A 207935-nucleotide genomic window follows, 5' to 3' on the forward strand; every position below is an offset into this window, starting at 1 on the left:
TTGAACCCTGTTTTCTGATATTTTTTGAGGATTTTAGCATCAATGCTTGTGAAGGATATTGATCTGTAGTTTTATTTTCTTGTATTGTCTTTGTCTGGCTTTGGTATCAGGATAATGCTGGCTCCACAGAATGAGTTAGAAAGTGTTCTCTCCTCTCCAACTTTTTGAAAAAGTTTGAGAAGGATTGGTATTATTTCTTTTTTAAATGTTTGGTAGAATTCACCAGTGAAGCCATTGGGTCAATGATTTCTCTTTGTCAGATTTTATAAATTGCTTATTTAATCTCCTTACGGGTTACAGGTCTATTTAAATTCTACAGCTAACTTCTTTGTGGTTACCATGGAGATTGTACTTAATATATTAAAGTTATAACACTCTCATTTGGGTTCATACCAACTTAACTGCAACAGCATAAACTCTGCTCTTTTAACAGCTCTGTCTCATAATACTTTTTTTCAAGGCATTATACTCTCATTTTTCCCCCTTGAGGGTAGTATCATGTAGCCTTTTATTTTCATGATCACTACGATGATAATGAAGTCCGTGTTTAACTATTGTTTTGTTTCAACTAAGTGTCATCCGATCATTGTAAATGACATTTTTCAAATATTGAGACTATCTTCAAATTGAGCAGTTTTCATCAAAAGAAAGACAGGATGAAACTACAATATGGTTTTTGGTTAAAATTATATTTAAAGATCACTATAGTTCTCAATATTAATGAATGATAATTTTATAATTTTCAGTTAAATATAGATATTTTTAAGGTAAAATAAGCTTTTAATTGTAGAAAGCAAAGTATATTTAATCCAACAGATTTATGTTTGAAATATTCTAATGACAGTGGATTGTGATTAGCCTTTATTCTATATTTTCTTCATAGAAATAAAATATATCCCAAAGAAACTTATAACACATTAAAGTACACAATATTGTATAACACATTAAAGTAGACAATATTGACAATATTGTCTAAATCTACTGACATTTAGAAAAGTTCCAAGTTCTGAATTTGCTTCAATCTACCGACATTTAGAAAAGTTCCAAGTTCTGAATTTGCTTCATTTTGAGAATAAGAGGATATTGATGTATCTTATATTACTGTACATTTGTAATAAAGTAATTACTATACTGAACTGTTAAAATTATAATCTGTTTTTGAAAAATAAAGTAGCATCATATTTCATCTATTAATTAACAATTTAAACAATGATTTGGGTTTTCTGATTAAGGAGACATAATAGATTAACTCTTATTAATATTATTATCCTTAAATGTCCATAATACTTAAAATAGAAATGTTAAGGATATTCTTTAAAAAATTGACTAGTCATAGTTTATTAAGATGACACAGTCAAATTTGATTTAGCTATGGGATTCTGATTATGAATAGGACTAAAGTTGAAAAAGTTTATTAATATGTTATTCTCAAATAGTTTCTTCTGAAAACCTAATCGCATTAGATTTACATTTAAAATGTTGACTATGGATTATTTTCAAATTCTCAGGTATATGTACTTGATATTGATTCAATATTTATATAATAAGAAAAAAATGTACAGCTGGAAATTTGATGTAGGAATACAGAAAGATCAATGGACACTAATTTCGTTTGGAATAATGAATTTTGGAGGTCAAAGTTATAAGGTCAGCACCAGATGTTATATAACAAGCAAAAAAGAAAAATGTCCCAAATATTATTATTCTAAGAGTTAAAGTATCAGAAAACAATGTCTTTGATCACACATTTTATAAATATTAAATATATTTCATAAAATTTTCTAAAAATTTCGTATGTAAGTACCTGTAATGACATATCATTAAAAAAATAAATACTGAAACTTTCCTAAAATAAGGTAAATTTTAGTGCTCAAAATGCCTTATTTGAAATCCCCAATATTCAGTTACAAATATTTAATAATGAAAATATATGAGCTGATAGATTGTTTTAAATAAGAAGATATAAGGTTATTTATACATATTTTGATTTTCCCAAAATCCAATTATAATATCTTTGTGAAAACAGCTGAAGGAAAATATCGAATTACATACTTTAAAGTGACATTTGAAATGTCTGGGTCTTTAAAAGGACATAAAATTGAAAATGATTGCATTGAGTAAAATGCAAATGAATATAGAGACTATTTTGTAAATCAATGAATGGATCTAAAATCTACAGCATCAGCCACATGATGTCGCTGTATACCACAAACTCTAGTCAATGGAAATGTACTGATCATCAAAACTAAAGAAGGAAGCTCCATTTTGTCACTGCCCGAGAGAAGACAAAAACGCAAAGGAGATAAATTATTGAAAATATGAAGTGAAAAAGCATGATTTTGAAGTCTGGTGAGAGAGGTACGAAAGGTGTGGTGCTTTTGAGATGCTGTTTCCCAGGCGAGGGGGCAAGGAAGCCCAGCGCCTGCTGCTCTCGTTTCTGCTCCTTGCAGCCTGGAAGGCGGGGAGTGGCCAGGTCCACTACTTGGTCCCGGAAGAGGCCAAACACGGCACCTTCGTGGGCCGCATCGCCCAAGATTTAGGGCTGGAGCTGCAGGAGCTGGTGCCGCGCCTGTTCCGGGTGGCGTCCAAAGGCAGTGAGGACTTTCTGGAGGTAAATCTGCAGAATGGCATTTTGTTTGTGAATTCTCGGATCGACCGCGAGGAGCTGTGCGGGCGGAGCCTGGAGTGCAGCATCCACTTGGAGGTGATCATAGAGAGGCCGCTGCAGGTTTTCCATGTGGAGGTGGAGGTGAAAGACATTAACGATAATCCACCAGTCTTCAGAGAGAGAGAACAAAGATTATTTATTCCTGAAAATAGACTGCTGGATTCGTGTTTCCCGGTAGAGGGTGCTGCTGATGCGGACATTGGTACCAACGCTCTTCTAACATACACCCTCAGCCCCAGTGATTATTTCTCTTTGGATGTACAGGCAAGTGATGAACTGAGTAAGTCACTTTCGCTGGAATTGAGGAAGTCTTTGGATAGAGAAAAAACACCAGAACTTCGTTTATTATTGACAGCCACCGATGGGGGCAAACCAGAGCTGGAAGGTACAGTTCAATTGCTGATCACAGTGCTTGATGTTAATGATAACGCGCCATTGTTTGCCCAGGCCGTGTACAAAGTCCACTTACTAGAAACTACGGCAAATGGAACATTAGTGACCACATTAAATGCCTCTGACGCTGACGAAGGTGTAAATGGAGAAATTGTCTTTTTCTTTGGCAGTGATGTTCCTCTTAACATTAAAAAGTACTTCAAAATTGATTCCAGCTCAGGAAAAATTTGGCTAATTGGTCAACTGGATTATGAAGAAACAAAATCCTACGAAATTCGGGTAAGAGCAGTTGATAAAGGAAGTCCTCCAATGTCAAGTCACTGCAAGGTTTTAGTGAAAGTTCTGGATGTAAACGATAATGCTCCAGAACTGGCAGTCATGTCCCTGTCTTTGACCATCAGAGAGGACTCTCCACTCAGCACCGTCATCGCCTCCATCTCCGTGTCCGATCACGACTCCGGTGTTAACGGGAAGGTGACATGCGCCCTGACACCTCATGTTCCCTTCAAGCTGGTTTCCACTTTCAAGAATTACTATTCGCTGGTGCTGGACAGCGCCCTGGACCGCGAGAGCTTGGCGACCTACGAGCTGGTGGTGACAGCGCGGGACGGGGGCTCGCCTTCGCTGTCGGCCACCGCCAGCGTGACTGTGGAGGTGGCCGATGTGAACGACAACGCGCCGGCGTTCGCGCAGCCCGAGTACACGGTGTTCGTGAAGGAGAACAACCCGCCCGGCTGCCACATCTTCACGGTGTCTGCGCGGGACGCGGACGCGCAGGAGAACGCGCTGGTGTCCTACTCGCTGGTGGAGCGGCGCGTGGGCGAGCGTGCGCTGTCGAGCTACGTGTCGGTGCACGCGGAGAGCGGCAAGGTGTACGCGCTGCAGCCGCTGGACCACGAGGAGCTGGAGCTGTTGCAGTTCCAGGTGAGCGCGCGCGACGCCGGCGTGCCATCTCTGGGCAGCAACGTGACGCTGCAGGTGTTCGTGCTGGACGAGAACGACAATGCACCCGCGCTGCTGCCGCCTGGGTCTGGCGGCGGGGGCGGCGCGGTGAGCCAGCCGGTGGCGCGTTCTGTGGGCGCCGGCCACGTGGTGGCGAAGGTGCGCGCTGTGGACGCGGACTCGGGCTACAACGCGTGGCTGTCTTACGAGCTGCGGCCGAAGGCGGAGGGCGCGCACAGCCCGTTTCGCGTGGGGCTGTACACGGGCGAGATCAGCACGACGCGCGCCCTGGACGAGGCGGACGCGCCGCGCCAGCGCCTGCTGGTGCTAGTGAAGGACCACGGCGAGCCGGCACTAACGGCAACAGCCACCGTGATGCTGTCGCTGGTAGACAGTGGCCAGGCGCCTAAGATGCCGTCGCGGATGTCGGTGGGAGTCACGGGCCCAGAGGCGACGCTGGTGGATGTGAACGTGTATCTGATCATCGCCATCTGCGCGGTGTCCAGCTTGTTGGTGCTCACGCTGCTGCTGTACACGGCGCTGCGGTGCTCGGCTCCGCCCAATGAGGGCGCATGCAGGCGGGAGAAGCCCACGCTGGTGTGCCCCAGCGCAGTGGGGAGCTGTTCATACGCGCAGCAGAAGCGGCAGAGGGTGTGCTCTGGAGAAGGCCTGCCCAAGACGGACCTCATGGCCTTCAGTCCCAGTCTTCCTCCGAGTTCCAACATGTCGGAAGGAAACGAACATCCAGAAGCAAATTCAGACCTTTTCAGTAATGTAAGTCCAACTTTCAAGCTTTGGCTATAATTCTTAAAAATTTTTAACTTACATAATCACCTTTTCAAATGCGACTTTTATATATGTATTCAAAGTGTTCACTAAAATTGAAACATCTTACCATTTAATGTAGATATTTATTTACAGCTGCATCTTAAATGGAACATAGAAACAAATGAACAAACAAAAAAAACAAATATAGAGACAAATTTTCATATTCTTTGATTGAAAAAGTAGAATACATAAAAAAATACTGAAACACTAAGTAGTCTTGGTTACATTTAACACAGGATCGCAACATAGTCAAATACAGTGACATTTTCAGGTTTGTTTACCTTAATCTTGTGACATGTCAAGTGACATGTCAAGCCCTTGACCAAAAATTACAGGCAAAGTTATAGAAACCAGCTGCCTTTCCTTAAGCTTTTAAGTTTCAAAGTGGTCAATAAAAATTGTTTTAAGCAAATTTAATTTAAAATGGTTATTGGGTGATATTTTAATAATTTTTAAATATTTTAATTTTTATGTTAACACATACAACCATTACTCTTCATTGTCGTTATGGACAATATCTTGATGCCAAAGACCTTTAGTTCTCTTGGGTCTGGATAGCTTAATGTGGAATGAATTTGTTAGATAATTCCGTTAGGATTAAGCACCTTCCATTTACTCATAAGTGTTCTAAAACTTTTTATCTTTACGCCTCTCATCTTTACCAATAATTTTGTGAAGTGAATACTGTAGTTTCACTTTATGGATGAAGATGCTGAGGGTCAGAAAAACTAAGTTCCAGATTTCCCAAGGATATCCAAAACTTGCTTGTTCTAATGCACTTTATTGCCTTTCATAAAATACTTAAGGTACTTTATAATGGAAGAAATTTGCAAGAGCAAATTTTGAAAAATCTTTTTAAAAGCCAAAGTAAAAGATCAAGAGAAGGGTCAGAGCAATTTCTGCAAAAACCAAGCAAGCTTAGACTGAGTACTAATCCTAATACCTTCTTGGAAACGAATACAGAAATATGAAAAATAGCAATGAAAGGAAATTCTCTAAACCAATTCTTCAGAAGAGGAAAAAAAGACTCTCTTCCTGCTCTAAATTCAAGGAAGAGTTGATTACTGATCATTTTATAAGGGTTTAGCAATATGCTGAACAGTATATTTGATAACAGTTTTGCTAATCCAGGTGGAACATATTTGCTAGTAATACAGTCAAAGGTATAATGTTAAATTTTATTTCCTATGTTTAATCCTGAAGTTACATAAATATTAAAAGAATATATTTTTGTTTGTATAAATATTCAAATAAACATACAGAAAAAGTCCTATGAAAGTCCCCTTGTGAAAACATTTTATAAGATAGTAGTACAATTTGGTAATTGTTTTTAAAAATTTGAGTTGACACAGAGCTGTTGCTTAGAGCATTGTAAGAAATAGGCTATAAGCATATTTCTGTAACTTTTCAAATATTAATCATACCCAGACTTTTGGCAAAAAGCTTCTTTAATATGAGATAAAATTTTCAGGATTATAAAATTGAGAAAGATAGATAAGATAGTCACAAAATAATTTCTCTTGCCCAATTCACATTACTTTGTCCCCATAGCTACATTTGCTAATGATATTAATGTCCAGGCTTAGGATTTCCTCTAGAGACATTCAATATTTACTCATGTATCCATTCTACAAGAACATATGGAGATCCTTCTGTATACGAAGGCCTGCTGCAGAACCTGGGGACACAGCAGCAGTGAAACAAGATAGCCAAGGTCCCTTGGCTTCACAGGGACCACATTCTAACCTATATAAAATAGCAATTGGGTTATGAAAATACTTGTAATATTGCTTTTTTCCATTTTTTTTGGTCTAATCAGGATGTCTATAAAGGAAAATCTTATTCTATTTATGACTTTTTAAAAAGAAGCATTATAATGCTGACTGTTATTAGCAAGTTTTCTAGAAACAAAGCAAATGAAGTTTTTCTCTAAATATAATATCCAGGAAATGATGTGTAATTCACATTGCCTCAGCTAAAGAAAAATATAATCAAGTAGAGAGAAATGCCCTGGAAAAGGGAATTAAAATGATCAAACAATTGGGATGAGTAGAGGAAGCTGTTGGAAAACATAAACATTTTTTTTCTATCAAGCCAGAAAAACTTGAGTTAGAAGCTGGGAGTTGAAGCTAAGTGGCACCACTTGTTTCTTGAAGAATTTTTGTTAGGTTGAAAGAGCGCTTATCTAACAGTATTTCACTGAGAGGTTAACAATAAAATTATTAATGGCATCGAGGATCATTTGATGAATGCCAAAGCCTATTAATTTGGCCTGAAGACATTCAAACATCCGTCATACAACTACATTGGGATCACTGTCAAAACAAAATTTTAGACTGATGCACTGTGGATCTAAGAACAACCATACAATTACTTCTGTATTAAGATTATTGTTGTGAAGGTTAAAAGTTTTCTGGGTTAGTCGAAGGTATTAACTTGGAGGTGAATCTCAAATATTAGTTAATGATCACTAAACCAAAATAAGTAGATTTAGGACTACACAGTTTGAAAAGAGATTTTTTATGAAAAGATAATTCTGGAATGGAGGAAAGGATTGTTGTGGAGTGGTATTTTACTTAGTATTTATTTTAATATAAATATGAATGAATTTCTCATTGGTAGTTAATATTCTTCTCTCATTCAGAATCTTCATGTTGTCTACACAACTTTCAATAGTTTTGTCTTTCTTTATTTCTTCCAGGAAATGTATTACTTTCTCTCTTCTTCTTTATAGAGATAAAATAGTTGCTTTATTTTCCTGCTTTTCTACCTGTTCTTATGATTAATGTGTTATTCATTGAATATTTTAGTATTAATAAAAGCATAGAATATAGAGTCACAGCAGAATAATGCTGTGACTCTATATTCTATGCTTTTATTAATACTAAAATATAAGATTTTATATTCTTTTATATAAGATAAAATAAAATCTTATATAAATCTTTTATATAAGATTTTATATAGAATATAGATTCTATAAATATAATATACAGAATATATATTCTATGCTTTTATTAATACTAAAATATAAGATTTAGTTCTTATTTCATGGTATGTTTATAATTCAAATTAGTCATTCATTTAGGAAATTTATTGACTTAAAAATGGTCATATCTTCAAAAGAGGAAGTTATATATGCTAAGACCTTTTACCAGATTATAATCATTGTTATGCATTTGGAATGTTGGTTAATATTAATTATCCATTTAATGTTAGGAGTTCACTCTTTTGTTTTCTATCTGAAAACACTAGGCAAAGATCACCATGTTATACATACTGAGAATAACAGTGTTATTCTCATTTTTCTACAGACTCCAGTTTTTAAACACTCCAATGAAAGTAAAAACCATTTTTGCTTACTGAAATTGAATAATTGAAAGATAATAATATATATTTTACCAAGATTTCTAATCCAGTAAAATCTTGGCAAAATATATATTATTATCTTATGATTATTTAATTCCAGCAATTAGTTTTCCTTTCATGACTATGATTTTAGGAATTATTTTATTTTCAAGTTACCTTGGTATGATGATACCAATGTAATTTTATTTTTCAGGGAAATATTTTTAAATCACCTAAAATACAAGGAAGAACACTTGAGAATACTATTGGTATGTTCTTTCTTTTTCAAAAACTTTCTTTCTAAGATTAGAATGTAATTTTATTTACTGGCATAACAATAAGTAATTAGAAAAGTAAGGTATCACTTGAGGAACCTTTGAGACTTGTGGTCAGTCAAGAATACAAATGGGTAAGGAGAAATAGTTGTTTATTTTGGTACCAATATTTCTGTTCTCCTTCTTCTGAGAACACTGGAGGATTTCACTTCCCTGTTACCTTGAGGAGTGATTTTTTGGATCAATGAAATGTGAATGATGTGTGTCACTTCCAAGCAGAAGTATGTAATTGCCAGTGCTGGCTTTTGCTGTCTTCTGCTGTTGCAGCAATTATAAAAACACAGGTTGATGTTGACATGCTATAATTTCAAAGCAGTATGGGATGCTGAGCTAACATGTGGAGATAAGCTGTCCTAGGCAGTCTCCCATAACCACAGAAAACTTTGCAGGAGTCAGAAATATTTTAGAGGGAAAACCGAAATAGTCAATGTACAGCAACATATTCATTGGGAGTCTACAGCCATTAAGCTAATGCGAACAGAATAAATTTTAAGAGGAGAGCATTAGAAGAGGTAATACAACTGATAGGAGAACATTATTACTAATCTTTTTACTACGGCGTCTGCCCATTAAGTAGATTAGATAACTTGGATTCCCTAGAAAAAAATGATCGTGTTGTGATTTCTTTTTCTTATATATTAAAGGTAAGAGAAGAAAAACAATAAACTGAACTTAAAAATATTTAGGCACCTCTTTTTTTTTTTTTTTTTGTCTTGCTAGCATCAAATCCCCCTTCTTGTTTTTTTTTTTTCCTTCTAGGGCTTTGTTGTAGTTTTGTGAAAGACTGGGATGAAGATTTTGCAAGAATAGATGCTAAGACCCATAAACCTTAGAGAATTAACAGTTTGCTTTGATAAGTACAAAGGGTATAATTTTAGCAATGTATGCTATATTGGTTCCATAGGGCTGCTGCAACAAATTACTACAAACTTGGTGGCTTAAAACAACAAATTTATTCTCTCACAGTTCTAGAGGCCAAAAGTCCAACCTCAGCTGTTAGCAGGGCCATGTCCCCTCTGAAGTCTCTAGGGAAGAATTCTTCCTTGCCTCTTTCAGTTTCTGGTGGTTCCTATCATTTCCTGGCTTGTGGCAACAGAACTCCAATTCTGCCTTAGTTGTCACATTTTTTCCTATGTCTCTGTGTATTTTCTCTTTTTCTAACTCTTATATGACACCTGTCATTGGATTTATGGCCAACCTTAATCTAGGATGATGTTAAGTTTAGGGTTACTTTAATTATATCCATAAATAACTTTATTCTAAATAAAGTCACATTCTGAGGTTCTGGGTGGCTATATCTTTTGGGGGCTACTATTCAACCCACTACAGATACCAAGAGAGGTCAAGTTGAGTGATATCTGTTGAACATGGCTTCTTAGTCTCCTAACCCCATTTGAGGAAATGTGCTTGGATTTCTGGTAATGGCACTCTATCTCTCTGAAGGAGAGAGAGAGATATTCTAGATTCTCAGAAACTCTGAATAACAGCATAACATGCCTCATACTCTCAAACATGTCATGCTGAAAATCCAGCAAAATTACCTCATAAGATTGCAAAATTGCCTCAAGCAAGTTGTTTCCTAGAGCTAACATCTGGATTCTAGGTATAATTTCTTAATATGCCAACGGTTGCCAACATGTTGGCCACTAATTAGTATATCAAAATTACTGGGTATTACAAACATGCAATAGCATTGCAACTATGTAATGATGTAGTGGCCAGTCTGCAGCTATGTGATGGAATCAGTTTAAGCACCAGGAGCATTTGGTCACATGAGGCTCTGCACTGGCCTTCACCTCATAAGAACCAGCATCCTCATTTTCAGTCTCCATAATTTAGGCATGGCTGATTTCATCTCTTGGCTTCAATAATGTAGAAGCAAGCTATGCTAGGCCAAGTGAGAGCCATCACAACTTTTGACTAAAGGAAAGATATGTTATCTAAACTGGGTCAGAGGAAGTGATATTCTAGGATTTTTGCTGGGGCTATTGGGAAAGGGCACTTTATTTCTATCGAGAGTCACGAAATGTAGCCTAAAAATATGTAGCCTAAAAGCTATTTTGGCCATTTGGCTATGACATGGGAAAAGCCTATCTGAGAATAAGGTCAGCAGAGAAAAATAAACCATAAATGTGGAACTGTTTTCCTTATGGTATTATTGAAGTGTGTATACCCAGATCTGCCCGAAATTGGTAAACAATTACCCATTTTAATGTAAAAGACAATAAATGATGCTCTGCTTTCTTGATTAAATCATTTTTTATTACTAGAGTATGATTAATATAAATATACATTTCCATAGATGGTGTGAATAAGTATCTTAAGATATTAGACTCAAGGGAGAAATTAGTATTGGTTTTTAGTACCAAGAAAAGCTAATTTTTCTTTAGCAAGGACTTTAGAGTAACTGAAAATTACTACTATGTATTTTGAACACTGGACCCATACCTCAATTCATTTTATTTCATCCTTATGTTTATCTTATTTTCATATTGTTTGTATGTGAAAGGGCCAGCTAAGAATTAATAAAAGAGAATATTCTCAAATAATTAACGTTAAAAAAGAGATCAATTGTACTATTCAAATATCCAAACATAGAAAGCAAAATATTTCTAAGTTAACACATTATCTGAGTGAGAAACAAGTGATTAACTTTCAAACATCTTCAAACAGTTCAGAAAGCAAAATTAAATCACAAAAAAATCAACAATGCAATATATAAACGTATTTTCAATAGACTAAAATACACTTTGATTCCTACGTACTTCGTTTGAAGAAGTGGTAAAAACAGAGTAATATAGCCAAAAGAGTGAAAGCAGGGTCTCAGAGAGATATTTTCACACCCATGTTCATAGCAGCATTATTTACAATATCCAAGAAGTGGGAACAATCCAAATATTCGTGGACGGATGGATGAAAATAGATAAACAAAATGTGGTATATACTTACACGAGAATATTATTCAGCCTTAAAAAGAAAATTCAGTCACATGCTACAACATGGGTGAAACTTGAGGACCTTATGCTAAGTGAAGTAAGCCAGTCACAGAAAAATACTGTATGATTCCACTTATACGAGGTATCTAAAGTCGTTAAATTCATAGAAAAAAAAAGTAGAATGGTTAAGGAGAGTGTGGTGGTGTGGTGGAAAAGCAGGAGTTATCTAATAGAGTTTCACATGTGCAAGATGAAAAGTTCTGGAGACCTATTTCACAACGTGAATATACTTAATACTATTAAACTGTGTACTTAAAATTGGTTGAGGTGGAAAATTTTGGTATGTGTTTTTTAACACAATAAAAGTGGAAGTAATATATTTAAGATTTAAAAATAGGTGTTTTTCCAAGGTGAAAGTTATGAGTAAAGACCAGACAGTAGTCTAGTTTAAATCTGAACAGTAGAGCCTACCTTTTGGCCACATGATGTCGCTGTCTACCATAGAGTGTTCTCTACGAAGGAAAATACCCAGAGCCCATTGTCACTCCCGAGAAGCCGAACAATAAGAGCAGCAGCAGGACTTAAGCAGAAACAGAGGACAATATTTTAAAATTTACAAAACATGATTTTCTAATTTGGTCAACTCGCTGAGGATTGGTAATGGTGTCTTCTATAGTAAGGGACCGGGAGGTCGGGCGTCTGCTGTTCTCAGTTCTGCTCCTCGCAGCCTGGGAGGCTGGGAGCGGCCAGGTCCACTACTCTGTCTCTGAGGAGTCCAAACACGGCACCTTCGTGGGCCGCATCGCCCAAGACCTAGGGCTGGAGCTGCAGGAGCTGGTGCCGCGCCTGTTCCGGGTGGCGTCCAAAGGCAGTGAGGACTTTCTGGAGGTAAATTTGCAGAATGGCATTTTGTTTGTGAATTCTCGGATCGACCGCGAGGAGCTGTGCGGGAGGAACCTGGAGTGCAGCATCCACCTGGAAGTGATCGTGGAGAGGCCGCTGCAGGTTTTCCATGTGGAGGTGGAGGTGAAGGACATTAACGACAATCCGCCCATGTTTCCAGTGGCGGTAAAGACTATCCGGTTTCCCGAATCGAAGCTGCTTGACTCGCGGTTTCCTCTAGAGGGCGCAACTGATGCAGATATCGGAGTTAACGCTCTTCTCTCCTATAAGCTCAGCTCCAGTGAGTTTTTCTTTCTAGATATACAGACAAATGATGAACTAAGCCAGTCTTTGTCTCTAGTGCTTAAGAAATCCCTGGACAGAGAGGAAACATCCGGGTTTAATTTGTTGCTGGTGGCAACTGATGGGGGCAAACCTGAGCTCACCGGCACTGTTCAATTGCTTATTAAGGTATTAGATGTGAATGACAACGAGCCTACTTTTGACCAATCAGTTTACAAAGTGCAATTGTTAGAGAACGCCGCAAACGGAACGTTAGTGATTAGACTAAATTCTTCTGATGCAGACGAAGGATCAAACAGCGAGATTGTGTATTCATTTAGTAGTGATGTGCCCTCCACTATAAAGACCAAGTTCAAAATAGATCCTAGCACAGGGGACATCAGAACTAAGGGACACTTAGATTATGAAGAAACGAAATCCTATGAGATTCAAGTCATTGCATATGACAATGGAACTCCATCAATGTCTGGGCACTGTAAAATTTCAGTAAAACTTGTGGATATCAATGATAACACACCAGAAGTCTCAATAACATCTCTTTCACTTCCAATCCGAGAGGATGCTCCTCTGGGCACCGTAATCGCCCTCATCATGGTGTCCGACCGTGATTCCGGTGACAACGGGCAGGTGACCTGCACCATGACTCCCAATGCCCCCTTCAAGCTGGTCTCCACCTTCAAGAATTACTATTCGCTGGTGCTGGACAGCACCCTTGACCGCGAGAGCGTGGCAAATTATGAGCTGGTGGTGACAGCACGTGACGGGGGCTCGCCTTCGCTTTCAGCCACCACCAGCGTGTCCGTGGAGGTGGCCGACGTGAACGACAATGCACCTGAGTTCGCGCAGCCCGAGTACACGGTGTTCGTGAAGGAGAATAACCCGCCCGGCTGCCACATCTTCACGGTGTCTGCGCGGGATGCGGACGCGCAGGAGAACGCGCTGGTGTCCTACTCGCTGGTGGAGCGGCGCGTGGGCGAGCGTGCGCTGTCGAGCTACGTGTCGGTGCACGCGGAGAGCGGCAAGGTGTACGCGCTGCAGCCGCTGGACCACGAAGAGCTGGAGCTGTTGCAGTTCCAGGTGAGCGCGCGCGACGCGGGTATGCCTCCTCTGGGTAGCAACGTGACGCTGCAGGTGTTCGTGTTGGACGAGAACGACAATGCCCCCGTATTGCTGCCGCCTGGGTCTGGCGGCGGAGGCGGCGCGGTGAGCCAGCAGGTGGCGCGTTCTGTGGGCGCAGGCCACGTGGTGGCGAAGGTGCGCGCTGTGGACGCGGACTCGGGCTACAACGCGTGGCTGTCTTACGAGCTGCAGTCGGAGGCGGGGGGCGCTCACAGCCCGTTCCGCGTGGGGCTGTACACGGGCGAGATCAGCACGACGCGAGCCCTGGACGAGGCGGACGCGCCGCGCCAGCGCCTTCTGGTGCTGGTGAAGGACCACGGCGAGCCGAAGCAGACGGCCTCCGCCACCGTGCTACTGTCGCTGGTAGACAGCGGCCAGACGCCAAAGACCCCGTCACGGATGTCCGCAGGTGCCGTGGGCGCGGAGTTGGTGCTGGTTGATGTGAACGTGTATCTGATCATCGCCATCTGTGCGGTGTCCAGCCTGTTGGTGCTCACGCTGCTGCTGTACACGGCGCTGCGGTGCTCGGCTCCGCCCACCGAGGGCGCGTGCAGGCCGGGGAAGCCCATGCTGGTGTGCTCCAGCGCGGTGGGGAGCTGGTCGTACTCGCAGCAGAGGCGGCAGAGGGTGTGTTCTGGGGAGGGCCCGCCGAAGACCGACCTCATGGCCTTCAGCCCCTGCCTACCCCAAGGTCCAGGCTCCGCAGGAGAAAGACAGCCACCCTCAGAATCAGAACACTTAGAAAATGTGAGTCTTTTATTTTTTTTCCTGTCAATTCTAGAGTTGTTTTATTTCCTTTATTCTCTATGATTCTGTTAATTATTTCATTTCATAACTGCCTTTATTTTGTATCATTATCCTGTTGTGCAATATATGGAATGAATTAGCTAAAGATCAATTTCTTGCAGTGAGAACTATTTACTGAAATGGTTTTCTTAATTTTACATTTTGGCTTTTCCACAATTAAACCTCTCCATGAATAATAGGATCTTGAAGGATTTAAAATACTCAATCAAAATTTGAAAATTTAATAGTACCTGTAAATATTTTTCTCAAATTAAAAAAAAAATCACAATCGAAAAAAACTTTAAGATGGAGTATTATTATGTAATACATATTTCCCATTTACACCATCCATTCATTCTGTCAGAATATGTTGAAATAAGACTATACAAAATATCTGGACATTTCCTAATTATTCTTTCAATCAAGAATTCATTTGTCTTTATCTATTTATGCAGCAAGTAATAAGTTAATTTTTCTTCTCTTGTGTTTGAAAATGGCCTGAATGAATCTTTTAATGTTAGGATTTCCAAAATTATCTTCATAGGTCATTACCACACATAACATCACTTAAGAATAATTACTAATCCTAGGAATGGCTTTCAGTAGTAAAATAACCTATTATTTAGAATAGAGTTTCGCACTTGCAAAATCCTGGATTTTTGATGCACAATTGAGAGTTCATTTAGAAAAGAGCCTTCTATCTATTTTGTTTAATTAAAGAATATTAACATTTAAAAAAATCACATTGTGGGTTGGCTAGGTAGCGGGACTTGCTCTTCATACAAGCGGAGAGTACTCTAACTCAGTCTTTATGTTAGCTGGTTGCTCAGTCATCCTTCCAGTATCAGTATCACTGAGCTAATGTATGCAGGCCTCCCACTGTGCAGAGACTGACAACCTTCCTCTGGCACCACACTCCATGCCAAGGATAACATTTTCTATGACTGTGAACTCACTCATTTCCACCTGGCAGCATCCGTATTCCTAACAAAGTTGGAGTTTTTTCAAAAGATAAGGGCTGCTATAAATGACTACATTTTAATTGGGAACTCCTGTGATGGGTAATTAAAACACTAAATTTGACAAGTCATTGTTATGCTTGGAAAGGAAATTTAAAAATAATTCAACCAAAGGGATGAAATAACTGTCTAAAACTGTCTTCTATTTGGTTCTTAGTTATTTGCTGTTTTTCCCCAGATGTATGTGGATATTAATGAATCATAGAAGTAATTTCCACTAAGTGATCTTAGCCAGTTCACAGATAGGACAGAATATCAACTTTCATCTGGGATCAGGAATTGAGGAGTTTGGTTGGGAAATCTTGAACTTCATTTAAGGATAGTCTGTTCCTATGGGAAACTTATTAACTTGTCAGCACTGATAAGCCTCAAAATTCAGAGTATATGTTTCCTGGGAATCAGGAAAGTTCATCTGCAGCTTTATATTTTTATAGAGAAATAAATAGCTTGAACAAATGAGAAAGAAGCTTTTTCATGGAAGGAATCATCCTATGTAGAGTATCATAGCTACTCACCACCTTCTTGAGATTTGTGTGCAGAATGTATGAATGGTTAAGTGAAATCCTTCATACTGGAAGTCTGGCCACTACATTTCTACTAAAGATAAATGGTAAGCTTTTGTATCCAAGTGTGCCTAGATCTCCAGGAGTCACAATCTATTGCTGTATAAATTCTTAGGGTTTTTTATTTCTTTTTTACATTTTTTTACATTGCCTTTGTACACTCCTAACTGTCACGAAATGTATATTATTATGATAAGTTATCAAAGATATCTCATTAATATGAAGTTCATGATGTTTTAAAATTTTAAGTTTATCTCTCATTTTAAAACTGGCTACTACCTTTCAAGATTCATCAAAGCACTAACTAGCATATTGATCTAATTATTTCCTAGATCCATGCTTTTCCAAAATAATTTTTAAATGTTTACTTACTTCATGAACTAGTACAATAGAATCAATAAGAAATCAATCATGTAAATGTGATATTAACAAATATCATTAATATAACTTACCTGTTTACTTATATTACTTGAAAAGTTAATTTAAAATGTTTACTTATTTATTCATTAAAACATTAACTCATAATTCATTCTGTTCTAAATGCAAATAATAAAATATGAGTAAGGTGAAATCTTGGCTAGCATTCAGTGAGTACATAGGAAAAGAAATCGGAAAGAACTTTTCCCCTAATACTTAAATAGTGTTTGATTTCATTTAAAAAGAATCTGAGTATAAGCAAACATTTGGACATTCTCTTACTTCTCTAAATTCAACATCTTCCCGTGGATTTTCTCTGCTCAACTCCTAAATGCTCGGAGACCTCATGCCTCTCATGGAATTCACAGACATCTTTAGAATATTTCATTGCCTCGTCTTAACATATGTTGAGTAGTAAATCATATGCTAAAGCTACTTTTCTCTCTTTACTCATTGGTCAAATCACCAATTTGTTCAAGTAACAACTTTATAAGAAACTGGAATCCAGAAATTCATCCAGAGTGGAGATTATTAAATACAGAATTATTTTATATTATAAATATTTTAGAATATACAGGTAAATTGAAGCATATATTTGGTGGCTAACAAGGATAACATGGAATAAAGGACACAGAGTGATTTATAGACATTCTACAAATTAAATAATAAAGTGAACATAATTTGTAAATTAACACTTGCTGAAATAATATAGAAGTAACTATGTATGTATATATACATAGATATTTTCAATGTCTCACTGTTTTGATGGTCAGAAATATCAAGAGCCTGATTTTTCTATAAAACGTAGATGGACTTCAAGGCCTAGTAGTTGAAGTTATAACTGTTGAATCAGATTGAGATCCCGCCCAAACACCACCAGTTAATACAATTTTTAAAAGTTACTTGTATATGCTCCCACTTCCTTGCTTGTAAAAAAGAAACATGTTAATACCTACCTCATAGAGTTATAAAAATTTAATGAGATAACCCCATTAAAATAATTAGAATAGGGCTTGTCACATGGGATATATTTCCGATAGATGTCCCCTGCTGTTACAACAATAATCACTATTTTACTACCTGTATTTTATGTCATGGATTGGTAAAATTGAAACTGATTGGTATAAAAGTTTTAAGGATATATTTTGATAAAATATGAAGAACTCTGGGGAGCGCCTAAAGGAAATTACAATGAAAATAGAAATTGGGAAGTTCAAATGAAGTATAAAAGAAGATAATACATTTAATATTTACAAATTTAGCCACATGGTGTCGCTGTCCACCACAAGGTCTTTCACTACAAAAGAAATAGAGCCTGCATTACGTACTCAGATGCTGCCTTTCCTCATATCTCTGAAATACGGGAATGGTAAGCTTATTTAAGAAACGAAAAAGAAGGAACTCAAATTATTGTTTTAATTTTGGATCGATGGAACAGCGACCAAATATTTGGAAAAGGCTTGAAATGGTGTTTTCCTGGATAGAAGATCTAGGAGCTTGGCGGCTACTGCTTTCGCTTATGCTCCTCGCAATCTGGGAGGCTGGGAGCGGCCAGGTCCACTACTCGGTCCCCGAGGAGGTCAAACACGGCACTTTCGTGGGCCGCATCGCCCAGGACCTGGGGCTGGAGCTGGAGGAGCTGGTGCCGCGCATGTTCCGGGTGGCGTCCAAAGGCAATGGGGACCTTCTGGAGGTAAATCTGCAGAATGGCATTTTGTTTGTGAATTCTCGGATCGACCGCGAGGAGCTATGCGGGCGGAGGCTGGAGTGCAGCATCCACCTGGAGGTGATCGTGGAGAGGCCGCTGCAGGTTTTCCATGTAGAGGTAGAGGTAAAGGACATTAACGACAATTCGCCGATTTTTCCAGTGGCAGTTAAAAATTTGTTTATTTACGAATCCCGGCCGCCCGGTTCTCGGATTCCGCTAGAGGGCGCATCAGATGCAGATATAGGAGCGAATTCGCTGTTGACCTACAGTCTTAATTCCAATGAATATTTTACCTTGGATGTTAAAAGAAATGATGAGGAAATTAAATCCCTTGGACTCGTGTTGAAAAAGCTTTTAAATCGAGAGGACACTTCTGAGCATCACTTACTAATAATGGCAGTTGATGGTGGGAAACCAGAGCTCACTGGCACTACTCAACTGAAGATAACTGTTCTAGATGTAAACGACAACGCCCCAAAGTTTGAGAGGACAGTCTACAAAGTCAAGTTATTTGAAAATGCACCAAATGATACCCTAACAGTGATTGTTAACGCCTCTGATTTGGATGAAGGAGTAAATAAGGACATTGTATATTCTTTTAATGCAGACACCTCAGCAGATACTCTGTCGAAATTCCACTTAGACCCAGTTAATGGATACATCACTGTAAAGGGTAACATAGATTTCGAGGAAACTAAGTTATATGAAATCCAAGTAGAAGCGACAGATAAAGGAAATCCCCCAATGACAGATCACTGCACTGTTCTAGTGGAAATTTTGGACACCAATGATAATGTACCTGAGTTGGTTATCAAATCACTATTGTTACCGGTATTAGAAGACGCTCCACTCGGTACAGTCATCGCCCTGATTAGTGTGTCTGACCACGACTCTGATGTCAACGGGCAGGTGACCTGCACCCTAACTCCCGATGCCCCCTTTAAGCTGTTAACCGCTTTCAAAAATTATTATTCTCTGGTGTTGGACAGCGCCCTGGACCGCGAGAGCGTGGTGACCTACGAGCTGGTGGTGACAGCGCGGGATGGGGGCTCGCCTTCGCTGTCAGCCACCGCCAGCGTGACTGTGGAGGTGGCCGACGTGAACGACAACGCGCCGGCGTTCGCGCAGCCCGAGTACACGGTGTTCGTGAAGGAGAACAACCCACCCGGCTGCCACATCTTCACAGTGTCTGCGCGGGACGCGGACGCGCAGGAGAACGCGCTGGTGTCCTACTCGCTGGTGGAGCGGCGCGTGGGCGAGCGTGCGCTGTCGAGCTACGTGTCGGTGCACGCGGAGAGCGGCAAGGTGTACGCGCTGCAGCCGCTGGACCACGAAGAGCTGGAGCTGCTGCAGTTCCAGGTGAGCGCGCGCGACGCGGGCGTGCCACCTCTGGGCAGCAATGTGACGCTGCAGGTGTTCGTGCTGGACGAGAACGACAACGCGCCCGCGTTGCTGCCGCCTGGGGCTGGCGGCGGGGGCGACGCGGTGAGCCAGCCGGTGGCGCGTTCTGTGGGCGCCGGCCACGTGGTGGCGAAGGTGCGCGCTGTGGACGCGGACTCGGGCTACAACGCGTGGCTGTCTTACGAGCTGCAGTCGGAGGCGGGGGGCGCGCGCCGCCCGTTCCGCGTGGGGCTGTACACGGGAGAGATCAGCACGACGCGAGCCCTAGATGAGGTGGACGCTCCGCGCCAGCGCCTGCTGGTGCTGGTGAAGGACCACGGCGAGCCAGCACTGACGGCCACAGCCACCGTGTTGCTGTCGCTGGTGGACAACGGCCAGACGCCAAAGACCCAGTCGCGGATGTCTCCGGGTGCCGTGGGCACGGAGTTGGCGCTGGTGGATGTGAACGTGTATCTGATCATCGCCATCTGTGCGGTGTCCAGCCTGTTGGTGCTCACGCTGCTGCTGTACACGGCGCTGCGGTGCTCGGCTCCGCCCACCGAGGGCGCGTGCGGGCCGGGGAAGCCCATGCTGGTGTGCTCCAGCGCGGTGGGGAGCTGGTCGTACTCGCAGCAGAGGCGTCAGAGGGTGTGTTCTGGGGAGGGCCCACCCAAGAGGGTGTGTTCTGGGGAGGGCCCACCCAAGACTGACCTCATGGCGTTCAGCCCCAGCCTTCCATCTGGTCCGGTTAGCCGGGATGTACAAGAGCAGCTGGATGGGGATATTGATCTTTCTGCCAAAGTGAGTAATTTTTAAAATCCTTTTAATTATGTCTTTGTCTTTTATTCAACTTTCCTACTTTGGAAACATTTTAACAGTTAATTCCTCTATGTTTTTGGTAATTGTGTTTCCCAGATCCTGGTTTTGTGGTTAAAATATTTGAAAATCTTGTGACTATTGTTTTTTAATGGATTTAGCAATAAGTGGCGAGAACCATACTTGCAGTTTGTTTTCTTCTTGTTCTGAGATGCAGTAATAGGATTATTTTATCACTAAAGGTTTGGCTAGGAACTAAGTATATTTTCCTGGGTGAGTTGCACTTTTAGAACATTTCACTCCAACTATGGTGTAGTAATTTCTGAAGAATTTTTCAATGGCTTTTGCCACTTTTCATTTGGAGTTCCTACTAGATTTTAGTACAAATATCACTGGCCCATTTTATGAGTTCATCCTAAATGCTTACCACTCCCTTCTAATAATGCTTATATCTTCAGTTTCAAATATTAGTTTATTAAACCTGTTACCTCTTATGGAACTTCTTTGCTCACTTATTTATCTGGAGTCTCAGTTCTTCCTCTCTACTTGGACATAGTTTCTTTCAGTCCTTGTGCTTACATTTGGCAATATGTGTGTTGTTGCTAGTTTTTCAACTGGGTAAGAAGAATAAATAGGATAATTTTATTGCTTTAGAATTGTATCTTTGTTCATCTTCATTTTCTTATTACTTTTATTAGTAAGCATTAATAAATCAATAGGAAGTAAAATTTAATACTCTATATCATCATTTATAAAATATTCTTTTAAAAAGAATATTAAAATTATTATTTTTCATGGGAACAATTTTTGAAAATAATACTTATATCTAACTTAAAACTATTCTACCAGCAAATCCTGTTAATCATTAACAACTTTTGCATATAGTATTAAGGATGCTAAAGTCCAAAAGTATAATAAGTCAATGTCATTACTGGTAGTCTTCCCCGTGAATACGAACCTGTCTATTAATGTGTGTCATGTTGTTTGTACAAAGCTCAAAAAAGCTTATACCAAATAAAATTGAAGTGAGATTATTTTCTAGTCAATCCCATATTTGATATTTGGTCATTTTCCCTAACAAATAGTTGGGCTCCCATTCAAGTTTCCTTGCCACTGGAATCCAAAGCTTAGGCATATTAGAGACTGAAGAACAGTCACATATTTCTAAACCAAAAGAGACAAAATGAAAATACCAACCTGGCTCCTGGGAGGTGAATGGGTTCTAGTGTAAACAAGTATGTGGAATACTTTCCCACACAAGTTATGTACTATAAATGTCTACATCCTGTTCAAGCTTTCTTGCTGAAACCTAATTAATACTCTGACATTGTGGGGAAGGCTAACATAGAAAACAGATAATCCTCCCTTTTTCCATTTTCATTTCCTTTTTCTGGCACAATTCTTTACTGCTGCCCATCTAGGCAGTATTAACCTCAACGTTTCCAATTGTGGTTCACAATTTTTTTTTATTAGGCCTTATTTTCATCCTATTGTAAATAATAAGGTCGTGCAAAGTTCTCAGAATAAGGGATTTCAGTCTAAAAATTTCAGACCTCCTCTTCAAATTCTTCACGAAGAAGATTCTCAGCTAATAAGACACTTTAAAAATTTGTGAAATTTTTTTTTAGAGATGTATTCTTCTATACTATTCTATATTGAATAGTTTCCAAATAAATGTCCTTTCTATTCTGTTGCATTCCTCACCTATATTTAAAATTATTTTACAAAACAATGTAAATGAGTACAGAGTCCTTTTCACTTTCTTCCAGTGTGTTTGGCATGTATGATCACTTTGTACCAATCTATAGTTTGGGTCCTCAAACAGTGAAACTACTCTGATTTATGTTTTAATTCAGAAAAAAATACTTTGTGAGTATGGCTCTTCATAAATGGGAGCCTAAAGCTATATCCACTATACTGATTTTTAATTTTGTCCTAAACAATCATGGGAAAAAGAGATTTATGAACATAAGAGGCAAAGAAAGTCTGAAAATAGCTACCATCATGTCTCTCTATGTTAAGTTTCTTTATGAAAGGAAAACAAACATGTTTTATTTATTGGGAATTCTTCATTGACTTTTAAAACTCAGATGTCTCAAAGACCATGACTGCCAAGAACTGGAATGAAAATTAAGCTAAAACCCAGGTTTTAAATATTGAAATTGAAATATATATTAATTAGGGCAATGTCTAAGGAAAATATCTTTGTGTCTCTGGAAAATCATAGAGGCTACTGAGACATCGTATTTTCCTAACTAGTTATGTGACCACCTTACTTTAATGCATTTTATTAGGCAATAGAAGAGAACCAAACTGTTCTATTAGGTACATATTCAGCAAATATTAGTTAAGTGTTCTGAACTATTAAACTATTAAGACACAACTATTCTCTTTAAAAGTTTATATGTCAAAAAGGAGGACAGACATACATACCCAAATGTCTACAAAAGAGAAATTAATATAATAAATGGCCCAAGTGATTCAATCTGAATGCTGTAGTATGTAAAAGAAAGTAAAGATGCCAGTCCAGTTGGTTTAATCATGAAAGTCTTCGTTGGTCAAAGAAGTTTTCAGTAGTTATAAAATGGGGGAAATTGCTTTGCAAAGAGTTTGGAAATGATGGATATTATTTAGGCAATAGACGAAATATTTGTTTAACAAAAAATTTTGTTTGAAGCAGGAAATTGTCCACTGAGACTAAAATATATGAGCACTATAGGAGAAAATAGGAGCTTAGGCATTTTAGACACCAGAGAATGGGCAAATATTTACAAACCACAAGAAACAAAATAGAAAATACCAATCCTGCTCATTGGGGTAAATGATTTCCAGTGAATAAAATTATTTGAAATACTTTTCCACAGAAATTAAATACCACAGCATCCTACTTCCCTGTTAAAGCTTTCTTACACCTTAAGTCCTTAGATGATTCCATTAAATGCTGATAGTCTTTGCTTTCTTTTTTGGAAAATTTCAAAATTCCCCTTCAATGGCTTAATCTTGGAATCAGAGGTTCCTAGAGTTAAGTTCTCTGAAGTCTTCAACACCGGCAATATGAAATCCAAAGATGAAGAATGTGTTGTCATTAATAAAAACATTCTCGGGAACACAAAAAAAAATGTGTTATACAATTTGCTAACACTCTACAATTTTATTTTTACGAAGTGTATGTTAACTACAGTTGGGTCTCTGTAATATCTAAAACCTGTATGAAAAAAAGATTTCCACTGAAAACTGCCCCTGTGGTGAAACTAAGGATCACACTCAATCAGTTGTTCAAAATGTGATTATATTCTCCAACGGCGTTAAAGTAAGTGGAATGGCTGACAGTATAAGACTTAGCAGTTTAAGAGTATGAATTTCCATAACTGATTACTTACGATTTGGAGCCACATGATGTCGCTCTATACTATAAAATGATCTGATAGAGAAAGGAAGAAAAAAAAAAAACCCTTCTATTCTTGTGAAGAAGCGGCATCCATTATCCAGATGCTGAAAAATGGAGGGTGCAGGGGCACTGGGCTGAATGGTCAGAAGATAGCTCTTGATTTTGAAACAAGATCCTTTAATGAGGACAAAGTACTGCAGGCCCGAGATGGAGTTATTGTGGAGAAGCGGCAGAGAATCCCGGCGTCTGCTGCTCTCACTCCTGTTCCTCGCAGTCTGGGAGACTGGGAGCGGCCAGGTCCGCTACTCGGTCCCTGAGGAGGCCAAACACGGCACCTTCGTGGGCCGCATCGCCCAGGACCTGGGGCTGGAGCTGGAGGAGCTGGTGCCGCGCCTGTTCCGGGTGGCGTCCAAAGGCAGTGGGGACCTTCTGGAGGTAAATCTGCAGAATGGCATTTTGTTTGTGAATTCTCGGATCGACCGCGAGGAGCTGTGCGGGCGGAGGCTGGAGTGCAGCATCCACCTGGAAGTGATCGTGGAGAGGCCGCTGCAGGTTTTCTATGTGGAGGTGGAAGTGAGGGACATTAACGACAATCCGCCTGTGTTTCCCGGATCACAAAAGAATCTGTTTATGGCCGAATCTAGGCCGCTTGACTCTTGGTTTCCACTAGAGGGCGCGTCCGATGCAGACGTCGGGGCCAACGCTCTGCTCACTTACAGACTGAGCCCCAATGAGTATTTCTCGTTGGAAAAAACATCCGATGACAAGCGGATAAAACGTCTTGGACTTGTATTAAGGAAACCTTTAGATAGAGAAGAAAGTCCGGAAATATTTTTAATGCTCACGGCCACTGATGGAGGCAAACCTGAGCTGACTGGCACCATTCAGTTATTGGTCATAGTGCTAGACGCCAATGATAACACTCCTGCTTTCGATAGAACACTCTATACGGTGAAATTACCAGAAAATGTTCCTAATGGAACGTTAGTAATTAAACTTAACGCCTCAGATTTAGACGAAGGCTCCAATGGAGATATTATTTATTCATTCTCAACTGATACTTTACCAAATGTGAAATCTAAGTTTCACATAGATCCAATTACTGGAGAACTTATTGTAAAGGGATATATTGATTTTGAAGAAAGCAAATCCTTTGAAATTTTTGTAGAAGGCATTGATAAGGGACAGCTCCCACTCTCTGGCCATTGCACAGTTATGGTGGAAGTTGAAGACACCAACGATAATGTGCCAATAATGGAATTCAAGTCCCTGTCACTCCCAATCAGAGAAGACGCTCCATTGGGGACTGTCATCGCCCTGATAAGCGTGTCCGACCGCGACTCCGGTGTAAACAGGCAGGTGACCTGCACACTGTTACCTCATGTCCCCTTTAAGCTGGTGTCCACCTTCAATAATTACTATTCTCTGGTGCTGGACAGCGCCCTGGACCGCGAGAACGTGGCCAACTATGAGCTGGTTGTGACAGCGCAGGACGGGGGCTCGCCTTCGCTGTCGGCCACCGCCAGCGTGTCCGTGGAGGTGGCCGACGTGAACGACAATGCGCCGGTATTCGCGAAGCCCGAGTACACGGTGTTCGTGAAGGAGAACAACCCGCCCGGCTGCCACATCTTCACGGTGTCTGCGCGGGACGCGGACGCGCAGGAGAACGCGCTAGTGTCCTACTCGCTGGTGGAGCGGCGCGTGGGCGAGCGTGCGCTGTCGAGCTACGTGTCGGTGCACGCGGAGAGCGGCAAGGTGTACGCGCTGCAGCCGCTGGACCACGAGGAGCTGGAGCTGTTGCAGTTCCAGGTGAGCGCGCGCGACGCGGGCGTGCCATCTCTGGGCAGCAACGTGACGCTGCAGGTGTTCGTGCTGGACGAGAACGACAACGCGCCCGCGTTGCTGCCGCCTGGGTCTGGCAGCGGGGGCGGCGCGGTGAGCCAGCCGGTGGCGCGTTCTGTGGGCGCCGGCCACGTGGTGGCGAAGGTGCGCGCTGTGGACGCGGACTCCGGCTACAACGCGTGGCTGTCTTACGAGCTGCGGCCGGAGGCGGGGGGCGCTCACAGCCCGTTCCGCGTGGGGCTGTACACGGGCGAGATCAGCACGACGCGAGCCCTGGACGAGGCGGACGCGCCGCGCCAGCGCCTTCTGGTGCTGGTGAAGGACCACGGCGAGCCGGCACTGGCAGTTACCGCCACCGTGCTGCTGTCGCTGGCGGACAGCGGCCAGACGCCAAATAACCCGTCACGGATGTCCGTGGAGGCCACAGGCCGAGAGGCGGCGCTGGTGGATGTGAACGTGTATCTGATCATTGCCATCTGCGCGGTGTCCAGCCTGTTGGTGCTCACGCTGCTGCTGTACACGGCGCTGCGGTGCTCGGCTCCGCCCACTGAGGGCGCTTGCAGGCCGCTGAAGCCCACGCTGGTGTGCTCCAGCGCGGTGGGGAGCTGGTTGTGCTCTCAGCAGAGGCGTCAGAGGATGTGCTCTGGGGAGTGCCCGCCCAAGACCGACCTAATGGCTTTTAGTCCCAGCGTACCTGAATCTGGGGAAAGAGTGAATCAGCAGGCAGCATCGGGGGATTCTCTTTCTAAGGTTAGTTTGTAAATATTCTTTATTTAATCTGAATTATTTAATCTAAAGTTTCGTTTTCTTTTATTCTATCAATTTATTTCTAATATTAAAAATTTCTCAGATTCATGTTTCTCTGTCTTAAATTGTTTTTACTCTTCTTACATACCATTTTAACTAAAATATTGTACAATTTTGACACCAAGGTAATGTATGTTCTTTTCGTTTCTAATCATTATTAAATGTATCTTTATATAACTAGTGTTTAAAATTTTGTGCAATTTTCACCTATTTATTGTCAATTGTAATTAACATTTTGGAGAGCAGTGTCTTCTTATTTTTCTATTGAAAAGTGCACAGACAGAATAACGTAGGTCAATGAATTATTTGAAAGTGAAAACTCCTGTTACCTCCATTCCAGAAGTTACTCAAACGCACCTTCCAAATCACTTTTTCTTTTTTCTCCCCCAAACATGGCCACTCTTTTAACTTTATAACTGTGGTTAATTTTGACCTGTTTCCTAAACTTTATCTAAATGGAATTAAGTAAAATATGTTATATATGTACATATGTTTGTGTATTTCTCATATTTATCATTCATTTTTCTGTGGAATCATCTATATTGCCATATTTGTTGGAGTTCAACTATTTTCTCTCTAGTGGTCTTTTAATGAATATAGTATATGAGTTATTTATTCCACTGTTGTGAATTTTCATTGTTTTTAATGTCTATTTCAAGAATAATACTACCATAAATATATTTGTAAAAATTTTATTGCCTATGTACACACTTTTCTCTATTATTTAACTAAGAATGAGATTAGTGAAACATAGAATATTTACATATCTTTATCTTTAAGAGATCATGCCAATTTTCCCAAATGCGTTTATTTGTTTAAACCCCTGTTAGAGTGTATGAGAGTTCCTATCTCCAAAACTAGACGTTGTCAGATTATTTACATGACTGTCATTTTGCTGGGTATGTTTAAGATTCTCATTTTTTGTTTTCTGATTTATAAATGAGGTTAAGCACCTTCCTGTATTATTATTAGCCATTTTTATATCTTATTTTGTGCAATAGCTGTTCAAGTCTCCTGTCCATTTATCTATTTTGTCCTGTTCCTTTCTATTACTTTTTACAATTTTCTTATATTCTAGACATAAACCTTTCTTGATATTGCACTTTTCTACTCTGTGGCTTGGGATCAAGATTAATTTTCCCCAAGAACTTTCAAGTGGACATTCAAGACCACTTCTTAAAAATGAATTCCACATATTTTTACAAAACAATTGTCCCTTATATAAGCATGGCGTTTTTCTCTTCTAATCTTTTAACTTTTTTTTCAGTAACACAATGTTGATTCTTTTATTTCCACCTAAATTTGCATATAAATTCCATAAAAATAACTTTATGAAGTTTTGATTTGGATTGTATTGAATCTAGTATTGAGGAACATGAAGCTAGTTGATATCTTTACTATAATGAGTCATTGCATTCATGAGCATGGTCTATTTATCTAAATAATCTGTAATGTTTCTTAATTATTTTTTAATATTCTATGTAAAGGTTCTATATATCTTTCTTTAAATTTATTCTTAGGTATTTGCAATTTGTGATCATTATAAATATCAACTTTAAGTTAAAAATTTATTTCTGTTTAACAATGATGAATATATATATTATTTTTTTGTATTGATATGTTACGAGTTCTAGTAATTTACCTATAGGTGCTTTGTATTTTTTCATGTAGGCAATGATCCCATCAGAAAATAATGATGGTTATATTTTTTCCTTTCCAATTACATCTTTTACATCTTTTGTGTCTTATTATATTAGGTAGAACCACTAGTACTATGTCAAATATAATATTAATAATATATTTCTCGTGGTTAAGAATGCTCCTAACTTCTTGTAAAGCAGAAATATGCTTATTTCACGATCACTTTAGAACAATAGTTTTGCTGAGTATCAAATTCTGATTGGAGGTTATTTTCTTCCCAGAACATTCAAGATGACATTGTATATCCTTCTTTTGAGGAGGTGGCTGTCAAGTTTATTGTTTGGCAGTGTGCCCTTTTTCTCTTTTTTCCAAGCTGCTTTTTAATAATTTTTCTTTGTTTTTGATTTTCAGTGGCTTTATTATATGCTCAGTTTTAATTTTCTTTAGCTTTCTTTTGCTTTTTTCCATTTAGTTTTCTTTACTTTTATCTTGCTTTTATTCTTAAGGTTTTTAGTTTTATCTTGCAGTTTTGAAAGCTTCTTGAATATGTGGCTTGATGTCTTTCAACAGTATAAAAAATTTCAGCAATCTGCCTTCAAATATTGCTTCTGCTTCATGTTTTTCTCTTCTTTTCCTCTAACTCAAGGGATATGCATGTTAATTTTTTTCACCATATCTCTTATATCTTCTATACCCTATCTTTTAAAAAAATCACTTTTGATCTCTTTATTACATGCTGAATTTTATTCTGATCAATCTTCTACTTCAGCAATTTTCTCTTATTTCAATATATAATTAAAATCATCAATTGAAATTACATTGTTATTGTGACTTTTTTAGCTTTAGAATTATATTTTTTCTTTTAAAAATAGACTACTGTTTTCTGGTGAAATTCTTTATTATGTATTTATTACATTATATTAATTACAATTTATTTGTGATCTGCTAGATCACTGTAATATTTGGATTAGCTACATGTCTTTTTTATTGTTCATTTTTTCTTATGATAATATATTGAATTTTGGATATTGTGCATGGGAAGTTATGGTTGTTCTAGATGTAGTTATATTCTAGAAATGGGTAAGGAACTTATAAATATCTGATGTATATAGGTTGAGGGCATTTATGAGAAGACTTGAATTGAGATAAATTTTTCTTTTTCTTTTTTTAACTACTACAGTGATGTTTGTCATTATAAAACTTCTGCACACTTTATTTTTCTCTCTCCTACTCGTTCTCCAATTCTATTCTATAGTTTCATATAAAGTAAAGTTAGAATACATATTTTAACTTTATTTTAAAACCTTCTTTCTTCCTCTCCACCACTGAATAAGAACCAAGACTATTAAAGTTTATTGCTGTTTAATAACTCTATTCTTTTCTACCCTGGACACTGGCTAATACTATAAGAATTCTGCACTTCAAGTTTCCACTCATTTGATCTGAGATTTTAAAACTGGATTTGACCTAAGAGTTTGTCATTTCTCTCAATTTAATGATAAACTGTGGCTCAGAGACAAAAAACTTACCTAAGGCCACATGGATATTAATGTGAATACATAGAATAAACCACAAAGTTCTAGAATTTAGCTGCATTGTCCCTTTCTACCATTAAATAAGCTCATTTGGCACTAATGAAGGCAATGGGATTCTGAGCAAAAACTATCCTTAATTTAATTTACTTATTTCTTTCAGAAGTACTTTAAAATTATCTCAGAATGTATATATAATATAAATATTTTAGCTCAATATTTTATAGAGAAGTTGAATCATTCTAAAAGTAACATGAATATATGTACAAAACACAATGTGCTTTCATAGGATAAATTATTTTCCGTACATAATTAAATTTTTTGGTCAAATTTTATGTAGCTGCATAAATTGTTTATAAATCTTTAAAAGATTGCTTGTTATTTCTCAGCAGTAGACCTACATAGTTTTCTACAGATAGGAGAGAAATACAGCATAAAATTTTATTCTGGTTTTGTAGGAAACAAAGGACATCTAGACTCCAATGCAAAATTAAATTTCCTAATGTGAAATCTTTCTAAATCCTTCCCAGTAAATTAATAGAGACACCTCAAAACACTATCTGGTTTCTTTACCCTAAATTCATTATCAAGGAAGGAGTTTTAATCTGTAGTGAGGGTTAAATATAACTGAAATTTCTTGAGACACTAGGTAGTGAAAAGATCAGTCAATAAACTAAACTATAATATTGGATTAAAAGAATGATTTGGAAAAAGATTTAAAGAATTTTCTCTATATATGGAGTCATCTATGGAATTAAGATTAGAAAGTCTATAATTGTTGAGAGAGTAACCCCCTACCCAAAAGAGTTGAATGTTGAAAGACAAATGTAGGTGATAATTCAAAAACTTAAGATAATCTAACAAATATAATCTAACAGATGTGAAAATGGGTCAAATGTCGAGAGTCTTGTTTTCTCCTGAAATATCTTTATATTTACAAGAAAAAAATATAAACTGAAAGAGGCATGTAATATTGATGGCATTTTCTCTATTTGGTATCTTTAAAAAATATTTAAATATATACTAGAAGTATTCTGTGTATACAATTACTATGCATACATTGTAAATACCATACTATCAGTTTGTCTGTTAAACATTTAATATTTACTTTTTTCAAAAGTAAATTTATTTATAGTGTAATTTTGTAGTTTCACATCAGTTATGGTTCTATAATAGAAGGTCAATGTTACTTGATAATATTTTTGACATATTTGTTATCATTTTCTTGTGTATTAAAATGTATGTATTAAAATATTAAAAAGTTATCATTATCAGTAGTTGTTACATACATAGTCTTGAAAATTGATTAGTGTTGAAATTCTTTAGTGTTTGGATGATCTGAATGCTAAGGTGAAAATCATGATAGTAGAGATAGTAAGAATCTTTCAAAAACTAAATGAATGATAAATGTGCTTTAAAGTTTATATCAGAAACAAATCTGGTAACATTATCTAATTCCTTTACATTATTTTTTTGAATACTGGGAAGAATGCTGGGAAACAAATTAATTCCAATTGATTTTGTATTTTCTATTAATTTCTCATTTCTTTTCAAGCTACTCTTTACATTACCACTTTTCCATAGTTGTTTTCTACATTGGCACACAAAAATACTTCAAGTCCCATATATGATTTACACCAAAATTAAGGAAATATATTTGGGGTTTATGCTTTACATGTAAAAGTATCAAGTAATAGAATTATTGATCTCCGTGATCCTCTTGTCTTCACAGGTAAAGATTTTGTAATATTTAAGGAATTCTAGGGAGTATATACATAAGTAGAGGATTAAATATCTTCCATTTAAATATGGAAAGATTGCTGACTTTTGAGGGGTGTATTTTCTTCTGGCTATATTTGTTAAGTGACATCCAAGTGGTATACAACAAATCAACTGGATGATTAAAAGAGATGAAATTAACAGAGAATTAACCTGGCTAACAATGTGATTGATTTCTTTTCAACGTTTTATTTTTTACTAGAACCCAAACGTTTTATGGAGTAGCATATCTACAGATATTATGATATTGATTTGCAGCATAAAAGCAAATATATGCACTTTCACAATTTGTATCAACCCTGACTTAATAATATCAACTTGAGAAATGCTGTCTAGATGCATCTAATTTGAAAATAGTGCCAAGATGCTTATCAAAATTGAATGACTATGACTTTGGCTTCTAGAAAATTTTAATCTCCACATTATGATTTTTTCAGGCAATAGTAAAAGTAGCTAGGCGATATAGAGAGAAATTAAAGAAATGGATTTTTAGCAGTTTGAAAATAAGACTACAAAATGGAACTCAGACAAGAATGTTATTCGAATAGTTTTAGTTACTTTGAAAATAACATCAACAAAAGCCAATATTAAATGCTGCAAAATAAGAATGTAAATTTGTTTTAAGGGTAATGTAAAACTAGTATACAAACATATCATCAAAATAATAGAGAAAACCCCATAAATTTTAATAAGATATATTTAAACATGAAAAGAAATGAAAAAAATAAACTAAAATTTTAAAGTCAGCCAAGGAATACATAAAGCCTCTCCCTAAATAAATCAGTACACATCACTTAGTAAAGATTGGCGTGACACGACCTCAATAGTATTGATTTCGGAATATTTAATGAAAAATAATACCTTATTAAAATTTTAATGATATATTTTGAGTAGAGATCAGGGAAATAAAGAATACATGTCATTGAAATTGAGAAACATTAAACGAATGTAAGATTAATAAAGCATAACAAAGTAAAATACTCACCCTTTCGTCCACATGGTGGCGCTGGAAACCGCATTTGTATTATTTTTTAAACAACAAAGGAATACAGTCAGTTTTTATTCTTTAGTCAGAAAATAAAAAGGCTACTGCACTCTTTGCTGCTGAAGCTGGAAGGTGAGGAAATTAAAAATTGAGCAAATTGGGAATTAAGTTTCCAAAAGCTATTGCGTGGTAGTGCAAAATAATTTGAAGATAGCACCAAATTTGCGATGGTGTATTTCCAGAGAAAAAGTCTGGGATCCCGGTGTCTGCTGCTCTCGCTTCTGCTCTTTGCAGCCTGGGAGACTAAGAGCAGGCAGGTCCACTACTCGGTCCCCGAGGAGGCCAAACACGGCACCTTCGTGGGACGCATCGCCCAGGACCTGGGGCTGGAGCTGGAGGAGCTGGTGCCGCGCATGTTCCGAGTAGCGTCCAAAGGCAGTGGGGACCTTCTGGAGGTAAATCTGCAGAATGGCATTTTGTTTGTGAATTCTCGGATCGACCGCGAGGAGCTGTGCGGGCGGAGGCTGGAGTGCAGCATCCACCTGGAAGTGATCGTGGAGAGGCCGCTGCATGTTTTCCATGTGGAGGTGGAGGTGAAGGACATTAACGACAACCCGCCAAGATTCTTCCGACAAGAACAAAGATTATTTATTTTAGAGTCAAGAATAGTGGATTCCCGATTTCCGCTAGAGGGCGCATCTGATATGGATATCGGAGCAAACGCAGAATTGAGATACAAGTTAAATTCTAATGAATATTTTGATTTGGATGTTAAAGCAAATGAAGAACAAACAAACTTTTTAGAGCTAGTATTGAAGAAGCCAGTAGATAGAGAAGAAACGCAAGAACATAGTTTATTATTGATTGCAATTGATGGAGGAAAACCTGAATTAACAGGTACAGTTCAGTTATTGATAAATGTATTGGATGCAAATGATAATGCTCCAGAATTTGATAAATCTATTTACAATGTTAAGTTACTGGAAAATACACCGAATGGGACGTTAGTTATTAAATTGAACGCCTCAGATGCAGATGAGGGTGTTAATAAGGAAATAGTGTACCTCTTTAGTAATCTTGTTCTTGACAACGTAAAATCTAAATTTATAATCGATTCCAATAGTGGGGAAATAACAGTTATAGGAGAACTGGATTACGAAGACTGTAACGTATATGAAATTAATATTGATGCTGTAGATAAAAGTGCATTCCCGTTAAGTGGACACTGTAAAGTAATAGTGAAACTCCTGGATGAGAATGATAATACTCCAGAGATGGTCATAACCTCCCTATCTCTGCCTGTTCAAGAGGATGCTCCACTGGGCAGTGTCATTGCCCTGATCAGTCTGTCCGATCGCGACTCCGGTGCCAATGGGCAAGTGACCTGTACCCTGTCGCCCCACGTTCCCTTCAAGCTAGTGCCCACCTTCAAGAATTACTATTCCTTGGTGCTGGACAGCGCCCTGGACCGCGAGAGCGTGGCGAACTATGAGCTGGTTGTGACAGCGCGGGATGGGGGCTCTCCTTCGCTGTCGGCCACCGCCAGCGTGTCCGTGGATGTGGCCGACGTGAACGACAATGCGCCGGCGTTCGCGCATTCCGAATACACGGTGTTCGTGAAGGAGAACAACCCGCCCGGCTGCCACATCTTCACAATGTTTGCTCAGGACGCGGACGCGCAGGAGAACGCGCTGGTGTCCTACTCGCTGGTAGAGCGACGCGTGGGCGAGCGTGCGCTGTCGAGCTACGTATCTGTGCACGCGGAGAGCGGCAAGGTGTTCGCGCTGCAGTCACTGGACCACGAGGAGGTGGACCTGCTGCAGTTCCAGGTGAGCGCGCGCGACGCGGGCGTGCCTCCTCTGAGCAGCAATGTGACGCTGCAGGTGTTCGTGCTGGACGAGAACGACAACGCGCCCGCGTTGCTGCCTCCTGGGTCTGGCAGCGGGGGCGGCGTGGTGAGCCAGCCGGTGGCGCGTTCTGTGGGTGCGGGCCACGTGGTGGCGAAGGTGCGCGCGGTGGATGCGGACTCGGGCTACAACGCGTGGCTGTCTTACGAGCTGCGGCGGGAAGCGGGGGGCGCGCACAGCCCGTTCCGCGTGGGGCTGTACACGGGAGAGATCAGCACAACGCGCGCCCTGGACGAGGCGGACGCGCCGCGCCAGCGCCTGCTGGTGCTGGTGAAGGACCACGGCGAGCCAGCACTGGCGGTCACCGCCACCGTGCTGCTGTCGCTGGTGGACAGCGGCCAGCCGCCGAAGACCCCGTTGCGGATTTCTGTGGGCGCCGTGGGCGTGGAAGAGGCGCTGGTGGATGTGAACGTGTATCTGATCATCGCCATCTGCGCGGTGTCCAGCCTGTTGGTGCTCACGCTGCTGTTGTACACGGCGCTGCGGTGCTCGGCTCCGCCCACCGAGGGCGCGTGCGGGCCGGGGAAGCCCATGCTGGTGTGCTCCAGCGCGGTGGGGAGCTGGTCATACTCGCAGCAGAGGCGGCAGAGGGAGTGTTCTGGGGAGGGCCCGCCGAAGACCGACCTCATGGCCTTCAGCCCCAGCCTTCCTCAGGGCCCCAGCTCTTCAGACAACGTGAGTCTAAAAAATCTTATTTATAAGTAACTTTTCATCGTAAGTCTTTACTATTAAACATTTAATATTTTTCTCCATCTTCTCTTTTTGTTTTAAATTATGGCTTTATACTTAATTTTAACATTCTTTTAGTTGTAAATTCTCTGTTAGTACTAACTCATTGACTTAAAATTACTCTTATGTTTAAAATTCACTTCAGTTTTTTGGAGATAATTGCTTTGCATTATAGAGTCGATTTCAGTAACATTTCTCCTTTTTATAAGTTTTTGGAGGTTGGAGTTAATGAGTTCGGTTTTTTTCCATGATAGAAAGTATTTCAGAAATTAAATTTTTTAAAAGTTTATTGCGTAACATTGGTTAATACAATTATATAATTTTCAGGTGTACATTATAATTCGATATCTCTATATTCTATTATGTGATTACCACTTAGAGTAGGAATTCAATTTAATAAACATTTAAATTTTCAATATTGAAGAAATATAGGAAGATACTTGTAAGACATGCTTGAAGTTATTACTTATTCTCCAAGTCTCTTTTTGGGACACCAAAAGGTTTTTATATCATTGAGTCAGTTTTCCTTTCGTTCTCTGTTGAATTTAAAATATTTTAGTTCTTTTACACCAATTTAATTGATTTTTTAGTAATATTTGAGCACTGAATGTTTCTTTTCAACAGTTAGCCTAGTTTAAACAGTTAGCCTTTGCATAGTCATGATGAGTTTATTTGTAGTTAAAACTTTTTAGCTTGAATAGCTTCATTTTTTTCACTTTTGAATAGGAAACACATTTACATGGTTTAAACCCTTTACATGGTTTAAAATGTTTTCCTTCCACCTCCTCTATCAGGCCACTTAATACACCTTTTGAATATTTCAAACAGCAATACCTTCGTTATCTTTCTGGAGCTATTTTCTTTATCTACAAATAAAGTGTCTTCTGTTCTAATGCATAATATTCATATTGCATTTCCTCTTGTTTTAATCAGTATATCTCTGTGATCATGACATATTATTACTTAAAGAGATTTCTAAATTTCTCCAGTTCTATGGTGTCCCATTTTGCATATATATTATAATTTCTTCCTCAACTTAATATCAAGTTTGTGGAAGAATGATTAGTTTTTGTCTAACTTGAATTGTTTTCAAATTCATATTATTATGTTGGTGAGAAAAATTGTAAACTCTCATTTTTTGGAAAATCAATACTTTTGAATTAGAAATTTTGTTTTGTTGCTTTTTTTTGTTTTCAGATTTTAAAAAAGTGTATCATTATATAAATCCCACTCTTGAGTTTGTTGTTTAGCAATACAATTTTGTATAAGAAAGCTGCACATTTGAATGTACCAGAGGCAAGGATGCTCTCCATCTCAAATCGAGAGAATTATTTTCTATGCTTCTTGAAAGAACAATGTGAGTTCATCAGGTAATAAATATTTCACATTTCATATGATAAAATATAAATTCCTTTTTATATCTTTGCCTAGTCTTGCATTCTCATATATATTTAAATTCATAAATACACTTGTATCATACTATTTAAATACTTCTGATACCTCATTACTTTGGGAGAATTTATAAAAATTGAGAAAGGAGCTCTCACCATTGCATAAATTTGTAGTTAACAGTTGTGAGATTAAAAAAAATTAAGTTAATTTAGTTTTAAACTCTTTGCAATATATTATAACTGAGATCTTTCTTTGGTGAGAGAGGAAGTTGTTTATAGAGTGACTAATTTTTTTCTGTACATAATCTCCTTTGACTAGAGTGAATTATTTTTTGTAAAGAAATTAACAAAAATATAAGCTGTTTCTCATGAGAAGACCAGTATTTTCCTTTTCCATGTAAATTTATTTACATGAAGGAATTCATTAACATTGTATAATTTTCTATTGGTGCCAATAAATGGAATTATTACAACTGTTCTAATTAATCAGACTATATTATAAACCTTTTGAAAATGGCTAGGAACTAAAATGAAAAGATAAACTTGATATTTAACTTTAATTAACTAATTCGAAAGTTGAAATTTGAAGAGACTCTTCACTTAGGATAAATTTTATGAAAAATCTTAACCACTATAGAAAACTTTCAACAATAAGGCCGCAAGTCAATATATCTTCTTCAAGACCTATCTGCCTGCAAGCAAAGGAACCTTTTATTTGGGGGGTTATTATTGGTTAGCAAATGAACTCTTTGCTTACCCAAAATAACTGCAATATAAAGTCAGTGAACAGAACTACTACATAAGTCTAGGTTAATTATTTTAAAGTGGAACTTTTAGGGCTGGAGAGGGAGCTTTGTATTACAGTTGTCTGTGAGGATATTACAAGTTTATCAGAATTTTGAAAGAAGGTGGTATTGGCATGTGTCCATTTGAAAAGTCTTTTTGGTGACTCTCATTTTCTCCTTTTGAAAAAGAGTTTAATTACATCCAGTTCATGACATTAAGGATGAATTCATGGTGAAATTGACATTTGGGCTTTACTTTGATATGAAGGTAACATTTCTACAGGTAAAGATGGAGGTAATTTTATAAAACAGCTTGAACAAAGATCATATTGAGGAAGAAGACAAGCAAGCGATCTATTATGTCTGCAAAAGTGAATTCACATTGGAAAGTAGTTGAAAATAACACTGGAAATATTGCACATGTTAATCACATAGAGGTGATTCTAATGTCTTAGAATTTCTGCATTTAGTGCCATTCAATAAAAACTATAGCCACGAAGACAAATATAGTAGTATGTGAAAAGACAGATGGACTGTAGACAGACTTTGAATAGGCAGGTAAGGGAGAAGGGGGTAAGTAAAAATTCATATTGGTGATATGTAGAATGTTCATGTCATTAAAGAAAATGAGAATTTCAAAAGTTTGAATTTGGGGGTTATTAATGATTTCTCTTAATAGTTTTAAATTGTAATTAAATTATTTTCTAGGAGTCATGAACATGTATGGGTGAAAATGACAATTATAACCATAGAAAGGAGGGATGAAGATGAGAGTTTGGGATACGTTCAATAAAATTTATTTGAAACATTAGAAGTGATGAGAACACTTAAAGGAAAGCATATAAAAAGTTGAGGTTGAGGGAAAAGGGTGAGGTCATTTAAGAGCAGCTGAAGGGTCAGAGCAGCAAAGAACAGTGGGTAGTAACCATCAGAATTTGCAGTGATAGAGAATTATGTGAAGGAACATGTTTTGAGGGGGAGGCCTAATATAAACTGCAGAGAAATTAAGAAATGTAAAGAATACACTAAAAGTTTTATCTTCCATTATTAAAGAAACATCTGTAGGAGTATTTGATAGTCATTGAACAAAGAAAGAATGGACTTTAATAATTTATAAGGTTTTAAAAATTTGGATAAAATTTGTTAATTTAAAATCACATTCTTTCACCAGAGCAAAATATAACAGCATGACCTGTGACAGAAACATGCGCATTTTTTTCTACAAAAAGTGTGTAGGCTATTTTGCATTTCTAATTCCCAAGCCTAGTTTGAATCACACTAAAATTTTCTAAACTGGTTGATAACAGTATTTAAATTATTGGGAGGAAAGTTGTTTCACTATGAATAATTTAACCCCTTACTCTACTCTAAACTAATAAAATAAGTCAGACTAGATTAAACTGACTCTGTAAATTACAAACACAAGGAGATTTACTATTAAAAAAAGGCAAAAAAATTTTATTTTTAATTTGAAGAACTATAGCAGAGCGCGGTTTTGTGAATTCATTTCTTACTTACCCTTTGGAGCCACGTGATGTCGCTGTCTACCGTGAAGTTACATCTAGCTATTATTTAAACACATTTCCTCTTATTACTGCATCGCTGAATGATGGCGGGCGCAGAAGAATTGGATTAACAGACTCGGATCATACAGTATTTCATCTTAATGCTGAGACAAGTACTTCCGATGGAAATAAAAGAAGTATTTGTCATGGTTATAATCCCGAAAGGCCGACTGCGATCCCGGTATTTGCTGCTCTCGCTTCTGTTCCTTGCAGTCTGGGAGGCTGTGAGCGGTCAGGTCCACTACTCCGTCCCCGAGGAGGCCAAACACGGCACTTTCGTGGGCCGCATCGCGCAGGACTTAGGACTGGTGTTGGAGGAGCTGGTGCCGCGCCTGTGCCGGGTGGCGTCCAAAGGCAGTGGGGACCTTCTGGAAGTAAATCTGCAGAATGGCATTTTGTTTGTGAATTCTCGGATCGACCGCGAGGAGCTCTGCGGGCGGAGCCTGGAGTGCAGCATACACCTGGAGGTGATCGTGGAGAGGCCGCTGCAGGTTTTCCACGTGCAGGTGGAGATTAAAGATATTAATGACAATCCACCTTTGTTTCTGGTAAAGGAACAAAGAGTGCTGATTTACGAATCTAGGCTGCCAGATTCTGTGATTCCACTAGAGGGCGCGACAGATGAGGACGTTGGCTCAAATTCCATTATAAGTTATAAACTTAGTTCTAGTGAATTCTTCGCACTAGAGGTGAAAACAAACCGTGATGACAATACACAAATTGGGCTTGTGTTAAGGAAATCTTTGGACCGAGAGAAAATTCCCGAACATAACTTACTCTTGACAGCTACTGATGGAGGCAAACCGGAGCTCACTGGCACCGTTCAGCTGCTGGTCATTGTGCTGGACGTGAATGACAATGCTCCCAGTTTCGACCAGTCTGAATATGAAGTAAGAATATTCGAAAACTCAGACAACGGAACAATAGTTATCAGACTGAATGCTTCTGATCCCGACGAAGGAGCTAATCGGGAGATTTCATACTCTTTTAATAGCCCGGTTCCACCCATGATTATTGACCAGTTTAGCATAGATTCAAATACTGGAGAAGTAACAATTCGAAAGGCTCTGGATTTTGAAAAAGCGAATTCCTATAAAATCCGCATTGACGCCACGGACAGAGGCCACCCACCGATGGCGGGTCATTGTACAATTTTGGTAAAAGTCTTAGATATTAATGATAATGTTCCTCAGATTTCCTTGACTTCGTTGTCCCTGCCAGTCAGGGAGGACGCTCCACTTGGTACTGTGATTGCCCTAATCAGCGTGTCCGACCAAGACTCCGGTGCCAACGGGCAGGTGACTTGCATCCTGTCACCCCACGTTCCTTTCAAGCTGGTCTCCACTTTCAAGAATTACTATTCTCTGGTGCTGGACAGCGCCCTGGACCGCGAGAGCGTAGCGAATTATGAGCTGGTGGTGACAGCGCGGGATGGGGGCTCGCCTTCGCTGTCGGCCACCACCAGCCTGTCCGTGGAGGTGGCCGACGTGAACGACAATGCGCCGGCTTTTGCGCAGCCGGAGTACACGGTGTTCGTGAAGGAGAATAACCCGCCCGGCTGTCACATCTTCACGGTGTCTGCGCGGGACGCGGACGCGCAGGAGAACGCGCTGGTGTCCTACTCGCTGGTGGAGCGGCGCGTGGGCGAGCGTGCGCTGTCGAGCTACGTGTCGGTGCACGCGGAGAGCGGCAAGCTGTACGCGCTGCAGCCGCTGGACCACGAGGAGCTGGAGCTGCTGCAGTTCCAGGTGAGCGCGCGCGACGCGGGCGTGCCTCCTCTGGGCAGCAACGTGACCCTGCAGGTGTTTGTGCTGGATGAGAATGACAATGCGCCCGCATTGCTGCCACCTGGGTCTGGCAGCGGGGGCGGCGCGGTGAGCCAGCCAGTGGCGCGTTCTGTGGGCGCGGGCCACGTGGTGGCGAAGGTGCGCGCGGTGGACGCGGACTCGGGCTACAACGCTTGGCTGTCTTACGAGCTGCTGTCGGAGGCGGGGAGCGCGCGCAGCCCATTCCGCGTGGGGCTGTACACGGGCGAGATCAGCACAACGCGCGCCCTGGACGAGGCGGACGCGCCGCGCCAGCGCCTGCTGGTGCTGGTGAAGGACCACGGCGAGCCGGCATTAACGGCCACCGCCACTGTGCTGCTGTCGCTGGTGGACAGCAGCTCAGCTCCAAAGGCCTCGTTGTGGGCGACAGCGAGAGCCACCGGCCCAGAGGTGGCTTTGGTGGATGTGAACGTGTATCTGATCATCGCCATCTGCGCGGTATCCAGCCTGTTGGTGCTCACGTTGCTGCTGTACACAGCGTTGCGATGCTCGGCTCCGCCCACCGAGGGCGCGTTCGAGCCAGGGAAACCCACGCTGGTGTGCTCTAGCGCGGTAGGGAGCTGGTCGTGCTCACAGCAGATGCAGCAGAGGGTGTGCTCTGGGGAGGGCCCACCGAAGACCGACCTTATGGCCTTCAGCCCCAGCCTTCCACCCTGTCCAGTAGTGGTGGATGTGGACGAGCGTCAGGATTTAAATGATCGTTGTGCCAAAGTAAGTCTGAATTTTCACAATTAACAGTTAATAGTTATTTTGAAATGTTATATTTTAAAAAAGGTTTATCTACACTTTTCTATTCTTAAAATTTTGAATAATTTCACATTATATACATGCTTTCATTTTTTCTCTTAATTATAATATTATTTGTTATTAATCTTAGTTTAAAATGGAATTGGACTTTTTAAACATCTTCACCTCAAGATTTTTTGCTTTTAAAGTAAAAATTTTCTTGACTATTTCCTTTTTTGTCTGTTTTTAAAACTGACATCGATAGTAGTATTTTTTTTCTGATTAATTCTGTAGTATTATTGTACCTTTCCATTTACCTCAGGGGAGTTAGCAATAAAATAATATACTGACATTTTAACATCTTTTATTTCTTATTCTTTCATCTTTTTTTTTTTTTTTTGGGCTGGTAAATATTATTTAGCCACCACTTTCAAGTTATCCATTTTGTGTAAGGACTCTATTCCTCTTATTCTCTAGATCTTTGGCTCCGGTGATTCCAATAGTCTGTAGTATTCATTTATTGTTGGTCTTAAACCTTTTAGCGATAAATGACAGAACATTAGTTAACAGATTGAGTACTTCTTTGGGGATGAAAGTGTGAAAAGTGAGACTTCATAATCTTTTAATTACCCTGTGACACCCATGGTATTGCTCGGTTTATAGGATGCAAACATGGGAGAGATTAATTCAAAGGAATTTGGACTTTGATCAAGTAAGTCCATATAAAATCTGTGTATCTGACTCACTGAAAATCTCTTGTTTATGTTTGAATTTTATTTGGTAGGTTTCTTTTTATGGAGAACTAACTATATCTTCTAAGCTAATGTTTTCACTACTTCTTTATTATGATTTTAACAATTCACTTTTCTTTACATGAAGGCAGCAGATCGTATGTTAAATGTCATGAGTTTTAAAACCATCCTTTCTTGCCTGCATTCCACTCCTACCAATTTTGTTCTGTGCAGCATGGATGATTATTTAACCTCTCAGTTTCCAGTTTTCCACCTGTAAATTTGTGATGATAATGAGTAGTATCTATAACAAAAAATTGTACATATTTAGTAAGATGAATCTTATAAGATACTCATAATAGTATTAGCTAAATAGTAAATGCTTAGTAAAATAAACTATTATTTTTTGACTTGGAATAGTAAAATCTAAAATGTCATAAAGTTGTCATTATGGCTTCTTATTATTTTAATTTTTTGTAAACATGTTGTGTTATTTGTACTGAGTCCATAATTACCAAATTAATCCAAGATGTCTCTGACATTTTGAATGCTATGTACTACACTGAAAATATAACTTAAAACCAGTTTTTCAAAGTTGAAAATTGAATTAAGACTTTGGCAGTGGAAAAGATTTTTGTATTTAAAAAAGACTATCATTAATTGAAATGGTGTATTTTTCCACATTTAAATGTTGCCCAAGGTTCATCTTGGAATGAGTTGGGTTGATGCTCCCCAGTGTGTTTATTTTCTATTCTTGAAATTTCAGAAACCATTAATAGTGTTTTCTGTTTTTTAAAAATAAATGTCTATGGCCATGCTACCCTGAACAAGCCCGATACCATCTGATCTCAGAAGCTAAGCAGGGTCGAGCCTGGTTAGTACTTGGGTGGGAGACCACCTAGGAAAACCAGGTGCTGTAGGAGTAAAAATTTAAAAAATAAAAAAATAAGGGATCATAAGCTGACAAAGTCCTTGCAATCTGTGAGGTCAACCAAGGGTTGCCTCACCTAAAAAAAAATATATATATATATATATATATATATATATATATATATATATATATATATATATATATATGTAAGAACACAATAATAAAATAAAAAAAATATATATATATATATGTAAGAACACAATAATAATTTTAAACACATACTTAAAAGTAACAAGATGGGCTATGGTCATACCAATCAATAAAGAGTGTCATCTGTATAACTAGTTATATATAACAACCTTAAAAACAAAATGATTTCTTAGAAAATAGAGAAGAACCATAGCCATCAATCTTGAGTAAGCATTTTAAAAAGATTCTAGGAAGGTCTAAGAGCATGATGTTCTGACCAGACTCATTGAATTAATAAGACCCATTGTCTGGCTTAAGAAGTTCACTGAAAATTAAAGATATATGTCATACATAAACATGATCATTTTAGAAAGCAGAATATTATGAAGCACAGGAAACAGAAATCATCGTTATTGGAAATGAAAAGAAAGATCTGCCTATTTCCCTCACTGAAGGAGTCCTTCAAGAGTTATGATACTTTTAGTGGTTTTTAAAGTGGAGAAGTTTCCTCTGGGAGAATATTGAGTATATAGGTATTCTTGAGAACAGAAAAATTTAAATAAGTACATGAAAAATTCCAAATGTGCCTGGGAACAGGGAATAGTTTGCTTTGGTCAGAACATATGGCTCTCATGGGAAGAGTATGAATAAGGTTGGAAAAGTATTATGAGACAAATTTCTTGTGTAACTTTGAGTACTACACTAAAAATTTTTTAACTCACTTTAATGTCCTTTGAAAGCTATCAAAAAGTGTGAAGCAATAGGAATAAAAGGTGTTTTTCAGGAAGATGATTGTCAGGATTAAATAAAGAATAAATGAGATTGTGACAAGATGACACAATCAGAAGCAATTGTAGTAATCCAGGATAGCAGAAATATTTAAAACTCCTTTAGGCAGATATCAAACTTGGAAAACATTAGAACGTGAATGTAATTTTATTTGCAGTTAGGAATATGGTAGTGAAACATTAAAAATAACTTGCTCTGTTAAGTACTAGAACTAAAAAGTATCAAATATCCCAAGCCTGATTAAAGGACTGCTCTAAGGATGACAGATGAGTACCGACATTTATCTAATGAAATAAACTTATATTATAAAATAAATCATCTAAATTATACTGGAGATTGTAAACACAGTGGATATTCACAAAACATGAGGCTTCAAAGGATGGAAAGATAAAGATATAAGAACCATAAACCACGGAAAGAGAACATATAAATTCTGATGAAAAGGGAAACTCAGTATACTTTCTCCTCACAAAATTCACTTAATATAAATTATCCCCCTTCAAAGATCCCCAAGTCTATCATTGTGTTTTCTTAAGAAAAAGTATATGAATTAGTTGCTTATATTTCTTGCTTCCTAAAAACAAACAACCTTTCTAAATTTTTCTGCCATTAATAGATTCTTGAGATCCAGGTCCCTAGAGAGACCAGGAGTTTTCTTAACAGAAATCTAAGAAAATGGAGTTTCCTGAATTTGAACAAATAATTTTAAAACTTAGTGTTACTAACATGATTCGTTTTATTGTCACTTAGGTTTTTATCTTTATTTTAAAACTTTGTGGAAAAACATATTTTCAAGGCATGAGGAAACCACAATTATGGTCACACTAAATATTAATAATTTTCTTACAAAGCCTTCAGCAAGCATGAGAATGTGTCCTTTAATAAAAATAAAGGAAAAAATTCAGAGATCGAAATAAAACTTTGCATCTTATTAAAGTTGGCTTTTGTAATTTGTAATTACTATTTGGGCCACATGATGTCGCTCTTTGCCTTAAAATCCTCTCATATTCAAGACAACTAAGTCATCGTTTTCACATTGTAAAGACTTCACGCTGCTACACTATCCGGAAGTTGAACAATGGAGAGCAAATTAGGATACTGAAGAAACAATAAGAAGATTCCTATAAATTTTGACAGAAGTTGCGCTCCTTAGAATTAAAAGAAAAATTTTGAAATGATGGACTCCAATCAAGGTGACCGCGGGGACCGGCATCTACTGCTGTTGTTTGTAATTCTCACAGCTTGGGAGAATGGGAGCGGCCAGGTCCGCTACTCGGTCCCCGAGGAGGCCAAACACGGCACCTTCGTAGGCCGCATCGCCCAGGATCTGGGGCTGGAGCTGGCGGAGCTGGTGCCGCGTCTGTTCCGAGTAGCATCCAAAGGCAGTGGGGACCTTCTGGAGGTAAATCTGCAGAATGGCATTTTGTTTGTGAATTCTCGGATCGATCGCGAGGAGCTGTGCGGGCAGAGTCTGGAGTGCAGCATCCACCTGGAAGTGATCATGGAGAGGCCGCTGCAGGTTTTCCATGTGGAGGTGGAGGTAAAGGATGTTAACGACAATTCGCCTGTATTCCAGGGAACACAAAAGAATCTGTTTATCGCGGAATCCAGGCTGCTTGACTCTCGGTTTCCACTAGAGGGCGCCTCCGATGCAGATATCGGGGCCAACGCTCTGCTGACTTATAGACTGAGCCCCAATGAGTATTTCTCTCTGGACGTACCAACCACCGACGAACAGGTAAAACCTCTTGGGCTTGTGCTACGGAAATCTTTAGACAGGGAAGAAGCTCCAGAGATATTTTTAGTGCTCACGGCCACTGATGGAGGCAAACCTGAGCTGACTGGCACCGTTCAGTTACTCGTCACAGTGCTGGACGCTAATGACAACGCCCCAGCTTTCGACAGAACACTCTATGCGGTGAAATTACCAGAAAATGTTCCTAATGGAACGTTGGTAATTAAACTTCACGCCTCAGATATAGACGAAGACTTGAATGGAGATATTATTTACTCATTCTCTAGTGATGTTGCTCCAGATGTAAAGTCTAAGTTCTACATAGACCGCATACATGGAGAAATTATAGTAATAGGACATATTGATTTTGAAGAAAGTAAAACTTACAAAATTCGAGTAGAGGCAATTGATAAAGGCCTCCTACCCCTGGCTGGTCACTGTACAGTACTTGTGGAAGTTGTGGACGCTAATGACAATGCTCCAAAGTTGACTGTCACTTCCTTGTCTCTCCCTATCTCAGAAGATGCTCAACCGGGCACAGTCATAACCTTAATAAACGTATCTGACCGAGATTCCGATGTCAACGGGCTGGTTACCTGCACCTTGTCACCCCATGTTCCCTTCAAGCTGGTCTCCACTTTCAAGAATTACTATTCCCTGGTGCTGGACAGCACCTTGGACCGCGAGAGCGTGCCGAACTATGAGTTGCTGGTGACAGCGCAGGACGGGGGCTCACCTTCGCTGTCGGCCACCACCAGAGTGTCCGTGGAGGTGGCCGACGTGAACGACAATGCGCCAGCTTTTGCGCAGCCCGAGTACACGGTGTTCGTGAAGGAGAACAACCCGCCCGGCTGCCACATCTTCACGGTGTCTGCGCGGGACGCGGACGCGCAGGAGAACGCGCTGGTGTCCTACTCGCTGGTGGAGCGGCGCGTGGGCGAGCGTGCGCTGTCGAGCTACGTGTCGGTGCACGCGGAGAGCGGCAAGGTGTACGCGCTGCAGCCGCTGGACCACGAGGAGCTGGAGCTGTTGCAGTTCCAGGTGAGAGCGAGCGACGCGGGCGTGCCTCCTCTGGGCAGCAAAGTGACGCTGCAGGTGTTCGTGCTGGACGAGAACGACAATGCGCCCGCGTTGCTGCCGCCTGGGGCTGGCGACGGGGGCGGCGTGATGAGCCAGCTGGTGGCGCGTTCTGTGGGCGCGGGCCACGTGGTGGCGAAGGTGCGCGCGGTGGATGCGGACTCGGGCTACAACGCGTGGCTGTCTTACGAGCTGCAGTCGGAGGCGGGGGGCGCGCGCAGCCCGTTCCGCGTGGGGCTGTACACGGGCGAGATCAGCACGACGCGCGCCCTGGACGAGGCGGACGCGCCGCGCCAGCGTCTTCTGGTGCTGGTGAAGGACCACGGCGAGCCTGCGCTGGCGTCCACGGCCACCGTAATGCTGTCGCTAGTGGACAGTGGCCAGACGCCGAAGACTCCGTCACGTATATCGATAGGGGACATGGACCCAGAGGCAGCGCTGGTGGATGTGAACGTGTATCTGATCATCGCCATCTGCGCGGTGTCCAGCCTGTTGGTGCTCACGCTGCTGCTGTACACGGCGCTGCGGTGCTCGGCTCCGCCCACCGAGGGGGCGTGCGGGCCAGGGAAGGCCACTCTGGTGTGCTCCAGCGCGGTAGGAAGCTGGTGGTGCTCGCAGCAGAGGCGGCAGAGGGAGTGTTCTGGGGAGGGCCCGCCGAAGACCGACCTCATGGCCTTCAGCCCCAGCCTTCCTCAGGGCCCCAGCTCTTCAGACAACGTGAGTCTAAAAAATCTTATTTTCAACAATTTATAAGCACCATTTTTATGTCCTTTGTTTAAATATTTCTTGTATAATTTATTCTATTTTAGGGATAGTTTTATATATAATTGTATTTTTATGGTTCTAATTGCACTATTTCTTGAGTTGTATATGTATTATGCATGTACTTTTATTTTTGGAGTGTGTAGTCTTGTAGGTTAAAATTGTCGATGTATATTACTTTCTATTTTTGTATGAACTTTTTACTAATGGTAATAGTAGGTTCACTTTCTCTCTATTATATAGTGGAATTCCATAACCGAATGTTTACATGTCCATACTTTACTATTTGGTCTTTATAGTTTCTTTTAAAGAACATAATTGATACATATTTGACATTTTTATTCTATATTCTTATTTTATGAAGACATAAATATTTGAACATCATGTTTTCAATATTGCCATTTTATGTTTAGTTTAGAACTTGAAATATTTTATCTTTTTATTAAACTGTTTATTTTCTTTTTTCAGTTTTATTTGTCTAGTAACTGACTTCTTTTTAACTTACTCTGTAGAACTTTTTCCCCATATTTATGATGAATATTATTTATAACTTAAAAATATAGTTTAAATGACATCTAAATAGTATATTTATTTTGTTTTTTTGTTTGTATAGTCAATATAGTCATATTCAAATTTTCAAGGAATCAAATCTGCTATATAGTGACAAGTCTCATTGTCACCTTTAACCCTAAGCCAGTTACTTTAAACTGTCTTAATTTCTGAAGCATTTTCAATTTCTTTAGTTTCCTCCAAGATATATATATCTTCTGTATATATATATATGTGTGTGTGTGTGTGTGTATACATACACACACATATATATATACACAATCTGTCTTTCTTTTTTAAAAGAGCAAGTGATTGTACTTAAACCTGCTCTTTTGCATTTGAAGTTTTTCCACTATAACTTGGCATTTATGCCATATTATTTCATAGAAAGTTTTCTTGCTTAGTTGTTTCCCCTTTTAAAAAAAATCTGCATCTTTTTTATTGTATGGATATATCATGATTTATTCTTCCATTTCTCTGTATATCAATGGAACAATAACTTAAGTATACAAACTAGTACTTTTTAAAATTTACAAAAAGTTTGGTTAGAAATTGTTGTCAGCGTCCACATAGAATACTTTAGAACGTTATTTTAGGATGTTTGTTTATTGTTCTTGGTGTAATTTTACATAAAGTCACAGATATGAAAACTCGGGAACTTGTCTCGTATTCCATAGAATTTTTTACCATTGAGCAGTAATTTGCATCCACTATAATTGGAGCAAATTTGCTGCTCTCATTGAAAGAATAGTCAGTTTTGTAGAAGAACCCATACATATTCTAATTTTTGATGATGGTAATTGTAATTCCATTGTTTATTACTTTCTTTTTTTTTATTCTCACATATATATACATATAAACTACTTTCCAAATATATTTTAAGAAAATTTTAAAATTCTACTTTTGATAGGAAGTACTAGAAGTTGATAAGAAATCCTCCTACACACTCCAATTTTTATTCATAAATTATCACTTCTTTATTAAGGTAAATTTTTTTCCAGAAATAAAACTGTCATATCAAGGCTATGGAATTTTTGTTCTGTTGGCAAAAAGTTCTCACAGATATTAAATAATGCTACTTTCTTTATACAGTCATTCTCATTATTTAGAATAAACTATAGTCTGAGTAAATTGAGGAGAGATGTAGAAAATGCTCTTATTCTTCTTTTCCATATTATTTTCATTTATGTAAGGATTTTCAATACGTTTTATTAGCTGTAGTTACAAGAAATATCATCGTGATTACATGTTAATCACATCCTCACACATCCTGATTGCTAGAGACTTTAGTAAAAGCCATACGTGATGGTTTACATAAGTTTTAAAAATTAAAAATCTTTAGTTAGGGCCAAGTTAATGAAATACTCTAACCTCCCAAGAAATCCCTCAATGTAAAGAATGCGGGCTAATATATCTTTTATAAAGTCTTCTGATCGTAAGAAAAGGAATTCTTTGTTGTCCCAAAATGACTAGTATAGGTTAGTGATAAACGTCTCTAGAGAGATTCCAATTAAATAAAACAGAACTTATTAAATAATAGTGTTTTTAAAATCATAATCACCTGTTAGGCTATTTCAAACATGCCAGAATCTAGAGCATGTTAGTGGAGGATAAGTTATTTGAAAACTATTCCCCCTTCAGATTTGCTACTATATGAATTCAAATGGGAGCTGAATCACCTACTATTGAGGCATTTAAGATGAATGAGTAAAGATTACGCTTTTGCGGTGTATGTAACACCTCATAACAATATTTAAAATATTGGAAAGGAATTTTTTCTTATGAAAAAAAATAGATCCCCAGCTTGAAAGAAATTAATGTGAGGAGCCAGACAGCATAAATGCCTCTACCACTAATAAAAGATGAAGAACACTATTAAGAAACCGGAAAAGAAAATATTGGTTGAAAAGGACCTGATGATCATAGCGGAGGTTAAGTGAATTCCATAATTATTACCATTTGGAGCCGCATGATGTCGCTGTCTGCAAAGCAGTTTTGTCTCAAGATCCAGACATCCCTCTATATCAGTCTCTAAATGCGGAACAATGGCGGGGGCAGCGGAATTGGATTAAAAGACTCCAGGCAATGATGTAGTTCATCTTTATAACCAAGAACTCTTTAGTAGCAACAACACAAGTACTTGACATGGTTTTTTCTTGGCGAGGAGGCCCGGTAGCCCGATGTCTGCTGCTCTCGCTTCTGTTCCTTGCAGTCTGGGAGGCTGGGAGCGGCCAGGTCCACTACTTGGTCCCCGAGGAGGCCAAACACGGCACCTTCGTGGGCCGCATCGCCGAGGACCTGGGGTTGGAGCTGGCGGAGCTGGTGCCGCGCCAGTTCCGGGTGGCGTCCAAAGGCCGCGGAGACCTTCTGGAGGTAAGTCTGCAGAATGGCATTTTGTTTGTGAATTCTCGGATCGACCGCGAGGAGCTGTGCGGGCGGAGGCTGGAGTGCAGCATCCATCTGGAGGTGATCGTGGAGAGGCCGCTGCAAGTTTTCCATGTGGAGGTGGAGGTGAAGGACATTAATGACAATCCACCCAAATTTCTGGTCAAGGAGCAAGAGCTAGTTGTTTCAGAATCCAGAATGCCAGATTCTTGGTTTCCGCTAGAGGGTGCTTCGGATGCAGATACTGGAGCTAACTCCGTTTTAACCTATAGGCTCAGCTATAGTGATTACTTCACGCTAGATGTGAATTCAAAGAATGAGGAGAATAAGCAAGTTGGGCTCGTGTTAAGGAAATCTTTGGACCGAGAGAAAATTCCCGAACATAACTTACTCTTGACGGCCACTGATGGAGGCAAACCGGAGCTCACTGGCACCGTTCAGCTGCTGGTCATTGTGCTGGACGTGAATGACAATGCTCCCAGTTTCGACCAGTCTGAATATGAAGTAAGAATATTCGAAAACTCAGACAACGGAACAATAGTTATCAGACTGAATGCTTCTGATCCCGACGAAGGAGCTAATCGGGAGATTTCATACTCTTTTAATAGCCCGGTTCCACCCATGATTATTGACCAGTTTAGCATAGATTCAAATACTGGAGAAGTAACAATTCGAAAGGCTCTGGATTTTGAAAAAGCGAATTCCTATAAAATCCGCATTGACGCCACGGACAGAGGCCACCCACCGATGGCGGGTCATTGTACAATTTTGGTAAAAGTCTTAGATATTAATGATAATGTTCCTCAGATTTCCTTGACTTCGTTGTCCCTGCCAGTCAGGGAGGACGCTCCACTTGGTACTGTGATTGCCCTAATCAGCGTGTCCGACCAAGACTCCGGTGCCAACGGGCAGGTGACTTGCATCCTGTCACCCCACGTTCCTTTCAAGCTGGTCTCCACTTTCAAGAATTACTATTCTCTGGTGCTGGACAGCGCCCTGGACCGCGAGAGCGTAGCGAATTATGAGCTGGTGGTGACAGCGCGGGATGGGGGCTCGCCTTCGCTGTCGGCCACCACCAGCCTGTCCGTGGAGGTGGCCGACGTGAACGACAATGCGCCGGCTTTTGCGCAGCCGGAGTACACGGTGTTCGTGAAGGAGAATAACCCGCCCGGCTGTCACATCTTCACGGTGTCTGCGCGGGACGCGGACGCGCAGGAGAACGCACTGGTGTCCTACTCGCTGGTGGAGCGGCGCGTGGGCGAGCGTGCGCTGTCGAGCTACGTGTCGGTGCACGCGGAGAGCGGCAAGGTGTACGCGCTGCAGCCGCTGGACCACGAGGAGCTGGAGCTGCTGCAGTTCCAGGTTAGCGCGCGCGACGCGGGCGTGCCTCCTCTGGGCAGCAACGTGACGCTGCAGGTGTTCGTGCTGGATGAGAACGACAACGCGCCCGCGTTGCTGCCTGGGGCGGGCGGCAGGGGCGACGCTGTGAGCCAGCCGGTGGCGCGTTCTGTGGGTGCGGGCCACGTGGTGGCGAAGGTGCGCGCGGTGGACGCGGACTCGGGCTACAACGCTTGGCTGTCTTACGAGCTGCTGTCGGAGGCGGGGGGCGCGCGCTACCCGTTCCGCGTGGGGCTGTACACGGGCGAGATCAGCACGACGCGCGCCTTGGACGAGGCGGACGCGCAGCGCCAGCGCCTGCTGGTGCTGGTGAAGGACCACGGCGAGCCTGCGCTGGCGTCAACGGCCACCGTGCTGCTGTCGCTGGTGGACAGTGGCCAGGCTCCAAAGGCCTCATTGTGGGAGGCAGCGAGAGCCACGGGCCCAGAGTTGGCCTTGGTGGATGTGAACGTGTATCTAATCATCGCCATCTGCGCGGTGTCCAGCCTGTTGGTGCTCACGCTGCTGCTCTACACGGCGCTGCGGTGCTCGGCGCCGCCCACCCAGCGCGCGTGCGGGCGGGAGAAGCCCACGCTGGTGTGCTCCAGCGCGGTGGGGAGCTGGTCGTGCTCGCAGCACAGGAAGCAGAGGGAGTGTTCTGGGGAGGGCCGGTCTAAGAATGACCTCATGGCCTTCAGCCCCTGTCTTCCTCCGTGCCCTGGATCTGTGGACGTAAAGGAAGATCCACATGTTTCCTCCGATTCTTCTGGGAAGGTGGGTTGCTCTTATATTTTATTAATTAATATATTTATTTATTTAGTCTTGAAAATATTATTACTCATGTAGTATATTTAAATGATTTCAATCCATTTATTCTTAGTAATTGCCAGAATTTAAAATTTTGTTTCCAGAAAGTGAATACCTTATATTTCTAGCTATTTTTCTGTTTCCACTTCCAATAGAGAATCATTAGAAACCATACATTGAACAGGTATTTGCTGGGTACTGAATCATTTTTATTTAACAAATGTAATGGGAGTCATATTGAATTACTAAAGCAATGCCGTTACTGCTCCTGAAAACTATTTGGTGAAAACCAATTTAGTTTTTACACATTAAGTAAACTTCAACATCACTCTATTATTTATTCATTTCTAAAGTATGCATGATATTTTAATCTAATTCCATTATTGATAAGACACCTTATGGCATAAATATATATAGTAACTGTTATCTTGTTAACTCTGTAGTTTTCTACCTTTCTCTAAATGGAGACTGTCTAGAGACATGGTTGGTCAGCACACTACTCAGTGTGATTAACTTCAATGAGTGGCTTTCAGTATACCTCAGAAAATAGTTGCTTTAACTTTAGGAATCTAATTCTGACAAAAAATGTTATAAATATAACTCTTATTCAGACTTGAGTAAAATATGTTTCTCTATGTCTGACAATATTGACCATAAAAAACGTTGATCAAGAGTCTTTTCTGTACTTGGAAAATTCTTGAAATTCATATTTTTTTCTGATATTGGAAAAATATTTGCTGACAGGTATTTTCAAGAACTCTTTCTACTTTTTACTGAAATTTCTGTTAGTGATATAATGCTTGGGCATTAAAGATTTATCTACATTCTACACTTTGAATTCTCTTGAAATTTATACTCTGGAACTTAAAAAATTACCCCTACCAGTTTAAATGAGGATTTACTTTTTCTTCAATATTCCAAAAGCCAGAAATTTAGAGATGAGATTGTATAGCTTTAAAATTACTGCATGTTAAATTTCTATTTCCTGAGTTGTGGTTTGTGACTTTCAAGTTGGTGGTTCTCCACACTCTCTCTATCTTTAGTTCAAGGTTTTGTTTTCTAACTTATATTGAAAAAACTTTGTTTTGTACTTATGTTTAGTTTTTGTGATGTGATTGATATTTCTTTTCTATTCAGGTATTTTATTTTTTATTGTGTAAGGTATTTTTCAACATGTTCCTTAATTAAAAACTCAGTGGAACAAGATTAGAGTAGCTTTGAGAACAGAGCCACAGTGTAACTATAAAAATGCAAGTAAAATTCATTTAAAATATTTCAGTAACTTTCTTATTTTGCCGTGTAAAACACATGTTTTATATATGCTACAAAATCTTTTTAAAAATTTATTCCTTTTAAAACTTACATATTCTCTGAACTTCTGTAGTGAAACCTATCTATGTCTGTCAGCACAACTCACCTTAAATCTAGACTTATACCTTCAAATATATCTGTCCTTACACTTTGTTTGGTTTCCATATGCTACGTGAACTTGGGCTGAGGTATTTAATTATGTTGTCTTGATTAAAGACTGCTAGAAATGTCATCCCCCCAAAAAGTCCCACCTCTAATCTCTTAGAGCTGGTATTAGTTAAGTACTTATTTTATCTTCTGTAATTATTAATTTTATTTATTATTGATGGCTGTATTGATATAATTCGTAATTTAGTCCTTTATATTAATCTTTATTCTCTCCCAGAATATGGGCTGACATCATGTACAAATTTTCAGAAAATCAGTGACCATCTTAGTAATGAATTTATCTTTTGGATCATCAGGAAGTATGAGCACACAGGAATCCAGGGAAGATAGGATTCAAAAAAGCTGGGAAGTTCAAAACAGAAAGGTGAAAACATGGAAGTCACTTCGGTATTGTGCCTTATAGCTCTCTCTGTGCTTCTGTAGGTAACATTTCTCAATTCAAGCCTGAATCATGAAACCAATAATGAAGCTCATCTATGCCAGTCCCTAAATTATAGGGATCTAGATAGAGCTAACTAAGTTATGAGCCAATCTCAGACACTTTTGCAAGGAAAAGGGGCACCATAAAGAAGTATATAAGACAACATTAATAAAGCATATCCCAGGCAAACTGGAGTCTACTGTCAGCCTGTTCGTAGATCCGATAATGTTAACTGTATTAACAACACCTAGAGTCCTTCTGGTTCTCAGACTCTACCTCAGAATTTTTAAAATAAGTGGTACAGACAAATGTTCATATTAAGCACTCCAGAGGATTCTTATCCAACTGAAGTTTTAGATCCAATAGCCCCGAGACACTTAGCAAAGCAAATTCCTATTATATGATGGAATATAATTTAGCTATCCCCTACTTTTTATTCATTATTGGAGATTTATATTGGGACATTTATGTCATTACCAGCTATAAAATGCACATTAACAGGAAGGAAGTTTTGTTTATATCGTTACCTGTGTTAAGACGATTAATCAATGATAAACTCATTTTAGTACTAGATAGTAGCTCAAAATGAACATTGGTATTGTAGGTAGATAGATAACTCATATTTTAATTTATGCTTTCTAAGAAAAGTAACCCTTAAATCAGCATTTGAATGGACTTTGACACTAGAGCATTCTTAAGGAGAAGTATAAAAACAGAATTTAGTAGCACACATAAGTCAATGAACCCAGTAACCCTCATTTCTAAAAAATATTGACTTCTTAAAACTATCTCTTTTATAAATCACAATATCATTAAAGTAAAGAAATTAACCTTTGGAAAAAAACAAAATTCCTATCAAGTTTTCCTTTTTTGAAAAAAGAGAAACTTAAAGTTTTTTCAGTAGCATACATATATTAATGGAGAATTTCTGACTATTTGATTCCAAGAACTTTGAGAGAGAGAAAATATTTTTATGGCAGGCAGTGGTGAAAAACTTTATTGACACTGATAAAACTATTAGATAATTCCAAAACTGTATATTTGGGGTATTTGAAAAGCTTAAGTGTAACAAAGATGAAAGCAGTTGTCTCTGAAAGTGAAAATCATATGTTTTTGAATTATTTTGTTTAGCATCATAATTAAGAATTTTTTCTCATGTAAGATATATATTGAAATTGAAACTTCTCTCTGTATAACTGATTGCTCAATAAAAGCACTTTTCTGTTTTCCTAAAAGAACCACCACTGAGCCTGAGCAGTAGCAGTAGTAAGGCATTGTAGAGTGACAATATTCTACTGCTAATAATTTTCCTCAAGGAACCAATTTTGGTCTTGAGCAGTATGAAATAAAGGTGGCTAAATTAAGGCCTGAATATAATTGCCATTTATGAAGCATTTACTCTAATGAAGGTACTATCCTAGGCACTTAATTCACATAACCACCATATTCTTATTATCTGAATGTTATAAAAGTGGAAACTAGGACCAAGAAAGGTCAAATTATATTTCCCAAGTCACACAACTAGTAAGTTGGAGAATAGGAATCAGAATGGAGAAATTTCTCATGTTGAAGCTAGTGGTCTTCTGTTTCAGAAGTAGCAAACACCTTTCAGAGAATTGATACTTGAAATTAGTGCCTAAAAAAGGTTTATTTAATCTCGAAATGATAAAGATAAGTAAATTAAGTGTCAGAACTTGAAATGCCTATATTCGTTGTCAAACAAAACACAGATAATACTCAGTATTATACAGATATTAAGAATATTCTCAAATTTAGTCAAAGAAATGATAATTATGGTTATAGAAGAAATTACTTCTCTGAGATTCTACATTACTAGGGATCTGCACTAGGGATCAACAATGATTGTTATCATTTACAAAAGAGACATAATGTGAGGCTTTGACAGTCCATAAGATACTAAAAATAGAATTAAAGATATCAAGAAAAGTTGTTAAACCCATGGAATTGTACTTACACATTAAGCCACCGGACGTCGCTGTCTCCCACAAAATGACTTTTTAGAACAAAGGCATAATCCTGTGTTTCTCAAGGACTAGGAGAGAGCTGCATTGGGAAGCCATTTCGTTAAAATAGAATGTAAGAAATCGAATATGAAAGTTCGGAGTTTGTGTGTCTTCTAGACGCTGATCCAGGAGAAAGGTATGTATGATGTTAGTCTACAGACCCAGCGGCCTGAAAGCCAGTTGCCTGCTGCTTTCATTTCTGCTCCTCACAGCCTGGGAGACCGGGAGCTGCCAGGTCCACTACTCGGTCCCGGAGGAGGCCAAACACGGCACCTTCGTGGGCCGCATTGCCCAAGACCTGGGGCTGGAGCTGGCAGAGCTGGTGCCGCGCCTGTTCCGGATGGCGTCCAAAGGCAGTGAGGACCTTCTGGAGGTAAATCTGCAGAATGGCATTTTGTTTGTGAATTCTCGGATCGACCGCGAGGAGCTGTGCGGGCGGAGCCTAGAGTGCAGCATCCATCTGGAGGTGATCGTGGAGAGGCCGCTACAGGTTTTCCATGTGGAGGTGGAGGTTAAAGATATTAATGACAACCCGCCAGTATTCTCCGTCTCAGAACAGAAGCTCTCAATACCCGAATCTCGACTGCTTGACTCTAGATTTCCGCTAGAAGGTGCATCTGATGCGGATGTTGGGGAGAACGCAATGCTTACTTACAGACTCAGTTCAAATGAGTTTTTCATTCTTGATATTATAAATAAAAAAGACAAAGGCAAATTCCCAGTGCTTGTTCTACGAAAACTACTGGATCGTGAAGAAAATCCTCAGCTTCAGTTGTTATTAACGGCAACTGATGGAGGGACACCTGAACTTACCGGCTCAGTTTCTTTGCTGATCCTGGTGTTGGATGCCAATGATAATGCCCCTGTATTTGATCGATCAGTTTATGAAATTAAGATATATGAAAATTCAGCAAACCAAACGTTAATAATACGGCTAAATGCTTCTGATGCGGATGAAGAGATAAACAAGGAAATGATATATTCCTTTAGCTCTTTGGTTTCACCCAGCATAAGAAAAAAATTTCTAATGAATGAAAGGACAGGAGAAATAAGAGTAAATGACGTTATTGACTTTGAGGATAGCAACACTTATGAAATTCATGTAGATGTTACAGATAAAGGATACCCACCTATGGTTGGTCACTGCACCGTCCTAGTAGAAATCCTGGATGAAAATGATAATTCACCTGAGGTGGCTATCACTTCGCTGTCACTCCCAGTGCGAGAGGATGCCCAGGTGGGCACGGTCATCGCCTCGATCAGCGTGTCTGACCGTGATTCTGGCGCCAATGGGCAGGTGGCCTGCTCACTAACACCCCATGTCCCCTTCAAACTGCTGTCCACTTTCAAGAATTACTATTCTCTGGTGGTGGACAGTGCCCTGGACCGCGAGAGCGTGGCGAACTATGGGTTGGTGGTGACAGTGCGGGATGGGGGCTCGCCTTCGCTGTCGGCCACCGCCAGCGTGTCCGTGGAGGTGGCCGACGTGAACGACAACGCGCCGGTATTCGCGCAGCCCGAGTACACGGTGTTCGTGAAGGAGAACAACCCGCCCGGCTGCCACATCTTCACGGTGTCTGCGCGGGACGCGGACGCGCAGGAGAACGCGCTGGTGTCCTACTCGCTCGTGGAGCGACGCGTGGGCGAGCGTGCGCTGTCGAGCTACGTGTCGGTGCACGCGGAGAGCGGCAAGGTGTACGCGCTGCAGCCGCTGGACCACGAGGAGCTGGAGCTGCTGCAGTTCCAGGTGAGAGCGCGCGACGCGGGCGTGCCTCCTCTGGGCAGCAACGTGACGCTGCAGGTGTTCGTGCTGGACGAGAACGACAACGCGCCAGCGCTGCTGCCACCTGGGTCTGGCGGCGGGGGCGGCGCGGTGAGCCAGCCAGTGGCGCGTTCTGTGGGCGCCGGCCACGTGGTGGCGAAGGTGCGCGCGGTGGACGCGGACTCGGGCTACAACGCGTGGCTGTCTTACGAGCTGCAGCCAGAGTCGGGGGGCGCGCGCAGCCCGTTCCGCGTGGGGCTGTACACGGGCGAGATCAGCACGACGCGCGCCCTGGACGAGGCGGACGCGCCGCGCCAGCGTCTTCTGGTGCTGGTGAAGGACCACGGCGAGCCAGCGCTGGCGTCCACCGCCACCGTGCTGCTGTCGCTGGTGGACAGCGGCCAGGCGCCTAAGACTCCGTCACAGATGTCGATCGGGTCCACGGGCCCAGAAGCGGCGTTGGTGGATGTGAACGTGTATCTGATCATCGCCATCTGCGCGGTGTCCAGCCTGTTGGTGCTCACGCTGCTGCTGTACACGGCGCTGCGGTGCTCGGCTCCGCCCATCGAGCGCGCATGCGGGCCACTGAAGCCCACGCTGGTGTGCTCTAGCGCCGTAGGGAGCTGGTCGTGCTCGCAGCAGAGGCGGCAGAGGGTGTGCTCTGGGGAGGGCCCGCCCAAGACCGACCTTATGGCCTTCAGCCCCAGCCTTCCACCATGTCCTGTACCAGAGGTGGAAGTGGAAGAACAATCTATTGGAGGGGACCACTCTAGGAAGGTGGGTTATTATTTTTCATATTTTCATATTTTGTTTTGTAAATATTTTATTTCACTACTTTTTTCTCTAAATACATGACTCGCAATATCTTCATCCTTAATCCATATAGCATATTTCTATAATACCTCAAATATATCTAGTAATACCTATTGTATAATTTATTCTAAAAGTTTATTTCATATTTTGTCTATTGTACCTTGTGCATCAACTTTTGTTTGATACTTCAATTTTAAAATTAAGCCATTGATTCTGAATTTGTATTTTTAATACAAATATTTAATATAGGCGGTAGTTTTTTCATAAACCACAATCTTTTTATGTTATAAATATTGTAAGATTAGTACTTTAACTCATAAGCATATTTACTTTTCAAATCTAAATTTTGAAATGACCCTGTTATATAAACAAAAAGACTGCTCTGATCCATTTTTTCAAGGTAGAAATGTGCTTTTTGCTTTCTAAGATTTGCGTAGTGTAACATAACTTATAATGCATAATAGATCTTCACTATTCAATGTTTATACTTTATTCTTAATAGTACAGTATGAAGTACAGTATGTAGACTGAAAGTTCATTCATAAAAATGTTCTGGTCTATGGAATTAAGCGTTTTGAGCTTTAAAATGTTTTTCACTTTATTTTGGTTTCATGGTACCTATGTCAGTGTGTAATACTTATTTTGTCAGAAGAAAATTTTCATAGTTATTTACATAATTTTATACAGTAGCTCTTCATCATCTACTCTTTTATCAACATGAGGTATTGGTTATAATATTCAAATATTAGCTTTTTTACTTTGAGGAAGTAGTCATGATTTTATTTTACTAATGGAGAGCATTTGAAAACCACTTTTAATTTTAGATTGAAAGTGATTACTGTCATCCAAATCAATATTGGAAGTTTGAAGAGAAAATGGAATTGTCCTCTTAGAATGTTTTCTACTGATCTGATACAGTGCAATTTAGTTTAACAGGTTCTCTAGTCATTTTAATCAGGATTGTGTTGGATGATGTAGATGCAGAAATGAAAGACAATTAAATTGCATGGTGGCCAGCACTACCCTATTAATTATGCCTTTCTCAAATCGGTTGTTACCTGATATTTATGATTTCATTTTTAAATTTTATTTATTTTGGTGTTAACAAAGGGCAGTGCAATTACCATCTTGACTCTGGTTCTTAGCAATCACTTTATACTTTGTGCATACAGACTTAGCTTTTATTCAATGTGCTTCATAAAGAGCTTCCAATAAAACTTGGCATCTCTATTCAAGTTTAGGAACATTAAAAAATACAATGGTTTCAGGAATTTAAGCGTGGCATTACCTTCAGTGTTAATACTTTCCATGGCCAGTCTCCAATTCTTATAGATGGTAAGTTAATGCAGAGTATTTCAGAGTATATAGCATTCCTTCCTTTTGTATGTGCCCTCTCTTTCAGATCTTTATAATGTCAGTGTACCCCTCTGCAGAAAAGTCTTGTCAGAAGGTAACTCTTGATGTGAGTTATTAATGAAACTTAGAATTATGTGTTTACCACTTTAGTCCTACTTATTTTACTTTGCCTTTTGGATATGTTTCCTTTAAAAATACAAACATTTACAAAAATATTAATATAACAAGTTAGAATTTTATCTAGCAGCATAATAATCCTAAAGTCCATAGAGGAGGAAGTGAAAGGAGAGGAAAAGAGAGAATTCAGAATGAGTTGAGAGATAGCAAAGACAAATTTTACTGATTGTAGTCTGACAATGTCTTCCTCTGGCTCTGTTATTAAGATAAACATTCTTTAAACTTTGTGGACAGTTTGTTCCATTTAATGCAGAATGATTGAAATTTCAGAATGAAACCAGAAATGTTCTCAAATCAAGAATGACTAACATTCTTGCCAAAAAAGAAATTAGTTTATTTAAAAAAAAATTATAGCATCTTAGTTTTATAATCATGTTTAACATACTCTTTAGTAGATGGCATTAAAAAGACTAATCATGAGTACTCTTTAGCTTTGATGGGATAGTATTTGTGATAGTCTATTTCAAGAAGAGTAACCAACGCATAGCTTTATTAATATCTTATAGATATTTAGCAATTTAATAGCCTTGGAATTTGGGGGCTTTAAAAACTATTTTTAATATGTACTTAATTAGTGAAGCAATCCTATAAATTAAAAATGGAATGGCCCTTCAGCATGGAGTCATTCCCAAAGAGACTGAATTGTTCAATCGGCAAACAAGAGGAGGTTTATATCTTAGTCATATCTTTTTCTGAAAGATATGTGCTAAAATTTTTCTTGCTCATCTTTAGGCAAATATGTCAGTCTTGAACTTATGGCTTTCACAATTAAAAAAAGGATTAGAAGTAGTTTGAGCTATAAATGTTTGGCATAGATTCTATGACTCAGTATTTTAAAAAGTGTTCAAAATAAGACATTACTTTTACATAAAACCTAGGATTCCCTTGGATAACCATTTACATTTTCTTTTTGGTAGAAAAGTTTGGGATTCTCCCAGTAGCTGCCATCTTATTGAAGGATTTCAGATATTGAATAGTTGGTTCCTTAACAGCCTTGAGACCGATTAAAACATTTTTTTTCTATTTGAAAGACAACACTAATAAACCTTATTGCAACTGATAATAATTATTATGAAAAGCTCAATGTATTTTTTTATATTTGAGATAAACAGGAAAATAAAATTGAGTGAATGAATGATATTTAGATTACTCTTTATACTATAGTCTCCTTAAACCAGTTCTGGAATATAATGGGTATGAGCAAACAGACAAATATAACTTGAATTCCTGATTCAGTGTCTTTTTTTTTTTTTGGATTAGAAAGAGATTATCATTACAAATAGCAATGGGTATAATGCAAATTTAAGCTGCCCTTCAGAATGGAAACTACAACATTCACCCAGAGCAGATATAGTAATTGGAAGAAAAGCTTTAATATGAGACAAAGATAACTGTATTTTATGTTTCCAGGAGTAAGTACTTGGTAAATTCATTAATATCAAAGCAAACAAATCTTTAAAGATAAACTTATAAGTAGCTTGCATATCAGCACTGATTTGAAATACCATTGTGTTAAAGAAGTAACTTAGAGAACTTGCATCTTCAGTTATGTTCTACATAACTAGGCTAAATTTTTAGAATAATTTAACATAGTATATGATTAAGCAATAGAAAATTATAGGGTGTTAGCAATAAAGTAAACTTAATAAGACATAATTTCAAAATAATCAATTTCTAAAAGTCTAAAAAACAGTATCATAGTAACCTACAAATACGGACTTTTCATCTTCAGAAACATGATAATATAGTAGTGCATTAGTACATTCTCTTAGACGTCTATATGCAAGAAAAAACTTCTTGGAATTCTAATTTGTAAAACAAAACCACCTTTAAAGAGCTAGTGACCACACACAAGGAATATATAATTAAAGAATTAAAAGCTCACAAAGAAAAACATGGACCAATTCAAAGAAATCACTAAAGAAGCAATATTAATGAAAGAAATACTAGTATAAACGCAAAGCCACTTCCATTTGGAGCCACAGGATGTCGTTGTTCTCCAAGGAGAAGATTATTTTAACAAAGAAAATTACGATTATTTCCAGGACCAGAGAGACTCTCCACTGTTCCGATGCTTTAAAGACTATAAACGCACCCATATTGTTATGATCACTTGGGATCTCAGGAATAAAGGCTCAAAAGGAAGATCTCAAAAGGACAACTTTGTACTCATGAAATGTTGATTTACTAACCAGCATCAAGGCATGATGTTAGCTTCAGGATCATGTGCCCAGGAACCCCGGTTTCTGCTGCTTTCGCTTCTGCTTCTCGCAGCCTGGAAGGCCGGGAGAGGCCAGGTCCACTACTCGGTCCCCGAGGAGGCCAAACACGGCACCTTCGTGGGCCGCATCGCCCAGGACCTGGGGCTGGAGCTGGAGGAGCTGGTGCCGCGCATGTTCCGGGTGGCGTCCAAAGGCAGTGGGGACCTTCTGGAGGTAAATCTGCAGAATGGCATTTTGTTTGTGAATTCTCGGATCGATCGCGAGGAGCTGTGCGGGCGGAGGCTGGAGTGCAGCATCTACTTGGAGGTGATTGTGGAGAGGCCGCTGCAGGTTTTCCATGTAGAGGTGGAGGTGAAGGACATTAACGACAACCCGCCTGTGTTCCCGGCGACGCAGAAGAATCTGTTTATTTCCGAAACTCGGGCTCTTGACTCTCATTTTTCACTAGAGGGCGCCTCCGACGCAGATATCGGAGTCAACGCTCTGCTGTCTTACAGACTGAGCCCCAATGAGTATTTCTCTCTTGGAATACCGACCAACGACGAGCAGGTAAAACCACTTCAGTTGGTACTAAAAAAACCTTTAGACAGGGAAATCGCTTCGGAGCTTCTCTTGGTGCTGAAAGCAACAGATGGGGGCAAACCTGAGCTGTCAGGTACCGTAGAGTTACACATCACAGTGCTGGATGTAAATGACAATGCCCCAGTGTTTGACAAAGCAATCCATCGTGTGAAATTACTGGAAAATGCAAGAAACGGTACACTGGTTATTAGACTTAACGCCTCCGATTTGGACGAGGGTTCAAACAGCCACATTCTTTATTCCTTTACAACTGATGTCTCCCCCGACCCAGAAGCATCTTTTCGCATAGATTCAGCCAGTGGAGAAATAAAAGTAAATGGAAAGATAGATTTTGAAGAAACTAAGTTATGGAAGCTTCAAATAGAAGCAGTTGACAAAGGAAATCCCCCAATGTTTGGTCACTGCACAATCTTGATAGAGGTTTTAGACATCAATGATAATGCTCCAGAGCTGCTAGTGACTTCATTAACGCCTTCTGTTCCTGAGGATGCTCCACTGGGGACCGTCATCGCCCTTATCAGTGTAACTGACCGTGACGCCGATAGCAACGGGCAAGTGACCTGCTCACTAACACCCCGTGCCCCCTTCAAGCTGGTGTCCACTTTCAAGAATTACTATTCGCTGGTGCTGGACAGCGCTCTGGATCGCGAGAGTGTGGCAAATTATAAGGTGGTGGTGACAGCGCGGGATGGGGGCTCGCCTTCGCTGTCGGCCACCGCCAGCGTGTCCGTGGAGGTGGCCGACGTGAACGACAACGCGCCGGCATTCGCGCAGCCCGAATACACGGTGTTCGTGAAGGAGAACAACCCGCCCGGCTGCCACATCTTCACGGTGTCTGCGCGGGACGCGGACGCGCAGGAGAACGCGCTGGTGTCCTACTCGCTGGTGGAGCGGCGCGTGGGCGAGCGTGCGCTGTCGAGCTACGTGTCGGTGCACGCGGAGAGCGGCAAGCTGTACGCGCTGCAGCCGCTGGACCACGAGGAGCTGGAGCTGCTGCAGTTCCAGGTGAGCGCGCGCGACGCGGGCGTGCCATCTCTGGGCAACAACGTGACGCTGCAGGTGTTCGTGCTGGACGAGAACGACAACGCGCCCGCGCTGCTGCAACCTGGGGCGGGCGGCGGGGGCAACGCTGTGAGCCAGCCTGTGGCGCGTTCTGTGGGTGCGGGCCACGTGGTGGCGAAGGTGCGCGCGGTGGACGCGGACTCGGGTTACAACGCGTGGCTGTCTTACGAGCTGCTGTCGGAGGCGGGGAACGCGCGCAGCCCATTCCGCGTGGGGCTGTACACGGGCGAGATCAGCATGACGCGCGCCCTGGACGAGGCGGACGCGCCACGCCAACGCCTTCTGGTGTTGGTGAAGGACCACGGCGAGCCGGCGCTGGCGTCCACCGCCACCGTGCTGCTGTCACTGGTGGACAGCGGTCAGCCGCCGAAGGCCTCATCGCGGGCGTCTGCGAGCTCCCCTGCAGCGCAGGCGGCGCTGGTGGATGTGAACGTGTATCTGATCATCGCCATCTGCGCAGTGTCCAGCCTGTTGGTGCTCACGCTGCTGCTGTACACGGCGCTGCGGTGCTCGGCTCCGCCCACCGAGGGCGCGTGCGGGCCGGGGAAGCCCACTCTGGTGTGCCCCAGCTCAATGGGGAGCTGGTTGTGCTCGCAGCAGAGGCGGCAGAAGGAGTGCTCTGGGGAGGGCCCGCCCAAGACGGATCTAATGGCTTTCAGCCCTAGTGTTCCTCCTGTTTCGAGTTCTGGAGATAGTGGAGAAAAACAGATGTGCGGGAATGTAAGTACAGGAATTTTGGGGTGTATTTAATGCCTATTAATGTCATTCACATAGTCGTTTACCAACATATTACTGTAAGTTCGTTGCTTCATTTGGTTTTGGCTTTCTCTTGGGATGGAGAAAATTTTTAATTATTTTTCACCAGTCTTCATAAACACCAAGAATATTATCTAGTTGGTAGAAATAATAATAGTAAAAGTAATAGCTGTAATGAAATAGATGACTAAAGCTTTCTGTTAATGTGGAAGTTAGTCAGAGAGGAAGGAAGTAAGGATCACTCCTGAGAAATGGAGAGTGTGGACAGGCTGAAATAATATTTTACTTGTCATTTTGCAGCAAGTTCATTCTCCCTTTCTTCTTATTCTACGTGGTGCCTTTCACTCATTATGTTTATGTATTCAAATTACCGTAATAATGCAGAACTTCATAATTTAGTTTTTTTTTTTTATTTTAAACATGGTTAAATTGTTACCTTCCTATAATCTGTAAGTTTACCTATTATGGGCATAGGTAGTTGAGGTGGTATCATTTTATAAACCATTTTGTTTCTAATCAATGACATGGTCTTTGAGATAGTGGGTGATGTTTCACCTTGTCTTTGGGGATGATTTTACTTAATTTTGTTTTTAATCCCTCATAATTTCAAGCTTATTTTCTTTATAGTCTTTGGCTGCTTCAGATAGACTTTCCCCCCTTTATTTTCTAATATAACATCAGTTTTGCTAATTGCCTGTTGAATTCATTGCGGCTTTCCTCCAGATTAATTTATTGAACTCTATTTTATCTGGAAGATTTATTTGAGCATTGAATATACTGATATTTCTTCCATTCATGGTACTTGTCATGAGGCTGTATGGAAATATTTTAGGGTAGAAAAATTCATACTTTTTTTGTATGTGTGCTTTAAGAGAGTCTTCCCATGTATAAGGAAGTATTTTGCTGCTGCCTATGTTCACCAAGCCACTTGGTCTTCAAAATGACTTGCTTTAAATAACTTGAATGTAAGAACCATGAAACTTTCACTTGACACTTCCACTTGGCACTAGCACTCGACAATAATGTTGTTGATCGAATTTCAGAATTTAACATTGTATACTTTAGATGCGTACTACGCAAACACTTTATTGTCACAAAGCTATATTCACAGAGAACTTGTATTTAGGGTTGTAAGGGTGTGAATCAAATAATGTGGAGATTAATTTTGTTCTTTGGGTTCCAGTATACAAATTAGAGACCCTTTAATTGGAGTGTGTGGAAAAATAAATTATATATGATAATTTACATTTGGGAGGAGAACCATGTTATGGTAGATAGGGTAAGGTTAATAGAAATGCTGAGAAGTCATTAGTGGTTGTTTTCTACCTAAAAAGTAGGATGATTTCCATAAAGATGAATGTTAGGAAATCTTCAGAAAAGGAAAAGCCAAGCCTTAGTTATTGTACTGGAATACCATTCATCCATCACTAACTATAATATACTACCATGATTGAGCTATTTCTATTTGTTAGACATGGTGCGAAGGGCTTAAAACACATAATTTAAAAAATACTTTGAACAACTTGTAAATTACATGAGACTACCCAAAATTTTAAAATGCCATAAGAGATATTTGTCTTTTCTATTGCCATTCAGCTAGCACATGATAGAGATGATATTCAAATGCATATCTTTTAGATTCCAGACCCATTGTTTTTATCACTGTAGAGTTTTCTGTAGTAAATCTTTTCTCTGATCAGGAATAGTTCTGGCTAGGAATGTCAAGCACAAGCTATATACAGGTGAAACCTCCTTTCTGTTTTGCTAAGGAAAAAAAGCCTCTTCATGATTATCTTCATGATTAATTTTGTACAATGCCATAATTGAGATGGGAATTAGGATTTTTGTTAAGTGATTTTTTTCTCAAAAGAGTTCATGATCGTCATCATTTGTGTTAATGTCACATTGATAGGTATTAATATTATTCAATCAATAAATAATTTAGAATTGCCCTATAAGGACTATGAATCAGTTTGGAAGTGATAAAAATAAGAAAAATAATCATTTAATATATGAGAAAAGTCAGAAAACTGTGGTCTGCAATGTTCTTGCAGAACACCAAAGCCAAATGACACATATGAAAATGACCTTGTCTTTTTAACACTGTGAATAAGGATATGTTTTGGGCAAATATAAGTAGTAATATGATTATTTCTGGGATCCTGAACAGCAGCAAAGGATTCAATAAGTATTTCCAATATTGGATACTTTAATACAGCTTTAATGGTATATTTTTGCATGAAAATCTTTGTGTTTACATCTTTAAAGATTCATTCTTCTTTAGTTTTATAATTGTCTGAGAGATTTGTGCCAACTGAACAAATGATCTGTGATCAAATAACTGTGTATAATTGAATAAGCCATGATAGCACAGTGTGAACATTGCTGAGTATATCCTACAATTTCGTTAATCCGATGTTGAATAGTACTTCTAATCTACCGATTTTGAAGAACCTTCTGTGTTTCCAAAAATGAATTCAAGATTTATTTCTCTTTTTATGTTTTCAATAGTAATAGTACTAGAACTATTATGGAATATTAGCGGATGATGAGGACTCATAGGACATTAAACAATGCACTCTAACACATGACTAGCAGGACATACAGTTGGAACTTAAGACTAACCAAATTGGTTTAGTAAAGGTCAGGCACAAAGTTCCTCATTCTTTTCAATTGATTTTACAAAATTATGGTTAACAATGATATTGATATGACTTCTTGGCATTAGCCTATTGCCAAATCTCAGATCTATCCTCAAAGATGAGTTCGACGATAGCATAATCTCTTCTAAAGGGGCTAGTTGAGATGGCAACTATATCTGAAATATAACAGCCAAAATGCAGAAGATGGGTTCTTAGTTCATACAATATGTAAAACTCTTTTATGACTTGCAGTTTGTCCAGTGCCACTCCATATACTCACAAAACACCACATTACTGGAAAGTAATTTTTAAATTAGCATTTGATTTTAATTCAGATATGTGAGTTCTTCATCTCCCTTGGGTGAACTTTCTCATGTACATCTCTCTATCTACCTTAGAAGACTCCACTTCGCATGTCATACCTCAATCCTCAATTTCCATAATGAAGTGGTTGCTTGCCTTTTCTCCAAAATAAATCTGACAGTCTTCAAATATATTAAATCTATTGTTATCTAGTGTAATATATTTTGATTAGAGACCCATATGACTGCTTGTGTTACAGATGCATAACAGATTGTGTTACAGATGCATTACAGTGTCATAAAAGGTGACGAGCCTGCTTTATTTTGTAAGAAAGAATTTTGTATTTAATAAGAGTTCTAGCAGAACAATATCAGCAAAAGAATAAATCTGAAAAAAGTGGAACAAGATCTGAAATTAGCAATAGAATATATATACATATCTGTGTATATATTCAAGACAAAGAAAAACATTAACACAAATAAATAAAATTTTTTTATATTTCAATATTTTTAGATTGGAGATGAACCATCAAAACTATACAAGAAAATACTCAAGCTAGTGTGTTATTTATTCCGAATCACTTTCTACTCTAAACTTCTATTGTATCCTTTTTCCCTCCCCTTAAAACCCAAGGCTATACGAAAACACAGAGGATATGCAGCCAAATTACGACTTTAGGCAATGAAAGCTCATATTGGCAATTTTCATTTTCTACTGGTATTTTATGAACTTGAATTTCCATGAACACTAAGGTCACTTTCCATTTAGTTAAATTATTTGATTATTTTCTATGTTTGTGTGGCTGTGTGTGTGTGTGTGTGTGTGTGTGTGTGTGTGTACTAGTAGGCACTTAGAGGAGATATAATTAAAAATTATTTCCCCTTTTTTGGATAAACTTAAACCCAAAATTTGGATTTTAAACCCAAAATTTGAATCTTAAACCCAAAATTCTTTAAAAAGGAAACAGTTCAGCTATTCTCATGAATATATATTGAGTAGATATCCAAAAACCAATGTTGGTAACTTAGAAATACCAATGTGGTACAGATGTTTTCATAGCGATTTTTATTTATTTCATAATAATAAAACTCATTCTATAGTTGAAAGATAACTTTTTTCATTGACATCATTACATAAAGTATCATTTTGATACCTCATGTAATACTCTTAGTAATGGAACTTACATGAGAATATGAAATTTACATTTCTATACATCAATAGACTTTTCCCTTGTGAATTCTGTGTTTTAAACTACCAAATTCAAAAATATATTTTTGTTTTTCTTATTATTCCTCAATGGATATAAAGTTATTTGCAACAAAAACCCTATTATATGTAAATAAGAACACAATTAAATGTAAAAATAAATAATACAATTAAATGTAAATATAAGGAATCAGAACTAAGGAAAATATGAGAAGGTAAGTGAACATAGATAAGAACATAATATGCAAGACTTAAAAATGAAATAGTTATTATTAAAACTTCAAATTTTTCTTCGAGTTTCCTAGCAGCCAAAGTAACAAGGGAGAAAGGTAAAACTATTCAAATACCTGTAGTAAGTGTTTAATCCTAGTTTTTCATAAGGTTACCTAGATAATTTATATACATGTATGTAGATAAGGAAAAATTACGGTATAACTCAAACATAGGAACAAAAATTTAAATTTTATGTTAGTCAAGAATAAAATGCCATTTGCTGGATACTATCAGTTTTAATATGATTTAAAATCTGAATATTCCATAAATAAGCACTTTGGAAATAATATCTTGGGGTTAAAATATCATGAAACACAAGAAATTATTTTTTCCTCTTTAAGTAAAACTTTGTGGTGTTGGATGTAGTGTACAGTAGTCACAATTTCAGGCACAAGGTGTCGCTCTTCACTTAGTGGAAATAGTTTATTCAAGGTTTGGTCTGAACATCCAGGAACTCCCCATACAAGACCACTCCATAATGCCGGACGCTACTGTTAACGGATCCTTTGAAACTTCTCAAAAATTCAGCGAGGTTTTTAACCCGAAACTGGAGTCTCCGGTACAGTAAATGTAAAGGATCTTATTTTGCAAGTCGATGTCGTATGCGATGTTCAGTTTTCGAAAAAGGGGATTGGGCACTCAGAGACTGCAGTTGTTGCTTCTGCTCTTCGCAATCTGGGAGGCTGGGAGCGGCCAGGTCCACTACTCGGTCCTCGAGGAGGCTAAACACGGCACTTTCGTGGGCCGCATCGCCCAGGACCTGGGGCTGGAGCTGGAGGAGCTGGTGCCGCGCCTGTTCCGGGTAGCATCCAAAGGCAGTGGGGACCTTCTGGAGATAAATCTGCAGAATGGCATTTTGTTTGTGAATTCTCGGATCGACCGCGAGGAGCTGTGCGGACGGAGCCTGGAGTGCAGCATCCACCTGGAGGTGATCGTGGAGAGGCCGCTGCAAGTTTTTCATGTGGAAGTGAAGGTTAAAGATATTAATGACAATCCGCCAGAGTTCTCTGGCAGAGAACAAAAGCTGCTGATTTATGAATCTAAGCAACCTGACTCGCACTTTCCTCTAGAGGGCGCTTCTGATGCAGATATAGGAGAGAATGCTCTATTGACCTACAGACTAAGTCAAAATGAATATTTTTCCTTAGAAATACCAACAAATAGTAAGCAGACTAATAGACTGTCTCTTACATTAAAGAGGTCTCTGGATAGAGAGAAAATTCCGGAAGTTAGTTTGCTACTGACGGCCGCAGACAGGGGGAAACCGGAGCTCACTGGCACTGTTCAGCTTTTAATCCACGTCTTGGATATTAACGACAATGATCCAGAATTTGAGCAATCAGAATATAAAGTGAGATTGATGGAAAACGCAGCTAAAGAAACTTTTATGATTAAGTTAAATGCTACAGATCCAGATGAAGGAGTCAATGGGGAGGTAACATACTCCTTGATATCGATTAAGCCCAATAGAAAACGCTTATTTATAATAGATGAAAATAATGGAGAGGTGAGGGTCAATGGAATTTTAGATTATGAAGAAAACACGTTTTATGAAATTGAAGTACAGGCCAAAGATAAGGGAAATCCCCCAATGTCAGGTCACTGTACACTCTGGGTAGAAATCATAGATGTCAATGATAACGCTCCTGAAGTCACCGTGACTTCCCTGTCTCTCCCAGTACGAGAGGACACTCAGCCTAGCACCGTCATTGCTTTGATTAGGGTATTCGACCGCGACTCTGGTGCCAACGGAGAGGTGACCTGTTTTCTAACGCCCAACGTTCCCTTCAAGATAATGTCCACGTTCAAAAACTATTATTCACTGGTGCTGGACAGCGCCCTGGACCGCGAGAGTGTGTCCATCTATGACTTGGTGGTCACAGGACGAGACGGGGGGTCGCCTTCGTTGTCAGCCACCGCCAGCGTGTCCGTGGAGGTGGCCGACGTGAACGACAACGCGCCGGTATTCGCGCAGCCGGAGTACACGGTGTTCGTGAAGGAGAACAACCCGCCCGGCTGTCACATCTTTACGGTGTCTGCGCGGGACGCGGACGCGCAGGAGAACGCGCTGGTGTCCTACTCGCTGGTGGAGCGACGCGTGGGCGAGCGTGCGCTGTCGAGCTACGTGTCGGTGCACGCGGAGAGCGGCAAGGTGTACGCGCTGCAGCCGCTGGACCACGAGGAGCTGGAACTGCTACAGTTCCAGGTGAGCGCGCGCGACGCGGGCGTGCCATCTCTGGGCAGCAACGTGACGGTGCAGGTGTTCGTGCTGGACGAGAACGACAACGCGCCCGCGCTGCTGCCACCTGGATCTCGCGGCGGGGGCGACGCGGTGAGCCAGCCGGTGGCGCGTTCTGTGGGCGCGGGCCACGTGGTGGCGAAGGTGCGCGCGGTGGACGCGGACTCCGGCTACAATGCGTGGCTGTCTTACGAGCTGCAGCTGGACGCGGGGGGTGCTCACAGCCCGTTCCGCGTGGGGCTGTACACGGGCGAGATCAGCACGACGCGCGCCCTGGACGAGGCGGACGCGCCGCGCCAGCGCCTTCTGGTGCTGGTGAAGGACCACGGCGAGCCGGCGCTGGCGTCCACCGCCACTGTGCTGCTGTCGCTAGTGGACAGTGGCCAGGCGCCGAAGACACCGTTGCGGATGTCTGTGGGGGCCACGGGCCCAGAGGCAGCGCTGGTGGAAGTGAACGTGTATCTGATCATCGCCATCTGCGCGGTGTCCAGCCTGTTGGTACTCACGCTGCTGCTGTACACTGCGCTGCGGTGCTCGGCTCCGCCCACCCAGCGCTCGTGCGGGCCGCTGAAGCCCACTCTGGTGTGCACCAGCGCGGTGGGGAGCTGGTCGTGCTCGCAGCAAAGGCGACAGAGGGTGTACTCTGGGGAGGGCCCACCCAAGACGGACCTCATGGCCTTCAGCCCCAGTCTTCCTCCGGGTCTGGATAGAGAAGATGTAGGGGAGAGGCAGGAGGCAGGATCAAATCATTCTGGGCAGGTGAGTTATATAGATACCCTCGCTTTTGAAGTTTAACTTAAATATTTTTAAAATCCAGATTATTTTATAGAAAATCTTAATGAATACTGTGTATTTTTAGTACATTTTAAAGAACAATATCTGTTAGTGAAATGCAATATGATACATATACCCAATTTTGATTATAATAATTTTTTAGCAATAAATGTCTTATTTATTTTAATGTCTTGTTAGAAAATGTTAAAAGAAGATGCAAGAGTGACTTTCCTGTTATTGCTTTATTAGAAATAATTTCTAATTGTCACTTATTTACTCATGTCACTTCATTTACTCTAATCCTCAGTAATGTAGATAATTACTATAGGTTCTTATCTTTGTCGACCTTTTGCCTTTATATTTTCATATTATTAGGTCAATTGACTATTTTCACTTCAGTCTTTTATTAAAGATAGAACACGGTCTTCATTATGTCTGAAAGGATTTACCTTTCTTTTTCTGTGTTCTTAAATGTTTGTCGTATGTTTAATGTCCATTAGATAATCTTTAATTTTATCTCTACTTATAAGATTAAACTTGCTTTTTTTTTTGCAGTTAAAAATTCAGTTTTGCATTCTAGTAGGCTTGCATTGAAATAATATAACTAAATGTTCTGTCCTTTTAAAATTTGATCCATGGAATGGTTAGAGATTTATCCACTACATACTTGAAGAGAATCTCAGATTTATAGTTCCAAAGTAATCTAGGCAAATAAAGTTATTTATATTACTCAGGTAAGTCATTCAAACTTGCTAAAGGCATGCGTATTGACTTACACATCTGTGATATATGTTAGTTGGCATATGTCTTAAGATTTTTGGACTTATCTAGAAAGGAAAATGTTAATGGTATTGAAATGAAACTTACTGACAATTATCAGTTTCACCCATTACTCCTTTAAAATTTTCTATCTTTAAATGCTTTATCTCTAATGTTTGTGAAATTTTCATATGCTCTAACCACATCTGAAGATTCTAGTGAAGATCATTTACCTCTAGGTAATTTTTCTAATTCAGTGATTGTTAGCTACATGTAGGTTGGTGGAGTCACTGACTTCTTTGAGAATCTGACAAGTCATATGTGGCCATTCTCTCCCTAAAATCACACAGCATACTACTTATCATAATTTTCAAGTTTCTCATTTTTGGACCTCTGCATAATCTTTTGTACCTCAGTATTAATTGACTAAAAACACTTTTCTATATCAAAGTTGGCAACCAGAGTAAAATATAAAATATTTCAGACTCAAAAGTGATTAAACTATCAGTCATATAATTTATGAAACTGTAAATGTAATAAATGTAATATTAGGTAGGACACACATTATTACTTATCTCCAAAGAAAGTTCTTGGAATGACTCAAGTTCATCTAAATTTAATAAACAAAGATATTGGAATGTTTTAAAGAGTTTAAAGTTTGCAAAGCATTATATTTATAGTACATAAGTAATCAATGCACATTTTTGATAATTCCAAATTACATGGACTAGTTTTTATGAATTTAGTGTCTTTTATACTTATTCTTTTTCAGGATTATATTTTAAATTGTAAAATTATAATTTCAATTTTTTAGTTTGATTGTTTAGGTATTAAGCTAAATTTAGATATTACTATCTGTTTAATAATTTAATTATGTCAAACAGTGTGCGAGGACTACATAACACACTACTTTTTCTGTAAAGTTCCTTAGCAATTATAGTACATTGACTATTTAGAAAATAGAAGTTAGAAAATGAAGAAGCTTGGTGGTGATATTAGATAATTTAATAGACTGATAGCATCAAATTCAAAATTAAGTGTTTTTGATTGAGTCAATTTTATAGTTAATTTATACTTGTAGAATCATTCTTGGTTATTATATTCTGGTTCTATAAAGATTTCATTTCTCAGTTCCTTTTATTATTATATGTGGAAAGAGTGGTTACAAATTATTGATTTAAAGATTTTTGACTTGAATTTTAGTGAGTTTATAAAATCTATATTTACTTGCTATGGCATCTTATCTGTGTTTATTTTCCCATAAAGCTGGTCTTAAATTAATGAATAAAATTATGGAAAGTCTTTTAATTCTTCCTTGCATATTCTGAGTAACTACTAACTACTCTGAAGGGAAAAATTGGGGGAGAAAGCAAAAGGTCATTATGAAGTTTATATTCTTTTGACTTTAGTCAAGGAATTTGGGCTCCAAAACATTTCACAAGATTTTTTTCACATTAGTGCTCCACTGCCGCTTTAGAATATTGTGAAATTTGGAGGCTTTGACTTAACATTTTACATGAAAACTCTTTACACGTGCTAGAGTAAAACATTCCAGAATCTGTACCCAAGCCTCATTTTAACATGTTGTGGGAACAAGAGCAGTTGTATAGAAAGTCATCACATTTAAGCATCAAGGAATCAAAAAAGGAGATATCTTCCATATTTATAATGAATTCTAATATTCACCAGATTTATGAATAAAATAATTTTATGAATGATGAAATATTTATTTTTTTCCTTTACGAGAGAATTTTTTACTTTCTCCTAAAGTCCTATGGTGAAGTGCTTCTATAGGATAAAAATCAATACAAGTGTGAATTGTAAGCAATATAGAGGCAGGAGTGATATTATTCTTTATTTTATTTCCCACGATAGCTAAACAATAGCTTCTGAAATATCGTATTTTAATTATTATTTTTTGACAGACTTTCAAGCACATTATTTTTAAAAAACTGCAGTATAATAGATGTATGGGTGCTTTGTCGCTAATATCATATTAAAATAGGTATTTACAAATGATCCATGAAAATATTCAAAAGTCGAAACAATTTAAAGTGACCTGGGAAGTGGCTAAACCAAAAAGAACCTCAAGATCTTTCTTGTACATACACGATCAGTCACATGATGTCGCTGTATGCTCAAAAGGTGAAAAGGAAAGAATTTGTCTAGCGCCCAGATTTCTACAATTCACAGAATAGGATCGACTCCACATCAACCGGAATTCTGGGTAAAACTTACTAAATATACTTACAGCAAAGAGAGACTGCTCATAAAGGTTCACAGGCGAGCGATCCCTTAAAACTGACACTCCCATCTCAGAGATCTTATCTGCAATGGTGTCTTCCTGGCGGGGAGGCTTAGGAGCCTGGCGCCTGCTGATGTGGCTTCTGCTCCTTACAGCCTGGGAGACCGAGAGCAGCCCGGTCCACTACTCGGTCTCCGAGGAGGCCAAACACGGCACCTTCGTGGGCCGCATCGTCCAGGACCTGGGGCTGGAGCTGGAGGAGCTGGTGCCGCGCCTGTTCCGGATGGCGTCCAAAAGCAGTGGGGACCTTCTGGAGATAAATCTGCAGAATGGCATTTTGTTTGTGAATTCTCGGATCGACCGCGAGGAGCTGTGCGGGCGGAGCCTAGAGTGCAGCATCCATCTGGAGGTGATCGTGGAGAGGCCGCTGCAGGTTTTCCATGTGCAGGTAGAAGTGAAGGACATTAACGACAATTTGCCGGTGTTTAGAAGAGAACAAAAGGTCCTTATTTCTGAATCTGCACCTCTAGAGTCTCAGTTTCCTCTAGAGGGCGCTTTTGATGCGGATATCGGCGAAAACTCTGTTTTGACTTACAAATTAAGTCTAAATGAGTATTTTACTCTGAAAACAATAACGAAAAACGATAAAAGTATATTGCCTGAACTGGTTCTTCGGAAGTCCTTGGATAGAGAGGAAACGCCAGAACTTAATGTATTGCTGACCGCCCTCGATGGCGGTAAACCTGAGCTAACAGGCTCTATTCATATTAAAATAACCATCCTGGATGTGAATGATAATGCTCCAGAGTTTGATAAGCTTGGCTATAAAGTAGTGCTGTTTGAAAATGTGCCAAACGACACGAGAGTGATTCAACTAAACGCTTCAGATTTAGACGAAGGATTGAATAGTGAAATTACCTATGGAATCAGAATGATTTTGCCAGCAAGTGAGAAGTGTATGTTTTCAATAGATCCAAAAACAGGTGAAATCAGAATTTATGGGAAACTGGATTTTGAAGAGAATAATGAGTATGAAATTCATGTTAATGCCATTGATAAAGGGATTCCTTCCATGGCAGGTTACTGCACGGTCCTGGTGGAAGTTCTAGACCTGAACGACAATACGCCCAAGATAATGGTCACTTCGCTGTCACTCCCTGTGCGAGAGGATGCTCAGGTGGGCACCGTCATCGCCTTGGTCAGCGTGTCTGACAGTGACTCTGGGGCCAACGGGCAGGTAACCTGCTCACTAACACCCCATGTGCCCTTCAAGCTGGTGTCTACCTTCAAGAATTACTATTCGCTGGTGCTGGACAGCGCTCTGGATCGCGAGAGCGTGGCGAATTATGAGCTGGTGGTGACAGCGCAGGACGGGGGCTCGCCTTCGCTGTCGGCCACCGCCAGCGTGTCCATGGAGGTAGCCGACGTGAACGACAACGCGCCGGCATTTGCGCAGCCCGAGTACACGGTGTTCGTGAAGGAGAACAACCCGCCCGGCTGCCACATCTTCACAGTGTCTGCTCAGGACGCGGACGCGCAAGAGAACGCACTGGTGTCCTACTCGCTGGTGGAGCGTCGGGTGGGCGAGCGTGCGCTGTCGAGCTACGTGTCGGTGCACGCGGAGAGCGGCAAGGTGTACGCGCTGCAGCCGCTGGACCACGAGGAGCTGGAACTGCTGCAGTTCCAGGTGAGCGCGCGCGACGCGGGCGTGCCATCTCTGGGCAGCAACGTGACGCTGCAGGTGTTCGTGCTGGACGAGAACGACAACGCGCCCGCGTTGCTGCCGCCTGGGGCTGGTGGCAGGGGCCGCGCGGCGAGCCAGCCAGTGGCGCGTTCTGTGGGCGCCGGCCACGTGGTGGCGAAGGTGCGCGCGGTGGACGCGGACTCGGGCTACAACGCGTGGCTGTCTTACGAGCTGCAGCTGGAGGCGGGGGGCGCGCGCAGCCCGTTCCGCGTGGGGCTGTACACGGGCGAGATCAGCACGACGCGAGCCCTGGACGAGGCGGACGCGCCGCGCCAGCGCCTGCTGGTGCTGGTGAAGGACCACGGCGAGCCTGCGCTGGCGGCCACGGCCACTGTGCTACTCTCGCTGATGGACAGTGGCCAGGTGCCGAAGACTCCGTCGCAGATGTCGGCGGGCGCCATGGGCGCAGAGTTGGCGCTGGTGGATGTGAATGTGTATCTGATCATTGCCATCTGCGCAGTGTCCAGCCTGTTGGTGCTCACGTTGCTGCTGTACACGGCTCTGCGGTGCTCGGCGCCGCCCACCGAGGGCGTGTGCGGGCCAGAGAAGCCCACTCTGGTGTGCTCCAGCGCGGTGGGGAGCTGGTCGTGCTCGAAGCAGAGGCGGCAGAAGGTGTGCTCTGGGGAGGGCCCTCCCAAGACCGACCTCATGGCCTTCAGCCCCAGTCTTCCACAGTCACGAAAAGATTGTTTCAATCTTTCCAGTGAAGTAAGTCATGATATATATTTGTTCCCTTTAAGAACTTTCTATTAGGGTATAAATACATTAACTTATTCTTTTTCTTTTTTTTCTTTATGTTATTCTTTAAACCGTCAATATCTTCTCTTCTGTGGTAGGATCATTCTTAGTCATTTGGACTTTTCATTATTTGCCCAGTCACCACACTTTAAAATATTCTAGTTCTCTTTAGAAGAGGCAACCCTTGGTTGACCTCACAGATTGCAAGGACCTTGTCAGCTTACAATCCCTTATTTTTTTTATTTTTTACGCCTACAGCACCTGGTCTTCCTAGGTGGTCTCCCATCCAAGTACTAAACAGGCCTGACACTGCTTAGCTTCCAAGATCAGATGGGGCGGGGCTTGTTCAGGGTAGCATGACCATAGACTCTAGTTCTCTCATTTTTCCCATTACCTATGATTAGCTTTGAAGAATATTAGTACACTACAGTAAAAACCATCTAGGTGTTCGGTAACTTAAATTTATTTTAAATTTAAACTTAATTTCATGATTATAAAAAATTTGTGAGATAATGCAAAGAGTTCCCCAGAGACCATTACCTGGATTCCTTCACTGTTTTTTATGTGCATAGGCTAGTAAAATAGTCTCCTTAATTACCATTCTAATTTCAGTACACTCTTCTTCCAGATATTATAACATAATAATTGTGTTATTAATTCTCAAGGAAATATTTTTTATTATTGTTCACAGGGAGTCCCTTCTTCCTTTAAAGTGGGATTGGCTACTGTACTACCCTTATTTACATAAAATATAACAAAGTCATTTCATACTTAAAAGGTTATAATAACCACCCAAATTAGAATTCATTTTATGATTGAAGTTTTATAATAACTTACATAGCTGTTTTTCTTTCTTGGTAGCACATAAGTAATGATGCATCTTACAATTAATGACTTTTTTATTTAATAAAATATAAGAATAGTTATTGATCCCCTATTATTTTTCAGGAACTGTGCTAAGATATTTAATTGCATCATCTCATTTTATTATCAAAGTAGTTCTATGGTTCAGGTACAATATTTACCATTGTCATTTTACTTATGAGAAACCTGAGCTTCAGCCAGATAGTGAGAAGTGGCTCAAACCCAGTTGTGGAGGATCCCAAACCTATTATGGCATATTACTGCTCTGAGACTATTATCTCATGAATGTCCTAAAGTGCATTTTACATGTTGTAATTTTCTTACCACAAAATATCCAGAAGCTTCTCTTTGATCAGAGAGTAAAGCCTTAAATCCCTCAGTCTGGTAGTGATGGTATTAAACTTTCCTGCCTTTTGCCTAGTACTGTCTCACATATCTTTAGTTTAGGACATGGAATATAGCATATGTTTAAGCAATAATTTTGAAATAAATATATGGCATTGAAATAAGCTGCCTAGGTGATTCCCTCCATTGTAGAAGTTGGGGTAGACTCCAGAGATTAGGCAATGTTTCATTGAAGAGTGCCTGTAGGATAGATGACATTTCAATAGGAAGGTATTACAAATGGAGAGATAAATATGAATAAATAAACAGTTTTTTCTAATGAATGTGTACTTGCAGGATTGGAGCAGGGGATATTCTGAAGGTAGGAAAGCTAGTAAAGAATCTTTTATAATACTTTAGGTATCAAGTGATGAAGATTTAAATTATGGCAATTGAAATAGATTGAGAGAAACATGTGCAAGTGGCATTGGCAAAGTAGAAGCAGCCAGATAATGATGGGCTCAATACAATGATAAGAGATATACAAAAGTAGAAGATGACATTAACTTTTTTAGTTTGGTCACCTGGGAGGATGAGATTGCCATTAACCAAGATGCAGAAGAGAGTTGGAGAAAGTTTTTTTTTGTATTTGTGCTGCTAGGGAATAGAGAGGAACATTTAAAAAACTATATTATACTTGAGGTTCTGCAAAAAAATAATCGTGATTAGAAATATGGATCTGGAACTCAGGGAATATTACAGATGTAGATTTGTGAGTAATTCCCATAGGGAAAAAAATAAATCCATTAAAAAATAAATCCATTAAATTACTAGAAAGAGATTGAAAAATTGAAAGCAATGTGTCCAAAGAAAGAATTTAAGTGGATAGGTGTGTTAGTTCCTGGGGCCACTATAACAAATTACCAAAAACTGGTGCCTGAAGACAATAAAAATTTATTCTCTCACAGTTTGGGATACCAGAAGTCCAAAATCAGAGTGTTGGCAGAGCTGTACCTGCTCTGGAGCTCCAAGGAGAACCTGTTGTCTGTCCCAGCTTTTTGTGGCTGTAGAGTTCCTTGGCTTGTGGCCACACCACTCCAGTTTCTGCCTCTGTGGTCACATTGCCTCCTATTCTTCCCCATATATTTTAAAATGATATATGTGATTATACTTTAGGGCCCACCTGTATAATCCATAATAAGTGCCTCCTCTCAAGATCCTTAACTCAGTCACATCTTTTGTCACATAAAGAAATATTCACAGGTTCCAGGGATTAAGATGTGAGCATATCTTTTTTTGGGAGGGGGGACACCATTCAACCTAGGATAGTAGGCTTAAAATCATAAAATGGTTATATAATACTGCTAAAATAAAACTCAAAGTGCAATATATCAAATGCATGTTAGAAGTTAATGCTGAAGAGGATGAGATAAAAGAACAGACTTTTTAAAGAAGTAGTAAGTTTATATAAAGATGCTTGAGTGTTTTTGTAGTGTGAGGGAAAGAAGTAAAGAAGGAGATACTGAAGATAAGACAGGCAAAGAAAGAATGAAGATAAAGATGAAGGAGAAAAGAATGGAGAATAATTTTTAAAGAGCATAGAGGTGAGCTTAAATGTGGGGACCATTTTTTTTTCTTAGCAGGGAATGAAATAGAGTCTATAAGGAAATATACTGATATAAGAAGAGAGCCATTGAGTTCATTTTGATGACTTAGCTCTCTGGGTAAATCATCTGAAAACCAGGTGGTTGGAATAAGTTTGAGAATTTGAGAAGAGAGAGAAAAGAACATGGAAGAGTATCTGTAGACATGGGGGAAGAGTGAATTATGGATTCATTTGAGGGCCCAGTCAAGGTAAAGTTGAGAGTAAATCCGTAGAGAATATAGTCATCATGATTAAGTGACTATCTTATACTAGGAAGCTTAATAGGAGAAATAGAGAAAATGGATATTAGGTTGTGTGTTGTAAACTAAGGAAAACGTTGGGGAGTAATGTAAGTAGGTGAGTGCTTTGGGGTGTCAGGAAAGATATGCTTTAAATGGCTGACTATGTGGTATAGGTTAGGTAGAGAGGTAAATGAGAAAAGATAGAGCCTGATAAACAAGAACAATTAGAAAAAATTAAGGGATTATTCCCAGTATAAGAGTAAAGTTATGTTAATAAAAGTAATGGAGCAGGACAGAGGATAAAAGAGAATACCAAATACTCTACTCAAATTTTCAGAAGAGAGCAAAGATACAGAAATGAACCCAACAATTATTTCCAGCAGAGTTGTGCACAAAACAGGCAAGAGAATTATTGGAGCTATGCTATATCTTTCATAGTGCTATTTGGCCTGGAACTTTGGGGCCTGTTAATGATAGTTATAGCAACAGGTAAGATTCTTCCTCTCTTCCTTGCTAAAGATGTGTTAACATCTGTATCAACCTGTTGTTGCTTAGAAAATCAGTCAATTTAAATGATAGAAAGATTTTTTTCCTAGTGATAATGTAAGATGGGGAAGGGAAGAGGGAAATTTAACCTACTGGTAGTAATTTAAATTCTATTAAATACATAGGATGCTAGTTCTTGGCATGTTTTATGCAAAGAGAATCTAGAACTTTAAAGCATTATTATATCTAAATGACCAAAATTATTGTGTTTTAAAAATTTGTTATGTTTATGCACACACACGTATAAACTCATACATACATTGACTGGACACTTCCTTCAAATGCAAATATTTTATCCACATTTCACAGTCACATTTGGGGTAATAATATAAATATGGTATATCACTTACTAATATTTTCCATGTTCATCTGTTTTATGTAATTGGTTATGTTTTTATTTGGAGTCAATGGCTGCTGTGTGAGCAGGTTTCAAAAAATATTACAGGAAAAGGACATTCCCACCAAAACCTACAAAGCTTTGCAGAACTATAGGCTGATTTGCAAAAGTGAATAGAGTATTCCCCCTCTTAAAATTCTGCATGCAAGTTTTACACAGGCAAAATTATATTTGTGAAAAAATAGGACTCAACCAATTTTCGACTAGCATCCAGTGCTGAGAAGAATACAGTGATTTACTATTTCTGGAAAGAAAAACATTTAGTCTTCAATTGCATATTTGCAGTGAGAAATTTCACAAAATGCAAGAAAATAAACCTACATCAACGGAAAATATGGACGGAATCATTTTTACACTTACACATTCATGCGCACGGTGTCGCTCTTCACTGAGAACCTTTCTCCAAAGAAGGCGCCTCCTCTTCCTGCAGAAAATTTGGTATATAGTGGGAAACCTCTAGCGAATCCTCCCTCAATAGAAGGCGGTAAAATTGGATCTTTGGAGTCAGTCTGAGGTAAGGTATTCTATATACTTCAGATATCTCTGAAGCCCTTTGAGTGTACCATGCCATTTTCATGGCGAGGAAACCCAGGAGCCCGGAGTCTGCTGCTCTCCCTTCTGCTCCTCGCAACCTGGGAGACCCAGAGTGGACAGGTCCACTACTCGGTCTCTGAGGAGTCCAAACACGGCACCTTCGTGGGCCGCATCGCCCAGGACCTGGGGCTGGAGCTGGCGGAGCTGGTGCCGCGCCTGTTCCGGATGACGTCCGAAGGCAGTGGGGACCTTCTGGAGGTAAATCTGCAGAATGGCATTTTGTTTGTGAATTCTCGGATCGACCGCGAAGAGCTGTGCGGGCGGAGCCTGGAGTGCAGCATCCACCTGGAAGTGATCGTGGAGAGGCCGCTGCAGGTTTTCCATGTGGAGGTGGGAGTTAAAGATATCAACGACAACCCGCCTGTGTTCCCAGAAAGTAAGAAAAGAATAATCATTGCAGAATCTAGACCTCCGGAAACTCGATTTCCACTAGATGGCGCATCGGATGCAGATATTGGAGTAAACTCGGCCTTGACTTACCGAATCTATCCCAATGATTATTTCGCTTTGGACACACAAAACAATCGTGAACAAACGTCTTCGTTATCACTTGTGCTGAGGAAATCGTTGGACAGAGAGGAAATTCAGGAGCATAGTTTATTATTGACAGCCATTGATGGAGGTAAACCCGAGCTGACTGGCACAGTTCAGCTGTTCATCACAATTCTGGATGTGAATGATAACGCCCCAGAATTTGCCCAATCCATTTACAGGGTGAGAGTTTTAGAGAACGCATTTAATGGAACATTAGTGATCAAGCTAAATGCCACAGATCCTGATGATGGTATAAATGGAGACATAATCTACTCATTTAGAAGGCCTGTATCGCCTGCGGTGTTAAATGCATTTATCATAAACCCCAACAGTGGAGAAATTAGGACAAAAGCTAAACTGGATTTCGAAGAAAATAAATTGTATGAAATATCTGTGGAGGCAACTGACAAGGGGAATATTCCAATGGCGGGTCACTGTACCATTTTGGTGGAAATACTAGATATAAATGATAATGCTCCAAAGATTACTATCACTTCTCTGTCACTCCCTGTGCGAGAGGATGCTCAGGTGGGCACCGTCATCGCCTTGGTCAGCGTGTCTGACAGTGACTCTGGGGCCAACGGGCAGGTAACCTGCTCACTAACACCCCATGTCCCCTTCAAGCTGGTGTCTACCTTCAAGAATTACTATTCGCTGGTGCTGGACAGCGCTCTGGATCGCGAGAGTGTGGCGAATTATGAGCTGGTGGTGACAGCGCAGGACGGGGGCTCGCCTTCGCTGTCGGCCACCGCCAGCGTGTCCGTGGAGGTGGCCGACGTGAACGACAACGCGCCGGCATTCGCGCAGCCCGAATACACGGTGTTCGTGAAGGAGAACAACCCGCCCGGCTGCCACATCTTCACAGTGTCTGCTCAGGACGCGGACGCGCAGGAAAACGCGCTGGTGTCATACTCGTTGGTGGAGCGTCGGGTGGGCGAGCGTGCGCTGTCGAGCTACGTGTCAGTGCACGCGGAGAGCGGCAAGGTGTACGCGCTGCAGCCGCTGGACCACGAGGAGCTGGAACTGCTGCAGTTCCAGGTGAGCGCGCGCGACGCGGGCGTGCCATCTCTGGGCAGCAACGTGACGCTGCAGGTGTTCGTGCTGGACGAGAATGACAACACGCCCGCGTTGCTGCCGCCTGGGGCTGGTGGCGGGGGCGGTGCAGTGATCCAGCCGGTGGCGCGTTCTGTGGGCGCCGGCCACGTGGTGGCGAAGGTGCGCGCGGTGGACGCGGACTCCGGCTACAACGCGTGGCTGTCTTACGAGCTGCGGCCGGAGGCGGGGGGCGCTCACAGCCCGTTCCGCGTGGGGCTGTACACGGGCGAGATCAGCACGACGCGAGCCCTGGACGAGGCGGACGCTCCGCGCCAGCGCCTTCTGGTGCTGGTGAAGGACCACGGCGAGCCGGCGCTGGCGTCCACCGCCACTGTGCTGCTGTCGCTGGTGGACAGCGGTTCGGCGCCAAAGACTCCGTTGCGGATGTCGATCGGGGCCACCCGCCCAGAGGCGGCGCTGGTGGATGTGAACGTGTATCTGATCATCGCCATCTGCGCGGTGTCCAGCCTGTTGGTGCTCACGCTGTTGCTGTACACGGCGCTGCGGTGCTCGGCGCCGCCCACTCAGGGCGCTTGCGGGCCGCTAAAGCCCACTCTGGTGTGCTCCAGCGCAGTGGGGAGCTGGTCGTACTCACAGCAGAGGCGACAGAGGGTGTGCTCTGGGGAGGGCCTACCCAAGAGTGACCTCATGGCCTTCAGTCCCAGCCTTCCTCCTTGTCTGAGTTCTGCAGAGGAAACAGGTGAAAGAGAATCAGATTCAAAACATTTGAAAGAGGTGAGATGTATTTAAAGTAGTCTGTGTATTTTAGCCTTCCTCACATTTTTCCATTTAAGATTATTCAATCTTAATTTTAAGATTATTTTAAATTTTGCTTGTCGTTATGGTATTTAATAAATGTTGATATAAGTTTAATTATTCTTTATATTGAAACTTTAAGCCAAAAAGTAGCATAAAATTTCGATAACCCGAATCTTTTGCTTTTGTTGTATTTTTTTAAATAAAAATTTATTGTGAATGTGAGCATTTACAAGAAACCACACATTGTGAGTACTTAAGCATTTGGGAAACATTTGTTTCAATGAAGCTAATCATAATTTAAAAACTTTAAATATCTATTTAAAAAATTTATAGAATACCCACATATATGTTTTATTTTAGAGCATCAAAACTGTTAATATAAATGTCTTTTTTTAAAGGTGCATTTTTCTTCCTTTCTAAAAATGCCTTTGGCTTGATCTGTCCTCCTTTTCCTCTAGGCACACCAGCATTCCCGTCAGGTATCTGATAGGAAAACCCTTGTGATTTTCCTTTCGCATTTTCATTTGCAGTCACGTGTATGTGTATACACCTAGTGGGTTTTTGTTATTCTTTCTTTTCAAAAGTTTATTAACATTGACAATGCATTTTACATTTCTCAATCACCATTATCTTGTGGAAATATCTACAAACCTGATACTTTTAATAGCTGTGTTATACTCCATAGTGTGGCTGTATCATTTATATATTCATTTATTCACCTGTTGGTGAGCATTTTTTCCAAGTTTTTTTGCCCTCACAAACCATGCTGTACTATCATTTTACATATTCCTAAATATTGGTGCTCTTATTTCTACAAAATTATTTTCAGATGTGGAATTGATGCATCATAGTATTAATAATTTAGTTTAAAAATGTGTTGCCAGAGTGCTTTCTAAGTATTTTGTAGTACTTTTAATTTCCATCAACAAGTTGTGAGCACTCTTTCTTTTATCTCCAAAAAAACCAGTGGTCTAACATCCTGCAAATGTGATCTCTATAAAATCACATTGTTATTTTAATTTTCATTCCTATATACCACCTTGAATTTGCATGTATTGTCATTCGTATTTGGTTTTCTTTGATTTATTAATTTAATTCTTTGCCCATTTTTTAAATTGAAACAAACTTTTTTTATTGTTTTTCAATTTGGGAAAGTTCTGTGTAAAATATAGGTATTAACTTTCATCTCCCACTTATATCATTATATAATAAATGTGTCAATTATATAGGTCAATTTCACCTATATAATCTGTATTGATTTGTTTATAGTATATTTTGCCATTTAAAAATGTATTTAGGTTTCTATATTAAGATATGTCTATTTTTCTCTTATGGATTTTAAGATCTCTGGGTTTAGTTAGGAAGATCTTCCCAACTTTTATATTAAATATTCATTAATTAAATTCATTTAATAAACATTTATCTTTAAAATTTAATTTATTTTTTAAATTAAGGGTATAATCAACATATGATATTATATTAGTTTCAGGTATACAATGTAATGATTTGATATTTGTATATATTTTGAAATGATTTCCGCATTAGCCTAGTTAACATCTATCATCATACATAATTACAAAAAAATATTTTTCTTATCCAGAGAACTTTTAAAGTCTACTCTTTCAGCAACTTTCAAATATACAATATAATTTTGTTAGCTATAGTAGCCATGCTGTACATTACATCCCCATGGCTTATTTATTTTATAAGTGGAAGTTTTTATCTTTAGACTATCTTCACCCATTTCTCCAATCCCTCACCCCTTGTATCTGGCAACCACCAATCTGTTCTCCATATCTATAAGTTTGTTTTTCTGTCTTTGTTTTAAGATTCTATGTAAGGGAGACCATTTTTCTTAAGGTAGGCATTTATCACTATAAGCTTCCTTCTCAGAACTGCTTTTGCTGAATCCCATTTTTGGTATGTTTTGTTTCCATTTTCACTTGTTTCAAGGTTTTTAGAAAATTACTCTTTGATTTTTATCTTTGACCCATTGGTTTTCAGGAGTGTGTTGTTTAATTTACACATATTTGTAAAATTTCCAGTTTTCCTCTTTATTGATTTCTAGTTTCATACCATTGTGGTCAGAAAAGATAGTTCATATGATTTCAGTCTTAAAATTTGTTAAATTTGTTTTGTGACCCAAAATATGATTTATCTCAGAGAATGTGTATTCTGCTTCCATTGGATAGAATATTCTGTATATGTATGTTAGGTCCATTTGGTCTAAAGTATAGTTTAAGTTCAATATTTCCTTATTGATTTTCTGCCTGGGTGAACTGTCTGTAGATGAAAGAGGGGTATTGAAGTCCTCTACTGTTATTGTAGTGTTGTTATTACTTCCTTCATATCTGTTAGTATTTGCTTTATATATTTAGGTGCTCTGATGTTTGGAGCATATATAACTGTTATATCCTCTTGATGAATTGACACATTTATTATTATATAATGATATTCTTTTTCTCTTTATTAAGGTTTTTTACTTAAAATCCATTTTGAGTGATAGAAGTATAGCTACCTCTGCTCTCTCTTTTGGATTCCACTTGCATAGAATATGTATTTTCATCTCTTTACCTTGAGCTTATATGTGTCCTTGAAGCTGATGTGAATGTCTCAAAGGCAGCATGTAGTTAGGTCTTTTTTTGTTTTTTTTTTTTATCCATTCAGTCATTCTATGTCTTTTTAATGGAGAACTTAGTCCATTTACATTTAAAGTAATTATTGATAGGTGAGGACTTACTATTGCCATCTTTTTAATTATTTTCTGGCTGTTTTATAGATCCTTTGTTTTTTTCCTCCTCTCTTGTTATCTTCCTTTGTGAACTGATGATTTTTCATAGTGGTGTACTTTGATTCCCTTTTCTTTGTCTTGTGTTTCTCTACTATAGTTTTGTGTGTGTGTGTGTGTGTGTGTGTGTGTGTGTGTGTGTGTGTGTGTTGTGGTTACCCTGTGACTTACTGTTATATATAGATATAACAGTTTATTTTAAGCTGATAACAGCTTAACTTCGATCACATACAATAACTCTACTCTTTTATTCTCCCCCCTATTTTATACTTTTTTGTCACAATTTACATCTTTTAATATTACGTATTTATTAACAAATTATTGTAGCTATAGCTCTCTTTAATACTTTTGTCCTTTAACTCTATACTAGAGTTAAATGGTTATCACACCACCATATTACATTATCAGAGTATTCTGAATCTGACTGTGTACTTACCTTTGCCAGTGTATTTATATTTTCATATGTTTTCATATTACTAGTTAGCATCCTTTCATTTCAACTCTAAGAACTCCTTTTATCATTTCTTGTAAGGCAGATGTAACAGTGATGAATTCCCTCAGCTTTTGTTTGGCGAGGTCTTTATCTCACCTTCATTTTGAAGGACAACCTTACAGGGTAAACTATTTTTGGTTGGCAGTTGTTTTCTTTCGGGTCTTTGAACATATATCCCACTCTCTTCTGGCCTACAATGTTTCTACTGAGAAATCTACTATTAACCTTACAGGGTGCTCTTGAATGAGATCATTTTTTTCTTTCATTACTTTAAAAATTCTCTTTGTCTTTAATTTTTTACAGTTTTATAGTAATTTGTCTTAGACAAAATTGTTTAGCATCGAAATTTTGGGATGACCTATTAGCTTCATGAATCTGGTTGTCCAAATCTCTTCTCAGGTCTGGGAAGTTCTCAGTCCTTATTTCTGTATAAGTACCACACACTAACCAATTGTGCCACTGGAGCTCCTCAGTCATTATTTCTTTAAATAAGTTTTCTACCCATTTCTTGCTCTCTTCTCTTGCTAAGACTCCAATGATTGTTTCTTTTAATGGTGTCCCATAAATCCCATAGGCCTTCTTCATTACTTTTCACTGTTTTTCCTTTTTGCTCCTCTTAACTGGATAATTTTAAATAATCTCTCTTGCTCGTTCTGGCGTCTGTCTGCAGCATTTTAATTTTCTGGTTCTATAGCAGCAAGCTGCTCTTTCTTGTTCTCAGTGGCCACAAGGTGTCCAAAGAATGTTGGTTCCCTGTCAGCACACTAAGTCAGGTGAGACAGATACCTGTCCTTGAATAGCCCTTCAAAACCCTGAAGGCTGGATGCGCACTCACTCCTCTCTCTCCTTCCTGAGGAAGTAGGCTGCTCCCCGTTCTTCTTTGATATTTGTGGCCCCCAGGAACCCAAACTATGCCAGTTCCATAAGTTTTTTCAGTGAGGCAATACAGAAACTAGTCTCTCAGATAGCCCTCTGAGATCTGAAACATTAGACACAGGCTTTACTCTTTCCCCTTGAAGGTGAAGTAGCAAGCCAGGGTGTATTTTTCCTGCTTCTGAGCTGTGCCAGCTTGAGGGAAGGACTGATGTGAGTGAAGTAAAATTACTCTTTTTATTTGTTTGAATGCAGCTGTTTCAACTTCTTAACTGGATTCTGGAATTCTCATAAAGGTATTTTATCTATGTATTATTAATTGGTAATTTTATAGGGGAACAAGGTTTGGGACTTCCTATTCTGACATCTTGCTGGTGTCATTTTGATCCATTTTGAGTTAATTTTTGTATATGGTGTGTGGTAGTAGTCAACTTTATTCTTTTGCAAGTGGATATCCAGTTGCCCTGGCATCATTTATAGAAAATAACTATTCTGCCCACCCCCCACATTGAAATATTTGGGAACTATTGTTGAAAATCAATTGACCAATAAATGTGGGAGTTTACAACTGGATTCTCAATTCTATTCCATTGATCTATATGGCTATCCTTATCCCAGTACCATACTCTCTTGATTATTGTAGCTTCGTGGCAAGTTTTAAAATCAGGAAGTATTAGTGCTCCAATTTTTGTTTTTTTCAAGATTATTTTGGCTATTCTGGGTGACTTACATTTCCATAGGAGTTTTAGGATCACTTTTTGATTTCTGAAAGGAAGCCAACTTACTTTTGTTAGGAAGTTTGTTGAAGCTGTAGATCAGTTTGGGAGTATTGCCTTCTTAACATTATAAAGTTTTCCAATTCATGAACGTGGGAGTCTTTCCCATTTATTTAGCTCTTAAATTTATTTCACAAACATTTTATAGCCTTCAGAGCATACATCTCATATTTCTTTCATTAAATTTATTTCTTAATATTTTCATCTTTTTTATGCTATTGTAAATACAATTGTCTTATTTCATTTCCCCCAGCTTTATTGAAGTATAATAGACAACTAGTTGCTCATATTTACATTGTACAATTCAATGAGTTTTTCAATTATAGTTGGCATACAATAATATATTAGTTTCAGTTGTACAGCATAGTGATTAGAGATCTATATAACTTACAAAATGGTCACCCCACTAAATCAGGTATCCCTCTTCTCCTTTATATAGTTTTACAACATTGTTGACTATTTTTCGTATGCTATACTTTATATCTCCATGACTATTTTGTATTTATCCGCTTGTATTTCATAATCTCTTTGCCCTTTTTCACTGCCCCCTCCCATCTAGCAGCCCTCAAAATATTTTCTGTATCTATGAGTTTGTTTTCATTGTTGTTGTTGTTTATTTCATTCTTTAGATTCCACATGTACATGAAATCATGTGGCATTTGTCTTTCTCTATCTGACTTACTTCATTCAGTGCAATACTCTCTAGGTCCATCAAGGCAATATCTTTTTCTGCCTCCCTCCTTTTAGTCTGTGTGTGTCTTTTAATCTGAAGTGAGTCTCTTGTAGGCAGCATATGTAGGGGTCTTGTTTTCTTATCCATTCAGCTTCCTTATCTCTTGGCTGGAGCACTTAATTCTTTTCCATTTAGGATACTTGTTGATAAATATGTAGTTATTACCATTCTTTATTCATGTTTTTGATGCATGTTTTTTCTTCTTAAAGAAGCCCCTCCAACAATTCCTGTAATATTGGCTTGGTGTTAATTCTTTTAGTTTATTTGTGTCTGTGAAGCTCTTTATCTGTCCTTTGACTCTAAATGATAGTTTTGCTGGATAAAGTATTCTTGGTTGTAGATCTTGGGTTTGCAACACTTTAAATATTTTGTGCCAAGCCCTTCTGTCCTGCAAAGTTTCTTTTCAGAAATTGGTTGCCAGTCTTATGGGAGCTCCCTTGTAGGTAACTAATTGCTTTTCTCTTGCTGCTTTTAAGATTCTCTCTTTGTATTTAACCTTTAGCATTTTAATTATAATGTGTCCTCATGTAGGCCTCTTTGGGTTCATTTTTTGGGACTCTCTGAGCTTCCTGGGGTTGTATGTCTATTTCCTTCACCAGGCTAGGGAAGTTTTCCACCATTATTTCTTCAAATATATATTCAACTTCTTGTTCTCCCTCTTCAGGTACCCCTATGACATGAATGTTGTTACCCTTAATTTTGTCCTATAGACTCCTTAAATTATTATTATGTTCTTAGTTACCTTTTTCTTGCCATTCTGGTTGAGTGTCCTTGGCTTCCCCAACCTCCATATCAATGTTTCGATCCTCTTCTTCCTCTACTCTGTTGATTCTCTCTAATATGCTCTTCATCTCAGTTAATGTATTCTTCATTTATGACTGGTTCCCTTTTGAAACTTCCATTTCCATTTTTATGTTTATTATCTCTTTGTTAAAGTTCTCACTGAGTTCATCTACACTTCCATTAATTTATCAAATATCTTTATAACTAGTGTTTTGAACTCTGCTTCTGTGAGATTGTTTGACTCCATTTTTCTATGATTTGTGTTCTAGTCTTTCATATGGTTTCTGTTTCTTTGTCTTCCAACTTTGGCTGCCTTTCTGTGTCTGTTTCTATGTACTTATCAAAGCTCCTAAGTTTCTTGGTCTTATTAGTGTGGCATTTTGTAATAGGTGTCCAGCAGCACAATCCTTAGATGGTCCAGCTGCAGGCCAAGTTTAGCCCCAGCTAAACTTGCAATCAAGCAATCCACAGATGCTGTGCCTATAGTTGGCTCAGTAAACCATGACAAAAACTGAGGTCAGCTGCCACCAATGTGAATCTTGGTGCTGCTCAGCAAGTGGCACAGGACTCACCTAGGACACAACTAAATGTAGCTTGGGTAGGGCCATGAGTTCGGGGATGCAGAGTTTTAGAGAATCCTCTGGGAAGAGTGACTTCTGTTATTCAGTTTGATGATATCTCAGCTGTGGTAGCAGTGCTTCTGCACACTGGTAGGCAGGAGGGCTCAAAAGAGAAGCAATAGACATCACCAGCACTTCTGCCTGGTAGAAAGCCTTGCCTCTGGCCCTCGCTCCGACAACTCAGTCCCTCTGGTATCTGGCACTTGTGCTCAGAGCGAGCAGGTCTATCACTGTGAAAGTCCAGTCATGGACATGGTTGCTTTAAGAGGCATCTGAACCTGCCAGTTGCAGCCCCATACCCTCTGTCCCACTTAGCCACTTGGGACCAGGCAGCCTCACATCTTTGCCCCAACCTACCTTCAACCATTTCAGGGTGATTTCTTATTTCTCTCCCAAGCTGTAGGGCTTCTGTTCATCTAGACCCCCAGGTGACTCTGCTTGCTGTTTGCTTCGTGTTTCCATCTCAACTTTGATGTGGTCACAAGAGAGGATGAGAGAAGTTTCTATCATCTATCCCATTTTTTTCTCTGTTGTTATTTTATTTTTTGTTGGTTAATTTTTACATTGCTTTGTGTGTAAAATATAATTGATTAATTTTCGTATATTAATCCTTTATCCTATAACTTTGCTAATGTCACTTATTAGTTTTATAGTTTTTAGTGAATTCTTTAGGATTTTCAATATATAAGGTCATATCATCTGTAAATGGAGATGGTTTTAATTTTTCTTTCCAATCTAAATGTCTTTGATTTCATATTGCCTAATTGACCTAACTAGAACCTCGAGTACAATGTTGAATAGAAGTAGTGAGAGAAAATGTCTTTTACTTGTTCCTGATCTTAGAGCAAAAGCATACAGATTTTCATCTATGATGTTACCTCTCAGTAGGTCAGTAGTAATGTTCTTTCTTTCATTTCTGTTTGCAGTAATTTTAGTCTTCTGGCTTTTTCTCTTGGTCTATCTAGTTAAAGTTTTGTCAGTTTTCTTGGTCTTTTCAAAGAATCCAATTTTGGCTTCATCATCTTTTTCTACTGTTTTGCATTCTTTATTTCATGAGTGCCCCTATTTGGATGAGGAAATTCCCTTCTATTCCTACTTTGTTGGTTGATTTTATTAGGAAGTGGTGTTGGATCTTTGTCTGCATCTATTGAGATATCGTGTGGTTTTTGTATTTTAATCAATTGATGTGTTATTATGGGCTGAATTGTATCCTCCCCACTCTATATGTTGATATTTTAACACCTAGTACTTCAGAATGTGATCATATTTGGAGATAGTCTTTAGAGTTAATTAAGTTAAAATGAAGTTATTAGGGTAACTTCTAATGCAATATTTCTGATGTCCTTATAAGAAGAGGAAATTAGGACATCAACATACACAGAGGGATGACCATGTGAAGACACAGGAAGAAGATGGCCATTTACAACCCAAAGAGAGAAGCCTCAGAAGAAACTAACCTTTCTGACGCATTGATCTTGGAATTTGAGCCTTCAGAATTATGACAAAATAAATTCTGTTGTTCAAGTCACCCAGTCTGTGATAATTTGTAATGGCAGTCCTAGCAAACTCACACATAAGATGTATTACATTTATCAATTTTTTTTCAAATGTTAAACCAACCTTGCATTCCACGGGTCATTTCCACTTGGTCATGGTATATAATCCCTTTTAGATATTGCCAAATTTGGTTTTCTAGTATTTTGTTGATTTATTTCTGTGTTTATATTCATAAGAGATATTGGTCTGTAGTTTTCTTGTGATGTCTTTGGCTTTGGTATCAAGGTAATACTGCCCTCAGAATGAGCTAGGAAGTGTTCACACCTCTTCTATTTTTTGGAAGAGTTTGTAAAGAACCGCAATTAATATTTACGAAGAGTTTGTAAAGAACTGCAATTAATATTTATTTAAATGTTTGGTAGAATTCATTGGAGGATTAACAAATATGTAACAACTACATACCAAATAATTTTCGTGATAATTTTGGTCCTGCATTTTTTTGGTATGTTAATTTTGGTCCTGCATTTTTTTGGTATGTAGTTGTATTGTTACTAATTCAATCTCTTCACTTTTTATAGGTCCATATAGATTTTCTGTTTCTTTTTAAATCAGTTTTGGTATTTGTGTATTCTAGAAATTTGTTTGTTTTCTAGGCTACATTGGCATACAATTGTTCATAGTAGTCTCTTATAATCCTTTTTATCTCTGTAAGGTCAATAGTAATATTTCCTCTTTTATTTCTGATTTTAGTAATTTTAGTCTTCTGGATTTTTCTTGGGGTTAGTCTAGCTAAAAGTTTGTCAGTTTTGTTTTTCTTTTTCAAAGAACCAATTTTTGGCTTTATTGTCTTTCTTTATTGTTTTTTCATTCTTTATTTTGTTTATTTCTGCTATAATCCTAATTATTTCTTTCCTTCTGCTTGCTTTAGGTTTGGTTTGCCTCTATTTTCCCGGTGTCATAAAGTGGGAAGTTGTTATTTATTTGAGATATTTCTTCTTTTTTAATGTCAACATTTACAGCTATACATTTTCCTCTAAGCGCTACTTTAGTTGCATTCCTCAAGTTTTCATATGTTGTGTCTTCATTTCCTTTCATCTCAGAATATTTTCTAATTTCCATTGTTCTTCTTTGATCCACTGTTTGTTTTAGCATATGTTATTTAAGTTCTACATATTTGTTAATCTTCCAAGTTTATTTATGTTATTGATTTCTAGTTCATTTAATTGGGGTCAGAGAACATATTTTGTATGGTATCAACTCTTTTAAATTTATTGACGCTTATTTTTGGGCCTAATGTTGGGAAGGACAGTCTCATGTACACCGTCTTTCAACCCTCACTCAGCCACATAAGAATGGGTCTTGGGCTTGAAACACTTCCTTACAAAGAGATAAAGAGTCCACACAGCCTGTGCTGAGCTTATCACCTCGTGTGGGAATACATTTCCTGTTTCAACCTCAATGAATGTTCTTTTTTTTCTGTTTGGAGCACATGCATCACGGGCACTGGGCCAATCCCACTGTTATATCTTTCCTCTGTGGGGAGGGAAGAAGGTCCTTTCGTAGCACAAGAGGAGTGCATGCAGGCAGATTGCCCTGTAATGGCCTCTAAGAGAGATCTGCTGGCCATGGGGGACCAATGCCCACTATTGAAGCTGATCTTGCTCTGTCTCTTTATGTAGTAAGTAAAGTATTGTTCCATCCAGTGCTTGACTGATTGTGTTGTGTTCCTCTTGGCAACATCAGTGCCAAGATGCAAATGGGTAGAAGTGTTTAGAGTTCTCCTTCGTTATTGATAACACTAATCTACTTGACACTTAGGTCTATCATGAAGACTATTTCATGTGCAGTTGAGAAGAATGTATTCTACTATTTTGTGGTATTCTATAGATGTCTTTAAGATCTAAGTGGTTTATAGTATTTAAATTTTTTTTTATTTTATTAGTTTCAAGTATACAGTACATTGGTTAGACATTTATATAGTTTATAAAACAATCCCCCTAATTGCTCTTACTCTCCTCTGGCTCTCCACCTAGCGTTTACATTAATGCTAACTGCATTCCCTATGCTGTGACCATCAATCAACTTCTAATTTGTAATTCTTTAACCCTTCGCCCCATTCTCCCAGCCCCACAAAGCCCCTCCTCAGATTGTCCTCTATATCTGTGAGTCTCTTTTTGATTAGTTTGTTCTTTTTGTTCCTTATATTCCACATATAAATGAAATCATATGGTATTTATCTTTCTCTGTCTGACTTATTTCACTCAGCATAATAACCTCTAGGTCCATTCATGTCAAATAGCAGGATTTCATTTTTTTAATGGCTGAGTAATATTCCATAGTATATATGAACCATAACTTCTTTATCCAATCATTTGTCGATGAGCATTTAGGTTGCTTCCATATCTTGGCTATTGTGCCGCCATGAATATAGGGGTGCATAGAACTTTACGAATTATTGTTTTGGTTTTCGTTGCATAAATACCCAGAAGTGCAATTGCTGGGTCAAAAGACATATCTATTTTTTAATTTTTTGGGAAACCTCCAGACTGTTTTCCATAGTGGCTGTACCAATTTGCAATCCCACCAACAGTGTATGAGAGTTCTCTTTTCTCTACATCCTTGCCAACACTTGTTCTTTGATTTATTGATGATAGCCATTTTGACAGGTTTGAGATGACATCTCATAGTGGTTTTAATTTGCATTTTTCTGATGATTAGTGACCTTGAGCATCTTTTCATATGTCTATTGGCCATTTGTATTTCCTCTTTGATTAAATATCTGTTCAGGTCTTCTGCCCATTTTTTAATTGGATTGTTTGGGGGTTTTTTTGTTGTTGTTGAGTTGTATGAGTTCTTTGTATATTTTGGATATTAACCTCTTATCAGAAATATTATAAGTGAATATCTTCTCCTAATCAGTTGGTTGTCTTTCTGTTTTGTTGATGGTTTCCTTTGCTGTACAAAACCTTTTTAGTTTGATGTAGTCCCATTTGTTTATTTTTTCTTTTGTTTCCCCTGCCCGAGGAGATATATCCGAAAAGAAAATACTGTTAGCAATATCAGAAAGTTTACTGCCTTTGTTTTCTTCTAAAAGTTTTATGGTTTTGGGTCTTACATTTAAATCTTTAATCCATTTTGTGTCTATTATTGAAAACAGTGTAAGAAGGCGGTCCAGTTTCTTTTTTCTTTTTTTGCATGTATCTGTCCAATTTTCCCAACACCATTTATTGAAGAGACTGTCTTTACCCCATTGTATAGTCTTACCTCCTTTGTCATATATTAAGTAAGCATATAGGCATAAATTTATTTCTGGGCTCTCTATTCTGTTCCATTGATCAATGTATCTGTTTTTATGCTAGTACCATGCTGTTTGGTTTACAGTATTTTTAAATTCTTCTTTTTTCCTATTGATCTTCTGCCTCATTGTTATCTGTTACTGGAAGTAGGATATTAAAGTCTACAACTACCAGTGTTAAATTGTTTATTTCTCCATTTCTGTCAGTTTTTACTTCATATATTTTGAGGCTCTGTTGTTAACTATCTATATGCTTATAATTATTATACTTTTCAAATTGATTCTTTTGTCACTATAAAATGTCCTTCTTTATTTCTGGTAATATTTTTGTCTGATATTAGCATAGCCACTCCAGCTATTGTGGTTGCTATTTTTACATTATATGGTTTTCCAACCTCTTATTTGCAACCTATTTGTATCTTTGAATCTGAAGGTGTCTTCTGCAGACAACATATAGTTGGATCTTGGTTTTTTAAATCTAGTATGATAATTCTGCCTTTTGATTAGATTGTTTAATCCATTCACATTTAATGTTTCTATTGATATAGTTGAATTCATGTTTGCCATTTTATTTTTTTCTTTATGTCTAATTCTCCTGTTTTTTGAATTCCTCTTATACTAATTTCTTTTTATTAACTAAATATTTTCAAATGTAACCTTTAAATTCCTTCAATGAGTTTTAAACTGTATATTTGAGTCATTTTCTCAGTGGTTTCTCTAGATTTTACTGTATACATTTTAACTTATCAGTATCTCCATTAGATTTATACTAACAATTCTATTGAGATATAAAAATATCACTCCTTTATAGCTCTGTTTCTTTCCTCTTTTTGCTCTATCATTATTATACATATTACATCTCGTAGTGGGTTGAATTGTGGCATCCAAAAACCTATTTTTGCATCCTAATCCCTGGAACTTGTGAATGTGACCTATTTGGAAAAAGGGTCTTTAATGATGTAATTAAGTTAAGGATCTTGAGATGAGTTAATTCTGTATTTTCCAGGTGGGCACTAATTCCAATGACAAATGTTTTTATCAGAGACAGAAGAAAGACATAGGCAGAGGGGAAGGCCATATGAAGATAGAGGCAGAGATTAGAATAATACAAATAGCCATCAAATGCTGGATGAGGCAAGGAATGGAATCCCCACTAGAGCCTCCAGCTGGAGTGCAGCCTTGCCAACACCTTAAATTTGGACTTCTCCCCTCCAGAACTGAGAAAAACTGTCTGAAGCCACCCAGTTTGTGGTCATTTTTTACAGCAGATGCAGGAAACCAATGCACATCTCTCTATATTATAAACCCAATAATACATTTTTATAATTATTGCTTTATAGAATTTTATATACTTTAAGGATGCTGAGAGAAAAAAAGAAAGCAAGTATATATTTAGTGTTTCCTATTTACCATTACTAGTTCTGTTCATTTGTTCCTATGGATTCCAATTGCTTTCTGGTGTCATTTTTTTATCCAGTATAGCTGTTCTCCCATTGCCTCATATATACAGTAATTGGCAAAGATGCTACATTTCTATATGTTATAAGCCCAATGGTACATTTATATGTATTGTTTCATACAATTGCTTTTTAAAGAGAAGAAAGGAGAAGCCTCTAGGAATATTTCACCCTGCCAGAGCCACAAGGAGATCTTTCTTGAATGTTCACTGTGAGAACCTGGTGGGATTCCTGCAGGTAAAGCCCAAAAAAGTGTGTTCTACCCCAAGATTGTAGCTTCCAGGTTTCTCACTCTCAAGGTAGTCCATAACTCAGCCTCCAGCAATTTGTCAAAATTTTCATTTAAGTGTTCCCTACCAGTCTCTGGCTCTAGTGGTTTCTGCTCTATAGATGCAGATCTTGGCTATGACTCTCTGGATTTGCCTTTCTCTCCATATCTCAGGATGGAGGTTTTCTCTGAAAACTCAGTTCTCTGATGGGTTTGAGAAAAGTCATTTATTCAGCTTTTTGTTGTTATTGTTGTAAGGACCAGAGTGTCAAATTCTAAGCCCTTTACATGTCAGAGCTGAAACTAGAAGTCTGAGTATATACCCTATCAATTAAAAAAATCCTGATAGATAACGCATCTCCTTATTTCTGACAGTGAAGAAAGACCATTTTTATAATGCCTACTTGCTACCTTTGGTATTCTGCCTACTTGCTACCTTTGCTATTCTGCTGGCTGAATACAAACTAAACTTACATTGCTGAAAGTTGAAATATGAAGTTTATTTATATCTCAAAACTTTTTCTTGATGTCTTTGGATTTTTTTCTTTTCTATATATTTGGTTTCTTTAAGGACATCTATTCAGAATATGCTAGACCTCTTTCTTCTGTGTTTGAAAGCTATATTTTCCCCTTTAAATCTTTTAAATCCTTTGTTCTTTCCATTTATTTTCCTCAACCTTCTCAAATGTTTCTTTTTGTTCTTGACTGTACCAAGCAGAGCCTGTTCACCTTTTTACTGTGGCTTTACTTTCTGTGATGAATTTATATTTCTCTTCCATTTATTTTATGAATTGTGCCAGCTCAGCTTTCATGGTTTTCTGTGGCCTTTTCATTTTCTCCTTGAAATTCTGTTACTCTGTTTCTAGTTCTTAATTCTCTGAGAACCTTTAAAATTGTGGATCTTTTGACTAGAGACCTATAGTCAAAAATTTTATCCGCTTTGTAGTAAAAATTTTCAGGTGTGTAATTCTATCTGTAATATTTCATATTTATTTTCTTATTCTTTCTTGTAATATTTATATAGATCCTACATTGGCTCTTTTTGATTACTACTTATTTTGAGAAGAGTTCCTTCAGGACCAGCTATCTGCAGGTGGAGAATGTAAATGAGCGGGCCAGTAGTACCCTGGACTAATGTGAACATGTCCTCATTTCCTTATTTTCCTTATTTAATGTGTACTTTAGCTTTTCAATATCTCCAGCTGATGAGAACTGGCAGCTACAGAGCAATTCATCATCCAAAGTTTTCTCTTTATCTTACTACATCCTTGCGTTCACTCTTGAAATAATAGTGCTTCTGCTCACTATCACATTGAGTCCTGCTTTTTCTCTAATTTTGTGCTAGAAACAATTATGAGCAAGTTATACCTGATTCAGCCTATGTACCTAGATCTTTTTGTTCTAAGCAAGGAGTCATTGGTTTTGCAGTGTGAACCATTATCCTGGAAAACTCCAATCTACCAGCTCCTCCCAAGGTCTCCAGTGTCAAGAATCCTCTCGTGCATCTTGATCCAATTTTCATGGCACTTGGGAACTTCTCTTCATACATATCATGGTTGAAGTTCAGATGTTTTATAAAGTTTCATCAAAGATGTAATTTTATTTTATTTTTTAAAATTTCTTTTTAGTAATTTTATTTTTTGTTAGCTGTACTTTTTATTGTTTTTGGTAGGTTTTGTGGAGGAGAAGGGACATTAAAATGTCCATTTTCACTTATCCATAATTGGTAGAAATCTCACTTTTTGTCTAGTTATTGCAGGTATATAGAAAAGCTGTTTTTTATTTTTATTTTTAAGCTAATCATCTCATTGAACTCTTTAGTTCTAATTATTTTTTCTTTAATTCTCTGGGATTTAATGAACAGAAAATTATATTACCTATAAATTTATCATTTAATAATATATTTTATCCTTTTTTCTAACACCCCTCTCATGCACATTTCCTTATCTTGTTTAGAATATCTGAGTCAATGTTGAATAATAACTATGACATAAAGTGTCCTGTTATGCTCATGATTTTTCATGGGAATAATTCTGGTGTTTTACTGTTTAAAATGAAGATGACCACTGTTTTGTGATAGCTGCCAAATTTTTATCAAATTTCTTTTAAGCATCTATCATAATAATGATCTGGTAATATTTTGTTTAGCATTTCTGGAAACTGTAATATAATGTGAGATTTGTGTAGAGTCCTTTTTAGACACTGTTGATAGTATCTTTCTCAGATTTTTATTGCAGGTTAGACATTATCTAATAAACTGATGCTCTTAATACAGTGACATTCAGCAAATTTAAGTAAAAAAAAAAGTAAGTATAAAAGCCTAGGACTTTTTGATCTGTGACTTAATAGCATCTAAGAAAAAATGGGTGTGAATTTTAGTTTTCTATCCATCATTAAAAAGTATGTAGTGTAGCTGTTAAAGAACCAGATGCAATTTTAGACTCTGTTATTTGACATGTAGTATTTAGAATCAGAAGACCAGATCTCCGCTTCTTGGATTTGATTTAACCAGCCTGGAGTATGACTTTAAGTTCTGAGGGCTACACTTTGAAGATGAAATAGAAAAATATTTTTATAAGAAGGTTAATTTTGAAAAATTGGCACATAATTATAAAAAGTAGTAAGTAAACACAGCATAGAATTAATTAGAGCAAAGATTCATAAAGAAAGGTCCAAAAACTTTATGTGATATTATATAAGGGGGAAAAACTAGTTCCTTGATACTAGAAACTTGATAAAGAAATTCTGTAGTAATGTGTTATTGGTCAAGGGTTCAAGTAAAAAAAAAAAGTGACATAGTGATATAGATTTCTACCCTCAAAGAACTCCCACTCTGTTAGACTTGATTTGGATACTTTACTAAGCTATTTTATAGGATGCAGGTTTGTTTAATGTGATTGTGGTGTCTTGTCTTTGAATTTAGTTTCCATAAATATATAGTATATTCCCAGAGAATAAGCTTAAGTACTAAGAAAATCTTATTTAAAGAACGATATTATTTTGCTGGCAAACTCTTTGGTGAGTATCAGACTTACTATTTTCATGTTTGACTTCACGATCTCTAATACGAGCTTATGCATTATGGCTAGAAATCTTTTGAATTACAGCTTAAGGCCAAGTTTGGTGGAAGAGCTTTAAAATAATAGTCTTGGCAATGAGTCTAAGCAGAAATCAGGACTATGCTTTTGCATGGAGTCCACTTATTAAAGTTGTATTTGTACCTAATTAAAAGCTTGAAAATGCGTGAGTGAGGAGAAACTATGGAAAATAGCAAAATGAAATAGTAGAAAAGAATGGTTCTGATAAAGAAACATTTTGTTAATTTATGATTTTAATATTTACCTAGTCATCTTATAGAAAAGGAAAAATTCTTGAGACTTCCTCATTTTTGGGATATCCAAATAGCTCCTAAACATTACTTTTCCACAAACCCCAGTTATGCCTAAACATATGGATGCAGATGGTGGGCTGAAACTCAGGGCCTTCCAAAAGTTGAGTACATCTCTCCAGGTGTATTTCATCTGCTGCTAATGGAAAAGTGAAAAGTATAACCTTTCACTTCCAAGCAGTTAGCTTGGTTAGCAGCATTAAATTAAGATGTAATGCAAATCCTAATCTCTGGCACTGAATGAAGTAGATAGTTTTGATTTTGAAATTTAGTGAAGAATAAATTTAATCTTTATGGGTTATTTCACATTCTCCAATGATGGCTATACTTATGACTCTACCTAACACTTCAGTGGGCTGATTGACATGTTTCCTGCTTTAGCCAAGACATGGGGTCAATGATTTTTTGGTTTCTTAATTCAGAAAGAAAAAATTAGTCAAGGGCTTTTACTACTTACATTGTCTTATGTTGGAGCCTGCCCTACCTTTCTGGAAGAGATAAGAGATGGGTTTATGATGTTCCAGGGAGGTGACTGGTTCTTAGTGGTACACAGAAGTTAGCGATTCCACTTTTAGTCTTAAAACCAGAATGCTGGAGCTGCCTGCTCCCCACTGCAGTTTAGTTAGCAATTTAAAAAGTTATATTGAAATATTCAAACATATACTGAAATTGAAAGAAGTGTGTAACCCTCATGTATCTTGCACTCAGCTTCAATAATTATCAATACTTTTAGGCTGTTTTCTGATCAGAAAATAGAATGCCCTGAAGGCTTCAGTTCTTGATCTGTAGTCAGCTTTTGTCTTTCAAATTTTGGTTCTAGGGGCTCTGAATATTGCAATTGTATTAAAAGAAGGGTTTGAGTATGAGGAATTTAGTGTTTAACAGTCATTTAAGTCAATCTCTTTTTCAGCTCGCCTCTCTCTCAGGGAAAGCGACTGGTTGTAGGGTGTTAGGCTGAATTTGAAGGTATTTCTTGTAGCTCAGAGAAGTTTTTCATGTAACTGATCACTATCCTGATTTCAGTGCTTAAGCCTGGCTTAAAAAACAAAGTTGGAGAAAGTATGGGCATCTAGCCTGTTCCTACGCTCATTACTATTTTCCAAATATTTACAGAAAGTAAATTTACAGAGTAGTTTTCTGGTCACACTCTGGAGAGTATCTCGGTACTTCCTCTCCGCTCCACTTCGCACGTCCTGTTTGGGGATGAGTTGTCAATCTCTCTGAGTTTCTGGTGCTTGATATTTATTGGTTCCTGACCTCCAGTCTCATCCTTAAGGGCCGCTTGCAAGTACTCCTAGTAGGGCTTCCTGGGGAAAGCGGAACGTAGGACCGTAAGCCTTGCGCTCGCCCACTTTGGTGCCTCGCAAAACGGGAGTTCCGGGGAAACTTGAGGAGGGCACTGTTTCCCAAGTTGCCCCTCGCTGGTCGCCTCTGTTGAAATCTTGGAGGCTCCTGGGATATAAGAAGGTGCAAGAGAGACTTCAACCCACAGCGGAGAGGCTGGGAATCCAGCACCGAATGCACCACAATACTGGGTTTGGGGCTGCTATCTCCTTAAGTCTCGAAGGCGTGGTCGTTCACGGTCACGGTTCCGCCTCTACCGCCTCCGCCCCGCGGTTCCTCTCGGAGTTCCGCCCTCTTCCGCGGGCACAGTAGCGGGTCAGTGGGTCCAAACGCAGAAGCTAGACGCTCCGTTCTCCAACAGTTGACGAGAGAAGCCTAGCTGAGCTCAGCCCCAGTTATAAGTCTTAAGGCAGAGGCGGTGCAGGTTAAGACTGAGGCGGCCTCGGGGCTTTGTCCTAGGAAACACCGTTAAGGGAAGGTGTGTTAGGTTCTCGGAGCCTCCTCCTTGCCCCGCCCTGCTCGCGTTGCCAGGACTCGGGGCGAGATCCCAGCCAGCGAGGAGTGGAGACCGCGCTTCCCCAACCCGGCCGTTTACCTCGTTTCTGCACCCCTAGGCGGCGCTGCGCTCCTCCGCACCCGGCCGGCTCCGCTTTCCCAGACGGTTGCCAAGTCTCCAGTCGAGCAAGCCTAGCTCCCCGCCGGCCGGCCCTGGGCAACCTCGGTATTCAGGAGGAGGAACTTTGGCGGTCTCTGCACCTTTAGCCGGCAGCAGCGGCCGGCAGGCCCTTGCTCTTTACCAAGGCTCGTGCTCTCCAGGGGTCCAGAGCATGGTCCCGGGTCGCCGCTGGCGGAGCGAGTATGCCAATAGGGAGGATGTTTGGCTGGAAGGTGGCAGTTGTATGTTTGTGGGTCTCCTGCGGCTCTGCCGCTGGACATCTAGAATACTCAGTGTTGGAGGAGACCCAGCGGGGCGTAGCCGTAGGCAATATTACCGCGGACTTGGGGCTGTCAGCAGCAGCTTTGTCCTTGCGGAACTTTCGCTTCCTTTCCAGCCACGACGAGCCTTACTTTGGGGTGGATCTAGCCAGCGATAGCTTGGTGGTCCGAGAGCCAGCGGACCGCGAACGGCTGTGTGAGGCCAAAGTTGCCTGCGTCCTGACCTATGAACTGGTCCTCGAGGATCCGTTGGAGCTGCACGAGATGCGCGTTCACGTCCTGGACACCAACGACAACTCGCCTTTCTTCCCTGCCGGAGACGTGCAGCTGCACATCCCCGAGTTCCTAATGCCTGGGTCCCGCTTTACTCTCCCTAATGCCCAAGATGCCGACGAGGGAAGTAACAGGGTGCTAAGTTACAGGCTGAGCCCCAGCCAGCACTTTCGCCTGGACATGGGGTCGCGGGTCGACGGCAGCGAATATCCAGAGCTGGTATTGGAGAAAGCGCTGGATCGCGAGGAGCGCGCCACGCACCGGCTCGTGCTCACGGCGCGGGACCGCGGGCAGCCCGCACGCTCCGGAGACGCCCAAGTCACCATCATTGTGGTGGACACAAATGACAATGCGCCTGTATTTGAGCGCACAGTATACCGCACCAAGGTGCCAGAGACTGTGCCCAACGGGACTGTGTTATTCCGAGTGCAGGCCTCAGACCCAGATGAAGGCACCAATGGGGAAATCCGGTATTTCTTAAGCAATAGCACGCACGCAAAGCTGCGACACCACTTTCATGTGCACCCTAGAAGTGGGGAAGTGAGGGTAGCTGCTTCGCTAGGTCTGCCTGAAACGCTGTTGGAGGCATACATCGAGGCAAGGGATGAAGGCGCCTTCGGTCTAGCTAGCACCGCCAAACTGCTCGTGCAAGTGACTGACGTGAATGATCATGCCCCTGAAGTGAACCTCCTGACTCTCTCCAGTCCAGTTTCCGAGGATGTCACCCCTGGCACAGTGATTGCTCTCCTTAGTGTAAGGGATGAGGACCTTGGTCCCAATGGGAAGGTCACTTGTAAAATGTCCAGTGGAGGCCCTTTTAAAATGAAGGCTTCCTTTGACAATTACTACAGTTTGCTGATTGACGGGCCACTGGACCGGGAGCAAGTCAGCGAATACCAGGTCCTGATCACCGCCTCAGATGGTGGCTCACCCCCGCTTACCGTCCGCAGGACACTGACTGTGTCAGTTGCTGATGTGAATGACAATACACCAAGCTTTCCTCAACAGCAACAGGAACTTTTTGTGGCTGAAAACAATGGCCCTGGAGCCTCTTTAGGCCGTGTGTTTGCCCAGGACCCAGACCTGGGGAAGAATGGCCTTGTCTTCTATGAACTGTTGGATATTATCTCTGAAGGGCAGATAGCATCTAGCTTGGTGGCAGTAGAGTCATCCAGTGGGGCTATCACTGCCAAAACTTCCTTTGACTTTGAGCAGCTCAAGGGGTTTCATTTTCAAGTGGAAGCCCGAGATGGTGGCATTCCTCCCAGAAGTGCAGTGGTGACTGTGAACTTGTTTGTGGTAGATAGGAACGACAATGCTCCAGTAATCTTGTTTCCCTTGCCCAGAAATGGTTCTGTCCCAGTGGAAATAGTGCCCCGCTCTGCCAGAACGGGACACTTGGTCACAAAAGTGGTAGCAGAAGATGCAGACAGTGGTTCCAATGCCTGGCTTTCCTACCACATCTCTCGGGCTTCAGACTCTAGCCTTTTTAGAATTTCAGCCAATATGGGAGAGCTCCGTACTGCTCGCTTAGCTCTTCCCAATGATGTGGTTAAACAGAGAGTGGTGGTAGTGGTTCGGGACCATGGAGAACCATCACTTTCCTCCTCTGTCACACTGGGTGTGCTGTTGAGCAACTCTGCCTCTCGGGTCCTTCCAGACTTTGAAGATGCCTGGGAAACAGGAGGGCACCTTTCTGCCCAGAACCTGTATTTGGTAATTGCGCTGGCCTGTATTTCTTTTTTATTTCTGGGATGCTTGCTTTTTTGTGTGTGTATCAAATTGAGCCAGAACCTAGGTTGTTGCTCTCAGAGCTGCTATTGCTCTCCAGAGGAACCGAGGTGTGGAAGGAACATGGCTTCAAATCCTTGCATGACATCAGCCACAATAGATATCACTACGACTGAGAGACTTTCTCAGACCTATCTGTATCGGGCCTCTCTAGGACTTGGTTCTGATTATAACAGTTTGCTTCTGCGTGGGGAATACAATGCTGCTGACCTGAGAAATCTGGCTGCTGGGGTAGGACTCAGTTTGCCAATCTCCCATATTCAGATTCGGAATAGGAAAGGAGAGCATGCAAATATCAATGTCATGGTAAGCAAATTTTATGGGATTTGATTCTCTTGACCAGGAGATGGCCACCGGCTATGTCTTAGAAGAGCCTTTGGCAACGTTTAATCCATTGAGTTAAACACTCATGCTTAGCAATCCCTGTGCCTTACTGGGAGTATAAAAGTATTAAAAGATTGTTCTTGGCCTCAAAGAGATTATAGTTTATTTTTGAGAAACAAGGATAAGAAATTCAAACAAATTGAAGAACAATAAAAGTAATATAGCATAAAGGTCAAAAATTAAAAATAATAAAGTGCCAAAATTTCTGGCACACAAAATAAATGACCTGAAATGTCTTTAAATAATTCCTTTTAGGAATTTCTTGAAGGAATTTCTTAAAGCAAATATCCCTTCATTCAAAAAAATATTTTGAGCAACAGATTTGTGTAAAGCATTCTGATACCTAAAGTGGGAATGAAAAATATGTATCATTGCATAATACGAGCTTAATATCATGGAAGATGAGACATTAATTCACATTTTACGATGCATGATTAAAATGATGATAACCTAAAAAATGTAAAAGTAAATTATAATGGCTATTTAAAAAAGGGAGAGAGAAAACATGGAAGAACATGTGAGTGTGGAGGAGAGAATTAGAGAAGGCTTTGTGATAGAGATGGCATTTGAATTGACTCTTGAATGATATACCATTTAATAAAATGCAGCATATTCTCTAGGCTATACTAATCCTGAATACCATTTGTCAAAAAAGTCTTTTAGAGCATAACACTCCACTCAGTGTTTGTAAGTACATAGAAATTATAAATATGTCTCAAAGCACCTATTTGTACTGGTAGACAATAACACTATTGTATATAGGACCTGATAACCTTTTTTTGTGTTTGAATTGACATATTTCACAAAGAAGATAAGTAATTGTTATATCAGAAACATGGATGTGTTCCATTTAAAGTCTTTTCAACTTGGAATTAATAATCTTATTATTTTAGAAGCCAATATACTTAGAATTACATAAATATCATACTTGAGAGTAATGCATCTAATAAATATTAAGTTATTCAAACACTTCAATTTATCCAGAGTGGCCCTTGGCATTTCAAAACTTTTTGAATGGAGTGGGAGCAGTTGGGATAGCAATTTTACAGTATTACTTTCTGAATTTTCATAGAGATCATGGATAGAAGGGAAGGAGGTATGCAGAAATTAAGGAAGGAAGATTCCTTATTTTACTATTCTAGGTAATGAGGGGGAAAACAGGTTGTAAGTTATTTTCCTTCAAATAATAATGTTAATTGCAAATAAAATAGATTTACATTCATTATAATTTTGCACATTTAATATTTTCACATGACATAGTAGAGATCAGTATATATGATATGATTAGTAAGTACTTTTTGAATGAATGAATAAATAAAAATTTGAATATATGAATTGGATGGTAACTGTTCAACATAGAGGGAAAAACATTAACTTACTTTTCTATTTTACATGTGTGTATATAGTTAACAGTTTAAAGGTCACTTTCTAATGTATTATTTTGATGGTTATTTTCTTCCTCGTGATGTATAATAATGAAACAACACAACAGAGAGATTTTCTGGTCCTACAGCAAGCATAGAAAAGCTCAGTGCTGTTCTGGGGCTAAATATGAGTCCAATTCCTGTAGATAACAAAGTGATTATTAGGGATGCACATCATTACATTGTGAAATTTACAGTGAATACAAATTAAAATGTAGTTTTTTAAAAAGAGAAAATTGGTACACAATATGTTATTTGAAATTTCAAATATCAAAACTCTTAATATGTAAATTCTCTTCCTATCAAGAAAATTCACCATTTATTTTTTTATTTCATTGCTTTCTGTAACAAGGAGAGATAAAAATACAAGTAGTGTCTATGAAGTTTGGGAATCAGGAATTGTTTGAGAAACATTTTGACTAGACTAGAAAAGAAATATAAGTAAATGATAACAAGACCAATCGATCTGGAAGTTAGAAGAAAAACTAGCTATTTAAAAGGAAAAATATAGCTAATAACAGAAAAAAATGTTCCCCAGGCCAAATTTTTTAACTTATATGAGAGATAAACAAAGTAACAGAGATATACTGTTCATACATGCAATATTGTGCCATCTCATTCACTCAGCTGAGCAATCTTTTTCCATCATTGTTGATATTTCAAGTTTTAGGTAGTCTATTGTCTGCTAATGATTTTTCTGGGCTGGATATTTCCTTATATATAAAGAAAGTGTGATGTCCAAAAACATGGTAAAATAACTTTTATAAAGCTGGAGTATTTGTAATTCACACAAGCATTTATTATTTACTTCTTCCTATCCAATTGCATATAGATCTAATTTTGATTCTTTAGAAAAGATTGCTTATCATAGTGTTTCATTGAATGCCTTAATAACAATTACAGGGTTCTAGAAATAAGATATTTATTGCTTGAATTTTATAAAACAAAAACCCTTAAAAAGAGTACAATTCTATAATAATTTTAACTATAACTTGAATCATACAGAATCATGTTGACATATATGTGTTTATATTTTGTTAAAATTCTAAGCTCTTCTGTCATTTTAATTTACAACGTATTTTAACATAGTTTACAGTACTAAAATTTGTTGGTTTAAGATATTCAAGAAGACATTTATATCTATATATCTCCTATTGATAATATTTAACAGATATAAACGGAATTGACTCACTGTGCAACAGACAACATGTGTCTCACGTCAGTTTATTCTGTTAAGATTCTTGATAGGCAATAGAATTTTCTTTAGGTTGGTATCTAACATATCTGATAATAGTACCTCTGAGATATAAATTTCTACTTCACATTTAAAATTAATTGCATTGGCAGTTTTTAGATAATGAATATTAATGTGGCAAACATGCACAACAGCATACAACTGACTTATTAAATAGTCCACATGAAAATTATAAGTTGAACATACAAATGTTATACTGCTGTTATTTTTCTGGAATCATAGCAGTTTCTTTTGCCAGGATATATAGGGTATAAGATATTTTCCCTTTGCAGTGTCATGTATTAACAGAGTGGTAGAATGTTTTTTTTTGGCATTCTAGGTGTTTTTATTTGTTAACATATATTTTATAAGTAGACTTTTCCATAGGCTAATTAGATGTTTCCTTATGTCTATTTGACTTTGAAGTTGGTAACCATACTTGGAAAAACTTTGGAGTGTTGTAACTAAGAAAGCTTTGCATGACATATGAAATATATTCAGATTTTAAAAATGTAGAAAGTGCAGTAGTATTTGTTTTATAATAGAGAAACCTCAAACTATTAAAATGGAAGAAAAAGAACATCAAAACTTGAATGGACAGAAGGGAAAAGCCATATCTGGGAAATGTATGAGTGGGAAAGTTTTGACAACATATCTGATAATGTTAATGACCTATTGATTTTTCTTGCCTTCAGTGTTTGCAGTTAGAGGGAAACAATAATATTCCAGAGACTAAGTACACTTAGCTGTATTGGGATGAAGGTGGAGTAAATTGCTAAAAGGTTTTTACATTGCCCAAATGCATATGATATGAATATCAGAAATAGCTTTTGGCAGAACGTCAAATGAATATAGATCACAGTCTAGGATTCTGACTAAAGTGTTATGGGAAGTAAGGAACTTGTTGGTAAGGATTATTCTTAAAAACTGAAACTAAATGATAAGGTGGTTATTCATTGTGTTCCTAATTTTAATTTATGAGATGAGAATGGTTCAGGATAGAAATAAGTTACATGTCTCTTTTATACTGCATTTATGAAAAAGAATTAGGATAATAATTCCCTCCTAAAGCTATAAACACAGAAGGTCATTGTTTATTCATCTGGAACTTGTCTTGGAATCTAGGAATGAATATGCAATCATATATTCCTGAGCTGCAGAGAAAGAGAAATACCTTTGTGTCCCATCCCAAATTCTTGGCTGTTCCCAGAGCCATCTGGTTGCCATCTACATATATACTGTTTTCATAGCAGAGCTCTAATGACATACATGTAAAATTGTACTCTCTGAATTCAGGCACTTCATGCTTATTCTTTAGAATCTTTGAGCAAAGTTTATAGCTGTTTTGTGCAGACTCAAAATGATGTTCATACAAAATAAAAGCAACTAATTAAGACATCTTAATATCGGGTTTTTGCACCTATATTCATCACTTGAGATTAGTCTGACATTTTCCTTTCTTGTAAGAGTTAGGTATTAAGGTTATGCTGGTATCATTAAACAATTCTTATTCTCTAGAACAGGGGTCCCCAACCCTTGGGCTGCAGGCCGGGACTATTAGGAACCTGGCCACACAGCAGGAGGTGAGTGGCGGGCTAGCCAGCGAAGCTTCATCTGTATTTGTAGCCGCTCCCGGTGCTAACATCACCGCCTCAGCTCCACCTCAGATCATCAGGCACTAGATTCTCATAGGAGCACTGATCCCTGGTGCCAAAAAGGTTGGGGACTGCTGCTCTAGACACATGTTTGCTTAGATTGGTGATATTTCTTTCTTAAATATTTAATAGTATTCACTAGTGATGCTCTCTGTTCTTTAAGTTTTCTTTGTGGGAAAGTTTGAAACCATGATCTCAAATTTCTTTATTAGTAATAAAATTATTCATACTTTCATTCTTGTTTTATTTCAGTAAATTCTGTTTTTCCAGAAATGTTAATTTCATCTAAATTTTCAAATTTTTAAAAAATTAGATTTATTGGGATGACATTGTTTAATCAAATCATATAGATTTCAAGTGTATAATTCAATAATACATCATCCATATGTTGCATGGTGTGTTCACCACCCAAAGTCAAATCTCCTTCTGTCACTGTATACTTGACCCCTTTACCCTTATCAACCTCCCCGCACCCCACTTTCCCTCTAGTAACCACTGAACTGTTGTCTGTGTCTATGAGTTTTTGTTTGTCTTGTTCATTGTTGCTTTCAGTTTTTATCCCACATTTGAGTGAAATCATATTGTTCTCAAGTTTTTCTGTCTGACTTATTTTGCTTGCATGATTATCTCAAGATCTATCCATGTTGTTGCAGATGGCAATATTTCATCTTTTCTTATGGCTGAGTAATAGTCCATTGTATATATGTACCACATCTTTATCCAGTCATCTATCAAAGGACACTTCAGGTGTTTCCATGTCTTGGCCACCATGAATAAAGCTTCATTGAACATCAGGGTGCATATATCTTTATGGATAAATGTTTTCAAGTTTTTTGGGTAGTTACCCAGAATAGGGATTGCTGGGTCATATGGTAATTCTATTCTTAATATTTTGAGGAAATTCCATACTGTTTTTCACAGTGACTGTACCAATTTACATTTATACCAGCAGCGTATGAGGGTTCTCTTTACCCCACAATATCTCCAACACTTATTACTTGTTACTTATTACCTGTAAGGTAATAGCCATTCTTACAGGTGTGAGGTAGTGTCTCATTGTGATTTTGATTTGCAGTTTCCTAATACCTAGTGAAGTTGAGCATCTTTTAATATGTCTGTTGGCCGATTGTATGTCTTCTTGGGAGCAGTGTCTGTTTAGGTCTGCCCATTTTTTAACTAGTTTGTTTTGTTGTTGTTGTTGAGTTGTATGAGTTCTTTATATATTGTGGATATTAGCCCCTCATCGGAGGCATTATTTGCAAACATCTTTTCTCGTTCATCTTCTCTCGTTGGTTGCCTCTTTTGTTGGTGGTTTTTTTTTTTTGCTGTGCAGGTGTTTTAGTTAGATATAGTCCCATTCATTTATTTTTGCTTTTATTTCCCTTGCCTTTGAGGTCAAATTATCAAATCCTTTCTAAAACCAGAGTCCATGAGTTTAGTACCTATGTTTTCTTCTATGCAATTTATTGTTTCAGGTCCTATATTTAGGTCTTTTATCTATTTTGAATTAATTTTGGCGTATAGTGACAGATAGCAGTCACTTTCATTCTTTTGCATGTGGCTTTCCAATTTTCCCAGAACCATTGAAGAGGCTTTCTTCTCTCCGTTGCATGTTTTTCGCTACTTTGTTAAGTCTTATTTGTCCATATATATGCGGGTTTATTTCTGGGCCCCATTGGTGTCTGTTTTTCTGACATTACCATGCTGTTTTGATTATTGTCACTTTGTAGTATAACTTGAAGTTAGACAGTATGAAAACTCTGGCCTTGTTCTTTTTTCTCAGGATTGCTTTGGCTATTTGGAGACTTTTGTGTTTCATACAGATCTGATGAAATTTTTTTTGTTTTATTTCTTTAAAAATATGCCATTGGAATTTTCATGGGGATTGCATTTAATCTATATTATTGCTTTGGGAAATGAGGCCATTTTAACTATATGTATTCTTCCAATCCATGAACATGGAATATCTTTCTCCATTTTTTTGTGTGTCTTTTTCAATTTCTTTCAATAATGTCTTGTAGTTTTCAGTGTATAGGTCCTTCACATCCTTTATTAAATTTATTCCTAGGTATTTTATTCTTTTTGTTGCAATTGCAAAATAAATAGTTTTTTTTAATTTTTCAAAATTTCTCGCATTACTTTTTAAGATAAATTATAACATACAATATATTCTTCTCCATTTTAATTTTGTCACTTAAAAAAATATAAACTTGCAATCGATCCATAGTAGTATATAGAAATATTCTTTGTTTCTTAATGATGTCTTTTGAATAACAGAAACTTTTAATTTTAACGCAAACCAGTTTAAAATATTTTCTTTTTTACTTAATACTCTTTCTGTCCTTTTAAAGAAAATGTAGCCTACTTCAAGATTATGAACTGAACATATGCCCCTATATTATCTTCTAGAATATTGCTGTCTAATGGAACTTTCTGATATGTTGGAAATTTTTTATATCTACATATTTAAGATATATGGCTACTGAGCACTTGAAATGTGGCTAGTTGAAACTGTGGGACTGAATTCTTAATGTGACTAATTTTAATTAATTTTAGCTTAAGTTTAAATAGCCATATCTGATTATTGGTTGCCATCATTCCAGCAGCTTTCTTGTTTTAACTTGCACATATAGATTCTTAAATCTACTTGAACTTATTTTTTAAAGTATGGTGTAATGTAGGAGCTGAGGTTCATTTTTGCCATGTGTAAATCCAGTTGGATTTTCTACATACACAGTGCCATTTAATAAAAAGATCATCCTTTTCTCACTACTCTGCATTGCTACCTTTGTCATAAACCAAATTACTAGATATTTGTGTCTATTTCTGGATTCTCTGTTCTGTTTCATTGGTCTATTTATCTATTCTTTTGTCATTCTTAGTAAATTTTAATACATGTTAATATACATTTGTGTCAGTTTTCTCACTTTGTTATTCTGCCTCAAGATTAATTTAGCTATTTTTTGGCCTTTGCACTTCTATATATATTGTAGAATCAGTTTGTCAATTTTTACTAAAAAAAGAAAACCTGCTCTGATTTTAATTGGTATTACATTAAATCTGTGGAAACTATGGAGCACTTAACATATTTTATTTGGATTTTTATTGACTTTAAAAAATATGGAATTTATCGATATAATGACAATATGTCCATAAACATCTCTTCCATTAACATGATATATTCTTCCATTTATTTTATTTATTTTCTTCCAATGTTTGTATGTGTTTGCATGAGTATGTGTAGAGATATCATACAATTTGCATTAGATATTTGATATTTTGTTGCTATTTTAAAATTTAGATTTATAATTTATCATTGTAGGTATATAGATATAAAATTGATTTTTATATTAACTTTTTATCCAGTGTCCTTGCTAAATTTATTTTAAAATTTAACATTTTAATATTATTTTATATTTTTTGCATATACTGTCATGCTATCTCCATGTTAGTTTATTGATTTATTTTTAACTTTCTAATCATATAGTTTTCTTGTTATATGGTTTTGTGCACTGTTAAGTTGAAATAAAGATAATGAGTAGTCTTGTCATATTCCTAATCTTAGAGATAAACTTTTTTGATAGTTAACATAAAATATATTATTTGATTTTTTTTCGGAGACCCTTTATTAGGTTAAGGAAGTTTTCTTCCCTTTCTAATTTACCAAAAGTTTTTTTAAAAAATCATAATGGGTGTTAAATTTATCAAACATTTTTCTGTTTATTGAGGTGACCATATGATTTTTATCCTTTTATATTCTTTTATTCAAATTATGAGTTATATTAGTTGATTTATTAATAATAAACCAATCTTGCATTCTTGGAATAAACCCAAGTTGGTTGTAACATATTATCCTTATTTATATTACTGTGTTTGGTTTCCTAACAGTTTGCTTAGAATTTTAAAAATCTGTGTTTATGATAGCAATTGGCTTGTAATTTTCCACTCTTGTAATGTAAAAAAAAAAAATTTTTTTTTGATGACATTAGTTAATGAAATCCAGTAAGTTTTAGCTGTACAATTTAACAATAAGGCATATATATATATTGCATTGTGTGTTCCCCTCCCATAGTCAGATTTCTTTCTATCATCACATATTTGACCCCTTTTACCCCATCTACCACATTCCTCCCCCCTTTCCCTTACCCTCTGGTAACCACTAATCTATTATCCATGTCCATGAATATCTATTTGTCCTGTTCATTTGTTGCTTTTAGGTTTATATCCCACATATAAATGATATCATGTGATTTTTAACTTTTTCTGTCTGGCTTATTTTGCTTCGCATGATTATCTCGAGGTCCATCCATGTCGTCGTAAGTGGTAGTATTTCATCTCTTCTTATGGTTGAGTAATATTCCATTGTATATATGTACCACAGCTTCTTTATTCAATTGTCCGTTGTAGGACTCTTCGGTTGCTTCCATGTCCTAACCACTGTGAATAATGCTGCTATGAACATTGGTGTGCAAATATCTTTTTGGATATGGGTTTTCTAGTCTTTGGGGTAAATATACAGTAGAGACATTTCTGGATCATATGGTAGATTGATTCTTAGTGTTTTGAGGAACCTCCATACTGTTTTCCACAGTGGCTGCACCAATTTGCAGTCCCACCAACACTGGACGAGGGTTCCTTTATCTTCGCATCCTCTCCAACATTTGTTATTATTTGTCCTGTTGATTATAGCTATTCTAACAGGTGTGAGACGGTATCCCATTGTGGTTTTGATTTGCATTTCCCTAAGAGCTAGTGATGTTGAGCATCTTTTCATATGTTTGTTGGCCATTTGTATGTCTTCTTGGGAGAAATGTCTGTTCAGGTCCTTTTCCCATCTTTTGATTGGATTGTTTTTTTGTTGTTGTTGTTATTGAGTCATATGAGTTCTTTGTATATTTTGGCTATTAGATATTCTTGTAATGTTTTTGTCAAGGTTTGTTGTCAAGGCTATGCTAGCCTCATATAGTAAGTTGAGAAATACTACTGTTTTTCAGTTATTTGGAACGTTTTTGTAAATTAGTATTTTTTTCTCCCATAAACATTTAGAATAATTGAGAATAAAGCCTTAATAGAATAGAATTCTCTTCATGAAAATGTTTTAAACTATAAATTAAAAATCTACAATAGTTATGGAAATATACAGATTACTTTCTAGTTTATATCAGTTTAGTTAATTATGATTTCTAATAAATCGTGCATTTAATCTAAATTGTATAATATATGGGCTTAAAGTTGTTTATGATATTTCTTCTTATTATTTTAATGATGCAGGTACTATAGTGGTGTTTCTTTTTACATACCTCATATTGGTATTTTTTCTCTTTTTTGGAATAAATTTTGATTTTATTAGTTTTTATAATGAACCATATTTTGACAACCAGAAAATAAGACTTATTATTTTCAAATGAGCTCACAGTATTGTAAGCTCCTCCGCAAAAAAGGGAAGCCAGAAAACAGTGAAATGACACCTTCAAAGAGCTTCAAGAAAACAGCTGCAAACCTAGAATTTCATATCTAGCAAAAATATCTTTCGAAAAGGAAGGTTAATAAAAATACTTTCAAATGACCAACACTGAGGAAATGCATCTCAAGCAGATCTGCACTGAGGGAAATATCAAGAGATTTCTTTAGATATATGGGAAATATTCTCAGGTAGAGGCATAGATAGGAAGGAAGGATGGAAAGAATGGAGGAAGGAAGGAAGAAATGAAGAGAGGGAGAAAGGGAGGGAGGGAGAGAGGAAGGAAGAAGAGAAAGAAAGAAAGAAAGAAGGAGAAGAAAGAAGGAAGTCTAAAAGGAAGGAAGCAGAGGAGGTAATATATTCAGTGAATAAAACAACAACAATAATGCATAGTAGAGTTTAAAATATAAAAGACTGAAAAATATAAGAACAATAACAAAAAATATGGAGCAAGGTAAATAGAATTAAAGGACTTTAAGGCCATTGCATTGTCCTGGAAGTGGTAAAAGTAAAATTTTATATTAGACTTTAATAAGTCAAGAATTCATGTTTTATCTTCTAGGATAATCCATTTAAAATATTAAAAGAATGTATAACCAATAAGTTAATAATGAGGAGACAATAGGGTAAAAATATACTTAATCTAAAACAAGGCAAGAAAGGGAAAAAGGGCAAGCATAGAAAGGCTATGCTAGGACATGGTTTTATAGTGTAGCGGTTAGCACATCTGCTTTACATGCAGAAGGTCCTGGGTTCGTGCCCTGTGGAGCCAGGGGCCATGGTCTATGGCCATGCCACTCTGAACAAGCCCGATGTCTGATTTTGGAAGCTAAGCGGGGTCAGGCCTGGTTAGTACTTGGATGGGAGACCACCTAGGAAGACCAGGTGCTGTAGGCATAAATAATAATAAAAGTTAAAAAAAAGGATAGAATAAAAAAATAGTAAGTTGACAGATTTAAATCCAAGTATATCAGTAGTTATGTAATTATAAAAGACAAAACATTCCAATTAATAAAGACAGACTGATCAGAAATTAAATAACCATATGTCATTTATTAGAGATACACCTTTACTAAAAGGACAAAGAATGGTTGAAAGTAAAAGAATGGGAAGAGATACCATGCAAACATTTATCAAAAGGAAACTGTATAATTATCTATACAAATATCACTTATACTAGACCTTAAGATAAGAAACCTTATGGATAAAATAAGACATTACATAATGATAAAAGAGTCAATCCAACAGGAAGATAAAACAATTGTAAATTTCATCACAATAATATCATCTTTAATTACATTAAGCAAAATGGCTGAACTCCAAGGAGAAATAGAGAAATTCATAACCAGAATGGGAAATTTTAACATACTTTGTTCAGAAAGAGAACAAGGAGACAAAGGAAAATCAATAAAGATATAGAAGATTTGAATAATAGGAATAACAAACGTGTGTATGTTTATTAAATCACCCAACAACTGCAGAATCCAAACTCTTTTACAATGCCTATGGTACATTTACCAAAATTAAACAGTCTGGGACATAAAAAAAGTCTCAATATTCCATTACAAATTTTCATATGTAATATTTTCTTTATCAAACATTCAATATATTTTCTAATTTCCTTTGTGATATCTTCTTTGACTCACAGGTTATTCAGAATTTTTTTTCAATATCCAAATACATAGAGATATTCTAAACATAGAGATAATCCATAACTTGTGGTTATAGATTTCTAGTTATAGCCCACTGTCATCAAATCATATCCAGTGTTTTTAATTCTTTGATATTTGTTGAAATTTTTTTTGCAACCCATCATATAGTCAAAAAGTTCACACATCATGAATGTACAGGTGGACAAATGTTCACAATTGAACATACGTATGTGACTAGCACACAGATCTAGACACAGAACATTGTCAGATGCAGAAGCTCCAGTCATAATCAAGGGTAATCACTATTCTGACTTCTAACAGCCTTGATTAGTTTTGCTGTTCTTATACTTTATATATATGGAATTATACAGCATATACTCTTTTGTTTTGCCATCTTTTTCTAAATATGATTACTTGTGAGATTCATCCACATTCTTGTGAGTAGCTGCATATCATTCACTCTCATAGTATTGTAGGCTGTCAGTCATTGTAAATGTTGTGCATGTTCATGAAAAGGCAGTATTCTGAAATTGTCTGTAGTAGTACTCTGTATATGTTTGTTAAGTCATTTGTTAATTGTGTTGTTCAGATATTCTGTATTCTTTTTTATTCCTGTTATTTCACTTGGCTGAGAAAGTTAAGTTAAAGAGTCCCACTATGAATGGTGAATTGTTTACTTCTCCTTGGATTTCAGTCAGTTTTTTGCTTCATATATTTTGAGGCTCTTTTTTTTTTTAATTTAGCTACTTAACCAAATTTAAATTTGTAGTATCTTCCTGCTAAATTGAGACTTAACATTATGAAATGACTTCCTTTATCTCTACTTCAGCTGGTGATGAAAAATTTTAGTTTTTGTTTGTCTGAAATGTCATTATTGATAGATATTTTTCTAGCTGTAGATTTCTAGGTTGGTATTTATTTCTTTTTGGCACATTAAAGTGCTCACTGTCTTCTCACTCAAGTCCTCACTATCTCTGGGTTCCATTCTTGTCTCATTGTACTGTTTTATGAACAATTTCTTATTATCTTTCAGTTTTACTTATTTTGTCTTCTTCTGTGTCCAGTATGCTGTTAAAACTATCCTTTGAGTTTTTTAGTTTACTTACTATGTCTTTCATTTTAAAAATTCTAATTATTCTTCAAATCTGCTATGACATTTTTTATTATTTTTTTGTTCTCTGAAAATGTTTTCAAGCTTGCTTTTTTATTTCTTTAAGTATATTAAATCTCTGTCTGATAATTCTAGAGTCTAAAGTCTGTAAGGATGTTCCTGCTGCTTCAGCTGGTTTTTGATCACAGCTCCATATTTCCATGAGCACCAGATTTTTTTTGACTTGTGTTGATCATTACCCTGAAAATAATACTTGTCAGGATCTCTTGAAATCTTGAATGAAAGTGCCTTCCTTCATGATAGATTTCTAGTTACATCTGCCAGTTTCTGCATACTACTAATTGTAAACCACTTTAAACCAAATTCAAGACTTGAGGGTCCTTGACTACTTAGACTGCCCAGTATACCCAGCTGAAACTCTGCAGGATGTCCAGTATCAAACCACAAGTTTATAGGAATTTTTTCTTTTCCTGTTTTCCTTCTGTCCTGGTTGGTGACGTGTCAAACTCCTCAGCAGTTCTCTGGCCTAACGTAGATACTATAACACTCCTTATCTTATGTACATCCTGGTCCTTAATTTCTGTCTTCCTTGCCCTACAAGTTATCTGAATTTATGTCCACAGTTGTGTCAGCAAATGCTTTTAGAACAAAAAGAAAGTTCAATATTCTGTTCACCTCTCTGGGTTTAAGTTTTCTCCAGAATTTGTCCTCGAAGTCCCCCATTATCTTGTCAGATTTTCAGGCTTTTAAGATAATTGTTTTAATATTTTATCCTGAATATTTAGTTGCTTTCAGTAGGATGGCTTCTCTGAATAATTTAGGCTGCCATTATTTGAAATTCCCTTTCATATAGTTTTATCACCAGCAGATTACATCTAAGAACTATTAAAATGCTTTTATGTATGTCTTAAAATATTTGAATTACTTTTCCTTTGAAAATAACAGTATCTTAATTTTTTCCCAAACTCTGATAGGGAGATTTAAATTTCTTATTATTAATTCTGGAAAAAAATAGTTCAGAGATCTGATCTACTATGAAATACTTAGTAACTGAACCAAGAGAGCACATGCTTTCACTTAAAACATTCAGATAATTTAATTTTATTAAAGGTGGTATTTGTGGCTTTACTTGACATAAAACAATTTCTATATTTCTCTATTCTAGTCATTCCACTTAACATACTTTTTTGGAGTATGAGACATCAAGATGTGGAGACAAATAATATATAATCTATAACATTAAAAGATACCTCAACAATAAGCAAGTAAACCATCAATTATAATACAATCATATTTGAGCTACAATTGAAACAAATACATGCTACTTAGGAAGCACAGAGGGGAAGCAACTAACTCAATATGGTGTTTGTTGGAGGATGAGGGCAGGCTGAGAAATCTTCCCATGTAAGATGTCTCTTTAGCAGAATATTAATGGATGATTTGGGAAGCAAGGAGGTAGTGTAGAGAATGAGTATTTCAGGCAGAGCAAAAGCCATAAAGGCGTAGAGGAATAAGAAAGCATAAGAGAAGCTGGAATTAGTTCGATTTGGCCAGAGCACACCTTATATGTGTAAGCACGTAGAAGTTGAAGCTGGAAAGGTAAATAAGAATCAGATTAAGAAAGTCCTTCACGGCAGTGCTTAACATTTTAGATTTTATCATGAGGAGATAGGGAGCCAGTAATGATGAATAAAGATCTAAAAATAAATTTCCCATTAAAGAATACCACATGATCATAACAGACATTTTGAGAAAAGAAGAAATCATCTCTAATCCCAATATCCAAGTACAATCACAATTATATATTTCTATAGCTTAATTTAAAAAAACATGTTCCATGCATATTTTAAAAGATAGTTGTAATCATATTTAAATATATGATATTTGATTATAAAGTTAATGTCTTTGTTATAGAAAATATTGAAATTTAGGAAAGTGTATACATTTTAAATTAATACTTTTCCACACTTAAACATGGTTATGTAAGGTCTTATGTTATTATAAATTCTTTCTCAGCATAATTGTAATGACTATATATATTCCACTAACAGTATGTATTATAATTTGGATTATTTCCAGATTAAAAATATAACTATATAAATTATGTTTACATTAATATACATGTACATTAAGAATAGTGAACTATGTGCTTAGGAAATCAAAGTAAGTTGATTAAAAATTATTTGAATTATCTTGCATCAAATCATATAAAGGTGCCAAGGTAGATGATGTGCATCCAAGTAATTATAATTTTTATATTTGCCAATAGTAAAAAATATAATGGCAAAGAGAGATCTCATTCAGAAGAGCCATAAACATAAAATACCTAAGAATGACTTTAGTGAGAAATGTGAAGTATAAGTATAAAATTTTGTTGAAAAATATTTTAAAATTTTGTATCAATAGAATGATATAATGTATTCTTAGATGAAATATTACAAAAGTATATTTTTCCCAAATATACTTTGGCTCTGTGTTAATAAAAATTCCACTGGGATTATTGTTTTACCTTAACATGACAACTTTTTTCTCTAAGATTTACCTCTAAGAATATCACTAAGAAAAAAAATATTGAAAAAAAACTGAAAGAATTTAAGATGTAGAAGTTCCATTATCAGAATTAAATTTTAGTTAGACATCATTAGTCATATTATATAGTATCCATTGGATAGGACTTAGTAGAGGAAGGAAGGGAGATTAAACTACTACTGAGATATTCAGGTAAGAAATGATAAAGATTTAAACTGAGGCTAGAGAGAAGAAATTTAATGTGATATAAGGGGTAGACTCAATAGGGCTTGATTACTAAATGTGAGGGGTATAGTAAAATAAGAAATAGGTGCTATGAAAGTTCATGGACATGACGTGTTCATGTCATCTAGGTAGAGGTAGACCTTAGCAGTTGAATTTGTTAATCTGAGGGAGGTCTGAATTCTAAATTTGGATTTTGAGTCTTCTGCATAAAAGTGATCATTGAAGTCTGGAGTGTGAATGAAACTATCTATGAACTATGAATAGAGTGGGAGGGGAAAAAAAGAGGGACAGGGTCAAAATCTTAGGGACTACATTTAAAGTTCTGAGAGAATGAAAGTCCACAACCTAATGGAGAAGAAACAGTAGGAGATGTAGGGGGAAAATCCTGGAATGGGTGCTTTCTCCAAATCCAAAGAGGAATGTTTCAAGAAAAAGAGGTTGGTCGCAGTTATAGGAAGTCATAGGAAAGTCAAGTAAGAAGAGATCGCTAAAGTGTTTATTGGGTCGGTCATAATATTATTGAACACTTTAGTGGCTCCTTCCACTCAAAGATTTCCCACCCCTCCCCACCCCTGCTGCCCCAACCTCTGGTGGTTGTGGTTGCTACTGGCTTCTTCCTCTGTTCTTCATGCTAGAGAAACTGAGGACTCTGTCATGCTGTGCTACAACCATGGGGAAATGAATTAACTTTAATAATTTCTTTATCTCTGGCTAAGAGGTTGAATGAATGTTCGGAGAGTTAGTTATCAAGAAATGCATACTCCTAAAGGAATACACTTTAATCCTGATGGACATAGTATAAAGATGATATAAAAAACTATTAAAACCAGTCAATTTAAGTAATATAAATTCAGAGAAGTGAGATGACTGCCTCAGTGAGTGTTTAGGTATTTATGGGAGCCATATGAAATACATTATAATATGAGATTTTTTTGTTAATGAAAACAAAATATTGCTGTGGACATCATTCTGTGTTTATTTTACTACATTATGAATTAAGAATTTTAGAGATAAATCAGAAATTGGCTCATTTACCATTGGCTGAGAGTATAAATTGGCACAAATATTTGGGGAAGCATTTTGGCATATCTAACTATAATTAAAATGCGCATACTTTTAACTAAGCACCTCTCAGAATAAACGCACAGGCATATATATGCACATACCTTTGGAAATGCATCTAAATATTCAAATATGAAATAAAAATAAGTTATGAAATATCCATATAATGAATATAATACAGCCATTACTAACAATGAAACAGAATTATATGTACTAACACAGAAGGATGCCCATTATATATAAGTAAAAAATACTAAAGAAAGTTGCACGGTAGTGTGTAGAGTATGGTTACATTTTGGCAAAGTATATAAATGTGGATATTTATATATGAATAGGTAAAAGTCTGGAGGGATATACAATTATCTGTTAGTCTACAGAACAATGGGATTTGAAAGGACTTGCACTTTTTTTGCTTTTTATAATTCTAGAAGGATTGAATTTTGTATAAGCAGCATATATTTTTAATATTCTTGAACCTAAATAAAATAAGTAGAAGACCAAGAAAAAATAAAAATAAATCACACAGGAAGTATAACCAAAATTTATCTTTTAAAAACCTAAAATATATGGCTTTATGTTCACTTTTTTTCAAAAAGCACATGTGTTTTACAATAGTACAAGCAGGTATACTTTTACTGGATAGTGGTCCCCAGATGTTTTTTTCCTTTATTAGTTGCTTCTAGGAATTTCCAAAGCACCAAGTACCCTTTGCTTTGGGTAGATCATGTTGAGCAGGAGAGATAAGTTATGTGCACACCTAACTCTAATACAAATTAAAACTATATATAAGAGGTACCAGGAAAGTGGTAGAGATGTTTAGGGTTTAGTTCGGTCCTTGTCACAAAGTTAATGTTCAACAAATGTTGAATGAAAAGTTCACCAGCATCAGAAAGTGAACATGTTTTCTTTTAATAAGAATGTAGTGAGATTGTTTGGTTCTGATTTATCTCTGCAGTTAAGATTCTGACACTCTAACCTAAGGCAATATTTTCTTAAATAAATTCCGAGTTTTAAAAATAAAAAAAAATAATTGAAAGTAGGTAGAAATAAATGGAAATACAGTGCAATAACATATTACTCAAAGGTTAGTTCCAAAGTAAGTGTATATGATGAATATTATGTTTAAGTAATATTAAGCTTGAAAAGTCACATACATCTTTTCAAGTACAAATTTTTCTAGTTGTGTTGGTACCACCCTACCAGGAAATTCTCATGTACACTAAAGCTTGAAAACCACTAAACTCTAAATCAAGGAACAAAATGAATGCCTATATCTGAATATTCACATTTTTTCTGCCTTGAAGATAAATGATGAATGGGGATTGTTGGAGAGTTATAAAGTGCTCTTGCTTGCAAACAGGGTTTACTCTATCCACTTTTTTGATTGAGATATAATCGACATATAACATTATATTAATTTCAGATGTACAACATAACGATTCAATATCTGTATATATTACAAAATGATCATCACAATCAGTTTAGTTAGTATTTATCACCACATATAGTTGTAATTTTTTTCAGTGATGAGAACTTTTAAGATCTACTCTTCTTGTATTATTAACTGTAGTCACCATGCTGGACATCATGTTCCCTTGACTTATTTATTTTATAACTGGAAGTTTGTACCATTAAACCACATTTCACCCATTTTGCCCATTCCCCATCCCTTAAACCCCATTCTCCACCTCTGGCAACTACCATTCTATTCTTTGTATCTATGAATTTGTTTTTTTCCATTCACTTTTGATATTCCCTCAATAACCTTAATGCATATTAAAATATTTCTTTAGTGAGAATTAAATTTGGTGATATATGGGAACACAGTTAGCTCTGGGACTGTCACGTACTAGATACTAAATGAATGCTTGGTGAATTTGAATTTAAAACTTGCTTCATTAGACTATCATACTTAAAAATAGTTATTATGGAGAAGAATATGATTACCTGCCTTCTGTATTTCCAAGTTGGAATTTCCTGTTATAACACTATTGAATCCCTCTGCGATGTTTTTCAAATACATTGGGGTGGAGGAACAAGAATAGAGAATAATCAATGACAGTTTGCTGTGCCTACTCGCAACCTATAATTCTTAACTTTCCAGAATTATAGCTGGATTTTTCATCCAGGGATGAAATATTCATCCTTGTACCCAGGAAACTAACAGTCTGACTTTATCAGGCTAGTTGCTACTTTCCTAGCACATCATTATTGACCCTTTGCAAAGCATGACTTTTTTGTAATTTGAAAATCTCCTTTATTCTCCAACTCCTAGTTTACATCGCACTAAGTCCACATATCCTAAGAGGCATAGCTGTCCCCTATATTCTATGTATACATTGATTTATGAACCAATAAATGTTTCATATACAGTTGAGATTTTAAATGAGCTGATCATAATTGAATCAAAGAGCACTGCAGAAAACCAATCATGGGAGGCTATGATGAAATTTTAATTATAAAGGATATTGAATATTCTAGGGTGACAACTCTGTTATAATAGATGTAACATTAAATTAGAAAGAAAGTGAAATTTTTACCCAGTTTTGCTTGAAATCAACTCTGTATTTCTAGTAAATTATTACACCATTCTCTGCTTTAATTTTACACCTTTGTTAAAGTTATTACTCTATTGTCTTTTGTTAACTGGATCTAATAGAGAATTGCCCAGTAGATTTAGATAAAGAAAGTCACGAATTTGTGTTGATTATTTGGGGGAGTTTTGTATAGTTTTTTTCCCTATTCAGTACTGAAAAGCTGAAGTTGGCATCAACCAACCTCAAGTTGTAGATGCACCAAGTTAAATGATTTTAAGATTTTTAAAACCATTAGTTTAGAGATGTTGTATAAATAACCAGTACTATTTCTTCTCAATTCTGTGAGTCAAGTAGAGTGTGCTTCCCTCCCTTGTGATAGAAAAAGAGAGTATGCAGAAGCTTAGATTTTCTATTTCTTTTGACTCATCTCTCCTTTCTCCTCAGATTACTTGGATAATTCCATGAGACTTTCTATCCTATGCTGCCCGCTCTTCTTTTCTGGCTAATAATCATTGAGAATTTATGTAATGAAATTTTTATATGCATCATCTCAGTAAATGTCTAGCAGCAATTTTTTTTGTAGTAAGTAGTATGTTTTCCTTAATTTACCTTTAATTACTAGAGAAATTAAACCACTTTCCCAAGGAGACATAATTAATAAGTGATAGAGCCTGATCTTGAGTCTTTGAGTCTGGTTTTATATCAAGCAGGATTTCTATAAGATGGCTCTAGGTTCATGATCTAAGCATACATTATGATTTAAGACCTTGAAGTGAGGTTGTGGTCTGTAATTGCTAGTGGAATTTAACTCTAGATCTTACTACCTAAAAATATGCTTTGGAAAAATTTCTGAGATTACCACAGAATTGAAGAATCTATGTCTTTTCCAAATAACTTTGATAAAATAAGCTTTGATAAAGAAAGGTTTTAGAATACGTTAATTATCTCATCAAAATGCCTTAAAGGATCTTTTAATATTCACCGAAAATATAGTACATCTCCATGTGGCTAATTTTTAGAGGATGTATATTTTATCTGTCTTATAAAGTGTTGTATACATAACTGATGAAGGAATTATATAACAAAATCTATCACAAGGAAAATATGAATTAGTTTATGTCAGAAAAGTCCAAGTCATTTGTAAAACTCTGTTACTTAGGTAGAATATTGTAGGTGGAAAGATAATATTGAAAGAAGAGATTGGGATATGACACACAATTGTATTTAGCATAATTTTGCTTAGGCCAGCCATTTAAAAACACATTCAGAAGATTCAATTGAAGTCTCTAAAAGAGAAAGAGATCTGTAGTTATGAAAACAATTGAGTAGGATCCCATAAAAAATACTTGGAAATTAATAGCTTGTGACAAACAATATGATTTTTTTAAAATTCAGGTACAGTCAACATAACTTTAATTTCAGGTGTGTAACATAATGATTCGGTATTTGAATAATACAATTCTTAATTAGAAGTGCATGCATAGTGGTCAGATGTTGTGTTACAATCTCAAGAAATGGGCATAGAAAAAACTTCCTGTAGATATTGATAAATTTCTTCACCTTTTGGGGATCCAGTTTCTTCATCTTCATTAGGCTTTCGTGAGGATTAAATGGGATAATATAGAGAGAAATAATGTGTAAACTGTTAGTGCTAAGGCATCGGGAAGCAAGGGGAACCCAGAGAGCCAACAATTAATTACTCGATACTCTTAGGCAGAGATATAGGTTTGTTTAGTTTTTATCCAAGCAGCAAACACCATAGGTATAGAAAAGAGAAACCGTGACCTTCATTTAGACTGAGCTTAGGTCATATCTTGGAAAATAGTTCAAATTCAAGGTACTTCAATAATATCTAGATTTTTTGAAATCGAAAAAAAGTATCCAAATTAATGAATGCTTTGGCTAAAACCCACTTAGGAACAAGGATGTTCTCGAGTGCCAAAGTACCATCTTATTTTATGCTATGGCTAAAATCCCAAGAATTGCGGAGGAGAAACAGGGCCAAACAAAGTTTTCTATTAAAATAAAAGGCCCCAAGTGATGAATGGAAACTTGGAACCGGTTTTAATGGCAACACTAGAAGCCAGAAATTAGCTTAAATACAAACTCACAAATTTCTGGCATGTATTAAGTCTCAAATAGAACATTGGTAGTAATTTTAGTGAATTAGAAACATGGCTTAACCCAGGCAGTTGTAACCTTATTCCGGATCACTCAACTTGCTGCTGACTTGGCTTGGAAACTCGATGCTTGCTTGTCTTGAGTCATTGATAAAAATGTTGAATGGGATAAGACCAAGGGTGAGTGGATCTCTGCAGTCACCCACTGGGCTTCTCCCTCCAGATCGACATATTAATAAACGCTCTTTGGCATTGTTATTCAAACAATTATAAAACTACCTAACTATACGTCTTGTAGCCTTTCTTTCTGCATTTGGTCTGCAAGCATATTGGGAGACTTTAACATCTCCATGAATTCCAGATACACTGTGTCTGCAGCATTTCCCTTATCAGTGATTCTAGCAACTAAAAATCGAAAACGCCTACGTAATTTTTTTTTTTTTTTGTCTGTGGTGGGATTGATGTCACCACTTTTGAGTTGAAAAGTAATCCCCAGTATGAATGCCTTTATTTCTAACTGCTCATAAACAATTGCTTTAGTAATATTAGAGTTTTGAAGGAATTTATAACAATCTCAAGGGCATTTCTTAAAAACAGAAAATCTGGTTCTCTAGTCACATTTGTAAGATCATCTTGCTACATACACTTAACTTACTTATAAGCACTTTTATGCTTCCTATCTCTTCACTGATCTTGAGGTTTGAGTTCTGCTTAAACATTTCCTTCAATGAAAAATAAAGAATTTGGGTGAGATACTTTCTAAATATCTCTCAACCTTAAACATTCAATGATTCTTGTTAGGCCATCTCAATTGGGAATACCAATAGAGAAGCAAAACCCCAACATAATTGAATAGTTGGATTTTATCTGTGAATATTACACAATCTGTCTCAAGCCTTTAACCTACTCTCCCTTTTTATTGTTATTCTTCCAAAGTTTGAGTCCCTTTGTCTGTTCTGAGCAATTTTCCAATGCCTCAGTCAAAAAGCAACAGTATATTAGTTTCACAGAACTAAACATTTAGAAGATAGTTCCCTAAAAGTTAATGTATTCCCTCTTCAGGGAAGAGAATGTATAAAAAATTCAGCTCTTATGTTATATGAAAAATCTTTTTTTATCTCCCATCCACTGGATGCTACTATATCTGTAAAGAATGCTATAATCACATGGGAAAGTATTTTTCTTCTGGAGAAACATAAAGAACGGAAGTCCTGTTCCTTCATAACAAGATAGAGGTTTTTTTTAACTACCTTGGACCACATTAAACATTGGGATGTTCATTTGTTTTTGTTTTTAAATTACATATCATGTGCTCAGTTTGTGGAAAACATAAATACACAACTTTAAAAATGAAAATTAGGTCCTTCCTTATTTGACAGATATCCTCATAATGGTCAGCCCAAAGCTTGATCAAACTAATGAGCATATCATGTCCCCTTGCCCTGTGGCCAAAGGGCGCCAGATTGTTTGATTCCCCAAAGTAAAATGATTTGTGATGCTAATAATAGAAAAATGAAAATGTATGAGAATTAGATTCATGGAGTGCCAGTATTTTTCTTAGAGGCTTAATACAGTTGTGTTGTGACAGGTTTTGCTCCTGTGCCCAGTGACCTCATGATAGATGCATTTTACAAATAGAATTAAGGGACACAATTGAGATACTATTTCAAAGTTCTTGTCCAGCATGGTGGTAAACAAAACCATGCCTTATCATGGCATTTCTCTTATTGTGTCACTTTTCTTGTTAGTTATGAACAAGTAATTGCTTTATTTTATAATTTATTATTATAAAGTAAAAAGAATGATAACATAAAATTTGGGGGCAGAGTCTTTCTTAGAATCCAGCACCTTTATTAGTGAGATTTAGTTCTCCAGGTTAGAAATACTTTGTATGTCAAATTTTAAAGGAAGAAAACTATAGTAAATATTATTGCAGGCTCTTGAGCCCTTCTCCATTAGACATGGTCTGTCCATATACAACAAAGAGGAAGTGCTTGAATTGTAGCAGTTCCTCCTGAATTTGCTAAAAACAGATCTGAATATGAAACAATCATCAGTTATTCTTGAGTGTTTATAAAGTTTCCCACTGAGAAGAATAAACACAAATACAAGACATGGCATCTGCTTGCCGGTTGCTTATAATTAAGATTAAAAAATAATATTAAAGCATTTTGATGAATTAAAGAATGACATATGTCAGCATTCAGGGATATGTGAAAGAGAAAAAAAAAAGACCGTTATGTTTAGAATAGACACTGTTTCATGGGTTAAGTGGGTTTTAAGATGGACCTTGAAATGTATGTAAGATTTAGAAAGGGGGAGAGAAATTAAGGGATTGCTATTTGAGAGAATTATACAAGTAAAGTTGTAAATTTAGTTCTGTTCAAAAAAAAAACATTAAGTACTTCTGTGCCAAATCTATCTTGGGTGCTGGAGATGAAAGCATCCTTGAGAACTCTTCTGCACTTTGTTGCTGAAGTATTTTCACACATCCTAAAAAGGTGAATCTGTTGTGAGGAAATCAGTCCCTTGAAGGAATTCTTATGACAGAAATCTCTTTTCCCCGGTGACATAGAAGGGGACTTGTTTTTGTTTTCAAAATATAGGATAAGCTCTAGAAATAATTGAAAAAGCATAACTTCGGTGCACATTCATCTTCCACCGCATCATGACCTTCCTATCTGGCATAGTTACAGGTGCTTATCTGTGTTTGATACCTAAAGGGCCGTGCCATACATAGACTGTCAATTAAGGTATTATCTGATGATACTAAATTGTTGCATTTTAATAATAATAGCAATAATGTACTTGTGAGTCACTATGCAAATTGTTTTATATACATCATCTAAGTAATCATAATGACCCTATGAGTTTTACTTAATATTATCCTCCCCAGGTAAAATGAGTAAACAGAAGCTTGGGTTAAGTAATATGTCCAAGGCCATGTAGGTGGTCATTGGCAGGGGTGTGACTGACTGCAAAGTCTGTGTTCCTAATCACTGTGTTCTTCTGCTTTTTAATAGGGGATTCATGAAAGTCCCAGAGAAGAGAATGCATAGTGGCAAGGTTGAGGCATTAGCATTAATATTTGTAGACAGGGCACTTGCCAGCAGCCTAAGCAATCCCATTACACCTACTAGTAAGCAAGAGTCAAAGTATAATAGTGTGAGGAACTAAATCATTGTAGTGCCAAATATAGAGTATACAATCTCTTTAGGCAATGTCTTTGAGGTAGCTAATTTGTGTTGGCTCTGAGTTTGCCTTCTCAATCATTGAGGGACTAAGTACTAGTTGAAGCTTATGATCCTGACACATCAAAATGAACAACCTGGCAGGTGTCCTTGCTGGAAGATGACAGGATTGTCAAAAGATGAGCCCTGGTTTTTCTCCCGAGATGTGACATTTGGGGGCTTCCATTAAAAACATCACCAAGCCTCTGTCACTTTAATCTCTTTCTTAAGTGCCTGTGATCTTCTCTGGGGCACAGGTCCATGCATGGTCAGTACCCAGTGGCCAGATTTCTGAGCTGTGGGCAGAGGAGGCAGCTACTGTGAGGGCCTGGGAGGAGATGAGGGAAGAAAAGGTCATTCTTCCTGACAACTTATAACTTGATTCCACTTATAAGCCATTTATTTTCAGAAATAAGTAATGGGTGAAGACAAAGGCCAGGCCTACAATTCATGCACTTGAGAGTTTAAGGCTTTCTGAGATCAAATTACCACAGCAGAGACAAAGTTGCTGTAGGGACATTTTGGGAGGAAGCAGACAGAGAGGGAGAAGCCAGAGACCTAAGAAAGGAGACAGGAATAGAATGTGATGGAAATTGCTTCCCACTCTCTGTATCCTTGAGGGAAAAAAGAGGACAAATAAGAAGCAGCAGTGATAGGAGGAAGCTGGGAGTTTCTCTGGAATACAATTGGTTGCGTCGAGGAGTGCTGTCAGTGAGTTTACTTGGTGGGTGGAAGGAAGGGATGTGATAGTCCAGGCCTTTGAAATCTGGGTATCAGAATCATTGCCTTGGCCTCTTCAACTATCTCTTCAAGAAGGGAAGCATGCCAAATGTCATGTCTTATTCTGGCTTTGTTCCCATTCGTAGCTAGAAAATGATCTACAAAGGAAGATCTGGGAGTGAGAGGATGCTAGGAGATGAAGAAAAGAAAGGACATTTTAGTAATGTGACACTTTAGTGCGTGCTTTTTGCTTGTGGGGCAATGGATTTTAAACTCCCATGGAAGAGACCTGGGAAGAGTGGATGTTTAGAACAGAGAAGCAGAGGCAATGACATAGCACCGAAAGGCTTCCTCTGATCCTTCTGCCTCTCACTCACTGAAGAGAAGTGGTTGTCTTTTTGTTGTCTCTGTAGCAATACGAGGTGGAGTCTTAGGGGAACCAAGGCCCAGAGATGCAAAGGAGCCTTATATTTATGAAAAGTGAGCTGCAGCCATTGAAATTGCTAGCTGTCGTAAGATAAACCCCAGCTTGCCATATTTTGCTTAACAACCGATTTTTCACTGCAAGTCATTGATGGACTCCAGATTCCAGCCAAGCATGGGAGATCAAGAGTAACTCTCTTGATTTAATGGTTTTGCAGGCTCGTGAAGACATTGTCATCCATTAGAGAAAAAAAATTTAAATCACTCTTGAAAGAACAAAGAAAATATCTTGGGTGATAAATGAAAAAAGATTTGAAGTAAAATAAGGAAAAGCTTGAGAGAAGAATCTCTTTAAAATCTTACTAGATTTCCCCCACTGTGATCCAAAGGGGTCAAATAAGAACTTAGCCTGCAGTTTCATGGAGCCCATTTTTTAAAGGGAGAATTTTAAACATGAAATGTTGGTTATTTGCCAAGGCACACACTGAAAGGAAGGGCCAGTTGGCTAGGAGCAGAACTGAGAGTTGGATCCCAGGATGCTAGGTTTAGGCTTGCTCCTAAGGAAGACTGCACTTGCTACTCCTCTCCCCCTTTGCACTAGGAGTTGAACACTTTCTGCAGTACTTACGAGTATTCCAGGGAAAATGTCAGAGGTCATGTAAATAATCTCCATCAGTAACCCCAGAGCACCTCCCCTGCGTTTGTTTCCTTCGAACGTGGAGCCTCCGCCCAGGTGCCTCTACTCTGCTAAGGCCTTCGGTTTATTTTCCTGAATTGCGCTTGGAAATCTTTTCCTAGGGAGCTGACAGCCCGAGTCCTAGAGACAACTGCTTTTCCCACAATAACCTCCTTACAAGACTCCATTGAGCAGCCGAAGGACTGTGGAGACTGGATGAACAGAGCGGGGATGGGGGGAGCAGGGAGGAGGGAGAAAGGGAGTGGCCGCGTTCCCGTGGTCTGCTGGGATCTGATGGGTCCGGGGTGAAGGAGTTGGGGCTGGAGTGGCTGGAGCGACTCAGCAGTCTCGGACGCCGTCCGCCACCTCGGTGCGGAATCGGAGCCGAACCTGCTGAGCACAGCTCCCCCTCCTCTTCTGCTTCCTTTTTCCTCCTCCTGGAACAGCGGCGGCGGCGGCGGCGGCGGCGGCAGGAAGCGAAGCCAGGCTGAGTGACTGGGAGGCGAGCGGAGGAGCTGGGATATGGGGACTCAGCGGGGCGGCGGGGCCAGGAGCCCTCCGGAGGCCCTACGAGGGGAGCGACCTCCGGCGTTTGCTAGCGCGTGAGCCGTGGGGAGCGGGCGCCGGGCGGCACGAGCGGAGGCGGAGGCGGGGCCCGGGCGTGGAGCGCGGCTGAGGAAGCTGCTGCCTCCGGCCCTGCCCCGCTGCCTCCGCCGCGGCGGGTGGCTATGGAGCTGGCTGGCACCAGACCTGGAGCGACAGAGCATCCACGACTCCGGCCGCCCATGTTCTGGCTGCTGCTGCTGCCGCCGCCTCTCCTACTGCTGCTGCTGCTGCCGGGCCCAGCGGCCTCCCAGCTGCGATACTCGGTGCCGGAGGAGCAGGCTCCCGGTGCGCTCGTGGGCAACGTGGCTAGCGCGCTGGGGCTGGAGCTGCGGCGCTTGGGGCCGGGCTGCTTGCGCATCAACCATCTGGGTGCACCCAGCCCGCGCTATCTGGAGCTGGACTTGACAAGTGGAGCGCTCTTCGTCAACGAGCGCATTGACCGGGAGGCGCTGTGTGAACAGCGGCCTCGCTGCCTGCTCAGCTTAGAAGTGCTGGCGCACAACCCCGTGGCGATGAGCGCCGTGGAGGTGGAGGTACTGGACATCAACGACAACTCGCCGCGCTTCCCGCGGCCGGACTACCAGCTTCAGGTAAGCGAATCGGTGGCGCCCGGAGCGCGCTTTCACATAGAGAGCGCGCAGGACCCCGACGTGGGCGCCAACTCGGTGCAGACATACGAGCTCAGCCCCAGCGAGCACTTCGAGCTGGACCTGAAACCCCTGCAGGAGAACAGTAAGGTGTTGGAGCTGGTGCTGCGTAAGGGCCTAGACCGCGAGCAGGCAGTCTGGCACCGCCTGGTTCTTACAGCTGTGGACGGGGGCAGCCCAGCCCGCTCCGGCACGGCCCAGATCTCTGTACGTGTCCTAGACACTAACGACAATTCTCCCACCTTCGACCAGTCCACGTACCGCGTCCAGCTTCGGGAGGACTCGCCTCCAGGCACATTGGTGGTGAAGCTGAATGCCTCAGATCCGGACGAGGGCTCCAATGGCGAGCTCAGGTATTCCTTGAGCAGCTACACGTCGGACAGGGAAAGACAGCTTTTCAGCATCGATGCTAGCACAGGAGAAGTGCGGGTAAGTGGAGCGCTGGATTATGAGGAGGCTTCTTCCTATCAGATCTACGTGCAGGCGACTGACCGGGGTCCAGTGCCCATGGTTGGTCACTGCAAGGTGCTGGTGGACATCGTGGACGTGAATGATAATGCACCAGAGGTGGTACTCACGGACCTGTATAGCCCCGTGCCTGAGGATGCTGCACCCAACACCGTTGTGGCCCTTCTCAGTGTCAATGACCAAGACTCAGGCCCCAACCGGAAAGTGAGCCTGAGTCTGGCAGCCACACTGCCTTTCCGACTGAATGGCTTTGGAAACTCCTACACACTGGTGGTTAGTGGCCCGCTCGACAGGGAGCAGGTGGCTGCCTACAACATCACAGTGATAGCCACTGATGGGGGAGTACCACAGCTCACATCCCAGCGGACACTGCAGGTTGAGATCTCTGATATCAATGACAATCCACCAAGTTTCCTGAAGGACTCCTACTCCATCTATGTCCAGGAGAACAATTTGCCAGGGGTGTTGCTCTGCACTGTGCAAGCCACAGACCCAGATGAAAAGGAGAATGCAGAGGTGACCTACTCCCTCCTGGAGAGGGAGATTCAAGGGCTGCCAGTCACCTCCTATGTCTCCATTAACAGTGCCAGTGGCAGCCTTTATGCTGTCAACTCCTTTGACTATGAGAAGTTTCGGGAGTTCTTTGTGACTGTGGAGGCCCAGGACAAGGGGAGCCCACCACTGAGCAGCACTGTGACCACCAATGTGTATGTGGTAGACGTGAATGACCATGCCCCTTACATCTTGTACCCTACCTCAACCAATTCATCAGCAGCCATTGAGATGGTGCCTCGAACTGCCCCTGCTGGCTACCTGGTCACCAAAGTCATAGCCATGGACTCAGACTCTGGGCAAAATGCTTGGCTCTTTTACCATCTGGCCCAGACTTCTGACCTGGACCTCTTTAAAGTGGAGCTACACACAGGAGAAATTAGGACTACCAGGAAGATGGGAGATGAGAGTGGAACCACTTTCAACCTGACTGTGGTGGTCCGGGACAATGGCGAGCCATCACTGTCAGCCTCTGTAGCCATCACAGTAGCTGTGGTGGATAGAGTTTCCAGAATCCTCCCCGATACCCAGAGACATGTTAAGAGTCCTCGGACATACTCAGAAATTACACTTTATCTAATAATAGCATTAAGCACAGTGTCTTTTATATTTCTTTTGACAATCATTGTTTTGAGCATCATCAAGTGCTACCGCTATACTGCATATGGCACTGCATGCTGTGGAGGCTTCTGTGGAGTGAGGGAGCGGTGCCCTGCAGAACTGTACAAACAGGCCAACAACAATATTGATGCCAGGATACCACATGGCCTCAAAGTGCAGCCTCACTTCATTGAAGTGCGAGGGAATGGCTCCCTCACCAAGACCTACTGCTACAAGGCCTGTCTGACAGCAGGCTCAGGGAGTGACACTTTCATGTTTTATAACACAGGGGCTCAGACAGGACCTGGGCCTGGGGGAGCTCAAGCAGCAGCAAGTGACAGCAGGCACCTCACAGGCCAAAGTGGACAGAGTGCCGGGAACCTGATTATTCTCAAAAATGAGGCTGTTTCTCAAAATGAGGTGAGATGGTAATCAGAGGGTCTTCTACAAAGTCACGCATTCTTCACAGCTCCCGATATCATGTAGTTGGCTTTACTGAGTTATTAACAGTGACTGGGGTTATCTGGTAAAGTGAGTATATATAGGACCTGTGATTTGATTATAATTGGCTATGTGTTCTCTCTAGAAAAACAGCAGTAGAGAATTATTTTACTTTCCATTTTCTTTTCAGACATATGGAGATGTGACTATAAAATTGTTTGAGAAATGGATATTAGTCCTAAATATTTGATGTTAGAGCACAGCTCTTTGGAGAAATGGTATAGTCTTGAGAATAAGATGATGTTAGAGGGTGAAATGTTATGAGATTCAAGAAGAAATGGCTTCTGTTGTATCATCTACAGGGAAAGTTCTCTTTTGAAGTGCTATAGGAGTGTTGTTTTTTAAAAAGCTCTGAGACCGTAGTGGTCATTCTCTGTATGCTGTCCTGTTTATACCTTGAACTGTCTACAGTGAAAGTATCCAGTTAATATTTCTAGTAATTGTACTGAACTAATGAGATAGGATCTTCTGGAAATTTGTGGCAGAGGTGATAAAGCCATAGAAAGTGGATCTCACCCTGAAGCCAAAGTTCTCTTTGGCTGTTTGATGTGTCCTTCTGTAGGGGCTGTCAGAGGACATGAATGATGGCAAGCAGAGAGACCAAGAAACAATTTTTGTATGGTTGGGCCCGGGCGATATTAGAATGAGTGGATTAGGATATGGGTGTATGGTGATGGCCAGAACAAGCTGGGATTGTGGAGAAAGAGAAGGAGAAAAGAACTCCTTACTGGTCACTTTTCTTAGCATAAAGTGAACTCATTGTAAGAGGATTTCCCTGCATTTAGCTTAGATGCAATCAGTAATCTTCTGATTTTCTGTTGATAGTTTCTAAGCTTTTGATGAGATGTGAAGTAACCCCTTTAAGCCCCTCATGTCTTTAAGTTAAATAATAATACTTCAAACAATATTCAACATGTTCTAAACACACATTCATTTTCTGGATTTAAAATTTAGTTTGCAATAGCTACAAAAGGCTTGGAAAGTAGATGAGTTACTGTACATGAAAAATAGGTGTTAGTAAATACACTGGTTTTAAATTTTAAGTGAGCGTAAGACCAGCTCGCTCATTATTATAAAGAATGTTTATAAATTATTGGACATTGTGTAGAAGCCAAAATTTTATGCCATAAATAGTGATGAATTGTTATCTCCCCACACAACTACTTTGTAGTTAGGGCTTTTAGAGCTATTACAAAATGAGTTAATAATAATTGCTCCTCCTGTATTTTTGTGTTGTATTTTCATTGACATATTCCATTGTCTTTTTATTAATGTCCATAGTTTTACATTCTAAATTCATGCTAATTCTGATTAAAGTAATGCATACACACAGAAAAAAATAGAGATGGATTGAGAGAATTTCTCGTGTACACTGCAGGTAGATTTATCAGAAAAGCCTGGTGTTTGTCAGTACTGAGCTGCCATGGGAGGCAGATTGCAGAAGAACAGGGAGAAAAATCAAGGAGCTTCTAGAAATCTTCAGATCATGGCTTTTGGAAGCATGTCAAAGGGCTTAGCTTTAAATAAGGATGCTGTAGACATTTGCTTAACAAATTCTTGTGAAGCTCTCTAGGGCCTGGGGTGGGCCACAGATGGAGAGGCATGGAGAGCAGGCCAGGCAAGCTTAGCCACCAGGTGTGACCTGTAGCTCAGGGGGATGACAGGCTTACCCTCCCTTCCTAGCTCAAAGCTTGGGGCAGTTTGATATATGAACTATTTCTGTTTTACACTGACCTATGTGTTAATACGTATTTCGGTACACAAACGTTTAATCTAGGAAGAAAATCATGTCAGAAAAGTGCTTACTCTTGTGGGATTTTTCCAGGAGAGGGCATGTTTTAATAAAGGCAAATTTCTGCCAGACACTTTCAGAAATCAGTGAAGGGGCTTAAGACCTACAGCTCCTGACATTATTGCAGTGATGGGGAGAGAGTGTCATGTTGTCATAGCATGGCAAAATGGGAACAAAAGTCACTCAACTCTGAAAGTCATCACTGCTAGATCAACCTGTTAAATTCCCATGATAGGCTTTCACTTCTCCATACCTAGTTACTGCAGATGGCAGGAGAGTGCTGGGGTGCAATTAATGCCACGTGCCTACATTAAAATTAGATGGGGGTTGGAGAGGATGAATAAGGGAATTTGTACTCACTGACTACCCTGCTGCATAAAAATATTCTGCTTTGCAATATATGTATGGTTTCATCACCTAAGTCATATGTTAAACAAACACTTATCAGTATCTAGCATGTGAGGAAACAAGCTCAGGAAGGTTAGGGGACATATCTAGTCACTCTGCTAGTGGTATTTTAAGCCATGTCTGTCTAACTCCAAAGACTTTGCTTTTTGAAATAACATGAGTAGACAAAAATCCCAAATGTCTATAGTCCTTTTGATATGAGACACTCAGACATTTAGGCTACCACTGGTTTGCCTAGTAGTGTAAATTAACTGCTTTTGGAAAAAGAGTAATTCCTTGCATTGAAGTAGGTCATAAATGGGAGGATTGATGAGTAAAAATATTACTACCAAGCTAATATATTTTTATGTATTTGTTTTAACAATGGCATAGCCTGTTAAGATCTTTTATCTCTATTCTTTCTCTGATTTCTCTCTTGCTGCTCATTAAACATCAGCATTTAATACCAGACTCTAATCTTTTGGTGAATTTTAACCCCAGTGAGCTTATTTCATAAGCCACTTGTGCAGTGAGGTTTTTGAAGTACCTACTTGGCAATAGGGCAGAATTTCTCTTTGGAGATTTCTGAAAACCCGATACTGAATGTGGTTGGCACTGCTTTCAGAGTCTCCAAGAAAAAGAACCTAATCTTATGGTGAATTCTGTGCATTTGTGGTCCTATGGACTGTTAATGAGTACTTTGAGTGCTCTGGGGAGATTTGTTCACCTGTGCCTCACTGGGACTAGTTCACACAAAATGTGGAAATCACAGAAGATTAGCAGAAATTAGTTAAGTTTGCATTTATTTTTACTTATTTAAAATCCATTTGTAGTCACCGGGTCTTCAGATATTTCTGTCACTGTGTGTACCTATTTACCCTAATTTCAGATGAAATGACCTAAAACAGTTAACCTTTCTTTTTAAGTGTTACCTAATTTATTTTCCCCAGGACTGATTTTTCTCTCTGATGACTCTATCCTGGATCAGAATTTATACTTAGTGTAAAGTGATGTGCTGTGAATTTATAAAAAGTGCACAATGGTCAGAATAGGCAAAAAAATTTTATCTGTGAACTTCTGTTTTACTCTTTCATCCTCTAATAGGGTGGAGCTGTTTTGTTTTGACATTCTCATATTGGTTCTAGGACTGTTCTTCTGAGAAAAGGGTTATTTTCTTTGGTCTGATAATATAATAATTTCTTCAAATTACCTCCTTCCTCTCTTTTCCTATAGATCTGCTGAGCCAGATGGAATTATGGCTGAGCTCTTCTCTGTCTCTTTATCTTGCACATATTCCGACTGATGAAGAAATCTGTTTATTATAGCTTGAATGTCATTGGCCTACCCTTTCCTCTGACCCAGGCGTGAGCAGTCATATGGGCATCTGGTCTACCTCAGAACACTCTGCAGGGACACAGCCTGGCGTATTATAAATTGTCTATTGGCATGCCCGTCTGCTTGACAGAATAGCAGAACCAGTTCTGGATACTTGCCTTGGTTGGCCACCATTTTTGCTCTCAGTGAGAGGTCAGGATGATGTTAGTTTGCAAATGTTTGAAGAAAAATTGCCATAACCAAGCCCAGAGATTTAGCGAAATTTAATGGGGATTTACAGGTGTTTTTGAATCTGACTTTTGTAGGACTTCACCTGGCTCAATGTTTCTATGCCTATTACAATGTAAACGTAAATCTAGCTTATACATATGATAATATTTTGAGCATTATAGTCTTTAATCGTGATTTCAAAAATCAAAGGTCAAGAGAGTTCCTTAGGACTCTAAATATTATACAAGTTTTTCCTTTCAAGAATTTGAACTTGAGAAATGCAGTAAAGGATCCGACTTTGCAAAGGTGAAGATAAATGTTAGTTCCTTGGCACATAAGCAACACTAGTTCCTTTCTGGCTTTGCAGGGTCAGAGCTCTGGGCTCCAGGGAAGTGAAACTGTGAGTGAGAGAGTAACTGCTGTGTTAGCAGGCTGTGCATCCAGAATTTAGCAAACCTAGCATTTTCTGTTGTACTAAAACCCATTAGGTATGTTTTAAAGTCATGTTTATTTTACTTTCCTGCTCTGTGTATCAGGAGTTGTAAATGACTGCAGAGGAAAGTATTTAACCTAGAATTCTCATATTTATCATCTTTTCCATTTGCTTTATTAGATAACTAATAATGAAACATACCGATGATTATTTTAAAAGTTATATTCCTTTTTGCCTTAATGATCCAACAGTTTATGCAATCATTTTGTATTACTTTGTAACAAATTACCACAACTTATTGGTTAAAAATAATACTCATTTATTGTCTCAGAGTCCTGCATGATTGTGACTGGGTTCTCTGCTCAGGTTTTCACAAGGCTGAAATTGACAGAGCATCTGGGCTGAGCCCTCTTCTGGAGGCTATGGGGAAGAATTTGCTTTCCAGCTTATTCAGGTGGTTGGCAGAATTCAGTTCCCTGAGGATTAAGATTCCCCATTTTCTTAATTACTGTTGGCTGGAAGTCACTCTCCGCTCCTAGAGATTGCTCTCAGGTCCTTGCCCCATGGTCCCCTCCATCTTCAGAGCTAACGATGAGAATCTTCTCTCATGTAGAGTCCTTCAGATGCCTCAGATCTCTCTGATACCTGTCTCTGATCCTCTAGAGCCAGATTTAAAGGGCTCATGTGATTAGGTCAGTCTCACCTGTGTGATCTCCCTTTCTTAAAGCCAGTCATGGCATATGACATAGCCTAATCACAGAGTAAGAGCCATCATGTACAGTCTTGGAGATTAATCAGATCACATACACTAGAGCATGGGGGTCTTGGGGGCCGTCTTAGGGTTCTGCCTGTCATAGTTTATAGCAGGTTCACAGAATATCACTATGAAAAATCTACAGTAGATACATTTTTAATAGAGTCCTATTAGGAAGGAAAAGGAGATGGTTCACCTAGTTTCACATCTCAGAGGGTCATTTAATGATAGCTTCAACATGATAGGATATTATTTCCCGAGTCATCCTATGAGTTTATGAATGACAGGGTATTTTTAACCTGTTTTGCTTTAAATCTGCCATGGAAGAGGCAACTCACCCTTCTGTAGCTCAAATATTCTATGGTATAATTAATAAATAATACTATTACAGAATAAATTAAGTCTTAGCTATAATTTTGATTGAAACTTAAGTGGGTTCTTGTTCTTCAATAATACTGCATAACCCACGTGGATTACCTAATTCACTTTCTCCACATCTGGAGTTTTGTGACTGTTATTCTACTAAAGGGCTAAGCTTTGGAACAACAGAACATTCTGGGGCTTTTCACCAAAATAAATTATGCATAGTCCTGGGCTGTATTATCCAAGTATTAGAAAAGGAAATAATCACAATTAGTTCAAGGCCTTCATATGTCTCAGAAGTCAGTTTTTCAGTTTGAATTTTTCCAAGTTTAATCAAATTTAGATGAAATCCGGGTATATTTTATTACTTTTAATTTTGTATCATTTAAAATAAAGCAATATCTGGGAAACTCAGAAGTAAAAAAGAGGAAAAAAAACATATATCATTTAAAACACAGAATTTCATGTTAGGTAAACATAATTATCAGCCAAATCCACCAACCAGGCAAGTAAATACCTGAACCCTGCTAGGATCTGAGGACATAGCTATGTGTTATGAATATCTGAGGATATTCGTATGTTTTTTGAACAAAACAGATATAATCCCTTTTACAGAATATATGGTCTGACAAAGAAAGTATTAGGATAAATGCAACAATGTGTCTAAAATGCTTATTCCATTTTATACATATTTTCCCAACAATGTCACCTAGTGTTGTGCGGATGCTTAAAACATTGATTACTTTCTTCCTTACCTTTTCCCTGCCTGATCTTAATGCCATAAGATGTCTCATAACTATGTTTCTGACAAATGAATCTCAAAATCATCTTGTTGCTCATGGACTATTGTAGAAAATAGCAGCATGACAAATTAAATGTTATTGAGGAAGCGAGTTTATGTAATGAACTGAATTTCCTGGTCAGTCCTGTTAGAACTGTGGGATTCAGCAAAATGAGGTTGGTGATTTCATTCCAAAGATCAAGTTGCAGCAATTTTCATCATGAATGTTACCCAGTCATTGAAAAACTGGCAACATTGACTCAACAGATGTTAAAGTCTTTCTTGAAGGAAGGTTCTCACAGCTGACAAGCTGACACTAGAGACTCTTGCTGAATGTAAGGGGAGTGACGGTGATGACATGATTAATAAAAAGCAATTCAGTCATATTTTCAGGTTCATAAAATGATTTGCAAGTATTTTCTCTTTTGTTCCTAATAACAGCACTGGTAGAAACAGTAGTCCTACAATAGTCCATGGGAACACCTTCATTTTGTCTGTAGATAGTTTTATGCTACTTTATATGGAATATTTATAGCATTTGTGAACTTAAAAACCAAAGATGAAGCAACTTGCATATTTAAATTTTGCCAATGGAATGGCAGGGAACCAGAGAGGGCAGTTGGTGTATGGGGACATTTGAAGTAAAGTGTCCTAGAGTCGTAGCTTTTTCTGGGCCTTGACTTTGGCTCAGTCTTTGAATACCATTTAGCCATCCTGAAGTCTGTCTGGAAATTGAGATGCTGCTCACTTCTTCTCTGGTTGTTGTGAAGAAGTTTATTTGTGAAATACTGTGCATTCTGTGAATGAACTATAAGAATGAAAGGAATAAGACTTATTGACTCTTGAAATAGTTTATTGGTATTCAAATTGGCTTTGTGTCTACCCAATATGAAAGTTATAATCCAGAGGAAATATAGAATACAAGATCTGTCTCCTCATCTTTCCACTCAAATAGACAGGATCACTTTAATTTCTTCCCATGAAAACACATCAAGAGGAACATCTATCGCAGGTTTTTCATAATAAAACTTTTGCTAATTGACACAAGATAGTGATGGTCATTGATTTTTGTCCCCATTGATTCCTGGGTAGCTTCTACTCAGCACATAACTCCCCAAACAGTCCTTAGGTGCCCATATTTTCCTCTTTTCCCCTTCCACTTTGGACTGAAAGTGTGTAGACACAAGGCAACAGATCTTTCAGCACATAAATGGTGCAGAGTGAGTCAGGTTCTTCTTAGGTGCCAACTATTCCCTGCTAAACAATCAGAGCTTTGTGAACGATAATTGAGTGAGGAGGCAAAGCACTCAGAGGAGCCGGGAACAAGTACAATTTTATGAGAAGGATTATGTAGCAAAACGAAGTCAAACTCCGCTGTGGTTTGTTTTTCTCTCCCTAGTATCCCCCTTCACTCAGCAGAAGAGACAGGGTTATCAGTCACCTTATGACTGGGCACATCTGTCCTAGGTCAAACATGCTGCAGTCTGCAAAGCCAGCAGCAGATTGCAGTCCTCTGCAGTCCAGCCAGACCAGCAAAACTCGTGTAGTCATGTGCCCTGTTATAGCTAGAATACCAAATCGGGGATGTTCCCTTAACATTTGAGGGCAGAAACAACGAAAGCTTTTCCTGTCTCAAAACAGATGGTTCTTTCCCAGTGTTGCCTTCAGAACATAGACCTGTTTGGGTGAAGGCGAAGTCAAAACTGTTCCTCACAGCATCATTAAATCTGGTTTTCCATGATATTTAACCTATGCAAGGAAAATTTAACTTTCTCCTGAAATGCTATATATATGGATATCAGAGTTGCACACAAAAAGGCACCTTCAGTACTTTTTTAAGATGGATGGACACACTTAAGAAACAACTAGTCAATTAACATCACTGGGAGGTCATTGTTTGGCCATATTAACAAAAACTCCCTTTGTGATTTTGCAGCCACGACAGCCCAATCCTGACTGGCGTTACTCTGCCTCCCTGAGAGCAGGAATGCACAGGTACGTATGTCCCTCTTTCCTTCACTCAGAAGTAACTTTAACTTTGTATGGTTCAGATAAACTATGTATCCACAGGCTGGAAGCAGCTGTCAAAACTAAGAAGCTTTAGACATTTTGCCAGGGAAATGCAATTATTTTTGTCTCTGTGTCTATTCCTTGAAACATTGAAAGTGGTCAGTGCCAAATGCTTATCAAGTGTTGGCAAATAAGAGTCTCTTGTAAAATTATATACTTTCTGCTGTATACTTTCATCAGAATTTCCATAAAGAAGTTATTCCAACTTCCTTCATCCCTTCTCCACCTATGCTTTCTGTCCCTCTCTTAAAAATTATTATTATGTGGTGACAGAAAGAAATCTAGCTATGGGAGGTAAACACACACTGTAAAAAATATATATATGTTTTACTGTTAAAATGTACAGCTGAAACTTATCGGATTTCATTAACCAATGTCACCATAAAAAATAAATTAATTAATTTTAAAAAATGCTGAATGCAGCTAAAATGGGATTTTCACATTAAGTTTGCACCCATCATTGTAATTCCAAGATAATCAAATTTAAAGTATATATGCTTTATAGAAAATTAAGCTGAGTCATGCTAATACTGAGTTGTTGAAACAATATTGTCTTTTGCTCATTAAATCAGAAATTCTTACCCTTAGCCTGCCGATGTCTACCTGTATTAATAAAACCTGCTGACATTAAAAAATATTATTATTAATACTAATGCCTTTAGACTTGAGTACATTGTGTAATGTATACGTACATGTTGTCTGCCTTGGTTTTCTATCACATATTGGCTGTTATATCCTATCAGCCACAATAATTGATGATGGTTCTTGCTCGTGTTCATCCCTATTAGAGTCTCCTTATCATTTTCATCTTATTGCTATCATTTGGCCATCGATGGCATGGGCTTTTCGGAGGATGAGCCATGTGAAGGGCCTTTATTAAATATCTGAAGACCAAATCTAGCTTACTTTAAATTAACCTGGAGTAATAGCATTACTCTAAGACTCAGATTAAATATAATTTTGCTTTCTCTACTTTGTCTTTTTGACAGTAATTGATTAATTATCATTATCCCTAGAGCTGATCCAGTGTCTGTGCCATGGGGCCAAATAAAAGATTCATTATCTGTGAATGTCTTTGGAAATCAAATGTGGAGGATGATCACCACCACCAAAATGATCTAGTTTTAAAGAAGAAATAAACTTCGAACTTAAGCCCCTCAAAAATATCTGGGCAACTCTTTAAGTTGATCTTCACCAAACCTAGATCAATTTCTGAAGAAAAAGCTTACCAAGCATGTGTTGAGTTCATGAAAAATTAGTTTCAATCCATTAAAAATGCATTCAATTAAGATAAGTTAACATAGTTGCAAGCATTACATTACAAATTGAGCAGAAATCGTTATAATGGCTGCTGTTTCTGAACAAGAAGTAATCAGTGAAGGGCTGAAGATCATAGGTGGCTTGGTAGGATGTCACATTGGAACCTAGGTCATAATTTTAGGCCAGAAACATTTACATAAGGATTCTTTATGTTTGTTACCGACCAGCTTATGCTTTTGCCTGCATCTGAGCTATTGTGGTGAAGCCACACAATAGGAAAAAGTATGATTTGCCATACCAACTCTTTCCCAACTGAATTAGTGCCTTACTTGAAAAGTACCAAAGTGATAAGATATACCTTAAAAGCTACACTTAAAATAAAATACTAAAATGTATCACTTTCTTATCTCATTTTCAAATGAAAAAAAAAAGTACTCCTATTCAGGTTTTAATTAAGATATTATGAGATTTAAGTAGGATAAGAAATGAAATAAAAATTAAAGCTAAATGTAATTCATTCTTCACAATGAAGTACATTGACCATATTTTAGAGTGTGAACTTAAATAATAGTCATCCTTTTCACACCTGGCTTCTTGGCCTTTCTAGCCTCAGACATCATGTAACTATTCCTTTGAAAATTCTGCTTTTAGCTGAGCTGGTTCTAGGGTAGTTACATCTACAGAATTAATCCGATTGAACCCAAGTAATTTGCTGGTAGGATTCAGGAACACCTGAAGGATATTAATATTTTAAAGAAAGAGAAGATTCTAGGGTAAAGAAGAAGGGAAGAATAGCAATAGGGCAGAGCTTAATGATTGAATTTCTAAAGAGTAAGAGAATATTGAATTTACAGATGGTCTTCCCGTCGATAGTTCAAGTTTGCCAGCTCTGTTGCCTCATATAACCCCATTCGAATGGTAGTATAAGTTTTATATGAGTAACTTACTTTGCAAGATGAACCAATGTCTAATTTAAAAGAGTCCTCTAATTTTGGTGAGGGTTTTATTGGATGATATTTACTCTCAAGGTCCCATTTGTTCTTTCCTTCATTCATTCATTCGATAAATATTTGAGGGTCTAATAAGTCCTAGCATTAGACATACACAACTGATTGTGCTATTCTCTCCACCTTTGAACAGTTTATGTTCTCTCTCTATTTGCCTCAGACAGTCTCCCAGTTTACGTCTTACAGCCTGCCATATTTCATGCTGAATTGATCTCTTCTGAACTGGCATCCACGAGCGGTGGTATTAAGCTTCCTCTAGTCCCAGGAAATGTAGGGTGGGTCAAAAAAAAAGGTTAAGAATCAATTAGGTAGTCAAACTAGAATAATGCTACAGTTATCAGCAGAAAATTTTTGTGTGTTTTCTTCTTTGCTATAGAGAATTCAGAAACAAGAGAACCAGTGGAGAGGCTTTTGAGACTAAGCTCTCATCTGCTTCAGCATTAAGATATTAAAATGAAAAAAAAAAAAGATGTTAAAATGACATTAGCCATCTGATGGGCTTCCAGTTAGATTAAATGAATACCATGGCATTAATGAAAACCAAAATTGCCATAAAGATAAAACATGTTTATTGCCCAAATGATACAGCAGGCAGTATGTCAGCAAGGCTTGTGCAGTTTATGACTGCTCAGCAATAATTGCTTCTGTTTCGAGCATGAGTAGAATGTGTTAGCTGCAGCCTCGCCTCCAGAGATGTAAGCATTTTCTGAGGGTGGAAGGAGATCTGGAAAGGTATTTTTGGTCTAACTGTTATTTGGGTGTATGTGTTTAATCAGCTCTGTGCACCTGGAGGAGGCTGGCATTCTACGGGCTGGTCCAGGAGGACCTGATCAGCAGTGGCCAACAGTATCCAGTGCAACACCAGGTAAAGACTCAGGGTTTCTCCCTTCTTGCTAGGGTTCTTGAAAGCAATCAGATGACCTGTTTTTGTAAGACTAGAAATGCTAATGGCTCTATTTTTATTTGTTCTTCTTTTCCTTACATGCATGACTTCCTTACATACATGATTATTTGAATTTTCTACTTAATGTCCTTCATGGGTTTAAAACAGATAATATAAGGTTATGTGTGTGTGGGGGGGGGTAGTGAAGTGTTTTTTAAAATAACTAGTTAGCTTTCAAATGCTTAGGTTCTCCCGGTTTCCCAGAGAAGATTTTGTGGCCTCTTGTGCAGAAATGGCACTGTTAGTAAAGATCTTTTTGTTGAAGACAATGGAAACCCACTCAAAGTAGTGAACAAAGGAGGTGGGTGGGTGGGTGTGGAGATAAGATGGATGGATGGTGGGTGGGTGGATGGATGATGGATGGATGGATGGATGGATGGATGGATAGATAGATAGAAGAAAAGAAAGAAAAGAAAGAAAGAAAGAAAGAAAGAAAGAAAGAAAGAAAGAAAGAAAGAAAGAAAGAAAGAAAGAAAGGTGTTTCTCATGGAAGTGAGAAGTTATCAGAACCAAGATGCCTCTTTCTTTGACTTCAGGTCAAAGTCAGATCTGTTTTATTCTGCAAACTCATCTTTACTGCCTTGACATGCACATTGCCAAACATGACCACCACACAGTTTCTTAGTTTGGAGGACAAATGGGGAGCAAATCCTAATCCAAACTTTCAGGAAAAAGAATATTCCAGGTTGAACCAAGAACCAAATGGCTGGGTGAGCACAAAAAAATTGCTTAAAGTGACATTTCCTTAGTTTCCTTATTCTTGCCCAATCACTAAAGCAGTCTCATATAATAAAAATATGGCTTTGGAGGCTCATCCCTGTGGCAGTTTACAGAAAAGGGTTATGGACAGTGGGAATGGTGTCTACTGTAATTCTCATATGAATAGAACTTTATGATGATGATAATAGTTGTAAATTATTGAGCTATAATATACCCAGACACTGTGCCAAGCACATTACATGTGTTATCTCATTTATTCCTCATGACAACCTGGCAAGGGATTTATTGTACCTATTTTATAGATGAGAAACTGGGAACACAGAGAGGTTAAGAAACATACCCAGGTTCATGTAGTTTGCAAATGGCAGAAGTAGGATTCAAACCCAAGTGTGTTGAGCTCCAAATACAAGTATATCTAGCACTTATATTCAGAGCATGGCTGGTTTGCAAGAATCCATCCAATTTCAAATGCCTACACACATACATAACAGATGACATAAGTGTGTGTGTAAAAAGTACTTTCCAAAAATAATCAGGTGCCTTTCAATTGATTAGGCTATCCAAGTGACATGTGCAGCTAAGGGCCTGTTTTTGCTGGCAACTCGTAAGGGCTTTTGTTGATTCTAATCGGCAAGCTTTTGCTATTTATGAATGTTGCATAATTCAACCAAAAGTCACATTTGTCAAAAAACAAATGCACAAGTTAAAGCAATTCATTAGAGGGCTAGTATTGCCAGATGGCAAGGGGAAGAATATAAAATAGTTCATTGACAAATCCACAGCCCCAATGCCAATGATGGAGTGAATAAGTGATGGAAGAGAAAGCAGGTTTAGACTGCCAAGTATTGCAGGATGGGGAGGCATCTAGAAAAGTGAGAACTACCCAATCTAAGCAGTCACATGAAATCATGCCCTGCTGTCCTGCCTCATGTCAGGATGTTTCTTATTCTCCTGAGGGCTTTGTAGGTCAGTCTGGTGAGCCAAGAAGTAACTTTGAATACATTTTCCCTTTCATTGATGATGCTAACTGGTGTATATTTCTAGACAAATGTGAAATAGGAACTGTCTACTGATTATTTTATTTGAATTTGGCCCAGGTCTCTCCTTCAAATTCAAAAGAATGTTAGGAGCCCATCTTCTTGACAAAAGATAGGGAAGGAGTCTCCATTGCTCCCCTTCCCTACTCTCCTACCCACATTTTTATAATCCCTTCCCTCCAGGACTGTGCCTGGCTGATGACTCATGAGTCGCAGTCCTCATGGACTGAGGTGGACAGAGCTTACATCTTCCAGTTACTCCATAAGATGACCCAACCATACTTTCACCATACCTCCACACCAACGATATGAAGTTAAAGACATATTCCTCTGCCTTCTGTTCTGTCCTTTAGGTACTTTTAGGTTTTAGGACTCAAAATATGTTCTGCACTGTTCGAAGGGAGTATGGCATAAAGACTAAGATGATGATTTGGAATCAGATCGGAATTGAATTACAATTCCAAACTTACTTGCTGGGTGAGCATAATTCATGTTTTCTTAATTACATCATCTCTGTAAATTAGGTCTGATAATAACACCTATATTATTGAGTTGCCATGATAGCTAAAGAAGAAAGAGCTGAAAAATAGTGCTTGACATAGAATATTAATAGATGTCTCATCTTTTTACTCCTTTTATTCTGGGATACTTTTGTGCAATCTGCAATGTAGCCTTGGCTGATAAGCTGGTGGCCAGAATTCAGTAGTTTTCACTTCTAGGCCCAGACAGAAACCCTCAAAATTTTTCTAGATCATCTTGACATCTACGCAGTTCCGTCATCCCTCAGCTGTCCTCTTGGAGATGAAACGAGGAGGATTTATTAGTTTTACCCAAAGAAAAGGAAAATGTTTTGAAAAACTTGGTTGTTTCCAGTCCCAAGTAGAGCCTGTCTTTCATTGATTCTGTTCATTGATTAGTGCTTCATGACGAAGGTGCAGTTGCTTCCAAACAGCTTCCTCTTGGTGCCTGAGTCTCCTTACGCTTGTATCTGAGACCTTCTCGTGCACCAGCACCTTCTCATACAGCAGCTGCAGTCGTGGGCATAAAGGGAGAGAGGCCTACTGTGCAGTATCCTCATTCACATGTGTTCCACAGTTGTTTTTCCTCCATTGATGAATTCTTTTGCTTTGTTACTAAACTGTTCATTTATTTTCACAGTCCACAAAAGCCTAGGTAAGATGCTAGGCTCTGAAGGGATCTATGGGGACATCACTAGGTCATGTTTGCTGCAAGATAAACAAGTCAGGCATTAACTCCATCAATCCTGATTACTGGCTCTTCTCTCCAGCCTCCTCTGTGTGAGCAGACCTGGGCCACAGGGCTTCTTACTTCTTTGGCAGCTTCCTGTGAGACCGAGTGGAAGAAGAAAATGAGCTAAATAGGGAGAGCAGGGCATACTCCAGATGGAGGAATGTGTTTGGGGAAGAGTCATGTGAAGGGCTCACCTTTAAAGCTCTGACTTTTCAGGGCGAATGCTCTGAAGAGGTTTTAATGAGTGCCTTCTTGTGACTAGTTCCTAGAGAGAATTCTGAGACATTATAAAAATACTGCCCCTGCCTTCTAGAGAGCTGATCTGGCTTCAGGGCATCAGGCTGCTTTGCTCTTTCCCACTGATTCATCCAAGCTCCTCTTTCTATATTTCATGGGATCTCAGGACTTACCTAAGGCAGCAACGGTAAATTATTTTTCGGAGTGGGAGCTATTCACTATTTTCAAAAGAGCACAGGGAATTCCCAAACACACAGCACTGCCAAAGATAACTTTATAGCTCATCAAGCAACACTCCAGGGGATCCAGGACTGAACAGTGAAAGATGAATCAGGTAGGCGTGGCAACTAAGGCAGTGAGGCTCAGTTAGTGCACCTCAGTTTAGAGCCACTGGGCAAGTTCTCAAAGGGTGGTTCCTGGAGCAGCGGCACTAACCATGCCTACTGAACGAAACCCAAAATTCTCAGGGTGGAACCTAGTCATCTGTATTTTAACAAGCCCTCCGTGTGATTCTGATGTACCCTAAAGTTTAAGAACTGGTTTAGAGAGTCAAGAGTAAATATTCCTGAGGTTGTCTGATATCTTTGGAGGCTCAGAAACCATGCAAGGAAGCATCTGCCTATGATTCTTGCAAGAAATAGAAAGCTTTTCTCCATATCAGAGAGAGAATCACTAAGAGCTCAGGCTCTGGGTCTGAGTAACTCTCCTTTGGATTCTAGCTCTGCCACTCAGCAGTTGTATGTCCCAGGAACCATTACTTAATTTTCCAATTTCCAGTTTCTTTCTCTGTAAAATGGAGATAATAGCAGTACCTACCTTATAGGGTTGCTGCAAGAGTTAAATGAGATAGTACACACATATTACAGAGCCTGCAGAACAATGTTTAGTAAATGGTGGCTATTTTTATGATTTGTCAAGGTATGAGTCTATCCTTCAGCTTCAGAATGTAGGTCTGAGTTGTTCTGAGTAGTCTCTGTGGGAAGGCTCTATTATACAGAAGATTTTTTTTAAAGTGCCTGTCTCTTTGTGTCCTTGGGGGATATTTTTGCCCTGGTTTGCCACATCTCTTTGCTCTGTGGAAAATGGACATAGTTTGTGTCCTAGTTTTAAGAGGAGTGGGGTGGGCTCTTATTTGTCTTAGAGATTCCTACCCCTCTGACAAAACCAGCTCCCCACAGAGGGCCACCATGGAGCCTCCATCTCTGGCTCTTCCCCAGAAAAAAAAAGCCATGATCCTTAAGTTTTTTGGAATCCATTTAGGAGAACTGCCAACATGAATTTTTCCACTTCATGAGCGAGTGCAGCCTCAGGCCCTGTTTGAGAATTTAGAAAGCATGCCGTTCCACTAACCCTCTCACCCTCAATTTCTATTGTTGTCATGGCAATGATAGTCCTGGGAGGTGTGTGCATATCCTTATTAGGGGAAAAAATGGAGATCAGTGGGCTCTGGGTGGGACAGCTCCATCCTGTCAGTACCCTCCTCTCTCACCTTGAATCTCACGGCCCAGGAGTGCCAGCTCGGCTCAGGGGTCTCTAGCTGAGTAAAGTGAATTCTTTAAGAAGCACTTTTACTTTCCGGGGGCGTGGAGCTCATCACGTCTGTTGGAGTTCTCTCTGTAGCTTATATTATGCGTTCTGACCTGGAGGGAGGGAGCCAGATGGTGTGGAAGGGCAATTAGAATCCTCTAACCTAGGGGAAGCCACGAAGCTTAAGTCTTTGCTGGCTCCATCCATCTATCCATCTATGACTTTCTTCATCTTCTTAGAAGAACATGCTACATCTTCTATTTTTAACGGTCATGGAAATAAACGACTAAAGTGAAGACTTCCTGGTTTTTAGGAAATCAAACATTCTCTTTAATAGATTCTGAGATAGTTCTTTCCTTCCACCCTGTAGTTCACGCACCTGTCATTTCTCCTACACCGAATCTTCCAGGGGTGGTAGCCCTGGGCAAATTGCAGTCAGGGTTGGGGCCATGGCACAGAATAAGTGAATTTCTTCTCTAACAGTGGCCTAAAACAGAGGTTATGTGCCCCCTGAAAATCTAATCCCACGTGCACACACACCTGTGCTCCTGGACCTGCACCTCAGAGGCCAGAGTGGGAGGAGAGCAGCAGGAACTCTTCCCTTAGGCCGCATTTCCCTTCAGGTCCCGCAGATGCAGCAGCGAAGCAGCTAATGCAGTTAGGAAATGGAGACTCATTATGGTTCCTTCAGTTGTCATTGATCCCTCTAATGTGCCACCGGAGTGGTACAGTCTGGCCCCTGAAAACTTCATCGTGAGAAAACGCCTTTTGAATCTGACCTAGAAAAAATAACACTGCTTATCCTTCTTTTGTTTAAAAATGTTGCACGAGACAGGAGAGTTTCTGAATCACCCTCCCTCTAGCGTTCCCTATACACCATCCTTCGTACCTTACGTTTTAAGCCCCTTATCAAAAGGGAAATTCAGGTTTCTACTGGGAAGATCCTAGTATCACATAGGGCCAAGGAAGCGGGGGAGGGGTCACCAGCTCTGCCACCTGACTCAGCTCAAAGATGACAGGTTACCTGTCATCTGTGTGTTTGAGAGCTCTGTGGGGAAGGGAAAAGGGAGGGTGGGGGTGGGAGTTCACATTTCATTCTGTGGGAAAGATTGGTTGAATTGTTGGGCTTGGGGCTCTTGCCTGAAAGGTGCTTGGACAAGAAGGACCTACTTATAACCTGGATTGAGGGAAGAAGAGTAGTGATAACTTATAATTCCTTTGAGCTTTGCAGCTCCAGCAAGCACTGCTCTCAGCCTCACTGATTCTACTAAACTAGAAATAAGAGCCTGTTCCCAGCAATGACAAAGGTCTTTAATGACAAACATTTTCAGAAAAACTCAGCCCAGATTCCAAAAGAACTTGCAAAGTTCATTTTCACAGAGGCAGTCAACTTTGCAGTTGAGAAGGTCATTGCCTAATCTGGAGAAACATATTCAGGCCAAGCACTGCTGAGACTAGGGGCCTCTAGAGAAGGGACACAGAAGAGAGCTCATTGCCAGGAAGCCTGGAAGCGAGCATGTGGATCAGAGAGGAGCCTCTCTCTGCCTCAGCACTTGAAACCTGTTACCCAGTCAGAAAAGGGAGTGGGAGCAGATACCAGTGCTGTTCCACCCGCGTCTCGGTGAGACCAAGAGCTTCCTCAGCAGCAGTCCTGCCTGGAATGGTCTGTCTCCAAGAGAGTGGGCTTAGTGAAGGACAGGAGGAGATGGTCCTGAGGATGGCAATACCCAAGGAAATAAGGGGAAAAAAGGATATTCGTGCTGATACTAAAACAGGAAATTGAGAGAAGTCGAACTCAAAAGGTATAACTCTAGAAGGGTAGAATATGAAAAGGTAACTTTTGAGAACCAAATTTGGATCCACAAGAGAACAAGGATGGCCCTTGAGCCTTTTGAGCTGTTCTTCTCTTGCTCAGGCCTGCTTCCATGTCTGGAAGTGTACCGTTGCTTTATTTTTCCTTCTAATAAAGGTATTTGCTGCTGGAAAAAAAAAAAAAAAAAAAAGGTCATGGGAATGGGAGCACAGCATAGGGAATGCAGTTAGCATTAACGTAAAGGCTAGGTGGAGAGCCACAGGCGAGAAAGAGCAATTAGGAGGATCATTTTATAAGCTATATAAATGTCTAACCAATGTACTGTATTGGTTATTGAAACTAATAAAATAATTTTTTTTTTTTTTTAAAGAGAGAGAACAGGGATGATGTTACCAGAGTTGTGTCCCCCGATTGCTGAATCCCAGACAGGGCACCCTGGGCCTCCAGATTACAGCTGCCATTGAATATAAAAAAAAAAAAACAAACAAACAAACCTAAAAAATAAGTAAAGCCTCTTCTGTACAGAAGGTCTGAACAAACAAGTTTGTTGTTGATGGTCCAAGAAAGTCTGCCAGCTTCGGCTTACTTCCAGCATTGGACCAATCCTGTGTCCAGGGCTGTTGCTCTACGTGACATCGTGGACCAAGCTGAGTAGTGAAGTGACTTTCCCCAAGTCTTCTCTCTTATCTTTTTTGACTCTGCACCATAGATATTGTCTTACTCAAGAACATACGTGTCACATCTCTCTTCCCACAATCACCTGAGGTCACCTAAAGGTCTGTGGCAAGACAGGAAGCCTCAGCCAGTGTGAATGATTTATATTAGGTGCTCACCAAGCTGCATGTCAGAGAGAGTTCTTGGGGGAGAAGAGCATTGCCAGATATGTAACCATCCCAGATCTGGACACCTTTGAGCCTGTGAGCCTGGTTCTGTGTTTGATGACGAGCCATGGAACACAGAAGTTCCCTTTTCTCCGTCAATGTCTATTAGCAAAGAAGTGTGTGTGTCTTTGTGTCAGTGGGATGGTCTTTGTTGTTGAAATTTCAGAGTCTTTAAATCCTGGGCTGTTGTCCCATAATTTGTAGAAATATTCTTAGAACAAGAGAAAGGAAGACAATAATAGCTACTAATATTGAGAATGTAGTATGCACTTTACATGCCATAACTCCTTAAACAAGAGAAGCACATTATTATTTTCATGTTTTAGATAAGAAAATTGAGGCTCACAGTCACGCAGTGTTTTTTGGTAACCATTATATGTCTAACAAGGTGTCTAGCACACAGTGGTGCTTAGTAAATATTTGTTGAATTGATTAATGACTACAATGGCAAAGACAATATTTCAACCACTGTCTGCTTGCTGCTGAGCCCTGTGCACTTTAACTAACACACTACTGTTACTTTATCCCACATGCCTGGTGACCTGGAAAGGGCTATTCACTGAGTTCGAGGCTGACCGTATAGATCTGATTAGTTTCCCATCACTGCTGTAACATGTTATCATAAACTATGTGGCTCAAAACAACACAATTTTTTTTTTTTATGCCTGCAGCACCTGGTCTTCCTAGGTGGTCTCCTATCCAAGTACGAACCAGGCCCGACCCTGCTTAGCTTCCGAGATCAGGCGGGATCGGGCGTGTTCAGGGTGGCATGGCCGTAGAACAACACAAATTTTTTTATCTTGCATTCTGGAGGTCAGATGGTCAAAATGGGTTATCCTGGGCTAAAATCAAGGTGGGTTCCTGCCATTATATAACAAGGATCCACTTTCCTTCAGTTTCCAATAACGTGTTCCTCATTTCCATCTGAGTCCTCACTGACAGCGCCTTTCATGTCCATATTTCTACCAACAATCTGTTCAAGGTAATCAGGGTGCTTCCTCCCATGCTCCTCAAAATTCTTCCAATTTCTACCCATTGCCCAAGGCCAAAGCTGCTTCCACATTTTCAGTTACTTGTAACAGCAGCACTTCACTTCCAGGTACCCAATCTGTATTATTTTCCCATTACTCCTGTAACAAATTACCACAAACGGCATGGCTTAAAATAAAATACCATTTTGTTATCCTGTAGTTCTGGCAATCAGAAGTCCAAAATGGCTTTCATTAGCCTAAATTCACGGTGAAACGGGGCTGCGTTCCTTCTGGAGGCTTTAGGGGAGGACCCCTTTCTTTGCCTTTTCCAGCTTGTAGAGATTGCCAGGGTTTCTGTCCTCCTGGCTCCTTCCTCATCTTCAAAGCCAGCAGCACAGCATGTGCGAATCTCTCTCTTCTGACTCTCCTGCCTTCCCTTTTCACTTCTAAGGACCCTTGTGATTACAGTGGGCCCACCCGGATAATCCAGAATAATCTCTCCATCTCAGGATCTTTAATTCAATCACATCTGCCAAGTTCCTTTTGTCATGTAACATAACATTTTCACAAGTTCAGGAATTAAGACCATGGGCATCTCTGGGGGACCATTATCGGTCTACCATGCTCAGGCAGAAGTGGCTGCGTGTGTTTCTGTGTGTGTAAATTTTAGTAGCAGTGAAGGTAAAATAAGGTGCATATTTAAAATAAAATAAGGTTCATACTACAACTTTGCAAAGAGTGTAGTCACCGCAGACTAGACTTTAAATGCTTTTTGAAGGCTATTAATTGTCAGAAGTTTGGTGGAGACTAGTTAATCACTTTGCTTTCCCTCCAAATTTTAACTAAGAATAGATGCAAGGAACTAATTGAGGGATCAAAGTTCAGAATCAAGTTTATTATTGGTAAAGATGGTCTGGAGAATATGACCTTCAACCTCTCAAATGCAAGGGAAGAAAATGAATGGCAGACCTCTCCCTGTCCGAGTTTGATTATCAAACAGAGGCTGAGCTGGAGCAGAGAAAGGTAATTAGAGGAGAGGCACTTCACAGAAAGAATAGTGACTGTTGATACTAACTGCTCAAGCAAGAAGCACAGTCCATTTAAAGTAAGATTCATGGTAATCTCCCCAGTCAGATAACTTTTCTTTCCTGGGAAGAGCTACCTCCTTGAGATCCAGACAGGCTAGGCACCTCCAAAGCCTAGAGCATCTCAGCACCCTGAGCTAAAGGTGAGATCTCCCTTCCTAGCCTACCCTCCACAGGACAAAACTATTGGTTTGGTGAGTGTTCCCTTCTCTATGGGCAGAGGTGGAAATGTGGAGAAGGGAGAGAAATGGTTCCCACTATATTATTAAGGGCTGAGAGATATTGTTCTGTCCCAGGCTTGAGTATTTTCCCAAAAAATACTTAAGAGTATTTTTGGGGGAGCAGTTTGGATTATCCACAATAATCTAGAAGGAGTCAATTAAAGGGCATGGTAGCCAAAGGAAAAGTCTCTGTCCCCGGGGTGATGCCAGGAGGCAGGGGCAATGCATATTGCCTGTCCTGTATGTATCTAGCATCTGTGTCTAGGAGGAAGCAGATGAAAGCGTATATCTAGGTCTTCCCTGGAGAAGAAAGTGCAGAGCCTGATCAGTGTGTTTGCGTGTGTTGGGGGTTGCGGGCATTGGGGCAGAGGAGGTACTTCAGTCAGCACTCCTAAATCTCACTTACTTTTCCCCAATGATGCATCTTGTGTCAGGGTCAGGAGTCAGGGTGGTTATGGGCCAATTCTGTGGATACACGTGTACTCAGGATTTGTTCGTTTGTTTCTTTTTAGGAGCATTTTGCTTAAATAAAAACCTATTCTCATACTAGCTACCTCCTTGAGATCTGGACAGGCTGGGCATCTCCAAAGCCTAAAGCATCTCAGCACACTTAGCGGCTCTGATTGGAGAATAAATTACCCCTCATGCCTCTGACAGTGATTAGCCATGAGACCCACGAAAGAGCTTCCTTGAAGGCCAGCATCCCCTGGAGGCTTCTTGTGTCACTAAGATGTCGATCTAACTTCTGGCCCTGTAGTCTGCAGTCAGTGGGGTTGTGTTTAGTCAATGATCAGTGTCACATTAATTTCCCTCTGTTGGACCAACTATAAATTGATTCTAAATATCTGCCTTGGGAAAATTTCTTTAGGGAGAGTGAGCTCTTCAATATGTTCTCTCTAAATCTAGGAATTTAGAAATATAAGTTAGCTGCTTTGGATTTTTCTCACTCAAGGTCACAACTTTGCCTCCAGGATACAACTTCTAAATAGTTGTGATTTGAAGGGCGCTAGGAAGAGCCTCACAAAACCTCCTTCGTAGGTGGGTCCCCAGAGCTCTCTCTGTCGGAAACCACCACCACCAGTATTCTCTTTAAAAATCTTCATTCATTCATTCATTCATTCATTCATATTCTCTCTCTCTCTCTCTTGCGCACGCGCGCGCGCACACACACACACACACACACACACACATACACAGAAGTAAAATATCAGAATATCATGTCCAACAGTACTTTCCTTGGCTTGGTTTCAATATGGAATTTGGTTGAAACCTTCTATATAGTCATTAAACAAACATTTATTAAGCACCTGCTTACGGCCAATTTCTGTTCTAGGTGATGCTAATAGAATATTAAATATAACACAGTCCTGTCCTCGTAATCTAGTGGGGGGAAACATAAATGTAAAGAAATAAGACAGAAATATTATAATGTCATGTGATAAGGACCATAATAGTGCCATGCACAGGCAGGGCCAGTGAGGGAGAAGGAAGCTGGAACAGACCACCAAGGCCTGTCAGTTTAGAATGGGTCCCAGAGTCTATGTTGTCAGTACAAACCCCATGTAAATATGGTAGCTAGTTCACCTATCCTGAGAAGGGTCCCCCTCACCAATTGTTTCCAGAGAGCCTAAACTCTCCCTCAGATGGAACTGGGAATTTAGGCATTAGGTCAGAGATTATGTGACACGTAGTGTAGATAGTGAAGGATGGTAAGTAGGATGTGGGAAGGAAGAGGGAACAATACATGCATTAAACAAAAAAATCAGAAGCGCATAATCTGGGTGAATAGAATGAGTGCATTTGCTGGGCGAGGTGGAATGGAGGACTATTGAGAAATGAGATCAGAAGGATAGACTGGAGTCAGATTTTGTAGGGCTTTAAAAATCCTGCTAAAGAACTTGTAGTTGCATTTGCTGGCAATGGAGAGCCACCGGAAGAATTGCTTTTTTAAGAAAGGAGGCTCTATGAGCCCCCTTTGCTCTATGAACTTTCAAAAATCGACCTATAATATATCAAGACAAGCTCATGAGTTATCAGCTTTGTGTTTTTCTCTACCTCAACCAAGGATTGGAAACTTTGAGTGTCTAGAAATTTGGGCCTAAAAGGGAAGTGAATACAGCATTTTTGTGGAAAGGACTGGCCTTGGAAATGTTCTTAGATACTTTCAGTGGACTTGGCCTGACTGTGTCTGAGAAAATGTAGAGCGTGGAAGGCAGGTTTGTTTAAATTTTGCCTTGTGCGAACTGCTTAAGGGTGGTGGGGTGGCATAGTGCCTCATATCCCTGTTGTACCACTTAATCATTGTGCCTCAGGTTTATTAATGTGTGAAAAAGGCAAGCCTGTAGGCTGCTATAAGCATTAAATGAGACAACGCATGCAGAAATGCTTAGCTCATGGGAAGCATGCAAACATGCTAGCATTTACTCAATTTAATACTCCTGGCACTTAGCACAATACCTGGCACACAGTAAAAAGGATTCAAATGTTTTTGCTAGATCCAGTGGAATAATATTGAATGTTCAGTGAGGGATAGTAGTAGTGGAGGGGGTTCTCCTTGATGACATTCTCTCACGCTCCTCCTGCAGTGTTTTGACAGCACCTCCATTTTATACCCTCGATGCAAGGATATCACTTCTTGTCTAGAAATGGTTGCTCAAGGCTGAGAAGGGACTTAGCAACACAGAGCCTGGGACTGCTGCCAAATTTAAGAAGCACAGATTGTAACAAAGTAAGGGAGAAGGATGGAGAAGAGTTTGAAAACCCAACCAAAGCAGGGTTATTGTTAGGAGAAAGGATGATGCCCCACACATTCTGGGTGGGACAGGCAGTGTGAAACCCCTGGGGAGGGTCAGGTCAGATTATGGTGCTCAAGGAGGAACCCAGCGGGAAGCAAAGCTGCTTCCTGGGGCCCTGCACTTAGAAAGGCCCTGTGTGGTTTAATATGATGCTGTCGCCATCTTGAAGTTCTTAATGATTTTTCAACAAAGGGTCCCCATTTTTATTTTGCACCAGGCCCTACAAATCATGTAGCTGATCCTGGGTCCAGGCTATCTGGGACACTGACCTTTTGTCTCAGCTAGTTGTTGAGCTAGTTTTTTTAATTTGCAGATGGTTATACAAGTAGTGACTGGGCTAGTATTATTTTTAATTTCTCTCTTTCTCTCTCTCTCTCTTATTTAATTATAAAAAGGCAAAAATCATAACAAATTAAATCTGTACATAATTAAAATGAGTAGTGCCTTACTCCCATCTCCAGTCACACTCTCCAGAAGTAACCACTACCAATAGTTTAGTGTATGTCTCCCCACTTTTTATAAGTATAAAAATTTAAATACTGTATTATAAAATAATATGCAATTACATTGTTGATGTAAATATTAAACAGAGCAGCATCATTTGTAGGACAATATTCAAGTTTTCCTCAATCTCACTCCCCTTCAATGAGGAAACCACTGTGAATGGTTTTGTGTGTATCCTCCAAGTTTTTAAAAATTAATATACTTTTTTTTTTAGAGTAGTTTTCGGTTTACAGCAAAAATGACTGGAGAGTACAAACAGTTTTCCATGTACCCCTGTCCCCACACCTGCAGAGCCTCTGCTGCTATTGGTGTCCAGTGCCAGGGTGGAACATTTGTTATAATAGATGAACCTACATTGACACATCATCATCACGTAAAGTTCATGGTTTTACTAGGGTTCTTTCTAGTAATTTTTATTCACATGGGTGATGTATGAATGTTTTTTCTATGTTTAGAAACAAATATGTAGGCTTTCAAAAGCAAAATGAGATAATGTCATACATATTAGTACTGTATACAGCTTTTTTTTTTTTAAAGAAAAACGCCTTTCCAAGTTAGTATATATAGACCTAGCTCATTTTTCTTTAATAAGCTGTTGTATGCCTATACAATAATTTATCCAGTTTCCTATTGGTATCCAATATGTATGTTTTTTTAAACAATGCAATGCAATTTTTATACATATATTTTATGCACTCCTCCTAGTATTATATAGGTTAGATTTCCAGAAGTGTAATTACAGGGTCATAGGATATGAACACATCAAATTGGCACTCTCTTATCTGGGGTTGGACTGTACTTGTACACTTCCCTTTGACTCCCACCTCTGGCTAGTGCTATATGTCACTTAACTCAATGACACCATCATCAAAGGACTTAACCCTCAGGGTTGAGAATACTGGAACAGAGAAAGAGGAGAGAATATACTTGTGAATAATAATTGTGATAGAGCTAACCTGTATCAAGCATTTAAACCATATTTTGTGCCCCTAAGCCAGGTATTGTTCTAAGTACTTTACATATATTAACTCCTTTAATGTGTATAAGTAGCCCCAGGGATAAGTCTATTATTATACCCATTTTAATGCCTAGGAAACAGACACCTAGGGTCAAATAAGGGCACACATCTATCTAGTAAGCGGTGCGGCCAGAATGTGAAGCAGGCTCTCTAAAGTGTAATGCCCTCTTTATGCCAGAGTTTCTCTACCTTGTTTATTCCTTAAAACAATACTGTATCTTGTCATTTACTTGTCTATTTCTACACCCTAACTCTTTGAGGGCAGGGTAGCTGTCCTAATATTATTTGTATCCCTATCCCTGATTCTTAGCACAATGTCTAATTTATTGTACATAATAAATTTAGTTGAATGGATAACAGTGCCTCTGGGAGGTAGTTACTATGTTCACGTTACAGCTGAAGAAACTACAAGTCAGTGCTACCCAAACAGCGCAGGAGAAAAGAGTAGAAAGCAGAATGGTGGATCTGTGGTTTGACCCCAAGCCTTTCCATACGTAGTCCAGCATGCTGATCAGTGTCCAAGCTCCCTCTCCTGCCTGCTTCTGAAGGCTCTGGACAATGGCTCCCCACTTAGCAAGCAGTTCTAAGCTGGAAAATTTTCCTAGATAGATATCTTTAATAATACTGGGGAGGGGCACAGCCCAAGGGGAGGGGGCTCTCAGAAAAGAGAGTTCTTGGAAGTACAGCGGTGGGAATAGTTGTTAGAGGTGGAGTCAGGTTTTTCAGAGGAATTCTACTTAGTAATAATACAGATCCTTTATTTCAGTTTCTGCATGCCAGCATCAGTCAGCGTGATTTACGAGCATTGTCTCTTTTAATGCCCACAATCCCATTAGATGGATATTGTTATCTCTGTTTTACATATGAAAGAATGGGGCTGAGAGGCCAAGTGATTTACTTAAGGTTACATAACAAATAAATATAGTAAAGCTGAGATTTCAACTGAATATGGGTGACTCCAAACCTTCTTTTTAAGCATTCTGCTACCCCCAGGATATAACAGCAGCTCGAGGCTGGGGGCATTGTGAGAAGGAGGCCTAAAGGGGAAATTGCCCTCCCTAGACCCTGGGGGACTTTAGCAACTAGGAAATAAGGTAGAGAAAACCATACAGCCTGAGCCCCGCTGGGTTAGGAGTCACAGAAAGAAGTATGATTTAAAAAAAAATTTTTTTTTGCTAGCTATGAAGAGATTTAAGACCAGCAATTCCGATTTTTGAATCTGGGTTCCTAGCACGTGATGTCTTTATACTCTTAACCTAGAAATGGCAGAGTTATTTTGGACACAAAGCAAGAGCTGTGGCTTTAAAAATATGCCACTGTATTTATCTCTTCCGCTCCAAGATTACTGAAAATTAGCCCAGCTGTGGCCTGAGGCACCAAGCAGCCACAAAATCTGTTTCCAGATCACTCAACCCACCCTAAACGGGTGAAACACTCTGGGGTGGCAGCCTCTGGGGAGTAGAATCAGATCAGCTTCTCACATCACCAAGCCTACCTTCTGATCACACACATCATCCTTTTCCAGCTACTCTAGGGATCAGAATGTTATGCCTGTGAATTGAGCTCATCTCTGTCTCTTCCCCCATCCCCAAAGCTTCAAGAAATAAAAAATAATAATAATAGCAATTCTATTATTGAGCTGGGTAGTTAATGTGAGAATAATTTTTTAGCTTTATTACCAAATCTCTCTGTGATTCAGGACAAATCATCTCGCTGTAATTTAAGACGTCAGTTTATTTATAAAACGGAAATCTTAAGTAGATATATAAAATATAAATAAACAAATATAATATAATATATATTTACAAATAAATATGTATATGTAAAATGCTTAATAAAGTACCTGACTCATAATTAGTAATCAATCAATAGTCCTTAAACAAATCTGTTGCTCTGATCTTACTACCAAGTAAAATGTAATGAGTCGTTACTTCGTGCCAGGCACTACCTTACGTGCTGTATACAGATAATTACATTGAATCCTATTGCAACCCTATGAAGTGGGTGCTATTGCCTCCTTTACACATGAAAACTGAGGCGCAGAAATATTAAATGATTTGCTAAACATCACCGAATGTACATGATGTAGCCAGATTTAACCCTGGTATTCTGAATATAGAGCCTAAAATCTTATAGAGAACCGGAGGTATATTTTTACATTTCTTGTTTCCATGGAAAATTCTTTCCACTGTCAACTGAAGGACTAAGAAGCAGTGAGAAATGCTGGAAAAGCTCCGCAAGTGGTTCGAGCTTTCTCCGCATCTCTCTGATCCTGGGCAGGATCAGACCACTGTTCTCCCGTGTTTTGTGAGCTGTCATTACTCAGATTAACGTTGCCCAATTCCTGAAGGATTACTTGAGGGAGAGGAGGCGGAGCTTGTCCAAGCAGTTCACACACCCTACGGATGGCCGAGTAGGGGGTGGGGAGGAAGCTAGAGATATTTTACAGCCTAGTCTTTCCGCAGGTTTGATGGATGCTTTTTGCCTTTTGGCCAGGCTGAGCGTGTATAATTCTACAATCTGCCAAATTCTGGTAGATACACGCGTGCGCGCGCGCGTGCGCGTACACTCAACACAGAGGAAAAGAGACAGACAGAGACAGGAGATGGGAGACAGAGATGATATGGTTGCTCAAAGCTAAAGAAGGCTCTCATGAAATCGGAGATGCTTGAAAGGCTGCAGTGGTTGGCTCAAGTGGGGAGAGGAGTCCAGGAAGGGGTTGAGGCGGGGGTAGCCCTGCTCAGAAAGCCTGGGTGTTTACTTGCAAACTCAGAATCTGCAGAGCCAGAGGCAGAGGCAGAGCCCCCGTGCAGGAGAACAAGCCAGCGGTCCAGGGGAGCTGTCTGGCTGGGCCAGAAACGGCTGTAATCATTTAATAGCCTTTGCTGGCTGCACTGACCTAGCAGAGTGGGCGGTAGGCAGCCTCCAGAGAGCTGTCTGGCAAGATAAGCCCTGGCTTTAATCAAAATGATGGGTTTTCTGGAAGCTCTTTATTAACCTTAGCACCGGAATCTCAGAGGTGGTAACAAAGGGATGAATGGGGAGCAAAGGGGAGGGGCTGAGACCTGCAGACTGGGCTGTGCTTTTCCTGAGTTTGTCATTCCCCAACCCCCACCCGTCCCCATCTCCTTTCTGCTGATTCTAGCTTAGAGGCTCCTGCCTGCATCTCTGTCTCCCAAATGGTGACAAAACAGATATAATTATAGTAATTGCTACATTCGTATAATGCTTCAGGATTTTCAAAGGGCCTTTATATACAGCTCAGGATGTGGGTCTCATAATTGGAGTGAGACTGCTTAGATCTGAGTCCCAGGCTCCGCTAGTTAGTAACCATGTGACTATTAGTCCGTAGTCTCCTCATTTATAAACACATATCTATTAAACAGACATAGATACTGGCAATATCTACTTCATTTACTTCTTGTGAGGAGCAAAAATCATATTGCATGCAAGTCTGCTTAGTCCAGTGCCACGCACATAGGAAGGGCTCAGGAAGTGTGAGCTACATCTTTAACCTTGGTGTAGACAGGTGATCATCCCCATTTTATGCAAGAGGAAACCGAGGCTCAGAGATATTTGTGTACATTGCCCGGGGATATGAACTATTAAGTGACAGAGTCAAGGCAGGCCCTCAAGTTCGGAAGAGCCAAAGCAAGATTAAGAGCAGAAAAGAGAGTTAAACACCCTCAAGTCTCCCGCCCATGGCCCCCTACACGCTTTCCAGAAAGCAACATCCTTGGCCAAAAGGACTTTCTATTGTTCTGTTACGGGTAGTCGGATAAACCTCTCATGGCCAGTACCTGATTGTTCAGGGCAGTTCACAGTAGGAGTTGGGGGCAGTTCACAAGTCTGGCATTTGCTTCACAGTCTTCAGGACTTTCCTTGGCAAAGCCTCCAGCCCATTCATTCTCAGTCACAGAGGCTGAACTCCAGACAGAGCTGGTTTAACATGAAAGAGGAAAGTAGGGGATGTTGCCAAGAAGACCCTAGGCAGTGCCCAAGGGAAGTGCCTAAACTGGATCTCAGGATTAAGCGATGTGGTCAACTACCTCCAGAGGGCAGTTTTTATTTATTTTTCATTTTTCATTTTATTTTATTTTTTATTATATTTATTTATTTATTTTTTAGGCCAGGCAACCCTTGGTTGACCTCATAGATTGCAAGGACCTTATCAGTTTACAATTCCTTTTTTTTTAAATATATTTTACGCCTACAGCACCTCATCTTCCTAGGTGGTCTCCCATCCAAATACTAACCAGGCCTGACTCTGCTTAGCTTCCTAGATCAGACATCGGGCTTGTTCAGGGTAGCATGGCTGTAGACTGGAGGGCAATTTTTAAAGTTGCAGATCTTTATGCTTTTTAAAAAAAGTACATTGTTCTGGTTTTTAAATGTATTCCTACCTGTTGTGGAGAAATCAGCCAATACCAAACGAACAAAACCAAAATCATTTACTATGATGATCATATTCTATTAGAACTTTCAAATCCCAATGGTTTGTAATTTGAAAATCAGGAAAGGGCTGTGCCTAAGGATCCAGACCTGCACCTGCTTGAAGTGCGTCTGAAATCCTCTTTCTAGGCTCTAAGTGATCCATTCATTTGGGTCTTTGTCTGCCTGTGAGCTAGGTTCCCCAGGAGCAGAGGGGAGGGGGCTTGTGGGAAGTGCAGGGATGGGGGAAGGGAGGCAGCCCTGAAAGAAGAAACCTTCCCTTGATTGATGATTTGCTGGGACTGGCCCTGGGCCAGGATTAGGGGCAGAAAAAGTGTGTCTTCCTTTCTCTCTTGTTCAGAAGGGAGTATCTCTTTGATTCTGCCCCAAAGTCACAGCTTTTTATAGGCAAAGCTGGCCAAGGGTTTCAGTGCTCTTGGCCAAAAGGGACTCAGACTAGACGGTCAGCAAATGTTGTTTGTCAGATTCTTAAGCTCTTATTTCACCTAAATGAGCCCTCAGAGATTTGCTTACACATCAGCCAGAACAGGTTAGGCACAAGGGCTTGTGAGGGATTGGAGAAACCAGGTCTCGTTCTGCTCTGCAAAAGCGGAATGTGAGAGGATGCACCTGAATGCTCGTCTCATTGCTTCCTGGAGTTTAGGCTGAGTCAGACCCAACCAAGACTCCCGGCAAAGGCTGGAGAAGCTCAGAGACACGTTAAGGAAGCTCATTAACTGTTAGCAGTCCTGCTGTGAGCGGCTCTGCCGGGTGAAGATGTCTCTGAGCTCTGCCCCTCCAGACAACAAGCCAGAAGGCCTTGTGCAGAGTCCTGGCTGTGGTTGGAAAAAATTTCCATCCTGGCCTCTGTGAGATCAACTGAAGGACCGAGGAGTGATATTGACACCCTGTCCTCTTAGACACCAAATCAGAAGCCTTTAAATGCATTTTTCACATTTGTCTGTCTCTCAGAGTCAGGGCCTGTATTTGAAAGGTAAAAGGCAAATTCTTGGCTGAGCTTAATTGCAGATTCGATTATCTTAGATGAGTCAAAGAAAGTAGTCTCTGAGAAAAAATATCTATTGCCCTTTGTCCAAAGAGATTTAGTGTCAGCTCTGCCAGGGGAAACATGGTGTAGGGAAAGAGGTTTAGGGGAGAGAAGAAAGTTTCTTACTCCCTTTCTCCACTGCCTGCTGGTTCTTGGTCTAAATCTGCAACATCCATATCCTGCACCAAGAGCTGCACCATATATAGTTGCCCGTGTGAGGTTCTATTTATTGAGCTTTTGCCTTGTGCTGGAGTCAGGCTTAGCACTTTACATGCATTACCTTGTTGTCTTTAGGGACTCTAAAAGTGCCGTCAATTGAAAGTTGTTTGATCTTCTAGAGAGTAGGCACCACTGCCACTTCTCACTTCAGTCCTTTCATTCATGCATCCAGCAAGGATTTATTAAATACCTTTTATGGGCCAGGAATTGTGCTAGACACTGTATATACATTGGTGAATAAAATAGACATATTTTCTGCCTCTGTGGACCTTATAGTGATAGAGACAGAGAAGGAGGAGCCGTTTGGCTAGGGTGCCTCTGAGAAGGTTACATTTCGGCACAGACCTGAAGAATGAGGAGTCATGCTAAGAATGGAGAGATCATTCTAGAACAAAGGGAAACCACGTGTGTGCAGATCTTGAGGCAAAAACAATCCCAAGGGGGTGTTCGTGGAACTGAAAGAAGGCCAGCGTGGTTGGAGAATGGCGGTAAGAGGGAGACTTGTAGGTGAGATTGGAGAATTAAAAACATTAGATTATCGAAAGGCCTTATATACCATATAAGGAGTTTGATTTCTTTTCTCAAGGCAATAGAAAGTTTCTGAATACTTTTAAGCAGGGGAGTGATATAATCTGATATCACTGTATCAGATATATCTATTTTTTAAGGATTTTACTGTATTATATTCTGCTTCAGTTTTTTTTAAAAGGGAAAAAGACTTTAAGGAATAAAGATGACTCTGGCTACTGTGCGGAGGGTTAGAGAAAGGCAAACGTAGAAGCAGGTTGAGCAAGGAAGAGGCTCTTATTGTAATTCACATATGAGATATTGGTGTCCTGAAAAAAGGTAGTAGCATTGAAAATGGGGAGAAGAGGACAAAGTCAAGGTATATTTAGGAGGCATAGGTCTTGACATATTATAAAGGAAGAATGAGGATGAGAGAAAAATGGAGAATGGCTTTGATGTTTCTGGCTTAAGCATTGGGGTGAATAGTGTCATTTATGACAGTGCAGAGATTTAGAATGGAACAGATGAGAGGAAGCATGACTTTGATTTGAGATTCCTTCAGTTTGAGATTTCCATGAGACCTCCGAGAGGAGATACCAGATAAGCAGTTGGATACATGAGATCGGAGTATAGAGAGATATGGGCTTTAGATATAAAATTAGGTACAATTTTAAATAGTATGTATACCCATGGACATGGCTGAGATCCCAAAAGGGCAGAGTGAAGAGAAAGAAGAGAAGGTCTAGGGCCAAACCCAAAGATGTTCCAACACATCGATGAGGAGGCTCCCGTAAGAAAACTAACAAAGAACAGCCAGAGGAAAAGGTCAGGAGAATGGACAAGGAACTGATAAAAATAAGTGCTTCAAAAAAGGGATGACAGATGCTGCAGAGAGATTCAATAAGATGAAGACTAAAATGTGACCACTGGCTTTGGAAATAATGTAACTAGTGAGCTTGCTGTGAGCAATGTTAGAAAAGTAGTGCTCAAGGATGCCAATTAGAGAACATTGAGAAGTGACAGGAGGAAAAACCTGATGTAGAGAACCCAAAGCTTCAATTAAATGTAAATGGTTTATCCGGTGGAACTTTGCACGACTCCACTAACGGAGCAGTGTCAGACACATGAACACTGCTGTGAGGTCAAAGGTTCCAACGTCATGGCTACTGGGATTACTTTACCCAGACGGATCATTACCCTTTCTCTCTACCTCTGACCTCGGCTCATCTAGAAGTCATCAGTATACTTTTGGTGTGTTTTCCAACTAGACTCTTGGGAAAGTCTTGCATTGAAAACCCTCTTGGACGCATAATCATTTTCTCAAATCTCAGGGCAGATTTCATCTCTCCTCTGAAATCTCCTTTGACTTGCTCAAGTATAATTAATAATTGTCTCCTCTGGAGTCCTATAATATTTTACATGTTCCTTGGTTATTGCAGTTATCAAATTGGTTTATAATTGCTTAACTCTATGTCCCAACTAGACTGTGAGCACAGTGAGGGAGGGGACTGGGTTTGGAAAGTAAGGTTGGCTTCCAGTGTTGGCACCCAAACAAACAGGCCCAGTTTACAGCAGGATTCCACCCTCTTGTGCTGCATAGTATCCCTCTATACCCGCAGTTCTTCCCATCTCTCTTCTGCTTTATCCCACCACCCCTCAAGGTCATTATAATAGAGTTAGGATCAAATACAATTGGCCCTTGAACAACAGGATTTGAACTGCACGGGTCCATTTATATGTGGATTTTTTTTTATAAATATGTACAGTAGTGTAAATGTATTCCTCTTCTTTACAATTGTCTTAATAACATTTTCTTTTCTCTTGCTTACTTTATTGTAAGAATACAGTGTATAATATATATAACATACAAAATATCTATTAATGGACTTCATTTTATTGATAAGGCTTCTGATCAACAGTAGGCTATTAGTAGTTAAGTTTTGGGGGAGTCAAAAGTTATATGCAGATTTTCAACTGTGGGAGGGCGGTTGGGTATCTCTAACCCCCACAAAGTTCAAGGGTCAACTATAATGAATTCAACTAATTTAGCTTTTGATTCGGACAGAGTAGGTGTCAAAATATATTTGTAGCCAAAGCTTTCTCTAATTCATACACTAAAAGAAGTATATTCTGCATGGTTTTTTGTTTTGTTTTGTTTTGTTTTGTTTTGTTTTGTTTTACATCTTAAACTGCATCATGTATCTCTAGTTTAGGTCCCCCCACCATTAGCCAAAGAAAATTAAAGCATTTTGAGTACAATTGCAGACAAGGTTCTGGAATCTGGCCATTCTTGGTGATGCAGAATATACTATGTCAGCTGCCTTTTATGTTACCATCATTATTGAAACCTCTATTTAAAAATTTCTGACAGAGCTTGGAGACTTCAGAGGTCCTTAGACTGGTTTGAGAAACAGCAATGTAGTAGTACCTGACATCAGGTGAGACATCCCAGTGTATCTCTCATTGTAGAAAGGTATAAAAAAGTTAGCACTGATTGCTCCTGGAAATGCTCTGTTTATAGTAGCTCTTAGGACCTCAGGGTTTTTAAAAAATTTTTCCTGAAAAAGATTCTCTTTAATTTTTAATTATATATTATTGAAGTATAGTTGACATGTTTTAGATGTACGACATAATGATTTGATATTTATATTCATTATAAAATGATCACCACCACAAATCTAGTTAATGTGTCATTATACATAGTTACAAATTTGTTTTCTTGTGATGAGAACTTTAAGATCTATTCTCTTGACAACTTTCAAATATGCAATACAGTATTATTAACTATAATCACTATGCTGTACATTATATCCCCATGACTTATTATTTATTTTATAACTGGAAGTTTGTACCTTTTAACTCCCTTCACCCATTTCGCCACCACCTCCCGCAACCACCAATCTGTCCTCTGTATCTATGAGTTTGTTTTCTCTCTTTTTTTAGATTCCACATATAAGTGACATCATATGGTATTTGCCTTTCTCTGTCTAGCTTATTTCACTTAGTGTAATGCCCTCAAGGTCCATCCATGTTGTTGCAAGTGGCAAGATTTCATTATTTTTAGTGGCTGAATAATGATTTATTTATCCATTTTTATCCATTCATCGAGCAGTGGACATACCTGTTGTTTCCATGTCTTGGCTATTGTAAATAATGCTGTGATGAACATGGGATTACGCCTATCTTTTCAAGTCAGTTTGTTTTTTTTTTCCTTTGGTTAAATACTCAGCAGTTGAATTGCTGGATCATATGGTAGTTTTATTCTTAATTTTTTGAGGAACCTCTATACTGTTTTCCATAGTGGCTGCACCAATTTACAATCCCACCAACAGTGCACGAGGGTTTCCTTTTGCCCATATCCTCGCCAACACTTGTTATTTCTTGTCTTTTTGATAGTAGTTATTCTGACTGGTGTGAAGTAGTATTTCATTTTGGTTTTGATTTGCATTTATTTAATGATTAGTGATGTTGAGCACCATTTCATTTACCTGTTAGTCATCTGTATGTTTTCTTTGAAAAAATGTCTATTCAGATCTTCTGCTCATTTTTTAATTGGATTTTTTTTTTTTTTTTGCTATTGAGTTGAATGAGTTCTTTATGTATTTTGGACATTTTGTTCTTGTCAAGATTGCTTTGGCTATTCCCTGTCTTTTGTGTTTCCATACAAATTTTAAGATTGTTCTGTTTCTATGAAAAAATACCATTGGAATTCTGATAGGGATTGCATTGAATTGATAGATTGCTTTGGGTCGTACGGGTATTTTAACAATATTAATTCTTCCAATCTATGATCAGGGTATATCTTTCCACTTATTTGTGTCTTCAGTTTCTTTCATTAATGTCTTATAGTTTTCAACATACAGGTCTTTCACCTCCTTGGTTAAAATTTATTCCTAAGTATTTTATTGCATATTCTGCTTTAATCCAGTACATTTCATGCCCCATTCCCAGGCAGGATAATCACAAAACTATTCTTTGGGAAATTCTTCATAAAGAACCAAAAAATACAGATTTCTGGACCCTCTGCTGAGAAAATCTGCCTTCCTGCTTCTAATCAAATGCTGCCCTTGTATTCAGGCTTAAAGAAATAACCCATGATTTTGAGGGGCCAGGCCTCTATCTATATAGCTTTTCTTGTACTTTACCCACTAATGTGGCATGGGAGGCATATGACTCTATTACTGACTTTTGGTGTTTTGTCTTTCAGAACCAGAGGCAGGAGAGGTGTCCCCTCCAGTCGGTGCTGGTGTCAACAGCAACAGCTGGACCTTTAAATACGGACCAGGCAACCCCAAACAATCTGGTCCCGGTGAGTTGCCAGACAAATTCATTATCCCAGGATCTCCTGCAATCATCTCCATCCGGCAGGAGCCTACTAACAGCCAAATTGACAAAAGTGACTTCATAACCTTCGGCAAAAAGGAGGAGACCAAGAAAAAGAAGAAAAAGAAGAAGGGTAACAAGACCCAAGACAAAAAAGAGAAAGGGAACAGCACGACTGACAACAGTGACCAGTGAGGTCATGTAATGGAAACAAGCCACTTAGCCAGTTTTTGTAATAATGGCAAATCCTTCCCATGTAGCAACGCCCTACTCCTTTCTCCTATCTACGTGAGCCCTCTCTTACTAGACCTCAGAAATCTGCAGAAAGTTCCCTGTGTCTGTCTAGATCTCATTTAACGGGTTTTGTCTTAAAAGCTTTACTAAGTCTGGTGTTAACTCTTTTCTCCACTCTGGCTTGTTTTCAGAACCTAAAAAGCAGACCCAAGTTTCCTTTCTCCTCCGCCGAAAAGGAGAGGCTTCCCAGCCCCGCCAGTGAGAGGTTGGACTCTCTGCCCTGTGCTCCGGGGATCCTGTCTTGATGACACTTACAGGGCAGGCTGAAAGGTTTTGAGATTGAGCAGCTTGGGTATCTGTGGCCACTGGGTATGTGTGGCTACTGGGGGTGTGTGAGTGTCAGATGTTGGCTGGGATGGGCCAGATTAGTCTAGCTGGTGCAAGGAGGGCTGGGAAACCAAGGCAAATAAACAGTGGGAGTTACCAGACTGGAGGGGGAATGTGAAATTTAAAAGGGACCAGACTTTCTAAATCTTACAACTCAAGAGGCGGTGGCCACCCTCTAGCAGACAAAACCACCTTCACTGACAAGGCTTTAGGAGTCCCTAAAGTCTGTTGGCTGTGATGTCACTATACCTAAAACTCACATTGTATCTACAAGCCAATAGCTCAGTGTTTAACAGGGGCAAGCCAGGGCGACAGAAGCAGATCTGATGTGTTTCCTGTACATGTCCTTGTGCTCACTTTATTAAAAATTCTTTTGCACACAATGTTTGTGAAAAGGCCAGATCCTTTTCCAGCAACACATATGCAAAAGCTAAAGAGAAAAAGAAAACCCCAACACCTCACTTATGCTGTTTGTTGTTTGATAGATTTATTTAAGAAAGAGAAAATCTATAAGTATAAATCTTTAAAGAGAACTATGATGAGAGCAATGCCCCTAAACTCCCCTTAAAAGAGAATTCAGTTGACAGCCATTTAAATGATCATTGCTGCTACAGAAGTGCTTTAAGAGAACTGCCTGAAACATCTGTATTATACCGGCCACCTGCCAATCACAGCTTTACTCTTTCAGGTCACTCTGAGGCTGCCTCTTGCATGTATTGATTACTAAATAAAAAAATCTTTCTCTCTCTCTTTTCTAAGAAACAATTATGTGCACTTTGAATACACAACCTTCTCTAGCTAACTATATCAAGACCCAGAAATTGAAGAAAAATATTGTTTTCTCATATGTACAGTGAGCAGACTTTTCAATCTAATTCTGTGATTTGTCTTGGTGTGCGAGCCTCCACCTTCGCTTTGGTTTCGTTTACCTTTTCTATTACACTCTGAATTGCTAATCTTGCTAACACCTATGATGTTCCTGAAATCAATCTCCCATATGTATGCTGTATGCTATTATAAGACTCCTGAAATATACTTACTCTGTGCTTGTGTATGTGAATGTTAATGCAACTATTACCTAGAGTGAACTTTAAGCTTTACTGTTGAATGTAATTCCATTATACTTCCTTTTGTACACCTGTGAAAAAGTGGAGTAGCAGTTTTTTTAAACCATTGTTAATTTAATCAGCTTTTGTGTATGTAAGACACAGTAAAATTTCTTTCTTTAATCAAGATAATGGTGATTCAAGGAATTTTATTTATGGTCAGCCAAGAGCCGCTCCCTTGCCAAGACTCCTGCTGGCAAGGGAATGGGTAAAGCTGTTTTTTTCTAGTAACAATTCTGGAATGAATACTGAAGATATTCCCTGAGGGTGTGCAAGCACAAAATTTATCAATCTGACCTCTTTGAAAGTTGCAGAATGCTTTGAAATTTTAACGATAGCTGGAATATCAGCTCATAGAGAAAATTAAAATTTACTGTCACCTTAAATAAGAAATTTTAACTTTGTTAAAATGTATAATTTAGAAATTTGAGTAATTATCTTTTAAAAGTTAACGTAAAAGAGGTAGGAGTCTGTTATTAAAACAAAAGCATTAAATCTCAAAAAAAAATCTGTTTGTCTACTTTTAGCTTCATTCTCCCATATTTTGAAGGGTGTGTAACTTCAGCTCTGCAGGATTGCATGGGGTAAAACTTCTTACCAACACATGCGAACCATTGCTACATTGTAGGTTGTGATCATTTTGCCCCACTGAAACCCATGTATCTGACCTTACGTGCCTTTTGAATACTAGGAGAATTGGGCTAATTTATTAATGATGATAATTATAATGTATCTGTACAGCACTTTTCACCTTGACAAAGTGCTTTCCAATCCATGTTAGTTACTAGTTATTACAGCTGTAAGGATAAAACACATCATGTGGATTCATTTTTAATTGGTGCTATTGGTATTTCCTCTGTTATTACTAATAAATGGAAAATGGTGGTATGAAAGAAATGGTGGTCATTTCTAAGTATAAGAGTAGGAGAAAATAGCACATTGATTATCCTTAGTTGTTATTATTGAAGAAAGTTGCAGTATGGAGCTTACTGTATCACCCTCTGGCTATCTCCCTGGCTCTTATGCTCATTACTATGGCAGAACACTCAATGGAACTAAACTCCATAATATTACTAGAATGGGCAGCCAGTAGGTTTCTGGGTCACTTCCCAGTACACTATTTCAGTCTTCTCTAATAAGAATTGCAACAAACCAATTTTTATCACTAGGGTACTCTAGTCATTTTGTTCATTTTTTGTTTAGCCCTCGCACCTCTCTACAGTTGAGAAGTCAAATAATGCTCCTCAAGAATTTAACTTTTATTGAGTATGGGGTATGTGCCAGCCACTGTAATAGGTTCAGTTCATGGTACATGTTATGTAACAAATGGACTATATTTTCCTTCTGTAGTTAAATTTTTATGAGTATAGACTTTCAATGCAGTGATTCTCAACAGGGAACATTTTTGGTTTTTGTTACTTGAGTGAGGAATGCTACTGGCACCTAGGAGGTAGAGGTCAAAGATGCTGGCAAAGACCCTATAATGCACAAGACAGTCCCCCACAACAAAGAATCTCCCAGCTCAAAATGTCAGTACCAAGACTGAGAAACCTTGGGATAAGAGTGACCATTTCATTTGTTATCGAGTCTACGTTTGAGATAGAGACACCATTAATAATTATAAGATGTGGACTGCGATTATCCCAGACAAACCAAGATGTATGTGACTCTACTCAAAGAAAGAAAGAAACTGGTACAGCTCTGTCACTTACTAGAACCTTAAGAAAGCTACTACTCTCAGTTTTCAGCCTCTGTTTCACCATCTATAAAATAAGAATAATTATAGTACATACTTTATAGATTTGTAGGGGAAGATTTAGTGAGATAATCTCAAAAAGATTTTAGAGGTCTGGCACACCATAGTGCTCAATGAATAGCTATTAATATTAATAACTTTTTCCTTCCATTTCCTTACCCCTCTTTCGCACATTTAGCTATTACACTCAGGGCACTTTCCCTCCTGATTAAATTGTGAATGAGGGATGGTAAAATAAGTCAACGTAGACTTTGCAATAAAAATATTTTTTACTCCTCCACTTTTTTGCTCACCCCTGAAGGAAAAAAAAAAAAGAGATGGAACCTCTTGAAGTCAGTTACATAACTCTTTATCTATTTCTATTATGAATAATAATCAGGGCTCTAAGTAAGTGGTCAAGTCACTAGTCTCTTTATAGCAAGCAGTTCCACATCAGTGGTCAGTGATCTGAAAGTCAGGGACCAGAGGAATCTGCATTTTCAAATGAATAAATTCCATGAGAGCCTAAGTACAACAGCTTGAGAGAGAGAGAAGAGTCACCTCCAACAATTTCTTTTGGCAGATGGGCAAAATACCAAAAGATCCACGAACTTGCCTAGTGTCCTCCAGGCAATCAGAAACAGCCCAGGTTCCATCTCTTTTAAGGATCAGTCTACTTGACATGTATCTCACATATACAGGGTGCAAGATTCACTCTCCAGAAGAACTGCAATTCATCTCATTTTTAAGGATGAAGAGAGCCTTCGCTGTTGGCTTTTAGGCTCCTAAGTAAGATTCTGAGTTTCAGGATCTCGTATTAGTATATTTTATGTTTTGTAAATTCGAAACACAATCTTAAAGCACAGATGTAATTGAACAAACATTAACGTAATACTAGTATTAAATTTAGATTTTAAAACCACCAAAACATCAAGAGGTATGCTAAAAGCGCAAAAAAAAAAAAGCTACAGATATACTTCCTGAGGACTTGAAAGTCCCAACTTTCCTTACGAAATGGCAAGTTGGCCACTTCTTGACCTTTTCATCATCTTTTCATGTGCTTCTTCTTGTAGAAGAAACTGATCACCTAATTTCTGCCAGAATTGGCTTGGATGTTGGCTAGCAGGACATATAACTTGCAACCTGAGAAATCCCTTCTGATTTTATGTGCGGTATACACACCACACACACACACACACACACACCACACACACACACACCCCTATTATAATTAGGAAGGAAGCTTGAGTAAATCAGCCTGGTGCTAGTCTCCCTTAGAAGCTGTGCCCAATACTGGTATATAGCAGTCTTAATTGTCAGAACTAGTTAGGTAACACATTTGTTGGTTCCCATTTTCTCTTGAGGTTGATCCGTGGGGAAATGCCTGCCGAAATATTAAATCTTAAGTCTTTCGCCTCAGAAAAAAAAAAAAGTCTGTGAGTTTGTGAGCTTAAGCTCCTGTAAAATAGACACCAGCAGATTTAGTTCCATAATATGCAGTCTATTCTGCATAAAGAAATAAAGGAGACTGGGTCGTGAAAAACATAAAGCCCAGCAATTTGTTAGGTTATGCAATTACCTGAGCATCATCAACGCATGAAGAACATGAACAATTCAGACAAGCATTCAGTCAGTTGCTGGTCTTAAAACAGAACTAAAAAAATTGCCAGTGGAGGCATATACAGGAGATTAATTAAACAGTTCTCACGTTTAAGCTTTGCTTTCACTAACCTAACTTTATTTAATTTTATGTGATACTGAATTTTTATTATAAAAGTAATCATGTTATTTTTTATAAATCCAGAGGCATAGAATCCAGAGGCATAGAAAAAAATTATTAATCTGCTCACCAGCTTCTTTCAATTCTCCCTCACTCAGGTATCCAGTGTTAAGATGTTCAGGTGTGTTTTTCCACATTTTTTTCTCTCACAACACACACACACACACGCGCGCACACACACACACACACACACAAACACTCCTATTATGATTAGGTTGGAGACATTAGTCAATAAGCTTAGTACTATTCTTCCTTTGAAGTTGTGCCTAAGAGTGGTATACAGCAATCCTAATGTCATAACCAGTAAGGTAAAATGAGGATTAAATTTACGTGAGATCTATATCTATATCTATACCTATCTATCTATATCTATATATCTCATGTAAGTTTAATCGCTTTTAAAAATAAAAACAAGATAATACCATGCTCATTATCCTGAAGCTTTTTTTTAAACTTACAATAACCTGGAGATTCCTTCAAGTCAACTTGCAATCATTCTTTTTAATTCCTGTACAAATTCCACATACTGGCCAAGTAATGTCATAATGCATTTAGCATTAATGGACAATTGGGTTGCATCCAGATTTTTGCTACTAGAAAAAAAAAATAGCACAGTGTGCAATGATAAATTCAGTACCTGAGCTTTATAGAACCTGGGCTAAGTGTACCCCAAAGAGAAAATTTGGAAAGATTTTATGAACTTCATGTGTAAAGGATAGTACTAGTCCTACCTCTTATAACATGCTTTTTCTCACATAAATATAAATCTTTTAAATTATTTGTATATATTCCATGATATGGTTATACTATAATTTATTTGTCTAAATGTAATTTCATCACGTAAGTCCCCGTTAATAGATTTTAAAGGTTTTCCAAAATTTTACTACCGTAAACAGTGTTACAATGAACACTCTTTTACCACATTTGGAATATTAGCCCGATATTCCTTCAGGATAAGTTCCAACAAGTGAAATTACTGAATAAAAAAACATGCACATTAAACTTTTTATACATACTACAAAATTGGCCCCTGAAAACACAGTATACTCCTACCAACGATTTATGAGAATTTTTATGCCTTGCCTAACATTGGATATTATCAGTCACTCTCATTTTCGAAATATGATAAGCAAAGTATTGTGGTTTAATTTGCATTTCTTTGATTAGCATAATGTTGCACATTTTTTTTTCCCATCTCTTTTATCAGAAGATTATGGTGGGACTAGTCTGATTTATGGTTATTATGTAAGCCCTGACAGTAACGCAAGTGGCTGGCTTAAGCTTCTATTGGTGAGGCATCCATTTCGAAGATGGCTAGCTTGAATAAACACATTGCCAGCCACTGGACTAAATGAAGAGTGAGGCTGTGCCACCTCACCCCTCAGCCCTCCCCAGGCTCCTTTGTTTCAGAGATCTTAGCTAATTTTGATAACTGATCATTTGGGCAACTTGTTTTTTCTCTTCTTGCACTTTAAATTCCCACTCTTATGTTTTATTTTATTTGATTTTTTCCCCCTTCTTAATCCCCCTCCGCCACCCACCCCTGACCCATGGATGTTGCCGTTTCTCCTTGAGAACTGGATCTCTGGAAGGTCGCAGGCACCACCAGGGCCTGGGGCCTGGGCTTGGGTGTGGCTCCACCTGGGGCATGAACCCAGGACCTTCTGCGTGCAAAGCAGACGTGCTAACCATTAGCACATGGAGCCCCTGCGCCACACACAATACCACACACACACACACACACACACACACACACCTCTCTCTCTCTTCTCTCTCTCTCTCTCTCTCTCTCTCATGTTTTTTCACCAATGAAGAGGAGGCCATGAAACCCAGGGCCCCCACCCTCAAGCCCAATAAAAGCAGAAGCTCAGGCCTGTGCTTTCAGGTGCTCTCCCTCTACCTGAGACCTCTCTGTGTGGCCCAAGGTGTGCTGTGTAATTTCCAGGATCTGTAAGTAAGAGCTCCTTTTTCTCTCCAAAGTTTCCTGACAGTTATTACTGAGGGCATATTGCAATCAGTAACTATAAGGGCTGGTCCAGCCATAACATTGGTTATTGATAGGCTAAGACCAGCACAAAACAGATGTCAACTATTTACCAGAATACAAGATGCCTTTCAGCAAATTTGGCTTTAAAACAGTGTGAAAAATTGATGGTGTTATTTGGCTTAGTAGATATGTTAGATAGATTACAGTATGTGATCTCAGAATCAATGATTAGTCCATATATTCGTGCAATGGATAATTTCTATAATAAATGCAGACTCAGCATTTCAGTGGAAGAAACACAGTGCATTAGGCCTGTGTCCCAGAGGGTTTGCTGGATCAGGAGCTAAGAAACCATCGAGTATAGTGGGCCAGTTGCTCTGTTTTAGAGCTCTACTCTTCAGTCTTCATAGTGACTTGAGACCAAACCACAGCATGCAAGATTTTGTCTTCCATTTTTCTGAAAAAGAGCCCAAATGTCACTGTTCAGAAGTTTCCCTAACTCCCCAAGTAGCAGACCTAGAGCCTGTTTCGTGTGGGTCTTAGATTTATCAAAAGAGTTGGCAATGTATGTTAACAATACCAACAATGTCAATTTTGACACTAATGTCTAATCATACACCAGGAGAGAGAACTGAGTTAAAAGAATTAATATTTGTAAAGATCTTAGTACAGGGTCAGGCACGGAGAAAGCACTTAATAAATGTGAGCCATTTTTTTTTTTTTAAGTTGACAACGGGCACCTGAGTCCATTTTGAATGACTGGGAATTAATTCGTTTTTTCTTTTCCTTTTCTTTCTCCCTTCCCCCAACTCTCCAATTCTTCCTTGTCCCCATGTGACTTCCCCCCGACCTGATTTTCTTTTACTCCTCCTCACCATTTTTCCCTCTCTTCCATATCTTTCCTTTTCTCTTCTCTCTCCTTCCCATACCTTTATTAAACCCTTTTCTCATCTTCTCAACTCCAGTGAGAGTCAGGTTATGGTTGAAACTTTCAACCACTCAAAGTCAACACATTGCAAAAAATTACTTTACATAAAGTGAATCTACCTGATGTTTAATTGGGTTAAAATTTAATTTCTCCAATTCAATGCATTTCACATGGAATATACTGAGTGTACTCTTTTCTCATGTTTGCATGCTTTAACAGTAAGTTAAATTGACATTTTCCCTCTTATATTTCAAGGGTTTCTACTAGGTACTTTAGTACTTTTATTTTAATTTCAAGAAAACATGCATATTGTAGGATTCTAGTCAGAATGAGAAAGTGTCTAGAAAAATTTGGTCACTTGCAGAGATAACAATCCTTCTAATTAAGAAAACAAACATCACATAATTATTGGGGCCTGTCAAAATCCAACACTTTATCACTGTGCACTAAAGCTTTGAAGATGTTCAAAACCTTTTATCTATTTCTTGAACTTATATTTAGACAAACCTGCACCAAGATCTTCATTATGTTTTTATTGTTAACGGTTCAATAATGGTTACTGATCCTATGTTGTATTCACCAACAAAATTATCACTAAAAAGCAAATTCGAGATGCAAAAAAGGCTAGAAGGAAATATATAAAAAAACCTTAACAATGTTTATGATTAAGTAGTAAGACAAAGACTGATATCCTGATTACATGCTTGTATCTTTTAAATTAGCCTGTCCTACCTTTACAACCTCATAAAATATATATAACAAAATAAATTTAAAAGCAAATTGATACATCATTTGGATTATTTTAGATTAATATATTTTTTAAATACTTAAAATAAAAATAATGGAAATAATATCCCTCTCATTAAAATAAGTCTGGAGGTAGAGAATCAAAGCTGATAGAGGATGTCTTTAGAGACCTACTGTCGTATCTTCTGCTCTGCCATCCTAGGCATGAGACCTCCTCATTGTCAAGGTCTTCCATAATTCAGTATGACTGCTAGATTTGTAGCCATTTCAGGAACAAGAAAGAGGAAGGGAAGTCTTTAAAGGTTTCTCAGAAGTTCTACAACATTTCTATTTACATCTCGCTGGTTGGCCAAAAAAAAAAAAAAAAAAATCACATTGTCAAAACTAGATTCAAAGACATGACCAACTAAAAAGCAGGGTTCTCTATCTAAAGAGAAGATAGAGTGTTGTAGCCTCTACCTCAAAGTAGATAATTGTATTTCAAAAATCATCATGAACAAAATCAAAAGATAAAATATCTTTTTATTAATATCATAGATAAGGTCAAATTTCTATACATATAAACAACTCCTATAAATTAATAAGTAAAAGCCCACAAAACCAATAGAAAAAAAATGTGCAAAGAATATTTTACAGAAAAGGAAGATACAGACGTTTGGAACATAAGGTTAAAACAAATTCAAAATAAAAACTCCAGTGAGATATTATTTTTTTCATCTATTGACTAGAAATGGCTGAAAAGTTTAACAACTGTGTTGATAAGTCAAGGGTGCCCTCACATGCCCTGTATTCAGTACTTCTTGTGCCTCACTTCAGAACCTCTAAACTTCACCTTTTTTCAGTGTTGCTGTGTTAAAAAAAAAATCTCTGTGAGCTTAGACTCATTTCCTCTAACTCTTTTGCTCTCTTTCCTGGAGCTTTTCTGATATCTCCTCCTGGGACACTAGCGGTTGAAGATACAGGTTTACTCTAGAAGTGTTAGGATTTAAGACCTCTGGGTCAGCCTTTAACCAATGAGAGGTGAGGGCTTTTGGACAAAGGTTTCTCCCTGTTCATCCTCCAATGAACAATGACAAAGGACATCCCACATCCTCCTCTGAGGCTCCTAGCTGGCTGGAGCCCCAATTGCTCACAGTGGTCATCTTGATAATATATCCTTATATTGGCTTTTCTGTTTCACTTTTCCTGGTAATTCACTTCTCCTTTGGATCACCTCCCAAACTGATTACCTGTGTACAACCCTTCATTTAGGCTTTGCTTTTGAGAGTAATTTGAATTCAGACATTCCGCTAATGGAATATAAATTAGTAAGAGTAATTGGACAGTATTTATTACAATTTTAAAAATATTAACCTAACAATTCCGCTTTAGGGATTGATTTTAAAGATATATACTAATATTTTAGCATATGAGAAATGATGGTTGTAAAAATAATGTTCATTGCAGTGCTATATAATAACAAGGATTTTTTTTAAAAAACTCATTGAATTTACTAAAGTATGAGATTGCTTAGATAAATGTCAATATATCTATACAATGTAATAAATAATAAGCAAGTGATAAATAATGAAATAGTTTCATATGGTAAGAGCTTTAAAAATTGGTGCAGAGCAGTAAATGTTCTGTTAGTACCATATATGTATTCATTACCCGGAAAGAAACACATGGATCTGACATCAGTGGGTTGTCTCTGAGGAGAACTTGGTGGCTGCAGGTAAATGTGAGAAAGATTTGTTTTTATTTTATATAATTTTGTATTTTAAATGTATTGTGCCATGTGAATATACCACTATTTAATTTTTATGTCAAGCAAAGAAATTTTTTGTTTTTGTTATTAATATGTCATGATTTAGTATTATTTTGCTATTTGGAATGTTGGACCCTGTCTGAATGCCTGTCCGAAATGTCTACTATATCTATTTACTTTTTTTAATTTAAAAACTATCAAAAATTTCAAATATATAAATTAGAATGAACATTTCAATGAACCCTCATGTAACTATCATTCAGCTTTGAACAATTATCATTTGCCAATTTTGTTTCATTTATCTCTCCACTTTCCCCCCTACAGTGTTAAAGCAAATCCCAGATATACACCATTTCACCTGTAAAAATCTACTGTTATTTTCAAAGCTTGGATGCTTCAATAATTGGACATGACATTATATGTTGTAAAATTTTATTTAATGTACGAAGGAATACAGAACAATAATGTCAAATAGCAAAAAGGAAGTAAATACTCAAAAGGATTCAATTGGATGAATCACATGAAGCCTAATATATTAAACATATTTATTAGAAATATAAAAACAATAGATATTTAATAGCCTCTTAGAAACTAACAGGCTAAAAATGAATTCTTGAACTGCCTAGAAATGGGAAAAATATACTTATAAAAAGATGCAAAGTTATTCAGAAAATATTAAATAAACCCAGGCCAATCTGTATGATCTACATACACAAGAGCAGTGGTTTTTAATCCTAGTTACATCTAGAGTTTCAGGTAGAGTTGCCAAATTTTGCAAATAAAAATATAAGACAGCCAGTTAAATTTGAATTTCAGATGAATAGCAAATAATTTTTTGTATAAATATGTCTCATGCAATATTTGGCACATATTAATACTAAAATATTATTCTTTGTTTTATCTGTATTATTTGTTCAACTGAATCAGAATCTCTGAGGTTGTAGCCTAGCCATTAGTATTTTTAAAAATTCCCCAGGTCAGAATGAACTAATTCAAAGGTAAAATTGAGAACCACTGCTCTAGAAAATGCTAATTTTTAGCTGAATTAATTGGGTAAATTGGCATCAGAGGAATTGACTTTAGGTGAAATGGTATCAGGTGAGCTAAATCCCCATCGCCACCTTAGCGTACTACTTACAAAAGGCTGTCCATTCCTCTTGGTGTATTGTGTCGCCTAAGAACCTAATTCATTTTGTAGGCATTACTTACAAGGTCCCATTCTGAATTTGGCATCTGCCTTTGGCTGTCCTCTTGCATAAGTGAGGCCTCTTCCAAGAGGAGCAGTGTGCATCTCTTGCCTATCAGCTAAGGCCTGGAACTGATGATGTGAACATTCCCTCCATCTTGGAGGTTGAAACACTCTGGACTCCAAGTCAGCGATGGTTCAGAAATCTCCTTTGACACTTATGATGGGCACTTTTATTTTTCGCTTGCATAGATGGAGAAACTGTGAGAATAAGTCGATGACTTGTAAGCATCAAGGACATAACCAGAGGCAAACGCAGGGATCCTAACTCCTACTTCAGTTGATTTAAGAAAAGACGTCGTGGTGAAAGTCTCTGATACTGCTTAGCATTGCTCAAAAAAATAGATCAGACTTTGACATTTGCAGACTTTTTTCGAAACAAAATGTCACCTGAAAGCACTTCTTTCCCCTTCTCTGTAGCTAAGGTACTATCTGCCTTCTCATCAGCTCCCAGTGACCAGGGTGGCAGAGAAGAATGGGCTGTTATTTGATGCCAAATTGGATTTGCAGAGATTCGGTGAACTAAGACTAGAGAATTATTACAGTGGCTCAATATGTGTGTGTCTATTTGTGATTTTTAGCAATGATAACAAGCAAGACTTACTTTTAATTTCCTTTTAAATATTAGGATGTTTCAAAAAGTCCACAGTTACTGATTATGCCATTGTGTTTCTGATCTTGGTGATAGAAAGTAGCCAACTTTTAAACTTAAAAAGAAATTCATCTGGGAGGCTCTAACTGAACTTTCCGTATTTCAAGAGCACCCTTCCTAGCCATAGGGGAAACATGAGTACGCTTCAGCTCAGGGCTGCTTTTCAGTCATCCTTGTGCCTTGGTTGTCATGGGCCATTGCCCCATGCAAGAAGAGCTGGCAGTACAACTACCATCTCCATATTCTGAGCTCCTGAGAATCATGAGCCTCAGAGTGGGTTTGTCTTCAAAATGGATAGAAAGCCAGAACCTTGATTCCTCCTGCAATTGATAATATCCAAGGCAACAGAAGGAAACTCTCAGGCCAGATGGCAACTGCCCCTGTCTCTGACCTCCAAACCTGCATTGGCAGGGGTCAAAGGAGTCTCTCTGTGGCCTCGTGTTTAAAGGAAGACATCAATTTTAGCTATGTGAGAGCCTCAGAATTCTGAATGTTTCTGACAAAATTCCCACCACTCACTCCCAAGTCATAGCCTCACCAACACTGTCTGCCATTGGGACTAGCAGAATTAACCTTACAGTTTATGTCAGCTTCCAAAAGTTCAGGACTCCACAATAACTCCTTCTTCCTAGGGAGTTATTCTGTGGATTCACTTTTTTTGTACTATGTCTACCCTCTTCACCCCTGAAACCCTTCCACCAGCAAAATCTGGACAGCCAGCAAAATCTCCTATACCCTCAGCCTCCTGCTTGAAAATTCACCTTCTGCTAACTAAAACCTGACTCTCCCTGAGGACATTTCTTCTATTTATTTTTCTCAAAATGTAGTTCTGGTTTCTTCTTAGCCCTGATACTACTGGGCCTAGAGAGAAGAAATTCTCTTTCTTACTCCTCATTGCCACTTCCAGCCGCTTACCCTAACATTCAGCTTAGAGTCTTGTGTCATCAAATGTTAGTACCCATGACCTGCACCACTTCCTTAATATCAATTTCAAGCATCAGACAGTCTGGGTACCCCCTCCAATTGGAAAAGTGAGTTTTAAAAATCATAACACATCACTGTAAATAATGTAGTATGCACCTCCTAAATATAAGGACATTCTCCTACATAATCGTGATGACATTTTCACACATAAGGAAAATAATATTATTTTGATGAGTCTGCCTTATATGTAGTCCATATCCAATTTAATCAATTTCCCCCAAAATGTATAGTTTTCTTTTAATTTATGATCCAATTGTGTTCCACTTATTGCATTTGGTTATCACTGGTGTTCAGTCTTTTTCAAATTAGAAGGGTTTCCTTACCTTATTTGTTTTTCATATAATTGACTTTTTAAAAAGTCCTAGCTAGTTATTCTATAGAACGTTCTACATTGTAGACTTTTCTAATTCTGTCCTCTCATGATTAAACTGTAGTTAAACATTTTTTGGCATAAATACTATATACATGCATATATAGCACCCCAAAATATATATTGCCTCTTATCAGGAGGCATACAGTATCAGGTGACGTTGTCCCGCTGTTGGTTGTCCCACTATTGGTGATGTTAAATTTGGTCACTAAGTTTAGGCAGTGGCCACCACATCTCTTCTTTGTAGAGATATATTTTCATCTTGAAATTAGTAGGTAATATATGGATTTTAACATCCACTTATGTTGTTCATTGATAATATCTATTATGTTGGGGGTTACCAGATGTTAATTTTCTAATTCTATTATTCCTTCTTCATGTATTAGCTGGGGTTTTTTTTTTCTGGATAGAAGAGTTTTCCCTATTTCCTTCCTCTCTCTCTTTTGAGTATGAATGTGGAAAAACAGACTTCTTTTTTTTTTTAAGGTATAGTAATATATTATCATCATTATTATTTTTGATGTTCAACATCTCTTCAGTTTGGCCAGTAATAGCCCTTTCAAGTAAGTTCTTTGTCCTTTTGACCTGACCTTCTCATTCTTTGAGAATTCTTTGCTTTCTAGAAATATAATCCTTCAGACTTATTTTATACTGTTCTTGCCCCAGACCTGGAAGCAGGCCTTTCTCTAAAGATCTCTGGTTCCTTTTAGTGGAAAACAGTATTTAGAAACCAAAGTCTAGATGATACATATATTCATCGTTACTAGGTGTTTGTATTTCTGGCCTCTTTTAGGGGACTTGCATTCACGAGTTTATTTTAATACTTCCAGTTAAAATCCAATGGCATATGGTTCTTACACTTCCTTTCTTCAGTAACAACCCTGGTCTAAACAACACTTACAATATTTACTCATTTTTTTCCATCTTACAATATACACAAAATAGTTTCAGAATTATACCACCAATATGACTGGCAACCACAACAAACCTACTAAGTAAATGTTCCTTTCTCTCACAAGCCCACTCTAATCATGCTTTCACCATGACCATTCCACTAAAATGCTCTTTTCAATTCTCAGCTCTCATCTTACTTGACCTTCCTATAGCACTGACCACAGTAAATCGCCTCTTCCTCCTTAGAACACTTTCTTTACATGCTTTTTACACATTACTGGTTTTCCTCCTGGGTCAGTGGTTCTCTTCAGTCTCCTTGGTTAGTCCCTCATCATCACTACAACCTCTTAATGGTGGTGAGCTACAAGGATTGGTTCTTACACCTCTAGTCTCTCTTACCTCCTTAGTTATTTCATTCAATCCCATAGATTTATAAACCATCTACTCACTAACTACTTCCCAATTTTATCTTGAAGTTCCAACACCTTTCTTGAACTCCAGACTTGTATATCCGATTGCCCACTCAACATCTCTATATGACTATCTAATCGATATATCAAATTTAACATTTCCAAATGCAAATTTTTGATCTTTCTCCCCCAAATCTTCTCTTTCTTATGGCAGTTAATGGCAACACATGCTTCCAGTTGCTTAGGCCAAATTCTAGAGTTATCCTCGATGTCTCTCTCTCCCTCTTTTTAAAAATTATATCTAATTCATCAGCAAATTTTATTGTTTTTATCTTCAAAATTTACTGAGAATCCAACTAATTCTAGTGGCATTATTTAAAAGGAATCCAAGCCATATGATATTTCCATAATAGATTGTCACATTAGATCAGATTGTTATTTTATCCCTTCATTAAATCTGCTCCGCCAAGGTCACAAGGGATCTTCATCTTTCTACCTCAAGTTTCATCTTCCTAAACTTTCAGCATTATTTCCAGCAGTATTTTTTCCACCTTTGGGACACATTTTCTCGACATGATTTTCAGGGCACATTCTCTCCTGAATTTCCTCCTACCACACTGACTACTCCCCGTTAGTCTCCTTTGCTGGCTTCTTCCCATTTTCTAGACCTCTAAATGTTGAAGTGCCCCAGGATTGGCCATCTTCTCTAATTCTCTAATTGATTTTCCATCTCAAAACTAACCCCAACTTGCCCCATATCAGTAAATGGCACCACCAATCACCAAGATACACCAAAGAAATTGAGGGCCATTCTTTCTTTTGTTATTTAACATAATATACCCAAACCCATCATTAGATCATGTTAATTTTATTTTTAAAATATACCCCAAATCCAACCATTTTAAAAAATTAACTCTAGTATTATCACCCTCATTCAGACTAAGCCTTCTAACTGGTCTCTCTTCTTCCACCCATACAACAACCAGACTTATCTTTTTATGACATAAATAAAATCTCCATTCAAAACCCCCTATTAGTTTCTTACCATCCCCTTTCTTCTTTATAACACTCACCATATCTCATGTAATGTTCTGTATCTGTTTGTAGGCTCTCTAAAAGCAGGGACTTTGTATTATTCATACTGTGTACCCAGAGCCTAGAAGAGCACCTGACATTTAGTAGATAATCAATAAATATTTGTTGAATAAATGAATGAATCACCATGTAGTAAAAAAAAAAAAAAAAAGCTGTGGCATTATAACCTGACAAAGACAAACCATGATTATCTGATCATACCTGTCTTTGTAGCTATATCCTAGGATCATACTTAGAGCACCATGCACTGTATTTTTTCTCACATGAGAATGCAAACTCTTCATCCTAGATTACCTTTTCTTTAGCAGCACAAGCCCTGTGATATGCCATTTTCTAGGAGAAGGTAACTTATAAACTGTCCTTTTAAATATAATAAAAAGATGAAGATATATGTGACATACATGGGCCTTTATCTGTGGGTATGATTTTTTTTTTTACAGTGAGTTAGTATGATAGAGAGCTTCAAAATCTATGCTGCGATTCCTCCAGAAATTCCCTTCTTGCCCTCTACTAGTCTTTACCTCCACCAAAGGTAACCATCATTCTGACTTTTATCATCTTACAGTAGTTTTTCCAATTTTTGAGCTTTACATAAATTAAACGTTTCTTCGTTTCTGATTTTTTCTGCCCTTCATTACACTGTATTTGTGAGATTTAAATATATTGTTTCATATAGTAGTCACTTTACAATTGTCACTGCTATATATATTTCTATATATGGCAATAATAAAATATCTACTCTTCTGTTGAGGTACATTTTAATGGCTTCCAAGTTTGAGTTATGATGAACATTCTTGTACATATCTTTTTATATACACATATAAGCATTTCTATTGGGTATGCATCTAAGAATGCAATTACTGAGTCATAGGGTACACAGATATTGAGCTTTAGTAAATGCTGTCAGTTTTCCAAAGTTAATGTACCAATTTACACTCTACCAGCAGTGTGTGATAGTTGAAGTTGCCTCAGCCTTTTTAACACTTGAAAATGTCAGTTTTCATTATTAATTAATTAATCAATTTAGTCATTCGCTTGGGTAGGCATTTTATTATGGTTTAAAACTCCACTTCTTTGATAATTAATGATGTTGAAAACCTTTTCATATGCTTATTGGATATTTGGATATTCTCTTTTATTAAGTGCTGGTTCGCTGACTTAGTACTTTGGTTTTTGAAAGATAATTCTGGATTCCATGGAGAGATTATATTGGCCAATTGCAAGCCACTAGTTTGGATCCTGGTGCAACATAAATGAACTTTGTTATATGCATAGAAAATTTATTTTACAAGTGCTCGTGTACAGAGGGAATGCTACAGAAACACAGGTGTGCAGTGCAACGCCATCAAAGTGCAATTTATCAGTGAGATTAATCATGAAACTATGAGTCAAAAATGCTTTCTGAAAAGCGTTGGTCTATCCTGTTAAGACACTTTACTCTTGTCCTTCCTATTACCAACTTTACAAGAGAATTATACTCTCTCATGAATTAAATTTACTAATGAAGTGGTGTCCTTTAAACACAAGCTTTACAGAAATTCAATGACTGAAAGAGAGAAAATGCAATGCTGCATACAATTTAATTTAATGGCCACCAGAAAAAATTAATTTTACTTGTATAAAACCAAGTTAGATGAATTCAGAGACATAAATATATGAAGGAGAAAGGGCATGTCCAGTTAATGGGATATCTGGCTGCCTGGCCAAGGAGATTCTGCAAAATCTTACAATACAAAGTAAACTCCCCTCTGGAGCAAGTACTACGCTTAAGCAGAATGAAGAGGGCTCCACCCTACAATAAATTAACTTTGTATAGCATGCTTTATTGCTCAGCCCTGCATTCTGGCAGGCTTTCTCTCATTGTCTCTCCCCAAGTGGCTTGCTTTGCTTGTTCTGTTTTAAAGATGACTAAGCCAGACTCTTATTCTTTCCTCTCATCTCTCCCGTCCCCATTTTTGTTCCTAGACTAGCAAAGCCAGAGCAGAACCTTTTTTTGTGGATGTTCCAGCATACTGAGCTATTGGCCCAGAGAAGTAAACTGCTCTCTTTCTATTTTGAACCGTCATAGGTTATATTCGTCTAACTAGGCTACTGCTGGTCCTCTCAATTCTCTGAAGCTAGGGATCCCAAATATCTACGGCTTCTGAGGGTGGGGCTGCTTTTCATCCCTGCCCCCTCCTGGGACAACCACTGCAATTCCCTCAGCGGCCTCAAGAAGGGAGACTCGAGAGCTGCCGCAGATCCAAGGCAAGGCGGGCACTCTGCCTAGTTCTGCGCGCTACTCTCCTTCCACCACACCTTTCTGGGCTGGTCTGTATTTGAAGAACCTAGTAAATTAATTTCCCCGGGGCAAGGGAGTGAGGGGTCGGAGGAAGGGAGTGTCTTAGGGTCGAAAAATGCAGCCGACTCGCCCTCTGCTGGTTAAAGACCTGAATTATCACCGCCTAAACAAAGTGGGAAAGAAAAAGCAGTCCATTTAATAGGGATAAATATAGCTGAAACTCCGCTGAATTTAGCCTATTTGTCCCTCTAACCAACACACCGAGGTTGGTTAATCTACTGTCTGTCGCACTTGTTTCCCTTTAGCCTTTTGCTGCCCCAGAACTGGGATTTAATTAGACTCTGATTCTAAGCCTTAGTCCCAGTTAATATTATGCAGTTCTGATGTTCTGTAGTTTCATTTTGGAGTTTTGCCGTTGTAAGACGCGAATTAGAACTGCAAACGTGCTCTTTTTGTGTAATTTGTTACTAGGCAACTGGAAAATGACACCTACCCCGTCACTTCTAGAGCATATTTATGCTTCAGCCCAATCAATCTTTGCCTAAAATAACAATTTCGTGCGAACAAAAGCAGCTGCTGTTTGTGTTTTTAAGAGTAATTAATTGAAAAACAATGCAGCAAAAGCAGTCCATCCCCATGCTGGTTTCTTAGAAAAGCTGCAGAGGGACTGGCCGCCATAACTCACACAGACTTTTGCACCGCCTTCGGTGTCATACGCATTTTGTCGGAATAAACCAACACACCGAGGTTGGTTAATCTACTGTCTGTCGCACAGCAAGACAGCATTTACAAGAATGCACTTAGAATCTAGCAGGTAGGGAGAGAGGAAAAAGAATCAGTATTTTTCAATATGGGATATTATTTAATATCGGCTCGTTCCCCTGCCAGCCTAAATGTTCCCAAATCAAGAGGTTCTTACCCCCCTCCATATCTGGCATTGTAAATTAGTCGGTCACGCGGCCTTTGGAACCAGTTGGTATTGGCCATTTCCTTTGTCAGGTGAAAATCTCTGCAGTGAGTCATGGGACTAAATTGGGCGGTGTCGCTGTCCTCTTCTAGGGTGCTGAACTCTAGGCGTGGCCAAAGAGGTTTGCTTTACATGACGACTTCCGGTAGGGCGGGGTCGGAGTTGCGCTTCAAATATTGGATCCACCTGCCACCTGGTGGTAGAAAAGGAAAATGCTTTTGATGAAGTTTAAAAGGACTGAATTGAGACCCTAAACTCCGAAGAAGAAAATTTAGAATTTAGGATCTTGGTTTTGGGGAAATCTGCCTATTTTTAAAAATCATATAGAAGTATAGGAGAAATTGAGAATTTTATCTCTTACTTCTACCCAAGAAAATAATTTACAAATACCTTAAAATTTTCCCTAGCATTTATTTTAACCCATCTTGTTATCAGATAGGTATTTGAAAAGTATTTGTATATATAGGCATTTTGAAATGTTTAATAAGATATTCACAGAGTACCTTTTATTAAAATAAATGCTATTGAAGCTCTATTTTGTTAGCCAAATACATTTAAAGAAGCTTAGCTGAGAGTACTGCTCTGATTTCAGCTTCTGGAAGGAAAAATATATATAATTATATTTAAGATGTGGTAAGAGGTAATAGTAATTCTAGGAGGAAAACTCATGTTTGTTTTTTTTTTAAGACTAGTATACAAACTACCAGAGTTGAAAATACAAGAAATATATAGTACGCTTATTATTTTTACTTTTCGTATTTTTACAGTTTTACTCTGTGTATTTTTACACAGTGATTAAGTCATTGTGAAATATGTAAATTCAAATTCAGATAAGGAAACTCTTAGGTTGCTGAGTAAGTAGAGATTCTTTGATAGATAACAAGAAAAAATAGGAGTAAGAAGTAATGAAATGCTCATTCAAATGTTATTTTTATAAAAATGCTATAGAAAGATGGGTACACTCTTTTTAGAAGCTATGAAGTCAAAATTCCAACTGACCATAAATTTCTATGTCTCATGGTAACCTCTTCTTCCTAATTAGTTTAATATCACTCTCTTCACCTTTCGAAACAAGTAACTACTCTATTATAGCCAGTCTTACTATATGTTTAGATGTATGAGTTACACAGTGTAAAACAAAGTCTAACAAATTGAGAGTGAAAAGAATTTCTTTCATAAACAAACTTATCAATTACAGGAAGAAAATAGACCTTTCCAGGAAACACACTTGGCTTTATCACCCAACCCAGTTAATACTTAATATTCTTATAGCTATTTTCTCATTTACTCTTCTATGGGCCTTAAGAAAATATAGTTATCATTTCTATTTTAAAGCATAAGGCATTTTAAAAATATTAATTTCGACAGAAATTTAGGTATTGAATTTGGGGTTGTTACTTGAATTGTCTTCAATTATAAAAGGAAGAAGTTGGTCAGAGTTTAATGAAGAGAAGAATTATCACTCTAATCTAGGCTCCATTTGACTAAATTGGAAAGTTTCACAAACACTTGTCAGATTTCATGGAAAGATACCTATAACCTATGTGACCAAAGTCAAAGTGGAAAACAAGCATGAACAAAGGCATGAAAGCCATCTGTCTAAAATAAGAGTGTAATATAAATCTGACCTATAAGTGGTATTGGTTTATGTTATAACTTCTCATGTTACTGTGGAAGACAGAAACATTATACGCACATGCATATGGTGAACAATAAGAGGCATTGTTATTTAAAGCAACAGATGGTAGGTTAAGAGCAGCTGCAATAAACCGAGCTACCTATGAAACACTTCTAGGCCCCCAATGCCTTATGTTCCTGCCAAAATGAATAAGAATCTAAAATGCATAAAAATACAATGAAAGAATAAAATTCTAAAATGGTAGTAAAGTCTAAAACTGCAGGGTGTGAACTTTGTATTTTAAAATATATCTGCTCCTAAAAATACACAGCTGTTTTAAGACTTAAGAAGTATATATGAAAAAAAAAATGAGAGGGCATGCCAGATATTAATATGCTCACAAATATGACTATAACAATAAATATAAATATTGTAACTCGAACACTATTTGAAGTTGGCTACAACAATAGAAACAACAAATTGTCCAATATTCTTTCTTTCTGAAAGAAGTTGAAAATAGTGACAAAATTCTTAGCAGAACAATTTCAGAAGCATTAAATCTATAATATAAAGGTAAATTAATAAACACAAATGATGCATGAATATTAGAATAGATTTTAGTTCAACATTATTTCATTATAACATTAAATTTAACATTGAACTTAGGAACTTTTGTTTACATCAGTTAGCTTTTGGTAAAATTGGTTTCATTATATGTCATTTTGCTTAAAGTTACAGAACCTATCAGTGACGTTGAGGAATTACTCTATAAATACACATTTATTATTCAAAAATAGTCACTCTTCCCCTCAACTTCTATGAAAAGAGTGTATCTCTTTGCCTCATTGATTTTGAATTTGATCATGTGATATACTTTGACCTCACACTGGGTTTAGTGTAGTGCCCCACTCCTTGACTTTGGGCTTGTCCATGTGAGTTGCTTTGGCCAGTGGGACATTAGCAGGGTGAACTGAACTGTGTCCAGCAGAAAAATATGTTGAAGTCCTAATCGCTATGTATCTAATGTATAATATTTTATATAATATATTATGTAGTAATATAATAACATATATATGAAAAAGAAAGAGAGTACACAAATGTAGCAAAATTGGTGAATCTAGGTGAAGAGTATATGGTCATTTATTATTATTTATTATGTCAAATATAAGCTAATCTGGACTTAGTTAAGAAAAGCGCTACTCAAGATTATTGCAGAACTTTCTGACCATAAAATAGCAGAATTTTCAGACCATAAAATAGCAGAACATTCTGACAATAAAGTCTGTGAATATCCCAAAGTCAAACAGAAAAAAAGTTTTGTTCTTTTTTCAAGTAGGGAGGGGTGAACAGGGTTAGTAGAAACTTTGTGTGGGAGTAGGGCAAGGGGCTAGAGTGAGCAGATGACATAATTGGGGTGCTTTCACAGGAAATTTTTTTCGCCTGTGGTTGGCCGGTTCTCAGAACGAGCCATTATGTGGGAATATTCTTCATTTTAGGGTTTGTTTAAGTTTCGTAAAGTTTAGGGGCCTATGGGGAGAAGACAAGCCAGACTAAAGTTTTGGTCCAGCCAAGTCAAAGGGTAAGTAATGGGCCATTGTAAGCACTCTTGTAACTTTAAATTGTTTCGAAATAAGATTTGTTTTTAAATTTAGAAGTTAGTACTTAGATAGAGTTTGGAATGGATATTTTTTATTCCCCCCAAACCTCATGATATATTACTGTGGTTTATACCTCTTCTCAACATCTAGATTTTGAGTAAAGACCCTGACATTACAACCTAAAAGTTTGCAGATTTATTTTGTGGGCCCCTAGTTCTACCTTCCCTGGAAAGAATGAATACCACCATTATGAAAGGTCTCAAGGTTTTCAAAGGAAAAAGAAAATATTTTGGAATTTAGTCCCATCAAGTGGATATTACTACATACTCTGGAGACCAATCGAACAGATTAAGAATCCAAATGAAGAACAGCATTTCTTGTATTTCAATCCAAAAGAATGTATTTTTTAATTTATGAGTTTTAAATTATTTGGAAATTAATTGTATTAAGACTTCTTAGGTGGTGACTATAATTAATAGTACTGTATTATATATCTGAAAATTGCTAACAGATTAGGTCTTAAAAGTTCCCATCACAAGAAAAAAATTATAACTATGTATGGTGATGGATGTTACTTAGACTTATTGTGATGGTCATTTCACAGTATATACAAATATCAAATCATTATGTCATACATCTGAAACTAATATAATTATGTGTCAATTATATCTCAATTTTAAAAAAAAGACTTTCTAAGATGCCATAAGCTTTTGTATAACATGTGAATCACTAGGAGAAATATCTCCTTTTTAAACAAAAACTCTATAGATATATATATCTATAGATATACATGTCTCTTTTTCTTACATATAAAGAGATACTCAGGACTCATATTTAGAATATATGAAGAACTACTACAAATTAATAAGCAAAAGACAATGCAATGTAAAAAATGGAGAAGAGAATTGAACCACCCTCTTCCTACCCAAAGGACATCCAGATGACTAAAAAATATATTAAATAGTGCCCTATCTCATCAGTAATTAATAATCAGAAAAAAACAAGAGCATGCCATAATCATGTCTGAACATAGACAAAAAGGAACATTTTCTAATCTACAAACATGACCAAATATCTCTCTATCTTGGCTAATATGGATTTCCAGTGACAGCTTATTCACAGCTTTAGCCTCATCCTGTTCTTTGCACCTTCTAGATAAGAATTATTAATATGCTCCATCATAAAATTAATTCTGTTTTTGACAGTGTCCAATGCAGAGCAAAGTCCTATATCAAACCACCCCAAATCACCTTGCCCAAGACTAAATATCATAAGTCCTCTTTAACATCCTCTTACTGAGACACCCCATGGTTCTCTGAGGCGTGCAGTCTTCCTTGTTGCAATAAGTCAGAAAATATAATTTCGTTCACCTGCAGATATGTTTGTTTCCAATAGCATTTGTGGCCAAAGGGCATTGACAATACACTGGTACACAGCAATGGAAATGAATGAACTCTATAGAGCTAAACACATTGACAATACACTGGTACGCAGCAATGGAAATGAGTGAACTCTATAGAGCTAAACACAACAATGTTAATCTCACACTGAGCCAAATACCGAAGGAAAAAAATTAGATTCAAATTTTACCTACTGTAAGTGTTATTTTTTTACTATAATAAAAAATTACCTTCCATACACTTTATATAGTTTTTTTTAAAGAGGCAAAATTAAACTGCTTAGGGATGCACACTTAAGCCAGCTGTTAAGGTAGCTAGTGGAGATTGAGGGATCTGTTAGCTCTTTCATGTCAGGGTGTCATTAATGTTGTACATACTATTTTCATCCAGTTTTTTTGTCACTCAGAAAATATGATTTAGACTTCTCTTAAGTGGCAACAACTGTTTCTACAGCATTTAGCACATATAATGCTGAGCACAAATGGGAAATCACCAAATGCTTTTGATAATTAACATGAGGCAGAGTGTCAGAAGACAAGTTCTAGTTCTTATACTGCCATTAGTTCATACTGCCATTATAGCTGTAAGAACTGGGCAAGTGATCTCATCATTTGGGCCTTAGTTTCTTCATCTATTAAAAATAGGGAGGGAGAGATTGGACCTCATATTTCTGAGGTGCCTTATCATTCGTAAACATTCTGTGATACAATGATTGTAAAGGAAATGCTCGACAAATATCTCCCAAATTTCTATCAGGTCGTTTCAATACATGTAAATAGTCTATTGTTTCATTTACTTTAAGATCCAATGCTAAGTATTTACCTTCATTTAATTTATTCGCTCTATTTCTGGCAAGCAGAGTAGTACACTGATTAAGAGTGTAGACTTTGTAGCCTTTAATAATGACTAGGTAGGGGACCTTGGGAGAGTGACAAATCTCTGTTTCTTAGTTTGTAAAATAATGTGTACCTCACAGAGTTGTTGCAAGTATTAAATTAGATAATGAATGTAAATCACTCAACACAGTACCAGTATATAGAAATCATACCCAATAAATATTATTGCCATAATAATCATTTAAGTGCCAAGCCAGTCGGCTTCCTAAGCGTTTGAGTGTTCTGGGAGAAAAAAAAAAAAGAACTTGTGCAAATCAAGGGGCTGGTTGGCCAATTCCCCTTTCAGTGTACCTATTGGACCCCAGGTTCCTGAAAGATAATGTCTATCTGTCCCCTTTCCTTTTCCTAGTGATCACTTCCTCCAACCCCCCACCCCTATCCACTTGGCTGAGGCTCCGGAAGACAACGCAAAATCTTTTTGCCTCTCCCTTGGTCCCTGGGCAGACCGTGTGGTTTGCGGATTAACCTGCTCCGCGCTGTTTTGGGGTTGCTGCAGCGGCCGCAGCCGGCTAACAGATACGGTGACTTCAGCTTGAGCGAGTATCCTCATTGGCTTCTCAATTCCCAAGGACATTTTTTTTTTTTTTCTGAAAGGGAATTACAAGGCGAGTCTGCCGTTGCTTTGGCAACAAACTTTCAACCTCTACCTAACTCTCCAGAATGAGAACATATCTATTAATACATTCAATAGACTGGGGAGTTGAGTTGCTCAATGCAAATGTTCTTCCAAGTACAAAACAGCTTACTGGGCTCCGCTAGCCATTGGCGGCGCTGCAGTTAGAGGCTAGTAAAGGGGTGAGCAGCGGTTGCAAGAACCTGTTGGCGAAATAGTGAAAGTATATCCGCAACAGGTAGCGGCTGCTGTAAAGAGTGCGCTGGTGAGAACGGATGGCGGTTGCGCGTAGAAAACTTTTGCAAAGCAGGCAAGTAGGGACTCTTCTCCTTTTCCTGTGCGTTTCTGTGGGGGGTGCGGCAACCATCCGCTATTCGGTGGCTGAGGAGATGGAGAGCGGTTCATTTGTGGCTAATGTAGCTAAAGACCTGGGGCTGGAGGTAGGGAAGCTGGCTGCTCGCGGGGCGCGGCTCGTTTCCGAGGGCAACAAACTGCACTTCCGGCTCCACCGCAAGACAGGGGATCTGTTTGTGAAGGAGAAACTGGATCGGGAGTCACTTTGTGGCAAAGCCGACCCGTGCGTGCTGCACTTTGAAATAGTCTTGGTGGAGCCGCTGCAGTCCTTCCGTGCTGAGGTCAGGGTGTTTGATATCAATGACAATGCCCCGATTTTCCCAAACAAGGAGCCGCTTTTAAAGATTCCGGAGAGCACCCCCCTGGGTTCACGTTTTCCTCTGCAGAGCGCCCAGGATCTGGACGTGGGCCTCAACGGTCTCCAAAACTACACCTTGAGCGCCAACGCCTATTTCCACCTGCACACTCGCTTCCGCAGCCACGGGCCCAAGTACGCCGAGCTGGTGCTGGATAAACCCCTGGACAGAGAAGAGCAGCCTGAAGTCAACTTGACGATTACTGCTGTGGACGGCGGGTCCCCGCCCAAGTCTGGCACCGCCCACATCCGCGTGGAGGTCCTGGACGTCAATGACCACGTGCCCCAGTTCTCCCGACTCGTGTACCGTGCTCAGGTACCGGAAAATAGCGCGAATGGTTATTTGGTGGCCACAGTGACTGCTACAGACCTAGACCAGGGTTCCAACAAGGAAATCACTTACTCTTTATCTCAAAACCCAGAAGCAATTCTCCAGACGTTTCAGATTGACTCTGAAACTGGAGAGGTTCGACTCAGAGGGCCCCTAGATTTTGAAGCGATTGAAACGTACGACATTGACATTCAAGCTACCGACGGAGGAGGCCTCTCTGCCCACAGTAAAGTCCTGGTGGAAGTGGTGGATATAAATGACAATCCTCCTGAAGTGACGATCTCCTCTGTGTCCAGCCCTCTCCCTGAGGACTCACCACTGCAGACTGTAGTGGCCCTTTTCTCTGTCCGAGACCGGGACATTCGAGTGGGAGGAAAGATCACCTGCTTCCTCAGAGATGACCTTCCTTTTGCAGTCAAACCTACATTCCGGAATTCTTATTCGCTGGTCACCGACAGAGGCTTGGATCGTGAAGAGGTCTCAGGCTATAATATCACCCTTGTCGTCATGGATACTGGGCCACCCAGTCTGTCCACAGAGACTGTGATAGAGGTGCTAATATCTGACATTAATGACAATTCCCCAATATTTCAGGAAGACTCCTACATCTTGACTGTTCGAGAAAACAACAGCCCTGCGGTTTTTATTGGCAAAGTCCATGCTACAGATCTAGATTTGGGTGAGAATGCCCAAGTAACATACTCTCTGCTGCCTCCAAAAAGTGGAGATCTGTCAGTCTTTGCTTACATCTCCATAAATTCAGACAACGGGAAGCTCTATGCATTGAGAACCATGGATTATGAGGCCATTCAAGATTTTCAGTTTGTGATAAAGGCAACTGATAGGGGCTTCCCGTCACTGAGTAGCCAGGTTACTGTCAGAGTGGTTGTCTTGGATGACAATGACAACCGCCCAATGATCTTGTACCCACTGCAGAATGGCACCTTACCCTGCAATGACCTGGTGCCCAGGTCTGCAGAGGCAGGCTACTTGGTGACCAAGGTAGTGGCTGTGGATGGTGACTCAGGTCAGAATTCTTGGCTTTCATATCATCTTCTGAAGGCCACTGACTCTGGGTTATTCTCTGTTCAACAACAAAATGGGGAAATACGTACATTGAGGCAGATATCTGAGAGAGACCCTATGATGCAGAAACTGATTATTCTTGTTCAGGATCACGGCCAACCAGCTCTTTCCACTACTGCCTCACTCAACATCCTGCTGGTCGATGGCTTTTCTGAGCCCTATCTGCAGTTCCAGGATCCATCCAAACATCCTACAAGGGTAAATCCATCCACTAAATATTTGGTCATTTCTCTGGCTGTGCTTTCCTTTCTCTTTCTCCTCTGTGTCACAGTGATCTTCATTATACACATCTACCATAAAATTAAATATAAAGAAAAGATTACAATTCAAGAGCATTTCTATGATGACTGTAATTTCCCTAACCACCTGATCCAAGGAGGAGCCAATGGATCTTTATCTCAGCCTTGTCCCTATGAAATGTGCTCAGCCACTGGTACTGGCACTAGTGAGTTTCGGTTTCTTAAGCGCTTTATGCCCACCTTCCCCTTCCCCCATGGCACTGGAGAGGTAAAAACAGAGACTGGCTCCAGTTTACCACCAGATTCTGATAGGAATAGGTCTCGAGGGTCAGAGGGCCATGCCCGAGTATCTGATGACTATATGTAGCTCATATTCACAAGCTGTGTGTAGCCATCATGTCTCCCCTGGAAGTTCATTAGCACTGGCCCTGGAAATACTTAGTTCCATAGACATCCCTTTATTTTGTTTTTAATTTTTTTTCCAGTAGAAAGTTATATATGTATGTGGGAGAGAACTAGCTTCTATTTTTGATATAGTATCAGGAAACAATTAGGTTTGAGAAACAGAAATATTGTTTATCTTTTTTCAGAAATTTCTAGGGTTTTTTTTTTGCGTGTGTGTGTCCCTTGATGAGTGAAGATCATCTTTGAATCAGCATCTTGCGTGCCATCATTAATAGTCACGCAAATGCCTGATGAATAAATGGTGGTCTTCGCAGATAATCAGGTGGGTGAAAAGGTAAAGAAAAAAAGCGTTTGATTTATTTGCAAATGTGAGTAAGGGCAGATATAAGGCTAAAGAGATTTAGTTCAGGAATGTTCTCCAAAATTAAGTTAGATGTAAATTTCTTAATGGTTGTTTGGGGCCTTAGGCAAGTTCCGAATCTCTCTTTATACATAGGCATCTATCCCATTCTTAACAGAAAGCAGTTATTGAATGTGGAGAATGAAAGGTGGATGACAAAAAAAACGTAAATTAGGCTTATTGTAGTTTACAACTGCTATCGAACAAAAATAAAAAGATATTAAAGGAAAGAGTTCATTAATACCAAGTAAGTGGCCTTAAGCAAAGATACATTGTGAAACATTAGATTTCATTCACAAATGTCACCATAAAAAATAATATTAAAAAAAAGAAAAGATATATTTTCAGGTCATACCATATTTGATTTTCAGCAATTTTCCCCTATAGTGTTCTGAAGTGATGACATAAAAACTGAGAAAAAGATATTTCCTAGTAAACTATCCATAAAATGAAATGGGGTAGGGAAACAGGTTTCTTTCTTGATCATCACTGTTTGCTTTCATAAACTATTTTAAGTTCTCTCAAAAGAAACCAGTATAAAAACAACATATTTCAAGGATGCTATCACTACTGTGCCTTAAAAGTTTTAAAAAGCCTGCTTTAATGAGGCTTTAGTTACGTGCCTTATTTTATAAAAATATGTGTAAATTCAGACCCACAAGAATATGTCCTGCACATACCTGGAATTTAAGAGTAGAGCAGTACCTCTTAAAATATTTCTCAAATATACCAAAAATATTTATTGATATAAGCCTTATTCTTGGTATTATGACTGATACCTAATGGTACTATCTGGCTATCTACCTAGTAGCCAGGATATACTAAAAATTAGTGCTAAATTCTTTTTAAAATGTTGGCGATACTTAGGGCAGAATTGGCATAAATCTATGGCTGACTTCGATATTTTCCTTAATATTTAAAAAATAGATGAAACAAATAAGAATATCAATAGTTTTATTAATAGTAAATATTTCCCATAAGTTGAGTTATAGTCCTGCTCATTTGGAGTAAAGGTCTTTTCTTGCACAAATCACACAATAGTGTTCCAGTATATTTGGGTTAGGATTGGCTAAGGCATGCTGAAATTAGAGGCTTTAAGAGAGGACATAGAATTAACTTTTATGGGTAAGTAATAATTAGTTAAAACATTGTTATCTAAAAGCCACTGGATTTACTGCATTTGATTACATAATTGTATTTGATTATACTTGATGATGTGAGCATAATAATGAAGACAAGCTTGATGTCAAGGCAAAAGAAAGCAAATGGTATAGATCAGTGATTTTAAGACTAAATTTTGAAGAGTAGTCAAGTTCACACACACATACACGAAATAAACAGGAGATGTAGGTCTATCAACTTTTTATTTTTCCGTGTGGACATTAAATTAAAATGAAACAAAGCCTATTATTTCATAAAGGAAATGACATCTTAATAAAAAATGGTAAGGCAACAATCTCATAAAGGAACTATCCTTTAAATTAAAAAAATAGTTTTATGAAAAACGTATTTTGCCATTATTTTTTTTTTCATTTTTGCCTTAGACAAGTGAAAATTTTGCTGCTGACCTTAGATTGGGAACTACTAGAAGAAATGATGATGTAATCTCATTTTTATTCAGACTTAAAGTTTCCAAGAAAATTCCGGTTATAACTGATGATTAAAATCTAAGAACACCTCTGTATCATTTTGCTGAATATGATGTAAGCCATTTATATTTTGAAAGAACTATATGCCAGCTGAGATTAAATCCAGGTTTCCATCAGCAAATTAACAGAAAGAATGGAAATAATTAAGACAACTGCTCTCCTTCAGATGTCAAGTGACATTAGAATGATTTTTATTTATTCAAAACTACAACCCAAGTGCTTTGAAGTGCTCTAGTATAAAAAGACCCCAATAAACATTTAACTTAAATATCTACCTAGTAAAAAAAAGCAAACAAACTATACACATACAAACACACATATATATCTAACTAGTTTGGACAAATTGTTTTAATCACCTGTTTAACTTTGAAATGTATATAGATCTACATTTCTATTGGAAGTTTTAAGTTATAAAGAATTTAAACTCTTTAAAAAACTTTTTATTATGAGATAATTTTAGACAAAAAACTGCAAGAATAGTATAGAGTTCTCATATGCCCTTTGCCTAGCTTCCCTTAATGTTAACATCTTGTATAGCCATAGTACAGTTACTGAAATTAAGAAATTAACCTGGTACAATTCTATTAACTAAACTATAGGCTCTATTCAGATTTTACCAGTTTTTTCATTCATGTCCTATATCTTTTCAAAGACTCAGTCCAGGATCCCACAAAGCATTTAGTTATGTCTCCTTAGTTTCTACCATCCGTGATAGTTCCTTAACTTTTCCTTGCCTTTCATGACCTTGAGACTTTTGAAGAGTACTAGTCAGTTATTTGTAAAATGTCTCAGTTTTTTTCAGTTCTGTTGAAATATAATTGTATAAGTTTAAGGTGTATGGCATAGTGACTTGATTTACATATATTGTGAAATGATCACCATAATAAGTTAATAAACATGTGTCTCTCAATTTGTTTTCTCGTGATTATTGGGAAGTGTATCACAGAAATGACCTTGTGTCCTTCTCAGTGTATCATATCAGGGGGCACCTAATGGCAACATGTCATATTAACTGGTTAATCCTTTTTTTATTGTGACAAAAAACATAACAAAATTTATCATGTTCACCATTTTAAAATGTAAGTTCAGTGGCGTTAAGGTAAAGTTTATCTTGATCACTTGGTTAAGATAATATCTGCCAAGTTTCTTCACTGTAAAATTACTGTTCTGTCTTTTGTAATTAATAAATACTTGGGGAGAGACATTTTGAAACAGAGCAAACATCATGTTCCTGCTTAAACTTTTGCCCAGTAATTTTAGTACCCATTGCCAGATATTTCCTGTGGCGATTAATACTGTGGCATTTGAATGGCGATTTTCTGTTTCCCTAATTCCTTTTACATTAATTGAAATTATTCTGTAATTCAGAAGAACACTTGTTGCTTCTCCCCCTTTTATTATTTATTTAGTTATTTCTTTATATATGGACTCATGGATATTTATTATTTGGGTTATAATCAAATGCTATAATTTGTCGTTTAGAAAGCCTTTTTATCTGGGATGAAGAACAGATTTTTAAGACTGAAATTATTCACATAGAACAGATTTTGATCAAAATTAGTATTTCTTTGTAACATTATATGTTAGGTTATATTAAATAAGTGTAAGTGTCTTTAATCTTGTTAAAGTTTATATATAATGGTGTTTTAACTTTAAGTGAAAATTACATTAGGTTGCTTTTAAAAATTCCATTACAGTTATAAAACTATTAAGTAGATATTAAACTATGAAAAATTTAAATTTTGTTATGTTGATATGTTTATTTACTTATCAACTATGTATAATAGAGATGTTATTTAAAATAGGTTTACATGCTGAAATTAGACAGATATACAAGAAATGAAATAGATCTGTCTGGTTTGATTGAATTCTCCTAAAAATAAATAAATATATTGCTTTCTCTGTCATGTCTTTGTATTTTGTTGTCATGGTTGTTTTCTATTTAAAGATGAATTTGGCTCATTCTGGAAGCAGAATTTATCCATATAATTATCCCATATAAAAGTCTATTTTCTATAGAGTTGAATAATATTAAAGCATGCGATTAATCAGAAACCACCTCTTCAACGAAAAATTTGACCTCATTTCCAAATCTATGTAATGCTTTAAAATAATATTATTAAAGTATTGGTTGTATTTACATAACTCTAAACAATAATATTAAAAAGTAAAAATAACAAAGGCTTTCTGGTTAATCTGGTGAAGCAAGCTTGTGTTTCTACACCATGCTCTGCTCCAAACATAGAAATTATAGATAACAATTAAAGATAGAAAAATTTAAGTGCAAAACCAGAAATGGAACAAACAAACTGGTGAGCAAGAATAAAACCTTTGCATTTCTGAGCTACAGGATGGGAAGCTGGCATTGGTTGCTATTAGTTTGGCTCTTATGAGCTACCAGGCAAAATGTTCTCCAGGAAAGATGGCGAACAAAAGCCAAGGTCACTGCTTAGAGCCAGGAGCTAGGATGGGTCTATCTTGTTCATGAAAAAAGGCTGAAAAATCATTGCCAAAAGATTCCTAACATTATACACTATAGAATGTTTCAGACCTATGGAGGCTAGAAAACACAGACTATGTACTGAATTTTATAGCCAACAGGCTCAATGAAGTCAACAGTACTTTTTTAAGTACCATGTTGGGTCAGAAGCCCAAATCACTATTATAAGACCTAATTCTAGACCATGTCTGGGTGGTCTAGGAGATGAACATAGGTGGGGAGAGCAAGTAAAGAGAAGACAGCATTTTAAAAATAGTACTATCAAAATAAAACTTAAAATTTCAATTACAGTTGACATTCAATATTATTTCATATTAGTTTTAGGTGTACAGAATAGTGATTTGACATTTATCTAATTTACAAAGTGATACCCCTGATAAGTCTAGTACCTACCTGACACCATACATACTTATTACAATATTGTTGACTATATTCCCTATGCTGTACTTTACATCCCTGTGACTATTTCGTAACTACCAATTCATACTTCTTAATTCCTTCACCCTTTTCACTCGATCCCAAAGCCCTCCCATCTAACAACCATCAGTTTGTTCTCTGCATCTATGAGTCTCTGTTTTGTTTGTTTATTTTGTTCTTCAGATTCCACATATAAGTGAAATCATATGGTATTTGTCTTTCTCTGTTCTGACTTATTTCACTTAGTATATTACTCTCTAGATCCGTGCACACTGTCACAAATGGTAAGATTTCATTCTTTGTCATCGCCGAGTAATATTTCATTGTATATGTGTACCATGACTTCTTTATCAAATTGTATATTGATGGGCTTTGAGGTTGCTTCCATATCTTGGCTATTGTAAATAATGCTGAAATAAAGAGTGCATATATCTTCTTCAGATTAGTGTTTTGGATTTCTTCATATAAATGCACTCAAGTGGAATTACTGGGTTATATGGTAGTTTTATTTTTAAGTTTTTGAGGAACCTCCATACTGTTTCCCATAGTGGCTGCACCAATTTACAATCTCACCAACAGTACACGAAGGATTTCTTTTCTCCACATCCCCTCCAACACTTGTTTGTTGATTTACTGATGATACCCATTCTGACAGGTGTGAGGTGTCTCATCGTAGTTTTAATCTGCTCTTTTTTTTTTGATGGTTAGTGACATTTAGCATCTTTTTTTTTCTTAAATATTAAGTTTATTGGGGTAGCATTGGTTAAAACGATTATATAATTTTCATTATACATTATAATTTGACTTCTGTATATTCTATTGTGTGTTTACCACCCAAAGTCCAGTTTCCTTCAGCTACCATATATTTGATCCCCTTTACCCACTTTACCCTCCCCCTACCTCCCTATATTTGACCCCCTTTATCCCATCTACCTCCCCTCCCCCACCCCTTACGCTCTGGTAACCACTAGTCCATCTCAATGGGTCTCTGTTTGTTTGTCCTGTTCATTTGTTGCTTTTAGGTTTATATCCCACATATAAGTGATATCATGTGATTTTTAACTTTTTCAGTCTGGCTTATTTCGCTTAGCATGATTATCTCGAGGTCCATCCATGTTGTCGCAAATGGCAGTATTTCATCTCTTCTTATGGCTGAGTAATATTCCATTGTATACATGTACCACAGCTTCTTTAGCCAATCATCTGTCGTAGGACACTTCGGTTGCTTCCATGTCCTGGCCACTGTGAATAATGCTGCTATGAACATCGGTGTGCAAATATCTATTTGGATATGGGTTTTCAAGTCTTTGGGGGTAAATACACAGTAGTGGGATTGATTACTGGATCATATGGTAGATCAATTCTTAGTTTTTTGAGGACCCTCCATACTGTTTTCCCTAGTGGCTGTACCAATTTGCAGTCCCACCAGCAGCGTACGAGGGTTCCTTTTTCTCTGCAATCTCTCCAGCATTTATTATTACTTGTCCTGTTGATTGTAGTTATTCTAACAGGTATGAGATGGTATGTCATTGTGGTTTTGATTTGCATTTCCATAACAGCTAGCGATGTTGAACATCTTTTCAAATATTTGTTGGCCATTTGTCTGTCCTCTAGGGAGAAGTGTCTGTTCAGGTCCTCTGCCCATTTTCCGATTGGATCATTTGCTTGTTTGTTGTTATTGAGTTGTATGAGTTCTTTGTATATTTTGGATATTAGGCCCTTATCGGAGGCGTTGCTTGCAAATATATTTTCCCATTCGGATGGTTGTCTCTTTACCTTGTTGATGGTTTCTTTTGCTGAGCAGGAGCTTTTTAGTTGGATGTAGTCCCATTCATTTATTTTAGCTTTTACTCCCTTTGCTTTTGAGGTCAAATTCATAAAATCCTCTTTAAGTCCAAGGTCCTTGAGTTTATTTAGTTCCTATGTTTTCTTCGATGCATTTTATTGTTTCAGATCCTTAATCCATTCTGAGTTAATTTTGGTGTGTGGTGATAGACAACAGTCTAGTTTCATTCTTTCGCAGGTGGCTTTCCAGTTTTCCCAGCACCATTTATTGAAGAGGCTTTCCTTTCTCTACTGTATGTTTTTGGCTTCTTGGTCAAAAATTATTTGTCCATATAAATATGGGTTTACTTCTGGACTCTCGATTCTGTTCCACTGGTCCGTGTGTCTGTTTTGCTGCCAATACCATGCCGTTTTGATTACTGTCGCTTTGCAGTATAATTTGAAGTCAGACAGAGTGATGCCTCCAGCCTCGTTCTTTTTCTCGGAATGGCT

At 38.6% G+C, this 207935-nt stretch overlaps 9 protein-coding genes and 4 pseudogenes across 19 annotated transcripts; 11 read left to right on the forward strand and 2 right to left on the reverse strand.

The window, feature by feature from the left end:
* Nucleotides 1-2348: 2348 nt before the first annotated feature.
* On the forward strand, nt 2349-174867 carry LOC120581421 (protocadherin alpha-C2). 11 transcript variants are annotated; one of them, XM_039836323.1, is made up of 6 exons: nt 23911-26420; nt 45500-47452; nt 144316-144374; nt 147493-147581; nt 172132-172233; nt 172673-174867. In XM_039836323.1, the coding sequence occupies exons 1-6, from the start codon at nt 24009-24011 to the stop codon at nt 172741-172743; spliced, it is 4686 nt and encodes a 1561-aa protein (XP_039692257.1). In that variant the 5' UTR covers nt 23911-24008; the 3' UTR covers nt 172744-174867. The 11 variants fall into 11 exon arrangements, with proteins under 11 accessions (XP_039692262.1, XP_039692266.1, XP_039692267.1 ...); XM_039836328.1 differs by lacking the exons at nt 23911-26420; nt 45500-47452 and adding an exon at nt 2349-4777 and having other exon boundaries at nt 172132-174867; XM_039836332.1 differs by lacking the exons at nt 23911-26420; nt 45500-47452; nt 172132-172233; nt 172673-174867 and adding exons at nt 2349-4777; nt 164502-164676.
* LOC120581429 (protocadherin alpha-2-like) lies at nt 12050-14507 on the forward strand. The gene is given in 2 exon segments (XM_039836339.1): nt 12050-14378; nt 14380-14507. Coding segments are annotated over 2 exon segments (2385 nt in total). The 5' UTR covers nt 12050-12107; the 3' UTR covers nt 14494-14507.
* On the forward strand, nt 17966-20704 carry LOC120581424 (protocadherin alpha-3-like). Its single transcript, XM_039836334.1, has one exon. It carries the CDS (start codon nt 17966-17968, stop codon nt 20438-20440), a length of 2475 nt encoding a protein of 824 aa, XP_039692268.1. The 3' UTR covers nt 20441-20704.
* LOC120581428 (protocadherin alpha-5-like) lies at nt 32642-35063 on the forward strand. Its single transcript, XM_039836338.1, has one exon. It carries the CDS (start codon nt 32642-32644, stop codon nt 35024-35026), a length of 2385 nt encoding a protein of 794 aa, XP_039692272.1. The 3' UTR covers nt 35027-35063.
* On the forward strand, nt 38903-41461 carry LOC120581426 (protocadherin alpha-6-like). Its single transcript, XM_039836336.1, has one exon. The coding sequence runs from the start codon at nt 38914-38916 to the stop codon at nt 41350-41352; it is 2439 nt and encodes an 812-aa protein (XP_039692270.1). The 5' UTR covers nt 38903-38913; the 3' UTR covers nt 41353-41461.
* On the forward strand, nt 42879-42997 carry LOC120581765 (uncharacterized; annotated as a pseudogene).
* On the forward strand, nt 62774-65364 carry LOC120581427 (protocadherin alpha-10-like). Its single transcript, XM_039836337.1, has one exon. It carries the CDS (start codon nt 62852-62854, stop codon nt 65261-65263), a length of 2412 nt encoding a protein of 803 aa, XP_039692271.1. The 5' UTR covers nt 62774-62851; the 3' UTR covers nt 65264-65364.
* Nucleotides 78442-78560, reverse strand: LOC120581767 (uncharacterized; annotated as a pseudogene).
* On the forward strand, nt 82775-85115 carry LOC120581430 (protocadherin alpha-13-like). Its single transcript, XM_039836340.1, is given in 2 exon segments — nt 82775-85045; nt 85047-85115. Coding segments are annotated over 2 exon segments (2340 nt in total).
* PCDHAC1 (protocadherin alpha subfamily C, 1) lies at nt 104233-106975 on the forward strand. Its single transcript, XM_039836335.1, has one exon. The coding sequence runs from the start codon at nt 104366-104368 to the stop codon at nt 106835-106837; it is 2472 nt and encodes an 823-aa protein (XP_039692269.1). The 5' UTR covers nt 104233-104365; the 3' UTR covers nt 106838-106975.
* On the forward strand, nt 117447-117562 carry LOC120581841 (uncharacterized; annotated as a pseudogene).
* On the reverse strand, nt 155788-155906 carry LOC120581907 (uncharacterized; annotated as a pseudogene).
* A 23242-nt stretch (nt 174868-198109) lies between the features above and the next one.
* On the forward strand, nt 198110-200664 carry PCDHB1 (protocadherin beta 1). Its single transcript, XM_039835909.1, has one exon. It carries the CDS (start codon nt 198198-198200, stop codon nt 200652-200654), a length of 2457 nt encoding a protein of 818 aa, XP_039691843.1. The 5' UTR covers nt 198110-198197; the 3' UTR covers nt 200655-200664.
* Nucleotides 200665-207935: the final 7271 nt, after the last annotated feature.

The sequence above is a fragment of the Pteropus medius genome, unplaced genomic scaffold (genome assembly GCF_902729225.1).
Source record: "Pteropus medius unplaced genomic scaffold, Ma_sr-lr_union100, whole genome shotgun sequence".
Classification (NCBI taxonomy): domain Eukaryota; kingdom Metazoa; phylum Chordata; class Mammalia; order Chiroptera; family Pteropodidae; genus Pteropus; species Pteropus medius.

Excerpts from the sequence above, each read along its gene's own strand:
- LOC120581427 (XM_039836337.1), top strand. The coding sequence starts at position 62,852 with ATGATGTTAGCTTCAGGATCATGTGCCCAGGAACCCCGGTTTCTGCTG.
- LOC120581426 (XM_039836336.1), top strand. The coding sequence starts at position 38,914 with ATGGAAATAAAAGAAGTATTTGTCATGGTTATAATCCCGAAAGGCCGA.
- LOC120581428 (XM_039836338.1), top strand. The coding sequence starts at position 32,642 with ATGGTGTATTTCCAGAGAAAAAGTCTGGGATCCCGGTGTCTGCTGCTC.
- PCDHAC1 (XM_039836335.1), top strand. The coding sequence starts at position 104,366 with ATGCCAATAGGGAGGATGTTTGGCTGGAAGGTGGCAGTTGTATGTTTG.
- LOC120581421 (XM_039836323.1), top strand. The coding sequence starts at position 24,009 with ATGAGGACAAAGTACTGCAGGCCCGAGATGGAGTTATTGTGGAGAAGC. Across the intron at positions 26,421-45,499 it reads CGGGGGATTCTCTTTCTAAG|GGAACACAAAAGAATCTGTT; the intron begins GTTAGTTTGTAA and ends CCTGTATTCCAG. Across the intron at positions 47,453-144,315 it reads GCCCCAGCTCTTCAGACAAC|CCACGACAGCCCAATCCTGA; the intron begins GTGAGTCTAAAA and ends GTGATTTTGCAG.
- LOC120581424 (XM_039836334.1), top strand. The coding sequence starts at position 17,966 with ATGGAACAGCGACCAAATATTTGGAAAAGGCTTGAAATGGTGTTTTCC.
- PCDHB1 (XM_039835909.1), top strand. The coding sequence starts at position 198,198 with ATGGCGGTTGCGCGTAGAAAACTTTTGCAAAGCAGGCAAGTAGGGACT.